Here is a 288,358-nt window from a genome sequence, read left to right on the forward strand (position 1 = left end):
AGTCTTACCTTTGTCTCTTGAGAGGAGATGAAGGCAGATACCACCATCCTGCTCAAATATGTCCCCAGTGTGTTCAGCTTTTCAAATACAGGTTATTCCATTCCTGGTTGGTGGGGGTGGGGAAACAACCTTGAGCCTTCTTTGCTTCATTTTATGACCTGCCTTTGGCATTTTCAAGTGTGTAAACTGAGCCATGGCTTGGCCATAAGGCTACTTGGATTCCTAGTCAGGCAGAGTCAGCCTCTTCTCTGAGCCAAGGGAGGTGAGTAGCTGCTGGCTCCGGGAAGGTTATGAAGAGGGATGGCAAAATGAGCAATTGTAAGTACAACCGCGGAACAAGGTGTCTTCTGAGTCAGAATCTGGCTACGGTCCTTGGAGTCATTCCTTTTAGTATGGAGGTGGGTGCTCTAAGGACACGGAGTGTTAATAACAATCAAATGTTATGCGCTATAAGATGTCTTTGATTGGAACAAATAAAGGGGCCTGTTTCAAAAAAACAGCCTAAACATCCACAGATGGGAGAGTGGGTAAATAAGCAATGGTCTGTCCACACGTGGAAATCCATGCTGTTGATTAAGATAGCGAAATAGATTGGTCTGTGCTGGTAGAAGACGAGGGCTCAGACACGTTATCGGGTGCAAAAAAATCAAGTATCAAATCAACACTTGGTAAGATTGCAAATAAGCAACATTCTGGGTCTTTTTAACAATGACATGCACAGATTACTTACGTACTTAAGAAAATATAATAAGAGAAATATCTTAGTAGAAGTACAGTGAAGTACAAGGTCCCCAAATGTGGAAAGACAAGATTGCCCTTGGAGCGGAGCTGCCGCACAATTCCCGGGGTGGGGTCTGGGCACGTCTTTGGAACTTGGGGTGACAACAGTTAGTGCCGGGGGCTCTGTTCCTCTGCCTCTCACTCTCTCCAGCTGGAAACAGGGTGCTAATTCTGGTCCCACCGAAATGCAGACATGCTGTGGAAATTGGGTGAAAGGCTCATGAGGCAATGCCAATAAAACCCAGGAACCATTTCCCTGCTCCCTCTGTCCACAGACGGCTGATGCTGCGTAAAGAATGGTAGAACCGGGGCGCCTGGGTGGCTTAGTGGGTTAAACTGCTGCCTTCAGCTCAGGTCATGATCTCAGGGTCCTGGGATCGAGTCCTGCATCGGTCTCTCTGCTCAGCAGGGAGCCTGCTTCCCTCTCCCTCTCTCTGCCTGCCTCTCCATCTACTTGTGATTTCTCTCTGTCAAATAAATACATGAAATCTTTAAAAAAAAAAGAATGGTAGAACCACTGAGAAGCTTTTTTCTCTGAACTCATCTCGGTAAGGCAGGGTTGTACCTAGTGTAAGAGTAAGATCCCGCCAAATATATATGTTTCAGAACATCCCCCATGAAGTGCTTTGACAGGAGGCAAGTTTTTAAAACAAAAAAACAGAAGAGACAGAACTTCCCTCTAGTTGAGAAGTTCTATTCTCAATTTTGACAAGAATGATTCGAAAATACAATTTTGTCTTCTGCGTTGTCAGGGAGCCAAATGCACCTAGAATCGCTTTTTGAAGCACAGATCCTGTCCTATGTTGTCATGCCTACTGGCCCAACACGGGGACAGGGGCGCGGAGAGGCCCGGCAGGGATTTTGCTGACCTGACAATCATGGCTGACCTGCCTGGTTGGCTCCTTTACTCTCAGTTCAGCCCATTCCATGAACTGTCCTCCCCTCTCACCCTCTGCGAAGTTCCCTTCAAGACTTCCTGGAGGGGCACCTGGGGGGCTCAGTAAGTCAGTGGGGGCTGACTTTTGATTTTGACTTAGGTCTTGATTTTGGGGTCGTGAGATCGAGCTGGGTATAGAGTCTGCTCAAGATTTTGAAAGATTCTCCATCTTCCTTTCCCTTTGACCCCTTCTCTCTCTCTCTCTCTCTCTCTGTCTCAAAAAAAAGAAAAGAAAAGAAAGAAAGACTTCCTGGAGCGTCCAGTACAGAATTAGTCAGGTTTGAGAGGAAAAACTCAGGGACTAGGGGAAGATTAAAGCTTGATGTGCCAACTTCCACCCACTTCTGCTTGCATTGTTTGAGGTGATCTAAACAATGAGCGCCTTTTATCAGTTTTGGTTGGGGCTTGCCCTTGAAAATCTCCTCTGTGCTCTGTGAGCTTTAGCTTTTGTTGGATGGAATCGAAACTCTTCAACCGAGTATCCACCAACCTGCTGTGTATCTGCAGCAAGTTACTCACTGTTTCTGGGCTGCAACCCCCTGTGTAAAATGAAAGCATGTGGGTCTTGCTTGAACTTTCAGGGCACTGATGGTGGTGGGATTCCATATTCAAGATCCTTAACCTGTGACCCTTCCCCAAAGATGTCTCCTAACCCTATTCTTGGTGTGGGTCAAGCCTGGAACAAAAAGTCCTGAGAAATGGTAGGAAAAGCTAAAATGGCCATTTCTCACTTGGATGGAAAAACCAAGGAAGACCTAAGAGTTGTGTCTGCCTCAAAGAGAACACCAGGAAATTTGTTTTAAGTAAAACCCTTTTTAGGAAAGAACAGTAGGAGACCAGAACAGATAAAGGAATTATAAGGAGGGTTCTTCTCCGCCAGGGTAGGTAGTCAATGTCTCATTCTGGCGGTTCCAGAAGATGTCCAGGAGCTGATCAGTTTGAGGGGAGAAGAGGATGGCAGCCATGTTGGTGGGGCAGAGTAGTCTTGAGGGGTTACAGATACATAAATTCAACATAACATCCTAACAGTCCCCTCCATAAATACTCCCTCTCATTCTCCCCTTTGTTTCTCTTACTGAGAAAACGAAGGTTATAAATGGCTTTGAAGGTATAATCCTAGTCTCTTCCTGAACCATAAAAAGACCTAAATATTGGAGCTCTTGGGTGTCTCAATGGGTTAAGCCTCTGCCTTTGGATCAGGTCATGGTCTTGGGGTCCTGGGATCGACCCCCATATTAGGCTCTCTGCTCAGTGGGGAGCCTGCTTCTCCCTCTCTATCTGCCTGCCTCTCTACTTGTGATCTCTCTCTCTCTGTCAAATAAGTAAATAAAATCTTAAAAAAAAAAAAAGCCTAAATATTTTTAGATAATTTAACAGCTCTGAATGAGAAACCAGAAACTGGGGTAGTCTTCACCCCTCCCCAGAGCAAAGCCCTCTGCCCCTCTAGCAATGTGTCTCAAACCTCTATGCATCAGAATTTTCTGAGTGCTTTGAAAAATACAGATTCCTAGGACCCACCATAAATGGATTCAGAATGCCCCGGCGTGGGCCCAGGAGATCTGCATTTTTGATAAGCTCGCACAGCTGAGTGTTTTAGCGATAGCCTCTGAGAACCTTGGCTCTATGACCCAAGCAACACCATGCCATTTCTAAATAACTGATCTCCTCTAATCTTGGTGGGGACCATTTGTATCAAAGAGGCCCCAGTAAGTATGTCCTTTTAGATGACAGGAAGCGTGTCATGTGCTAATTATGGCCAGTGACACCATAAAATAAAAGTGCATTACTGAATGCTTTCAGTTTCTTATAACGAGGGTAAGGTGGCATGTCATGGGGCCTTTTTAGTCCTAGACATCACTCCAGAGAATTCCAAACTGATATAGACAAGGGTCATTAGGACCCGGATCCTTTCCTCTCAGACTGTTTACCGATAGGAATAGGATGTCCTAAAGCAACACTTCCCCCAAGTGAAGTGTTGATAAGTCTGGTTATCAGCAAGATATTACTGGCAGTATGCTATGCAGGGTATTTACATTTTCTTGATAGGGTTAGTCATATGAAAGCTGGCAAAGAAGGAAAAGGAGCAGCCTGTGGTGTGGCATCAACAGACAGCTGTCCCCTGGCTTCTCGATAAATAGGATGACTTGCATTGCTGAGCGGTGTGGTCACCGCCCAAGGAATGGCCCTCTCACATTTCTTCCTGATTCACACATTCAGGGGGGTTACTTGGCAGCCCCTCCCTCCTCTGCTTCCCAGACACAGAGTCTGGAATGAAAATTCACCTGCCTCTGAGTTGGCCGCGGGTGGGGGCAGGGGTGTTACTTGGGTTCCCAGGTTGGGAGATGACCTCACCCGGCCCTCACTATATAAGGCGACCGGTGTGGAGGGGCTCCGCAGGGCTGACACGAGGCACTCAGTTCCACAGCAGCAAACACGCAGACGAACCAACCTCAGGCTGACATGATGGTGATGAAAGTGGAAGAGTTGGTATGTAAGACACGTTGTTGTCTCGCCATGAAAACCAGTGTAGTCTTGGTTTTTATATGAACCCCGAAATGTCCTTCTTCTTCAGGCATAATGCATAGGTACTCTGATGTCGTCCACAGAGCAGGTTTGGCCTAAGTGATAAAATAAGTGAAACTGGGAAAACAAATCTGGCCGTCATGAATGTTCTCTGTATTTCCTATTTATTCTCCTTTGGTTTTCTTACGAAAGCGTGGATTCACAGGTAGTTATGAGGATGCCTTAGGGAAGAAGTTCTATGGCAAGAATAGATGTCTGGAAACTTACACAACTCAAGGCCAAGAGTCAGTCAAAAGTACCCGAAATGGAAGAATTTTAAATAATCATGGAGGGGTTGTAGTTTTCTTAGGTGAAGTGTGATTAGGTGGATTAAAAGTGCATTTAAATGTATCAGCCTAAACTCAACCTTGCTTTACCAAGAGAGGAGGACCATCGTCTGATGGCCTTCCTGGTCTCCTGCAGCAGCAGCAGCAGCGTGTCCCAGCCTGGGATCTGAGAGCACAGCCCACGGAGGTGGCTATCATCAGGCAAGGAGGACCAGGGCCCCCCTGCAGCATTGTCTCTGGAGAATGATCCCAGGACAGGCCCTGCTACTTCTGACCTACAATTTTCTTTCCTCCTAGGTCACAGGGAAGAAGAATGGCAGTGAGGAGACTGGGGAGTTCCTACCTGAGGATTTCAGAGATGGGCAGTATGAAGCTGCTGTTACTTTAGAGAAGCAAGAGGACCTGAAGACACTTCCAGCCCACTCCCTGAGCCTGGGGGAGCAACAGTGGAAAATTGAGAAAGAGCGAGAGGCGGAGGTAAGGACCCTTCTTGGAATCCACTAGTGTGGGAAGTCAGGGATGGGGTGAGAGAAGGAGGTGCCAGGCAGGAAGGAGAAAAGGGAGGAAACAAAATAAATGCAACCATCCAAAGGTGTTTCTTTGCCAAATTCAAACCCATAAAGAGACAACTTCTATAGGACAGGTTGTAGGAACTAATTCTGTAGCAAGACAATGACTTCTGGATTCTAAATCAATGATTGAAGGTTCTACGACTACGTTCAGATTTAAAGACTTGGAAAGAGAAACATGACCAGTGAATTTCTGATGTCATACACTGTCTAGTTAATCCCAGGCAAGAGAGACTTTTTCTCAATCACATGGCTTTGGCTGTGTTCATTATCTGTGCTGACAATCCGTGGTGCCGTGTGAATTTACATTCCTTACTAATTGCAGATAAAACATGCCTTAGTTAGCAGTAGTCTCAGGAAAGCCTGCTTCATGAGCCCTGCTCTGTAGGCTGCCTGAAAGAGACTGGCATTGATATTTCGGAACTTAACCCTTATTGTTGGATTCTTTTGAGTTAAATAAAAAAATTCGACAGAAACCCAGGGTTTGTTTATGGAAATGATGACTCGATGCTCAGTTACAGACTATATCCTAACTCCAATGAGTCAAAGGCTGATGCTACAGGCAAGGGAAGTGAAGATGAAAATGTAGACGCCCCAAATTCTTGAATAAGAAGTCACTAAGTCAAAGTCCATGATTAGTTTTAAAGGTTGCTGTTGCTTTTCTTTTTTGTTTTTTTTGTTTGTTTGTTTTTTACTTTTTTTTACTGTTTTGCTCCAGCTGTTTCCCCCATACTTATCACAGACCTTGCAGATTTTGTTTAGACACAACCAGAATGCTGGTCACCATGTTTTGAAATATGGATTTCTTTTTTAGCTCAAGAAGAAAAAACTAGAACAAAGATCAAAGCTTGAAAATTTAGAAGACCTTGAAGTCATCATTCAGCTGAAGAAAAGGAAAAAATACAAGAAGACTAAAGTCCCAGCTATAAAGGAACCTGAACCTGAAATCATTGTAAGGATGGTTTGCTTTGCTAGTATTACATGTCTGGCATTAGGCTGCTGGGGAATAAATATCTGTGGAGGGTTTGATTGGATGTCGGAAAGCTCACAGTAACTCCCGCACTTTGCTCTTGGCTTTAGACGGAACCTGTGGATGTGCCGAGGTTCCTGAAGGCTGCCCTGGAGAATAAACTGCCAGTAGTAGAAAAATTCTTGTTGGACAAGAACAATCCAGATGTCTGTGATGAGGTAACTTCTACAAAGTGCTGCAAAATCCAGCTCATTCATTTTGTGCTGTTTCTGCTTAACTTCTGCCTTGCTAACACGGTGCCAACAAGCACTCCACCTGGAACAGTCTCTCCAGCTGTTGTCCCAGATGCCACTAGCATATTAGGGTAGTGCAGTGGTCCAGAACAAAGACGCTGGATTCGAGCTGAGAATTGCAGCATTTTTTGCACTCTCATATTCTTCCAGCTGACTTTTTAGTTTGTCTTTAGCTTTTCATGTTCTTGGGGTAGACTTTTAATAAGGCAGGACCAATAAGTCCCTTTTAGACAGACATACAATAGCAGCATCCTTTAAAAGAAAAAAAAAAAAAAAGATTTTATTTATTAGACAGGGGGAGGGCCTGAGCAGGGAGCATGATGCAGGGTTTGATTCCAGGACCCCGGGATCATGACCTGAACTGAAAGGAGATGCTTAACCGACCGAGCCACCCAGGTGCCCCAATAGCATCATCCTTGATTGGACCTAAACACATCACCACTACTCAGGGACTCTGTGACTTGAGTTCAAGTGCTGGCTCTATCACTATGTGACTATTTGATTTTAGCAGCTACTTTGCATTTCCTAGACCTCTGTTTCCTCGTCTGTAAATAGAGGACACTGGAGTGAACAGTGGCAACAGTTGTTCTAGGCCAAATAGTCAACCCATTAATATGAAGTCTTTTTACCAGAAGCACTAATCCTTTTTGTATCCTTTCCCCCCCTGAACTGAATGGAGAATCATTTCTGAAGTTGAACTAAAAATAAGTCCCCCATTCTCTTAAAGAAGAATTGAATACTTTTTGATATTCAACCCAGCAACGGTCCCAGATGGGAGAAAACCTTCTGGTCTGCATGGCAAATTCTACACAAACAATGAAGGCACAAAATTCAAGAAAGGGAAATGTCAGCGTTGAGGTAGTTGTGAGCTTGAAGTTCACATCCCTCCATGAGGACCACTGAGCACTTAGAAATGTACCTGCAGGAAACTCAAGCCTCAGTTGCAGGATCACTGTTCTAGTTCTGAAATATTAGTGCATTTGACATTTCTAATTCAAAAAGTACTCGAGTTTCTATCAGTGAGGTTGTAGGAGTCCTCAGCTTCCTGCCTCTTAGAAAGGATTTCTGCTCATTTTTATATGCATCGCTATCTCTCTCTTTTTAAATCTCTCTTCTGACAGTATAAACGGACGGCTCTTCACAGAGCGTGCTTAGAAGGACATTTGGCAATTGTGGAGAAGTTAATGGAAGCTGGAGCTCAGATCGAATTCCGTGATATGGTAAATATATTTCTTTGTTTGGAAATGAGCCAAAATAAGGAATCCATATGAAGCTTGAGAAAACCTACGATGAAAAATGGGGCTGATTGGATTGAAAATTGATCTGAGAAAACCAGGCAAAAGCTCATTTCTCCATACAAAAGGAAGTTGGGAGAGGGGGCTAGGTCATGTGGAAAGTATTTTCCATACATACTGAAGAGGAGACGAGTGTTCCAGGGAAAAGAAGGAAGTGAAAGCCACTGCATGCAATTCAATATCCCCATCAGAGAGTTGGGTCAGTATCAAGTCAGTAGCATTACTGAGAAGTAATACAGTCAGCACTTGCCTCTCGGTGTCCCTGTCCTTCCATTATACACGACAGTCTGCTCGTGGCCCCTTGGCAGCCAGCGATGTGTCAGAATTCTCCAGCTGTACACCTTGTATGATAGATGCCATCAGTGAGATCAGGGGCTAAACTGCATACGGAATGAACTGCATCCATGGAAAGTAGCTGCTATTCAGACTTCAAGAATTCAACTACTGTGAGTTCTACAAAGACCAGCACACAGCATATTTTATGGACTGAAGATTGGGCTGGGAAAATGCTTTATTTATTTAAATGCAGCTCAATTTGACTTTATAGCAAAGTGGAAGAGGGATATTAAAAAAGTCCAAAGAATTTGAACAAAATTGAACCCTGAAGACAAACACATAGGAAAGCAATAAAAAAAAAAAAAAAAAAAAAAAAAGGTTTGCATGAAAAGACACTAACATTCATGAATGCATGATTTGGAAGGCCAGGAACATGTCAGAGAGGGGAAGAGGGCATCTCCCAAGAGTCAGGGCAGTGTGTGATGACTTTGAGTGGGGACACTTGAGGGACACTGGTTGTGTTGGCATAAATGACAGCACAGAACCAACAAGAGATGAGGAAAAAAGCACGGGACACAGAAAGAGGGGGCAGATCCAGATTAAAATCTCTTGGAAGGGAGTACTTTTATTCTGCCAGAATTTTAAAATGCGTTTCTCTAGAACTTCTGAGTATATTTGGCAAAAGTGGCTAAAAGTTCCAGGCAGATGTGGGTTTGGATATCTATTCTGATACTTACTAGCTGTTCTTCCTTGGGCAAGAAACTTGACTATTTTGGAGACTTGTTTTTCTCATCTGCCAAACGAGTGCAGTCACACTTACCTCATAACGTTGCTGGGAGGACCAGTCCATCGAAAGTGCACAGCACCTTGTCGGCATGCTGAAATTCTCAATAAACTGTAGTTCTCAGTCATTGTAGTCGTAATCCATAGGGGGACAGCCTACTGCTACTATGGATGCTTCAGCCAGTTGGTGTTCCCAGGTCTCAGAAACCAAGTATTAACTCCTCGGACCAGTTCTTTACATTAACTCATGTCTTTTTACCTTCTGGTATAGCTTGAATCTACAGCCCTCCACTGGGCAAGCCGTGGAGGAAACCTCGATGTCTTAAAATTGCTACTGAATAAAGGAGCAAAAATCAGTGCTCGGGATAAGGTATTTATTTCCCCCTCCCCCATTCCTGGGCCCCTCTCCCCTCCCCCCTCCTCTCCCAAAGCCACCTCACCGTTTGGGTCAGCGGGAAGCTTATGCTGTGTGGGGCAACATAGTGGCCACTTGTCCCCCTCGCACATGCCTTAGGGGTCTGGGACAACCTCTGTCCCTGAGCCCCGCAAATCAGTCGCATTCTTTAATTTCCCAGTTGCTCAGCACAGCGCTGCACGTAGCCGTGAGGACTGGCCACTACGAGTGCGCAGAGCATCTCATCGCCTGTGAGGCTGACCTCAACGCCAAAGACCGAGTGAGTCCCTGGGCCAAGTTCCACCTCCAGCAGCTCCAGCCTCACTTATCTGGAATCACTCCCCAAGCCTGGGCTCTTGTGGGACCCACTTCCTGGCCTCAGGCCCCACTTTAGCCTGTGGTCTCTGCTTCTCTAGGAAGGAGATACCCCTCTGCATGATGCTGTGAGGCTGAACCGTTACAAAATGATCAGACTCCTGATTATGTATGGGGCCGACCTCAACATCAAGAATTGTGTAAGTACCTGAAATAAGCAGCCCCGCTTGTGGGCTTTCTGATGCACGAAAGCATCTCTGTTCTACTTGAAAATGGCCCCATGGTGGTAGGATTTCAGGGTTTAGGGGGTGGTCTTGTGATGCTTTAAATGCCCCTGTCTATTCCCCTAATGACATTGCTAGTCCTTGGCAAGGACTCGGGTCACCTGGTCAGAGATGGGTGGAGCCATCATAACACAATCACAGTGTCCGGCGATTCTTTTAAGATTTCCTCTTGAAAATATGAGACGGTCAAATTGCTCACCTTCACAAACCTAAGCACTGTCTTCCCTGGACACCCGTGGCTGAGCAAGGCCTGGGGTTGTCAGGAATAAAGACAGGCACCATTCTTGAAAGGATTAAATTCCACAGCAGTCAATGGGGCCAAGAGCCAATGAACTGAAATTAATCAATATCGCATCTGAGTAATTCTGAGTAGTCCTCCCCTCCTTACAACAGCAGGACATGCTACCACTTTCTTCCAGGGTTAGCCATGCTTTTGCCTATATTTTTTGAGATAATTTCTATCCATTCTCCAGTGTGGTTTATCTGCATATCCCTCAAAATAATTTCCTATATTTAGGCCCTGAAAATGCTCATATAAGTCCCTTCTACAAGTACGTGTTAATTTAGCTTCATCTGCAAGCCAGGGAAGAGAGCCAACTTTTCCTCATGGTCCCAATTCCCAGACAAACACCATCTAATATAAGCTTTAAAAATATCACTGGGAGGAATGGATAGAAATTACCAAAGAAATAATTGGAAAGATTTGGTAGAGAATCACTTCACAAAGAAGGAAAACCCCAGTCATCTTCTATTGTGAATAATTTCCTCCCCTTATTGTGTTACTGTGAGACTGAGAGGAATATTTTATCATAAAAAAAAAAAAAACAAACCTCAAAACTGTCTTGGTGTTAGGAACAAAGGATAGAAGCATTAAACAGAGGCTGCCTGGATGGGAAAGTGTTAATAGTAGGATCCCCTCATCCTTCATATTGGGATTGGTCTTATCTAATAAATTAAATAAATTAGCGGGAAAAAAGTAGATTTAATGAAATCTCCAAAACTGCAGAAACTATGACAATTATTTTTAGGCAGTAAGACATTACCAGCCCAGAGAACTAGCCTACAGATTTGGGGGAGACAGTGTAAGTAGCCAGAAAATCAGGAGATAAATTCTAATAGAGATGAGGTAAAGGAATTCATGGAAGAATAGCCCAAAATATACCAATGGGGCTCATGGCTTTGAATTATCAGTTAGAGTCCAACATAAGGGTCCTAGAACTATTAATGTCATTGATCCAATGGCTGGATATTCCCCAAAAGACCACAAAGCCACTGGACACCATCTTGAGGGGGACTGGAAACAACACACAGTACATTATTCTGTTGTCCAAAGCTCTGTCACCATGTGTACCGATGAGTGTTTCTCAAGGAACATGCTACAGAGGTGGGGAGTTCCAAAATGAGGGTTACAGGGCCACTACTTCAAATAAGCACAGGGGCCAGGCAGATCACCTAAATTACATAAATGTTGGCTGCAGGGGGTCTGTGCACATAACTTTTAAAGGTGGTGGCTCCTCCCCACCCCAGTCCATTGTTGCTCTGTGAAGTCCTAGGTATCATGCTGGCCAACTCTTCCGCTTTTCTCAGAGAGTTCACGGATTCAGTTGGGAAATCTCCTAATTTCCGACTGTTGCCAATTAATTCCAACTTTTAAGAAATCTGAGTTCTGTGTGGGCCCAAACAAAAGAGGTCTCTAGACTGATTTGCATCTTAAAGCTGCCAGTTCACAGTCTCTGAGTTAAAGAGACTTCAAAAGAACAGGGGTGGGAAATTTTAAGACTTCTCATATTTAAAGACAAGAATTGAGAGGTGACATGGTATGCATTTTCGTAATTGTCTGGAGACCTACGCATAAGTGGAAAAGCATTTTGGTCTCAAAAATTATTTACACATTGTTGATGTCCCCCCAAGAAAAAGGAAATTTCCCAGGAGATCCCAGTTGAAAACTAGCCCTCTCGGAGCAGTAATAGTTCTGCACAGCACCTGAGGACTTCGCCAAGGTGTCCAAATAGCTCGTTTACCATCATGTTTTATCAGGAATCATTTTCCAAATTGATAGGAACTGGTTCTTGACCACTTTCTCCCCAGGCCTCTGCTACAGGATACTGGATATATAGAGAGGCATTTTTAAAATTTCAAAGTGACTTGGAATGCTCTTCCCATTTACTGTCTAGGAACTGGGGATTGAATTTTTTTTTTTTTTTAAATACCTGGGGCAGTCCCACAGGGCAGGGGAAAAAAAAAAAAATCAACAACAAAACCCCCAAACATTGCTCATCTGAAATGCCATAAAGCATTCCTGTGAGAAACACTGAAGGGCTGATTTGAATATAAACTGCAAATCACTCATAGTGGAAAGCATAAAACAGGTCAACAACATAGACCCATCCATTACCTCATTAAACACACACACACACACACAGAGGATGTGTAGAATTTATAGATGCCTTCCATCTGAAAGTCACATTTCCTCCTGCACTTTGATTAGGCTGGGAAGACCCCAATGGATCTGGTCCTGCACTGGCAGAATGGAACCAAAGCGATATTTGACAGCCTGAAGGAGAACTCCTACAAAACCTCTCGCATAGCCTCCTTCTGAGGGAAATGGCGCCGCTCGCATCCCGTTGTTCTTCACCAGCATTTTGAAGGCAAGTCCCCAAGGAAGAGCAACGAGTCCTAACACCCAGCTCCTATCCACCTGTTGTACAGCTGCACCCAGTGAAGTCTGGAGAAAGCACAGGCATATAGTTAGGGGAATTTCCCTTAGTGAATCTCACTCTATTTATTTTAATTTATTTCCATTTATTTATTTATTTATTTACTGTGATGCCACTGGAAATTCTGATCCTTCACAATGACCCACTTGGTGAGCAAATCTTCATTTGTATATAACACTTCAGAGCCTCCCCGTAGATTTGCTCTTAAACCATGTTAACGAGCAATGCTGCTCGTGCCTAATCATGTGCACCTCATTGGTGGATGATATTTCAAGGTGTTTTTTTTTTTAAAGGACAAGGGTGATTATTACAGCCTTCTTTTCTCCTGAATTTTTAATACTGAAGTTTGGGGCAGTGGGAGGCGTGTAGAGACAGGAGGAGAAACTGTAGAATGAGAGGGATTCTGTGAGGAGGACGGTGAAGCCAAGCCGTCAGACGCCCGGGCCTGGTATTCCTTACCAAGTCACATGTTGTCCCAAGGTGAAGAGAATGTCATGAGTGTAAATGGCATGTTCGTGGCAGGTGCAGGCCACTGGGCCATGATGAAGTGAATTTGCTGAAAAAAAGATGAAAGTGACCGCAAAGTGTAAATGTGTACATGTATATTATGTTGTATGTCTATTTTATATTCATAATAAAAGCAAATTCTAAACCTCTTTCTAAGTGCTTCTATAAGTATGGTGGGAAAGAACCATGTGAAAAAGGCCATTTAGATGGAGTTTTTTGTCTTCCAAGTTTTGGGGATTGGAAATGTCCTGTAAAATAGTACCTCTCAACAGTATTGACCATGTATGCAGACCACCTGAGGATCTTGCTAAAATGCAGTTTCTGATCCCTCCCATTCATTGCAGGGGTGGGGGGTGGGGAGAGGCAGACTGCATTTCTGAGAAGCTCCCTGATGATGCAGAGGTGGTGGTACACCAGAAGCACACTTTGAGCAGCAAGGCTGGGAAAACCATCACCAAGATAGAGGAGTTCAAGTTCTTTTGGCCCCAGTGGTGGGGAGAAAGAGACCCCTGGTGGGAAGAATGATTACTGCACGTTAAACAAATGATCGTTGACATTCCCATCAGCGCTAATCAGAGGCTTAACGATTATTGTGGACACCGCTGTGTGTCAGAGGCTGCCCACGAGAAAATACACCTGGTTAATGATTTCTGACCTCCAAGGGGAGCCATTTTGTTGCCAGGTGCTAGGCCAGGTGCTAAGACCTGTGACGAGAAAACCAGATTGTCCCTGCCCTGCTTTCCGGGAACAGATGAATATTAAAGAAATAATGTCCAAAGTTAATACACAGTAATGATCTGTGGTAAGTCCAATGAAGGGAAAAAAACAAGAGTGCTGTGAGTCTCAGACGCAAAAGCACACTCATTTGAAGGGGAGAGACAAGGTGGGGAATTCTACAAAGACTTCACTGAGGTGCTGACTTTTTGAGGCAGTCTGAAGGATGAGCTGGAGTTATTCCAGACAGCAGAGGCCACCGGAAAGGGCACAATCATGGGGAAAGTCTGGCACTTTAGGAAATGTATGAAGGCCAATATAAAACAGTAGCATTGGGGTCCCTAGCTCTAAAACTCTCTCCGGGTGGAAGAACACACACAGCCTTTTGGCTATGCCTCTAACACTGAAAGCTTGCGCAGGCAAGGTCCCTAAGCAGAAGGTGTTCTAGTCAGCTGCTCCCAGACACCTAAGTTGTGAGGATGGTTTGAGATACCTTTGAGCCTTTTGTATCTAGTCTCCTAACCTCCCAAGGGCATCAGGAACTTCAGTCCCTCCATTGTCTCCCTCCTGCTAGGGTCCTGGGTCTAACCAGTCATGTCCTTAAGGCTTGGGTCCTCCCACTTCCTCCTCTTAAAGCATCCACAACACAAATCACATTTTCCTTGCTTGTATTGGTGTCTCCCACAGCAGAACTTGGCAGGTTATTAAGTGACCGAGCTCTCTCTTTATGATGGCTTCCTCAAACCCCCCTCTCCGCAACAGCTGGGAGGGTACAAAAAACACTTCTGAGTCACCACATGAGATTTCCACCAGCACAAAGGTAAAGGGCGAAGGTACCCCATGAAAGACAACATGGGGTAAGTCCCATTTGAATAAGGCCAACTCCGTCACCTCTGCTAATGGAGAAGATAAACACTTCAGGCAAAGCTTTCACCTGTCTCACAGGTGGTCAACTTTAAAGCTCTTTGTCTTGCCACTTGAGCCAACTCTTTGCCCACAATCTGTCTCTCATCTTGGCCCTTCCTCAGTAAAGAGAACGTCCCATTGACCAACAGATGCCTGGTGGTTTTTCTTGCTTCTCTTTTCCTCACTCCTTTATCCCCATCAACCTCCAAGTCTTCTTACCAAGTATCCTCTCTAAGTGGCTCTGCAGTCTGTCCACTTCTTGCATCCCAGGGGCCACTGCTCTAGCTCAGATGGCCACAATGTCCTCCGTTACTCAAATGACCCTTGCTGGGCTCCTGGCCTTGGGCTCTTTTCCCGCCAGTCTGTTAAGTTGCAGGTTTTTTTTTTTTTTTAATTTTTTTTTTTTTTTTATTAAACATATAATGTGTTATTACAGAGTGATTTTTCTAAACTGCAAATCTGGTCAAGCCATTCACCTCTTTCAAATTCTTCAGTGGCAGGGTGCCTGTCTGGCTTAGTGGGTTAAAGCCTCTGCCTTCAGCTCAGGTCATGATCCCAGGGTCCTGGGATGGAGCCCCACATAGGGCTCTCTGCTCAGCGGGGAGCCTGCTTCCTCTTCTCTCTCTCTGCCTGTCTCTCTGCCTACTTGTGATCTCTGTCAAATAAATAAATAAATACAATTTTAAAAAAATTAAAAAAAATTCTTCAGTGGCTTCCCATTGCCCTCAGGATGAAATGAAAATTCAACATTTTTCAAAAATCCTTGAAATCTGACTGCCTTTAACTCTCTATTCTCATCTATTTCTTATCACTCTCTTCACTAAACTGAATTTCAACTCTGTGTACTTTTCAGTTCCTTAAAAAATCCAGGTATTCTTATGTTTCAGTTTATAATGGACCATTTAGTCCTATTATTGTTTAAGTTGTTTTCATTTTCCTGTTATTCTAGACATTGTTGCAGTGAATATCCTTATCCACTACCCTTCATACCTAACCAGCTATTTCTGAAGAAACACATTCACAGAAGACTCTGTAAGATTAGTATCAAATTAATCCCCTTCCATTATGTTATTGATTTCCCCCCAAATTATGAGAATTCTCATCTTATAAATCTTTTCTCTTCCAACCTGATTCACCTGTGGTGAATTTTCCTAATTACTGAGAAAGCTCACCATCTTTGTTTATGGAGCATTTTTTGGATCCATCTTTATTGCCCAGTTTCTATTATGTCAGGTTCCTTGGAAGCAGAACCTGAAATGAGGATTCTTGTGTTAGTGATTTATTGAACGTGCTCTTTAAGGCGATGAGGAAAACAGGACAGGGCAGGAGAAACAGGCAAAGATGTGCTTTCAGGAAGAGTCTCTCCTCAGCCTTATCCCAGCTCCGGAGTATCAGTCACGCTGTGGAGGCCAGAAGGCCGGGTGATAATGTCCTGCATCAGGCACAAGCCACAGGCCGAACTGGGTTGGGGGTAGGGGGTGGTGAGGTAAAGCTTCCCAGGCCTCTTTGGGTAAGGTGAGTTCCATCAGCCCAGGGCAGTGCTCTGGGGAGAGTGAAGAGAAACCATGAGTGCTCAAATTTGAATCAGCTGGAGAGAGGGTACACCAGCCTGGTGAAAGGGATTTGGTGGACACTAACAGCATTTATCAAATTGCATGTTTTTATTTGTTTTTTAGATCGGTGGGGGGGGGGGACAAAGTGAGGAAAGAATCTCAAGCAGGCTCCACGTCCAGTGTGGAGCCTGACGAGGGGCTCAAGCTCACCACCTTGAGATCACGACCTGAGCCGAAATCAAGAGTGGAACACCCAACTGACTGAGCCCTCAAATTGCACCCCTCAAATTGCATGTTTTTAAAAAATAATTTTTTAAAGCTTTTACTAAGGATGCTAAACTCCTCTGCTCTATAAGATGCCTCATTAATCTACTTTTTTAGTTGTACTTTTCTAACAGAACATTAGTTTTATAGAGGCAAGTTAATTTTCATGTTTTCTGGCTTTGATGACCATATTTAGGTTTTTTCCAACCCAAGGTTATTTTAGACAAAAAAGTACCTACCTTTTCTTTAGTATTTTACAAACTTTAAAAAAAATTTAATTCTTTAATCCATTTGAATTTAGTGTGGTGTACATTGGGTAGAAGATAAGGATTAGACTTTTTTTTTCCTAAATGATAGAACAATAGCTAATGCTTAGTAGGTATGTTCTGTAGGACTGGTCCTTCTTTGAGCCTCCTACAAATATGAATCTGCTTAACCCTTGCAGTAGTGCCATCGGTAGGGAGAAAAGAAGAAAGTGAGTCACGGAGTGATTATGAAATTTGCACAAGGTCACAGGTACAGAGTATTGGCAGGTTCAGATTTTAATATGCAGAGTCTTTAGTCTTTCCACTTAACTTTGTTTGCTGTACTGCCTTTCCTGCATAGCTAACCAGTTATTCCAACATCACGGAATTGAGAAGTCCACAACTTCCTGTAAATGGAGTTGTTCTGGACTCCGAAGTCTTTCACTCATCTCTATGAATTTCTGCACCAGTTACACAGTTTTAGTTTCCAGAGTCCTGTTGTACTCTGTAATACTGGGTGTACAAGTCCCTTCCACTGGTGTTTTTTGCTTGAAGACTGTATTTATTTATTTGAGAGAGCAGAGAGAGAGACAGAGGGCATGAATAGTGAGGAGGGGCAGAGGGAAAGGGAGATGCAGACTCCCCATTGCACAGAGAGTCCAGATGGGGGCTTGATCCCAGGACCCTGGGATCACAATCTGAGCCAAAGGCAGATGGTTAACTGCCTGAGCCACTCAAGTTCCCCCCTCCCATTATTTTTCTATGAATTTTTGTAGGTATTCTATTTATTCTTTTAAATCCCAACATATATACAAGGAAACCAACATATGTGGATGGTTTTAAATTTTGTTAAATTTATAATTTGGGGGAAAATTTGATGAACAATGTCTCATCAAAAAAAAAAAAAAAAAAAAAAAAAAAAAGAAAGAAAGAAAGAAAAAAACCCCCAAAGCAGAGTGTCTTCCAGTCGTCTTTAATTTCCCTATTAAAGAATTTTCTTCATAGAGGACCTATGTGTTTCTTAATTTATATTTTTGGAATAGTACCACCTTTTAAAATGACACTGAAAAAAAAGTGACATTTTATAGCAACTTACTATTAACCAAACGATTACCTTTTGTGTCTTTAGCTTGTAACTGACCATCTTGCCGAACTTTTCTCTAAGATACTGACATTTTGTTGCAGGAAGTCAGTAATGCATCATGTTTTAACAAAGATAAATATTAGAAGGAAACCTGCCTGCCACTCTCCACTGAGGACCAGCCATAATGCCCACCTATTCTGAACAGGATAAGCGTCTGTTCATAAACTGGAAGAAGGCACATCTGCAAATATGTAGCAAAGGTACATAAACGAAGGAGCACCTGTATTTCTAAGCTTTTCCCAGTTGCTTCCTTTTTGAAGAGGCCAGACTCATCTACAGTAACTTTACTTCCTAATGTAAGAGGCCCTTGCTATTATATCCGCTGCAAGTGAGGCAAATATACACGTAATATAACCAGTTGATTGAAATAGTAGAACAAAGTGGGACCTCAAAAAAAGATGACCATATGCCCCCTTAAAATTTTGAGTTTAAAATCTATAAATGCACACTCCTGTGCCAATCTGTAAGGATCACATCTGTTCTTGGGATTATGGACCCTCTGATGGGACACCTACGGTTGTCTTTGATTTCCTGTCTCTTTAAAGAAGAAAAACAACTTAAGACTTGAGTGAAGCAATCCAAGTGTGGAATTTTTACTGGATCCCCCCAAATCTTAGTTGTCCTGTTCACACCTATTGTGACAGGTTTTTTTTTTTTTTTTTTTAAATGGCTCATCTTTTCAAGCCTTTCAAAAGCATAAACTTGGATTTCCTGGGAATTCCTTTTTTGTGCTTCATAGTGCAACAGTTTTCATAATATTTAGTTAATATATATATAACTTTACAATGCTAACCACAATAGCATCAACAGACTGGTGAACAAACATACATTAACCATTGGTGAATCCAAGTGGGGTGAGGGCAGAAGCAAGCCGGCACTTGAGGGAGTGGTGGACTCCTGTGTGGGCCTGGAGCAACGGTGGCATCAGCATCATTTTACGGAGGGAATGGGGTTGGCTAATCCATCAAACTGCTCAAGTAGAAGTCAGACAAGAATGCTTTTAGAGCCACCATGTTCAATACATACAGTATATAAACATACGTGTGTATATATGTGATATATTCTATTTGTAAACGTTTGCCATGGGTTTTTATCATTTTTTAAGACCAGGAGTGGATTTTATCAAATGTCTTATCCATTAAAATGATTGATTTTTCTAATTTGATTGATAAATAAATATGATAAAGTACAGTACATTAAAAATAACTGAAATATCCTTACAATCCTAGAATAAATCTCATTTGTCAGGCATACTGTTTTAATGGTCTCACTTTACCAATATTTTACCTAAGCATCTGTATCCATAAGTGAGACTGATATACAGCTCTTTTAAAAAATTATCTTTTCTCTCTCGGAATGTCCTTTTTCTCACAGAAATGATTCTTTATATCAATAAAACATAACATGAATACAGATATTTGCAAAAAAGTCCACTTCCATTTATTTTAATGATTCTGCTACTTTAAAAAAAATCATTTCCAAAGTTGTTTGAGTACAATGGTTTGATATTTTTAATACAGCTATTAGGAAAATCAGTAGTAGGTTTTCAGGGACTTCCACCTCAAAGGAGGAAATTCTATTTCAAGAATATCATGAAGGTAAGCAGCAAAGGAAGAGACCACACGTAATTTTACATGCACTTTCTCTCTCCTTCCACAAAATTTATAGCGATTCCTTTCAGAAAGAACTTTGACTTGATGAATACAAAGAGAGAGGTTTACAACAAAAATAAATCACCTAAAGGCCAATCCCTTGGTATGCCTTATTAGGCCTCAAAATGACCCCTTTTGAAGAGTAAGATCAAAAAATAAGCCATGTATATCCAGCAAAGCAGCAAAACATGTATTTTTAAATGAAGAAGAAACTTTTTAAAGAGTCTCCTGAAATACGGAAACATCTTATTCAATTATACCTGCTGTTTTATTACTTAACACAAAAAATAAATAAACTCGTCTCTGATTTTTCTCTTAAAGTATATCTAAATTCATTAAATGGGCAGTCTTTTTTTTTTTTTTTTTACTGCTTCACTAGGTTTTGTCACTTTAATGGCTTGAATATAGAACTGTTTTTATAGATTACTGATTTCTAGTTCCAAATGAAAACAGTTAATCATAAAGGTTTTATTTCTATTGCGGCTGATGGACTATCCAAGGGAAGAAGGGAGTGTTGACAGAGACTGGGGATTCTTTTCAGCTCTCACACTTGGCTTTCTTGCAGGCTGGAAGAGAATCATCATCTGCTTCTGATGGTCGAGGTTTCTTCACTGTGGAAATAATTCCAAAAGCAGTTTTTCTGGTTTCTATAAAACAAACAGGGAAACCATAGCCCTTAAGACCGGATTTAAAAAGATGTGGTTTAACAAGTATCACCATGTTACTTTGACTTAACAACATTAGTAAATAATAAAGCCAGAATAACTGCTATGGATACTGATGTCATTCACTGTCAGTACCTTGCATCCCCAATGGATACAAATACCAGTATATTATTTATATCTAATTCATTCTAAAGGGATTACTCAAGGGTAAAACCGCAGGACAGGTTCTCTCCAATGGTCTGTCCATGGTACCTTTGGCAGCCAGGGCCCAAGTCCCAGACTTTGGTGCAGCAGATGTTTTAAGTATGGTAGAAAGGCACACGAATCAAGAGAGCCTGGTCAACAGTCAACTGTGTTCCTCCCATGGTGATGACATGAGCTTACTTCACTTTACAGCACATACTGTATCTGGGTCCCTCACTAGGTCATCTATGTACCTCTGAAGAATCAGTCGTATTGTATTAACACCCAGCAATGCCTGGTTATCTAACAGGTGTTCAATAAATACCTGTTGAGTGAATGAAAAAAAATCAAACTCACACATTTACTGATCTCTCATATACTGGTGACAATGGATAAAGAATGGGAATTGTGAGATACTAGGTCAGGCTGGCAGCAGAGTTCAACTTAAATCTATCCAATTTTAGCTAAAAATGTACTACTGGGCCAGGCCCTGTGTCATCTATAAAGGGTACTGAGATGCCTACCACAGAGATAAAAGAACGTGAGGGGCAAATGTAACTGGAATGGAGGCATCCATAAGAAGAAACTCTGCCTGAATGAATCAGGAAGGTATCATAACAGAAGTAACACTAGGAATACAGAAAAAAAAAAAAAAGGATGGGATTCCTTTGCAAAGGCATGCAGGAAAAGGGAAGAAGAACCTAGTATCTTTAGGGGACAATAAGCTGGTGTGAAGGGGGAATGTGAAAAATTTATGGGGAAATGGGGCTTGATGGGTAAGCTTAAGGCCGTAACGCCTTGAAAAGTTCCAAATTTAGTTCTTATGAAATAAGGACTAGGGAGGAGAGAGAAGGAGAGATCCACTGGCTACAAAGAAGACAGAATCAAAAGAACTTCGATGAACATAAATTCAGTTAAGATTTCTTGTTTCAAGTAATAAAAGTCAAGTCAATTCTAGAGTTACCTAGGCATGACCTTCTCACTTATCAGGATTAATTCACCAAGTCTACTGAATCTTTGCCAATTATCTGAAGTGTTCTAATTTGTAAAAGGGACAAACTTCTCTCAAGATCATTAGAATGCCAACTTCCTCTGTCCCTTCTCTACAACCTCCTTAGAATTGCTATTCACTGGTTTCTGGAACCCTGAATGGCCCACCTAATCCTGATTCCCTATAGAGAGCCTTCCAGTGTTGAATGGCAGCTACTATGTGTCCTAAGTCTTCTGTTTCCAGATATCCATTCCAGCACTACTTTCAACCATTTCATGATAAGGTTTCCAGACCCTCTAAGAACCTAGTAACCGTCTTCTGGTAGTGCTCCAGTGCACTGCTGTCCTTTGAAAAGGGGCACTCGGGATAATACACACGCCAGTTGAGACTTCATCAACGCAGAGGGTAGTAATAGTGAGACTCTGAATCCCCTTGCTTCAGATTCCTTTATTTCTTCTAGTGTAACTTGAGGCTGAATTCACAATCTTAGGAACCCACCACACTGCAGTCTAATATTGATCCCAATGTCAACTAAAAGCAGGGTAACTGTAATGTATCCTCCAGATGTGCTATTAATTCTGCAGGGACAGCAGCCATAAACCAGGACTCTCACACAGTGGGAGGGTAATGCTACCTAGAGTCCATAAGGTCTCCTTTAGTTTAGCTTCATAAAAGCCTAGCTTTATACATACCCTCTGCTGAACAGCTAAGTTTTTTTAAGGGCAGAACTTCATATCTTTCCAATTATATTTTCTTATTAGCTTCCTTTTCATATTTTAGTCTACTTTGGAACACCAATTGTTATCCAAAATCTTGATGACTCCTTATGTTCATTTAAAACAGACAAAAATAATGGCAGAACAACCAAAGCACAAACCTACATTTCTTAATTTCAAGACAATCTTGATAAAGTCCTAATGAATCTGGCCATTCCCAGAGCTTATGTGATAGGGCCTAGCCTACATAATACAGTTAGCCTACATAATACAGTTATCTCAAACTAAAAATGTTGAAAACAGAAGCAAAATCATCTAATTTACAGTAAGTCAATACAGAAATCAATTCTCCCAAGTGGGGATCAGATCATTAAATCTAGAAAATCTAGACAAAACATACATGGCCTCAATAACTCACCTATTCATATGTCAAATAACCTAGTCTACATGTAGCCTTATTCTGAAGTTTAAATTTATGTAGGTGATATCAAGCGAACTGCTTCGTGACCACTATTACTAGTGCTAAAAATCACAGAGAGAACAAAGATAAAACAGATCGAAAGTATAAATTTTTTTTTTTTTTTAAAAGGGAAGGAAGAGAGACAGTATGTTTTGAAAAGTTTATTTACTTGAGAGCGCACATGTGCACACAAGGGGCAGAGGGAGAGGGACAAACTGACTCTGTGCTGAGCACAACGCCTAACGTGGGGCTCGATCCCATAACCCTGGGATCAACACCTGAGCCAAAATCAAGAGTTGGGACACTTAACTGACTGAACCAGCCAGGTGCTTCTAAATTTTTTTCTTTTTAAAAATTCTCATCTTCGGGGCACCTGGGTGGCTCAGCAGGTTATGCCTCTGCCTTCGGCTCCGGTCATGATCTCAGGGTCCTGGGATCGAACCCTGCATCGGGATCTCTGCTCAGCGGGGAGCTTGCTTCCCCCCTCTCTCTGCCTGCCTCTCTGCCTACCTGAGATCTCTGTCAAAAAAAAAGAAAAAAAAAATCTTTATAAAGAAACAAAAAAAACAAAAAACCCCTCATCTTCATTCTCTAAAGTCTTGGCATAGCAAATATTTCTGGTTTAATTTTTATCATCTGATGAATATGAAGTTCAGTGGCTTCAAGTAGTGGAGTTAAGGTGAGGATGTAAGTTTATGTAAATGAAACGTGAGTAAAAGATACACAGTCTGCCCATAGTTAAGCATGAAAAAAAAATGAGAAAAAGGATCATGAGTTGTATTAAATATGAAAAGACACTATTTGAGTTTTTTAGTTGGGTTTTAAAATGTATTTGCTGTTTCTGTGTTCCTAATAAATGGTTTAACATCAATTTTTTCACATTTCAGTTCTTGCAAACAATGACTTCAACAGGGGAAGCATGCCTCCCTGGAGAGGAGGGAGGAGGAAGGTAGACGGGCCCAAACATGTGGAGCTTGGAAGACACATTCAGTACTCAGTTTTGTAACACAGACCACGTTCAGTCCACAGAGGACACTAAGTCAAGTCTGAAGCAAAGGGTGAGAAGCAGTGGTGGGTAAGGTTAAAACAGGCTGAGCAAAGATGAGCCTAAAGGAGGTTTGCAGAGCAGGATAGTAAAAGTAAATAGGCTCCATTGTCTGATTAAAAAAGACTGGCTTGGGGCGCCTGGGTGGCTCAGTGGGTTGGGCCTCTGCCTTCAGCTCAGGTCATGATCTCAGAGTCCTGGGATTGAGCCCCGCATCAGGCTCTCTGCTTAGCAGGGAGCCTGCTTCCCCGTGCCTCTCTGCCTACTTGTAATCTCTGTCAAATAAATAAAAATCTTTGGGACGCCTGGATGGCTCAGTTGGTTAAGCCGCTGCCTCCGGCTCAGGTCATGATCCTAGGGTCCTGGGATCGAGTCCTACATCGGGCTCCTTGCTGAGTGAGGAGCCTGCTTCTCTCTCTGCCTCTGCCTGACGCCCTGCCTGCTTGTGTTCTCCCACACTCTCTCTCTCTCTGACAAATAAATAAATAAATATTCTAATTAATTAATTAATTAATTAAAATCTTTAAAAAATACTGCCTCCTAACATGAGCATTTGGTGTTTTTATTGGAAGAACTTGCTCACCTCCGTGCAGAAGCACCGCTCGGCAGTTGGTGGACACGGCGGCCTTGGCGTCACTTTCAGACAGCCCAAACAGTAGTCCTCTGGTGGGGCCATTAAAGCTTTCAACATAGCGTCAGCCAAGGACAGGGGACTACCAGAAACCCAACTGCCAACCCCGCTCCCCTGGCCACACCAAGAGGGATTTTCACTCTCTAGTAGTTCTAGCCTGAATGCAATGGGCATCTGTGAAGAGACTGAATCTAAGCTTTTATGATATAGAGTCCCTTCTTCCCCTTTTTCTATTTCACCCTTAACACAGGAAACAAAAGGATGAAGCTCTCTACAACGTATGTAATTTATTTTTGAAATTTTACATTGGTAAACTCACAGTAAAAGGTTAAAAAAAACCCTTAAACTATAATACCACATCAACTTCCAAATTTCCTACATTTCAACAGCTTCCAACTCAGAAAAGGATACAAGTTTGCCACATCGTATGGGCCTCTTATTTCTAAAGGCTAAAATAAAGTGAACAAAAAAAGACAGGAGAGAAGTTATTTATAGTATTTCAATGATTTCATTTGCAGTAAATTAATAGGATGCTTAAATATCCAAAAACTAAAGGAGTTAACCACATCAATTTAAGTCCTTACAATTTTGATGATTTTCTTAAGTTTCCAAGTTTCTAAAAGAACCCTGAAAGCATTCTGTAACAGCATAAAGAAAAAAACTTCACATAAACAAAACGTGCATCCCAGAAGAAATGGGGATACATTTTATTCTCAGCAACCGCAATGGGCACAGGCAATTCAAAATGCAAATATGCAATAAGCATTCATTACATTACTATTAATTTATCCTCTAGAAACACGTTTCAAAGTTTTATAACTTGAAAAGTGAAAACAAAGTACTCACGCCAGACTTACCCTTTCTGCAGCACTAGACAGAATCACATTCTGCCAAAGAGAAAGTGTTCAGTATTAATTTCAGATAAATTAAAAAAAAAAAAAAAATGGAAAAGTCTTCTAATACAAATAACCAGTTATCACTTGATAACATTTAAGTTTCTACAAATACCATTCTTCTAAAGATAAGGTAAAGAATCAAAGAGAAAGACCTTAGGCTCAAGAGCAGCCTACAAGACAAGAAATACAGTAAGCCTTCCCACTAGATCTTACAAAAGGTGAATTCATTTAAAAAACTACTTGAAAAAGTCCTATAATCTTAATTCAACTAACTGATGACAAACAATTGTTATCCAGACCATTCTTTTCAAAGTAGGTGAACTTCAAATTCCTTATAAAGGGTTTCCACACATCTACCTCCCCCACCCTGCCATTCTTCTTCCTTTGATATTGCTCCTTCCCTTAGAACTTTCAGGGTTCATTGACATGGGAGAATTTGTTTCCCAGCTTTGAGAACTTGCTGCTTTAGGGAAAAGGAAGCAGTTAAACAATTCCAGTATATTAATAATAAGCATAAACTGCTGGATTTGAAAAACACCTTGAAATTTGGGAACCATACCTTTCCTTTGCAGACCTGCATCAAGTTGAGGGCATTGGAAATTGTGTACCTTCTCATTGTGGAATCTTTGATAGCAGGGCTGTAGATGAGTTCAAAGCCCACGCCTCGGTCAATTGCCTTCACAGGAGATAAAGGAAATAAACTGTCAAGGAGAAACACACACTGTCCTACTTTCTTTTCACTAAGAATCTCCCTCACCTCCCTCTTCAACCCCACCTTAGACCTCCCACATGTCAAGGTACAGCCTGAAACAAAGACAGATTCATGCCTGAATGGCACCATCCGCAGGGGAAGGCCGATGCTTGGCTCTATCTGATCAATAGTGGATCTTAGCTGTGGGGAAGCTGACTTTATATAAATAGGAATCATGAGGCAGCTACAGAGAGCAAAGTTGCAGTGGGGTGGCAAATGGGTTATTCCTCCACGAACTATTAAAAGGAAGATGAAGATGTGCTCCCTACACTTCCAGTAAACTGCAAAGAAAACAACAACAAAAATTAATTGGACCTAACAATGTAAGAGACAAAGAAATGAAGAGCTGAAAAATGCTTGAAGAACAGGGGTGGGAAGGCCCCTCAGATGAGTTAATTATTACATATGTTGAATGAAGGAAGTATCGTGTCAAGTGCATGCTAAGAGTCTTATGTGTGTATTTAACCCTAATGACACCTTTATGAGGCACTGTGACAGAGACTGCTAACTGACCCCAGTATCTGTTCTCCCCTTGTCCTTTACTACTAGAGTCCTGAGTTCTGGCTGGGCTCAGGCATGAAAGAAGCCTGGCCTCTTAATTAACTATTTCACCCAGCTCACCTCACCAGACAAGCTTAGTCTTTTACATGAGAAAAAGAAACTTCTTTCCTACTTACAGCATTCTTAATAGCTGGGCATCCAGAAGTAAGAAAACAGTCTGGAAGGGGTGGAAACAGAACTGAAATCCACCACCACACTGTCCATCTTTTCTGACGACCAGCTCTGTATCTTCATCCATTCATGACAGGTGTGTGTTCAGCCAACTATGTGTGGGAATGGTGAGCAAACGCTGACATGGTTCCTCCCTTTTCAGAGCTTTTACTCTAAGGGGACTACCAAATAACTACCAAAAACCCTAACACTTCAACTGTGGAAAGTGCTATCAAGAACTTTAAGAGTAGATGATGAAGGAACTGAGTAAACAGGCATTTTCAAAGGGAGGAGTACACGGAAAGGCTCTGGGGTTGGAGGGAGTGTGGGAGCACAGGGAGGAGGTCATGGCTGGGGACAAGAGTGAGGGGGCCCCCTGTGGTGGGAATGGAGGCTAAGGAGGGTGGGAAGGGCCAGCTGCGCCGGTCTTTAGGACTGCAGACACACTGATCTCAGCAGTGGGAAGCAATGAAGGATGCTGGAATGGCAGGGGAAGTCCCTAGTTGGTGGCAGTGCTCTTCTGAATGAACAAAGGAAGGACGGCAGGCACAAACTGGGCAGCACCTGGCAAGTGAGTTTCTATTACCCTCCCGTGTGGCCACAGGAGGTCTACTTCTTAATGTTCACAAGGAATGGAAAAACTGGTCTTCCAGAACTGGCAGCCCACCTTAAACTAACTCAGGTGCACATGGAAGGCCCCTACTTTCCCTCTCTGAACCGAGACTCCCTTTCTCCTATCCCCTAATCCTCCCTTCATTAACTTTTCCTCTTGCCTTAAGGTTCTGAGATTTTACTGTAGAATTCCTTACATACCTGATACTAGTTTAGTTAAAATTTACATGGGATTTTCCATATTGCAACCTCCCCTGACAATTTCTTCCCACCTCTAAACTTTGGGCTTGTGTTGATTATTTCTGGGAATGGTGTCTGTGATAATACTCTTTGTGCCAAAGTTAAATGTGCACCTCGGTCTCCCTGCCTATCTTGTACACAGCTGGAGAGCAGCGTCATGATATTTCTTTGTAAGACAAAACTGCCTTTTATGCAAAAAGTGTTAAATGTATTTATATTCTGAGTAGATAAATAGTAGCTTATAGGAAAGAGGTTATGTAATAATGCTGCTCACCACAGATTATTCATGTAAAAGGAACCAGGATAAAACTGGCGACTTATTCAACAGTTAAACCACAACACTTCCTTTATCCAGATTCTCAACTATTTCTTTGGCTACTTCTCTTACCAAAATTACTAGTTAGTCAAAGAAGCTGACATTTTTTCTTCATCCTGCTATTTGCTGAACTAAAACACAAGGCAGGAGGATGGAGAAGGGGAGAAGATGTGGATGATACACAGACCTGGGGGACCAGGTCATAAAGTACCCCTAACTGTATCTAAAATTTTAACCCCTTCTGGGGAGGAGATCAAAATAAAAACTCTCTTTCACAGAGGGAGGGAGCGAAGACAATAATTAGCTTAATTAGTCTTAAAGAAAAATGTTCTGATTTTGCTCTTAGTACATTAATCAAGTTCACTTTTAAACAGCTAAGAAAAGTCTGAGACAGAGAAATTACACATAATGTGCTACTGACGGTTGTGAATATTTCTTTCATAATGCTATACTTTAAATTTTTCAATGGATAAAATATAGACTCATTACCTGGGCCTGTTTCTAAGGCCATTCTAATGTAAATTGCCTTAAGCTTGTCAAATGATTGTTCTTAACAGCCTCTTCATAAAGCATGACAGTGCCTGCCTGATTGGCTTTTGTTCACATCTCTGACCAAGGTTCTGGAATAGGCAGATGATCAGATTTCTTTACTAATGAGAAGTAACAGTCATAATGACGCTACAAAGGGCAGGTGTGTGATACGTGATCAAGAAAAAACTGGTGGTAAAATTCCAAAAACTAAGCAAAGCTGAAGATGACAGGAAGAAAACAGAGAGTTGATTACCAGGCCAATATACAGATTCTCTGGTAATTTCATAAAAATTCTTTACTGAGTTCAAAAAGATTCAACACCCTCTGGTGTAACATTATTTAAGGTAATTTGTTCATCTAATTCACTAATGAAAGTCACATAAAAAAGCAATAAGAAGTTTTACTTGTATGTCTGCTCCCATCTGCCCCATTCCCACCTCTTATAATTACTTCTATTAATTTGTGTCTTCTTCCAGAGTGTCTTCATACAAACATAAGTAAATATGAATACATATTATTTTTCCTCTTTCTTACCCAAAAGGTAGCATACCATATTCTTGCTCTGACTCGAGGGCTTTTCTATGTCAGCTCCTAACTCCCGAATTCTGTTTTATAGCGGCACAGTATTTCACTGGAGAGATACAGTGGCATGTAATTAACCATGCCTCCATCAGGAGACTTTGGGCTATTTCAATCTATCTGTAGAATAAACACTCAAGCTGGGTATTACGGGCTGAACTGTGTCTCCCCTCCCCACCCACCTGAAAGGTATGCTAAAGTCCTAACCCTCAGTGCATCAGAATGTGACCTTACTTGGAAACAAGGTTGTTGTAGATGTAATTAGTTAAGATGAGGTCACTGGTCTAAGATACACCCCTGATCCCAAAACTGGGGTCCTTACAACATGACAACCACATAAAGATACAGACACAGAGGCAGAACATACTGTGAGATGAAGCCAGAAGACTGTGGAGTCCCACAGCTGCACACCAAGAACCCCCAAAGATTATTTACTGGCAAATCAGAAGCAAAGAAGGGGCAGAGAAGGATTATCCTACAGCTCCTACAGGGAGCGTGATCCCGATGATATCCTGATTTCAGACTTCTAGCCTCCAGGAGCATGAGACAATAAATCACTGTTGTTTTAAGCCACCCAGTTTGTGGTGCTTTGTTTTGGCAGCCCTAGGAAACTAATACACCAGGTCAGAAAGGGAAAGCAGTTGTAATTCGGATGGTTGTTGCCAAATCACCCACTTCCCCATAGGGATTGTTCCAATTTACACTGTTCCAGCAATGTACGAGAATGCCTGCTTTCCCGCAACCTTACGGCAGAGTGTACATCAAACTCTCAGGCTTGTGCCAATCAGTTAGGTGTTTTTCATGTAAATTTTTCCTATAATGAGGAATTTAAGTATCTTTCATTTTTGAGGGCCATTTGTATTTCCTTTCCAGTGAAATGTCTTCACATTCTTAATCCATTTTGGGGGGGCTGTTCATCTGTGCTTTTTAGCTTCTCATTAGCCTTTTAGCTTTGAAATATGTGAAAATATTTTCACCAGTCTTTTAACCGTCTTTCTGTGTTTTTTTGCCACACAAAATTGTTGATACTGGCAAGTTTGCTAGCACTGGTCTAAGCCCTGGATCGATAAAGCACTCAACACATTTAGGTTCACAATATGTGTGATGAAAAATAAAGTTTATAGAGCTCTCACACCCAGCTCAAGTATATATGGCATCATTCCTGGAACAACTTCACTGCTTCAGACACTATTTGCTGGACACTTCTCAGTGGGGACTAATTGGACCATGAAGACAGAAATAGATTATAGTTAAAGGGAGTGCTGAGAGGAAAACATCAGGGAACATAACACATATAAGCACTGAAATAACTCCATAAACTTGAAGTCATTGTTGAATGGCAAGAACACTGGGGAAAAAAAAAAAATTAAAGGGAAAAATCAAAGGAAGGTAAAGATATGTGTTGCTAAAAAAATTGTTCTTGAAACCTGAATTCCTAAAGATCATGTTCTAAAATATAAGATTATTCTATGCTTAACAAAGAGTTGTGCTGTAAAGTAATTTTAAATAGCATTTCCCAGTGGGAAATGACAGCAGATTTAAAATCAGAGCTCGAGTACAATTCTGAAGTCAACTTGTGAGAGAAGTGTGAGCCACAAACTACCTGAGTCCGATCTTATCTGCATAATGGAGGTACTTCACATCCACGTGCCCTATGGCTGCTGGGCTGGAGCAGCTGAGAAAGTGCCTAAACCATAAGATAAGTAATGAGAAGTCATCTGACTGTCTAAGAAGACAAGCTGAATTTAACTTTTTGAAATCCAACTATCACATGATGAAGTTGTGATTTCCATACAGGTTAGACTCCAGAAGAGGTCTGTAGGAGATTTTAGAGGGAATTACATAACTGACATTATGGTGCCCCAAGCATGTGTTGAAGATAACTAAGGGGGATGCGAGCTCTAAGTTGTACAAAGGAATGCTCTAGTGTGCTGCTCCAGCTCCTGGGCCACTTTCATGACCCCAGCTGTCGTTGTCTTCTAACTTTACTGAGGAATAACTGACAAATACAACTATACATATTTAAAGTATATAATACAATGATCTGATATGCATATACATTGTGGAATGATTACTAAGATCCACACAACTGACATAGTTAATGATATATAGTTAATGTAACCTATCACCTGACATAGTTAATGTAACCTTTTTTTTTTTTTTTTTTTTGGTGAGAATGCTTCAGGTCTATTCTCAACAACTTTCAAGTACACAACACTGTACTATGAACTACAGTCATGCGAGTACATTAGAGTCTCCAAAGTTATTCTTCTTGTAACTGGAAATTTGTACCCTCCAACCTATCATGCCAACCTTTTGAGGTGATAACTGTCACATGGCTTAAGGCCTCTGGGAAGAAGATTAATGAATTAAGTATTTTAATGTTCCTGCTTTTTACCACCACAAAATAAAGGGATACATTAATCCTTTCTAAATTAAGATCTGTGCCCAATATGGTGATCCTTATAAAGTCAACCTATCAACTTTTCATGGCCAAAGACAAGTTTACTAACAAGTCCAAAGGAGCATGCAAGGACCGGGACCTAAGATTAATTATTACTCTCATTTACCACATTTTCTATCCTTTCATGGTGAACATATTTCCGTATTTTAATGTAAAATCTTACAGCTCCATATCTAGAATAGATATTATTAGATATAAATAATACATACATATCATACAACTCTTACTTACCCTGAACAATAAGCTAGCTACCTCTTATTATATGTTTCCAGCTTACTCTTTCAAATGAAAAAAATGGGTGGTGAATAAATATGGACTTTTGTGCTTCCTGACCAATTCACACCACAGCCTACTTCTACACTAGATGAAGACTAAAAATAATCCTGCACAGCCCTTCCTTCCACTCCATCATCTAGTTTTTATTAAACAACATATGTAAAATGTTCACACCAGATTTTTAAAAAAGCAGACACTGTGTTAAATACTGCATATCCCTCTCGCTTGTCAAATTTTTACTTTTCAGAATTCTTAAATTGAAATACATGGGCATTGAGCCAAAAATATCCATCAAACAGCAGTTTTCCTGTACCTACAGATGGAACTGGAGGGTGGGCAGTCCTACTGCCACTGTCCCCACTGCCATCCTCCTCATGCTGCCCCAGTGCCCCACTTCCCTCCATGCCCACACTTCTTGCCAGACCCTGACAGCCAGATAAAGACTGATAACAAGGACGATTTGGCCATGTTCCCCAAGCTGCACCTTGATATGCTAAATTTGACATATATTCATTCGACTGACAAATTCTAAGGAGCATCCATTGCAGGCAAGATTTTGCCGATAATTAAAAAGACCCAGCCCACAGCTGGTACACTCTATAAGCTTACAATCTGGGTTGAACAGTAGGGCACATTCATAAGGAACTAACTGAAAGCCCTTGCCAAAACAGCCATTGAGAAGCCTACCACTGTTGAAGGACATGAGGAGTTATGTGCTGTGCACTGCTGTCCATCTGTTCCATGGACTTGGCCTTAGCATCCCATGCTACTATCTCCTCCCAGTCAAGGGCACAGTACCGTAAGTGGGTTCACTCAGGCAAAGAAGTCTAGAAAATGGCCTTCCTTATTTATTAAGACAAAGAGAGAGGTTAAAAAAAAAATGTAAGCTGAATAGCAATTTACAGAGTGGTTGCACCACCTAACTGCAGAAATTGGACGGGTAGTTGGAGGCTAGTAAAAAGCCTTCTAGAGACAGAGCTTGCTACCTCTGAAGAGGAACAATATGTGAGGCCAATGAGACTGCCATCATCTCGGGTACTGTATTTGTTTGTGCCTTTTATCGCGGGTAGCTGGAGCATCTCAGAGTTCTCTTTTGACAGGGTACCAACCAGAACTTTCCCCATCCTGGGACTGTCGGGTTGAATGGCTTCTCTTTGCTAGCCTGCATTTACCACACTGCACAGGTGAGCTGCTAAAAACAACACAGATCTCCAACTTGAACATGTGATGATTCAGGATTGTTTTTAGGGTTTATTTTTTTAAGTACCAGAAAGAAGACAGGAAACATGATTTGAGCTTAGTAAATACTGTTTTATGTTCAGTAGCACTCTCTGTATTTATCAGAAAAGAGCTGGTTTATAGTTTTCCTCTTACATATACGACTTTAAAATTTTGAGTCCTTTTCAAGTTCTTTAGTAGCATATTTTTAGGGCTGGAACATAAGCCAACTTAAATTTTTCCACACGGATTCAATTTCTGCACACCACATAGATCAATGTTCTCCTTTCACTGTCTCCCCCTACTCTTGGCCTCGAGCCAATTCCTTAGCAGCGGCGACAGCGAAAGAAAGCTCGAGGAAGTTGTGATTCCACAGAGACAGAAGAAGAGGGGAGTTATCGATATTGAAAAAGTGCCTAAGTTTTTAAATTTCCAATTCTGACAGGACAAGGTATGAAATGTGGACTGCCTGTGACACCCTCGGTCTCCTTCGAGAGGAATTCTTGAGAAGGGGAGACAGGTTTGGAAGCTGCTCTTCTGAAACAGCATTCTAACCCTTCCCCAGGACCCGGCTGCCTGAGCAAACAGCTGACCGCCGTGCTGACCCGACAGCCATGGAGGTCAAGCTCTACCACCTTTCTAATGAAGACTGGCAAAAAGGTGTGACAGATGGAAGATAAAGGGTTGGGAGAAACAAGAGAAACTACATAGAAAGGTAAGGAGAATTCCATTGCAGAGCAGGAACAAAACTTTCCTGAACACATGGCCACCTTCTAAGATTATTATAAAAGTGATCCTGGGCTTTTGCGTCAACCAGCGAGCTTCAGGGTAGATCATCCTGCTTGGACCTCGTCCGCTGGGCGTTCTGCACCCAGCTCCCTCCTCTACACACCCGCCCAAGCTCGCTGGTACCTCAGGAACCCTCTCTGTTTTTTACCCCCTACCTCTTCTTTTCTAGATTGCCCTATCCCCTTACTGTTCAATGCTCAGGCTTTAAGTGTCTGTGATTATGGCTATCCTTATAAGAAATATCCTTCATTAACTCTGACTTCTAAGGTCTTTTAAACACATCTTAATAATTTATTGGATAATTTTTGTTTCAAGTTCCCTTTCTACCTCTAGTCAGCTTTCAAAAATGAAAATCTTCTTTCCTAAACTGCCTATTTATCATCAGCCTTAGGTTTTTCCTTCTAAAGAATACTAGGTCCTTCTGTCCCTTTTCCGGTTCGTTAACGTGGGTTTGTACAGATTCACATAAAAGAGAAAGTACAACACTCACCACATTAATAGGTGGTCTTTTGAAGTAAAATGGTAGTTTCTCTGTTACAGTTATGCAGACTAAATCCACATCTAAATGTGTACAAGCGACCTGTCAAGAAAAAAACAAAAACAAAAACAACAGGTAAAGACGAAAGAAAGAAATGGCACACATTAAGAATGGGAGACATAGTCAAATCTGATTTAAGGAAATATAAATTATATATGGTTCAGTCCACAGGCATCATAATAGTGTTGAAATGTATCTGTCAATGAGTAGCCACTCCTTCACATTCGGTTTGAGTGGTTTAACTGTAACCGAACTGGAGCACAGTGGTATGTCCACGGATCATCTCACCAGACAGAGCTTGGAGACTCTCTAACTCATGGTTGCTACAGAAGGGTGGGATGCTAAGAGAGGCTCAGTTTCTGGAAGGCTACATCAGATTGTTCCAGAAAGTGGTAACTAACTGTTCCGAAATCCAGGAAGAAAAACAAGCCAAAGGAATATGAGCATGGTCCATTTATTCCACAGATTATTTATTTTTCTGCCAGGAACTATCCTAGAACTGTGGCTTCTATCAGACTACTGAGGGGCTAGGATACTAGCATGGCCCTGCTGATGGCATTTTGTTCCAACTAGAAGAGAAATAGTCCACGTAATGGGTGTAATGCATAAGCTGTCTCCATAGAGGGGAAAGATGATAAGCAGCAGGGGGAGGAGGAGGAGATGGAGAAGGAGGGTGGTGGTGGTCAAAGCACAGCTGTTTCAAATCAAATGATGCTGAATGTATTTTTCAACTTCTAAGTTCCCTTTCCTTTGTTCCAATTTTTGTTCTTGCTTATTGATCAGTACTTTGCATTTACCTCCAAAAGAGGTTTGAAATAGCTTTCAAAAAAACGAAACAAAAACATACAAAAGAAAATAGATAAGGAAAACAGAATGAAAAGAAAATCAGAGGAGCAAAATAAAGCTGGGAAAAAATTACGAGCATAAGAGTATATGCCAAAACCACAGCTAGAAGATGCATATCTGGCTCTGATTTGGCCTTTACTTGATTTACAGTGACAGAAAGAATTGTCTGTTTTGTAGTGTACTGAAAACAAGCCTTACTGACAATGCTGGTGTAGACAGGCTTGATGAACAAATTCAAAATGCGAGGTTGGCTATGCTGGCAAACTAACACCAGAGCTCTGGCCAGAGGGGAAGGGCAGAGTAAGGAAGAGGGGTAAAGATAGCAGGTCATAATATCCCCCATATGATCAGCTTGGACTTTTAGCAGTGACAGGAATGTCACATCTTGCCTCTCTCTTCAGAATTCCCACTTTGGTCATCCCTACCCCCACTCCAGGGCTTTAGGAAGAAGCAAGCAATGATAGAGGCTGCCTGGCTTTAGATGGTCATAGTAACTTAGTAAGCCTGGGAAGTAACACTGTTTTGGCAGAAACACTTGGCTCATGAACAATCTGCCCCATCCCAACTGCTACAGCTGTCCACCTCATAAAAGACTCACTGAGAATTTGATAAGAATGGATGAAAAGCTCTGAATAGAAGATATAACAAATTCAGCTTCTGGTCACCATTTTTAAGCTATCAGAATAGCAAAGATCCACAAGTTTAGTAATCCACTGCTAACAAGAGAATAAATAAACAAGCACTCACAGGGTCTTTGAATCAGTACAGGACCTTGAAAAGGATTTTAAAACAGGTGTCAAAATTTTAAACGCACACACCAGCAATTCACCTGTAGGAATGCATCCTGTAGAGAGCCTGTGGAAATATATTCTACAGCCTTATACCCAACAAATGCTCAAGAATATTAGTGCGAGGAGAGTCATAGCAATACCAATCACCAAAGACTAGACACAACTTGATATTCCTTTATTTTACTTCAATAAAATACAGTCCCTTTATGCAACCGAGTATGAAGACTCCAAGGGAATGAAGTACATCTGTGATTGATATTATGGAACCATATATACTGTTAGGTGAAAAAAAAAAAGCATGGTGTTAGAAAGGACGGAAGGGTGGAAGGAGGAAGAGGGGAATTAAGGAAGGAAGGAGTATGTATGTAATTACTGCTGAGAAGATACACAAACACTGTTAGTAGTGGTTGCCTAAGGAGAAAAGGGAGCGTTTCAGCTGGGAAGAAAAGTGTCCATTTCAATACATGGCCTTTTGTCCTGTTTGAACTTATCATTGTTTTTCATCTAAAAAAAAGCGGATTCATTTTTTTAAAAGCCCATCAAGGATTCTTCCTCAGAATAAGGCTAAATTAGGTTCTTTTTTAACAGATCTATTGCTCATTTTCCTCCTCTTACATAATGGCAGCTAATTAAAAACAATCCCTTGTGTTGGTGTAAGTACACATATTCTAATAAACGTTCATTTACAAAGGACAGCTCCACTTGGCTCCCTCTGACACCTCAAACTTAAAATGTTTCAAACTGAATTCTTTTGTTATTTAACTTTCTATTAGTCCAAGTGTTTAACTGATACACTCAGGACATTATAAAATAACAGCTCATTTTACATTATAATGACATACTTCCAAAATCACTAAAACAGATTATGTTCAAATACTATTTGCAGTTGAGAACCTGATTATAGTGGTTTTGCCAAGTTGCGTATCAAGCCATCTCGGCTCTTTTCACCTTTCAGGGACTCCTATGAAGATTTAAGGAAGGCAGAGTCTCCAAACTGCACATACCCACAAATACATTTACTTTTGATTCAACAGAACTGGGAGAATGGGAGGGTAGGGGTTCAGTCTCCCACAAATCCCCTACATGGGTGTCAGGTTAATACATGTTGGTACTTTATGAGAAATAAGATGTAAGGGAGAGCCAGACTTACCCAGAGAAAAGCGAGACGTCCAGCAAGGGTGACTCTCAGTCTCAAGTGTGTGTATATAAACTCCTCTGAAGAATTTAACTAAACTGGAAATTAGCAGGTCTTACTCCCAGTAATAAACTCAGTAATAAGTAGGGCCTAATAACCTGCCTTTTAACAAACAGCCCTGTCAGTTCTGAAGCTGGTGGAGCCAGCTTGAGGAGCACTGCCTGGAAGGTACTCCCTCTCCTGAGGAGCCTCCGGTGTTGCACACATGGTCTCCGACAACACTCTTTGAAGGCTACCGCATGGATTTCGGAAGGAAAAAAAGACCTTCTATTTCCCTTTATTTTTTAATTCATTCTCTTAAAACTTGTTTTGTGTGCATGTATTGTTTAAAAAATCACACTGACATAATGAAACATACACATAATTTATAAGAAAATAAACAAGGTACTGGGGATGAAGACTCATTTTTTTTTTTTTTTAATTGATGGAGTACAAAATCAAAGTACTTACTTCAAAGCGCACTGTACTAAATAACTTGAATTTTCCTCATCCTGTTCAGTTGCTTTAAATCCTAAATGGGAGTAACTCAGAAGTTCCCGAAGCTTCTATGTAATGCCGCCTACCAAATTCTGTGGTCATGGACTCCCCTTACAGTCTTTCACTTCTGCCTTAGCCCCTAGGGTAACCCTGGAGAGGGAGGATTTATCCATGAGATATCTTCCAGATACTCCGAATGGAAAATCATGTTATTTCCCACGGAAACAATGCTATTTAAGGTGGTTAGATTTTAAACTACTACGTGTTAACACATGTGTGTGTGTGTATTTGTTTTTGTGACTCATTTTAGAGACCTTAGTTTTAGAATATCACATCTACAGGGATGCTTGCTTAAATTCTAGATAATCTACTTAAAAACCAAACAAATAAAATCACTTAGAGAATACAACCTGCTAAGCAACACATTGCTTGCATCTGACCCAGTTCCAAACTATGATATACTTGTAAAACCTTTAGGATTAAAAGAAAAATGTCTCTTAAAATTGACTTTCTATAGAAAACAGGGAGAATGCTAACTTTAACTGCTCCTTAATGAACGGGGAAGATGTGAACAGATAAAAGGAAGATGTTCCAATTTTAGAATCTGTTTTCATGTAACTTTTCATGTAACTCTCTGCATAGTCTGTTCCAAACAAATACCTTGTATGTTACTTATAGCTTTATTCTATCTTCAGGGGTATTTCTGACAGTTCTACCCACCATACAAAGCATGTGCTCATGCTTTTGAATTCACACAATCGGAGAAAAACAAGTACAGCTGACTCATTAGCAACCTAGGATTGAGGGGTGCCATCCCCTCAGAAAATCTACGTATAACTTCTGATTCCCACCCAAATTTAACTTCTGTTGACCAGAAGCCTTACTGAAAACATAAATAGCTAATGCACACATTTGTATATTATATACTGTATTCTTACAACAAAGTAAGCTAGAATAAATATTACTAAGAAAAATATTAGGAAAATACATTTATAGTACTGCATTTATTGAAAAAAATCTGCACAAAAGTGGACCCGTGCAGTTCAAGCCCATGCTGTTCAAGGGTCAACTGTAATAAGATAAAATTGCTAAATGAAATTTTAATGTGTTCTAAAACCCAAAAGTCCTGGCTCTGTTATATACTATCCAAGATTTAAAGCAAATCATTTAGCCTAAGTCTCAACTTTCTCTTCTAAAAAATATGGATAATGGGCGCCTGGGTGGCTCAGTGGGTTAAGCCGCTGCCTTCAGCTCAGGTCATGATCTCAGGGTCCTGGGATCGAGTCCCGCATCGGGCTCTCTGCTCGGCAGGGAGCCTGCTTCCCTCTCTCTCTCTGCCTGCCTCTCTGTCTACTTGTGATCTCTCTCTGTCAAATAAATAAATAAAATCTTAAAAAAAAAAAAAAAATGAGGATAATAAAGTATATATGTTCTATTTATTCCCAGGATTATTGTGTTAAAGAAATAAATATGCAGAAGTTTCTGGGAAGATATTTAAACATATGCTTCTCCACCATGTTATATAACTATCAAAAATATAAATTATGTGCACTTCAGAATCAATTAAAAAAATAAATGGGCAACAAAAAATTAGGTACACTGCCAACTTTCAGTCTAGAGTTGCTATTACTTAGTCAGAAAACTAAGCTGCTATTCAATGAACTTGGATATGCTCATATTCCTCCTTGGGGTTTCAATACTGAATAAGAATCTCCTATGGGACTTGGAAAAAACAACAACAAAAAAAAAACAAAAAACCCCAGATATTCTAACCCCAAACCTAATGGATCTGAATCTCCAGTGGGGGAGATCTGAAAGTGCCTGGTTTTCACTAGTTCCACAGGGGCTTCTGATAAATAAGAACCACTTGATCCCACTCACCTTTTTCTGAAACAAAATTCTTGATAATTACTATAGTTGAGCATTTTATAAAGGGCATCACCAAAGTAAAACAAAACAAAACAAAACACAATTTTTGCTATTTCCTTGAAGTAATATAAACAATTAAGAATTGATATTTGCCCTAAAAACTAAATTTAATCACACATCAGCCTCCTTAGTTAACAGCTCCCTCTACTGGCTAAACCAAAGGAAAATCATCCTATAATTCTAGAACACATTTTACTTAAAAAGGAGTGCTGTGAAATGTGTAAGCCTGATGATTGTGAATCGTCCTGTACCCCTGCGGCAAATGATACAACATATGTTAATAAAAATAATAAAGTAAAAAGAAATGAACTGGCTGTGGGGCATCTGGGTGGCTCAGTGGGTTAAGCCTCTGCCTTCGGCTCAGGTCATGGTTCCAGGGTCCTGGAATCGAGCCCTGCATCAGGCCTTCTGCTCAGCGGGGAGCCTGCTTCCCCCTCTCTCTCTGCCTCTCTGCCTACTTGTGATCTCTGCCTGTCAAATAAATAAATAAAAACTTAAAAAAAAAATGAACAGGCTGTAAAATTAAAACATCAAAGATCAGTACATTTTTTTTTTTCTGCAGTATCCTTTTGGGGAGTATAGTTTTGGTAGTTGGCTATTTTCTTCAATCTAGATAAAAGAACTTCCTAAAAGTAGCATGCCTATTTTACACAGTAAAACATTCCTGAAAAACTATTACAGCTGATTTTTGTTCTTTCCTATAATCATTTAAAATGTGCAGAGTGAAAAAAACAAAATACCCAGTGTGCTCTGTTTCAACTTGACAAAATGACCATGCATGCTCAACAATGTTGCCTCTTGAAAAGTCACAGAAATGGCAATTTTAAAAATACAAAAGGAATTAAATTCATAAAGGCACAAAGAACACAAAGGGCAATAGAATCAGCAGATGGCTGACTCTGAAGAACTTCTCTAAGACTAAAGGCCGACATGATCTTGCTAGCATATGGACCACACCTCAGAGCATGCAAAGGAGAAAGCCAAACCAGAGAGGAGATCTCTTATGCCACAGCAGAACTCTGCTCCTTTCTTCCCTCATGGGTAGCAATGCATGGTACAAAGGGCAGAAACTGAGGTGATTTCAGAGCTTTGAATGAGACAGAACAACATTCACCTAAGAGACATTTCAGATGAATGAATGAATAAGTGAATGAAGCAGAGATAAACAGAAAAAACCTTGAGACTTTTAATTTGAGCCCAGCAAATATCCAGGAGGATGAACAAAACAACACATGCCACCTAAGCACCCCCTTGTGAAATTTCAGAATCCCAGGCATACATGAAAAATCTCAGAAGTTTCCAGATGGAGTGAAACAGATCACCTGCAAAAGCAGAACATCAGACTTCTTACGTAAAATAATAAATACTATGTTCTCTCACTATTTATTACTTACATACTCACATGAAAAAGTTTTTCTGTCTTTGGAAAAACTGCAACAATATCATACAGCCGGACCCTTGAAGATGTTGCTCTCTAGCAGTACAAAAAGAATGTTATTGTATAATAATCAAGAATGTACACATGGAATTCTGACTTGTAGTCTAGCTACGTTTATTTTAATCACGTAGTATTTCTTACATGCCATTTCTGCTTTGCTTTGTATACGAGGTTTTAGACCCCACCCATCACCCTCCTTCCCACATTGTAACCCTTTAACTGCATACCAAATTGTGCTTGTGATATAAAAATCAAACTGGATAGCTGGTGCTCTTACACATGAGTGGAGAAGGTTACCAGATATTTCTAAGCACCTACTGTGTGCAGGGCACTGGGGATATGAACTCATTCAAGGCATGTCTGGGCTCTCAGTGGAACTTACCATTTTTTTATGAGACAAGAAATACACACACTAAACATGATACAATTAGGCTCACAATAAGAATACTGTTAAATATAAATTAAAATGCTAGATGTGCAAGAAAACAGGAGTAGGAGAGGGATAGATCAGTTAAACAGTTATTGCTTAAAAATGAAAATCTCAAACTTAACACCATATGTGTATGTCTATGAAGAGGTTGGAAAACTATGCAGCTGAGCCCTGAACATGGGTTCACACTACACAGATCCACCCATACATTCTTTTTTTTTTTTTTTTTAATAAATCTAGTACAGTACTGTAAATGTTATTACTGTTACTATAATGTTGCTGTTATGTTATTAGTAAGGCTTCTGGTTGGCAGTAGGATTAGTAGTGAAGTTCTGGGGGAGTCAAAATTTATACATGTATATTTAACTATGTGGGGTAGGAGTAATGGGGGTCTGTGCCCTCACCCTTGGCATTGTTCAAGGCTCAACTGTATGTTCAAATACGGTTTCTGAATGACAGGATAATATGTGATATTTCTTCTTTGCCTGTTTGTACCTTTAAAGCTTTTACCTCTGATTTTGTAGAAAGAAAAGGCATTCTAAAAATCAGAGCAGGAAAGGGGAGGGGTGAAGAGAAGCAGAAGTAGGCACGAAGGGCTGCTGGGCAGACATGCTGACACAGGGCAGACCCCACGTCTTAGAAAAGTTAGGACCTAGGATTCTGTGCCCTCTGCTTGCCCACTCCCAATTGAAAAGGGACAAAAAGGGGTTACCAGGATGCTCATGATAACAAGAGAGAATGAACATCTTTGTGATCCATCAAGTCAGCTCCCTTTAAGTCTACTTGGGCCCAGAGAATCAGAACTTGGCTTTCCACTTTTGTTTTTAAGCAATGTTAATCATTATAAAAGAGGCCAGCCCTTCCTTGATGACTCTTGTTCTATGGCAGAGGAGTCCATTCCAGCTCAAGATAAAACTGCTCACATTTTCAGGATCTCTTTCTCTCTCCTTCATTAGATCCTTCCCATCAGCAGGCATACTCCTCTCTCCCAGCTACTAAAACCCAGAGATAGCAGGTTCTTGTCTGCCAACCTCCCTGTGCCTTCTGTTCCCCTATGGAGTCAACTTTGCAAGCGAAGTCAGCATCACACACTGTCTGCATTTCCTCCCGTCTCTATCACTTCCATGGAGGTGGTTTTTTGCTAAGGCAACCAATGACTTCTTGTCAATATTCCAAGACATGTCTGAGCCCCTCTCCTGCTGGACTATTCGGGCTCGAAGATGCTGCTGACCTTTCCTCACATTTCCCTTCTCACTTTGCCCATTGTCTTCATATTTCTCACAGTCCCGCCTCCGTCTCGAGTTCTAGCTCCCCTTCTCTACTCCACCATTAAATGCTGAAGTTCCTCAGGACTCTGTCCGAGAACTTCTTCACAGGTCCACACGTGAACCAGGGATTCTCATCCATTTCCATGACTTCATTTACTCTCTACAGAGCGACCGCTTCCAAATCAGTATCTTTAATCAGATCCCTCTTCTGAGGGTCACGTCCCTTTTCCCAACTACCCATTTTACAAACGCCACTGGAATCCTTACAATAACCCATCATGTCCCTAACACAATGCCTTCAAATCTGCTTCTGTTTTTATGTCCTTTCTCAGGAAAAGGTACCACCATCTACTAGCAGGCTGATCAGGCAGTGCTGGGAGCCACCACATTACACCCAATCAACCATGGAGTCCTGTCAATCCTCAGCCCCTGCTAAGCCTCTTAGATCCCCTCAACCCCTCTGATCCAGTCTCTATAATGGAAACATCATAATTTCACTCCCTCATTTAAAACTTTCAAGGGCTTCCAACTGCTTACTCAGACTAGCTCCCTAACCTCATCCCAGGTTAGCCAGCTCACAAGGGTGAGCCCTACTGGTGTTGTTTCATTTCCTAGAAAACGCCATGTTTTCTTGGGGCCCAGAACCTGTGCCTAATCCATCCTGTCTGTGGGAACACTCTCTCATGTGCGCAGCACCTACATAACACTTACTGATTCTTCTGGTCCCAGGTGGAACATCACCTTCCTCAGAGTATCTTTTATTTACTACCTCCAACTCTTCAAATATTCCTCACATTCTTAATTATCTGTTTGGTGCTTGTCTTGTCAATTAAACTATAACCTTCCTAAGTTCAACAATCCTGTCTGTCTTATTCACAGCAATATCTCTGGCACCCACTGTACGTCTGGTTCATGTGAGTTCAATGAAGAACAGTTGTCAAAGGATTTGTTAACTGTGGTACCCCTCTATCTGTGACAAGAGTAGAAGAGACTGTTATGTTATATGAATTCTGAGGATAAGGAGAGTAGGCAGGTATCCTAACTGGGGGCAGGGGATTCAGGGATTCAGAAGGTGGTGAGGTTCAGGCTGCCTCGGTGGCTCAGTGGGTTAAACATCTGCCTTCAGCTCAAGTCATGATCCCAGGGTCCTGGGATCGACCCCCATATTGGGCTTCCTGCTCTGTAGGGAGCCTGCTTCTCCATCTCCCTCTGCCTGCTGCTCCCCATGCTTGTGTTCCCTCTGTCAAGTAAATAAATAAAACCTTAAAAAAAAAAAAGAGAGTAGGAAGTGAGGTTCAACATGAACCAGTACAACTTAAAAGGCCAAAAAGAAGAAAAATTAACTTACCAAAACATTACAGTGAGATGGATCTGAAACGATAATCGTCAATCTAGTTAAAACTTTGATCGGTCTTGATTTTCCCTATAATCAAAAACACTCTATCAAAAAAAGTTCAAATGCCAATGAGTGACTTTCCTCTTTACCAGTGGGAAGTGGTCATTAAAAGATACCAGCAATAAAAGATAGTGACGATCAGTAAAAGCTAGTCTTCAATACCAAGGAATTTATAATATAATTAGTAAAATAAAGATGTACATGTGTTAAACTACATAAAGAGATTAAAGGTTATAGGACTTCAGGAAAAAAGATAATCAAAGAAGTACTGAATTCATAGTAAGTGAATACTTCAGGGAAGAGCTGAGTTTTGTGGAAAAGTAAGACTGGCAGAGGAAGGAACAGTGCCCGTTAGAAAACCCTACATAAAATTGGGCATATTTGAATAGTATTATAGTTTTTAAACAACAGAAGACCCACCTGTACAATTGGCCAAGTTGTAAAGAGTTCAGAAACAGCTACTGGTTTTTCAATTTCCTATAAAAAACAAAAAACAGTCACCCTAGATCATACATGTTAAAGGAATGAAGCATAATGGAAAACTTATAGGGGATTTTCAGAAAAGTTAATTTCTGGTGTAGAGAAACACTTAAGTTTAAAAAAAAAGTAAAAGGAAGAAAGCTGGAAATCAGAGAAGTGGTTGAAACATCAATGGAGAGGAGAGATGAAAAACAGTTTTTAGACTGAAAAAATCTAAAAGGTACAGTTGTTGGGCCTGACGAGAAATATACGCATTTACATGCACGTGTAAGAGGGGAATTAATAATGAGTCCATGTCAGTAAAATAAAAAGGAGTAATACTGGGATTACAATTTAGTCAATGACAACGTACTTTTAAAAATTACTTAAAGTTGTTTAATTAACATCACCTCAACTTTAAGAATCTTTCTACCATGCCCTAATACTTCACAAAAGCTTTGCACTGACTCAACTGTTAACATGTAAAATAAGATAGTACACAAGAGGGTGCATTTAAGAAATATGCTCATCTGTAGCTTCCATATTACCAATATAAACAAAGACAATTGTAAATGCTGGTTATTAACTTCAGAAATTGTTTTTTTACCTGTTTCTTTTCCTTGAATTCAACAACATGATTGATGGCAACAACTGAATAGCCAACTGAAAAGAAAAATCGAACATTCTTGTTAAATGGGACAACCTTTTCCCTGTATGCACAGGCTAGACTCAATTCATGTCAAGATTAGGGGTCAGTAGGAACAGTGGTTGTGGATATGGGCTCTGGTGTCAGACCACCTGCCTTCAAATCTATGGGTTACCACTTACAAGTTACTTAACTTCAAGCTTCAGGTCTTCAACTATCAAATGGTGTTAACAGAACTTAACCTCACACAACTGTCATGAGAAAACAAGATAATAAGCACAGGATGATTGAGAGCAGTGTGTGGCACAGAGACAGGGCTCTGTCTGACTTCTGTGATGTATTATTAGCACGATTTTTTTTTCTCGCTCATTTCTTTTGCTTTTGACCCTCTCTACTTCCCTCAGAGGCCCTTTTCCTAGGAAAAAATGGAGTAATCACTCCTTCACACCACTGCTCACCTCCTCTTTCCAGCTGCCCACCATCAGTAGATTGGGAACTCTCTGAAGGCCAGGGCCCTGCTGTATCAGCTCAACACAGCATTTTTCTGGACATTCGGACTACCGAAAATATGTCTGGATCATGACTCCTATTTTTAAGTTACTTAAATACCAATGAGGATGACAGGATACTAGTATTAAGAGATCATGCATATTAATACCAGAAGAATGGCTCTCTCTCTCTCTCTCTCATCTGTTTGATTTCCTTCTTTCCTTCCTCTCCCTTAAATTGTTAATGAGCATCCATTATTCGACAGGCTCCAGAGAAACTTCCTCATTTTTAAACTTCTCTATCCTCGCACTTTACAGTGGAGTGTTGAGAAGACAACACTCATGATTAACTACAACCATTAAAAAGGATCTCTCAGGGCTTTGGCTTCCCTTGGATTCAAATATGCCTAACATTCTTGCATTCTGGCCATGCTGCCCCCCTCCCACCCGCATAGTACTTCTTCCCTCCTCCCCCTACCTCCTCTTCTTCTTAATACTGTTCCCACAATGTCACCCTCACGTCCCTCCCCCCTTTTCTTTGAATTTCCACAGCTTTATCCGCCTGTGCTCAATTCCCCGAAATGCTCTGATAGTGCCGTGAGGCGGAAAGGGGTGATACCAAAAGCAGTGGCATAGGTGACTTGTACACTCGGAAGCCCAGGCTTCTGCCATCCCTCAGCTGTGGGGTTCTATGCACGTCTCCCATCTTCCCAGAGCCTCAGTTTTTTCAACTGGCAGGCAAGAAGGAGCTGGACCGGGTAATAACTCCCAGGTGCCTTCGAGTTTCCCGCGCCCGGGATCAGAGCAACACCGCGGCGGCATCAGCTACCAGGGACATCCCAGAGATCTCAGGAGACCTGGACGAGGACAGGCCCTCGAGTCCCTCTTGAACTTGGCCCGATGGTCTGGGAAACAGCGAGAGTGGGCAGGCACCGCGGCCCGCAAAGCCGGGGAGACTCACGGTGAGCGGCGTTCTCCACCAGCCCGCGAAGCGCCTTCAGGTCGGAACCCGCTCGCAGGTCCAAATCTGCGAACACCGCCATGCTGAAATCACGTGACCGCCGCGCGTCCGTCTGCGCAGCCGCAAGGCTCGCCCCCTCTGGCATGCTGGGAATTGTAGTTTACCTGCGCCGCCCGCCCCTCTATCCACTTAGATAAGTATTCGCTTTAAAGTTCGAAGGCACTTGCCTCGCCTAGAGTAGCAGCAAAAGTTAGTGTGTTGAAATCCACGGCCTCACTTCAGTCCTTCGTTACCGCCTTCTGAATGAGAATGTTTGGTTTCCCTCGGAGGCGTTCTCATCTCCCACCATTCGTCCAGAAAATACTGTGGAAAGTGATTCTTTCGCGAACCGGACACTTCCTTTTGAAACAGTCGTAAGAAACCCTTTTCCCTCCGCCTTCTGAAGTCCATTCTGTTCTTTGAAACGGGCTGATCCGGAAGACGGAGAACTGAGCAGAAGGTCTAGGGTCTCTCGGTCCAGTCAGAACGGGCGGTCCCCGGCGCGCGGCTCCGTCTTGCGGTCCCCGTCTGCGGCCACGAGATGGCAGGGCTCTCTCTCGGTCGAGCGGGGAGCCCAGGACTGGGTTAGCCAGACAGGTTCGACAGGGGAGATGCAAAATTGAAATCTGTCCGTTTTCCCGCTGAGAAGTGAACAAAGTGGCACATATCCCACACACATTGGATGTTTCCACATTTTTGGACTTCATTTAAATGAGCTCTCGAAGATTGGTAAATTATCCGACAACGTAAAATTGTGGGACTACAGTTTACATCGGGGCTTCTCAAACTGGACCGGGAGTCTCACCTCTACCCCATCCTCCGGTCCCCTCCCCCGCCTCCAGTTCTTCGGAGACGCCGTAGGTGGTCCGGTGTGCGTTACGGGTGAGCAGGGGCTCTGGCCGCATAAAACTGGTTTGACAGTAACCGGATCGACCTCTACTCCGCGAAATAAGAAGAGCCCACTGACTGGGGGCTTAAATTTCCCGACAGTAACAAAGTGCTGTAAACGTTTCTAAACAGTTTCAATTTCTGTACTTAAAACAAACAGTACCTAGGTAGTCTCTGGTCTATGGACCACACCGTAATGATTGGTCCTTCTTTAAATGCTTTCTTTCCTGATTTCGGAAGGCAATTTTTTTTTTTTTAAAGATTTTATTTATTTATTTGTCATAGAGAGAGAAGCGAGAGAAAGCACAGGCAGACAGAGTGGCAGGCAGAGGCAGAGGGAGAAGCAGGCTCCCCACCAAGCAAGGAGCCTGATGTGGGACTCGATCCCAGGACGCTGGGATCATGACCTGAGCCAAAGGCAGCCGCTCAACCAACTGAGCCACTCAGGCGTCCCTCGGAAGGCAATTTTAAGAGGGTTCTGTTCCATGTGAAAGCATGCAATTCTCCTTTTGATTAAATTTAATAAAGAAGAAATATTTTGCCTTTTTCCAGTACTTGATATTTCTTAAGTAAGAACAATTTTTTTCTTTCTTTCTTTTTTTTTTTTTTTTTTTTTTTTTTACTTCTGTAAATAGAACAAGGTCATGCAAAGCAAACTCTGCTTTTCATCGGGAAACCTAGGGTTAATTTTGCAAGATCATACAGGCATCTTCACCTATGACCACAGTTCTAGAATGGTCAGAAATAGGACCAAGGTGTGGTGAAGGTGAATAAAATAACTGATTTTTGATGTCAGCATTAGACGAAAGAGGGCTTCTCTCTTTGAAAGTCATTGTGCTTTTCTTGTGAACTGTACATTTAGACTTCTTTTCCCATTTTCACCCCCAGGCCTAGATGAGGAGGAAACGAAAGGGGGGAGAAAAAAAATGAATAGAGAAAAGTCACTGAACACTTTATTGAGGGCCAGCTAATTGGTGAGTACTTACTTGGATATCTTATTTAATTTTCAAAGCAACCGTGAGTTAAGTACTGGCTTTTTGTTTTTGTTTAGCAACATCTGCATTTTACATCTGAGAAACATATGGCTCAAGTAATAGGGATAGATCTATATATACATCCAGGCAGTTTGGCTCAGTTTTCCCCTCCTGTATTGTCTCCTGGACAAAATAAGCAGTGGAGAGAGTTGGAGGTTGGGAAAGGAGGAGGGAGAGATAGAATGGGATGGTGATAGGGGAGAAGAACAAGGAAGAAGGGTCAGAAGTTGGCCTGCAAGGGAAGCTGAGGCAGCAAGGATCTGGAGTTTGAAGGACACCCTGAAAATATCTGCCTGGAAAATAATAGTACTGCATAATTACTCTGTGTACTTTGTGTCCATTATCTGGTTTATCCATTTTTGTATCCATGTTGTATTCATTATCTGAATAATCATCACAACCAGCCAATGAAGGAGATACTGTTATTCCTATTATATCTGAGGTCAGAGAAGATGGATGGCTCTTTAGTCATTTCCTCTTCCTTGGGGAGTTTAGAAAGGGTGCCTTTTGGTATCCAAAGCAACCCTTAAGCCCTTCTTGTTCTTCCCAAAGGCCTATCTTTCTTGAGCTTGTTCCCAAAAGTCAGTGTGTGTTCAGCTAATCTTTGGCCTTATCCTCTTTTCACTTGGTTCTCCTTTCGTAAATGAGTGCTCCTGTGGGCCCCTGTCCTCTGGCAGCTTATGGTTGAGGTGGGGGGCAAGGCAAGAAAGCAGTATTATAACACCATTTGCACAGGTGTATCAGGTACATCTGGCAGAGTCTTCTGTCCCAGATTGGGGGGGGGGGGTGGGGGGATTTGGAGGAGATAAAGGATGTTTTCCTGGAGGAGGGAATGCTTGATTTAAATTTTGATGGATGGAATTAAAAAGTAACAAGATGCAGAAGTCTGGGGTTTATCCACAATGAGCACAAAGTAGATAGTGCTCAGTCAAAATTTGCAGATTTAATCAATGAACCCATGAGCTCTTGTTCACCTTCATACCCACATCATCACAACTGTAGCTGTTGGATCGTATTCATTTATTTAAACACACGGCCAGAAGTTCACTGAACTGTGTGTATGGTATGCTGGCATGATACACCAGCAACCCCCAAAGCACCCCCTCTTTGATTCCCAATGATGGAGCACTTAAAGGAGCCCTTGTGCAGATTGGAAAATGGCACCCTTCCTCTAGGCAGACTTGTATTTGCCCCCATTTGCCACAGAGCTGGTGAAGCCAAAAAGTGTGTCTATCATATGAGTGATTGGCTCAGGGGATTATGGAGGCTGACAAGTCCCCACATCTGCAGATCTAGCCCTCTGGAGACTCAGGAGAGCTGATATAGCTTCCATTCTGAAGGCCAGCAAGCTCAAGCCCCAGAAAAGGCTGATCTTTCAGCTTGAGTCCAGTGACAGAAAAAAACACAAAACAAAACCCCCAAAACACTGTCCCAGCTTGAAGGCAGTCAGGGGGGAGGAATCCTTCCTTACTTGAAGAAGGATCAGACCTTTTGTTCTATTCAGGCCTCCAACTAGGGATGAAGCCCCCCCACCCCATATTAGGGAGGTTAATTCTGCTTTACTCAGCCAACTGATTCAAATGCTAATCTCATTCAGGAAAACAAACAAGCAAACAATGTTTGATCAAATATCTAGGTACCCTGTGGACTGGTCAAGTTGATAGATAAAATTACTCATCACCATGATGCTGCCTTGGAATTAGAGCATATTAAGTGAAAACAAAAATTGCTCAGGCAACTACAACTTCTTAACTGAAGGCAAGCTTACAAAAAATGTTTATTGAAAGCAAAAGAAAGAACAGGTCCTAAACAGAAATTAGCGTTTACAAACATGGTAACTATAAATGCTGTTGCTCAGGATGTTGGAAATACAGCTTGGAACTTGCAGAATAAATTGACCTTTAAAAATCAAGTTATTTTGGGGCATTTTCTATTGCAGTTGATAATCAAGTAGATATATAAAAGCTATTTGTGTTGTTGAAAATTTCGATATGACTAAATATCATCTGGAAAAGTTACTCCCAAAAGGCACATCATTAGGAAGTGGCTTTTTTTTGCGTGTATGGAGAAGAATTTTGAAAATATTAAAGTAGATTTGTCAGAACTGGTAACCATGACTACAGATGGGATTCCTGCAGGGGTCATTTTTAACATCAGACTTATGGATCATAAGCACAATGTGACAAGATTTTGTCAAGACACAGAGTCTTAGTCAATTTATTGTACCATTGACTTGAAACCATTTTGAGCTCTAAACTTAAACACTATACAAAAATAATAGTCGTAGTAGTTAACCACGCAGTTCATGCTCCAAATAGCTGTAAATGGATATAGTGGTTGTTGAAAACATCTTGAATTGCAGAAAGAGCTTTCCTTGCTAATGTTATCAAGGAAAATATGTCTACCTTGGCTTATCAGGGAAGACTGGGTCAGATATAGTCTTTTTGGTTGATGATATATCTCCTTTAAATATTCTGATATCCCCCATCTCCCTTTAAAAGAAAAATTCACATTAGGGCGCCTGGGTGGCTCAGTGGGTTAAAGCCTCTGCCTTTGGCCCAGGTCATGATCCCAGGGTCCTGGGATCAAGCCCCGCATCAGGCTCTTAAAAAAAAAAAAAATTCACATAAACTGATTTGTTCATAGATAGCAAAATTGTGTCTTTGGGATACTCATCTGGCTAGGGATAACCCAGGTCATTTTCTGCACAGAAACTGGTTTCCAGCTATGAAAATTATGGTCTAACCTCATACTGAGCATCAAAACTATGATCCAAAAAAGGTACTCTGATTTAAGTATTTAAACGTTATAATAATACTGCTTAACTTGTCCTTTCCGATTTATGTCATTACTGTGAATGAAAATTACACAAGGAAGTTTTGCTCTTTAAGGACCTACATAATAGCCTCAATCTTGCATCTTAGCCTGGAAAACATAAAATACATATATCATACTTTACAGAAAATATCTCATGAACCATTCTTTAAAACAATGTTCCACAACAGTATTGTTGCCCTCTCTTCCACCTTCCAGCCAACCCTGGGTGGGGGGCACTTGAAAATTTATGTGAGTATTTTTTTAGACTTATTGTTGTCACAATAATTGAGAGGTGAGATGGCTGATACTAGCTTTGGCAAGAAGTGCCCAGGGATGCTAACAATCCTGCAATGTGTGAGAAAATCTTGTAGAATGAACACTCGCTCCTTGTCTGGCATGGGTAAAGCTTGTTTATCTTTTTTTTTTTTTTTTTCTTTCTTTCTTTTTTTAATCTAGAACCTAAACAGGTTTTATATATAAATGCACAGCAATTTCTTTTTACAATTTTTTTTTTTATATGCACAGAGGTTTCCAGGAATGTAACTATTGAGTAAACAGAGGGAGGCCTGCGCTTTGCTTTGCTTGGAATTATGAGTTGGTTAGAAAACTAGAAGAGTTGTTCCTCATTTCAGATATCATGTCATTGCAATAATAGTGCTGCTGTTATTTGGGTTGACAATACAGCACCCCTGCATCACTCTGCATTTGTAGCCTTCACGTTTATGGTGACGCACACATATGCAATTACCTTTATCGACATACATATATGTATATCATCTTAAAAATAAAATCTAATACATGTTAAAAAAAGCAAGTATATATATTTAGCCTTTACTTACAAATAGTACATGTAAATTAGAAATACTGACAATTTTCAGTTAGTTAATTTAAGTCTAAATTTAGTGGGGCTCAGTGGGTTAAGGGTCTGCCTTCCGCTCAGGTCATGATTCCAGGGTCCTGAGATTGAACCCCATGTCAAGGTCCCTGCTCAGCCAGGAGTCTGCTTCTCCCTCTGCCTCTCCCTCTGCTTGTGCTCTCTCTCTCTCTCAAATAAATAAATTCTTTAAAAAAAAATAAATCTAATTTAAACTATTAGAATCTAAACATAATTATTTAAAAATATCCCCCATATTTATGGAACCCTGTCCTCTTTCTAGCAGCCTAACTGAAATGTTAGCTCTGTGAATTCTTTGGTTTCCCCAGTCAGGTCCAATGCCTCTTTCCTGTGGACTTAACGTTAGTTCATACCTATTTGCACATTGTACTACAACTTGTATTATTAGACTCAGTAAACATTGGCTCAATCAATGAGGAAATGCTGCTTTTATCAGTTTTTCTTTACATTTCTCTAAATTGAAGAATTTAATTTTTCTTTTAATTCGTCCTTCAGGTTCAGAGATCGAAAGCCAACATTACTGAATTTGTTCCCTGATAAAAGCTCTCCATGGCAGTTTTTCTTTGTGGAATTTATACTGAGGAACAGATTTCCCACTAGGCGGCGCGCACGTACCACTTATATTTCAAAAACAGTCCTAGTATGGAAAAAAATGAGTAATTTAAAAATAAGCGTTCTTGGATCTATCTGTTCTTTGATTTTCTATTTATCTTTTCTTATGACAATTTTTAAAGGTTACATTTATTTTGTAAAGAGAATGGAAGTTTTCTAAATGGAAGGAACCAAAGAAAAAAAGTACATTTTTTGTCGTCATCCTTGGGAGCTAATGCAAACAAAGGTAGCATAATTAAAGGATGTATATTCTAAAAGAAAACCAAACTCACAATTCACTTTTAAGCTGAGGAATTCTTTTATACCATGAGTGACACTTGGTTATAGGCATACATATAACATACATACATACACTCAGTTCATTTGACAAATGTTTATTGAACACCTAACACGTGGAAGAAATAAGAAAATATCCTTGTCTTTGGGGAGTTCACAGTTTAATGGGAGGATAGTCAGGTATATATAAAGCATATGTGGGGGCACATGGGTGGCTCAGGGGGTTAAGCCTCTGTCTTTGGCTCAAGTCATGATCTCAGGGTCCATGTATGGAGCCCCACATGGGGCTCTCTGCTCAGCAGAGAGCCTGCTTCTGGTCCCCCCCCCCCGACCCCCCCCTCCGCTTACTTGTGATCTCTCTGTCAAATAAATAAATAAGATCTAAAGCATATTGCACTGGTAGATGCTAGAATAAAGATAGGGGAAAAAATGCTTCAGGAATCTAGAAAGGATAAAACTAGCTATGGTAAAAGGGGTCACAGAGAGAGGGGCATTCTTGGTTCCAGCTTAGCTAGCTGCTCTTATCCCAAACTGAGCCTCCCCAATGTCTGTTGACAGATTTCAGTCATTGTCATGAGGATGAGTGTTCTGAATTCTGTCCCTGTGCTACTGCCCCACAGCCCAACTGGTAGTCATAGGGTAGGGTAGTATTTGGTTATTGGGATCAAGGGAAACCCCAGTGAATATTTTAGTTGAGTGAGGCAATGGGGTATTAAATTGAGGAACTGAAAAACTTCGGAAAAGTAAGAGTAACTCTGTAGGAAGTCAGCAGCATTGGACATTGGAAATTACTGGAACCCCAGTCAGCATGACATTATTCTGCTTAACTGACTGGTGAGTCGCCAGTGGGTCCTATGACTTAGAAAGCTTTATTTTACTTGTGTTTCTTAAAGTAAATCTAGATTGCCAGAATATGCTGGTTTTAGGGGAAAAAACTCTCTTTAAGTTTATGTCCTATGGATGGGTATGTGTGTGTCTGCATAGATATGATTAAGCATATGCTTTGGATGAGCTATGAGTACCTAGGGGGAGAAAGAGCTTATAAAAAGACGATAATTCCTGTTGTAGGACTCGGCGGCTCTTTTCTACTACCCCAGAGCAGTTTTGAGAGAGGAAGATTACCAGTTGGAAGCATCAGAAAGCTATAGTCTCAAGTACCCTCACTGACAATTTTATGAGACCGTTGTTATAGGAAATGAGAGTCTAAACAAGGTTTCATACTTCTTAAAGCAGCAGAGTTATTTTTTAAATGAAAGAAATAAAAGGGATGAAAACGAACAACACGATTTGATTTAAATGCCAACACTTCTCTTATTCTCTCCAGTGTAACTGCCAAAGAGTAGGTGGGCTGGGGGAGGGTGAAGGAAGCAACACCTTGGTATGGATTTTAAACACTAGGAAATGAAGGACAAAACAAATATCAAATTTAGGTGAGTGTTTAGGGATTTTGTGGATTTTTAAAGCTCTACCTTTAGCTTTTCATTACAAGAAAATTATGGAAATGTATACATGAGATTTTTAGCGTTTTTATGGCGAGAGGATTATTTGTTAGTCAAGGTTAGAGAGAAACAAAGAATTCCAGGTAGTTCTGTCAGGATCTCGAAATAATGATAGATGAAATTTAAACTCAACATAAGCAAGGTAATGTTGCAGAAGCTGAGATTTTCAATAACTATGTTTATGCATTGTGACAGCTTATAAATTAAAAACCTAGCAACTCTAAGGAAATATACCCAGCCATCACCCAGGATAACGTAATAGAGGTGACGGCTCTATAAAAAGGGGAGTTTGGACCTGATGCTGTATAGAAAATGGAAGAGGAAGTCAATTTGAAAGTAGTACTTTACTGATTATCTGGCATCCTACAATGAAAAAATGAAGGCTAAAAACATCAGAAGGTGTTATGAAATAAGTAGGCCTGATAAGAGCTGGTAGGAGTATAGGCGGCAAATTATATTAACTGTAGATTCAAATAATACAACTATTGCTTTTAAATTCTTCGTATAATTCATTAGTGTGGGCTATTGTTTATGAGAGCCAAGACAATGTAATGTAAGTTGGCCTGATTACTCAGGGGGAAAAAGAGGAAAGTCAAGATAAGTTAAAATGAGGGGCGCCTGTGTGGCTCAGTGGGTTAAAGCCTCTGCCTTCAGCTCAGGTCATGATCTCAGGGTCTAGGGATCGAGCCCCACATCAGGCTCTCTGCTCAGCGGGGAGCCTGCTTCCTCCTCTCTCTCTGCCTGCCTCTCTGCCTACTTGTGATCTCTGTCTGTCAAATAAATAAATAAATAAATAATCTTAATTAAAAAAAAAAGATAAGTTAAAATGATTAAAGAGTTAAAATAAGAAAAGTCAAACGTAGCTTGTGAAATTACCACCTTAGAGAATTTTCAAGAGTCCTTGAGACAATTCTAAACTCAAAACCGGAGAATTAAACCATTTCAGTGTAGTCGTATAAGATCTTGGTTCAGTCATTAACGGTCTCTCAACCTCTGTTCCTCTGTCTTGAAAGGTAAACAAATGGTTTCTTCGATGCCTTCCAGCACCAAACTAGTTTTCTTTTGTCTGAAATTATGTTTAATACTAACATAAGTAAGATTGAAGACATTTCCTCATCCATATTCTTAACTACTAAATGATATTGCTTTGTGGCCTATGTAGCTTTCACTCTTCCTCTGACTCAATGTATTGATCTGCTTATCTCAGTGAGAGAGATCTTGAAATGGTCATAAATAGTGACCATTAGCCCACCATGTGGGTATTTTTTTTTTTTTTTTTACTTAAAAATATTCTGTTTTTAAGTGTAGAGAGAAGAATATGGACATACTAATCACATAAACCTCGGTTTGAAACCTAACTGTGCCTTTCCAGCTGAATGCAGTAGCAACTGTGTTTCCTTATCTGGAAAAATAGGGCTTATACCCACCTTGTAGAATGAGAGTATTATTCAGCTCTCAGATCAATACATTTTGAGGTTTGTGTTCCCTTTCTTCCTATTTATAATCTGCTAGGGCCATCTAGAAAAGAAAACAGATTTGATTATTTTTAGAGTCTTTAAAGAAATCACTGCTGGTTTACAATAAAACCTTTATACAAAATGGAGTGAAGTAAGTGTCAAATAGTAAAAATCAGCCACTCTGACAGGCTTTGAATATCAAGGGGGTTTTAGGCAATAGGCACTAAGTCAACATACACCTCCAGGGTTCTTTTGCAGAACACCATAACCGGTCATTTCTTCGCTTATGGGCAAGATTTCCAGAATACCATGGGAAAAATTAACCCTTATTTCAGTATATTAGGCTTCGAAGTCGGAATAGAAAAGCTCCCCGGATCTATTTGCAGAGCCCGAAAGGCCTGTTTCTAGACGCTGGAGGGTTAGTCACAATGGGTTTAAGCCCCGTGGTGGGCTCTTCCCCAGAGCCCCCAGCTCCTCCTGAAGGCAGCCCACCCTCTCCCTGCTTTCTTCTGAGCTCCCACCCCCACCCCAGTCGGCTGCTTCTCCTTTTCCATCTTCGCTTTCTCCCAGAAGTGGTCAAAATGGGAAACGGAAGTATCTATTTGTTGCTTGGTGTGGTGCTCGAAAAGGTTTTTTAATTAAGAAAAAAAAAAAAAAAATCCTCTTGAGGTTCTTCATTTTGCAGTGAGTCCGAGCGTCCGCCGGTCCCCTTGTCCTCCCCCATCCAAGTGTCGTTCATTCTGTGAGGAGGCTCGAGTCTGTCGGAGGGGGTCTGCGCCTCCAGCCGCACAGAGGGATCTGGGAGCAAACCGGCTCCGGATCCCGAGAGGCGCGGGGAGCACCGCCCCCCACCCGGCGGGGAGGTGCGGGAGAGGCGGCGGCCCGGCCCAGCCGGGGAAGCCCGTCCCGGGAGCCGGAGGGGCGCGGGCAGCGGCGGCGGCGGCAGCGGGGACGCGGCGCCGCTGCCGCAGGGGAGCGGCGGCGGCGGGCGCGAGGGGCGGGGCGCACTCCGCAACTTCTGCCGCTGCCTGCCGGGCGCGCTCGGCCGAGGCGCGCGGCGGCTGCGGGCTGCGGGGCGGCCAGCCGAGCGGCGCCCGCGGGCCCGTGAGCCGCGCGTCGCGGGCGTCCGTCTGTGTCGGGGGCGCCTCCCGCGGGGAGTCTCGGCGCGGTCGTGCTCCCGCGTGGTCCGCAGCGGCTGGGGCCCCGGGACGTGCGGGGCCGCGGGGCCGAGCCGAGGCGCCCCCCAGCGGCCGGCGCGGGTCCCATGGCTGGGCCGGGCGGAGCGGAACCGGCGAGGTGAAGCCCCCGGGCCGGAGGCCGGAGCGCGTGGCGGGGGCGCCGGCTCCATGGGCAGCAGCGCACAGCGGCACGATGATGGACGTTAACAGCAGCGGCCGCCCGGACCTCTACGGGCACCTCCGCTCTTTGCTCCTGCCGGAGGTGGGGCGCGGGCTGCCGGACCTGAGCCCCGACGGCGCCGGCCCGGTCTCGGGCTCCTGGGCGCCGCACCTGCTGCGCGGGGTCCCAGAGGTGACGGCCAGCCCGGTGCCCACCTGGGACGCGCCGCCGGACAATGCCTCCGGCTGCGGGGAGCAGATCAACTATGGCAGAGCCGAGAAAGTTGTGATCGGCTCCATCCTGACGCTCATCACGCTGCTGACGATCGCAGGCAACTGCCTGGTGGTGATCTCGGTGTGCTTCGTCAAGAAGCTCCGCCAGCCCTCCAACTACCTGATCGTGTCCCTGGCGCTGGCCGACCTCTCGGTGGCCGTGGCGGTCATGCCCTTCGTCAGCGTCACCGACCTCATCGGGGGCAAGTGGATCTTTGGCCACTTCTTCTGCAACGTCTTCATCGCCATGGACGTCATGTGCTGCACGGCCTCGATCATGACCTTATGCGTGATCAGCATCGACAGGTAAGGGCCGGGCCGCCCCGTCCTGGGTCCGGCTGGGGATGTGCTGACCGCTCCACCGCTAGCGCCCGCCTTTCTTGGGAGGATAAGCCAGACTCCTAGGCGGGATGAAGGGCTGCGCCGAAAACATCAACCCCCACACATCAACCCTACACCAACCGAGCAACTTCAGTTAGAGCAGAGCCTATATGCACCTTGAAAAGAAGAGCCCGAAATGTTTTAGTAAGGGTTTTAAGACCAAAGTTTAAGATTTTAAACATTAGCAGTTCCAGCAGGGAGTCCCTGGGCTTGGTTTTTAGAAGGAAAGGATCTGATCCTTTCTGAGCTTGATAAACCCTTGCTGTGAGTCTGAAAGTGTCATTTCTTACTTTAAGAAATCAGTCGTTGAACAGGCTCCTTGCTTCCAGATTGTGGGAGCTTCTCCCCAGGCCAGTGAGGGGACTGAGGAGGGTTCCAGAATTGGGGTTCTACATATCTGAACCCCTATCATTGCTGATTTCAAATCTCATTCTCCTGGAAGTCTGATTTTAGCGTTTGGCAACGCTGTCTGTATCCTGCAGCCTTGCTGACTGGAGCCTTACTCCCTGTCTGAATGGTTGGTTCTAGTCTTGCATCACATCCCTTGAGAATCTTCTCTTACGAACTCCCCAGTGGAGTAATTGCAACAGAGGCTGACCATCTGTCAGAGATATTGAGGGGAAAATTTCGGTAAAATTCTTGGGTGACAGATTGGGCTAGGAGACCCTGAGGTTTCTTTAGACTCTAGGACTACAAGATGCTGCAATGGAGCTAGTCTTTGGTCCCCGAAACACAGTGCAACTGACAACTTGAAGGATGGTCCCGATGTCCTTTGGCCACCTAATAACTCTGTTTCTCTTGAAAGTGAAATATTAAACCTTAGTGTTCACCCACGTAATTCTGCTGGTGTTTTAAAACCCGCACAGGACTGGTATCCTGTTGTGTTTAATGATACAGAGAAACGATTGCTTATTTTCTTTGTGGACCTATGGAACCTTTAAATGTATAAATCCTTCAGCATAGAAGAAATAATTGATGCTTCCACACTTAAAATGACAGTGCCTCAAAGGATAGTGTAGCAGGAAGCTGAGATTTTCTTCCTTTTCCTCCCTGTAAACACTGCTCTTTGTGGTTTGTTGATGTTTAACATGTTGTCCTATTTTACTGCTTGACCAGGGTTTATAATTACTGAATAAAGGGAATGATAGGAAAGGGGATATTTTCAAGGAAAAAAAAATATATTGTAGCTGCATATAAAGATCTAGGTTATTTTTAAAGAATTGATCCTGCCATTTCATATATCATGTCAGGTTGGAGCCTCTGAGAGCAAACAAGGAATTATTTTTAAGAGTAGTGCACGAATGGCATATATGAGAATATTAGCTCCAAACTTGACAGCTGAAGTTCTGAATTACTGTAGTGAAGAATGACAAAAACATATGCACTCACAGTCTGGCTGTGGCAACAGGAAATATGAACGTGCACTCAATATACATAGAGAGTATATAAATGAATTGTAAGCATAAAAATTGAACTGCTAAGCCAACCAAATCGGCACTTCTTGCATGAATGGAGTCCTTTTAAATGGAACTTGGTGTAGTACAACACATGCCAATTTATGGTGCAAGAAATGCATTTATAATTTTTCTTCCTTTCATAATTGATTAGTGATATGTAAACAGGACACTATACTGACTCATCTCCTAACACAGGAGGTGCTTCTGTCCTGCTGGGCGCATTCAGGTTTGGCTTGGGACCACCCTGAGATTCCTGTATATGAGCTAAAGGCTTGTCACTCAGGGTATACATGTGACTTACCAACAAGCAGCAGGAATGTTTCCATGACAGAGGTTAATCCTTCTTGGCAAGAGCTTCCAGTTTCTTTATCCAGTATATCCTTACGATTGTTACAAATTGTGGTAATATAGGGGTATAGACTCTCTCTCTTTATTTCCTATGAGAATTGTTCCATTGGTGAATTCTGCTTCAAAATTATTTTGGAGGATGAACATAGGTTTTATTTTTTTTTTTTTCTGATAAAATGAAGAGCTGATAACACTGGAAGATGCAGATTGCTTTTCTTCCAAGAACACACAAAAATAAAAATGAGAAAAAGGAAAATGCTTTTGATATCTAAGGTGAATTATTTCTGAAGAGACTGTTTTTTTCAGTCCCATTGTAGACTATGACCAATGACATACAAATGTACTAAGAAAATATGAAACATTTTAATCTTCACTTATTCATCCCCTCTTGAGTACAAGGTGAAGTATAATCAAGGGTAAATAATAGTATTCCTGCTTTTGAGTATTGTGGGAGCTTCGTTATCTTTCCACTACCAAACACTCTTTCTTACATCTTTTCTTTACATTTTTCTTACATCTGTTCCCTTTTTATTTCTGCCCAGTTAGAGGGCGAAAAGACATTGTGTCCTGGGAAAGACCAAACCACCTGCGCTTCATATCCCATCCCCTCTTATCTCAAGGATTTTGCTCCGTCCTTGATCCTACTTCTCTTCTTTGTCTTCAGTGTTTCCTCTCAACTGGGTCAAGCTTGATCTTTTATTTTCCTTTGGCCTTACTTCTCCAGTTACTGCTCCACTTCCCAGTTAAACCGCTCAAAGAACTGTGCCCACAAGCTGTCTTTATGTCCTTCCCCCTTGGATAGATGAGTTTGGCACTATCAGGTCTACTGGAGTATTTGAACTGGACTTGTTGGTTTCTTTTCTGGCAAGTCCATTGCCAATGAAGTAGCTAGAATGGTCTCTTAAAAATTTTTGTTTTAAGTGAGATAACATTTATCTACAGCAAAATGCACAGATATTAAATGCATAGCTTGATGTGTTTGACAAATGTTTGTACCCATGTAAGCAATATTCCTATCAGGATATAGCATATTTTTTATAATTTTAGAAAGTTGCCTTGTGCCCCTTTCAGAATGATCTTTTAAAAATAGAAACTGGGGCACCTTGGTGGCTCAATCGGTTCAGTGTCTGGCTCTTGATTTTGGCTTGGTCATGATCTCAGGGTCCTGAGATCTTTGAACCCCAGGTGGGCTCTGTGCTCAGCAGGGAGTCTGCTTGAGATTCTTCCCCTTTGTCCCTTTCCCCACTTGCTCTCTCCCTCTCTCTCTAAATAAATAAGTCTTAAAAAAATAAAAATAGAGATCAAGTTATATTTTATATGTAGTTTAAAACATATAAAAGAGCTCTATACATTGTTTAGTTGAATCCAAGGAGTAAAGGGAATAAGAGTGCAGAGGAACGCCTCACTCATGGGAGTGGTTATCTCTGGGGGCGGCAGTTATAATGAGGGAGTAACACACATACCAACTATACCAGTAATGTTTTGTTTCTAATTTTGATGGTTGATACAGTCTTGTTATTTTTTGTATAACTTTCTGTTAGTCTGAAATATATTTTTAATGTCTTTTGGAAATACATATAGAAAACAAACAATCCTAAGTATAGAGTCTGATAAATTTCCATAAAGCAAACACTTTGATGTAATCTGCCACTAGATCAAGAAATTGAATATTACCAACTTCCCAGAGGTCCCCTTCTGCCCCTTTCTAGTTTCTGATACTCCAAGGATAACTTATCCTGACTTGTTTCACTTGGTTAGAACATCATATAAATGTAACAGTATAGTATGTACTCTTAATTCTGGCTTCTTTTGCTCAATATAATATTTCTGTGATTGACCCATAGTTTATAGTCTGTCGGTATTTTATTTTGTTTTGTTTATTTATTTATTTAGTACAATACTGTATAGTAAGGTTCCTTATTGTATTTTAATTCTGTTTACCCCCGTACATCCTTTCTGTTACTGTTGTCATGCATTTTAATCTACATATTTAGAAAATCGAGAGGTGCCTGGGTGGCTCAGTGGGTTAAAGCCTCTGCCTTTGGCTCAGGTCATGATCCCAGGGTTCTGGGATCAAGCCCCGCATGCATTGGGCTCTCTGCTCAGCAGGGAGCCTGCTCCCCCCATCTCTGCTTGCCTTTCTGCCTACTTGTGATCTCTGTCAAATAAATAAATAAAACTTAAAAAAAAAGAAAATCTATCATATTATTTTTGTTACTTTAGACAGTCAGTATTCATTCTTATTTCCCCCATGTTTATCTTTTTATTGCTCTTTTTTTTTTTTCTACATTACCATGTTTTCATCTGGGATTATTTTCTTCTGCCCAGTTAAACTTTCTTTAACATTTTTTTTTAAAGTGAGTGTTTGTTAGTAACAATTACTGTCAGTTTGTGTTTATCTGAAACTGTCTTAATTTTGCCATCATTTTTTTTAAAGATTTTATTTATTTATTTATTTATTTATTAAGATTTTATTTATTTACTTGAGAGAGAGACAGTGAGAGAGAGCATGAACGAGGAGAAGGTCAGAGAGAGAAGCAGACTCCCCATGGAGCTGGGAGTCCGATGCGGGACTCGATCCTGGGATTCCAGGATCATGACCTGAGCCGAAGGCAGTCGTCCAACCAACTGAGCCACCCAGGCGTCCCAATTTTGCCATCATTTTTGAATGACATTTTCTCTGAGTATGTAATTCTATGTTTGAGGGATTTTCAGCACTCTAAAACATTCTTCCATTGTCTTCATGTTTCTGTCATTTCTGGAGAAAAATCAGCCATTCACCAACATTATTATTATGCTGTTGAAGATAATGTGTGTTTTTTTTTCTTCTGGTTGCTTTTAAGATTTTCTCTTTGTCTTTGGTTTTTATCAGTTTTTCTAAGATGTCCCCAGGTGTGGCGTTATTGATTATTTTTTACTGTCTATTTGCTGTCAACCTTGCTGGGATTCTTAATTTTTGTATTTGTGCATTGATGTCTCTGATCAGTTTGCTGTTATCTCTTTAAATAATTTTACTGTCCCATTCTTTCTTACTTCTGTGTCTCAAATTTATATAATTTAGAACTTTTACTCTGTCACACGTCTCTTACACTTTTTATTTTCCATTTTATGCGGTGATTCAGTTTTGAAAAATTTTTTACCTGCCTTCCAATTTATTAATCCTCTCTTCTGCTATGTCTAATCTGTTGTTCAGCCTTATCTATTGATTATTAATTTCACACTCCTAGAAGTTCCAATTGATCCTTTTTTTCCTGATTTGTTCCTTTTCATTGATTTGAATTCTCTGTCTTATGCATGTAATTTCTCCTTCTTGATATTATATTCTTGAGTATACCTAGGCTCTTTTTATACAAATTTCAATATCTGAATCACTAGTGGTTTCTTTGTGTGTGATCTGTTTGTTTTCCTCTGGGTTTTGGGTCTACATCTTGGCATGCCTAGTACATTTGACTATATGCTCAACATTTTGTATGCAAAATTATAGATGTTGTAGATGATGTTATTTTTCTCAAGAGAAAATAGCTTCTAGGCAGGCATATTGGTGGACTTATTATTGTAATCCACTTAGGGGTTGTGCTTAACTATAGATGATGTTTTAATTTTGATAGGGCTCTGTCTGCTGCTGGCCAATGCCTCCTCCCGGGGTGTAGCTTTTCGTGGGATTTCAGCTAAGAGCATGAGCTATTCTCAATGTCTTCTCCTGCTGGCTTGTTCAGTACTGTAACTGTTCTCTCCTCAGCACTGTAAGACTGCTAAAACTCCTACTGAAAGCCTTTTGGGAGCTTTCTCCTGGACCTCTCAGTCCCCTGCCCTGCAAAATTTCAGAAGTCAACCAACGTCTTAAGGGGAGTACCAGCCAAGCGTTGGGCTTAGTTTTCTGCTTCTTCCTTCTTACTGGGATCTTGGCCTCTTAAGTCTTTAATTTCTGTCTTTCTATCTTCAAGAGACTGCCAAAATTTCTTCTGGTATTGTTGCCTCTTCATAAGTAGTTCTGCGGAGGCTCTTTGCCTGGATCCTCTGCCCCTTCCCCTCACCTAGTTATGGCCAATGTCCCAAGGGAAAGAGTGGCGGCAGAATTTTGGCTTACCTCTCTGTGGTTCTCTCTTCTCCAGGATTATTTTGTCCTCTCAGCTCCCGGTTGTCTCAGTAACTCTGATGGCTCCAAGCAGGTGTGTGTGTGTGTGTGCCTCTCTGTGCTTTGTCCAGCTTTTTTTGTTGTTTCAGCAGAAGCATTGGTCTGAAGCATCATGCATCCTCATCATAGCTACAAGTGGATGTGCGCCTGAAATATTTTAAATATATACAAATACAGAAGTATAATTATGTAAATTACTCTTCTGAAAACCTTTCACTGGCTTTTCATTTCACTTGGAATAAAATTGAAAGTGTTTAGCACATCTGTAAGGTCCCTGATTTGTCCTTGCTTCACTTCTCAATAACATTTTATACCACATTCCCTCTTGCTTTCCAAAGTATATAATCCCAATGACCTTCGCAGTTTCTCCATCATTCCAGATTCTTTCTGAAATCAGGCCCATTTCATGCAAACCCATCAACTAACATATTTGCAAAACTATGATTTCATGTCTAGAGTTCTATCCCCTAATATATCTATTCCCTAGTGTATATTTTTTTGATCTCAAGTTGGAAAGCCTGATAGTGCATAATGCTCTAGAATGGAAACAATTAAAATATCTGAAAAATACGAAGTATTAACAAGAATGTAGAGCAAAGGGTACTTTCATACTTTACCAATAGGGTTGTGAATTGGTGAATCTCTCTGAAAATAGTTTGGCATTATTGTGTACTGTTGAAGATAATTCAACCTATGATTTTGTTATCTTACCATTAGGTATGTATCAGAGAGACTCTTGTCACCAGAAGTCTTGTATAAGAATATTTATAATATGGGGACACCTGGGTGGCTCAGTCAGTTAAACCTCTGCCTTCCGCTCAGGTCATGATCCCAGCGTCCTAGGATCGAGCCCCACATCAGGACTCCCTGCTCAGCTGGGAGCCTGCTTCTCTTTCTTCCTCTGCCTGCCGCTCCCCCTGCTTGTGCTCTCTCTCTCTGACAAATAAATAAAATAAGATCTTTAAAAAAAAAAAGAATATTTATAATATCCACAGAGTTGGAATCCTAAAACTTGAAATAATACACCGTGCATCAGTAGTAGAATGAATACATAATTGTGGTATATTTGGATAATAGAGTACTATTCAATAGTGGTTATCTAATTTGAACATGTATCAGGACTATCTGGAGAGCATATTAAAACACAGATTGCTGGGTCCCACCCCAAGTTTCTGATTCAGTAAGTGTGGGGTGGAGCCAAATAATTTGCATTTCAGATTCCCAGATGATTCTGACGCTCCTGGTTTGGGGACCTTTCCTAGAGAACTACTGCTATACAACAATAAAAATGAAGAAACTGTGGTCAAAATGAATCTCAGAGTAATTTAAACAATTTTTTGTTCCATAAAGTTTGAAACATATCTAAAAGTCAGGAGTATAGTATGAAGAACCTAATGTATCCATTGCCTAGGTTCAATAGTGATCAGTTTATGGCCCATTTATTCAACATTGTGACTCCTCCATCTTCACAGTATTTTAAATCAAATTTCAGATGTCATGTCATTTCACATAAATACTTTGGGGTCACAAACGTAATGCTGGGCAGAAGAAGCAGAATCCCAAAGAACACATACAGTGTGATTCCATTCATAGAAGTCTGAAACAAACAAATTTGTTTAGAGACTTAGGTAAGTGGAAATTTTAGAAAGAAAAGGGAAGAGATACAGATCATGAGAACAAGGAGAGTGATTACCTCTGGGCTTGCTTCTAAAGTGCTGTCATGTTTTATCTCTTGACTGTAGTGATAATTACAAGAATGTTCCCTTTTTAAATTACCGCCAAAGCATCCATGTATATTTTAGACACTTTCCTGCTTCTGCATTTTGTTTTATCATCAAAAGGACGGAAGTCTTTATCTGATGACATCCTGTGAGGATTCACATCAGATGGATGGTCAGTCTGACCAGGTACACTTACTGTTTCAGTGCCGTCCGCCACCATTCATTTTTAGCTTCATGCATGAGGGCAGGGGTCATCTTGGGGTTGTTAACAGTTACAGGAACTCATCTGAGTTATTTGCAAGAGCCGTGCTCCTTAGCTCTGACTGGCGTCTGGCTGAAGTCTTGCCTCTTCGCCAGGTGCTGTGACTCATTCTCTTCGATGATCTGAGCTGTGCTCTTGGCTTTCATTCCACTGTGATCAGCAGTGCAGGGAGCCTTCTGGCTTCTCTGGATCGCCTTTCTCTTTGAAGAAGTCATCCTCACTCATCACTAAATTAATTTGCAGCTGGTAGGTATACTTTAAGGCTTGCTAGAATCCTCCTCCAGCTTTGCTATGGGAAGGCGAGAGGGAGGAGAATAAAGAGATCTTTTGCACTTTTGTGAGTGACGCTTTCCACAAACTACTTTTGTTCCTTCTTATGAGTTAGCTGGCTGTGTAGAAATGCTGGCAGCTAATCGGTGTTCAGTGCTTTATTGTTCACAGACCACTTTCCACCCACAGAAATCTCCTTTGATCCTTCCGACAACATTGTGGGGTGGGCATTATTATCTCACTCCGTGTGGGAGGAACTGGAGGGAGAAAGTGACTTGTCCAAAGACACAGTTTGTATGAGTAAAACCTGGGTTCAAAGCTGGTTCAAGTGTCATGTATTAATGTGTATGTATTTAAAGAAAATAGGAGTTTGGGTATGACCATGATGGAGTTAAATCCTGATCAAGGTCTCAGATGAAATGTTGAATTAGACTGGTGATGGAAAGGCAGGAGAGTTTCCAGGCAAGGGGAACAGAGATGCCAAGAGTCTGGAGGCAGTGAATCAGTCTGTGAGCAAACGTACAGAGAGGGAGCCAGAAGGCATCCTGGGTAAGGGAATAGCACAGGAAAAGCCCAAGTCTGTCAGACTTTTCCCCTTGTGACAGATGCTGCAGGTTGCCTTTCTTAATGCCCGTCTTGGAGCCCAGCTCTAGAGAGATCCTGATTTAATTAACCTGGTTGGGCCTGGGCATCAGTTTGTTTGAAAATACCCTCCAGGTGATTTTAATGTGTAACCTGATGGAGTTCCGATGTTCTTTTAAAAGTGCAAATGTGATTTTATTCATAGTTCCTAAACTTATCTGCGCATTAGAATCACCTAGGAATTTTAAAAAAATTCCACAGTCCACACCCAGGCCACACACAAGGCCAACTAATGCATAGATAGCCTTTGGGGCTAGGACTCATGCATCCGAACTTTGGAAGCTCCCGGGTTAGTCCATTGTGCTAGGTTATGCTGTTCTCCTGCTTCTTGAATGAGTTAATGAGTTCCCCATTTCTTGGGATGAGATCCTAAATGTTCATTGTGACCTAAAAGATTATATAATCTGACCTCTGCCTACCTCACTAGATTGGGGGTTGGCAAACCTTTTTCTGTAAAGAGCTAAGTAAGTATTTTAGTGTATACTTTAGGCTTGTGTGCCATGTGGTCTCTGTTGTGACTACTTGCCACTGTAGCTTGAAAGCAGCCATGGGCATTATGTGGATATATGGGAGTGGCTGTGTTCCGTAAAACTTCATTTATGAATACTGCAGTTTGAATTTCATGTCATTTTTACATCTCATTAAATATTCTTTTTATTTGTTAAACTATTTTAAAACATAAAAAAACATTCTTAGCTGGGGGGTACTAGACAAAAATCAGCAGGCCAGATTTGACCCTGCTGGAGTTTGCCAACTTTTGCCGAAGTTTCAATTCGCTTTGCTTCGCTTCGATTCGATTCGATTCAGTTCAGTTCAATTCAATTCAGTCCTCTGTTGGTCTGTTGGTCAGTCTGTCTATCTATCTTCTCCCCATCTCCTCCAAGCCCCCAGTATTCTGGAAACCTTATTCTTTTTTTTTTAGTTCCTTGACATTTTTGATGTTGTGGGCTTTCACAAGTCTTTTTATTGCCCCCTCCCCCTTTCAACCTCTTTGGTTGGCTAATTCTTATCACTCTCTAGACAGGTCCTTGATTAGATATTACTGTCCTATGCAAGCAATCCTAGAATCTCCAGACCACCTTAAGGAGTCTTAAAACTCACTGCATTTTTTCTTAGTAACACTCACTGCAATGTGTAATTGACAGTTTGTGAAATTAATTGTAATGAATGCATGATTTGTTGGCTCAGTCATCCATATATTCTGCATAGCAGGTCCTGTACATTCTGCATGGAATCTTCCATATATTCTTCATGGCAGGAGTCTGTCTTGTCAGAGACTATATCCCCATCCCCAGCGTAGTACTTGGCACATAGTAGGTGTTTAGCTAATCGTTGTAGGTTGATTTGAGGAAGGACGGTGGGTCCCTCAGATTCCCAAAGGTCTAGCCCTGACTTCTTATTTTCCAGCTTTCTGTACAACATTCTTTCTGGAGACAACATAGATGTATCCTTGAATTAAACGAAATTAGCATTTGAGGATTGATGGAACAGAAACAGCATGGAGGCAGTGGGATAGCCCCAAGGGATTGTCCCATCCATCCATAGGCATAGTAGGCTGCTGAGTCACTTTCTGCTCTCCATACATAGGCAGAACACTGACTTTAAAGGCCCAGGGATATTAAAAGCTTAGCAGTTTAGAGACAGGGATTGGATCTTTGTTATCATCACTGTTGTGCCATGGAACAGGGGGAAAATGCAGGCAAAACTGAATGAAAATCCCAGAGGCTTTTTCTTTCGGTGAAGAAACATATTTTTGACCAAGCTCACACATCCCAAAAGGAGAGGCACAGGTGTCAGGCATGAAGGTGAGAGCCAAGTAGGGGAGCACAGTAAATGGCATTTGCAATGTCATTTGTTGAGTGCATATTTTGTGCCAGGCCTATTGCCAAGGGCTTTATGTAATTCATCTCACTTTATCTCCACAACCACTCTGTGGGCACTCTCATCATGGCCACCTGTGTGATGAGCAAAGGGAGCCTGTTAGAGCTTAAATAACTTGCCCAAGGGTGTTTAAGAAGAAAGTAGTGGAGTCACATTTGGCCGGGGAAATGTCTGACTTCAGGTGTTTTGAGATCCAGAGGGGTTTTGACTTGGTGAACATCATTTGTGAACCACATTCCACACTAGATATTTTCTTCCGCCTTTCAGAGAGGACAGAGATGATGTGACTATGATAGTAATTATGTTAGCAGAAGTCCATAGTCTCTTACCTAATATCCTAAGAGCCAGATGTGTTTTGGCAGCCTCTCCTCCATTGTTGGTCCAGGGCACCTCCACTCTTGTCCATCTGTTAGCTTTTGGGTTAGGGTTAGGGTAAGTCATTATGGAATAGTATGATCCACTTCTCCACCGGTTTAAGGACTCTTGAGCACCAGGCCCTAGTAGAGAGGCTGTGTGTGTGTGTGTAGAAAGAGAGAATGAAGAGGGAGAGGAAGAGAGGCAGTGAGGAGAGAGAGAGAGGATGCATGAGCAAGTTAGAGGAGACGATGGAGCTGAGATTTCTTTAATAGACAAACCCTTGTTTCTTGTCTCCTAGATATTGAAGTACTGTGATGATACAAAGGTGGACAAAGACACACCCACGTCTTCAAGAAGTTATCTGGTTGAGCATCCATTAAGTTGATTTATTCACATATCAGAAAATTTGGACCTTTAAAAAACTAGCTTATCCATATTGCTCTGCAGTCAATCCCTGTGTGCTATGACCTCTCTGGAGGAGATTATGAGTCATTTAGCTTCTGGTTGCAAACAATTGGGTTGTTTGAGTGCTTCCATCAATAAAAACTCAGGTACTCTGTGGTCTGTTTTTGAACAGCCTTTCTGTGCCTGAGGTTTTGCTAAGGACTGCTGCACAGTGATGGCTTGTGGGTCCGACCCATGTGCTCAGTCTTCCGGCATTGTAGTGAGACGCTGGACACCAGCATCTGTGGGCGGAGCAGCTGTGGGCCTTGGGGGGAGTCCTCATGGTGCATCTATATGGGGAGCCTTGGTTTTGCTCATTTACCCAGTTTGAATTCTCACTGTCATCATGGGCTCTGTTCTGACTCAAATTCCCGAGCATTCGGTATTTCTGGGCCTTCTGATAGAATTTTTACTCTCAAAGAATGGCAGCTGGATGGCTTTCTTCTTTCTAAATGGTTCATTCATCCCAAACATCTGCCAGAACTATCCACTTACAGGCACCTATCAGTCGTAATGCTTCAACCTGGGAGACTTCAGTGGCATGCTCCAGTTTAGCTATAATCAATCTGGTCCAGCTGCCTGAATATTTCAGAATTGTATTTTGGGAAATACATATTCTGTGTGTTTGGTGTGAAAAAGTCTCTGATAGTCTCAATAAAAGTCTTTGTCCATTCTTCCGTTTTGACAAATGGATTGCCTTGTGGTTCCATCCCTGATAGTTTTGGGGCTGCTGCAGGTCCTGCCCCTCTGGCTTCCTTCCTGGATCACAAAAGTGATAGACCTTTATTAGCAACTTCTTCACGTATCAAAATGATCTTTTCTTATTACAGGAGTCCTAGGAATTCATCTTTTCATTTCTTCAGCCTTTACTGGTTACTCCATTTTCATTAGTAACTCCTCAGTATCCTAAACAAGGCAAAAATAAGCTCTTCACTTTCTTAAATCTTACATTCTAGTGAGAATAAATGGGCTGGAAACAGATATACTTTTGTACATTCATTGGTAATATGTACCATTTGGAGAATTAAAACAGAGCAATGAATTAATTAGAGTGGGTAATCATGGAAGCCCCTTCTGAGGTGGTGACATATACACTGAGATATAAATAACATGGCAGAGCCAGGAGACCAACCCAAAGGCTTCTGTAGTCATCAAGATAAGAAATAATGGAATAGTGAAGATGGAGGGAAGTGAAGGGATCAAGATATGCCTTGGAGGTGCATCAGCAGCACTGAAGGTTGGATGTGGGGAGTGAGGGACAGAGAAGAATAAAGGAGGACATACTTTTGGCTCAAGCTACCCAGCAGATGGTGATGCTGTTTACTGAATGAGAAAGTAGTAGGACTGGTAGTAAAAATCATGAGTTTCTATTTTGAATGTTGAGTTTGGTGTCCGTGGACATTTGGATTTAAGTGTCTAGAGTTCCCGAGAGAAGTCAGGACTAGAGATACACATTTGGGTGCCAGTATAAATGATATTTAAAGCCATAGGGTGGGAAAGAATAGATAGGAAAAGGGGCCTGGATACCAATCCTTAAGGAGATAAAATATTTAGAGGTTAAGTGGAGAGGACAAGCTAGCAAAGTTCAAAAAGGGACGGTCAGTGAAACATGAGGAACACCTAGAGAATGTGCTGTCAAGGAAATCAAGGGAAACGTGTTTTGACAAAGACAGACTATCAACTCTGTGAAATGGTATTGTAAGAGAAGGCTAGAAAAGCAACCAGTCAGCTTGGTGACCTTGAGGTCTAGTTGTCTTGAGAAGAGCAGCTTCAGTGGAGCAGTGAATCAGAAGCCCAGATGGAGCGAGATGAGAGAGACAAGAGGAAAGAAGTGGAGATGGTGACTAGAAACAGCTCTTTCGAGAAGTTTTGCTGATAACTACTTAGCTGGGAGTCAGGAATGTGAGCTTCCAGCCCCTGTGGCATGGTACCCTGATGATAGTTACTTAGGTACATGTCTTGAATCCCATTACAATAGATAAGAAATTTGACTTCATTTTTCACTTCTATTTCCTAGCGCTTACAGAGTTCCTGGCACACAGTAGGTGCTTAATCATATTGATTAAATTAATGGATGATTGAATTCAGGAATATCCTACAAGGGCAGAAGAACTTTAGGCTCAAGACCATGTCTGATTCATCCTCTGCAGGCTCAGTACACCAGGTGGGATGCAGAAAGATCCCTGAATGAATAAACGTTATCTGATAAAATTGGGTGTCAAATAGGGGAGCCTGGGTTAGGAAACAGCAGAGATGGGAGAGGACACAAATTCTGTCTCTGTGACTCCTGTGACCTGACATAAGTCATCATGCTTTATCTCTAAGTTTCATGGCTCATTATGATAGAAATATCTCCACAGAGTTAATATGAGGAATAAATGAGATTATATCCAAGAGGAATTTAGCCAAGGGCTTGTCTCTTATAAAATGCCCGTGTTATTATTACTGTTGTTAATATTGTTCAACTCTGAGCTGCACTGTGGCCTTGAGTTCTGCCAGCCAATCAAGGCAGCATTCTGGAATTAGAGCTGTTTGAATGGGAGGACTCCCTGGTGTCCTTCTTCACTCTCCTGTCTTCTTTCATCCTGAAGAGAAGAAGTAAATCAAGTTTGCCTGCAGAAAAAGTCTGTATGGGGTCTTGATGAGGCTTCAGGGAATCGCATCCTGCCCCCAAATCACCCTAACTATCCAGTGATGCTAAAAATAGGGGCCAAAGTCTATTCCATGATTCAGTATAGACACTGCTTGAGGCAAGTCAGGGACTTGAGTTCCTTCATGATGGGTTCTGCTCAGTTTATCAGGAAGGGTGACTAACTGGTACCTGATACAATGTTCTAGATATTGGGGAGCGGAGAGCTTGTGTCACCTTGTCAGATGACATCCTAGCTGTCTCCTGCTTGTGCCCTTTCTCTGTGGGCTTCCTGTGTGTCAGAAAGTATAGAGGCTGTTTCCATTTTTCCCGATTATACCATATCCTTCCTCCTGTGTCCTAGTACCTATTGTTTCCTCTGTCTGGAATGCCCTCCACTTTCCTGCCTATTGCCTAAACATTCTTTAGCATTCAGCTAACATATTTTGGTCTCCAGGAAGCTGTCCCTGACCCTTGGTCTGGATTGGGTTCTCCTTCCAGGCTTTCCCTTAGCACTTGAGATTCCTTCTCAATTATCATCATGCTGAAATGTACTTGTTTCTATTTCTTCTGCCACCCTAGCAAACGTTGAGAGTCCTTGGGGACAGGGGCACTTACTCATCTCTGTTTGTTCCCAGCTTCTCTTGGCATGTGGAAGGTGCCCAATAAATATTTGATGGATAAGTAAATGAATAAGTGAATGAATGAAGCAAGCAAATCTTGACTATTTAATTGGATCTTGGGTTTGGAACAAGTAGGCAGGGGAAATGAGGGACATAGAAGCCACACCATTTATGATCCAGTTCTGCTTTGGTGGGCCTTGTTTCCTTTCTCCCTGAGTGGGGACATCATCATAGTTGCCAGGGCATTTGTTTTTCTGACTCTGATGCCACAGCTCTGCTTCCCATGGTTTATGAAGTCACTGTGGATTTCATTGTCAAGATGTTCTGTCTTTAAGGTCTCTTTGTAAGGGTGGCCAGTATAACAGGATTTTTACCTGTTATGTGCATTACATGAACAACCCTGCCAGCCTTATTGGGTTAGCTTCCGAGCCCCAGAGGCAAGATGAGATGCTAGAAATCATATAATGGGATCCACTACAGCTACAGATATTTCAAATACCCCTGCACAAAATGGAAAATCCCATGATAAAGATTCCCTTCAGAATCTCTCCTTGCTCTATCCTGGGTGAGTCAGAGACATGTTGACACTTACATGTTGGTTCCTGTCTTGATTCTTCTTCCAGGGAATAGCTCCTATTCTGCTAAATTCCTAGGAGGCTGTTACATTCCCCTCAAATGTCACTTGTGTGCAACCTTGTGATAGATTATAAAAATGGCCTCAAATTCTTCCCATTCCTATATATACATGCCTTCCATGTGTGACTTTACAGCCCTTCCCATGCTGACTCTAGGCTTGGCCTTTTACCTTGCTTTGCCTAATGGGACTTTAGCAAACATGATGCAGACAGAGACTTGAAAAGAGCCTATGCATTGGTATTTGCCAGCCTTTGTTAATTTGGGGGGCACTGTGACTACTTCCACATGAAGAAGCCTAGACCGGGTGATGAGAGACTCATGACTTAGTCCTCCTATTTCCCAGTGCCCACTCAGGCAAATGAGGTTTTCTTTCTTTTTTTTTTTTTTTTTAATTTTTTATTTTTTATAAACATATATTTTTATCCCCAGGGGTACAGGTCTGTGAATCACCAGGTTTACACACTTCACAGCACTCACCAAATCACATACCCTCCCCAATGTCCATAATCCCACCCCCTTCTCCCAAACCCCCTCCCCCCGGCAACCCTCAGTTTGTTTTGTGAGATTAAGAGTCACTTATGGTTTGTCTCCCTCCCAATCCCATCTTGTTTCATTTATTCTTCTTCTACCCACTTAAGCCTCCATGTTGTATCACCACTTCCTCATATCAGGGAGATCATATGATAGTTGTCTTTCTCTGCTTGACTTATTTCGCTAAGCATGATACGCTCTAGTTCCATCCATGTTGTTGCAAATGGCAAGATTTCATTTCTTTTGATGGCTGCATAGTATTCCATTGTGTATATATACCACATCTTCTTGATCCATTCATCTGTTGATGGACATCTAGGTTCTTTCCATAGTTTGGCTATTGTGGACATTGCTGCTATAAATATTCGGGTGCATGTGCCCCTTTGGATCACTACATTTGTATCTTTAGGGTAAATACCCAATAGTGCAATTGCTGGGTCATAGGGCAGTTCTATTTTCAACATTTTGAGGAACCTCCATGCTGTTTTCCAGAGTGGCTGCACCAGCTTGCATTCCCACCAACAGTGTAGGAGGGTTCCCCTTTCTCCGCATCCTCGCCAGCATCTGTCATTTCCTGACTTGTTGATTTTAGCCATTCTGACTGGTGTGAGGTGATATCTCATTGTGGTTTTGATTTGTATTTCCCTGATGCCGAGTGATATGGAGCACTTTTTCATGTGTCTGTTCGCCATCTGGATGTCTTCTTTGCAGAAATGTCTGTTCATGTCCTCTGCCCATTTCTTGATTGGATTATTTGTTCTTTGGGTGTTGAGTTTGCTAAGTTCTTTATAGATTCTGGACACTAGTCCTTTATCTGATATGTCGTTTGCAAATATCTTCTCCCATTCTGTCAGTTGTCTTTTGATTTTGTTAACTGTTTCCTTTGCTGTGCAAAAGCTTTTGATCTTGATGAAATCCCAGTAGTTCATTTTTTCCCTTGCTTCCCTTGCCTTTTGCGTTGTTCCTAGGAAGATGTTGCTGCGGCAGAGGTCGAAGAGGTTGCTGCCCGTGTTCTCCTCAAGGATTTTGATGGATTCCTTTCGTACATTGAGGTCCTTCATCCATTTTGAGTCTATTTTTGTGTGTGGTGTAAGGGAATGGTCCAATTTCATTTTTCTGCATGTGGCTGTCCAATTTTCCCAGCACCATTTATTGAAAAGGCTGTCTTTTTTCCATTGGACATTCTTTCCTGCTTTGTCGAAGATTAGTTGACCATAGAGTTGAGGGTCTATTTCTGGGCTCTCTATTCTGTTCCATTGATCTATGTGTCTGTTTTTGTGCCAGTACCATGCTGTCTTGATGATGACAGCTTTGTAATAGAGCTTGAAGTCCGGAATTGTGATGCCACCAACGTTGGCTTTCTTTTTCAATATCCCTTTGGCTATTCGAGGTCTTTTCTGGTTCCATATAAATTTTAGAATTATTTGTTCCATTTCTTTGAAAAAGATGGATGGTACTTTGATAGGAATTGCATTAAATGTGTAGATTGCTTTAGGTAGCATAGACATTTTCACAATATTTATTCTTCCAATCCAGGAGCATGGAACATTTTTCCATTTCTTTGTGTCTTCCTCAATTTCTTTCATGAGTACTTTATAGTTTTCTGAGTATAGATTCTGTGTCTCTTTGGTTAGGTTTATTCCTAGGTATCTTATGGTTTTGGATGCAATTGTAAATGGGATTGACTCCTTAATATCTCTTTCTTCTGTCTTGCTGTTGGTGTAGAGAAATGCAACTGATTTCTGTGCATTGATTTTATATCCTGACACTTTACTGAATTCCTGTATAAGTTCTAGCAGTTTTGGAGTGGAGTCTTTTGGGTTTTCCACATATAGTATCATATCATCTGCGAAGAGTGATAATTTGACTTCTTCTTTGCCGATTTGGATGCCTTTAATTTCCTTTTGTTGTCTGATTGCTGAGGCTAGGACCTCTAGTACGATGTTGAATAGCAGTGGTGATAATGGACATCCCTGCCGTGTTCCTGACCTTAGCGGAAAAGCTTTCAGTTTTTCTCCATTGAGAATGATATTTGCGGTGGGTTTTTCATAGATGGCTTTGATGATATTGAGGTATGTGCCCTCTATCCCTACACTTTGAAGAGTTTTGATCAGGAAGGGATGTTGTACTTTGTCAAATGCTTTTTCAGCATCTATTGAGAGTATCATATGGTTCTTGTTCTTTCTTTTATTGATGTGTTGTATCACATTGACTGATTTGCGGATGTTGAACCAACCTTGCAGCCCTGGAATAAATCCCACTTGGTCGTGGTGAATAATCTTTTTAATGTACTGTTGAATCCTATTGGCTAGTATTTTGTTGAGTATTTTCGCATCTGTGTTCATCAAGGATATCGGTCTATAGCTCTCTTTTTTGGTGGGATCCTTGTCTGGTTTTGGGATCAAGGTGATGCTGGCTTCATAAAATGAGTTTGGAAGTTTTCCTTCCATTTCTATTTTTTGGAACAGTTTCAGGAGAATAGGAATTAGTTCTTCTTTAAATGTTTGGTAGAATTCCCCCGGGAAGCTGTCTGGCCCTGGGCTTTTGTTTGTTTGGAGATTTTTAATGACTGTTTCAATCTCCTTACTGGTTATGGGTCTGTTCAGGCTTTCTATTTCTTCCTGGTTCAGTTGTGGTAGTTTATATGTTTCTAGGAATGCATCCATTTCTTCCAGATTGTCAAATTTATTGCCGTAGAGTTGCTCATAGTATGTTCTTATAATAGTTTGTATTTCTTTGGTGTTAGTTGTGATCTCTCCTCTTTCATTCATGATTTTATTTATTTGGGTCCTTTCTCTTTTCTTTTTGATAAGTCTGGCCAGGGGTTTATCAATTTTATTAATTCTTTCAAAGAACCAGCTCCTAGTTTCGTTGATTTGTTCTATTGTTTTTTTGGTTTCTATTTCATTGATTTCTGCTCTGATCTTTATGATTTCTCTTCTCCTGCTGGGCTTAGGGTTTCTTTCTTGTTCTTTCTCCAGCTCCTTTAGGTGTAGGGTTAGGTTGTGTACCTGAGACCTTTCTTTTTTCTTGAGAAAGGCTTGTACCGCTATATATTTTCCTCTCAGGACTGCCTTTGTTGTGTCCCACAGATTTTGAACCGTTGTATTTTCATTATCATTTGTTTCCATGATTTTTTTCAATTCTTCTTTAATTTCCCGGTTGACCCATTCATTCTTTAGAAGGATACTGTTTAGTCTCCATGTATTTGGGTTCTTTCCAAACTTCCTTTTGTGGTTGAGTTCTAGCTTTAGAGCATTGTGGTCTGAAAATATGCAGGGAATGATCCCAATCTTTTGATACCGGTTGAGTCCTGATTTAGGACCGAGGATGTGATCTATTCTGGAGAATGTTCCATGTGCACTAGAGAAGAATGTGTATTCTGTTGCTTTGGGATGAAATGTTCTGAATATATCTGTGATGTCCATCTGGTCCAGTGTGTCGTTTAAGGCCTTTATTTCCTTGCTGATCTTTTGCTTGGATGACCTGTCCATTTCAGTGAGGGGAGTGTTAAAGTCCCCTACTATTATTGTATTATTGTTGATGTGTTTCTTTGATTTTGTTATTAATTGGTTTATATAGTTGGCTGCTCCCACATTGGGGGCATAGATATTTAAAATTGTTAAATCTTCTTGTTGGACAGACCCTTTGAATATGATATAGTGTCCTTCCTCATCTCTTATTATAGTCTTTGGCTTAAAATCTAATTGATCTGATATAAGGATTGCCACTCCTGCTTTCTTCTGATGTCCATTAGCATGGTAAATTCTTTTCCACCCCCTCACTTTAAATCTGGAGTTGTCTTCGGGCTTAAAATGTGTTTCTTGGAGGCAACATATAGATGGGTTTTGTTTTTTTATCCATTCTGATACCCTGTGTCTTTTGACAGGGGCATTTAGCCCATTCACATTCAGGGTAACTATTGAGAGATATGAATTTAGTGCCATTGTATTGCCTGTAAGGTGACTGTTACTGTATATGGTCTCTGTTCCTTTCTTATCTACCACTTGTAGGCTCTCTCTTTGCTTAGAGGACCCCTTTCAATATTTCCTGTAGAGCTGGTTTGGTATTTGCAAATTCTTTCAGTTGTTGTTTGTCCTGGAAGCTTTTAATCTCTCCTTCTATTTTCAATGATAGCCTAGCTGGATATAGTATTCTTGGCTGCATGTTTTTCTCGTTTAGTGCTCTGAAAATATCATGCCAGCTCTTTCTGGCCTGCCAGGTCTCTGTGGATAAGTCAGCTGCCAATCTAATATTTTTACCATTGTATGTTACAGACTTCTTTTCCCGGGCTGCTTTCAGGATTTTCTTTGTCATTGAGACTTGTAAATTTTACTATTAGGTGACGGGGTGTGGGCCTATTCTTATTGATTTTGAGGGGCGTTCTCTGAACCTCCTGAATTTTGATGCTCGTTCCCTTTGCCATATTGGGGAAATTCTCCCCAATAATTCTCTCCAGTATACCTTCTGCTCCCCTCTCACTTTCTTCTTCTTCTGGAATCCCAATTATTCTAATGTTGTTTCGTCTTATGGTGTCACTTATCTCTCGAATTCTCCCCTCGTGGTCCAGTAGCTGTTTGTCCCTCTTTTGCTCAGCTTCTTTATTCTCTGTCATTTGGTCTTCTATATCACTAATTCTTTCTTCTGCCTCATTTATCCTAGCAGTTAGAGCCTCCATTTTTGATTGCACCTCATTAATAGCTTTTTTGATTTCACCTCGGTTAGACTTTAGTTCTTTTATTTCTCCAGAAAGGGCTTTTATATCTCTCGAGAGGGTTTCTCTAATATCTTCCATGCCTTTTTCGAGCCCGGCTAGAACCTTGAGAATTGTCATTCTGAACTCTAGATCTGACATATTACCGATGTCTGTATTGATTAGGTCCCTAGCCTTCGGTACTGCCTCTTGTTCTTTTTTTTGTGGTGAATTTTTACGTCTTGTCATTTTGTCCAGATAAGAGTAAATGAAGGGGCAAGTAAAATACTAAAAGGGTGGCAACAACCCCAGGAAAATATGCTTTAACCAAATTAGAAGAGATCCAAAATCGTGAGTGGGGAGAAAGGGGATAAAAAGAGGTTCAAAAAGGAAGAAAGAAAGAAAAAGAAAAAAGAAAAAAAGAAAAGAAAAGAAAAGAAAAGAATTTAAAAAAAAATACACCTAAGAAAAATGTAAAAAAGAAAAAATATATATATTAGATAAACTAGTATAAAATCATTAAAAAAGAAAAAGGTAACAGTTAAAAAAAAAATTTTACCCGAAGGCGAGAAAAAAAAAATGAAAAAGAAAAAATTAAATTAACTGCAAGACTAAAAAAAATCACAGGAAAAAAGCCATGAGTTCCGTGCTTGGCTTTCTCCTCCTCTGGAATTCTGCTGCTCTCCTTGGTATTGAAACCGCACTCCTTGGTAGGTGAACTTGGTCTCGGCTGGATTTCTTGTTGATCTTCTGGGGGAGGGGCCTGGTGTAGTGATTCTCAAGTGTCTTTGCCCCAGGCGGAATTACACCGCCCTTACCCGGGGCCGGGGTGAGTAATCCGCTCGGGTTTGCTTTCAGGAGCTTTTGTTCCCTGAGCGCTTTCCGTAGAGTTCCGGAGGACGGGAATACAAATGGCGGCCTCCTGGTCTCCGGCCCAGAGGAGCCGAGAGCCCAGGGCCGCACTCCTCAGTGCGCCCTCAGAGAACAGCGCCCAGTCACTCCGTCTGCCTGACCTCCGGCCGCGCTCCGAGCTCACCGAGCCTGCGACCGGTTCAAGGTAACACGGAGCTGTGAGCCTGTAGCCGGCTTTCCCGTTCCAATACCCGCAAGCTCTGCGACACTCAGACACCCCCGATCCTTCTGTGACCCTGCGGGACCTGAGGCCACGCTGACCCCGCGTGGCCTCGCCCCGGTTTAGCCTCTGGAGCGATGTCCCTCAGCGGAACAGACTTTTAAAAGTCCTGATTTTGTGCGCGGTTGCTCCGCCGCTTGCCGGGAGCCGGCCCCTCCCCCCGGTGTCTATCTTCCCGTCGCTTTGGATTCACTTCTCCGCGGGTCCTACCTTTCAGAAAGTGGTTGTTTTTCTGTTTCCAGAATTGCTGTTCTTCTTCTCTTCGATCTGCCGATGGATTTTCAGGTGTTTGCAATCTTTACATAAGCTATCTAGCTGATCTCCGGCTAGCTGAAGCAGTCTCAGCTTGCTACTTCTCCGCCATCTTGACTCCTCCCTGGCAAATGAGGTTTTCATAAGCTACTCAGGCACCAGCAGATCTCTCGCCTGACCACAGACATAAGAAAACCACCTGAGATGAACTGAACCAACCTAGACCAGAACAGTGCAGCTGACCCGCAGAGCAGCAAACTGAATATATAGCTGGTGTTTAAATCTCAAGGTTTTAGTGTACTTTGTTACACAGCAGAAGCTAACTGATAGCAAGCCATTAGTGACTTGATCCTCCTCTTTCCCTGAATTTATGTTCCCATATTGATTTGTTCATATTACAGTTCAGTGTCCATCATGTTCTCTGGATGGCTCTTTATGAGTCTGCCTCCCCAGGAGACCTTGGATACTTCAAAAGCAGAAGCAGTGTCTGGAGGACTGGTAGGGTTTGCTGACCTAAGGACTATCCCAGGGCCAGGGACCAAGAATATACTTCAGAAGTGTGGACAGGCCAGATGAATATGTGCAGTTCAACTGCAGTGTCTTTGAATATTGGCTTCTGCTTCACCAGAAGCCTCTTTACTTCTTTCTTCCCCACTTCCCCGGGTATTCAACACTTGATGTTTATTTTACTCTTGACATTTTGTATTTCCACATTGTCTTTTAAAGTTATGGTGGTCTCTTACCCATCCTTATAATTTCTTAGTATGTCTATAGGTAATAGCAAAGTCTCCCCCAAGTTTTTAGAGAATAGGATTATGTACTGACAGAAGACACTGGTCAAAAGAAACTTTTTGATATGAATCCAAGTTTTCTCCTTCTAGATTATATTTTTCCAATGGCATTATGTGATGATTGATTTTTTTTATTTACATTTGATTTGATTTTCAGTGTGTAGGATTTGTATTTTCAAAATGAACATTTTTCCACTGAAAACTGTTAATTTAATCTTGTCTGAGGTGATGAATCTCCAAACAAATTCATTTCATGTGTAGCGTCAGTAAAAATCCCTGATCAATTGTTGGCATTTCGGGAACCCTAGAAAGTTGTGTCAAGGATTCCTTTAGAGTTGGAATGAAGGCAGAGAAGGTAACTTAGGTAAAAATCATTAGCAACTCCTAAGAAATTTTTTTAAAATAAGTACCCAGTGAAGGATTAAATGTTACCTGGTATCTGTTGGACTTTGTGCTACATGCTGACCATTTCATGCACTCTTTCCAACCAGCTCTGTGCGGTAGGTTCTATTATCCCCATTTTACAAACCTGGAAAGTCTTAAAGAATTTAATCAGGTTACTCAGGGTCAGAATCTGATTCCAGGCTGGTGTCTTGACTGTCACGTTTCTCAAAGAAAGGAATGGAAAGTATGGTCTATTCCTGGTAGATCATGGGTCTTCTTTTAAAGATGAAAATCAAATAATATATCTAGACCTGGGAGGTTAACCTAGGAGCATGATATCAGCACCTTGAAATATTCCGTACAGTGAGTGATAAGATAGGTGTTGACCTTGGTGTGTGTTCTAGGGTCTACTTATCCCTGATTGTCCTGAGTTCCAGGTTGACATGCCAGAGGTCAAGTGAGGTCAAATTATCTTCCACAAATTACCAGATGAACAGAATCAGGGAATGTGAAAACTGGACGAGACCTGTGCTAATTGACATCTCTAGGTCTTCCCTCTACTTTTCTCCACTCTGTTTTCTTCTCTGGGAAACTGATACACTCTCCAGCTTCTTGTTGGGTTCTGGAAGGATATCAAAGAGAGATCCTACCCTTCCTGAACATTAACTTGCACTGACTGCCCCTTGACCGGAAGTCACAGTTCCTCTGCAGGTGGCCCCTGCAGCCTGACTCTTTCCCAGTGGGTCCTTTAACTGCCTCTTGCCCTCCTCCCTTTGCATGTGGTGATTGTTCTGTTGCCCCACTGTCCTTTGTCGTTCCCTTGCCTCTTGCTCATACCTCTGTACACAGTTTCCTTCACTATCCTAATTTAAGGGTGCAATTTATTTCTTGCTGAGATTTTGAATTGATATGAACTTCTGAAGCTTATGTAGTCTAACCTTCACATTTTATAAAGAGAAAATCAAAGCACAGAGAAAAGAAGTGCCTGCTTGAAGCCACTGACTGCTAAGTGACAAGACCAGAACTTGGAAGGCACATGGGACTGACTTCCTATCCAGTGATGCACACATACACCACAGTGAGGACAGAACTGTGAATAGTACTCTAGTAGCTGAGATAGTTGTTTATTTTATTTCCTTTCCTTGTAGAATAACTTAACTGAGTCACATCTTTCTGTTATCACTTTGACCCAGGTTATTGCTCAACTGTACTTGGGCAACTTGTTGGCTATGACTTTTGCCTTATTTTGGGTGCTCCAGAATAAAAAATGCCAGGAATGGACTTCTGTGTTTATCTGGTTATACATTTAAAAGCAGTATAGGCTGATGGTTTGTGTGTGAGTGTAATTAGCATCTTTTGGGGCAAACGGTTTTTTGTTCTTTGGGAAATACGGGGTTTTCATGAGCTTAATAACACCCACAAACCACGATGGCAGCGAATCAGGTTCTTACCATCAAGGGAAGGATATTGTCACACTGTTTATCGATACCATTATTGAATGGTATTCAAGTTGCAATTACTGAAATTTGGCTTTTGCCGATGCACTGGCTCAAGATAAACAGTCAATCAATACTTGTTGAATGATTTAATGAATGAATATTCATAATGTTGATGAGTGGGAAATAGTAAAGTTAGCAGGAGCACCTAATCTGTCTAGAGCACTGCTTAATTCTTTGACTTCTGAGGCAGTCTCTGTTGGCTGTTGAAGTCTGTTATTACTTAGAATTCAGTTGCCCTGACTTCTTTTTATTTTTTCTGTTCATTTTCCATACCCATGATGTTGTACAAAACACACTGCATTTGGAATCCAAACGCCTCGCTTTTGGGTCTCATTGGGTGACTTCCTTATCAGATGTAAGACATCATTTTATTCTCTTTGAGCCTCAATTTCCCATATTGTAAAGTTGGGTTGATTAAACCTTTCTCATAGGATGTTTTGATGGAAAAAGTAAGTATGTATGTACAAGAGTGTTTTTTGTAAGTGGAGTACTGCTTTTCCTGTAGGGTGTTACAGGTATTTGAAATGACAGACTTAGTGGGACTGTGGGTCCTAAGCTGGTGTTCTGATCTGTGTGCTTCACTAATTCAGATGTGATCTTCCCTCAGTATCTGTGATGCTCACTTGTGATTCTGATGATTCTAAAGAGATTACTCAAGAAATGATTAGAAACCCCATTTCCTATAGGGGATTTCTCATGTTGTGGGCTGGGGCATTCTGACAACATCCAGGTCCTTGCTCCAGGTCCTTGTGTTACGCTCTTCTTCCCATTGACACCTTTCCCCTCAACACCTCTTTCAATATGTTGGGTTTCTTCCTCACCTTTGCTGCCCCCCATACCAAAAACAATACTAAAAGCCACCACCACTCCTGTTAGCTGCCTGAGAGCTACTTGAAAGATCTTTATTATTTTATTATGCAAACCAAGTTATTTCCCAATAGCCTCTATCTCTTTCATCAGATCAGTCTAGAGGCTGGCTTCCCTTTCACGACTCAGGGCTGCTTCATCCTAAGGGGAAAAAATGACCTCTACTCCCCCCACCCCCCAATGGGAATTCTGCACTTTCTCAGGATACAGAAGCAGCTAGAGCTAATATTTCTCCCTTTTAAAATAGAGAAGATTTTCCTTCCCGGTAAATGTAGATGTGATTATGATTAATAAAATGCAAATTTACTTAAGAGCATTTAAGCTAGCATAGCGTTTTGTCATTCTGTACTTTTTTAGTCAACTGATACTAAAAGTGCAATTACTACTAAGTGTGGGTTTGAAAAATGTTTTGACATCCTAAAGGGGTCCTCATTTTTGAAGAAGGATGGGAATCCCTGGGATATACCCTTCAGATTATGAGCCACTGCCTGAATTCTATCCCACCCCAGAACTAGGGGGAAGCTAGCTGATATCAGTCAAAATGAGGTTCTTGGCCCAGGGTAGTAGATGGCCTTTAGGGCTTTTGTTTCAAGTTTATGCATTGAGGAATAAGGCTGGACTAAAATCAGTGTTCCAGGACAAAAGCGAGCTTGGGAACCAAGAGGATAGTTGGAAATGGATAGACTCCAGAAGTAGACACCCCATACTAGGCTATTGCCCCCTCATGGGGCAATCTGGGGTTGTAACTCTAAGTTATCCACGTGAACATGTAGGAGAGATTAATGGGAAATAGGATACATTGTTCAGTCACAGGGCACCCAAACTAGCAGATTCCTGTTGGCCTTGGGTCCCCAGCCTGAGGCATATCTGCCTATCATTGTGGATAAAGAGGCAGTATTAGTGAAAAGGGAGTAGGAGAGATTTTCTGGGAAGGGCTAAAAATGAATTCTTAGATTTCCACATTGGTTTTTATTGCATCAATTTGTGTGTGTGTGTGTGTGTGTGTGTGTGTGTTGTTTAACAGCTTTAGTGAGATATAATTTACATACCATAAAATTCACCATTGTAAGTACCCAGATCTGCGATTTTGAATAAATGTATAGAGTTGTATATTTCTCACCACAATCCAGTCCTGGAATATTTCCAATATCTCTCCCCCACCCCCCGCCAAAATGTATGTGTATATCTTGCAGAAGAGCATTCTGTTGTATGGCTATACTGCATTTTGTTTATCTATTCACCAGTTGAAGAACATCTAGGCTCTTCTACTTTTTGGCTGTCATAAATCTGTTATGAACATTTGTAGACAAGTCTTTGTGTGGACATTATTCTTATTTCTCTTGGGCAGATAACTGAGTGGAACTGCTAGTAACTTTTCTTTTTAAAAGACTTATTTGAGAGAGAGAGCATGAGAGGGAGGGGCAGAGGAAGAGAGAATCTCAAGCCGACTCTGCACTGAGCATGGAGCCCGTTGCAGAACTTGATCTCATGATCTTGAAATGAAGACCTGAGCTGCCACCAAGAGTCAGATGCTTAACCCACTGCACCACCCAGGTGCCCCTGTTTAACTTTCTAAGAAACTCTCCAACTATTTTCCAAAGCAGTTGTACATTCCCAAAAGCAACGTAGAGAAGTCCAGTTTCTTCATGTGCACCCCAGTATTTCTGATTCTAGCCACTCCAGTGGGTGTGTAGTGGAATTTTGTTGTCATTAAATTTGTGTTTTCCTACTGATCAATTACATTGAGCATCTTATTAGCCAATTGGGTATTTTATTTGGTGAGATGTCTATTCAGTCTCCCCACTTTTTAATTGAGTTGTTTATGATTTTATTATTAGTTGTAGGGGTTCTTGCGTATTTTGGATACAAGTTCTTTATCAGATAGAAGATTTGCAGATATTTCCTCCCATCCATAATCTTTTTTTAGTGGTATATGAATTATGTTATTCATTTATTGTTGGCAAATCTCTATTAGTACTTACTGTAGAATAGATAATGTTCAACACATTGGGAATTAGAGAGCAAACAAACCAGACCAGTCCTCGCTCTCACAGAACCTTGGATCTAGTAGAGAGAGTTAACGTATAGATTAAAACAAAACAAAACAAAAAATATAATTGAAAATAATTCGTGCTGTGCAACAAATAAAACATGGAAACGTTAGGCAGAGCTGCGCCGCTTTAGATGGAGTGGTGTGGGACATTCTCTGTGGTATGACATTTGGTGAACAAAGACCTAAATAAAGTTAGGAGGCCAGTTGTGTCACTGTCTATGTGAACGTGCTCACCCATAAAAGTTATCTTTTTATTTTTTTGTAGTTTGAAGTTTTTATTTAAATTTCAGTTAGTTAACATATAGTGTAATATTAGTTTCAAAAATAGAATTCAGTGATTCATCATTTATAGACAACATCGAAGGTTCATCACAAGTGCCTTCTTTAATCCCCATCACCCATTTAACTCATCCCCCCACCCCATCCACCTCCCCTCTAGCAACCCTCAGTTTGTTCTCCTTAGTTAAGAGTCTGTTTTATGGTTTGCCTTTTTCCCTCCACCCCTGCTTCTGTTTTGTTTCTTAAATTCCACATATGAGTGAAATCATATGGTATTTGTCTTTCTCTGACTTATTTTCTGTAGCATTATACTCTCTAGCTCCATCCACATTGTGGCAAATGGCAAGATTTTATTCTTTTTTTATGGTTGAATAGTATTGTATACATATATACTACATCTTCTTTACCCATTCATCAGTCAGTGGATGTTTGGGTTCTTTCCATATTGTTGTTAATGCTTGCATAAACATTGGGGTGCTTGTGCTCTTTTGAATCGCTATTTTTGTGTCCTTTGGGTAAATACCTAGTAGTGCAATTGCTGGGTTAGAGGGTAGTTGTATTTTTAACATTTTGAGGAATGTCAGTACTGTCTTTCACAGTAACTGCACCAGTTTGCATTCCCACCAACAGTGCGAGAGGGTTCCCCTTTCTCTCCGTCCTTGCCAACATCTATTGTTTCCTGTGATGTTAATTTTAACCATTCTGAAAGGTATGAGGTGATACCTCATTGTAGTTTTGATCTTTATTTCCCTGATGCTGAGTGATGTTGAGCATCTTTTCACATGTCTGTTTGCCATCTGGATGTCTTCTTTTGGAAAAATGTTTATTCATGTCTTCTAGCCCATTTCGTGAGTGCATTATTTGTTTTTTTGGGTGTTTTGGGGATATTGGCTTTGATATCTTCTTTAAGATCTCAGATACTAACCCTTTATCAGATATGTTGTTTGCAAATATCTCCCACTCTGAAGGTTGCCTTTTAGTTGTTGTTTCCTTTGCTATGCAGAAGCTTTTTATCTTGATTGGTAAAGTCCCAATAGTTCATTTTTGCTTTTGTTCCCCTTTCCTCCAGTGACATGTCTAGCAAGAACTTGCAAAGAGGTTACTTTTAGGATTTTGATGGTTTCTTGTCTTACATGTAGGTCTTTCATCCATTTTGAATTTGTCTTTGTGTATGGTGTAAGAACGTGGTCCAATTTCATCCTTTTGCATGGGGGCTGTCCAGGTTTCTCAACACCATTTGTTGACGATACTATCTTTTATCCATTGGAAATTCTTTCCTGCTTTGTTGAAGATTAGTTGACCGTAGAGTTGTGGGTCCATTTATGGATTTTCTGTTCTGTTCCACTGACCTATATGTCTGTTTTTGTGCCAGAACCATTCTATCTTGACCACTACTGCTTTGTAATATAACTTGAAGTTCAGAATTATGATGCCTCCTTGTTTTTCTTTTTCAAGATTGTTTTGGCTATTTGGAGTCTTTTGTAGTTCCATACAAATTTTAGGATTTTTTGTTTTAGCTCTGTGAAAAATGCTGGTAGTATTTTGATAGGGATTGCATTCAATGTGTAGATTGTTTTGGGTAGTATAGACATTTTAACAATATTTGTTCTTCTAATCCATGGGCATAGAATATCTTTCTACTTATTTGTGTCATCTCCAATTTTTTTCTTTCTTTTTTTTTAAAAGATTTTATTTATTTATTTGACAGAAAGAGAGAGAGAGAGATTACAAGTAGGCAGAGAGGCAGGCATAGAGAGAGGGGAAAGCAGGCTTCCCGCCAAGCAGGGAGCCCAATGAGGGGCTCAGTCCCAGGACCCCGGGATCATGACCTGAGCTAAAGGCAGAGGCCCAACCCACTGAGCCACCCAGGTGCCCCATCATCTCCAATTTCTTTCATCAGTGTTTTATAGTTTTCACAGAACAGATCTTTTATGTCTTTGGTTAGGTTTATTCTTAGGTACCTTACAGTTTTTGGTGCAATTGTAAATGGGAGCAATTCCTTGATTTCTTTTTCTGCTGTTTCGTTCTTTCACCCATAAAGTTAAAAATATCATTAGCTACAGTGTTTTCATTCTCTAAGTTTCAGTGCCCTGGTACAAAGCCCTAGGTCATGAAAATCAGGAATGGTATTAAAAATAGTTGATTATTGTTACTAACCATCCAGAGTGGATGTAGATCACAGGGCTGGATGATGGAGAAGTGAGGCCACTCAGGGAATTTGGGGCAACAACTCTATGCCAGCTAGGATGGAAGTATTATAGCATTTTAACAATTGTTACAGTCATATCAGTTCATGTACCCAATATGTGATGAGACTTACACCATATACTATCAAGCAATTTGAGGAGTTGAGTCAAGACAGGGTCCCCGGGGGATCAGTGTGACAGTACCAAGAGTAAACCAAGCTAGAGTCTCACCAGCAGACAGTAGGGCTTCTAGGGGTCCTGATCTGATGTAGGCAGGTATGGAGCTTCAGCAGGGTTCAAGGTTTTTGTCTGGAGCATTAATTTGCAACCTGGGCTCCTATGGGAATCATTTGAGGATCTCTATACTGAGGCGCCAACTCAGACCGGTTGAATCAGAGTATCTGCAAGTAAGGCTCCCACTCTTGCTTTGGGTGAGATTGTACCGTCCTGAAGGAGCTGAATAAATGAAGGTACTGTATTCATTTTTGCAAACATGCCTTCTTGTAGTGCTTGAGGGTATGTGAAGAGGAACAGCAATATCAACTCTCATTTTTGAGCACTGTTTAAAACACCTGACCTCACTTAATCCATTCATTATTATCCCAGGTAGACATCATTCCCATTACACATGTGAGCACACTGAGGCTCAGAATGACTACAATTGACTTGAGCTCACATAGTTCATGAGAGGAAGGGTTCCTTCTTCTCAGAGGATTAACGTTCTCTATATATAGTCCTAGAAGCCTGTAGTATTGTATTGTAAACACATTCCCCAAACCTGAGGGATGGAAAACAGGCCTCCAAATTCCCACAAAGAAATGTATGACCCAAGAGAACAACATTAAAACTCCTACTTTGTGTTCTAAGAATAGTTTTCCATTTAGATCATGGTTATTTTTGGCATAATTCTAATAGGTTGCTTATCTGCTTTCCCAGTTGTCAGATTAGAAGCAGAACATTGGAAACCAGAGAGGTGTTGCTCACGGTAGGCACATTGACACAGCTAAACGTTGGAAGAAGAGCCTCAGAGTGGAGGAGGAAAATAGTTTGTTCCTCTGTGAGATGAGTAGGTCATATTAGGTAATCTCTGAGGTCACTTCCAGCTTCAAACCTCAATGTGTTTAAGATAAAAGCTATAAAAAGCTATAGAAAAACACACAAGAATGGAAAAAACCTAGAAATCTGGACCAGAGTGGGAAGTAGTCTTCGAGAACTTGGTAGCTCCTGAGGGCATAACTGTGACATAGACAGCGCTGGGCTTGATGCTTTTGATGATGACACTGAATCATCAGGAAAACATTAGATGTTCTGTAGATGCTGTTTCATCATGCAAAACAGGATACACATTCTTTACCAAAGATTTCATTCAACAGTGCTTATCAAAATGCTCCATAAAGATGCACACACAGTTCGGAAATTTTGCTTTGTAGAACACTTTCCTTGATACATTCTTCATTGTTTTATGGAGCTTTTGTTCCTTGATAGAATAATTCAGGTAATTGGGACAGTATCTGGCATTCATCTGTTGTTTTACATAATTCAAAGCATTTTTCAACCATCCTAGATTCCAGTGAGTACTCTGACTAGACTGGTCATTTTTCTTAGAGTGTATCCTTAGTACGAAGTCCGTGTGGGCTTCTCACATGATTCTCTGGTCAACTGATAATGAGTCTGTTAGATGCTCAGGTCAGTGAATTGGTAAGTGAATGAACTACAGGAGAAGGCAGTCCCTCAGTGGTCCTGTTGCTAAATCCTGTCGATCCATCGTTCCTAAGGCTATGTCTGTTGCTTACCTTCCTCTCATTCCCATCACCACTACCCAAGACAACCACTAAAAAATAAATGCCCCTGTGCTTGTTAAAGAAAATTTAGAAAACACATAAAGGAGTACACATGAGAAGAAGAAAAAAGCTGCCAGGAATCTCACTGTCTAGAAATAACCATCACTGACATTTTAGGGTGTATCTTTCCAGTCTTTTTCCATAGACATTTTTCATATAACCCAATTGTCAGCTGCCACCAGCCTCGCCTCTCTGAGCTTCCCTGGAAAAATCCACTTGCGTAAAAGCATTTATAAGCAATTTGTAGTATATTGTAAATTTTCTTTGACAATGGAGTTTTGGCTTCCTCTTTTACTTTCCTTCTCTCTTCTGTGGACTACCATCTTGCCAGCTCCTACCTTCTCTCTCTTAGTCATTTTCTAGACTTCTAATATCTTGTGACCTTTATTGTTTGCTATTCAAAGAGCCTTTAAAACTTTGTGCTCTATCTAGGTTCTCCTTAGAAGATAGTGATGGTGGAGGTGGTAGAAGGATGTGATTGTTTTTTATAAATGTCTTTCAAAAATGGGTTCATACCTAGTTTTTTTTTCCCCTTTTAAAAAATCGTGATAAAATCTACAACCTTAACCATTTTCAAGTATGGTCCAGTACTGTTACATACATTCACATATTGTACAACCAATCTGTAGAATTCTTTTCACCCTGCAAAACTGAGATTATAGACATTAAACAACTTCCCATTCCCCTCATCTCAGCTCTTGGCTACCACCATTCTATCTTCTGTCTGTGTGAATTTGACTACTCTAGGTACCTCATAGAAGTGGAATCATACCACACTTTAGTTGTTTTTCACTTAGCATATTGCCTTCAAGGTTCATCCATGTCGTGACATGTGTCAGAATTTCCTTCCTTTCAAAGGTGGAATAATACTACATTTTATGGATAGATGGCATCTTGTTTATCCACTCATGTGTCCATGGACACTTGGGTTCCTTTCACCTTTTGGCTGTTTTGAATCCTGCTGTGTGAGCATGGGCAAATGAACATGGGCATATAAACATGGGTATACAACTGCCTCTTCAAGACCCTGATTTCTAGCTCTTTGGGGAATATATAGAGAAGTGGAAGTGTTGGGTCATAGGCTAATTCTATTTTTAATTTTTTGAGGAACCACCATACTGTTTCCTGCAACAGCTGCATCATTTTACATCCCCACTGTAGATGGAAGTTTATATCTCATATGTCACTTAAAATTATGTTGGGAACATAATTTTATATCTCATATGTCACTTAAAATTATGTTGGGAACAATCATCATCACATCCTTAAGTCATTTTTCAAAATTATGACTTTTGATGATTGCATAATTATCTATCATAACTTATTTGGTAATTTTCCTATATTTTGATATTCAGGTTGTATCTAGTTTTGAGCTGTTATTAAGAATAAGATGAAAATGCTTTTATGCTGCTCTGATTATTTTCTCAGGGTAATTTCTTATAAGTGGAAATTATAAGAGTTTGTGTATTTTTAATATTTATGGCATATGTTGTTACATTCTTCAGAAAGATTTACCAATTTAGGTTCTACCCCAAGAAGACCATGTAAATAAAGTGTCTGTTTCCCTGCATTTTTGCTAACCCTGGGTAGTATCATTAGAACAACTTTTTTTTTAAACTTTGACAATTTAAGAAACAAACATGGCATCCTATTTTTGTTTGTCTTTTTGATTAGAGTTGTCTAGCTTTTATCATATATTTGTCATCCTTATATTTCTTTTTTTAAAATTAATTGTCTTTGCCAGTGTGTTTATCTTCATTTTACTGATTTAGAGATAATTTTTAGTTCTGATTGTGACAGTACTGGGTTCATGTAGAAAATCTGGAATGTACAAAAATATAAAGGGAATAAAATTCTTACTTTAACCACTTAGTGATTACATTAAACATGATTCACATTAAAATGGCAAAAAATAAAATAAAGTAAAATGGTGAATATTCAAATAACCTTTTTTGTTTGCATCTCAGTATCTGTATTAATTAGAGATTAACTTTTTGGAGTTCTTTATATTTGAAAATAATCCTCTTTTGTTATAGATATTGTAGATATAATTTTCTGAGTTATCATTTGCTTTTTAATTTTGTATTTTTAATAGTTAAAGCTATCTTTTATTTCTTATATTGCCTTTTTGTTTAAAATACCTTTTTTATCTTTTGACAATTGAAATATTTGTGATTTATTTTAGATAATTCATGGGGGTTTTTTTGTTTGTTTTTTCATTTTGTTCTTGAGTTATTTTCATTGTTGTAGTAAGGTTTGTTGTACTTTGCTCTAAATACATTGTTGTACTAAGGTCTATTCCTGGGCTATTACTCTGCCTGGTTACTTATCTATTTTTTTTTTTTTTAAGATTTTATTTATTTATTTGACAGAGAGAGAGAGCACAAGTAGGCAGAGCAGCAGGCAGAGAGAGAGGGGGGAAAGCAGGCTCCCTGCTGAGCAGAGAGCCTGATGCAGGGCTCTGAGATCATGACCTGAGCCAAAGGCAGAGGCTCTCACCCACTGAGTCACCCAGGCGCCCCTAATTATCAATTTTTATGCCAATATTTTGATGCTTTTATTTTTTATTATCTAACAATTAAGACTATTTGCTTTCAAAACTCCTTGGCTAATATCATCTAAATATTCTTCTAGATGAGCTTTAGAACTGTTCAACTCATTCTAAGAAAACAAATACTCTGTTGTTGTATTTCTTTTTTCTTTTTTTTTTTTAAGGATTTTATTTATTTATTTGACAGACAGAGATCACAGGTAGGCAGAGAGGCAGGCAGAGAGAGAGGAGGAAGCAGGCTCCCCGCTGAGCAGAGAGCCTGATGCAGGGGTCAATCCCAGGACCCTGAGATCATGACCTGAGCCAAAGGCAGAGGCTTTAACCCACTGAGCCACCCAGGCACCCCTCTGTTGTGTTTCCAAGATACAATTTACAATATCAAGTTTAACTTTTTTATGGGTTCAATATCTCATCTGATCCTTTTGGGGATATGAATTATATTTTGAAAAATTATGCTCTTGTAATGTCTGTATTTGCTATAATAATTTTTCTTCCTCTGGTATTAGTTCTCAAGGTTGAATTTGGGGCTTCATTTTGGTGGTTTTGGTTGTCCCCAGATGTTTTGTGGTTCTTGATGGTGGGCTCATCTTGCCTTTCCAGATAGTGTGTTCTGCTAGTTAGTGTTTGAGCATGGGGGTGACTGGAGAGTGACAGGCTTGTCTTTCTGTCCCAGCTGTGATTACCGTCCCTACTCAGACCATATTGTTGGTTGTCCTGGAGCTTCCTCTTGTATCTGTCCTACTTCCTGGTACCTTCAGAGGCTTACCCCTGTATTTCAGCAGCCTTTGTCTCTGAGCATGTTGGACTACAGTTCCTTTTTTAATCCGATCCAGTCTACTTTTCATCTTTAAGGGGTTCCTTACGATTTTTGGTCCACCGAAGGCACCCCTTCTTGCCTTCCAATACTACTATAGATTTTTAAGACGCTGTCCTTGTACATAAGGAATTGGTGAGTAAGGGCTGAGGCTGCAGCATATACTTCTGTGTAATCTAAGCTGATCTTATTTTGGGGGGTTTTCTTTTGAGTTTTTAAAAAATTCTTTTTCAATATAATTATTTTTTTCATTATCTATATATTACTGAATATATATATTCAAAACAGTCCACCAATGCATATGTTGATATACTACTAAGTAATATATAAATAAATTTCCTAACATTCAACTATGCTTGCATTCCTGGGATTGCTTCCTCCGTGGTTATTATGAATGATTCTTTTAGTTTATTTTAAAATTCTGTTGTGGGGTTTGTTGTTTTGTTTTTTTTTTTTTTTGAGCGGACAGCTGCTTTATTTCTGAACAAGACGCCACAGCCCTGTCCCACCCCTGCACTTGGAAACCCTGAGCACAGGTGAGCCAGGCAGCTGCAGGCCTGGAGAGACAAAGCAGAAGGAGGTCTGAGTGTGTTCCTCCTCTAACCTGAGGGATGGGTCACCACGACTGTGGTGTGACTCCTCAGCTGTCCAGGGAATAGGGAGTAAAGGGATCAGTTAAAGCCTCTGCCTTCGGCTCAGGTCACGATCTCAGGGTCTGGGTATCAAGGCCTGAGTGGGGCTCTCTGCTTGGCAGGGAACCTGCCTCCTCCTCTCTCTCTGCCTGCCTCTCTGCCTACTTGTGATCTCTGTCTGTCAAATAAATAAATAAATAAATAAATCTTTTAAAATAAAATAAAATAAAATTATGTTGTATTTTATTGTGATCTTCACATATTACATATCTACCCCGTTACACTTATAATTACTTGCTTGATGGCTAAACCATAATTACCAGGAAGACAGAGACTATGCATTTTTTCTTCTGTTTTAGCATATTGCAGGGTAGATAACAGATTCTGTATAATCCTTATTAAAATTAAAGACATGGTACTGGTCTGTAGTTAATTTCAGTAATTTGTTCTTACTTGGTGCTAGTTCTTTTTCTGATATTAGAATTATATTAGATTCATAAAAAATGAGTGGATCTTTTATGATCCACTGGTTCATAACATCTGGTTCTGGAGACTTTTATTTTCTTTAATCTTTCAGTTTCCTTCATTATTATTTGTTGGTTTACATTTTTTTGGGGGGGTCAGCTTTGGAAATTTATATTTTCCCATATGTGTTTCAAGTTAGCTTAATTATATGCCCTACTTTACCTGAAATTATTATTATCATCTGTGCTTTTTTAAAAATTGCCCAATGGATGTTTATCCTTTAACTCTGTGATTTTAAAAATGTGTGTATTTTAAATTTTATCATGTTGAATATTTTTAAAGATCATCTGAAGGTACTTGTTAATAGTCTATTCACTTAAGTGATTTTTATAAGTTTTATGTCTTTGGTTTGCATGAGGAGTCCATATTTTTTATGGAAAACAGGGAGTTGCTGCTAGTGGCATGTGGGCCAGATGTCATTTTCAGTGATATTTTGTTGTACAGCTAATTCTGGACTGAACTTTCTGATTTTGGCTTCCCCCCTTAGGTCTATTTTGTCTATTTCCATCTTGCTGATTTTTCTAAAACTCTCCTTTGATCATTCTTTTCTCTGTTGAAAGTCTCCCTATGTCTTCAGAATACACTTAAGATACTTTAGGTGGCACTTAGAGTTCTCTACCTATAGGTATATCTTCTGTTGGCTCTTATTAAGCCCTTACACAAGTTGTTATTCCAACTGAATCCATCTTTGTGTTCTTCCTAGTCCCTTCCCAAACCTGCCTTACATATTTTTATGTATGACCTTTGTTCAAATTTTATTCATGTTTGGATATTCTTTTCCATCTACTCAAATGGTACTGATCATCCCTGAATGAAATCTGACCAGCTCCACTGAGTCTTTCCTAAACCCAGCAGGAAGGGGCCCATGGGTAGGTATGGCTGTCTGTATTCTGATTCTTGGGACAGATAGTACGTTTGTGGTGCTCATTATATTATTTTTAAAGATAAAATAAGAAGAGGGTCATGCCTAGAGCAGTGTTGACAATATGTTGTAAACCAAGAGTCATGATTAATTTCCATCTGGTATGGCTGTAGTAAAAAAACAAAAACAAAACAAACCACAAAACAAACAAACAAACAAAAAACTCCTATTATTTACAGACTTTATCTTTTATCTCCCCAACTAGACCCTGAAATCTTAGAACTAGGGACTCCATGTCTTATGTTTGATCCCCCGCTCTACCCTGCATGAAGATAAGCTTGGGTTAGAAGTCAAGAAATTTGGAAATTTGGATCACGATATCATGGTTATCTTTCTAGCACTGAGAGCTTGGAGGAGGAACTTGTGTGACACTTAAACAAGCATTTTTAAGTGTGTTTGAGTTAAAAAATGGTTTTGTGTTCTGTTTTATTTCATCCTTTCCTCAGAATCATCTGAGCTATATGGGTCATAGATGACATGAAAATGAGGAGTTTGAGTTACACAATTTTACAGTTCCTTTTCTCTTCAAAATTCTTTAATTTCATTCTATCTTTTTATAAGCTCTACTGAAAACAGATTTGGAGATTTCCCAGATAAATAACAAAGAACTCTAAGGAGCCACTATGACCAGATAGTTCAAATTTAAAAAACTAAAATTTCTGTCAAATATTATAATATTTTCATGTTTGTGAGAAATTGTTAGGAAAGATCAAGAAACAAGAGGATTATCAAACCTCACTTCACTGGAAATGATAAGGGTATCTTGAATGACAGAAAAATCTGGAAGGGACTATCAGGAGATCTCACTTTAAACATTATTCTCTTTGGTTCCTTAGACCTAGGATAAATGCAAAATGTACATCTTTATTCTAGGTGCAATTTTGGGAGTGACAGCTTATTTCAGTTTAGGCTAGCCTTATTATCTCATATTGTACTCTCTCCCCCACCTCCTCCTTCAGTGAACATGAACAAAAATGTATATGCATATGCTTGGACCACTTAACTTTCTAGAGCATTTCTTGAATCTTTTACTTCTTTATCTTTCCTTGGTATGTTCTATTTAATTCTCCTATTAAATTCTATTGAGTATTCAGTGTTCTACTTAAAAACTGATTAGTTATGAAACTTTCCTCTGACTTCCTGTTTGAATTGGATCATCCCCCAATCTACAGCCATATGATACATCTACACACTTTGGTGTACTACACACTTGACAGATACTGCCTTATTCTAAATATGGGTATGTCTGTCTTCTGTAGACTTTAACCTTTCCGTGGACAGGTATTTGGTAATACTTCTCCATGTGACCCACCTAGGAACCATTAATAGTTACTAGCCTATGATAATGGCTCACTAAAGAGAATAATCCGGAACAAAGTTTTCTGAACCTCCCTTTTAAATATCATGTAGGATTCAAATATGAGATGAAGGGGACATTTTATTAGTATACATTTGTGACTTCAAATTTGTGACATTTGGTTATCAGAGAGTCATCCAAAGTGGTGCCTGGATGACTCAGTCAGTTAAGCAGCTGTCTTCGGCTCAGGCCATGATCCCAGGGTCCTGGGATCGAGCCCTGTGTTGGGCTCCCTGCTCAGTGGAGAGCTTCCTTCTCCTTCTCCCTCTGCCTTCAGCTCTGCCTACTTGTCCTACTTGTGCTCTCTCTCTACCTCTCTGTCAAATAAATAAATAAAATATTTTTTAAAAAATCATCCAAAAGAGCAGTGAGGCTCATTTAATAAACTTGTAATTAAATTTCTGTTTATGGAAGACAGTTCCAGCCACATCAATCTAAGCATCCAATTTAACTTTCTCTTTCACTCTGTGTCTCTCTCTTTCTCTTTCTCTCTCTCACACACATATACTCTCTCTCTTTGCATGGTATCAAGAAAATGTGGACTCATACTGAGGAGTAGTTGTGAATGACAGTATTTTTAAAAATTGTTCTCTTCAATTTAATGGATACAGTAAAAAAGTAGCAAATACTTGTCTCAAATTAAAATCACAGCAAGTAACAAGTGCATGTGGTTATTAATTAAGTATTCAGCTTAAAGAATCAATTAATGGGTTCCTCAGCCATTTTAATTAGTCAGCATTTGTCAGAAAATGCCGTGTGAATGTGTCTTGTCATTTAATTGAGTGGAGCACACATATGTTGTAGGATTCTATTTGCTTGTATGATTTTATGTGAGTAGGCATGTGCAGGTCTGAATTTTAACAAAACAAAACAGAGCAAACCAAAAAGGACTTTCAGTCTTCTCAATCAGTGTCACATTCCTGGGAAGTTCAAATATATTCACAGAAAAGCTTATTGTGTGGACTCTGGAATAAAGCAGTCAACCAGGGGGCGCACATTAAGTTCTTCGGGGTCTCCTTTGCGTGAAATTTTGATAGAGAACATAAATGAGTGTGGTTGATGTTTCACATTAAAGTTGTAAAAATAATTAATATACCTTAACAATGAAATTTGAATCAAATGTTTGCAGAAGCCTGGGAGCACAGTTTGACTCTTTGCATGACTAGGATAAAAGATGTTGGCCTGGGGAATTTTCATTGTGTCCGACCCTTTCATTTTTCCAGTTAGGAGCTGCAGAGATATGAGTGGAAGTCCCCAGCATAATAGCTAGTGTGTGCACTTAGTGTTTATTTTCTTGAAGCAGTGAATAAATAAATGAGAAAAGAGAAAGAAATACAGTATCTGCTGAGTGTTTACTATATGCTGGATGCTCTGCTAAGTGCTCATAACAGACCCAGGATTGTACTATTATCACTCCCATTTTACAGATAAGAAAACTGAGCCATAAAAAGATTGAGTAATGTGTTTTAGGTCACCCAGGTTATATACAGTCAAACATGGATTTGAATTCTGGCTCTGTGTTATCCCTCAATCTAAACACTTTTTAACCGTTGTACTATACCAGTAAGATGCATTTAGCAAGTACAGTGCTTTTCCTGGTGATTTATTTTTGTGTAATTGTAGCTGATTTTATAAAACTATGTAAGGTTGATCCTTCTGTTTTATTTATCATTTTCACAGAACTACAGTGATTCTCAATTGTCTGTTAACCTTCGGCAGTCCATTTGCCAATAGCATTTAAATAAACAGATCATGTCCAGGCACTTGGATATATAAAGTGGGTTTGATGTTCCCAGTGAGGCTTTCCACATTCTTTTCAGTTCAGGCAGATGCATTGATGTGTGTGGGGTGTCCCTCCTGACATAGTTTTATCGTAGGCAGAACAGACAAAAATAGCATTGGAAACCAAAGCCCTTGGTTACTTTTCCTGCTTTATATTTCAATGATTTTCGATTTTGTAGCTTGGGAAGACTAGTGTTGAAGACCATACACACACACACACATACACACACAAAATCACAAGAGTCAAAGCAAAAGCCTTGAGCACTGCTGGGTCTTTAAGCTACTTTCAAGAGCTTTTGTTGGGTAGTAATACAAAGTATAGTTTAGAAAGAAGGAAGTGATATTTGTTTCAAATGACCGTTGTTTACTTCTGGTTTCAGTAGTCATTTCGCTGACTGAGAAACTTCATAAGAAAATCATAAGAAAATCCTCATAGTGTCTAGGGGGCAAGGACAGGTCAGTGCATAATTATGATGTGATATTATATCATAATATACATATCAAGTGCTATGGGATCTCAATAATGAGAGTAAGCAGTGGAGGAGGGGCATAGCTAGGAGAAACCACACAGCAGAGGTGACGCTTGAGCAAGGTCTTGAGGGATGAATAGGAGTCTGCCAAGTTACAAAGCGGGGATTTGAAGTCTTCCAAACTTTTCCGCTTTGGCCTCTAACTCTGTTTCCCTGCATTTTTTGCATACCTTTTTTCTCCTTTCTTTTTCTTCACTTTAGGTCAAAGAGGGAAAGCGACTGAAAATAACAAAATACTCTTTTATTTTTCCTGTTTTGCTAAGAGGTCTTTTAAAAAAGAAATTCTATTTGTTCTGTTTTACTTGAAACAAAGTATAGGTAGACCCTTTATTTGAATACTAATACATTTTTATTATAATTACTTTTTTTTTTTTTTTACAAATTTGCTAATATTTAGTAAAAGAGTGGGTAAAGGGTTGAGCTCCTGTAGAAGCAGAGATCAGGAACAATCATCATCTTTTAGGCTTTATATCTGGGCCCAATCTAATTCTTGGTCTTCAAATGATTGGTTTTATCTGCTTTAACAAGATTAGTGCAGTTATTTGTAGATACAAATATGTAGGTCTTTCCTGTAAGAGTTTGAGATATTCCCTGTCGCCTCATGACCATGATCATGACTTTTCTGGAAGAGTTCTATTTAAAAACTTCTGCTTTGTTGATCCCTGAAGAATACCAACGATTGATCTGTTTGGGATATTGGCACCTTTATATAATAGGTGACTAGCTTTTGGTTAATCAGATCGAGCGTGAGAGGTCTGTGGAATGATGAAAGGTCCCTGCATGAGGACTAGTACCTGAATTATCCAGATAAATTGCTTTGATCTCTGCTGTCAAGCCCTCAGTAATGGCGGTCTTTTCTGTGCCAGGCTTCTGTCCAGCAGGTGGTGCTAATATTTGCTCTTGCTACTCTAGCCCAAGGTCACTGAGTAATAACAGATGAATCATTTATTCAAGATTCAAGTAATGATTACTCACGGACAAAATTCGGTAGGGATTGTGAGTGGTGGGTTCCAAAGATACCTAGGGTGCAGATCCTCCCCATGGGAGGGTACACTCTGTTGTATACGGATAGCAGGGTAGCCAAGTGAGAGAGACTGTTAAGAGAGAGGCAATGTAATGAAGGGGTTAAGTAGGCAGATTCTGGAGCCAGAGTGCTGGGGTTCACATCCCAGTTTACCCACTTGCTAGTGTGCTAGGTAAATTACTTAACCTCTCGGTGTCCTCATTTGTAAAATGCGAGTAACGGTAGTACCTCCCTCACAGGGCCGCGGTGGGCATTATGTAAGCCAAATACATATTTAGCACTACAGCTGATCGCACCATTAGCTAGTCATTCTTACACACAGCTGTGACAGGTAAGCCCAGTGAAGGCAGTAAACTCTGTCCGAGTTACTTACCGATCGAACCTAAGTGCACCAGGCAGAGTAGGCACTTGTCCTAATGATGTATTATAAGGGGAGGTTTGAGGATGAGCTTCGTGGGTCTAGCTGAGTGAGTGAAATATGCAACTGTAGGGCTAAAAGGGACTCCAACTTTTTCGTTTACTCAGTTTGTTTTCAATTTCTGTCCTGCTTGTTCTAAAGAGGTACGTGTATTATTAAAGAATGCTATTTTTATAGGGAAAAATGCACTATAGAGAAAAATGCAGTAATGCAGAGGTTGGTTTTCTCCATGTCTTGTGCTAGAGGAGGGGAGCTCCCAGGGTGACTTTTCATCCCTTCAGGACCTCTTATTGGGGGGCTAACCTCCTGGGCATTGTAGTAGCCCCTCCTCTTGTCTGCTTCTCCCTTGCTCTTTCTCTTTACATTGAACAAACATCTTGAAGGCAAATGTCAAGACTAGGAATAAGAAGAGCTTAATTTGTCACATCGAGTACAGCTGTGTGTGGAACTGCAATTTGCATTTTAATGTCCTGCTTATTCCAGAAAAGTGGCATTTTACAGATTTCCTGTATTATTCATGAATTTCAAGGCTTTGTAGTTTAAAAATAAAAGTTCAGGTAATAACCTAGAATAAGGGAAGTTAAACTCTGTCAGGTTTTTTCTCTCTTTGCTTGTCTCATCAACTTTTCCGTCTGTTTAAGCATTTCTTAGCCTGTACCCCAATATCAGGAACAAACACACACAGAAATGTGAACCCAGGCACCACATTTGGTCACCTCATCAGCTTCCAAGTTTCCAGGAGAACATGTGCAGTAAACAAATAAATAAGCAAATAAATAAAAATCACCCAGCAGACACATCTGGCCACCTCATTAGCTTTCAAGTTCCCAGGAGAACACGTGTGGTAAACATGTGAATAAACAAATAAATAAGAATCACTGACCTTTATAAAGAAACATGAAGTGGGTACCTAGCAGCAGGCATTTTCCTGCTGATGGAGCGGATGAACCCTCTTTCGCCCCGGCCTGCCCTTGGCCACTACTTAGCTTTTACCAAGTGCTAAGGCCTCCCACGGAGGGTAGCCTCCTTGGATGGGTGGGCCAATGCTGAGCAAAGATCAGGTGTTAACCTGTCTGCTGTTGTAGGTTTTGTGTTTTTAGTGAGAACATAAGGTCGACACAGGTCAGACATGAATCTGGGCACTGTGTCCTGTGGAAGTTCCCTCAGCAGAAATGCCTGGAACCAGCCATATGGAAGACAGAGGTTAGAGGGTGTGGAAGCACCTTGCAGAAAGGCCACATCCCTGTGGTCATGGGCTCTAGGGTGAGAAAGCACCCTCTAGAAGCAGACTCGTTTGGACGTTGGGCAGCCAGCAGGCAGCACAGTGACTGTTTCCTGAGCTCTCCTGCACAGCTGCTCCGCGGGGCTCTAGGACTTTGTGCTTCGCTGCGTTTGGGGCTCAGTCCTTGTCAACAGGCATTGTGGTGCCGTTTGTGGAATAGCAAAAAGTGTTGGAGGGAAAATAAACACAGTTTTTGTTTTTAAAGATTTTATTTATTTATTTATTTGACAGACAGAGATCACAAGTAGGCAGAGAGGCAGGCAGAGAGAGAGAGGAGGAAGCAGGCTCCCTGCTGAGCAGAAAGCCTGATTCGGGGCTTGATCCCAGGACCCTGGGATCATGACCTGAGCCGAAGGCAGAGGCTTTAACCTACTGAGCCACTCAGGCGCCCCAAAATAAACACAGTTTTAAGGTCTGCGTAAAGAACAAGGTGAACCATACCACAAAAACGGAGGCTCCAAGTGGATTGCGGGAGTTCAGCGCTGGCTCTTGGCTCTGGTGTTTGTTGCTACAGGCAAAATGTTAGGATTGATGGGGGTGGGGGACAGCATGGCAGGGATGCCATTCAGTTATTCAGGTGGCATTTATTTAGGGTTTATGTACCAGGTACTGAGCCATGTACTGTATGGACAAGTGTGTGTGGGGGGGTAAGGAACAGACAGATGGATGGGGGACATTATACAGTTAACAAAGGCATTTGCCTCTAGGACTTCAAAACCCCCTGGATTCTATTAGGCTTTCACAAAGAAGAGAATGTTCAAAGGGTATGTTCTGCCACTTCTTCGATTCCATCACCTCAATTAGATACTTAGGTCTCTCCGAATGCCTCTAATTGATGTCTACAAGACAAATACATCTTTGATTACAGTTCTCTGCATGTTTCATTCATTCATACAATCAATATTTATTTAATGCCTATCATATGAGCCACGGAACTAGGATTTGGATTTAGTGCTAAACAAGGAAAAACATGGTTCCTACCCCAACGCACCTTATCTTATTGATGATCCAAAACAAATAAGTGGAGAACATATTCCAGGATGGTTGATTGTGTGTTGAGGAGAAGCCCCAGGAATGCCGAGAAGGGCGTTCAGTGAGACCGGAGAGTCTTTCTGGAGGAAATGGCATCCAAGTTAGTCTCTAATGAATGAGTAGGACTTATCCCGAGGAAGACTGGAGTGTTCCAGGCAGAGAAACAGCGTGTGTGTGGCCAGGAGCTTGAGTCTTTCCCAGAGTGGTCATGGCTGATGAGCAAACTGGGCAGTAATACAGAACTGTATGAACTGTGCTTATTGCTGCTGAGTCACACAGTTAGCACTTACACATTCCAAATTAAGGTGGGTGCCATTGACTTTACCCTGACTGAGCATCTTGGAGACTGAGCTGGCCCTACCCACAGAGTACCAAGTAGAGGAGGTAGTTGGGTCAGCACACATTAATCCCAATTCCTTAAACAAACCTCTTGGCTTCCTAAACTTTGATACTGGCTCAGCAGTGATCACTCTTCTAGTTGGGATAATGCTGGTTGGATAATTTAGAAAAATTTTTTTTAATTAATAGAATTTATTCTTATAGCTGCCAATGATTAAAGATGGTCTGTGTGTCAGGCCCTGGACCAAGGTTTTACAGACGTTCATATTTAAACCCTGATACAGAAATGGGAGGAACAGTTATTCCCACTGTGCAGATGAGAACTAGAGACTCTGAGATATGAAGTGACCTGTTCTTACCCTCTGACCTGGTAAGGATTAGAGCGGTGATTCAAACTCAGGTTGTCTCGGAGGCTGGACATGGAACCGCAGTGCTTAAGCTTCAGAGAAGGAACCAGATGGAGGTATTTGGTATGCAATACAGAGATTATTAGCAGATCTTTCTAAAGTCTTTTGTGATTAATTTTAAAATAAAGGAAGGATTCTAGTGGGTAGATGATTAATATTTCCTGAGGTGGTTGGCAACACGATTAGACAGTTTTGTATGTGGTGTGTTTTGTGACAGATAATGTATAAAATGCTATACTATTCCACATCGCCTCTTTAATAGGCTCTGTCTTAGCAAGAATGTAATTAATCTCCATCTTTCTTTGTGTACTTGTATTGTACCTGTCAGGAACTAAATTTTCTAGAAATCTTGCTTGAAGTCACAGTATAAAAATAATAATTATATAGTAACCTTTCTCCTATGGGCAGACCTAGTTGGAAAAATTCGTGATAAAGTGCCACAGCTTAATGGAAAACAAGAAGAAAAATAAGAAAAAAACTCAGAGGTGAGTTAGTGGGGGCTCAAAAGTCGAGCAGGAGCATCATGATTATTGAAGCAGATGACAAGGAGTGGCAAACATAAACCATTCAAATAATAGGGTGAAGAAAAAACTGAGTAAGTTTTAAAATCACATGAAAATCCAGCTATTTCTGGCAGTATTATGGATGGACTAGATATTCTATAAAACCCTTTTAATGAAAAACACTAAAAATGCTGAACAGAATTTTTAAAATACATGTCATTTTAATTGTGTGGCTGAGCTGCCAAGAAAGTAAGATGAATCCTCGGGCCAAAAGGGGAAGCAAGCAGCCAGAGAGGTAAACCAGTGTGGGAGCTGGCGGCCTCCCATGGGGAGAGCTGCTGATTTCTGTTGACCTAGAGTCTTAAATATAAAGGGTGCATCCCAGAGGCAAGAAGTAAGCCCAGGAGTTTTACAAAGTGGGGAGTGAGGCCAAAGCTGCCACCCAGAATTTTGAGAGAGTGACTATTGAAAGGCTGACCTAACAGGCAAATGTGCATGGAAGTTAGTGGAGGAGTGGGGATGCCCATACTACTCTGAAGGCCCTGAAAAAACAAACAAGCAGAATCTCCAACCTAGAATTGGGCATAAAGGGGCCCTGGATTGGCAGTGTTGCCCCGCCTGGCAGAAATGGATGCAAATGGTTTCTAGGGAAATACACCTTCCACACAGGCCTCGGAGAATTCCCACAGTTCAAGTTCCAATAACAAGGGGCTCATAATCACCAAGTTATAAAATTCCTCAGGAAACCAGTGACTATCAGCAAAAACTACACACAGCACAATTGGATCGGCAGACTTTAGATGTCATTATTCAATATTGAACATAAGATGCCCATGTTTATTGTGCTTAGAAAAGTGGAATCAAAAGTGTGAATGGGGAACAAAAATGCTCAAAGATGGTCAGACAGATTTGTGGGAAGGAGAAGAAAGGCTGCAGGATGGGTGCTAGATGATTACACAGGCCTCAAAAACATTCTTAAGGAGCCTCAGGAACATGGCATGGGCAGGGTTTACCTTGTTTCTGAGGATGTTGGCCAAGTCTAGTTGGCCATATAAGGCACTGTCATAGGTTTTTCAGAGTGCCTTTCCTCTGGAAGGATCTGGGTCATCTCATTCCTATAGGAAAGGTGATGGGACATGATTTCAGGTTGGGGGGTGGGGTGGGGTCTGTTGCTCAAGGAAGTCAGGACTTTCAAACACTTTTTGGAGACATCGCTGTCTTCACCATTGGCATCATCACTGGCACCCCCGTGAACATTTATTAAGCATGTTCTGTGTGTGCTTAAGCCACATTCTGTGATGAGTACATGACATGGATTATTTAACCTTACAAAATAAGATTTTACTTTAATCTTATTGTATAAGTGTTATTATTAGCCCTCTGTCACAAATGAGGTAATGAACTCTTAGGAAAATGGCTTACTCAAGCTAATAAAGTTAAAGTTGGGTGTGATCTCAGTCAGCCTGACTTCTGAGCTAACATTCCTGAACTTCGGCACTTCTGGAAACTGTTCAGTGTCCTCTTAGAGAAGCAGAGCACTCAGTGTGGTATCCTGAAGAGTCTGGGGATACTGGGGGCACTGTTTCTTGCCTGTGACTGTGGAATTGGAGGTGCTGTAGACCCAGCTCTGGCAATGTCTAGGAGACTCTCCTGGTTATGGGATGGACCACCTCTCCTTGTTTTTGTGATGTCCATTAATGGCAGGATTCAGCTTTCCAGGGGGAAGCAGGGCACAGCCAGAGGTCATGGCTTGGTCCTGGAGTCCAGCTTGATCCAACCCAGAGAGAGGCATGAGAGAGCTAAGGCCTGGAGCCAAAGGAAAATGTGCCCAGAACACAGAAGAGGGCCGTGGGAGTAATTCTGGAGTAAGGCGCTGATTGCAGCCTCCTGCTGCCTGCGCTCATGGTGGCCAGTTATGCCAGGAACACCATAGTGGTCAAAGAAGGGCAAAGAGAGGTTATTTCCAAGCTAAATCCTGATTTTGATCCAGAAAATCTAACACATGAATATTTCTTTAAGTTGATGAGGGAAGGCTTTTAATTCAGATTCTCTTCTTGTGAAAAAATAAAAGAAGAACCCATGTTATGTAACAGGATGGAATGTTTGAAATAAGGACATTAGAAATCAGATTCCTTTTTTTTGGGGGGGTAGAATCACGTACAATATTTTCTATGGAAAAGAAAACACTTTCTCAGATTCTTATCTTCACTTAAAAGATGAATGTTTTACCATTTATTACCCTTCTGATGTCTTTCAGATTTTCTGCAGAATATGAACTCATTTTTCTCATTGTTTCCAATGAGACAATGAGGACAATGTCCTAAGACTCTTTTCCTGTTTGAAAGATATATTTAAAACTCCAAAAGGTTTTGGCCTCTTTGTTAAGAGTTTGGTTCAAATTCCTTGTTCTCACTCTTCAACTTTAAGATGAATGAAGTATGTTTATATGCACTGATTCAGAGATGTCTAATTGCACAGGAAAAGGACAAGTTGTGGAATATATAGAAAATGATCTTATTTATGTGAAAAGATTAAATAACATGTAGGAATATAATACGTATAGAGATTTCTGGAAGAACACACTGCTAACAGTGATTACTTCTGAGAGTGGTATTGGAGATCTACGGTGGAAATGGGGAGGACACTTCCATTTTTAAATTCATACCATTTTGCATTATTTGAAGTTTTTGTTTTGGGTCATAAACTATTTTCTAATAAAAAATGAGAAAAGTTTAAAAACTTCACATTTCAAGCCACACTTGTCATAGATGTAAACATTTATTCTTTGTGAGGGAATTTTCTTTGTGTTTCCTTTGCATAGCAAAAGAAAGTATCAATGAAACTGAAGGACATGCTACTGAATGGAAGATGGTATTTGCAAATTGTATATCTAATAAGGAGGTGATACGCAAAATATATGACGAACTCATACAACTCAACACTATATAAACAATTCTATTAAAAATGGGCAGAGAACCTAAATAGACTTTTTTTTCAAAGACTACATGCAGATGGCCAATAGATATGTGGAAAGATGCTCAATATCATTCATCATCAGGGAAATGCATATCAAAACTATAATGAGATATCACCTCACATCTGTCAGAATGGCTGAAATCAAAAACACAGGAAACAATAAGTGTTGGTGAGGATGTGGAGAGAAAAGAACTTTCTTAGACTGTTGGGAATGCCAAATGGAACATCCACTCTGGAAAACAGTGTGGAGATTCCTCAAAAAATTAAAAATGGTATTACCATATGATCCAGTAATTCCACTACTGGGTATTTACCCAGATAACACAAGAACACTAACTCAAAAAGATATATGCACCCATATTTTATTGTAGCATTATTTATTATAGCCAAGATATGGAAGCAACCCAAGTGTCCATTGATAGATGAATGAATAAAGAATATATACTGTATGTATATCTACTTTATCCATTCTTCTTTATTCACTGTATATATATATATGTATATATAATATATATTATATAATGGATATACAACATTACTCAGCCACAAAATAAAGAATGAAGTCTTTCATTTACAACAACATGGGTGAAGCTGGAGAGTATAAGGTTAAACCAAATAAGTCAGAAAAAGACAATATCAAATGATTTCACTCATATATGGAATTTAAGAAACAAAATGAATGAACAAACAAACAAGAGACAAAAAACCAAACTGGTGGTTGCCAGAGAGAAGATAGTTAGGAGGGTAGGTGAAATAGGTGAAGGGGGTTAAGAGTACTATTTATCCTGAGGTGCCTGGGTGGCTCAGTTGGTTGAATGTCTTTGACTTGATTTTTGACTCAGGTCATGATCTTGGGGTCTTGAGATCAAGCCCTGTGTCAGGCTTCGCGGTCAGCACAGAGTCTGCTTGTTTCTCTTCCTCTGCTCCTCTCCAGCTTGAGCATACCTTCCCTCTCTCTCTCTCTCTCTCTCTCTCTCTCAAATAAATAAATAAATAAAATCTTTAGAAAAAAGAGTACTTGTCATGAACACTGAATAATGTATAGAATTGTTGAATCATTATATACCTCAGACTAGTAGAGGTAAAGAGAAAAAAACAAATCACTTCCCATCATTCCACAGGATTTTATTTCTTTACAGATTCATGAAGGTGGAGAGTTTGATTTTGTCCTTCTTGGTGATGGCTGATCTTCCTGCTGGATGTAGGTCTGTCTGTTTTACTTCCCTGTGGCACCGTGTCTCGTGCTGCTCTTGGCTTTTCTTGGGTTGCTACATGCTTATTCATTTAATCATTTCTCACACATTTTGGAATCCGTTGCCATGAGCCACACACGGTCTCCATACTTGAATTTTCAAAAGACAAGTAATAGGCTGTTAGCAGTGTGTCATTTTGTGAGTAAGATAAGCAAATACTGTGACAAATGAAATGACAGTACAGAGTTCTCACAGCCTGGGTGCAGGCCTGGAGAGTGAGGAGTAACTGATAGGAATAGATGTTAACCAAGGAAGGGGTTGGGGGCTGAGCAGCCTGTGGAGAGCAGCCCTCAAGGAAGCTAGTGTGGAGGTCCAAGATAACATGGAAAGTGTGACGGCTTCTTTATATTGCCCAGCAGTATTTCCGTCTGTCCTTCTGCAGTTGTGGTGGACTGACTTCCCTGTCCCACCGGGGTTAATCACCACTTTGTAAGATGCTTTAGCCAATGGGATGTGAGTGGAAATGGCAACTATTCTTTGGCTGGGATTCAACTGTGGGTGTGGTGTCTCCAGAGTACTCTTTCCCTGCTATGGGCTTGTGGAAGTATGGCTTGACAGAGATGTACTGCTTAGCCGTCACTAAGGAGTAGAGCTGGCCTGAGGAATTGCCTGGACTCACAGAAGATGTGACACGAGTGAAAAATGAATGTTTGTTGGAATTTCAGAGTTTTTCATCAGGGCAGAAGCTGCCTTCTTTGAGCCGACACAATGTGTGAGGAATAGAAAGCAGGTATAGGAAGGGAGTGGCCTGCAATGAGGTTGGAGCCAAAGGCAGGGGTCAGAGCACCAAGGACCTTGATTGTCTCTTGTTGTCTTCTTCTTGGGATAAAACACTGACTGCTTCCTCCAATCACATCAGATCTCTTTCTCAGCAGATTTAGAAATGTGGAGAGTTTCATTTTGTCATTCATGATGGTATTGGTCCCTCTTCTTCTGGTCTGTCCTAACTTCTCTGTTGTAGCATTTTCTGCTCCAAAGACGGGGAAGGAGGAAGAGAGCTTACGTTTGCTGGAATTCTTTTTAAACATCTCCAAGAGGTATACACATTTCCTCAGGGACTGCTCTCAGAGGCTCTGCAGGCCAGCACCACCATTAAGTGGCAGGTCTAGTATCTTCCCTCCCACTGGCCCTTCACCAGCATCATGGCCAGAATCAGGTCAGCAACTCTCGCTTTGGGCTGATTGACTTCTATAGTCAGTATGCTGGTTTGAAAGTGAGGGTGCCTGGTCTCCTGTCTGGTAGGTGGGACATAATTGCAGTTGAAGCTGAAAAATCAAGTTGAGAATTGAGTAGAGGGAGGCAGGTAGAAGAAGACCACCAGGACAATGGACAATGGCCATCCACATATGAAGCCATTTTCAGACAGCAGAAGAAACAGGAAAGCGCAGTGTGAGAGGCAGTGGGTGCTGGCAAATAGAAATGGCCTGGATTAATTACAGAGGTAGAGGCCAAGGATCCAGTGTGTGTTTCTTTGGGACCCCAGTTCATTTAAAGGAGTCCTGTTTGAACAGCCCAAGCAGTGCAACCTTTTTTATGTTTATTTAGGTTCTTTCAGTTTATTATTACTCAGCATGTCCAGTGGTCTCCTCCTGCTGGCTCAAATGGCCAGCAGAGAGACACATGTCATTATCCTTACCCTTGGGATCTATGGGTCACCTTGTTAGATTCCACTTTAGGGGAAATGGAAGAGGAAACAACAGTAGGAAATTTTATGCCTGGAAGTGTCCCTGGAGTCCAGTGCTGCTTGAGGAGGAAGAGATGAAGAGGCTCGTATGGCTTGGGATGAGGGTGAGGAAGTGGCAAGATTATTTGTTGACACAAATTATGTTCAGATCCTATCTGTTTACTTCCCATCCCACCGCCATGAGACATAGGGAATTCGGGAACCAATTCCCTTTCCCCCACAATTATGCCCCAGTTCCCATGTGTAAAACTGCTGGTTACCCTTTCCAAACCCCTTCTTTTATTTTTCTTTATTAACTAGGCTCTGGTTCTGTTTAGGATGGCATGGTTTCAGTTGAAATACTCATCCCCCAGCTGCTCTTGGAGCTGTGGTGGTCAGATTACACTGTCTTGGCTGATGAGACTTGAGATGAAAGTTCTTGAGAGGGACTCCTGGAGAAGTCTTCAAAATTGGACAGACTATGTTGACTTTCTTTTTTGCCTTTTGGCTTTTCTCCTGTCTTCTAGCCTAGAACACGGATGGCATGCCACTTTTTGGTAGACACCAGCTTAAGGCCACAAGATTAAGTTTGTTACAACTGTGAATTTACAATGCCCTAATGGCATTGTAGAGGTACCATAGCTGCTCAGGACTCCTCCTGAACCTGAGAAGTTATTATATTTAGCTAAAAGCATTCCTACCTAGTATACCCTCACTGACTCTATAAAACGGTAATCATTCTCATTTGCCATGCTATAGGGAATTCTGGCCAGACCTCAACTAAACTAAGACCTTAAATAATTGGATATTCTTTCCCTTGCACCTCTGTATTCCAATGGCTAGTATTAAGAATAATAACACCGAGACTGCATAACTTCTGGAATCATCAAAGGAGAATCTATTATAGTCAGAAGACTAAACTTAATTAATGGAAATCTACCTAATATATTTTAGGAAGATTTTTCACAATAAGGAGCAAACATTAACTTTAGAATTCAATTAACAAAACCATCTTATTCCCTAAGTACTCTAACTAATCAGCATTTTTATACCTGATAATTTAATTTAACTCTGCTTAAATGTCGATTTTAAAATTTTTAAAAAGTTATGTCCTTTCAACCTATGTGAGGTATGAGGTTTGGAGTTTATGAAATTTCTGACATGATTAAATCAAATTTAGGTCTAAACTTAAGAGAAAGAAAAAATAGTTAAGTTTCCCATCTTTTCTAAGACTAATAGAATTTATCTAGTTATTTATGGCATATTAAGATTTCCAACATTTTGGGGGCGCCTGGGTGGCTCAGTGGTTTAGGCCGCTGCCTTCGGCTCAGGTCATGATCTCAGGGTCCTGGGATCGGGTCCCGCATCGGGCTCTCTGCTCGGCAGAGAGCCTGCTTCCCTCTCTCTCTCTCTCTCTGCCTGCCTCTCCATCTACTTGTGATTTCTCTCTGTCAAATAAATAAATAAAATCTTAAAAAAAAAAAGTTTAAGATTTCCAACATTTTGCCTTTTCAAACAAATATTCTGAACTGAAGCTGGCTAGCATTCATGTGTGTGTCTGCATTTGAATTAAAGTATTTGAAAATAAAAAGTCTAAAAAGGCAATAGAATAAGACAATGTCCATCCAACAGATCTGAGTGATACTGGATATTAAAGTCTGTCAGACCTTTTATAATTAAAATATTTATGAAATTAACTCCTCAAGTACTAAAGGCATGAAATAGCATAAGGGATGCAATTGAAGGAATAAAGAACAGGTGGAAACTGTTGTCCCAAACTTCCACATCCAATGTGGTAGCAGAAGCCATATGTGGATTCTGAGGGCTTGACATACAGTTAGTTAAGAATGATGATGTGCCCTATATGGGAGATAGACATTAGGTTTCAAAGACTTTATATAAGAGAAAGACTGTAAAATCACTCATTAAAATTTTTATATCATGTGTAGAAATGATAATATTTAAGATATATGGGTTAAATGCAGCATAGTATTAAATTTAAGTTCACCTGTATATATATTTTTTAATTTTTTACTAGAAACTTTAAATTACATATGAATCTCACATTATATTTCTCTTGGACAGTGCTGGTCTAAAAGAAGTGATTGAAACAGACTCCCAGAGATATAGGAGAAAGCTAATGAATAAAAAGCATTGTTCTTGTAAGTGAGGACAAAGAGAACTTAAAAAGCTGTTAGAGAATCTGGAGAAATCTGCTTCCTAGAATCTCGTCTCTACGTAGTCTCTTCACATAGCAGTCCCAGTGAGCATTAAAAATGTAACTCAGGCCCCATGTACCCTGCTTAGCCCTCTGGGGACTTTTCACCTCACTTGGACTAAAACCCTAGGTCCCATAACGGCCGGCCAGGTGCCGTAAAGTTTGGTTGCTGACCACTTTGCAAATCAATCCCTTGCCTCTCCCCTCCTTGCTAGTGTTCCATGCCACTCTGGCCCTTTTGCTGGTTTGTGAGCATGGCTGTGTGCTGCTCTCAGGGTCTTTGCACATATGATGTGCAGTCTTTGGATGCGCAGGTGGTTCACTCCCTCACCTCTGCTCAGATAGGCCTCCTCACTGTGATGACTCACTGTGTCATTTCTCCCCACTATATGCCCTATACCCTTCAAAATTCATCTACATAGCATCAACACGGTCTGAAAAGAACATGTAAATTATTTGTTTCCTTGCCTCTAGCACCACCAAATCCACTGCCTCAAACAGTACTGGAACAAAGTAGGTCCTCAACAAATATTTGTCAGACAAATGAATAAAACAGTTTAAATGAAGCAACCAAGAAAGGGGGGTGGGGAACAGTTTGGAAGGAAATAACACCGAAATGTAAATAAGGTCTGTTTCCAAGTGATGAATGATTTTCAATTTTTTCTGCCACCTACCCAGCAATTGTTAAAGAACCTTCTTTTGTCCAGGCACTCCCTCTCCTTGCTTCATTGAACCACTCATGGTGGTCTCATATTTCTGTCTCTGATTGGATTTACGACTAGGGAGGTGATAGATTTCTTGTTGGTGAGTTGTGAGCAGAGGGCTTCTGAGAAAGAGGCTGTCTGGGAAAGGTGTCCCTGCTTAAAAAGAGATGCTGATGGAGGGCTGATCTGTCATAGTTCTGCTGGTCTTGGTTTGTGTGTGCTGCCATTCCAAAGTGGCAGCAGCCACGTTAGGTCCAGACGGAGCTGCTGAGTCCAAACCCAGAGAATGGCAGATTAAGCAGCTGGAAGGAAGCCCAGTCCCTGATGATGTTGTCGGGCTGACAAATTAACTATCTCAGAGCTGTCCTACTTTGTGACTTCTTGTTTGGGGCGATGATAAATTATTCTCATTGTTTAGGTCACGTGGAGCTGGGTTTTCTGAAAATGTTTCTCCCAGCCAGAGGTACCTACCTGATGCTGTATTATAACAACATTTAAGTGAAGCAGCCTCCCATGTATAAGCCTGTCAGAGAAAAGAGCAGAAGTCCGAATGAGATGCTGTTGTACAATAGCATCTCCCTAAGGAACCAGCTAGGGACACAGCACAAGAGTGCTTAGTACTTAAGGGAAGAGCAACTCCAAAAAAGAAGAAATATCTTCATATTATCAATTATCAATTTTATTATATAATTATCAATATTATCAATTATCAATATTATTATATAAACTTGAATTATAAGTATAACACAAAAATGTGGGGAAAAAAAGAACAATTCCCCTTTTCACATCATTTCTGCAGATGTAGACACATTTGGAGTCCTGACTTCGCTTCGGTAGTCATGTTGTAAGATCTTGGACAAATTCTCCTGAAAATAAGGAAGCTGCCTGGAACAACTATTATTTTAGTCTGGAAAACTACCCGAACCCTGTGCTTTACTCTGTGTGTTTGAAGGGGAGTGGATGCTACTCGCATCTGGGGCACTGAGTGAGAAGGGTTATTGTTTTCCTGGCCCCTTTGACTGGCTCAGGGATGGGTGTGTGAACCAATCAAAGCTAGTAAAATGAAAGAAAAGACTTTTCCTGGGTTTGCTGGGAGAGAGCACAGTCTTGAATCAAACTAAATCTTGCTAAATATAACTCTAGGGGCTGGAAGTAGTATGGCCAGATACTGAGCTTGAGAATGGAGCCGTGCTGTTGGATGTAGAGATGAGAATCACACGGAACCCAAATGCTAGTGGCATCGTGTGAGCCCTTGGATCAAGACATGCATGAAACAGAACCTTAACTTTTTTTAATCACAAGCCATGACATTTGCCTTCTTGCTTCTCCTTGTTTGGGCTCAGGGTTCCATCATCTCCAATAAAAAGGACCTAACCGAACAGAAGAGTGAAAGGATCATAAATGCCTGAAGCTATTTGAATAGTTGCCGTATGGAAAAGATTTGAGAATTTTTCTCGGTTGCTCTAAAAGAAGGGCACCCAGGGAGGGGAAACATTAAAAGGCCCATTTGTCTTAGACCTGATGTAGAACTCAGTATAAACACTGGTCACTATTCAACAGCGTAGCTATTTGCTTTAGGCAGCTCTGACTTCTCTGACAATGTATGAGTTTAACCCAAAGCTTGGAATGTTCTAGATGGGAATTTCTATATTCAGTCAGGGCTTCTGAGCTTTTCCCAGCTAGACTTGCAGTGATTCTCCAACATAAATGGAAAAAGAGGGAGTATATGAGAGAAATGTATATGGATGTGATTTGTAAATGATGAGGTAGAAAATGGGTATTGGTTAGGAGGAGACTCCCAAGTCAAAAAAAACTTGATTGGCATCCAGTTTTGAGCTCTGTTAGCTGGGCGACAGTGGAAGAGTAAGTTAACCTCGTTGAGCCTCATTGTCCTCATTGGTGAAATGTGGCTAGTATCTACCACGTAGGGTTGCAAGGACTGAGTCCAATGCCCTGTCTACGCGTTTATCACAAGGCCTGGCATTTTGCTTGCTCAGTAAATGTTAGCTCGTAGTATTCAAATGCTAGGAAGACATGAGGCAGAATTATTTTTGCTCTTACTCTTTCAGCATGATCATTTTGGGGATAAAAGGAAAAATACATGCCATATTTCTTTAAACTCACACAAAGGAAGTTGGGTTTCTGGGTAGACACGTGCGTAAAAGAAATGTAAATTTTTCCCCATACAAGTAGAAAATAAGTTTATCAGCTACGATTTTCCCTCTGGAAAGGTTTTGCCCCTGTGTAAAGATACATCACGTGGAAAAGGGCTAAGGGACCTGGAAGCCCTAACATCGCCCTCACCTCCACAAAATTGCGGGAAGCTGAGGCAGAAAGAAATCTAAATAAAACTAATTTCTTTTAAACCGGCAGCCCATTGTTAAGGACTGTGATAGGAAGAATGTAACATTCCTCTAGGAAGCTCCCAAGTATCTTACTGTTAAGGCCTTATTGGAGGAGTAAACAACCTTGACTTGACAACAGCAAGGCTTGGGTAGTCTGGGAGTCTTCTTTAGCATATGAAAGTTCTTTCAGAAACATCCCTTTTCCCTCATCTTCCTCAATCCCAGAGCATATAATCAGCCACCCCTCAAAACCCCAGTGCCATAGCTCTTTGTGCCCTTGAGTCCTGTGCCCATGGTTTAATAAACCACCATTTTGTACCAAAAGAGAGAGAGAGAGATTGAGAGAGAAAGAAAAAAAGAAAGAGAAAGAGGAAGAAAAAAGGGCAACAGGGAACAGGAGCCTCTGGACTCAAGTTGTGGTAGTTTTTTAATGGTTTAATGGGCTCAAGGGGTAAGAAAGAGGAGGAGGAAAATCTCCCAAGTCTTACCGACAGATTTTGTGTTTCCAAGAAGAAGCGGAAGACAGCTTAGTGGTTAGACTATATTGACTCATACCTGCTACTAGAACCGAATACCTTTTCAAACCAGTAGAATAATAACATTTGAAGGAAAAATACTCAAAGGATATGAGAATAAAGGATTCGAATTAGAGGTGAGTAAACCACCCCCATACTTGATACTTATTTGCTTAGATAAGTAGATAGTAAGATTGTTATGTCGATCAAAGCAAAAACTATGCTACTATGATGTGGGGTTTCGTTTTTAGAAGTTTGTTTTAATACTGTCTGAATTTAGGAGGTTATTGAATTATCTTACAGTAATTTTGTTATCAGTTTTCAATTGAGATGTCTTCCTAAGTACTGTTTTTTATACATACAGTGATTTATAGTTCTTACCAATGGCTTTTAAAAAGTCTTTTGTTTTATGTTTTAGTTTACTTTGAAAGCTATTGATCTTTTTAAATGCTATTTTCTCTTTCATTTCTTTCCTCTTTTAATCTCTTTCTTATTAACAGTCTATAAAAGGTCTTTTCGATTTTATTCATTTTGTTCAACTAACTCTTCCTGTTGGTTATTTTGCCATCTGTTACGGTTTAATTTTTGTTTAATCTTTTTTTTTTTTTAAGAATCTAATCTTTTAAATTATGTTTCCAGATTAGAATATATTATATAATTGGTTTTCTAATCCTAAAAATTCTTTTGTTCTTCTAATTCTTTTAAAATATATATTTGGCTATAGTTGCTTATATTGTCCAAAGCTTATTATGTTAAAACTTAAACCAGAAAATACATTTTGATAACTATATGCTGATTTATATTCCATTCTATTTCAGTGAAAATTTATGAACATTTGTGATAGGTCTAGATCAGATAAGCATTTAGTTCATGAAGAAAACATTGAAATTATGCATATATAATAAGCTTTTCAAAATTAAATGTATTTGCTAGTTGATTGCTTTGGGGGAAGATTAATGGAAATGGGCAAATTAATTACCAGATAACAGTAATAAATAGAAAAGAGAATATAGAGTAAATTTAATTCATCACTTTCCATATAATTCACTTAAGAAAGGAAAGTGATGTTATCAAAATATTAAATACAGAGACAAATGTCTTACCCAAAGCTATAGGTGCCATATTTGTATATGTTTTTTAGAAGCTCAAATACTGGTGGGTTTAGACTACTGTGTATGATATTCTCAAAGTAGGAGGAAAATAATGTCTACATTCAAACAATGCAGCAACTTGAGGTACTTGTCATTGAAGAAACCTGACTTCTTGTCCTTTCTGCAAGGATGGCTCAAAGACACACACCCTGAGCTATTGTAGGATTTCTGCAAACTAGACTCCGGGCTTCAGTTAATTGGAGTATTGTTGGCTAGTAGAGAGAAACATCCATTCTGTGCTCTGTGTCAGTGGGATCTTCAGTAGGAGCTGAGTACCAGCCTTGGCCAGCAACAACTTTCCTTTCCTTCAAAGGCCAATGGAAGGCAGGTGGCCACTAAGTTTTAGAGTTCACATCACAAGGAAGACATAGGCATTGTTTCATTATTTTACTGCCTGGGTGCTTGCATCTGACCTGTGGATTTCTTTTTGGCTTTGATTGGTGGACGGAAGAGTACAAATGGTGTGGATACCATTAGCATTTATTTATACCATTATTTATTTATAACTGGATAAATAAATGATGGAAAAGCCCCACAATAGAATGCTAGGCAGCTCTAAAAAAAGCACGAGGGAACTCTTGATGCACCAATGTAAAAGTATCTCAAGGATATATTTTTAAGTGAAAGAAACAATGAACAACACAGCATATCCAGTATGCTATTTTATATATAAGGAAGTTGGAGAGAAGAAATATATTCTTATATGCTTGCATTTGTGCAAAGAAAAGCTGGAAGGGTATACAAGATTCTAATAAAAATGATACATATAGAATGTAAGGGGTAGGAGGATGGGGCAAGATTTGAAACGAGACTTCTCAATATCCACTTTTATTATACTTTAATTTTTTAGTCTGAGAAGATTTTTTAAATTTAATTTTTATAATTTAATTTTTTAGTCTGAAAAGATGTTACATATTCAATTAAATACATTAACATTAAAAATTTTAAAAAAGAAAAGGTCATATTGGATGCATGAGGAGAATGGGTTAGGAAGGAAAAGCATAAAATGTGAGAGGCCAATTGAAAGGCCACTGCAGTAATCCATGGTGAGATAAGGATTCTAGAATGGTGGCAGTGGAGGCAGAGAGAAGTGGGTAGGTTTTAGAGCTATGGAGGAGGTAAATTAGAGAAGGAGGAATCCAGAATGACTCCCAGGTTCCTGTGTACCCTTGGATGGATTCACTAATTTGGGGAAGTAGAAGGAGACTCAGTTTGTGGAGAATGATATGTTTGGACACATTGAGAGGGTGCCAGACCCATATAAGGTGTTTCACAAAAGTCTGTTGGATGAAGGAATGAATAAGATGCTTTAGAAATATCAAAGTGGAGATGGGAAGGAGGCAGTTGGATTTGTGAGTCTGGAGCTCCATGGGGGAGTCTGGGCTAGGGACTCAAATTTGCGGATCATCCGTCAATAGAAGGTTTTAAAGCACTGGTAATGGAGGGGAACAGCTAGAGAATACAGAGTCAGGACAGTGGGGTTGGGACCCAGCCTGGAGGAGTTCCAAAACATGAAGGCCCCATAGTGGAGGCCAAGAAGGCCAAGAAGAGTGGGCAAGAGTGGGCCAGAGGCGTGGGAGGGCTTGGGAAGTCTGTCAATACAAAAAAGGAAAAGGAAAGTTTCAAGAAGGAGGCACGGAGTGCATGCTGAAGGCTGCAGAGCCACCAGGTATGACCAGGGTGGAGTGATGGCCTCTGGATCTGGAGAGGTCAGCGGGATCTGCCCCAGAGGCCTCTCGGGCTGCAAGGTGGACCACGGTAGACTGAGGACGATTATTGCTTCGGATAATGGCCCCACCGTCTTCCCAGTCAGCCTGGCTTGAAAACTGATGAGCTTCTTTAGCTCCTCCTCTTTTGTCCCGTTTTACCCCCAGTCTTTGCTAAATCATTTCTGAGCCCTGTCTACTCTGTTCTGACGATGTCTTCTAAATCTGTCTTTTCTCTCCTCATACAGCCATTTCACCAGTTCAAGGCCAGCTAGCTCTTATACCAACAAATTCCACAAACACCTGCTGGGCACTGCCAGTTTCTCCTGAGTGGGGCATAACCCCCCTCTCCGTTCTTCCTTTCCCAGATGCTTCATATGTCCCCTCATTCGCTCTCCCATTGGATCCACTCAGGTGGCAGCCTTATTTGCCAGTTCCTTTCTTTAAAATGGGGTTCTGGGGCAGGAAGTCAGCTCTAGTTTCTGAGTGTCTGCTACTTAGCGGGTGGTGTGAAAACCTGACATTCACTGTGAAAACCTGACATTCACAATCCCATTTCCCCCATCAGAGTGACTCCATTCTCTACCCCGACCCACCCCCGTTCTGTCCTGGGAGGCAGCAGAAGCTCGGAGGGCTGAGGATCCCTTTCAGAGTGCTGGAGCTAGTGAAAAGGACAGAGCCAGAATTGAAGCCAGATCTGCCTGATGCAGGGTTTCAGCGGTTTTCATTTTAGCCAGATGTTGAATATGGTCAAGCCCCTCCATGAAGATGGTGCTTCTCTGTGCAGCCTAAGGTAAAAAAGTGGGTGAAGACCGGACCACGGAAGTTGAGAGTGGAGAGCCCTTCCAGAAATCCTGGCCAGCCTGCCACCCCATTTCAGGGACCAAAGTGTACATCTGTTCTGCAGGTTATCCCCAGCCCGTTCTCCACTCTCTGTTCCCCTCTGCTGTCTTGTTTTTCGCCATTGCACTTAAAATGATCTGACCTACTGTCCATTTTTTATTTATTTATTTGTGATCTCTGTAAGCCTCATATGTTTTTAAAAAACTTTATAATTTATTTATTGAAGTATAGTTGGCATCCAAAGTTATATTATTTGCAGGTATGATACATAGTGATTCCACAATTCTGTACATTAGGCTGTGTTCACCCCTATTTGCTATGTGTTTCTGTGCAACACTATTGTAGTATTATTGACTCTGCTCCTCCTGCTGTGCTTTTCATCCCCATGACTTATTTATTTTATAACCGAAAAGTTATAAAGTTTATACCTCTTAACCTCCTTTACCTGTTTCAACCTCCTCCCCGCCCAGGACCCCGCCCAGTTTGTTCTCTGTATTTGTCATTCTGTTTCTGGTTTTGTTTGTTCATTGGTTTTGTTGTTTCGATTCAGGCTTCACAGATGTTGGTCTATTAGGTTCACTGCTGTAGCCCCTGTCCTTAAACAGGACCTACCCTACTGCCGGTACTCAGGATATATTCTCTGAATGAATAAATGAAGCCATTAAGGTAAAATCAAAGTGAAAGAAAGCGAAGAGTGAAATCTGGAGTTGCTTCAAACAAGCTAGTGAGTGTTCCTGGCTCACTTTTGGGGGCTGCAGAGGCCAAAATGAAGCCATGGGGTTTGTGGTAATTTATTCCTAAGAGTGAGGTGAAGTGATTGTCAGCAAATGCAGTGTCTGAGATCACACGTCAATGAGGAGAAAGAATATGGCCTCCGTATACTGTCTCAGTCATCTGTTGTTGCAGAAGAAACCACCAGTAACTTTATGATTGTTCCAAATTCTGTGGTCAGGAATTTGGGCAGAGTTCACATGAGTGGCCCACTGACATCAAAACATCAAATGGCATCATAAGAGATTACATATTTGGCCACATTCAGCTGGTGTGTGGGCCAGACTGGCAGATTCAAGAAAGCTTTACTCACCTGTCTGACTGCTCAGTGTTCCTCACGAGGTGTTTTTTTTTTTTTTTTTTTTTTTTTTAATATATATATGTAAACATGCTTAACATGAGCTTCCTGTCAGCCTGGTGGGCTTCCAAGAGGGGGTTTTCCAAGCTGTGAAGGCAGAAGCTACAGATCTCTTAAGGCTTGGCCTGAGAAGTCACACACGCTTACCCCACTTTCTGTGGGTAAAGCAAGTCACAAGCCTAGCCCAGAATAAAGGAAAGGGGAAGAATTTACCTCTCAAAGACAGGGAGGCAAAGAGTGGGCAGCCCTCTGTTAGTTCACCAGCGCTCGTTAGGAGATTAGACTGTTAGGATGCCTAGAACTGGCTTCCTCCCAAGAGGTACTTCACAATTCAAGAAGTTAATGAGAATTTAGAGTGCAAAGATAATTTGCAAAATTTTCTGAGAAATTGAGTACGGTTAAATCAGCAGTTAATTCCAAACTTGCCAGGTTGATAGATCTGTAAAGAGGAACCAACTGGAAGGTGAATGAAATTACTGGTTGAAACCAGTTTTTTTGTTTTGTTTTGTTTTTAAGTAGGTTCCACACCCAGCATGGACCCCAGCTCAGGGCCTGAACTCACGATGTTGAGATCAAAACCTGAGCTGAAATGAACAGGATGCTTAACTAACGGGCTGAGACAGCGAGGTACCCCTGAAACCATTATTTTATTAAAGAGGGACTTTCATTATTTTAGAGAAATAATTTCTTGAAAAATACGTGTGCACATAAAAACTTCCAGCAATTATAAAAAACATAAATAAGAAAGTAAAAAATTGTCTAAACTCTTCCTGTACAAAGAGGAAAAATGACAATCTTAACATTCGGTGAGGACCATTTTAGACATCTCTTTATGCTTCTGTCCACTTAGGAGGACAGCTGGCTCTCTGGTTGGCTGACTCAACACATAGATAGACAGAAAGTTGATAGATGAAAAATTGAAAGAAGGAGATAAGATAACATTATACTTGTTATTCTAACAAAATATTAAAATAATGTTTACTTAAATTAAAAATAAAATTAAAATGAAGGAAGTACAAACTTAAAATAAGGGCTGTTAACTTTAATGCTATTCTTTCCTAAAAGATTGCATGAAAATTATGGGGAAAATATGCAACCATCAAGAAGTTGGATTTATAGAAACTATATGTTAAAATTTCATAGACCATATTAGTACTTCCCTACTATAAAAGTTGAAGTGATTGGGGCGCCTGGGTGGCTCAGTGGGTTAAAGCCTTTGCCTTCCGCTCAGGTCAGGATCTCAGGGTCCTGGGATGGAGCCCCGCATCGGGCTCTCTGCTCAGCAGGGAGCCTGCTTCCTCCTCTCTCTCTCTCTCTCTCTCTCTCCTCTCTGCCTACTTGTGATCTGTCAAATAAATAAATAAATAAAAATCTTTATTAAAAAAAAAAAGTTGAAGTGATTAGTCTTTTTTTTTTTTTTTTTTTTTTTTAGATTTTATTCATTTATTTGACAGAGAGACAGAGACACAAGCAGGCAGAGAGGCAGGCAGAGAGAGAGGGGGAAGCAGGCTCTCCGCCAAGCAGAGAACCCAATGCAGGGCTCCATCCCAGGACCCTGAGATCCTGACCTGAGCCAAGGGCAGAGCTTTAACCCACTGAGCCATCCAGGCGCCCTGAAGTGATTAGTCTTCTAACACCTCAGCTCCTGATTCTTGTGGCTTATGCTATTTTTACTTTGTAAAACTTATATTGTTTTTCTAATATAATTCCCACAGGTGTTAGTTCTGCATTTAAACAGGTTTAGTGATAATCATGGTTTCTTTGTTTCTAAATTCTTCATTTCGATTCATCTTTTGGTTGGATGCATTTTGTCCCCCTGTCTTGCAAATGAGTTTATGGTTGGTATATTCCCCACATTCTTTCCTGTTGAGAATTTTGTTGATTTTATAACCTTAAGTAATGGGTATCGTGTTCTTCGACACTCACATCTTCAGACACTTTTCTGTTATGTTCCATCATGGAGTGATGCTACTGAGTATCTGATTGTTTCCCCCTTGGACATTTCTTGATCTTTCTCATTCCAGATGCCTGTATATGTCTTTCCACGTCTTGAACTTCAGTTATGTTACCTGGTTAGGGCTTCTTGATGATAGATAATTCTAGGTCACTTTTCCCAGCTGTGTCGTATGTCCTTTTCTGATCATGGCATTCACCCCTTTGATGGATTTAGGGAAAATATCCTATGTTATATCTCTGTATAGTTTTTACATTTTGCACGTCTAAGTGATGTTGTGTTGTTGCTACCTTGTTGGGCTCTTTCATCTCTTCGGGAACACCAGTCATACCTACGTTGCGTTATCCACATGTGTCCTCCTTGTCTGTCCTCCTCTAATTATGTGAATATGTTTTCCCCTCTGCATTATTTTATCTCTAGCCTTCTCCTCATGCCACTGATTTGCTTTTCACGTATGTTATTCTATTCCTACCTGTTTCTAATTTATCTGTTAGATCTGAACTGCTAGTGTTTTGACCTCAATTTATTTCCTTAACTCTGACGTCTCTTTTACTATCTCATTCCGCTGTTTCAGCATCTCATCTTTGAGTCCCTGCTTTAGTGATTACATAAATTTCTACCCTTGAACAACACTGGTTTGAGCTGCATGGGTCCACTTCCATGTGGATTTTTAAAAATTAGTACAGTACTGTAAATATGTTTTCTCTTTCCATGATTTTCTCATAATTTTATTTTCTCTAGCTTGCTTTATTGTAAGAATAGAGTATATAATTATATTTCATACAAAATATGCACTAATCAACTGTTTATGTTACCAGTAAGACTTCTGGGCAACAGTAGGCTAGGAGTTATTTTCGGGGAGTCAAAAGTTAATACAGATTTTTGACTGCATGGAGGGTTAGAGCCCCTAATTCCTGCATTGTTCAAGGGTCAGATGTACTTGTTGAGGTCCTTTACAGGGAAAACTATTTGTAAAAAAACTCCTTCTAACCTAAGGGCATGCTTTCATTTTGATTTTTTTTTTCAATAGTTTTATTCATGTTCTGTTGCTTTCTTCTTTCACTGTTATTATTGTAATATGTTTGTATAGTTGCTGTAACATTATTTTTTTCCATTTGGCTCATTCTTAATATGAGTTATTTAAATGTTAGTGTTTGTTCTGACATCGTGTGGTTGAGTTCTCCATGTCATTCTGCCTTCTTTGATAGCAGTTGTTTTTCTGCTTTAAGGTACTATTTATTCTATGTACTTTTCCATAGTATCTACTTCATTAAGGGGCGCCTGGGTGGCTCAGTGCGTTGAGCCGCTGCCTTCGGCTCGGGTCATGATCTCAGAGTCCTGGGATTGAGTCCCGCATCGGGCTCTCTGCTCAGCAGAGAGCCTGCTTCCCTCTCTCTCTCTCTGCCTGCCTCTCCATCTACTTGTGATTTCTCTCTGTCAAATAAATAAATAAAATCTTTAAAAAAAATTTAAAAAAAAAATAAATCTTCATTAAATGTCCTGTATCAGAGCACATTCCACTAAGCTAAGGACCACCCACCTTCTAGACCTCAGTGTAGCTCTCATTTTTAGGCCAGTATCTTAAAAGATAACAGATTTGGGTGCTCCTTCTTACCTTGGCTAAAATGATATTTTGGGGCTTTTCTTCTTAATGGCTTTTATGGCTTTTCTTTACACTGGTTCCTTATCACCTCAAATTTACTTCAAATAATACTACTCAGAAATTTAACAATTTTACTCACTTACCCTTTCTTCACGTGCTTCTACGGAGTGATGTGGGATTAGAAGTCACTTAGTACTATCATAAAACAGAACAGATATATTTTCCTTGCTTGTAATCTTTTGAAATTTTAACTAAAGTTTTATGCCATTCCTTTGTTTTGTTTTTGTTGGTAAAATTTTGGCTTACTCTTTGCCTTTTCATTTCTCTCTTTCTCTGAGGAATAAAATTCTTTGGTGGGAAAATTCAGACTGTATTGTAAGTTCAGATACAACTGAAGTAAGTAAGCACCAAGTATAATTCAGGAGTCACTATTAATCTCTTACATTATTTCTTTGCATGACTTCCTATAATTATCTAAAAAATTCTTTGATAGTTTTTGGTAGATAGAGTTTTACATAGTAGGTAGCTAAAAATTGAGTTGGCAGTAAGAGAAAATTTGTGTTTTGGGTTTTTGTTTTGTTTTGTTGGTTTTTTTAAATTGTTTTTTTGTGGGTTTTTTTTGTTTTTGTTTTTTTTTGCATTAAATGGTGGAAAAATTCAGCAGAAAACAATTGCCTTATGATAGAGTCCAGATGAGATTAGTCTCATTGGAAGGTTTGTCTCAGCTTGAGTAGGTAGCAGAAAGGTCTCTGTTGAGCTCACTTAGTGGGAAGTTTCCTGTATCCTTAGCTTTTGTTATCACTGTCAGTGGTAGGGAGGATTCTTTTTTTTTTTATTTTTTATTTTTAAGGATTTTATTTATTTATTTGACAGACAGAGATCACAAGTAAGCAGAGAGAGTGAAGCAGAGAGCCTGATGTGGGGCTTGATCCCAGGAGCTGGGATCATGATCTGAGCTGAAGGCAGAGGCTTTAACCCACTGAGCCACCCAGGCACCCCGGTAGGCAGGATTCTAAGATGGCACTGAAATTCTCTTTTCCCTGTGTGTATGCTGGTATAATTCCTTCCTCTTCAATGTTAGTGGGCCTGATCAAATCAGGTGAGTGCTTTTCAAAGAGGATTTAAAGATCAAGGGTTTGAGACGTGTAGCTGGTGTTCCCCTGCTGGCCTTGAAGATGCAACCTTTATGGGTTCTGCAGCTACAAGGAAATGAATTCTGCCAGCAACCATGTACTCTTGCCAGAGTTCTCCTCCTGTGATACCTCAGCCCCAGCCAATACCTTGAGTTCAACCTGGTGAGACCCTGAATAGAGAACCCAGTAGAACTGTGTCCAGACTTTTGACCTACACAACTGTAAGGATACCTACAGATCTGGTGTTGTTTTAAGCTACTAAATTGTGGTAATTAATTATGTAACAACAGTAAACTAAAACAGTATATGAATTTTTAACAAGTACTTTTGGCTTTAAGTGATTTGCTTTATTTTAATTAAGCCTGATTTTCTCCCTAAAGGGAAACTATAATTTCTTATTTTATAATTTAGTTTTTCAAAGAGGAAGCCTTTGTTATTCTGTTTCCAAATCTTGTTGAGTTTTGTTGCTGTCTTTTCTCCCCCTCTCCTCTGGCCACGTTTCTTCCTCAATACGGGCTCAGAATGGGGAATCTCGATTTTTGCTGGTCCTAATTATAATTACAGCCTGGAAACATTGATGAAAATGGTTTAAAAGTATAATGGAACCCCATTTTAGTGGTAGATTTAGAGATGTGTAGGTTAATGGCAAATGGTAAATTTGATGTGTTCTTAAACATTTACTTTTAATTTTTAAAATTAACTTTCTTTCTTTACATTCTAACCACTGCCAAATCATGACTGGGCAGCTAACTTAATTTTGACCAAAGGAATGTATTTATGTAACACACCCAGATAAAGAAATACACATTTCCAGAGCTCTAAATTTTCCTGAAAGTTCCTCCTACTTATTAATGTCCCCTCTCCTCTCAAGGTAATCGCTATCCTGGTGTCTATCACCATAGGTTAGTTTCACTTGTTTTGGAAGTGTGTGTTCTTTTTTTCTTTTTGGCTGCTTTAGTTCAATATTATGTTTGTGAGAATCATCTGTGTTGGTGCGTTGAGCAGTAGTTGGTTCACTCTTGTTGTTTTATAGAATTTACTTCATGAATATACCACAATGTATGTACCCATTCTTCTATTGTGGAACTGCAGGCACTTTATTCTTGTGGAATGGGTTGGTTTCCTTTGGGGCTATTACCAGTAATGCTGCTATGAGCATTCTGATACATGTATTTCGGTATTTTTTTAAATGTTTATCATATATTTAGAAGAATATAGGGGCACCTGGGTGGCATAGTTGGTCAAGTGTCTGATTCTTGGTTTCAGCTCCGGTCATGATCTCAGACTTCTGGGATTGAGCCCCACGTTCAGCTCCACATCCAGCATGGAGTCTGCTTGGGATTCTGTCTCCATCTGCCTCTGCCCACCCCCTGTTTTCTCTCTCTCTAAAGTAAATAAATAAATCTTTAAAAAAATGTTTAAAAAAAGAATAAACATATATATAATCAAGTTTAATAGATGTTAAAAAATAGTTTCCCAAAGTTATTGCATCAATTTATACTCTCATCAGTAGTATATGAGAATGACAGTTGCTTCCTGTCTTCACCTACCATTTAGCATTGTAGTTTTTACCATCATCATCATCATCATCATCATCACCACCATCATCATTTTAATTTTTTTTTTTGGAGTTTTTTAAAGTAGTCTTTATGCCCAACGCGGGGCTTGAATTCACAATCCCAAGATCGAGACCTGAGCTGAGATCAAGAGTCAGACGCTCAAATGACGGAGCCACCCAGGTTCCCCAACAACATCATCATTTTAGTTTTTTAAATTTTATTTAAATTCAACTTAATTAACATATATTGTATTACTAGTTTCAGAGGTAGGGTTCATTGATTCATCAGTTGCATACAACACCAGTCCTCATTACTTCAATGCCCATCAGCCAGTTCCCTCTTTCACCTTACCTACCTCCCATCCAGCAATCCTCGGTTCCCCATAGTTTGCCTCCCTCTCTGCTTTCCTCTTATTTTATTTTTCCTTCCCTTCCCCTGTGTTCATATGTTTTGTCTCTTAAATTCCACTTATGAGTGAAATCCTATGGTATTTGTCTTTCTCTGATATTTCATTTAGCATAATACCCTCTAGTTCCATCCATGTCATTGCAAATGGCAAAATTTCACTGTTTTGATGGCTGAATAATATTCCATTGTATATATATATACACCACCTTTTCTTTATCCACATTCATCTGTCAGTGGACATCTGGGCTCTTTCCATGTTTTGGTAATTGTGGACATTTGCTGCTCTAAACATCGGGGAGCATGTACCCCTTTGAATCACTGTGTATTCTTTGAATAAATACCCAGTAGTGCAATTGCTGGGGTGTAGGGTAGCTCTATTTTTAACTTTTTGAGGAACTTCGATACTGTTTTCCAGAGCGGCTACACCAGTTTGAATCATTATCCTTTTTAGTTGTAACCCTTCTGATGGTATTGGTGGTATCTCAGTGTGCTTTTAATTTGCATTTCACCTGATGAGTCATAATATTCAACACCTTACCATATGTTCATTGAAGGCTAGTAATTTTTTAAACTTTGGGTCACGATCCATTATTAGGTCATGAAATCAATTTCCTGCAGTAAGACCAACACTTTAAAAATCTGAAGTAGAGGGGAGCCTGGGTGGCTCAGTGGGTTAAAGCCTCTGCTTTCAGCTCAGGTCATGATCCCAGGGTCCTGGGATCGAGCCCCACATCGGGCTCTCTGCTCAGCGGGGAGCCTGCTTCCTCCTCTCTCTCTTTCTTCCTGCCTCTCTGCCCATTTGTGATCTCTGTCTGTCAAATAGATAAATAAAATCTTTAAAAAAAAATCTGAAGTAGAATAGAAAAGAGTAAATTGCAAATCATAACGGTAACTTGGTATTGTGAAGTCTTTGTTTCCATTTCATAATACATAAATATATGCATGCCTGTATCTATACACCTACATGTATATGCCTTAAATTCTTATTTATATCATAAATATATGTGTACTGAGTGACTGTGGAAATTTAGTATAAGAAATATTTGTTCTTGGGGCAACATAGGTGGCTCAGTTGGTTAAGCAACTGCCTTCAGCTCAGGTCATGATCCTGGAGTCCTATTGGGCTGCCTGCTCAGCGGGGAATCTGCTTCTCCCTCTGACTTCTCTGCTCTCATGCTTTCTCTCTCATTTCCTCTCTCTCTTTTTAATAAATAAATAAAATCTTAAAAAAGGAAGTATTCTTATTTCTTACTCTCAAAAAGGTTTACAAAACCTTGTTGTCTTCTGTGAATTAAAAAAAAAAAATCTACAACTTGATTAGGACAAAAAACCATGCTTATTTCATTTGCATTTAGCACACTGGAAGACAAGAGTAATAAGCTGGCATAATGGAGACACGATTCATGATGCTTTTACGGGGCCCAATTGTAAGCAAACCATTAAGATGAAATATATAAAGTAAAAGTGAAGTCTTCATACAAGAGTAAAGTCTCTGTAACTGAGCAAGGGAAGATGACTCTGACAGCAGCACACCGGGTAGGGAACAGAACAGCCCTAAATACAAAGTCCTGGGCGTCCAGACTTCTTGAAAGAGAATATGTGGAAGGCAGTCTCGGAATCTGTATGTTTCCAAAGAGTCTCTGTGATTCCGATATTCTGACAGCTTCGGGCTGGAGAGTCCAGTGAATTTCACCTTTGAGGGAAGATTTCTCACGAAAATTGGTGTGCTAAGTGTGCAGACCTTTTCTAAGTCGAACACTTACCAAAGAGTAATCTCTCCTTGTTCTTTGACCTCTTAAATTATTATTCTATAGCAGCAAAACTCAGGAGAAGCCATTTCATTGAAGAACCATTACCTGTAATTTCTGTAGAATTAGAATGGAAGGCAGGCAGCAGAATTCTTTTGCTTTCTAATCCCTCTTTATGTAGATTACAGTTCCCTAACCCTCTTTTTCTACAACCCCTTTTTTAATAGAACCCCTGTTGTGAGTTGCATACATTTCTCAATTATATAATACTTTGGTGCCTTTATCTCTGAGATTTACTGTATTGTAACATTTGTATGTATTTTAAAGTTAAATTCTGGAGGCTTTATAAGCACCCTGCTTTCTAATTAACACTGAGCATAAATGTTCATAAAATGTAGAGTGACAAATATTCACCATACATATTAGGGAATTTTCAGAATCAATCTAGATTTCCGACCCCCTCAAAGGTAAGATTTATACTGTACAGGAGAACGAATTTATACTATTTAAGAGAACGGATGTATAATTTGAACAAACACTTCCCTGAATACCAATATTACTTTATATACTAATTATGGAATTTTAAATGCCAGTGAGTTCTGTTTCCTTTGTGTGAATTTATGAATGTAATAAAACACTTTTGGAAAGCTTATCAAATGAAACAACCTAAGATTTAATTATCAGCTTTTTAAAGGTTTTATGAACCAGATCATCTGTATTGCCAAAATCACTTAGGTGGCTTAGGAATTTACAGAATTCTCCTTAATCTTCTATTTTATTCTCAGAATTAAAATGAAATTAAAATGATGTTCATTTCTTTTTTATAGTTAACAAAAATTAAGCATAGAAAATTCCAAGTCCAAAGAAAAAATTTAAAACTACTCAAAACTCTCCAACTCAGATAAAAGTCCCATTCGTATTTGGTAGATAGCCTTCTAGACATCTCAGCATACACACACAAACACCTACTTTCACATAAAAAAATTAATACAATATATGACGCTCTGCTACTTGTCTTTTGGGACTAGATACGGTTTTCTATCTCCTTTTTTTGTGTTTTCATGCTAGTAAATACATACATATGTCAGAATTTTTAATGGTTACATTATGTATCTACACTCATATCCATATCTGTATCTATATATACACGCATATATACCCTACTTTATCTAACCTCCTATTGACATTGACACTGCACCCTCCCCCCATTATGTTTATTAATATCCTTGCACATTTTTTATTATGTTATATTAGTCCCCATACAGTATAGCATCAGTTTTTGATGTACTGTTCCTTGATTCATGGTTTGCGTATAACACCCAGTGCTCCATGCAATCTGTGCCCGCCTTGATACCCGTCACCAGGCTCACCCATCCTTCCATCTCCCGCCCCCCTAAATAGCCTTGCACATTAATCATTTTGCATTTGTACAGTTATATTCTTAAATTCCTAGAAGTTGGATTGCTGAGCCAAAAGGTCAATGTTCGTGTATATTCCTTACCAAACTGCTCCAGATCTGTCGTCCCATTTGCAGCTTCCACTAAGCAAAATAATAAAAGCGTGCTTGTTTTTTCATATTTTCTTAAAATTGGCTTTTGTCTTTCTTAAAAATTGATAAATGCTCAAAAGTCACTTAAAAATTTGCATCTCTTTGATTATTAATGAAATTGCACATATTTCCAAGTGCTTATTTCTTCTTTGTTTAATTGCTTCAGTATTTTTATCACAACGTTTGTCTTTTTCTCATTGCCCTGTAAGAGATCTGTGAATATTGAGATTTTGTTATTTGGGCTGGGAGTTTGTCATTTGACTTTTAACTCTGCACACAGTGGTTATTAATTTAAACTAAACATCACTTATTTGTTTTTGTGTATAAAATTATCAAAAATTTAATCATTACATCATTTTATATAAAGTTTTAAGCTTTTATATCATAGTTAAGAATGAGCATTGTCCTTCAAGGATTGCAGAACCACTCCCCCATATTTCCTCATAGTAGCCTTAGATTTTAACATTTTTACACGATAATCTTTGATCCATCTGGGATTTATTTTTGAATAAGGAGAAACCTAAGCCAGTTTTATTTTTACTTACCCCAGTTGCTGGCCAGTTGTCAGACTTCAAGAATACATACACCATTTTACTACTGATTTAAAGTGGTGCATTTTCTTATATTATTCCCTTATATATTTGAATCTGTTTCTGGGCTCTATTTTATTCAGTTGACCTCTCTGTTTCTGAGTCATTCTTACTGAGTTTTTGTTTCTGTGGCTTTGTACTATTTTTTTTTTTTTAACAGAATAAGTATCCCTTCAATTTTCTTCTTTTTCAGACGTTCTGTTTTTTCCATATTTACTTGATGAACTAAAAAGTCATGTGGTTGATTGAGGAAAAGTCCTGCTGCAATTTTCCAGTACAGTTGTATATTGTTTTTAGATCAATTGAGGGGAAATTGGCACTTTTATAATACTGAGTTGTATTTTTAAAAAATTTCCCTATGGATTCAAGCATTCTCTTCATGCTTTCAGTAGCATTTTATGTGTTCTTCATGTAGGCTCTGACATTTAAAACATTTATCTAAATATTTTAATTCCTTGATGGTTGCTATGAATAGAGAGGTTTCCTTTCATAATATTTCTAATAGTTGATGGATTTTTAAAAAACTGTTGACTTTTGTTTATTTATTTTATTTCCAGACACTTTAATGAGCACTCATATTTTTAAAAATTTTTTTCCGAAAGTCTCACCAGGTGGTACCAGGTAGTACCCAGTAACTGTATCTGCCTTATTGTAGGACATGACTTGATGCCACTAGAGAATGGAGTCTAAATTAGGAGTTTATGGACTATAATTTATACATCCAGGAAGGACCAAATATGGGCCAACCCACATCACTGAAATGCAATATAAGTCAGACTAAGTATATTAGAATATGAATAAGCATGCTGTGCTCACGAGATTATTTAATATTGTGAGATGTCCTTGGGTACTCGATTAATCTCTCAGGCTTAATCTTTGTGAATTCCGTATTATTTATGGGTGCAGTAGAAAGGCTGGATTTAATTAAGCCTGAAGATAGAATTTCCCTGTTTGAGTAAGGAGTCTGTTGAAGGATGGAAAGGAAAACTGAACTGTGTTAATCAAGAATAGGAGTTTATGAGGTTGTGAATTCCAGCCATGCTAATTTTTTGTATAACCCCGCAAATAAAATATAACTTATCTCATCAAGAGTGATCCTCCTTCCTCCTTCCAGTAAACACCAACTGCCCTAACTACCCACATGCCAACCCCCCATAAGTAGATGTAAGATGGTCTCACAATGCCATCTGGTGGCCACCTGGGGAACTGTAGGAACTGGTCTCTTCCCGTTGGACCTCTTGCTGGGGTTGGTACCTGGGAAGCTAGATCTAGGCTTGGAAACAAGCAGCTGTAGCTGTAGCTACAGGCAAAGAGAGAAGATAATCAAAATCCAAGTCCTGGAAAAGGCTTGCTGAGGGAGCCGGAAACAAGGAAGAATCCAAAAGGCACAGGAGTTGTTAAAGAGCAAATTCGATATGTGAAAAGAGAGGTCTGCAAAGCAGTTCCAACAGGAAAAGCCTGAACTGAAAAAAAAAAAAAAAAAAAAAAGCAATGGAACATCTCAGAGCAGGGATCAACTTAACTGTATGCTTCAGTCAGTTCCAACACTTTGCTTCAGGGGTTTCTTCATTTACCATTTTTGTGTATGTGTGTGTTAATTTTCTTACAATTTTTTCCATAACTTAAAACACAGATAAAAATTCCCGAACAGCAAAGTCTACTCTGCATTTACCTTCCTTGCTTTCTCTTTCCCCTCTTCCTCCCTGGTCCCCCCTTTCCTCCCTCCTTTTCTCTTTTCTTTCCTTTTCAGCTCTAATTCTAGTGTTCTCAGGAGAATGCCTTCTTTCTCATCCTTCATTCTGTTCCGGAGCCAGAACTTAATCCTAGTTATACCTGATAAGCCTAGGGATAGTGCTTGTGCGTCGGCTTGATTGAGGAAAGGGACCTAGCAGTTGTGAAAAAATTCAGGTGCTACTAACACCTGAATCCTTGGAAAGAATCAGGAGCCCCTCCCACATAAGCATCAGCCCTAGTCCTCCCATTCAACCCAACACAATTTCCCCAAGCACCTACCTTCAAAATTTATATCTCCTTTATTCACTGCCACATTCCCAACTTTTAAAATAGCACCTGGCATACAGAAGAAACTCAATTAATATTTGTTGAAGGAATAAGTAAATATTCTTGGTGAATAAGAAAACGTGGCCGATTGCTTTTTATTAATATTTCAGTTTTGCCTTGTCGTAAGTGCTACAGTGATGCCTATTTTGACTTTTGTGGGATAATTTAGACAAAACACGTGAGGCTATTTCTAGCACAAAATAATTATTTTTAAAGTTCCAACCCACCAACTGAGAGGCTTTCGGAAAATAACCTTTTGGTAATTTGGGGGTTCTCTACCTTTCCTTTTCCTGTGTTAAGACTGTATCTTTTATATACATCCATGAATTTAAAGAAACCAACAAAATGACAGCTTTTACCTGTCTTGGCTTCTTACAGGCTCTTTGCATTCTTCCTAAAGTAGAAGCTAAGACCATTAAATACAGAGAGAAGAAAACAAATTTGGAAAGCTGAAAACCATTAAATATTTAGCAAAAACATCTTGCTGTGTATGTTTTCTGTTTGCTAAATTTCTTTTGCTTTGGAAATCCTTGATGGGCAGAGATGGAGAACTATTTATTCTCTGTGTAGAACTAAGCACAGAAAAAATGTTGGCTTCACCTCCTATTTTTCAGAATTGTGCCCCTTTTTTGTGATCCTTCTCAGGAGAGGAGAGATGAGGTAGGCTGTTTTTATTTTATAGAATTGTTCTTCTGACGTTACTCTTATGTGAGAATTTTCTGGGTGTAAAAAAAATAATGATTACTTGCTGCTTCCCATTCCAAAGCCCTAGAATTTCCTTAATATCTCACAAATCTCTGTGATCTTAAAGAAATGCTCTCACCACAGTGCAAAAGGGAAGTTAAAATGAATTAAAAGCCTGTCTGAATTAAGACAACCCAGGAGATCAGTGAGTGTGTAATATTAGAGTGTGGTAGACCTTGGTTAATGTGTGAGGATGTGTCACCACATCCCACGTCAGCTTGACATTTTGTTCCTGGCTGATTTCAGTGGCAGTGGTCATGGGGGGGAATGGATGTTTAACCTTTGGTTCACTGACTGTGGGGAATCGGGAGAGCCTGCGAGGTTCGAGAAAAGCATGGCCTGGCATTACAGACAGAGGGCAGCAGTCCCTCTGGCTGAGCCTATGACCTGGATGGAAGTAGATAACATCCCTAAGCCTTAGTTTACCTCGCTGTAAAATGGGCGTTACGATGCCTCCTTAGAAGGGCTGTCCTGAGGAATGGAGCTGCTCAGTAGGTAGAAAGCCTGGTAGCAGCCTTCGGCCTCTGGTGCTCGGGAGTGATCCCAGAGTCACGTGTTCTCTTTCTACTTGTCCTCCAGGTACCTCGGGATCACGCGGCCGCTCACGTACCCCGTGAGGCAGAACGGCAAGTGCATGGCGAAAATGATTCTGTCTGTCTGGCTGCTTTCAGCCTCCATCACCTTACCCCCGCTCTTCGGTTGGGCTCAGAACGTGAACGACGACAAGGTGTGCCTGATCAGCCAGGACTTTGGCTACACCATCTACTCCACGGCAGTGGCGTTTTACATCCCCATGTCCGTCATGCTGTTCATGTACTACCAGATCTACAAGGCTGCGCGGAAGAGCGCCGCCAAGCACAAGTTCCCCGGTTTCCCCCGGCCCGAGGAGCCAGACAGCAGCATCTCCCTGAACGGCATGGTGAAGCTCCAGAAGGAGGTGGAGGAGTGTGCCAACCTTTCGAGACTCCTCAAACACGAGAGGAAAAACATCTCCATCTTCAAGCGGGAGCAGAAAGCGGCCACCACCTTGGGCATCATCGTGGGGGCCTTCACCGTGTGCTGGCTGCCGTTCTTCCTTCTCTCCACCGCCAGACCCTTCATCTGCGGCACGGCCTGCAGCTGCATCCCGCTGTGGGTGGAGAGGACCTTTCTGTGGCTGGGCTACGCCAACTCTCTCATTAACCCTTTTATATATGCCTTCTTCAACCGGGATCTGAGGACCACCTACCGCAGCCTGCTCCAGTGCCAGTACCGGAACATCAACCGCAAGCTGTCGGCTGCAGGCATGCACGAAGCCCTGAAGCTCGCCGAGAGGCCCGAGAGACCTGAGTTTGTGCTGTAAGGTCACTTATCACTATTCTCCTTTTATCCCCATCTCCAACCACCACTGCCGCCCCCTCTCCCCCCGGTACGGACCCTCTCTGAGCATGTCCCAGAGGGCTCCCTGCATCCGTAGCCAGCCAATTTTCTACTAAGCAGATCAGATTTGAATTCAGGACACTGTGGACTCTAGCCCTCCACCCAGCAGAGTTCCCAGAGCCCAAGTCAGGTACTTAGAGGGCCTGGGAGACTGGACTGGTATGTCCAGGGACTGCAGCAGGTGTGATGGGCAAGGAAGGTGGCATTTCCTACCCCTTTCCCGTAAACAGTGTCCAAGCCGTGTCCCGCAGCTCCCATTCTTGTAACGCCCTTGCTTTCTGTTGCTGTGACTCTTCTATTCAGTAAAGCTTTTGTGATGCTCTCATCCTTTGCTGATCAAGTTGTTGGAGGAAGGAAGCAGATTCACACGAGCTAACAGGAAGCAGCCTGGGACACAGGAGAGTGGATAGCACAGGGAGGAGCCAGGGTTAAAGTCTTGAAAGCTGCAGAGCTTTGAGGAGGCGCTGCCCATTTCGGAGGAGGAAGGAACCCATGGTTGCTGAGTGTGTCTGGGAAGCCTCTGCCTTTCTCAGGAGCAGTTGCAGCAGGGGCTGGGATCTGAGGGCCAGTGATGATAAGGAATAGGGGTGTCACATGCAACCCACTGACTAGTGAGTTTGGCATGGTGAAGAAGGAAGGAGACAATAGAGTAATTAGGGTTGTTTGTTAGCACACCGCCCCCTGATTTTGCTTAAAATATGAGGCAGAGGCAACATCCTTCTGTTTGAAAGCTGTTTGAGGGCAAAGAACCTGGAATGAGAAGATGGAAGGTGCAGAGAGGGCAGTGGCGGGCATGAGAGGAGGAGGTACTCCTCTTCACTGGACCTGGTGGGCAGGAGCAGCCAGAGGACCATGGGTTGCCTGTCAGCCATGTTGTCTAGGCCCTTCATTTGACAGAAGAGGTAACAGACCTGGGAACTAAGGCAGCACTCTTAGGTCTAGATCCCACCTCATCTGACTCTTATCCCTGTAAATTCTTCATATATTAGATTCCTTGATGAGTAACAACCATGTCAAAGGACACCTTCTTCCCTCTAGCTGTCCCAGAAGAACAGCCTTGCTTCAGGTGAATGCCAAAGTGTCCTCATGGATCACAATGGCCTCCAGAGGCTCCAAATCTAGGATACCCCCCAAATGACTCTGAATACCTCTAGGAACGCAACCTGTTCTCTAACTTCACCAACATAGCATCCAGGTATATTTGCCTCTGGGCCGCTAGCTAGTATGGAGGCTTAGGTGTTGTTTTCCTGTTAGTCTAAGACAGGGGTCAGCAAATTTTACTCTGGAGGGCCACATAGTAAGTGTGTTAGGCTTTGCTAGCTGCGGGTCACTTGAAATTACTCATCTCTGCCTTTTCAGTGAGAAAGCAGTCATCAACACAAGTAAGCAAATGATGATGTAAACTTTATTTACAAAAACAGGCTGCCAGTTGAATTTGGCCCACAGGTCATAGTTTGCTGCCCCTGGTGTAAGAAAATGACTGTTCTTTCATTACATCTCACTCTGTTTGATTTGTAATTATTGATTTTTTAAAATAATAATAGAATATGAAAATCATTTGGAATGGTTGGTCTAAATCTCCATTAACTTCAGGAAATTTCCATTAAGAGAGTTGGAATAACTGCTGTTTTAAAAAAATTTGACACCAGATAGCTTTCTATTCACTTTCCATAGGGGAGGACCCCTTTTGAAATTCTTGCTCCTAACTGTGCCATACATTGTGAAGGATGCAGAAAATACATGATGTTTTTCCTGTCCTGCATATATTTCTGTTGGGCAGTCTGAGTGTAAACATACATATATGCACAGCTACCCTTTTCATAATGAGAGCAATGGAAAGTTGGAAAAAATAAAAGCTAAAGGATTCAAAGCAGAGGAAAATAACTCAGAGCTTACCCTAACCCTCATCAGGGAAGATCTTGGAGGATTTGGGCTCCAGTATGTCTCTGAAAGTAGTCAAGCATTTGTAGCTAAAGGAGAGTAGAGACAGCATCCATGTAAAGGCACCAGTGGTGGGCCTTCTGCAGAGGACAGTCAGGCTGGCGCTAAGCTCTGGGGTGGGGCAAGATTTGGGAATCAGAGTGGGAAGGTAAAATGAGATCAGATTGTGAAGACTCTCCCCTTCCAGCCCCAGGATTTTGGGATTTTAGTGTAGACAAGTGGTTCTCAGCCAGAGTTGGTTTTGCTGCCAGGGAACATTTGGCGGTGTCTAGAGACATGTTTGGTTGTCACAGTTGGGAGAGGGGAGGACCTACCGGCATCCAGTGGGACACAGCTCAACATCGCCTAACACAGGGGCAGCTCCCCCACAACAAAGCATTACCCCACCACAAATTCTATAATGCTAAAGTTGCAAAACCCTAGTATGGACAGAACAGAGCTTCTGACTAGATCTCTGTGAATAGGAGAATGGGAATCATTGAAGAGATGGAGATGGATCCAGGGGCTCCAGGTGAGATGAATCAGAAGGCAGAGGCAGGAAGTAGTCTCTTCAGTGGCTGGTTTTTTCCAGAAACCTTTGAGACCTGCTACGTACAAGGTATAATGCCAGGCATGTCAGGGGGTGGAAAGATGAAGAGGTGACAGTCCATGCTTCTGGAAGCTTTCATCCAGTGCGTTGGGTGGGGGGATGATGTGGTAGTCGTAGTTAGTGAGAGACTAGTAATCAGAATATCCCATACTGAAGAACCTAGATGTCCATCAACAGATGAATGGATAAAGAAGATGTGGTATATATACACAATGGAATACTATGCAGCCATCAACCCCCACCTACCCTGAAATCCTGCCACCTGCAACAACATGGATGGAACTAGAGGGTGTTATGCTGAGTGAAATAAGTCAATCAGAGAAAGACAATTATCATATGATCTCTCTGATATGAGGAATTTGAGAGGCAGGGTCGGGATTGTGAGGGATAGGGAGGGAAAATATGAAACAAGATGGGACCAGGGAGGGAGACAAACTGTAAGAGACTCTTAATCTCAGGAAACAAACTGAGGGTTGCTGGGGGTTGTGGAGGTAGGGATAGGGTGGCTGGACAGTGAGGAGGGTATGTGCTACGGTGAGTGCTGTGAGTTGTATAAGATTGATGATTCACAGACCTATACCCCTGAAGCAAATAATACATTGTATATTAATTAAAAAAAAAAAAAGAATATCCCATACTTGCATTTCAGTACACACCAGCTGGGTAGCCCAAACAACTCGTAACTCTACAGGAGTCTCTGGAAGAGTGACTGGTGTCTAACCCGTAGCTCACAGCAAACCTTCTCAGGATCCTTTGTGCCCCAACCCATCTCTCCAGTGCCTACGCTTCTTGGCCAGCCTACAGACTTGAATCTCCTCCCTCCAGTGTCTCCAGCCCTTTCCTCCCTCTGTGGCTGCTTGGGTTCTAATTTTATTCACTTATGCCCCCAACTCCGCCTTCTTGGCTTTATCCCTACATAATGGTTTCCTTTCTTTTCTGTGTAAATGCTCTACTAGACTGTGTATTGCTCCTTCCAAATATCTACCCATGTCTTCCCATTTTCTTGATCAGCACAATGAGAGACTCAGGAGTCCAGCAGGCACTTGGGTAGGCAGTGGACAGAGAGAAATGCTGTTCCTGCTTCCCTGGTCTGTTCTAAGTTATAACCTCTTTCACCTTTTCGCAAGTATCGGAATCTGGTAATACAAAGCCAAGTGTGATAATGTGATATAGCAGGGATTCTTCTGTTTTTCTTTTTAAATTGACAGCCTCTCTTACGGAGTTGCTTTCAATTGCCATAAATTGTTTTTAAGGGTCACATCGTGAGGATTTTTGTTCTTTGACACTGTTATTGTGAACAATATAGAAAAGCAGTTTTGGGCGCACCTCCGTGGCTCTGTTGATTGAGCGTCTGCCTTCAGCTCAGGTCATATCTCGGGGTGCTAGGATTGAGCCCCGCATCAGGCTCCCTGCTCAGCAGGGAGTCTTCTTCTCCCTCTCCCTCTGCCCCTCCCCTAGCTTTCTTTCTTTTCCCCTCTCTCTCTTAAATAAATAAATAAAATATTTTTTTTTTTAAAGAAAAAGTTGCCGTTTTTGAAATACTTCCATATAAAATAATTCTATGAAATTATTTTGAAGTAGCTCTCCGTTCGCCTCTCCCTTCTTCTCCTTGGTGATCGTATTGCCTTTCTGTTCAAAAAGCCTCTTAGAATCCCGGTTGATTGCAGTGGTGAATTGTGACAGAGTAACCTTGGGTTCCTTTTATGAGTTCTGTCAATCCGCTGCTCCCAGCTTTGTGCTGAAGCTTTAGAGTTCAGGGTGATTCTACCTTTTCTTTATGAAAACCAGTGGTTTAAAAAAAAAAAAAAAAAAGAAAGAAAGAAAGGAAAGAAAAGGAACAGATCCTAGTAGGAACTGGGAGGAAGCACCAAGGCCCTGAAGCTCTGAATATCTGTGCTGGGATGTCACCTTAAAGCCAGAAACAAATGACACCTTTGCTATTTCATGGGTTCCCCTCCACGCCCCGTTCTATTTTCCTCTTCATTAACTAGCAGTAATTCAACTCCTTGTTTTCATTAAATCATCAGTGAGTAATAATCACAGCTTGTTTGCTTTGCTGTTGCCTACTTTCTCACTTTGCAATATCTCTTTAGAATAGGAAAGGCAGGCAATTGGCTTTTCTTGCTTCTTTGAACGTGCTTTTTCTTTTTTGTTTTCTGAGTAGATACAGATAACACCAAGTAAAATCAAGAAGCACAGGGATGTCCAGGTGGTTCAGTCAGTTATGCATTTGCCTTAGGTTCACATTGTGGTCTTAGGGTCCTGGGATCGAGCCCTGTGTCCGGCTCCCTGCATCTTCAGGGTGACTGCTCTCCCTCTGCCCCTCTTCCTCTCCCCTCCCCCTGCTGGTGCTCATGCTCCGTCTCTGTCTCTCTCAAATAAATAAATATAAATAAATGAAATCTTTAAAAATAAATAAAAATCAAGCAGTATAGATAGGTATATAAGAAAAATAAGCTTTGGGGAAAGGTAGAGTTGGACCTACTCAAAGCAGATGGGACAGCAGGGACAGAGGGGCACAGATGTGGTTGGAGCAAATAAGGAACGTGGGGCAGGTCTTCAGCAGTACCTGGAATCTGGGTTGATTAGAGTCAGCACGGAGGGCCAGCTAGGCAGTGTGGGTGGGGGAGAGAGAGATGAAGCCTTTGGAGCAGGGATGAGACCAAGGCAGCATTGTAGACTAGTTCACAATAGAAGGGAGATGGGTTAGGAGACCAATATAAAATGAGGTCTTCTGCCATGAGGGCCCACACAAGGAAGGTGGCGTTGAGACCAGGAAAGAGGCCAAGGATGTCTGAATGTTCAGTGTTGTCCTCGCAGGTGGATGGTGAAGGGGTTCAGTGCATTTCATGAACCAATCCAAGTAGAGCGGCGCTGAGCTGCAGGGAAGTGCAGTGTCTCCTCTGTGCTGAGATGGTGGAGGCCCCAGCCTCAGAATAGTTGGGGAGCATCATCGGGGATACAGCTGTTTCCGGTGCCCACTCCCACAAACCCAGGAGCCTGGAGGGGGTTTGAGCCGAAGCATGGTCCTTCTCTTTAGGCATCATTCTGTGAAGTGACAGACAAAGAAAATGAGAGCTGGGGTCTCATGGAGAAGCTGATCCTTTCACCAGGAAAACCCATCTATCCAGTCCTGAGAGCCAAGTGAGAGTAGGACTATTATTGGGTTGGGGAGACAAAGCCTGAGGGTGTGGTGGTACCAGGCCCTGGAACCTCAACAGACCTAAGTCTCAAGCTTGTGGATAGTGTTTGGTAAGTGAAGTCCTATGAATATACAGAGTTAGGGGACTGTGGATCTGGTGGGAATGTGGCTCTGCACCAAGGAAAAAGAGATTGTCCCTCAGTGGTTGGCCAAAACTTCTCCAGGATTCATGCCACTTCTGTGAATCTGGGAGGAAGGAAGTGAGGGAGATGGGGTTCTCTGGTTTTGGCACATATGTCTTTCTATGATGCACCCTCCTGGGCCTGAAAGGAAGAACACTTCTCATACGTGGATGTCATTATTCTTTTCATGTGGGATAAGTGCAGTAGTATTTTGCAAGGATTTTTGAGAGTGGAGCCATTTTTGGCTACAGCTGTATTATAAAAGTGAATTTCTAAATGGGTTATCTGGGGCTGATTTGCAAATATATTAAGGCCCTGGCAACTTAGAGACACTATAAAATTTATGAAAAGAGCCACAGCACTCTTTCTTTCCTTTTAGAGAAGCTCATATAACCCCTTAGAAACCACACATGATTCAAATGACTGAATGCTGTCAAAATTAAATCTACCCACCACAAAATGAAAAGTCACACTTACGGTTCTGCTAAATCATTTTCTTGTCTTCTCTCTCTCCCTTTCTCTCTCTCTTTCTCTCTCTTTATAGACAAAACTCTGACTACTGTAGGAAAAAAAGTCATGATTCATGATCAAACGTGGAATAATGAAAACGAAATCAACAAGGCAAGACAGAGGTGGAAACAGAACTCAACCATTTGCTGAGGCCGCGGAATGGAGCGCGGCTTGTCCTTTCCTGGGGTGGCTGAGACGTGACAAGCAGAGTGATCTGTTGTACAAAGCATGTTGTGAGAGAGATGGTGACCTCTTGTCTTTTTCTGTGGATCAGTGCTGTTGTGTGCCAAAGAAAATAGTTTTCCGTTTAAGACGGCCAGATCAGCTCAGCGGTAAGCACACAAACAGAACTGAGTCCCAGAAAAGAAGCCGTTTCTGGTGCTTTGTGTACGTCCAAGCCCCTACAAATGGAAGAAAGTTCCAATGCGCACTTCCCATGCTTCCAAGTCTAGGCATTGTGGTGAATATTCAGGAATCATTTACGAGACAGAATGTATTTTGTGGCAGGACAGAAGGGTGTGTTTTTCCAAGCAAACTGTGGTAAGCGTAGCGTTGAATGTGTTGCATGTCCGTGTTAGAAAACAGAATCCCGTCATCAGCTAATACAAATGATGTCCCAGAGCAGTGTCTGGTTCAAGCTTCTGTCAAATAGTTTTGCTTTTTTGCAGGGTCCCTGTGACTTCCCCACCGATGTACTTTTCTTTGTGAACTCTTGTATTGTTATGGTATCACTCAGGAACAGATCTCAGGATGGAGAGAATCATCAAACCTAAATAAAGCTTTTTCTTGTACTCACACTTCTTCTGAAGGGTCCTGAGAGGGGAGGAGGGTTCCTTTGGTAGGCTTTGTACCTACCTGGATGAAGAGCAGGGGCCACTGAACTGTGCTGTCTACCAGCATGGCTGTGGGCATAAAACTTCAGGTGTAGATATCAGGTTGACACAACTGTGGTGGGCTCCCAGGCCGGACAATAACCATGTGTTTTGGGGGAGGAAGTATGGGAATAAGAAAGGTTTCCATGGGAAGTTATGATGCTTTCAGACATGGAGCATCAACATTGTTAATTCTTGGGCAGCATTGTATTAAAGGGAACCATGTGACTTGGAGGTCACCTGGGCTGCTACTGGGAAACACTCAGAACACTATTCTCTTCCTTTAGGAGGATTTGTTTTCATGTTCTCTGTAACCTAAATCAAATGTGTGCCTGGCCAGTTCTGTTCTTCTTCCCTCTCCCTCCTCAAAGTGGTAGACATGAAGGCAGGTAAACCAGAAAAGGCCCTGATGCAAATAGTTTGTTGGGTTTTTTTGTTTTGTTTTTGTTTTTAATGTACAAGTAATATGTAATAAGACAGGAAGATGGTGGATCGGAAGAGTACCTCCAAGGGGAGAAAGTGAACACAAAGTTTTGTTTGATAAAAGAGAACTGACAGAGAAAATTATTTTCCTACAAGAAAGGTAGCTGTTCTCTTCCAGAAGACTATGGAATTCCAACGTGGATTTTGGATATCTTCTGCTTTCACTGAACATTGCATCTCACCAGACACAAGGAAGGGTCTAGAGGGGAGGTGGGTGCTGTCCTCTCAGACAAAGCTTGTACAGATTCCTGAATCATGGATTTGCTAAAGTGACTGTATATACTTATATTCATAATTTAAATGATTAATTCTGGTCAGATAAATGTTGTTAAATTTTAAAAATGTTTTATTACATTACATCAAATAAAGTTTATTTGTAGCTGTAATAAAGCAAATTAAGTAACGATTTTTAATGGAAGGTCTGCTGTCTTGAATATTGCTCTACGTAGAACAGCAGAAGGCCAAGTTTTGTATGTTTTGCTAAAATCCTAACAGGTAGTTAAGACTATCTATAATTTATTGCGTTTCAATATGAGGATTTATCCAGCTCGTAACTTTTTTTTTTTTTTTTTTTTTTAAGAATGACTCTTCATTCCTTGACTTAATTAGTGGGCATTTATTGGGCTTATGCCATATTCAGCACTGTGGACATCAAGGGAGCAAAGATGGATAAAGCAGGTCCTTACTCTGAAGAAGTGTGCCATTAGAGAGAAGATATATGTTTCTCAGATAGTTGCCATATCACACAGTGAACGGTGTGGCAGTGTGTAGGGAATGTCCTGTTTCTTTCCTGTAGTAGAAGACAAGGCATTATGGTTAATTGGGTTGACTCAGGTTTTTAAATAAGTTTGTTTAATTTTTTTTTTTTTTTGGTCATGACCTTAGTTCTTCACATTGGCTCTTTATCATGCCTGACTCGAATGCTTGGTTATTGAACTCTACTTTCTTGGCTACAGGGGCTGGCCAGTGTGCACCGTGCTTTACGAGCATAGCTGCCAAAAGAAAGGAGGGAGTAGAAACTGAGAGAGAATGAGAGAAATCTCAGACACTTTATACTGCTTCCCACATGACATAATTTGTGCCAAAGGTACAGCTTTTGTTTTAACCCAGAATTGGGGAAATCACTGAAAGAAACACTCTACACATATTTTATGAATGTTCAGCAAGAATGGCTGTGATGACTCATGTCTCTTCTCACTCAGGGGTGTCAACTGTCAGCCTGCAGGGCTGGGTATTGGGAAATGGTGCTTAGGAAACAGTACTTGTAAGCTGTCACTTAATGATGGTTACTTAGTGTTTGATTTTGTTATGTTCATATTAAGCAGGGGCACGCATAGAGTTCCTGTTTTCTGGAAATGGTTTCATCATTCTTAAAGCCTTTGCCACAGTGTCATGTGCTTGACATGCTTGTATATGTTTTTAGTGATCATATTTTCATGTAGTTTTATTAGATGCATTGATTATAGGCATAATATCAATGAAGATGCAGACAATTTTTCAGATAGTTTATGCTAATATACTGATTGCTTGAACTGCCATCTGGAGGTGGCAGGCATTTTCCTCGCAGCATTTTGACTCTCAGCAGAGTCCTCCATTTAAGGGTTAGAAATGTTTACAAAATCCTGCATTTTCCAACAGTCGATGCTTCCCATCTCAGGACCTTCACACATGCTTTCCACCTTCTGTCTGGAATATTCTTCATGTTTTCAATTATTTATTTAATGTATATATCCATCATAGTTTAGTACATCTTCAGGGGTGATTATAGTGTCTGTTTCCCTCATCAATATGTCCAACACTTTGCACTGTGCTTGCAACATATGTAGGAAGCATGTAAAAAATATTTCTTAATGGGAAAGAAAGAAGGAGGTGGAGGGAAAGAGGAAGGCCAGGGTTTACTTGGCATCCTTGTTAATTTTCAGAGGAGACTATCGAGGAAACTTGGTGTGATCAAGTGACATGTTCAATGAGTGGGACAGGAGGGGCTAGAATTAAGCTCTCCTGTGTGCAGTGTAGGGCAGGCCCTCCACGACAGGGTGCTGCTCCTTTTGCATGAGCTTCTCATATCAAGAGAGCAACCTTTTCTTAATTTTCTGCACTAGTAGAGCAGAGCCATGTATGTGTTATGGCCCATATGTTGAAACTTGTTTATCTACAGCTAGCCAGATGGTCCCTCCCAGTGCACAAAGAAGCCATTCTGAAATTTTCAAGGGGTCAGTGCATTTAGGAAGCATTGGGAGAAACGCATGTTGTGATGTCATTCCTTCCTTAGTTCAAGCAGTGTAGAGCACAAAAGGAAAACCTGGTCAGACAATCAGTGTGAAACAGGCAGACCTTGAGAACCAACTCAGGGGATCCAGTTCCCAGAGACAAAAGTTTGTTTAACTGGATATCTCTTTGAACTTGCTTCATCTACATCTTCTCTGGAGAAGGAAAGTAATTTCTTTACTTAAAAAAACTTTGCTTTTAAGCTCCTGCTGGCTAAATAAGTTAAAAAAACAAAAAACAAAAACATGGCTTATGCAATCCAAGCAACAGAGATGTGATGTGATCATCAATACACAACGTAAAAGCAAAATTTACTACGCTAACCCGAAGCAGAAAATGAAAGAGGTTGACAGCCATTGGATGTAGACTTGAAGATAACAATTACATTGGGTATTTGGCATTAAAAAAATGCTGAGTGAAGAAAATTAAGACATATTGTAACTATGGCTCTCAGAACACACATGAAAGCTTAGGTTCTAGTCAAACTATAAAATTTATGCTCAGAGATTATAGAACAAAGGGAAAGTAATGGACAAGAAATATTCAAGAGGCTGTAAAGAAAGGAAAATCTGATGCATGGTTCTTCCTCTAAGAAATTCATTTTTCCACTTCCTCATTTATTCCTATACGTATTTATTATATATGTCAGAGTCTGAGCACTAAAACCTAGTGGTGAATTAGAGAGAACTGATTTCCATTCTTGTGAAGCTAAAAATCTATAAAGGAAGCTTAATGTTACACAAATGATTCTAATCCAGTGTGATATGTATTACGATAAGGCAAATACAAGGAGGTTCAGAAAGGAGTGCACACTTCAAAATATTGATGAGAACATTTCAATCTTACTGGAGGAGAGAACTGATCATCCAAAGTAGCAGATGGTAAGAAAGATCTAGACTTTATCTTTGATGTATATTATGTAATAACTTTAATGATGCCAAATTACCTTTCTTAATTACATTTTGATTGGGCTATTATTAAAATGGTCTTTGTTCTCTTAATCCACACAGTCTCACAGTGGGAGAGATGGCACAGAGCAGCTACAAGAGAGCAGAAAGTCTGCTGTGAACATACAAGTTTGTCACCTCTAGGAAAAAGATATAACCGTATCCACAGAGAATTGTAGAATCTCATGGATGATCTAGAGTAAACTCCTACTGTTTAGCAGGTGAGAATGTGCTGAAGTAGAGTTGTGGTTTTGTCCGAATTTGTTTAAAGGAGAGTGGTGGAAAGCCATGCTGTCTTTGGTGACGAGGTTTTAAAAACTGTCGTGTAGCTGTGTGCTTGCAAAATACAATAAAATAGAGTGAATTAGAAGAGAAGTGAGGTAAAAAAACAAAATATAAGTTCAATTTTTTTTCTTACTAGGTTTGGTAGACTTAAAATTACAGTTCAGTAAATATGGTCAGAACAAACCTAACGTGGAGAAACAAACGAACAAACAAAAAATCACAAACACTGGCCATTGTCTCCTGCAAATGTACAGTTAGGGAAAACCAAGCCATGCCTGGACTAAGAAATGACCAGCACAATCATGAAACGCTTAGGACACTGTGCGCAAGGCTCTGCCCCAGCATGCTGTGGTGTATGTGAGGCAGAGGTGCTGTGCAGACAGAGCAGGGGAGGACAACGCCTGGCTTATGAGCCATGCAGAGGGGTGGCCCGCAATAACCAATCAGAGCCTGCAAACAACCCAGCTTTCCCCCTGTGTTCCTCCTCTTTAATTATCCCCCAGTTAAATTGAGCCCAGAATGTTGCCCTGAAGACACTGAAAGGTATTTAAGTTTTAGAATGATTATATTAACCAAACTGTGCTTAAATAGGCCAGAAAAATAGAGACTAAATTTTGACAGTGTCAACAATAGTTCGAAGGTGAAAGTTTGTGATAAAGGAAAGGTGAAGTTTCATATGAAGTAACCACTCTGCCTTCTGCCTTAAACCTACCATGTTCAAAATTTTACTCTAAGTAAAAATTATCTAGTGAGCTTGTTTTTTTTTAAGGATTTTTTTTTTCTTTTGAAGGAAGCTCCATGACCGACGTGGGGCTTAAACGCATGACCCCAACATTAAGTGTCACTCAGTTGCCTGACTGAGCCAGCCAGGCACCCCTAGGGAGCTTGTTAAACATGAAAACTCCTGGGCCCCATTTTCAGAAATTCTGATTCATTATGTCGTGGGGTGCAGTGGAGGGTGAAGAGGGCCATTAGCCAACCTACCGGGTGATTCTGGTACAGCTGAGCTGGGTTCTAAGCATTGAGAATTGCTATTCCCAAACATGCTGGCAGAATGAATCATGTAGCTGATTCTGTGTGCAGTTAGTGTGGAAAAGCATAATGAATATGAAATAATCGTTTCTAAATTTTTTGTATACAGTTCAAGCATCTTGTCAGAGAAACACACAGGACACAAATTCCTCACAAAGTCTTTAGTTCTCAGTCCCTGCACCAGAAATCCAGCAGTTTTGTGGAAGAAAATAACCCCCAGATCACCTTAGATCGTTTTCAGTTATATGTAGGGACATATGGATTTTGTTTTTAAGTCCAGACCTGATTAATTCTTACAATATTGAGTAACTCCAGGAATTAACTAATTAATATTGGTGGTAGCACAAGATCAGCTGAGAATCAATGCCTCACCTTTCTGTCCCCATGCCAAGCAGCTGATCAAATGTTTGTCAACAAAGCAAAGACTAGATCTTTGAAAATATGTGTTGGATATTAGCCATTGAGAATGAGACGTTGACCTTGACCACGGTCCTCACTTTTACGTGTGTGTGTGTGTGTGTGTGTGTGTGTGTAATGTCAGTGACTAATACAACTCACATAGGTTGGGTGTTTCTTACTCATCAGTCATTCTGATAATCCTCACAACAGCCCTAAGAGGGGGTTTTTATCTCCATTTTGTGAGAGACCTGATGCGTATGGCATTCGAGGACATTAACCTGTAAGTAGCAGAACAGCCCTCTGGCTGATGTGTACTTTTTCTTACATCCTTCCTTCCATTCCACAAAATGCATCCAGTGATACCGACTGGTTTTGTGGGACTGGAAGTATGTATCTGAACTCTGAGAAACTCTTGGGTCACTGAATTCCCCATAGTAGTTGTTCAAGGTTAAAGCCTGGATAATGAGAAGAAGGCAAAGGTGTCATTCCTACTTCCTAATCCTATTCTTGGTTTCCTCCGTATCTGGGTACCTAGCATCTCAGTGTTTTCTCCTGGTTTGTAATTCTATTGCAGCTTGCCTGTGTTGGTTAATTTTATGTGTTAATTTGACTGGATCACAGTGTGCCCAGAGATTTGGCTAAGCATGATTTCTGGGTGTGTCTGTGAGGGTGTTTCTGGATGAAATTAGCATTTGAATCCATAGACTGAGTAAAGCAGATCACCCTCCCTAGTGTGGGTGGGCTATGTCCAATGCCTTGAGGGTCTGAATAGAACAAAAAAATTGGAGAGTGGGAGAATTAACTCTCTGCCTGACTGACTGAGCCGGAATATTGGTTTTCTCCTGCCTTTGGACCGGGACCACCAGCCTTCTGATTCTCAGACCTTTGGACTTGGACCAAACTACATCACCATCTTCTCCTGGGTCTCCAGCTTGCAGCCAGCACGTTGTGGGACTTTTCAGCCTCCGAAATCACGTGAGCAATTCTTATAATAAATTTCTCTCTCTCTCTCTATGAAACTCTCTATGTAGATTATATGTGTGTATGTATAACTATATCAATAGAATATTGTTTTACATTTATATAAAAGCATATATGGGACATATATATCAATAACCTATGTATAATACATATAAAATAACCCACTGGTTCTGTTTGTCTGAGGAGCCCTAATATACTTCCCCAATTGCTATTGCCCCTATAACATGTGCCTTTATATATTCTGCTCATTAAAACTTATCTCTTCTGTGCCCAACTCTTTTATCTTTTACTGTCTCTAAACTGTCAAGCCAATGAGTCAAATACACGAATCCATATTCAGGGGCAATGTCCCCTTCCTGCAAGGTACAGAGTTGAGATAAGCAATTCCTTGGATCAATGTCCGAACCTGAGAGAGTGTGGGTAGGAGCTTCAGACGGCGTGACAAGTTGGTGGGGGCAGTAGCCCCTCCCATCATACCTGCGTGCCTCTTTCATTGTCTAGGATTCACGATCCTATGGCTGCTTTGTTACTCATAGACCCCAGGGCCCCCTGCACCTGAAAACTTGCTGCTCTCCAGATCCATCCATGTGACTTGGGCCGGGTCTTTCTTCAGTTCACAAGGGAGCTAATGACTGGCTTTTAATGTGATTTAATTAATTACTTTTTTAAAAAGTTGGTATTTTTAAGCAACCTCTACACTCAGCATGGGGCTTGAACTTACAACCCTGAGATTAAGAGTCACACACTCAACCCACTAAGCCAGCCAGGCACCCCAACGACTACTAGCTTTTGAGAGTGGAAATGAATGAGGGCAATTAAATAATAGCTGAGCTATGTCAGGGAGGCTTGGCCAGTTGCCCCCAGCCTGGTCTCTGTGGAGACATGCTCCTGGGAGGCTTCAGCTGCTCTTCCACCGGAAGAGAGCAATTCCAGGGAAGAATGTTTACTGTCATCCCCATTTTCCCATTAATTTCCTCATCAATGGCTCTGTATGAAATGTTGGAATCTATTTTGGAAGTGGAGATAAAATTACCACCCGACACTACTCTGGGTACATGAATCAAAGATTACACTTTATACTGTTTATTCTCCTGGCTCTTAGAAATTTAATTGCAGCAGGCTTTTAAATATTGGCTTTTAACTTATCTGCAACCAAAAAAAAAAAAAAAAAAAATTTTAGTTAATTAAATCAGTTAAGGGAAAATTGGACCTAATTCCCATTCATCCATTTGGATCATGCAAAGCACAGACTTTTTGGATGGAAACCATCCCTTAAATATTAAATACTATAACATAATTTGTAGTGAGGCACGCAAGTTTACGGCCCTACTGTGTAATTTAGACTGAGATAGAATGTCTTCACTTCCGTATTACCACACAGAAATAAAAAGGATACCCGTTTATGTAATTTATCTACCATTGGTGAGGACAGATGAGAAAAAGACTTATGTTTTCATGAAAAGAATTCATAACCAGAGTTTTAGAATGATTTTATTGGACAAGTCTGAGCTTCTGAAAAAATAAAGCAGCGCTTTTAAATTTGATATTTCAAAAAAGTGGAAAAGAATGAAGTGTCATAAACACCCTTTCATCTATTATGTTGTCATTTTGTCACATTTTCAAGTCCTTATTAATAAAAAAATTAGTAATACTAAAGGACCCCTTTTGTCCCTTTTATTATTAGAGGTGTCTGATACTGGGAAAGTTGTCTAATCTCTGTATTTCTGTGCCTCCATCCTTTCCTCTGTAAAATGGGGATAATACTGTCCAGTACCTTCTGGGGGTGTTGAAAGACGTGAATGAGTTAACAGTGTAAAGAATGGAGAACGGAGCAGAGCTTCATGAGTGCCCTCCTGTGCCATTGTTCTTACCCATTCTCTTCCATCCCATCCCCCTGGCATAAGCAGGTACTTTCTACATCCTTCTAATCAGTGCTTGCCTGCTTTTAATACACGATGGTTGCATTTTTTAAAAGTTTCCTTAACTATCTATTTTACACGTTTGCCGCACTATGTCTGCCATCCTTCTGCAACCTGCTTATTTCTCAGTGCCAGGTTTTTGAGGGCTCTTCCTCTTGGGAGTTACAGATCAGGTTTATCCATTTTAATTGCACTGTAACACTTGGCTAGTGGAATAGCCAGTGGAGGACTCAGTCCTCCATTTTTGCTCTGATGGGCATTTAGTGTATGTCTAGATTTTTGTAACTATAAAAAATGCTGCTATGAGCATTTATGGATGTACCACGCTACATATATTAGGGGATGTTTCTGCTATATGGGGCTTCCCAGCCCTTTTCACTTGGGTCCCTCTGCCAGATGTCACTGTGCCTCTAAACGAAGGCTACCCTGAGAGCTGAAGAGGTCAGTCTCTTGTGGCACAACCGTAACCCAATTTACCCATTTAGTGCAGACGTGTTGGGAAACCCTGCCCAGAATATTGGACTTCAAATTAAGGTATGGGCACTGTGCCATTACCAATGCCAACCCCCCACCCCTGTCCCGGCTTCATAAGCACATAGGCACACGCGCACGCACGCACACACACACTGGAATTTCCCCAGTATGATGGCTATTAGCATAATGGATTTCCACATTCTAAACTTGACATGCCTGAGGGCCACCTGTATTGTCTATCCCCTCATTCACTACCACTTCTTTCCATTGTCCGAAAGAAAGGTCTTTTACCTATCTAGGAACTTAATATAGTGCTGTGCCTCAAAGGGACAATTCAAAATATTTTGGGATCCACATAGTCTGCTTTAATTAAGGGCCTATAAGTCTGCAGTAGAGCCTCATGTCTTTCCTTGCACATATTTCTGTTAAAGGCAAAAACTTGGGTGAAATTTAAAATTCAGGTAAAAGACAGGATGTCTAGTTAAATTTGAATTTCAGATAAACAGCAGATAGTTTTGTATTATTTTAGTACAAGTATATTCTCAAATAATATGTCTCAGTAGTGCCATGGGAACATTTATATTAAAAAATTGCTGAAATTCAAATTTAATTGGGCATCCTGTGTGTGTGTGTGTGTGTGTGTGTGACAGAGAGACAGACAGAGTGAGATAGAGTAGAAAAAACTCATGTTGCAAGTAAGCTAGTGTTTTATATCTTTTCGAACATTTAATCAAATTTGTAGAAGAAATATTTCCATTACTTTTACAAAAAGATTATTGGACATTATAAATCCATATACACTCTTCATCTGGACTTAAATTTCCTGCTCATTATCACCAATTAACCAATTCTCAGCTCATTTGTTCATTTTTATCATGTACTTACTAGATTTATGAAACTTTAGTACATTTAGTGAAATTTATTATAAAAAATGCACTTAATCATTAATATACTATTGGTAAGCTTCATACTGCTAGTAACCCCATTACTTTTATTTTGTTGTTAATTTCATGAGTCCTGTTTCATTTTAGCAATAAGCAATATTCATAATTGGATACAGGAACTAAATGAAAAAAAATTGTCCATTCATTCCATCATAAACATTTCCAATCAAAATTTACACTTTTACATTTAATACTTACCAATATGTGCAATACATTTTGGTTTTGGCCAATAGTAATTTAGTAGTAACTCATGTAATAGTAATTAGACATAATGAGAATTAGTAATGTGAATTACTACTTAAAATAGTTATTTATTGATAACTTTTGAAATCAAGAAAAACATTTTTTTTTGAGGAAAAAAATTCTTAACTATCAGAGTCTTAAAGGCACATTTTTATGTGTATTTTTTGCAGATAAAAATTTTTTGCACATATCTGTAACAGGTGATAAGTTGATCAAAATAAGATGTTCAAACATAAGAATACATTATGTTAAGATAAACTTCAGTAAGATGTGCAATGGAAATACAAGTTTAAAAAAAAAAAGATAAATTTTCCAAATGTTAAACAAGAGCAGTTTGTGTAATTTTAAAATAGATAGTATTTGTTATCTGATACCACTTTTGAATAGATTTAAATGAATGACATCACTGTTTTATTTTTTAAATGTCAGAATTTCTAACAATTGCAAACTTACATCTTCTGCAACTATTTACATTTGTGATTTAAAGTTTTACATGTCCAAAATTTGCAAGTGGCTGTATAGTTTTTCAGAATTACCTTATGGAGTACATGTGCAAAAAATGTAGGAGCCCAACAGCTCCATAGCTCGCCTGATTGCTGTGTAGGAGGCAGTGTATATCCTTAACAAGATTTTGCCAAATTCTGAGTCTTTGCCCCATTTTACACTCCCACTAACAGTATATGAGAGTTCTTACAGTTTCACATTTTCTCAAACACTTGGCATTCACAAATACTCAACTTTTAAGGTTTTGCCAGTCTGAAGGGTGTGAAATGCTATCACTTTGTGGTTTTAGGTTTGTGCTTTCCTGATTACTGGTGGGGTTGAACTTCTTTATCGTGTGTGGTTTGGCCACCGGTCATATCCTCTTCTGTGAGCTGCCTTCCTCATATCTTTGACTGTTTTCTAATTGTTAATGTATATATTTGTAACATGGGGAACTTGTTTTTTACAACATATTGATTTTTGCCGCTTATTTTGGGGCAAGCACCTTTATACTACTCTACCTACTAAGTATGACATAAAATGTGTGCCTCAAACATTGCATATGCAGACAACAGAAATTTCTGGGAATATTTGTCCAGGGTTGCCATTGCAGGTAAGTGGGATTTTCTAGACTTGAACGATTTGGGGTGGTGGTGGTGGTGGGGGGATGATATAAAGATGAATATAGTTTCTTATTTTCCACAACAATGTTTATTAATCTATTACCAAATGAAAGTAGAAAACCCTCAGAATGGGATTATTTTTCAGACAATTCTCATTTTAAATGCATTTTATTTTTAACTCTGAAATATTGAAGAATTATGTTGGTAAAGTGCTTGTTCGAGGGAGGTGGGCACCTTTGGCAAAATGCCATCACAGCTGATCTTTAGGGGCACACTACAGATAATCAGGTGAGAGAAAGTTCTAGAACAACTACCACAGTCCTGGAAACTGGTATCTTTGCACGTAGAACAGTTCTTATAATCTGGGAAGTGGAGGGGAATTTGAGAGAGGAGAGGGTTGCTAGAGATTTTCCGGTATAAACAGTACATGGGGTACAAAGCAGTGACTCTTTGTGATTCTTTTTAATCGCTTTTATTTTTGGTAATCTACTTTTTTTTCCTTCTTGACAAATTTCAATAATTATAATAATTGGGAAAAATAGGATTCTTTTTGTTGAAATTCACCTGGCAGACATCTTTGAAATGATGTTTTTATTCAAAAAAAGTTTAATTGAATTTTTCCACAACCAGTTAGAGTCAGCACACTCCTTTTTGATAACTTTCAGAAGAATCCGTAATTGATCAGAGGAAAGCAAAAGGATATCCCTTCACCCATTCCTATTTGAAAAGAATATGCCTGGTTTTCAATGCAGTGTGTCTCTACGGTGTCTGGTAGAATTGAAACCGTGAAAATTGTTAGTCAGATTCTAATGATTTGGGGAAGTTCTGGCTTGCTTCCCACCACTGACATGCAGGAATGTGCTGAGGTTCTGACCACTGACATGCAAGAAGGTACTAAGATTCTCACTGCTGACTTGTAGGCATGTTCTAAGATTGGCTTCATGCACCCAGTGTTCAAGAAATAGGTTCACCTAAATAGGGTTAAAACTGTATGAAACCCAGGAGTCCCCAGTCTTCACAGATTCTCTCCTTGGACACCCTGAGTCACATGGGGCATCAGGGAATCCTGTCTTCATTATCTTTCCCTCCCCAGGTATCTGAGAAATTTGCAAGTGGCTGCTTAGTTTTTCCAAATGACTTTATGGGGGTACATGTGCAAAAAACCTGTAGATGGCCAATAGCTCTACAGCATGCCCAAAGTGAAAAACCATCCACGTCTCTCCTTACCCTGTGTCGATCATTCCTCATCACTTCAGTCAACTGTCCACTGTTTTTAGGTTGCTTCTTGACGCTCGGTGGCCATCTTCTTCTTCTTCCTCTTCTATTTCTGCTACACAGCAAAGGCGGGTTTGGACCTTGGCTTATGTCACAGGTGAGATCAGGCTGTCACACCGAGCAAACATTGCATGTGTGTCTGTCAACAAGGGAATTACAAGATAGAAAATATGACAGTGGATCACTGCCCCACAGTCCCCTGGCCATGCATGTCTACCACTGGGAATTTTCCCGAGCTCCCAGCTCCACCGGCCTCTCCCCACAGTGGGAAGGCCTTGGACAGGCCAGGCTCTGTTCATCCTGCTGGCATGTAATGTGAAGGAAAATCAGTCCGTTCTGAAGCAGTACCTATTACCTCTTCTATTCTAATATGCCCCTGGTTACAAGATGTGGATTATTCGGCGGGCCTCTCGCCAGGTCGGGGATTTGTTTCCATAGGCGCTGATTACAAAGGTGTGGGGGAACAACAAAGGCAAGTTCAGAAACCCAGGGCAAACATCAGAGAAGCTGACACCACCTCAAGAAAAGGATGAGAAGTGGGAGATGTTACAGAAACCCGTAGGGAGAGAGAATGGTAGAGCAGGCTGCCTGAGTCAGGTACGGGCCAGGGAAACACCAAGGCAGTGCGTGCTCTGCCCTCTCTCTCCTCCTCCTTCCCATCCCCCACCAGGCCTACCCATGGGTCCTGTTGGAGCTGAAGCAGAGGGCACAGGAGCATGTCTGCATGGTGTCAAGATCACAAGAAATGTGGAAGGTGGACCTGGACGGACAAATAGGAGACCTTTAAGAAGTCAGTACAAAAGACCTTTAGGAAACCGGTTAGACTATGAGACACTGCTCCCTAACCACCTAGATTTTTAGTTTATACTTCCTGAACTAAAGAACGCTGTTCGACATATAAAGAAAGGGATTTATTTTATTTATGAATTTCAAATAACTTTACAAGGGCGCCTGGATGGCTCAGTCATTAAGCATTTGCCTTCAGCTCAGGTCATGATTCCGGGATCCTGGGATCAAGCCCAACCTCGGGCTCCCTGCTCAGTAGGAAGCCTGCTTCTCCTACTCTCCCTTCTTGTATTCCCTCTCTCACTGTCTCTCGCTTTATTTCAAAAAATAAAATCTTTTTAAAAAGTTAAAAAAATAAAATAACTTTACATGTCAATGCCATATAATAGTTTAATCATTCTGAAAATATTTTGTGCCAGCTATTTTTTTTCCCAGTAGCCACAATAATAGTTCTTGTCCCATATGGGCTTCTAGAACCTTACTAATTCCACATGAAGAAGGAAAGCCTATTTCCTCCTGCTTGTATCTGGGAAAGTTTGTGACTTGCTTGTAACGCATAGAAAGCATCAGCTCTGGAATGATTTCTGAAGCTAGGTCTGAGAAGATGATGCAGGTGCCACTTGGCTTGTTAGAATGTTTGTTCTGGAACCCAGGACCTCCGTGTTAACAGTCTCAGTGGTCTGTGGCTGCCATGCTGAGAGGAAGCCCAAACCCATCCAACTCCTGAGGAATCACATGGAAAAGCCCACTGCATGAAGGGAGAAAGAAGCTTTGCCCGTTTCCAGCTGCTCCTGCTTCCCCCACCTCTGCTGTGTCCATTCCAGCTTCTAAGGAGCTGCAATCACATGCAATATTTCTTAACCAAAACTACCGAGCCAAGCCCTTGCTGAATTCCTGGCCCATAGAAACTGTGAGAAATAACAAAGGGATTGTTGTTTTAAGCCACCCAGTTTTGAGGTGATGAAGTGATACGACAGCAATGAACCAAAGCAATTTTAAATGTCAATTACACTCAACGGATGTAGAACCAATAATGTGCATAATTAGGGAAGTCATGGCAATATGAATAACCATGGCCAAGTTTGCACGTGCACAGGCAATGACAATGATGTCATGTTGGTCCCCTGGCCAACAGCAGTTGTGAAATGCCATCTATTTTAAGATGCGTGGCAGTGGAAAAAGCCTATGCTACTTAGCATTGAAAAAATGTGGTAAAATTGGTGCAACAGAGGGACAAAGGCAGTGAAAAGAGGCAACTGGTAGGTAAGGTGGATTATTTTGAAAAAAACTTAATATTTTGTCATTAAGGTGATACATGCTCATTAACAAAAAATAACAAAACAAAACATAGGAACAAGTGCAAAAACATCTACTAAGGCAGTAAAATCACCCAAATCTCACCATCCAGAGATAAACTCCCAGATTTCTAAATGTACATGAATACACATATAGAAACGTGGGCATATGCATGCTTTATAAATAAATTCATCCTACACGACAGCCTGTTTTTGTCTCACTTGAAAACATGTTGATTTCATGTTTCTACCTCAATAGATAAGATACTACCTTACTTCTTAATGATAGAATATCTTATTTACTTAACCAATCATTTAATGATGGAGATTTTGTTCTGCTTCATCTGTTCAATTTTGCCTATATGATGATGTAGCCAGGTACATCTATGCACATATGTTTTCCCTCTTGTGTAACTATCTCTTTGTGGAGAATTTCTAGATACAAGATTTTTATTTTTTTTTTTTTTTTTTTTTTTTTTTTATTTAAAGATTTTATTTATTTATTTGTAAGAGAGAGAGAGAGTGAGAGCAAGCACAGGCAGACAGAGTGGAAGGCAGAGTCAGAGGGAGAAGCAGGCTCCCTGCGGAGCAAGGAGCCCGATGTGGGACTCGATCCCAGGACGCTGGGATCATGACCTGAGCCGAAGGCAGCTGCTTAACCAACTGAGCCACCCAGGCGTCCCTAGATACAAGATTTTTAGATTGAATGGGTTGCCCAGTTATAATTGTGGTTGATAAAAATGCCTCCCAAAAAGGTTGTATCCATTCATATTCCTATCAACAGCTTTTGAAAATGTCCATTTTCTGTCTCCTTTGCCAAAGGAGCAGTGCAGAGCATATTACCCCAAAGTGTGCTGTTTTAATATGTTGATTATTTTGAATTAAAGGCACTTGAAAAATGGCAGTTTCAAGATGGGCACTCTGACCCTCCTTTTTATTCCTGAAGGTAGGAGATAAACCTCCCATGTGAAAGGTGTCCTCTGTATACCAGAAGGAAGGAAAACATTCTTATCACCAGTGACAGGGAACTGAGGTTGAAAGAAATCTGTTCAAGCAGACCTTGTTAAAATACATCTTATCTTCCCTTAGGCTCCCCATACACTTACTTCTCTGCAATTGCCTCTCTTTGTTCAACCTACTGTAAAGCCTGTAGGTTTTACCAATTCTTTGGGCCTCATTCCTTAGGAAGGCTCCTATGTCATGTAAAACTTAACATAAATGTGTGTGTTTTTCTCCTGTTAGTATGTCTTATGTCAGTTTAATTCTCAGGCCCAGAAGTAGGATACGAAATCAAGATACAAAAATTCATTGTGTTTCTATATTAATAACAAACTATCAGAAAGAGAAATTAAGAAAACAATCCCATTTATAGTTGCATCAGAAAGAACAAAATCCTTAGGAATAAATTTAACCAAGTAAGTGAAAGACCTATACACTGAAAATTATAAGACATTAATGAAAGAAACTGAAGAAGACACAAAGAAATGAAAATATACTCTGTGCTCATGGATTGGAATAATTAATATTGTTAAAATGTACATGTTATCCAAAGTAATCTTCAGATTTAATGCAACCCCTATCAAAATTCTAATGTCATTTTTCACAGAGCAAGAACAAACAATCCTAAAATATGTATGGAACCACGAAAGACCCCAAATAGCAAAAGCAATCTTGAGAAAGAAGAATAGAGCTGAAGGCAGTGCTTTCCTAAATTTCAAGCTATATTCCAAAGCTATAATAATCAAAACAATATGGTTTTAGTATAAAAAAACACATAGATCCATTCAACACAATAGAGTATCCAGAAATAGACCATGTCAGTGTGGTCAATTAATTTATGACAAAGGAGTGAAGAATATACAGTGGGGAAAAGGACAGTGTCTTCAGTAAATGGTGTTGGGAAAACTGGACAGTCACATACACAAAAAGAAAGAAACTGACCACTATCTTATACCATACACAAATATAAACTCAAAACAGTAAAGACTTGAACATAAGGCCTATAAAACTCCTAGAGAACATACAAGCAATAAGTTCCTTGACATAGGTCTTGAAGATGATGACTTTGGATTGACACCAAAAGTAAAAGCAACAAAAGCTAATAGACAAGTAGGACTACATCAAACTAAAAAGCTTTTGCATGCGAAGGAAACCATCAACAAAAGGAAAAGGCAAACTACTGAGTAGAAGAAAATATTTGCAAAATTATGTGTTTGGGAAGGGGATAATATCCAAAATATAGAAAGAACTCCTGCAACTCAAAAGCAAGAAAATATGGTTAAAAAATGGGCAGAGGATCTGAAGACTTTTTTCCACAGAGGACATATAGGTATATGAACAAAGATATGTGAAAAAAATGCTGATCACTAATCATCAGGGAAATGTACCTGTTCAAATAGTTACTGTCAAAGAGGTAAGAAACAACACATATTGGCAAGGATGTGGAGAAAGGGAAACTCTTGTGCACTGTAGGTGAGAACATAAATTGATATGATTATCATGGAACACAGTAGTGGAGGTTCCTTAAGAAATTAAAAATAGAACTATCATCTGATCCAGCAACCCCACTTCTGGATATTTATCTGCAAGAAACAAAAACACTCAAAAAGATATATGTACTCCTATGTTTATTGCAACATTATTTACAATAGACAAGATACAGAAACAACCTAAATGTCCATCTACAGATGACTGAATAAAGACACTGTGGACTATATATACAATGGAATATTATTCTGCCATTTAAAAAAGGAATGAGTGGTGCCTGGGTGGCTCAGTGGGTTATGAGGATCCCAGGGTCCTGGGATTGAGCCCTGCATCAGGCTCTCTGCTTGGCATGGAGCCTGCTTCCCCCTCTCTCTGTCTGCCTGCTCTCTGCCTACTTGTGATCTCTGTCTGTCAAGTAAATAAATAAAATCTTTTAAAAGAAAGTGGGGGGCAATGAGATCTTGCCATTTGCAACAATGTGGATGGACCTTGAGGGCATTATGCTAAATGAATTAAGTCAGAGAGAAAAAGACAAATACTATATAATATCACTTATATGTAGAATCTAAATACAAAAGCAAACAACTTAAAAACAGACAAACTCACAGATGTAGAGAACAGCTTGGTGGTTTCCAGAGAGGTAGAGGTTGGGATATGAGTGAAATGGGTGAAGGTGGTCAAAAAATACAAACTTCCAGTTATAAATAAATAAGTCCTGGGAATGTAATGTACAACATGGTAACTATGATTAATATTACTGTTCTGCATATTTGAAAGTTGCTAAGAGAGTGAATCTTAAAAGCTCTCATCATAAGAAAAAATAATTCTATAACTATGTATGGTGATGGATGTTAACTAGGCTTATTGTATTGATTATTTCACAATATATACAAATATCAAATCACCAAGTCCTATATCTGAAACTAATATAATGTTGTATGTCAATTATGCCTCAACAAAAAAAAATGGGAGGTGAGGGCCAGTTTACCATAAAAATAGTTTCACTTGCATTTCAGAAAATAAACTGTATGTATCATTTTTTTTGGTCCATTGTAATTTATTTTATTTGTAAATTGGCTATAGTCTTTGACCATTTAAAAAAAATAATTGATTTGTAAGAGCTCCTCATAGAGTGGTAGTAATTCTTTGTCCAACATGTGTGTTACTAAATGGTTTTTCCTAAGTCTCTTAAACTTACATAATTGTGGTATTTTGTTTTTGTTTTCACTGCCAGGAAATATTTAACTTCTATGTAAATTTCTATGGTTTCTGGCTTTGGTGTCAAGTTAAAAAAGAAGCATTCCAGTCTATTATTCTTGGGAGTGTTTTCTCATACATTTTTTCTTTTTTCCATTTATTAACATGCTTTACTAACTGGAATTTAATTTACGAAATGGACTTTTCCCTAAGCTGGCTAGCTGGTTGTCCCAAATTACTTAGTGAGCAATTCCTTCCCCTGTGATTTGAAATGGCACATTTATTCTCTAAATTCTCATGATACTTGAGCGTTTCTGGGATTTCTGACTCTGCTCCTTAGCAGTCTGTCTGTCTTTCCTGTGCCAGTATCATGCATATTGTTCTTGTGGTTGTCCTTACTATTATTGCTGGATACAATAGGGATGAATATATATTTTTTATTTTTTTATTTGGGTTTTTGTTGTTAGTTGCTATTGTAAATGTGGCAGTTTTCTCACTAGTTATGGTTGATATGTGAAAAGAGCAATTGCATTTTTGTATCTTTATTTTGAAATTAGCTATCTTACTGATTCTCTTAACAGTTCTAAAAGTTTTGCAGTTTGTTTTCCTGGAGTTCACAAGTAGAAAATTATATTAACTGGAAATACTAATAATTTTGCATTCTCCCTTCAAACATGTATGCCTCATTTCATTTTCTTTTTTTTTTTTTTATTTTTTTTTATTTTTTTTAAAGATTTTATTTATTTATTTGACAGAGAGAGATCACAAGTAGGTAGAGAGGCAGGCAGAGAGAGAGAGGAGGAGGAAACAGGCTCCCCGCCGAGCAGAGAGCCCGATGCGGGACTCGATCCCAGGACCCTGAGATCATGACCTGAGCCGAAGGCAGCGGCTTAACCCACTGAGCCACCCAGGCGCCCCTCATTTCATTTTCTTGATTAATTTCATTTTCTTCAATGTTCAGAATGATACTGAACAATTGCACTGGTCTGAGATATCTGATTTCTGGTTTTCTTTTTTTTTTAAGATTTTATTTATTTATTTGACAGACAGAAATCAGAAGTAGACGGAGAGGCAGGCAGAGAGAGAGAGAGGGAAGCAGGCTCCCTGCTGAGCAGAGAGCCCGATGCGGGCCTCGATCCCAGGACCCTGAGATCATGACCTGAGCCGAAGGCAGCGGCTTAACCCACTGAGCCACCCAGGCGCCCTGATTTCTGGTTTTAAAGGAAATACTTCCATTATTTATCCACTAAGCATAATGCCAGCTTTACAGTTACAGTGTATATTATTTTTTAATATTCACACAATATCCATTCAATCCTACATCACATTTCTTTTTTTTTTTAATCTCAAATACATTTGGAATCAAACAAATGTTTTTGGAAGCTAAGAGAGTATGGTATATTAATTTATTTACTAGTATCAAATTATCCTTACAGTCTAGAATGAATTACACCTACTCATGATCTCTTATGCTTTCAGTATTCTATTCAGTTATGTCTTCTAATATTTTATTAAGGTTTTTCTTGGTCAACATAAGCGTGGTTAGTTGCTTTCTTTTTGTTAAGGTTTGGCAATAGTATCATGTTGCTTTTAACATATATTTGGAATGTATCCTTTTCCTTTAAACTGTTCCAGGGCTCAGTAGAGAAGTTTATCCTATTTGGCTCTTAAAGATTGGGCACCTGAGTGGCTCAGTCAATTAAGTGTCTGCCTTTGGCTCAGATCGTGATCCCAGAGTCTTGGGGTTGAGTCCCACATCAGACTCCCTGCAGGGAGTCTGCTTTGCTTCTCCCTCCCCCTCTGCCTCTTCCACCTCTCTCCACTACTCCTGCTTTCTTTCTCACTCTCTGAAAGAAAGAAAGAAAAAGAAAATCTTAAAAAAAAAAAAAAAAAGAAAAGAAAAGGATTTGCTCACATGATTATACTGGATCTTTTTGATAGGTGGCTTAAAAAAAAGGTTTTGTTTTTTCTTCTGACTTTGCTTTCAAGGTAAGAAACACTATCCAATTTAAATTTTACTTAAAGTATTTGATCCACACCTTTGTATTGCATGTTAAAAATGTCTATCTTTAGCTAATTTTGTGCTTGTTCTTTGAGTAGCTATTATATCATATTTTGGGTTAAGTACTAATTAAATATTTTATGCTAATATTTTGATAAAGGGTGTATTTTTCAAGCAGCACAATAACTCTAACAACAAAATATAGGGCTGAATTGGCCATAATGGAGTTAAATTTTAACTGGTGACCGTTATTCTCATTTCAAAGTTGAGTATTATTATATAAGAATTGCCCTCTGTATGTAAGTCTCAAAAAAACCTTTCCTCTTTACAGATTTTTTTTAAAGCTTTTTCCCTTGGGGCACCTGGGTGGCTCAGTTGGTTAAGTGTCTGCCTTTGTCTCAGGTCATGATCCCAGGTCCTGGGATCAAACCCTGCCTTAGGCTCCCTGCTCCCCTGCTCAGGAATCCTGCTTCTCCCTCCCCCTCTGCCTGCCACTCTCCCTGCTTGTTCTCTCTCTCTCTCCTCGTCAGATAAATAAATCTTAAAACCAACAACAACAAAAAACTTTTCCCTATTTCTCTTTTGGGGATACATGGTTATCTGATTTCACAATTCTTATTCCCTTTCCTAAGCCAAGAAGAGAAGCCCACCTTCTCTGAAAGAATTTGTTGTCATGCGACAGCAAGACCTCAAAGGCAACCTGACTGGCTTCTGGGTGAAGAACCGCTAGTGCCCTGTTGCTTCATGAATGCTAAGAGACATCACAGGTTAGAGGAAAAGAGATAAGAATAAGAGAATAATAAGCTGCAGAAGCCCACACTACTGATCTGGCCACAATTTCCCCAACTTCCTCTTGCAACTCAGGACAGCTTCCAGGAAAGCTTGTACAGGATCTAGTCTTTCTGTAAGGAATTGCTCACTCATGATGAGATTCAGCAATCCAACTTTAATGTCAGACTATGTGGTAAGTGCTTTCTTGTGCTTTGCTATTACTCGTAATGATGAAAACACAATTTTCTAAAGTTGAAATGGAATGCTGATGATATGAAAAGATTTTGCATTGATATTTAAATGACTGAAATATATAATTAGTATTAAAACGCTTTTAAAAATAGAGTTGATCTAGGCATTTGGCTTGGGAAAATGATCAGAAATAAGGTAAAGATTTGTGTACAAATCAGTTTATCTCAACATTATTTCTGTAACCTTTATAGAGCCACCATCCAAAAGTGGTTATATGAGCAAAGAAACACAGATTAATCACAATAACAACCAGACACAATTTCAAAATAATTCAGGTTCTGTATTCATTAGGACCTTTGATTATAAGCACCAAAAAAATAACTGTGGCTAACTTAGGCAAAAAAGGGTATTTGTTGGAAGGATGTGGATAAACCGTGGGATATGAAGGAAACGTTGGATATCTAGTTCTGGTAAAAGATGGGCCAAAGGAACAATGAATGATCCCCGCAGGGCACCAGCTCAGGATGAACTAGTCCCACATGCTTCCTATCCTTTTGTCACTTTACTCAATATTCAAATACCTAGAAAGAAGATTCTGAACAGCATTATTTGTCCATCGTTTGATTGAGACAACACCGCCACCCCAAGTAGCAGTTTTGTTTGTTTTGTTTTGTTATGGTTTTACCACAAATCCATAAAATCGGAAGGGATGGCATAGACCACATTCATGATTTCCCTTGCAGCTGAGTGGGGACTAAGTAACTGAATTTTCAGCAATGGAATGGGTGAAAGTGATGGATGCCATCTCCAGCTCTGGCCCCTTAAAGCTCCTGCAGGACTGGTGTTTCTCTCTGTTTGCTCTCCATCCCACAGGATGTAGAAGGACAAGCGTAGGACTCAGAGGCCCTGGGGGATGTCAAATCCCTCACATGGAAGTTGCTGAGTTCCTACATCATCTCATGAAGGCCACCCACTGAACACCCATTGGACGGTGACACGAGCAAGAAATAAGCTTCCATGAAATCTGGGGGGTTGTTTGTTTCAGAAGTTAGGGGGCCCTAATTGTCAAAGATTAATGTTGGGCAGGCAAACAGAACAAAACAAAACAAAACAAAAAACTGATTCCACTTCCGTTTTCATGCTTGGCATTTTTAAAAGCACAGTGAGGAGGTTAAGAGAGACCACTGCAATAGCTCTCCTCTCCCGTCGCTTTATCTCACATAGCTTCTCCCGCATCTTATCTTCGAAATCTCGGAAGAGTCCTCCTCCGGTCCTAGCCCACACAGCCTCTTACTCTTCAACCTCAACTTCACTGCTTTCCTTCCAGACCGGCCTCACAAAATCTCAAAGAATTATTAGGCGAAATAGGACTCTCCTCTGAGGGTGGGAGAGAGAAAGAAACTAAACGGCTTTCGGCAAAAGGAAAATAGTGGGGAAATTCATACAATGTGGAGGATTTGGGGCGTAGGAAAAGAATAAAGGAGACAAGATAGGATTGGGAGGGAGACAAACCATAAGAGACTCCTAATCTCACAAAACAAACTGAGGGTTGTGGGGGAGGGGGTGGAGGGGTGGTTGGGTTATGGACACTGGGGAAGGTATATGCTATCCTGAGTGCTGAGAAGTGTGTAAACCTGGGAATTCACAGGCCTGTACCCCTGGGGCTAATGAAACATTATATGTTAACAAAAAAATTAAATATATAAAAAATATTGTAACATTTATGACGGCGAAAATTTGGAAGCTGCCTAAATGTTAAAAAATTGGAAAGTGGTTAAATAAATTATGGCATACTTGGCACAGGCTGTATGAATAAGATAGAGTCCCTGTGCTCATGGAGGTTATATTTTCCAGCCATCAACAACAAACATGTTTCGAAAATATAGTTAACAATATGAAAAGAAAACTAATGGTGCAATATCTAGTGGAAAAACTCCAGGTAAGGAGCTGCATATATAGTAATAAAATCACAATTTAAAAAATGATATATGTAAGTTCTTATATATATATGTATATGTACATATATGTGTAAGTGTGCATATCAAACTGTTAAAAGTGATTATCTCTGGATATTGACATTACAGGTGATTTATTTATTTATTTATTTTTAAATTCTTTTATTTATTCTTATGTTTTGTTTATTATAAATATAGTTATTATAAATAAAATAATATTTTATTTATTTATTATTTCCTTTTTTATACTTTTCTATATTTTCAAAGTGTTAAAGATAAGTAAATTTTTAATAGTGGGTTTATAAATTATTGTTATTCTTTCCCTATAATTTCCTACATTTTAAAAATGTTAATAGAGTATATAATTGGAAAAAAGCAGCAGTTTACAGTATTTGATATCACCGTGTACTGAGAGATGCAGAAGTGGCCTCCTGATTTTGTAGACTTTTGCCTCCAATAGCTCCATAGACCTCTGTGCATGTGTGTAATCTATTATGTGTTATATATATAATCTAATCGGAGTTTTACAACAGAGTGGAGTATTCCCAAAGCGTAAACAACTTGCATATGTTTACTTTGCCTATGCCACCATGGACTTTAATGAAATTGAGCTTACTTCCCCTTCAAAATACAAGTTTCATCAGATGGCTTTTAAGCAAGCAAATTCATATCTTTAAAATATGGAGATGAAATTATTAATAGCACTGGGCAATTCTGTTCAAATTTATTTAGAAATTTTGCTATGCTTTCCTCTTGCCAACATGGAAATCTATAGAGATATTAAAATGCAATTTACATTGTACTTAAAGAAAATGACTTTTGCTTAATACAATACAGAGCCATTGAATGCTAACCCCACGACATGTGTGTCTCCTTGAACTACCAAATATCATTGAGAGGAGTGAGTGAATTATCGTAGGTGATTTTAATTTAGATTACTAAAACATTTCCATAGACATAGAAGTCTGAGTTGATTAAACTTTAAACTTATCTGATTATAGCACTTATTATATTATGGTTGAAGTTACAGGAAAGTACTTCAATTGATTGGATAATTATGAATAAATAGGGAAGGATATGACTTAGAAAATTTGTTTCAATTATTTAAGTGATTGCTATATGAAGGAAATTAAGAAACTGAAATTGTCTTAACACTGTATCAAATTGCCAGGCAGAAGCTCTGACCAGGAATAACTTCACAGTGTCTATAATGCCATCTGTTTAGACATAGGTCTTAATTATGTTCTTAGTTTACAGTTTACTTAGTTTAAGAGATAAAAAGATAAGAATAAAAATATGAAAATTCAACCAATAGAAGCATTTCACCAATTGGCTATTCATCTCTAGCTCATTTCCTCAGTGGTTTTTAGAGAAGTCTCCCTACAAAAGTGTCGTTAGATGTGCTAAACAGATTTCAGAAAAGGAACCATAAAAGATATTTTTACTGGTTCATTTGGTCTCAGACTTCTAATTCCCATTGACAGAGGGGATCTTGTCTTATGATTTAAATACTCATAAGATGTTATCCTAATGAACATTTCCTTTTGCTGAAGAAGGTTGTGGCTATTAGTGGTTGGATGAATTCCCTGACACGTACCTAGGAGGAGGTGGAAAAGCAAATCAAAGGCTGCTTTTTAGATTCTAAAGCTTACCTGTCCTCCCAGTTCCCAGGACGTGTGCTACTATGCCCCATTGCATTAGACCTTGATCAACTCGGAAGACTTCTTTCAGGTTCATCAAATCTCTCTTGTCACATGACTACAGATGACAACATCACTCATTACAGTCGTATATTTGTTACAATTGATGACCCAAAATTGATGAATTATTATTAATTGAAGTCCATAGTTTACATGAGGGCTCATTCTGTGTTATATATCCCATGGGTTTGCCAAATGTGTAAGGACATGTAACCACCATTATGGTATCAGACAGAGTAGTTTCAATGCTTTAAAAATTCTCTATGCTCTACCTATTCATCCTTCCAGACCCCTGGAAACCACTGATGATTTTGCTGTCTCCATAGTTTTGCCTTTGCAAGAACGTGGTATAGTTGGAATCATGCAGTATACAGACTTATGAGACTGGCTTTTTTCACTTAGCAGCATGCATTTAAGGTTTCTCCATGTCTTTTCATGGCTTGATAGCTCTTTTATTTTTAGCACTGAATAATATTCCATTTTCTGAATGTACTATAATTTATCCATTTGTGTACTGAAGGACATCTTGGTTGCTTCCAGGTTCTGGCAAATTAGGAATAAAGCTGCTATAAACATTCATGTGCAAGTTTTTGGGTGAACAAAACCACACGAAAGTTTTCCATTCCCTTGGGTAAATACCAAGGAGTGCAATTGCTGAATCACATATAGGGATATTTTTAGTTTTGTTAGAGACAGACAAATTGTCTTCCAAAGTAGCTGTACCATTTTACCTTCCCACTAGCAGTGAATGGGAGCCCTTGTTGTCCCACATACTGGCCAGCATTTGGTGTTGTCAGTGTCTTGGATTTCAGCCATTCTAATAGGTGTGTAGTGGTATCTCATTGTTTTAATTTACATTTCCCTGATGGTCTATGATATAGAGTATCTTTTTATATGCTTGTTTGTCGTTTGTGTGTCTTCTTTGACAAGGTGTCTATTAAGGTCTTTGTCCCATTTTTTTTAATTGGGTCGTTTATTTAATTATTTTTTGGTGTGGATTGTTTATTTTCTTATTAGGCACAATCTAATTTAATGTAGTTTTCAATCTTTATAAATAAAGTCTTTTACCTTGTTTCTTGCATAAATCTTCCCTGCCTTCTCAAATAAATTACCAGGTTTGTTTTGCTAATATATTAAGATTTCTTGCATTTACCTTCTTGAGTGAGGTTTGTTTTATAACTTTTCTTTTGTTGCAATGTATTTAGCAAACTTTATAGTGAAGTTACTATGACTTCATAAATTGTGTTGGATACTGTGTGTACAGTTGAAGTCTTTGTACATTCTTTGGTAATCTTGGCCTATAAAGTCAACTTTCTGGGAAACTATGATTTTTTTGTACAGGTTTTTAATTATAGACTTAGATTTTCAAATTGTTATAGACTGTTCAGATTTACTATTTCTTCTGTATCTGTTTTTGTACATTTTATTTTCCTAGGAATTTATCTAATTCATCTCTTCTTTTTTCTTCAGCTAGTGTCTTCAAGAATCGATAAATTGTATTAGTTTTTTTAAGAACACAGGTTTTGGCCTGGTTTATATTTTCTGTTGTAAGTATTATTTCTAATTCATTAATTTCTTTTCTTCATTATCTTACATTTTCTTACTTTATTTTAATTTGCTATGTGTTTAGACTTTCTTGAGACGGATGTTTATTTCACTGAGTTTTAGTCTTATTTGCTAAGACATTTTAAAATTATACATTTGTCTCTAGTTGTTTTGTGAGTTTTGACATGCCATTTTTTTACTGAAGTATAGCTGACTCATAATGGTACATTAATTTCAGACGTTCAGCATAAAGATTGGATAAGTTTGTACATTATGCTATGCCCACCAGAAGTATAACTACCATCTGTCACCATACAACACTATCCTGTTGACTATATTCCCTATGCTGTACCTTTCATCCCTCTGACTTATTCATTCCATAACTGGAAGCCGATACCTCCCCCTCCCCTTCATCCATTTTGCCCATCCTCCTACACACCTCTCCTGGCAACCACCAGTTTGTTTTCTGTATTTATGGGTCTGGTTCTGCTTTGTCTGTTTTATTTTTTAGATTCCACGTGTAAGTGGTATCATACGGTATTTGTCTGTATCTCTCTGGTTTATTTCACTTAGCGTAATACCCTCTAGCTCCATCCATTTTGTCACAAGTGGCAAGAGCTCATTCTTTTTTAATGGCTGAATAATATTCCATTTTATGTATATATCACATCTTTATCTATTCATCTATTGATGGGCACTTAGATTGCTTCCATAGCTTGGAATTCTAAGGGGAGCCTTTTTCCCAATTCCTTCCACAGCCAAGATCAAGAGAGTCATGTATTCTTATTGTCTCCCTCAAGGATGAAAATCCTTGGTAAGGGAAGGAGTTTCAGTTTCAATTAGAGTCTCTGACTGACTTCTCCCCTTGTTTTCACAGATTTGTTTCCAGTCTCCCTTATGTCTGTTAAATCCCAGGCTCCAAACCTCCTAGGGTTAATGGTAAGCTAACGCCTGCCTTTTAGCTCTTACATACGTCTTTCCCCACTGACTCCAGCCATGAATTAAAAAGGGTTTAAAACGATTTCATGCAGCATTTTTAAGTGTTAGGGCTGTTCCTAGAGCAGTTTCTGTACAAGTCGAGTCAACCATATTGCTGACACGGATGCCTCCCTCTCGTCAACTATAATTTGTGATTCTAAAATGACTTGATTAATGACTATTATGTTACAGTTACATTCGTTACCCTTCCCTATCTGCCTTTGCCTAGGTGTACATGAGTCCAATACATTTTGACTAAAAGGAGGGGAAATTCAGCCGTGATCTGAAAGTTTAGTATGTTGTACTCATCAAACATTTCTTTCTTTCTTTCTTTCTTTCTTTCTTTCTTTCTTTCTTTTTTCAGAATTTTAAAAAAGATTTTATTTATTTATTAGACAGAGAGAGATCACTAGTGGGCAGAAAAGCAGGCAGAGAGAGAGGAGGAAGCACGTTCCCTGCTGAGCAGGGAGCCCGATGCGGGGCTTGATTCCAGGACCCTGAGTTCATGACCTGAGCCGAAGACAGAGGCTTTAACCCACTGAGCCACGCAGGCAAACATTTAGGTAATTGTTAGATTCTTCCGTCACTAAGATAGATGTGCAGTGCTTTTGAGACACGGCAACAGTCTGCCTGTCCTTACTTGTGGCTATTCTTTGAGATAGAAGAATTATTCATTCATTTTGGTCTTGGCTACTCTTGTCATCGTTATTGCTGCTCTATGTTTTGTTTAAAAATACCGACCACATTTTAAAAATAGGAGGCATTATTTTAGAACTAGAGGTTAGTATAAGAGGACAGCTAAGCTATGGTGGCATGTAATTCTGATTATAATCAATTCCTTTCTTAGCATATTCTCTTGAGGATAGGATGACGTAGCAGAGAACATTAGTATGACCAGTTACACTGATATGTTGCTGAGCTTTTTATTTTGGAGCATTAGGAAAAACCTGGAAACCGAAGACTAATCTGGGGTTGTTAGGGAGCTCACTAATGATGATTTCAGTTATGATTTATTAACCCCATTTTACCCACATGGAATTTCAGACCATTACATCAGGTGATTTACCGACATATTGAGAAGTGCCATAAACTAGGAGAAAAATAGAAGTGAACACATTAGTTCTTACGAATAATCCAAGCTTCTTCCTAGAATTTTCTTCAGGCAGTTTCTAAATAATGAGACGTGCCAAGTTTATAGTACAGGGTCCCACTGCATTCATTGTTCCACTTGTTCTACAAGTTGGAATGAAACTGACACTTGTTCATTAATGTCCATCCAAGGTTAACAAAGCACAATGAGCACTGGAACAAATTATTGTTCTAAGCTCTCATTGGTGTCCACCAATATCCTTCTAGTATGAAGATGACACACAAGAGTAATTCACCTTAAGTGAGTGGTTAGGGTTTGGGGCTTGACCTCAGTAATGAAGACAGATTTGGTCTAAACTACTCATACCTGCCAGGTGAGTAGCCCAACACCTCATCTGATGGCAATAATAAGAGTAATAATAAGCCAGCTGACGTTGCTGTAGTGTTTTATAACTTACAAAGAGATTGTCTGAGGTGTCACGGTATCCCAGACAAGTTCCTTTAAGCCTTCATCAGGGATAACAGTGCCGCACATCCAGAAGCTGAAGGGATTTGAGAACTTTCGGACAGTGCAGGATGCTGTGGCAGTGCAGGTCCGATGGCCGGCTCAGCTCCTGCCTGCTTGTGCAGAGGGGCTAGCCACGTGATCTGATGCTGGGGCAAACAAGTTCCCTCTCCCTCCATCTGCTGTAAATGCCTGGAACTGTGCCCGAGTATGGTATTTCCCCACTACAGTCCTGATCCCATTAAGGTGTTACCTTCAAATGCCAAATACCACAAAAGTGTAAGTGGCCCGGAAGAGGTTTAAATCCCTTCTTTAGGAAACTGAAGCAGAGGCTCCTTCTCAAAGGAGCTTTCCCTCAGGCCATACAGTTTCCAGCTGGGCTGGAACCCAGGGATCTTGGCTTGTGGTTTCTGAGGCTTCCTGGGCTGTGAGTCCATGACCAGTTAGCGAGGTCACTCTCAGTTCCCCATGTGTGGAATTTTGCGTGCGTTCCCCATGTAGTTGCCTGGGCCCCACCCTCGGTCTTCCGAGCAGGTCTCTGCAGACTTGGGAATCACCATGCTTTCTCATCCCCTGGGGCTTCATGATGCAGGAAGGAGATGAAAGGCTAAGCTCATCAGAGCACAGCCATTCCCTTTCTCAGGGAACTCATGAGTCTGTGGGGTAACCTGAGGTCTGTCAGTTAGGCTTGTATAAGAGGGGAATGTTGGAGAGGGCCGGGGATGTACTTCTTATAGAAATGTTAGTTATTTGTAAAAGGAACAGAATGAGGCTCTTGAAATGGACCCTCTACTTAGAAACAGTAACCACCACAAGTAGATCTGAGAGAAGCCCAGACAAAGGTCTGGGGGTGGGGCGATGGCGCCCCGAGGTCTCAGTCAGTTCTCCCTCCCCACAGGGTACTGATCTCCTGCACGGCTCCTTGGACTTCTGCTCAGGGTCAGTCCCAGTTAGTCATATTGTTGGGAACTGCCTTTGGTCCCTTTCTAAGCCTCTGTGGTTGGGGCTATTTGTAGCTTGGCCCTGGATTTCCTAGCACCTTTTCCACAAAGGCCGTCACAGAAGGAACTGGTAGTTTATCACTTAGTACAGCCTTTATTACCACAGAATTTCCCAGTACTGTTAAAAAATGGTTCCTCTTTCTTCTAACTAAAGGATCTTTTTTTTTTCCCCCTTAAAGAGACTGGATTGTGTTCTAACTATATAAAGCCTTCAAATTAAGTAGAAAACTTTCTTAAAAGCATTGTTTACAGACGAGAGAGAGCCCTTTGGGGACAGAAGTTTTATACGACTTGTCTCATCCCCTTGGGATCGATGCCGAACATGTGACTTAGTGAGCATTTGTGAATTGTAGTTGTCCTTGCGCGGGTGATCCTTTGGTTCCTAACACTGAGGACTGGATGAATTTACGCTGAGGGGACTTTAATGAAAATTTGATCTAACCTTTATAATATTTTATAAGTGAGGAAAGGAAGGCCAAGCATGAGACGGCAGAATAAAGGTGGATTAGGTGCCTATGAATAGACGGGGGGGCATCCAGGTGGGAAGAGGAGGGGGTAGGTTACCTTTCAAGGTCTTTGTGATTCTCTGATGAGCCAACCTCCCAGGCTTGCTTCTCTGGGGTCCGTAGGCCCACAAGATGCTGGTTCTCAGATTCTTGGGTTTTAAATCCAGGTGATCTATCACTTTTCTGAGCCCCTTAATTCGATCTCCTGTTTCACAAACAAGTGATATAGAGAAGGGGAGGGCCCTTGATTTAGAAGGGCAGCAATCCTCCGCAGGTTCGTTGACTTACTTTATCTTTTAAAGAGAGGAGGTTGAGGTTTTAGCTAATAGTGGTATCGTTTCTCCTTGACAGAGAAAGGTGCCTCATTTCAATTTATCTTGGGTCTCAGTGATAGTGTGTGTGTGTGTATGTGTGTGTACATATATAAAATAGATGTTTGTATATATAATAGATGTGTGTATCTATATGTATGTGTGTATGGTAGATGGTGGTTGTATGTATGTGTGTACTAAAAGTGTCTGTCTGTCCCTAGAGTTGTCGTTGTTACCTAATTTTATGGCATTTGTGTCTCCTGGAATCTTAGCTAAGGATTCCTTGCTCTAGATTTCAATCTGACCCCCTACCATGACTCTTCAGGCAAGAACAATGGTGGGTACAGGTCGATTGGAGACCAGGGCTGACTTAGATGGGGATCTCTTATTAAGTATGCTCCAAAGGATAATTTTGACACTCCATCCTTCATTACAACATTTCATCTCTTTATTAAAAGAACAGGGCAAACTAAGTCTGTGATATCCTTTAACACCTTTTTCTGTTTCCCTTCAAATTAGTTCTGGTCTTAGAGTCAAGACTATTCCCAGTGACTGGGCACTAAGAGCTGACTTATCTGTGTGGGGTCAAGGCATTTCCTAGCTGCTCCTCTCTATTTCCTAATCACATTCCCTCAACTCTCCCCCAATTTATTCGTTCCCGCCTGGCCTTCTGGTCTCCTCCACTCCACCCTCCACTCCTTAAAAGCAAGTCCCTCCCAAGTTGTTCTATATAAAAGAACAATCCCTTACCTCCCCTTCCTCAGCACTCGAGTCTCCTTTCCTGCTCATTTATTTGGTGTCACCACTCTCTTTCTTAGTTTAATTATTGTCTAGCTGGCTCCACTGGAAACTGAAATCTATAAGGATAGGAATTTCCATACGTATTGTTTACCACTGCGTCCGTCCGTCTGTAGTCCCTAGAAGACTACTCGATGCACAGTCATTGCTGAAAAAATGTTCGTTAAATGAATGAAATGTGGGGGGAGGTGAAATACTTAAAGTCCTCCAGAAGCAAAGGAAAAAGAAGCACATAGATAGAAGCTTAGCATCTCCTCTTCTGCTGCTGCTGGCTTTTTAGCCCTCCCAGATCCCATCTTCTAAGATGTGGGACCAGAGTCTGTGTTAGACAAATAGGTTAAGGACAAAAAGGCAGAGGGCATGTTATAAGGTCTCTCATAACTGGGAAACATAAGGTTATGGCTGGGGATGATAAATAGCCCCAGAACTGTGGCTCTCCAGCTTTTTTTCTCAGCTTCTACAGTACTTATTGGCTTCATTCTTCTGGTGTCCTCACATAGCAGAGGACATGGCTTCTGGGAGCTCTTCAGTAGTATCTTTAGGGGCACCTGACTGGTTTAGTCAGTAGAACTTGGGACTCTTGATCTTGGGGTGGTGAGTTCAAGCCCCATGTTCGACATAGAGCTTAAAATTAACTAATTAATTAATTAATTAAAAAATAGTACCTTTACAACTCTCAATCAAGGGGGAAAGAAAGCATATTTTTCTCACCATCTGCATATAAAATTCTAGAAAGCAACTCCATTTAGTCTAACTTGGCCAATCTTCCAACTAGGGTCTAGAACCAGTCCAAGCTCCTCTGCTTGTGACACGACAGGCCAGTAAATCAAGAGGCAAGATGTTGGGGTAGGAAAGTGACTTTGCGTGGAAAGCCAGCACACCGAGGAGATTAGAGACTATTATCCCCCAAAACCATTTCCCCTCAGCCTGAAACTAAAGCTTCTTTAATGTCAGCAAAAAGTAGAAGTGGAAGAGGATTGAGTCAATAGGTGACTGACGTCTGTAGACGTCCAAGGAAGGTCACGTGACTTCTTTGTCCTTGGTCAGCTGATCTTTGGGTACAGGGATCTGGTCATGTTGTTCCTGTAAAATCTTAGATATAATATAGTCATATTTGTATGTACTTCCTTCTCTCCCCAAGAGAGGAAGGTTTAGGGCAAAAAAGCAGCTTTTACAAATCTTGGCTGTAAGCAAAATTCCTTCAGTGATTAACATGCCTACGTGGAGGGCCCATCAGAAGCTTCTAAGCTGTCCAGCACCAAGGGAAACAGAAGCAATATGAAGACAGACATGTTAAGTTTCTCCCCAACACAGACCTAAGCTCCAGGAAAGCAGGAACATTTTCACTTTTGCTCACTGCTGAATTTCAAGATCTTAGATTAGTGCATAGTGCAAAGAAGGTGCTCAATAATTATTGAAGGGATGAATGACTTACTGCGACAGGAGCAAGATGCTAACTGGCAGCTTTACTGTAAACAGGTGAAATGAGGCAGCTGTTGTTACCCCCACCCCCACCCCCACCAAAAATATTGAATAGATCAAGAGAGGGAAGGGTGCTGGACCATTAGAACATTAGGTGACCACCTTGGAGTCTCAAAGTCTTTGTAGTTATTTTTTCAATCAGACATAGTAATTTTCTATTTCGATCTTAAGAGTCTCTTTCTGGGAAAGCTTTGATTGAAGGGGTTAAGGAATAAGGTTGAAAGGAACTATGGTCATCTTCTAGGTACTACCAGGGTGGGACAAACGCCATTTTTCTGGTTAAAAATTTTTGCAGAAATAAAAGGATTAAATGTGTGAAGGGACTAAAGGGTGGATACATAGGCCCACTTACATTATTTTAGAAGTTGGTTAACAATATCACACTTGATTTTTTTTTTTTAAAGATTTTATTTATTTATCAGAGAGAGAGAGGGGGAGAGAGTAAGCACAGGCAGACAGAATGGCAGGCAGAGGCAGAGGGAGAAGCAGGCTCCCTGCCGAGCAAGGAGCCCGATGTGGGACTCGATCCCAGGACGCTGGGATCATGACCTGAGCCGAAGGCAGCTGCTTAACCAACTGAGCCACCCAGGCGTCCCTATCACACTTGATTTTTAAAAATTTAAAAGTAGAAAAGAATATGTATGGTACATTTTCATAGATTAAAAGAAGGGAATGTCCTTCATGGGCAACTCGCATCCTTTACTAAAAGTCTCTACAATTGTTTGTGTTTTTTGATCAGTGAAACTAGTTTTTCTAAAAAATCTTTCCTAAGAAAATAATAAGAAATGTGCAAAAAATTTATGTCATCACAATTATAGTTACTTGTAATAGAAAAAAAAAAACCCACAACTGCTAAAAGAAAAAACAAGAATTAGCTAATCTATGGCATATCCATCTACAGAATGAGACAAAAATGTTTTAGAACACCAATAACATAGAAAATTATTCCTGATATACTATTAATTAAAAAAGCATGACTGGAGATCATGATGTGGAGCCTGATTCCAATTTTATTAAAACAAAAAATCCTATCATTTGAACAGTATGGTTCTCTGGACATAAAGGATTAAATTATCCCTGGTGGATTTTATTTTCTTCTTTGTGCTTTTCAGTGAATTTTGAATTTGTATAGTGAAGACATATTTCTTTCGAAACAACATTAAACATAAAAAGACTTTAACATTTTTTTGTTTGTAATTTTCCCAATATTCTTTGTATATAAGGCTTAAATAGCTAAGCAATCTTATGAAGTTCTCCTAGTTATATCTGACGTGCTGAAATTTATACTGAGGCATTTGGAAATGCATGTGTCCTGTGGATCTTTTCTTTTCTCTGGCTGGAGGAATTTAGTCCTGCAGCTTTTGTTTCTACCATAAGTGCACGCGTTTCCACTTTTCAAATGATCTGCACTGAAATTCCCTGTAAGAAAAAAGTGTCTAGGAGTTATTGCAGAGAATCCACAGTAAACATTTCTGGATGGGAACCTTTAAATGTAATAGAACATGTGGATTTGCTTTCCCTTGTATAATCTACCACCAATGGGATGCTAGCAAGCCCTGTGAACAGCTCAAGGGTGGGATCAGTGCATAGAATTAGAACAATGTGGGAGGAATGGAAAAGGTGATTTCAAGAAGACTGACTAATTAAAGGAATAGCAGAATGGTGTGAGGCAGGTGGGAAATCAGGAACATTTCTTGTTCTCATGCAAACAGGTTTGGGGGGGGGGGAAGACAGAAAATAAATAGAAGCTGAAACAAATAATCCACTGTATTACTGAAGAAGATGTATTCCTAACTCTATCTTAAGTGTGCTGAAGTGATTCCACAAGTCCAAGATGGTTTACTCTTTAATTCAAGCCAAAGAGAACACTTGATATCTACTGATCTCTGTGTGTGTGTGTGTGTGTGTGTGTTTACTGTTTTGTTCTTAAAGAAAGTACAACTTTTATTTTAGATTGTTTTGTTGATGTTAATAGTTCTGCATTTGTGTAACGAAAAGTTGACAGAAAAATATGTTGTTTGCCTTGAGAGGAACAAAGCAGTCAGGAAAAAATTATAGGGAAGGATTAATCACTCAAAAAGGAACATAGATTTAAATAAGTAAGAGATGCAACAAAAATCTTTAGGGTTTTAATCATCTTAGTTTTGCAAGAATTTACCATAGTTTCGGCAAGAAAGCTCAAACTTAAGACAGATTTGTTTAAAATAAGTTTCCTGTGGATAACTACCTTAAAGAAACAATGATATGGGAAGACTACTTTGGTCAGAATAGTTGAGAAGTTGGAAAACTTTGTAGTTCTAGTAATAGAGCAATGGTTATATGATACTTTGTCATATATTCACTGGTTTTAATAGGATAAAAATATCAAAATGGTGGTTATGAACACTCGCAGTAGCATGTAAGTACTTACACCCTAATATTAGTTAAAATGTATATGTAGATACAGGGGTACCTGGGTGGCTCAGTGGGTTAAGCTTCTGCCTTCGGCTCAGGTTGTGGTCTCGGGGTCCTGGGATCGAGCCCCGCATCAGGCTCTCTGCTCAGCAGGGAGCCTGCTTCCCCCTCTCTCTGCCTGCCTCTCTGCCTACTCGTGATCTTTCTCTCTCTGTCAAATAAATAAATACAATCTTTAAAAAAAAGTCTTTAAAAAATGTATATATAGATACGGATAGGTAGCATATTAAAAAAAAATTAATGGAAAGGAACACTCCAGTATATGCTTCCATGCCATTATTTTCATTTTCATATGCATGCTAATAATATCACTTAGGATAGGGATGTTTTAATCTTCATTTTCCAAAATTTCTATACTGTGATTATATGAAAAATAAATTTTAGGGGCCTGTGGGTGGCTCAGTGATTGGGCGTCTGCCTTTAGCTCAGGTCATGATCCTAGGGTCCTAGGATTGAGTCCTGCATTGGGCTTCAAGCTCAGTGGCAAGCCTCCATCTCCGTCTCTCACTCCCCGTGCTTGTGTTCCTTTTTTGCTGTCTCTCTCTCTCTGTCAAGTAAATAAATAAAATCTTTTTAAAAAAATGAATAAATTAAAAAAAAATTCATTCATGTTCAGAACACCTGGATAACTTGCTCAGTCAGTTGAGTGTTCAACTCTTGATCTCAGCTCAGGTCATGATCTCTGAGTCATGGGATTAAACCCTGTGTCAGGCTCCACACTGAGCATGGGGCCTACTTGGGAATCTCTCTCCCTCTCCCTGTGCCCCTCCATTCCCCAACACCCAAAAAAATTCACTCATGCTCATCCCAAGATTTAAAAAAAAAGAAAGAAAAAAAAACCCGCACAAACTACTCTGAGTCAGCTCTCTCCAAGAATCCTTCTAAGAGTAAGCTGATCTCATGTTAATTTTGTTATTTTATAAAACATGACATAAAGTATAAAGTTCATTATATTTTTGCATTGGTGTGGGATATATTGTTCCCCAGGAGTCTATGTATCTTTCGAGGCACAGATAATTCTTCTATTTAGGATTAGAGAGGTAATGCATTTGGAAATTATTTTTTAAAAAATACTCTTGAAATAGAAGCTAATATTATCATTTATATCTCTATTATCCATGGCATAGGGCTGTGAATACAAAAGATACATGCTTATAAATGCATATTAAATAGATCAGTGAACTCCTAAGGACCAGTGGCACCTGAGTCAAAAGATGGTCTTCCATTACTGCTTAAAGACTGCATAGCTGTAAGTGAGAATCACATTAAAAGTTGTCTGTAGGGGGATACAGGTATCTCCCCACATCCAAATTTATATCTGGTTTAAATTGAATTCAAAGGAATATCAAAGGAAACTTGTATTGAAACACAAGGACTCAAAAGGCAGTTTAAGAGCACCAAGGAAGGCTCTAGGGGTAGATCTGCTCACCTAGGTCGGGAGATCGGAGGGGAAGTGTAGTGTGGGCTCAGAGGAGCCTCAGTTCTGTAATTATTTTTATTTAGCAGTACCTGGAAGAGCAAAGTCTTCCGCAGGCCAGACCCCTGAGGAAATGGCCAGGTCCACCTTCGGGGGCTCTCCCTGCTCACCAGCAAAGGCTGCAACCAAGAGTTCTCAGTCTGCTAAGAGTAGGATTGGGGTAACTACCTGGATAAGTCAGATCTTAATTTTTGTTCATTTGTTTAGGATAGAGATCTTCCCGCCTTGATAGGATTTACTGGACTATTTGAAAACTGTGTCAGCTGGGTGAGGCTGAGACATCAGCTGGCCTATCTGAAAAACGTAGTTTAATTAGTGAGTAAAAGCATACTTCACCTTAAGGGGTTACAAAAATCAAATATTTGTTGCAGAAATGACCCTTTGTCAATAGATATGAAGCCACATTTCCCCTTAGTTTTTTTTTTTTTTAATTTCAATATTGTTTTGAGAAGGAGAGGGCCTGCGAGTGGGAGAAGGGGCAGGTCAGTGGGAGAGAGAATTTCAAGCAGACTCCCCACTGAGCTCTGCAGCTGGCTGGGGGAGAGGGGCTCAATCTCAGGATCCTGAGATCATGACCTGAGCTGAAATCAAGAGTCAGATGCTCAACCCACTGAGCCGCCCAGGCGCCCCACATTTCCCCCTTAGTAACCAAATTCACTGCCTGTAGAAATTCCAGAATACTTATGTGTTCTCTGGGAAATGCTCGTAGTACAGAAATCGGTCAGAGTTGTTGCCACTTCAGCCACCTAACTGCTGCTCTCTGTCCTCTGCCAGGTCATTTCCTGCCGACTCCTCTGAATCCCACTGTTTCCATGGATCTTGTCCATCTATAGCTGGATGCCTCTTGACTATTCTCTAGGTGGGCACAGTCACGTCCCTTAACCCCCCCATAATTGCCTGTCAGATGGTCTGAAGCTTTATGAAGGTCTGGGGGTTTCGAAAGGAAGTAATAAGAAGGAGAATGCAAAAAGAATTTTAGTTACGGGAGCCTTCAAAGCCCCTCCATGAGCTCATCCACAGGTATGTCTCTTTCCCCAACCCCCCTTCCAGTGAAGCCCCCAGCTTGCTGCTTAACCAACCTCGGGGCCATGCTTTCAAGCACATCTTTTTTTACTCCCCAAACCTAAAGCACCCCAAAATCCATGTTTCCCCATCTCCTTCAAGGAGAGTAGGAATATTCATTCCCTAAAAGAGAAGAGGCCACAGGAAGAAGGTTTTTGTGGTGTCTCTCTTGATCAGATAGGGCCCCCAAGGTGGGAGCGACCCACCCAGTTGGGTGCAAGCCAGGGAGTAGCAGGGTCAGTGAAAGGACTCACCCAAGGCAGAACAAAGGAGATACAAGTTTATTGACTACACTGCAAGGGAACAGTGGGCAGGACAGCAAACGAGAGACTGTCTGTGAAGAGGGGGTGGTGTCTGTGAAGAGGGGCCATAGTTACAAGCAGACTGAAGGAATATGGGGAATGTATGGAATTTTCCCTTTTTGGTAATCTGAGGAACTGTGCCTGGTTGTAATCGGTTAGGGCCTGTGGCCATTTCAAGGTGAGTCGCTTCATGAGCCTGTTTGCGTTTCGCTCTGTGGTCGCTGTGGGCCCTTTAACCTTGGTCAAGTTTCCATGGCTCCAGACTGTTTCCTTAAAAGCAGCCTAAAATTTTCTCTGACGGCTCTAGAATACATCAGAACTCTGAAGTTTAACAGCATACCTTTTCCTAATTCAGGGTGTTTCACTGTCTATGACACCAATTGTGTCATAAAGTACCCAGGCCCAGGATGGACTGCCAATCTCAGCCTGTTCTTGTTTACGATCTCTGTGGCCTGGGAGAGTGAGGGGACATCAGGACCCCACACAGCCCCCTCTCTGAGGCTGGCTCTTCCATCCCATCTCTGTGCCACGTGTGCTCGTGTATATGAGTGGGACGTTAAAATGCCACACTTAGGAAGGAATATTTCTCTGTTGGCTATATAAACTATAGAAACCTAGATCTCTCTCTTTTTTTTTTTTTTTTTTTTTTTAAGATTTTATTTATTTATTTTTCAGAGAGAGAGTGAGCACAGGCAGACAGAGAGGCAGGCAGAGGCAGAGGGAGAAGCAGGCTCCCTGCTGAGCAAGGAGCCTGACGTGGGACTTGATCCCAGGACGCTGGGATCATGACCTGAACCGAAGGCAGCTGCTTAACCAACTGAGCCACCCAGGCGTCCCCCTAGATCTCTTTTTAAAAAAATCTACCCCATTTACATTTCTAAATAGAACCTTTGGCTTCAAATGGAACAGAGTGCATGTGGGTTTACATTCTAGTTGTTCTCTCGCAGCTATGGGTGAATATCGCCTAACCCTGGACCCTCTCAAGTGGTTTTTCACAGAACAGGGGCATTGAGCCCTCAAAGCAAACCCAAGCCACCATCCTGGAAGAGAGAATCTGCCTGCAACTTTTCTAGCTTGAAAATAAAACATATTAAAGAAAAGCTAGGAAGAAAGACTAGCCCTACCAGATATTGAAATGCATAATAAAGTTAGAGTAATTAAATCAGCTTATAATCAAGGTAGAAGTAGCAAATCAATAAAACAGATTAGACTCTAGAAATAACCTGCATATGTTTTGAATTTGACATGTAGGTTAGTATTTGGAATTAAAACACCAAAATTAGATTATGTAATAAATTGTATTTGGGAATAATATATAGTCGGTTCTTTACCTCATGCCTTACACCAAAATAAATTCCAAGAGATTAAAACATTTACACTGAAAGAATTAAGTAATAATAGTGTTGGAAGAAAATACTAGTAATTTAAAAAAGAATTTGGAGTGGGGTAGCACTTGGGGTCTGACATAAAATCCAGATGTTATGTTATGTTTTAAAAAATTTGGAAACTGGGGCACCTGGGTGGCTCAGTGGGTTAAGCTGCTGCCTTCGGCTCAGGTCATGATCTCAGGGTCCTGGGATCGAGTCCTGCGTCGGGCTCTCTGCTCAGCAGGGAGCCTGCTTCCCTCTCTCTCTCTGCCTGCCTCTCCGACTACTTGTGATTTCTCTCTGTCAAATAAATAAATAAAATCTTTAAAAAAAAAATTTGGAAACTTAAGTATTATAATCATACTGTAAACCAAGTATGAACAATTCAAAGGATGAAGTAGGAAAAAAATGTGGATATATATGATAAAGACATAATAATTTCATAGATATATGGATATGTTCTTAAGAAAATGACTGAAGGACATGAATAAGAAATTCATGAAGGAAATGTGTTTCTGGGTATGTATCTGTGTTTGTGCAAATAGGGCATTATAAATGCACACTGAGGATTTATAATGAGTGGGTATATTCCCAATTTTCTTCATAATTAAAGAAATGAAAATTTAGTTAGACGATAAAATACAACTTTCAGCTACTGATGAATACTGCGTGTTGGCAAGGATGTGGAAAAGCCAACATTTGACTTTCCATTATTGTTGTTGAGAGAGCAATATGATTTCATCTGTCTAAATTTACAACGTGCATACTTTTTAAGCCAAGGATTCCACTTCTAAGATATGCTTGCTCAGGTTCACAAAGATATATATACAAATAATTTAACTGCAGCATGGTTTGTAATAACAAGCAACTGGAAGTTACCTAATGACCACTAAAGAGAGGACTCATTAAATTATGGTCTGCCCAAACAATATTCAGTTCTTATGAAGAATAAATTAGATCTGAGTAGATTTGCTGAGTATACGGACATGGAAAAATGTCCAAATATATTAAGTTAAAAAAGCAAATGATGAAACAATACGCTCTGTGTGATTCCCTGTGAATATTTTTAAAAGTATTATATACAGATTCAATTGCATATGCATAAATCACTTCTTGAAGGATATAAGATAAATGGTGCAGTGTGGTTACTTGTGGCCAGGGCACCTCGTGGGGGGTATGCGGGAGAGGAATTTTACTTTTCACAGCATACTACTCTGCATAAAGGAAGATTTTATTCTGACTATGTAATATTTTTACAATAGATATCCAATGTAATCTTGGGGAGCAATCTTGGCTAGGGCAGCAAATTATATGTGGGAGACGTAGGTGTTTGTGTTTTTGCCTTGGAGGCTGAGGAAGCCAGATGGGGTAAGGAGCACACGTGATCATTCCGGAAAGGACTTCTTTACCCCTTGCGGTCCTAAGGAATGCAGTGTCACTGAGCACCTTTGGTCTGCCCTGTGGGGAAATGGAAAAGTCGCCAAGGAAAGTCATTCCCATCTTTCCTCCTCCCTCCCTTTCCCTCACCACAGCCCTGCCCTGCTGTGGTGTGGTGCAGAGGGTGCCCCCTGGTACAGCTCTCCCTCTCCGGGCTCCATGGGGACCACCCTGGGTTTGGCACCAGCCTGTCACTCTACCCCACATCACATACGCCCCCCCCCCTTTAAAAAAGGAGATGGTACAGGAGAGTAGCCATTTTAACGGAGGAGACTCAGCCAGACTTCCTCTGCTAGGCTCCAGCATTAAGGTTCTGGAACAGAAAGAACAGAAATGTCTAATTACTATCAATGTGCTTGTGCATTAGAAAACATTAGAGTCGCTTAATGGCAACAGCTTGCGAGCTGCTCAGGGCGTATTAGGAAAAGCGCAAAGTCTTTGATGTAGCCTGCGCTTGTTATCACTGTGGAAAGAACTCTGGAGTTTGATGACTCTTGAGTGTTTTTGTCATTCCTCTTTCCCCTTTCTTCTCTGGGAAACCAGACATCATCCTTACAGCTCAGTTTTTGTAACTGCCTGAGGAGATGGCTGCTGCGTACTCTCTCAACTTTATTTCCTTTTCTTCTGTACCCGAAGCAGCCTTTAGACTCCAGTCAACGGTGTGGAAGTGACAGGATTCTCAGGACAGGATGGGAGGCCAAGGACCTGGAGAGTTGCATTATCAGTAGGTCACTGCCCTCCAGGAAAAGCGGGATAGACATTCGGTTTGACTTCGCCGGAGAGGAGGGCACTGTGCGCTCACTGGACACACAGGGTAGCTGCCTCTTGCCCGCACGTTTTCTCGGTCCAGGATATGTTCTTGAGAATCCACTCCCCATCGTTGCAGTAACGTGTTTGAGGTGCAGAGCTCCCAGTGGGTGGGAAAATGCTGGGGTGGATAAGCCAGATGCTGTGTGTGTTAGGAGGTGGGCTTGTGTGTGGGCTCCGGAGAGGGAAAACTGAGACCAAGTATATTAGTTCTTCTTTGGGCTCTGGTTCAGGAGGCTTCCTGCTGCAGATGGCTTGTTGGGAAAGAGTAAATTCTTAGTCCCTCTCCATGTGATGCTGGGATACACCTGCATGGTCACACGGTAGAGTGGGTGTGTGCACGCGTGCGTGTGTGTACGTGTGTGAGTGAGAGAGGAACAGATAGGGAAAGAACGTGATAGAACTAGAGATACTCTGAGAAAGATAGAGGTCTAGGCTATATGTGAATAGATTCAGACAGGTGAATTTTTGCCATATATTTGTCAGGTAAGAGCTTATATTTTTTGCGAACTCTATGAATTAGGGTCTAAGCTAACTTCTGATAAAGTTGTGTATATTTGTTTCTGGAATCAAAGAGTGTTCTCCAAACCATCTTACTGGTAATTGTGCTATTCTTGGTGACAGTAGTGTTAGAGCCAAGGAATTCACAACATCTGCCTCCCACCTATCCAGCCCCATCTCCCATCCTCCCTGGAATTTTCTCTGGGAAAGCATACCCAAATGGAGCTCATGAAGAGTAAATGGCCAAAACCACATGTTCGGCAGTTGGTTTCGGGCTTGAGGTCTCCGTCCATAGATCTCCAGTAGAATCAACAGGACTGTATGAGCCCAGTGTTTCAGTTCCCTCCCAGCTAGTCACCCCCAGTCCATCAGCTGCCAGCTTCCCAGGAACGGAAGGACAGGGAGAGACAGAAAAACAGACTATGGGAAAAATGCAGTTTTTTCCATCCCGGTGCCTGAGATGGCCTCAAAGCTGCATCTGGGGGTGTGGGCTCAGGCTTGGCTGTTGCCAGAGAAGAGGAAGTAGAGCGGCTCAGAAAACAAGCCTGGGGTCCACTTCCCACTCCAGCTGCATGCCTGAGAGCAGGAAAGGAAAGCCACTTCTAAGTGCATTCCACTCCCAAGTGAGCTTTCCCCTTACAGTGACCCTGCTTCATTGTGAAAATGGCCCTCTCTGTGTCCTGGAGTCTGACAACCAGGCCAGTTCAGACAATCACCCCTCCCTCCAGTGGCATTTGCCATGGGAAGGGGAAGAGACCAAGAAGCCTGTGTATAGATAAGGTGAAGGGAGTAGAAGAAGCAGCTTTTAGAATTTGAAGCTTCTGGAAAAACTTAGAAATCACCTAGTCCTATCCACACGGTTTTGAGTTGAGGGAATTTATTAAATGGAGTGAATTTTGCCAGCAGGACCAGGATTAGAGACAGCGTCTTTAGCCTGGACATTTTCAGTTATCCTAAACCACTTGTATAAGTGAGAGACACTGAGGTAAGTGCAAATCTCGGGAGACAGAGCTCAGTTTGGGAACGGGGTGCTGCTCAGGTCCACCTCCCCCGCCACCCCGGGGACCCACCATAAAAACAAATATCCCACCAACTGACAGACTCTCCCATGGTTTAATAATCATGACATTTGCTTTTAGGTACAAATTTATTTATATATGTATATACATACATACATACATACATACATATACATATACATATACATACATACATATACATATATATATATATATATATATATTTTTTTTTTTCCCCCTGAGCACATCACCTAGTCCTGGACATTGTAGAGAAGAACAGTTAATAAATGAAAGCTAACGATGGATATTTTTCTTTTTAGTTTGGGTTTCCAGGTCATGTCCATTGAAATATGTAAGAAACCAACTATCGCATGAAATGTGGTGGTTTTAAAAGCTTACAACCACCTTTTCACAAACTGCTGTCCTCATGTAGCAGGCCCGTGGAGATGGAGAAGGTAGGATCTTCTCTACCTAATGACTGTTCTTCAGAATAATTTCATAAAAATAGACCTAGTGCAGCCCAATTATTTCTACTCTTGTCTGAAAAGCAAGTGAAGGGTCTGAAACTTGCCTTCAGGAACCAGTCCCGGGGGTGGAATTAGCATTGCTGTGATTCTCTCTATATTTCTGATTATGAAGCCTATTTATGAAAATACCCAGAGAAGGTTTTGGAGGAAAAGCCATGAGCTAGGAGATGATGGTGAGTGAGTAAGGAAAACTTGCTCTGTGTAAACAGTTGAGCTGCTATTGGACCCACGATACAAGCACATCAAAATCATTATAAGTGGAGACTCCAAAATTTCAGAGTTCTGTTAAAACCTGTTGATCTCTGGTTCAAGCAAGATCAAGATCTAGCTTATTCTTCATTTGAACAAGAAGTTGGGGTGCATCTTTATCTCAGTGGTATAGAGAGGCAATGAAGTTGTCCTCCTATATACATAATAGTACCTGTTGCTGTAAACTGGTCAAAAATTGTATCCCACACCCCTACTCTTTCCAATTATAAAGGTCAAGACTCTACCCTCTGCTTAAGTCAACAGTGGGGCACATGAAATGGTAGCATAAGAAATCTTAGATTTCGAATCTTGATCTGGGAGTTTAAGTTCTGAACTCACCACTTCTTAGATAAAGGACCTTGGGCAGGTTATCCCTTTTCTGATAAGGTTTCCCCATTTGGAAAAAAGGGATCTGCTTTACCAGGTCAAAGAATATGTGTGATGATTATATGAGAGAAAGTGGGCATAAAAGTGCTAGTGTAGAGGTTGGTGCCTGTTAAGCCCGGTAAATGCTGACATCCTGGCTTCTGGTATATGGTATGAATTTTAAAATATTTGCCTCATTTCCCTTCCTTTCCTCCTTGCATCCAATATTCTACCTCTTAGGATGACATTGCTAATGTGTGTAATAATCATTTTAAGCCAATTAAATGTTTTTATCTGCAACACATCTTTTATATTTTATGACTTATTTCACCAAATAAGCACACATATTTTCTGTGACTAAGGAAGATCCCTTTAGTACAGGAAGGAAAATTCCTGAGTGGAACAGGGAGTCCAGGAGGCTCTTGAATGTGTTGAGATTAGAATAACACAAGCGATTGGAATCTTCAAGATACGGAAAAGTCAAGAGTTCTTTTCATTAAAGCTATTTGGAAAGGCAGTCTGAGAATAACAAAAATGAGGATCCTTGGCCCAGTAACAAGCTAAGTATTTCTAGAAACTGCATACATTCTTTCATATAGTGACATGTATTCTCTTCATGAGCATAGCACAATTGACTTTCCAACGCCATGGTGATGAGCCCTACTCTTGCCAGGGTTTGTGTGGCACATTGCTAAAAGATATCAGAATTCTTCTCTGAGAGGGTCACTGACCTGTGGGGGACATAGACTGTTTAAAAGAAAAACTGGTGATCATCAAATCTGAGTGTTTTTAGCAATAAAAATATTACATGAAAATGAACCTCAGAATGAAGGAGTATTCAGCATGTTTCCATTACATCCTTTCCAACCATCTCTTCAGCATTTCCTTATACCCAGGCATCCTGCTAGTACCTCTTGTATGTTGGTGCATATAATTCTTACAACAAGAAGATTTGGAGTGCATTATTACCTCGATTTCAAACACAAGGGAACAGAGGTTAAGAGATATTCAGAATGCAGCTTATTAATGGTGGAGCTCAGATAAGAATGTACATCTGACCCCAAGGGTCAAATTCTTAATCATTATACTGCATGACTTTGCAGATGACTTCAAAGTACATGCTTTGGGCGGATGAACCTCTTTCTCTTCAACCAGTGATCAAATGCTGGTTTTACAGTCAGCAATTCCTGGGGCAGCTACAACAATCTTCGAAGTATAAATTTGAGCCAACATTTCCCTTTTCTGTTATGTTTTCAGATTGCAAGTCCTGCAGAAGGAATATCAGAATAAATTTGCATAAGGGTGCTATGGGTTTCCCTCAAAGCAGAATGGAACCAGACTCAGAGAACTCTGTTGTTCCAAGTCATTCACTGACCAACTTTCACTCCGTGTGTTCAGTGCCTACTCTATGCTGGGCTTCTAGGCGCTACCAACACGTTAAGTGTACAAGGTAAATAAGGCTCCAGCTCTTCTTATATTCTGGGTTAGTTCTAGACCCTGAAAGCTCTAGAATTATCCCAGCTCTCCAAAGAGAAATGGCTTTCATTAGTTCGAAACACTGCAGTGGAGATGATCCAATGACTTGATTGCTTTTGTAGACTACAGTGAAATTTCCTCTTTGTTCCTTGGGTCTACAGGAATACTGAAAGTTGAAACTGGAATGTTTCTATCAACAAAACCATACTGATTGGATATTGTGTAATAAAATGTGCTCAGGCATCCCTCATCCTTTGGGTATGCTGCTCTGTTTGTATTATTGATGACCTTGGTTGGTGCTTTTAGTATTCACTGGATTCTTAAGTCATTATAACTATAAGCACAAATGGGGGCCTTCACTATTGTTTGCTCTCTCCTTGAAAAGTCAGACAAATGTGTCCAAAGGTCCTCTGCTAGACAAACATTATGATAATTATTATAGGGAGTCTTTTTTTCCAGTATCAAAAAACAACCCCCCCCCCAAAAAAAAAAACAAATGGAAAACACAAACACAGGGTTTTCTGAAATCCACTTTCTCCATGAACCCTCAGGTAACTTGCTGACCATTTCTTTCTTTATCTCCAAGGCCAGGAAGAGAAGAACAGTCAACATTAAACTTCTCTTCTAAGAAACAGTTGGAATAGAGTAGTTCAGCTCAGGGATTCTGAAGCTGGAAGGCTTGGATCCAAATATTTGCCTCTGCCTCTAACTAGCTGTGTGACTTTGGTTAGTCACTTAACTTCTCTGTGCTTCGGGGTTCTCATGTGTAAAACATGGATGATAAGAATAGTACCCATTTCATCATTTCCCTGTGAAGGTAAATGAGTAAAAACATGGAAAGCATTTAGCATGGTGCCTGGCCAGAGATGAGTGTTCAACCAATGTTAGCTGCCATTGACCTTGGGGCTTCTTGGGCTGAGATGCCTTTGATCAGCCTGACTTATTTCTGTGTCCTCTCAGACTTGTACCTGTGGGTCCCTACAGTAAGACATGCACTTAAGATTAGTCTGAGAATTCTCTGACTGGCTCTGTTTCTTAAACCTACAGGGAATTTTCTGTGAGAATCTCCCATCCCTAGGTTCGAGGGCGGATGGGGATGCAGGAAGGGACAGAAATGATATACGCTGTTTCTTGTTTCCAGCACTAAATGGGCGGTTGTTTTTCCAGATCCTTAAATAAATGAGCTTTATTATTTGGGGAGCAAAGTCTGGAACGAAAACATAACCTAAGGAGCTATAAAATTTCCGTGTTGTACACAGTGGAACCAGAGGCCATTTGTTACCTTGAATTTGCCTCGGATTTAAAATGTGGCAAATCTTATTTTGAAGACTGAGGTCTCTGTAGGTAGGGTTTAGATAAAAAGGCTCATTTAAAATGCACAAGATATTTGCACAAGGTACTAAGGCAGCAGTATGTAACTGTATTTAAAAAATGCTGCTCAGGCGCCTGGGTGGCTCAGTGGTTAAGCGATGGCCTTCAGCTCAGTTCAGGATCCTGGAGTCCTGGGATCGAGTCCCACATTGGGCTCCCTGCTCGGTGAGGAGTCTGCTTCTTGCTCTGACTTCTCCCCTCACATGCTCTCTCTCTCAAATGAAACAAAATAAAATAAAATCTTTAAAACAAAACAAAGCAAAAAAGCAAAAAAACCTACTGCTCTTTTTAAATGCTCAGTAAGGCCCTAGTAAGGAATCATCCTTGCTAAGCACAAGTTAGCCGGAGACATTCCAGTGTCAAAGCAAGGAGCTCTGCAGGCAAGGCGAGGATGGCTGTTTGAAGGAACCAGAGACATGGTTCCCTAATAAGTTTTGCAGCAGCAAGTTGCTAGTGGCTAGAATGACCATTCTGGGGACTCAGGGGGATTTCAGGAGTCTCCGTCCTTCTGATTCTGATGCAGAAAGAGAAAGAATATGATATCACCATAGATAACATGATCCCCATGGACAGATAGTGGTTTGCTTTACCCACGGCAAGAATATTTAGTGAGAACTGGCCTCCCTTGAACTCTGTCAGCAGGAGGAGGCACCATGTGTTATAACACACAAGCTGCTAATAGCGAGGAGGGGAGGCCTGGGCTAAGACAACCAGGTTTTGTTTGTTTGTTTGATTTTCTTAGTTTGAGGAAATGAAAAATTTTCTAAGCTAAGTTTTTGTTTATTTGTTTGTTTTGTTTTAAGATTTTATTTATTTCTTTGATAGAGATCACAAGTAGGCAGAGAGGCAGGCAGAGAGAGAGGAGGGAGGAAGCAGGCTCCCCACTAAGCAGAGAGCCCGATGGGGGGCTGGATCCCAGGACCCTGGGATTATGACTTAAGCCAAAGTTAGAGGCTTTAACGCACTGAGCCACACAGATGCCCCTAAGCTAAGTTTTAATTAAGTGGTGACAGAAACAAAATTTAGTGACAAGAGTACCATTCTCTCTCAAATGTTTTTATTTCAGTATCATTTCAGCTTACTTCCCATGCGACCAAAAGTTACTTTTCTTTCAATGCCTTAGTTTCCTAATAGGTAAAATGAGATTACAATGGCATGTCTTGCATGGGGTTTTTATCAGGATTATATGAACTGATAAATGCAAAATGCTTAGAAGAGTACCTGCTTGCTCCCAGTAAGTGGTCTAGTAGAGCTGATCTTTGAAAAATGTGGGGGTTAGAAGCACTGATCCCTGAGCTTCCAAAAATCCACTGTAACCTTGACTCCCCCCAAAACTTAACTACTGATATCCTACTGTGGACAGGAGGCCTTACCTATAACATCATTCATCGAGGAGCACAGTTTTGTCTGTTACATTTATTAAATGCTGTATTCTTAAATAAAATAAGCTAGAGAAAAGAAATTGTTAAGGGAATCACAAGGAAGAAAAATACATTTTCATCGAAAAAAATCTGCGTCTAAGTGGACTGCCTAGTACAAACCCATGCTGTTCCAAGGCCAACGGTATCTGCTTTTATTTCCATTATACACTTATGCTTCATGAGTACTGTGTTATTATTCTAATAGTTTCTCTGGAGGGAAAAACCATCAAGAAGCATGGACAAATGCTTCATCTCATTTTCCTCAGCAACTTATGCTAAATGAGAACTTCTTGGTCTGGTCAACACACCCAGAGCCAACTTGGGTCTTTAAGGAAGGGAATAGTCTGTGTAGAGCTGATCTTTTATTTTTAAACCTATTAAGTGATAGCAAACATCTTTCATACACAAAGAAAAACCCTAGCTGAATGACTTGTTTCATTTATCAGTATCACTAATCCCCACAAGGGACATGAGAAAACCGTTTTAGGCTATTATAGATACTACCTGGAATTTTAGATGAGAGTCTGAACTTTAGAAATTCAGCAGCACAATAAGGATACATGAAAAGCGTGCCTCTCCTGGATCTATAATAATTCTCTACTTATTGTTATTGGAGAGATGTATGGGTAGCACTGTTCCTGTACCATTCGTCTTAAAAGAATGGTTGGCAGACTTAAAGTGCTAAAAGAGCAAAAAAAAAAAAAAAAAAAATAGCCAAAATGTATTCTGATTAAGCAAACTGCTGAGCCATATTTTGTTTCATGGAAACAGAAGAGGTAGGCTCTTTTCTCCTTATCTCAATGTGATCCAAAATCCTTGTTTTCACCTTCTTCTCCCAGCTGCTTTGAGGTTTGGGCTCCTAACAAGAGCAGCAAAGCATAGGGAGAGGGAGTCCTCTTTTTCTCAGGAGAATGATGAGAGGGAAATAAGACAGTGATTCAGCAGGCCAGCAGGCATCCAGCGCATGGGGAACGCTGAGTCCTGCTCACTCCCTCATCCACCTGCTGTTCTGGCTGTCCCTGGATTAGTTTCTATTGCTCTGTGCTCTGCGACAGACTTGACAGTGGGATTCTGGGTTCCCTGCCCCAATCTCCCCCAAATCCTTGACACTGACTGTATTCTGTAGCCTGCTGAGGAATATCAGACACTGCATGAGGAACATGGGGGACCAGAAGCATGGAACTCCCTGTACCTGGGGCCCTCTGCTAGTGCAGTACAAAAGTTGACAAATAGGACCTGAAGTGTTACCTAATAGCAATGCATTAACATAACAGCATCAAAATATAGGTTCCTGCTACCAATATAGAATTAAACTGATTTAAACTGGTCAGGATTAATCAGAAGAGGGGGAAATAGAGGGAACTACCCAATAAAGAAGAGTGATCTAGTTGTTTGTATGTATGTATATATACATACATACATATATATATATATATAGTTATATATAGTTACATATATATATAGTTATATATAGTTACTCAGCATATTTGCAATGATACAGTATGGAAAATTTGCCATTCAGACTTGGGCATACCTCCTCTGGACATTTCTCATCTGAACACAGAAAATGATTTGGATGACTATTTTTGCAGTTTTCCTAATGATGACATAGAACATTCTAGATGCGTAAGAGAGAAGTTCATTTTCGATGTAGAGTAGATGCTTCAGGGCATTAGAGCTTGATTCTCTCAGGTTAAGAGAGGGTCCCCATCATTTTTGTACTTCAAAGATGTATCTTTTTTTTTTTTTTAGTGTTTCAAGTTTTTATTTAAATTCTTGTTAGTTCACATATAGTGTAATGTTAGTTCCAAGAGTAGAATACAGTGATTCCTCACTTACATGTAACACCCAGTGCTCATCACGAGTGCCCTCCTCATACCCATCACCCATCTGGCCCATCCCTCCACTCACCTCCCCTCTAGCAATCCTCTGTTCTCTATAGTTAAGAGTCTCTCTTACGGTTTCCCTCTCTTTTTCCTCCCTTTCCCCCACATCCACCTGTTTTGTTTCTTAAATTCCACATACGAATGAAATCATATGGTATTTTTCTTTGACTGACTTATTTTGTTTAGCATAACACCCTCTAGCTCCTCTTGCCATTTATGTCATTGCAAATGACAAGATTTCATTCTTCTTCTTCTTTTTTTAATCACGGAGTAGTGTTCCATTGTGTATATATACCACATCTTCTTTATCTATTCATCAGTCAATGGACATTTGGGCTCTTTTCATAGGTTGGCTATTGTTGATAATGCTGCTATAAACATCAGGGTGCAGGTGGCCCTTTGATTCAGTATTTCTGCATCCTTTGAGGAAATACTTAGTAGTGCAATTGCTGGATTGTAGGGTAGTTGTAGGTTTAACTTTTTGAGGAACTGTTTTCCAGAACGGCTGCAGCAGTTTGCAGCCTCTTCTCCCTTTGCTCCCCTTTCTCTGGATCCTTGCCAACACCCTTTGTTTCGTGTGTTGTTAATTGTAGCCCTTCTGATAGGTGTGAGGTGGTATCTCATTGTGGTTTTGATTTGTACAAATCAAAATCAAAAATTTTGATTTGTATACATTGTATGTCCCTGACATACACATATATTGTTGATGTTGATGTTGAGTGATATTATGATATCAGTGATATTGATGTTGAGTGACATTGAGAGTCTTTTCGTGTGTCAGCTGGCCATCTGGATGTCTTCTTTGGAAAGATGTCTATTCATATCTTCTGCCCATTTCTTAACTGGATTATTTGTTTTAGGGTGTTGAATTTGATAAGTTTTTTATAGATTTTGGATACTAACCCTTTATCAGATATGTCATTTGCAAATGTCTTCTCCCATTCCAAAGGTTACTTTTTAGTTTTGTTGATTGTTTCCTTTACTACACAGAAGATTTTTATCTTGATAAAATCCCAATAGTTCATTTTGCTTTTGTTTTCCTTGTCTCAGGAGACATATCTAGTGAGAAGCTGCTATGCCCAAGGTCAAAGAGGTTGCTGCGTGGGTTGGCCTCTCAGATTTTGATGGTTTCCTGTCTCATATTTTGGTCTTTCATCCATTTTGAGTGTATTTTTGTATATGGTATAAGAAAGTGGTCCAGTTTCATTCTTCAGCTTGTTGCTGTCCAATTTTCCCAACACCATTTTTTGAAGAGACTCTCTTTTTTCCCATAGGGTATTGTTTCCTGCTTTGTTGAAGATTAGTTGACCATATAGTTGTGGGTCCATTTCTGGTTTTTCTATTCTTAAAGATGTATCTTTTCACAGATAGTAACACGGACAGCCCATGGGTGGGAATGCCTGTTTGGTCGGGGAGTAAGATATATATTTCCCTCATTCCCTGGCCCAGGGCAGGTTGCAGAGTTCATATAATTGTGAATTGTCGTTTGTTAATTCACTCAACAAATAACCATTCATCTCTTTTCCTTTCCTAGGCATGGTGCCAAGATGAGCAAGAAACAGATACAAGCAAATAAGTGATGATCCTTGCTACATTGAGGAAAAACTCAAAGGAGCCAGGAAAGAAAGAAAAATAATGGATTTGGGAGCACGGGTGAAAGGTGTGTTGGGAGGTAGGCATACTTCCAAGAGGGATGGTTACTAAGTATACACAAACGTTGACCCAGCTTGGCTGATGCACCTATCTGGCAGGTGGTGGTATAGCCATTCAGGCAATGTTTATGCACTTATGCACAGAAAAAAAACGTTATCTCTCTGCCTCACCGGTGTTTTATAAACACAAGCAATTCCTTCTGAGGGCCACTGCCCAGATGCTGGAAATAGCCTGGGACATAGCAGGCATGCACTCATGTTGGTTAACAACACTAATGAACAAATGAGAGGCACTTTTAGTACAATAGGATGTTGAGTTTATGATGTCATAAATTAAATCAGTTCCACATTTTGTCTATTTATCGTTGAATTTGGGTGGTAATAAAACATCTTCATTTTGTTCTTGATCTTATTTACTGAAATGAAAGCAATGAGAGAGACTGTAAACTCCTACAAAAGGTTGTACTTCTCTTTCCTATAAAAGGAAAAAGCCCTGCAGATTCTGACGTAGTGTGTGTTGACTTTAGTTGTGTTGCTTCAGTTCTGGAAGTCGTGAACTTCTGAAGTGATAACAGTCTCAGATACCTATCCTTAGAATGCTTTCCAATTCCAATTTATTTTTACATTTATTCCTATAATTTATTCCTATATTTAAAGACCTTGCAATATCTTAGAGCTTTTCTTTTATCTTAAACAACTCTAAGGCTTGTGACACAATTTCCCCCTCTACTTCTGAAGGCTCTGTGCTCTGTATAAAGCCATCATTTTGACATTTCTTGAAATTACTTTAGAACAAGAAAGATCACATATTTATTAATCTGGTAGAATGAGAGGTAAAGAATTAATTTCTAGAAGATCAACAATTTGAGATATCACTAAGACTGATGCATGATGGTTAATTTTAGTTGTCAGCTTGGCTAGACTATTACACCCAGTTGTTTGGTCAAACACTAGCCTAGATGTTGTTGTGAAGGTATTTTGTAGACATGATTAACATTTACAGTTACGATTGATTTTAGATGAAAGAGATTGCCTTTGACAATGTGAGTAGCACTTATACAATCAGTTGAACATCTTTGGGACAGAAACTGAGCTTTTAGGAAGAAGAAGGAATTTTCTCTCAAGACTGTAACATAGAAATCCTATCTGAACTTCCAGCCTGCTGGTCTGCTCTGTAGATTTTGGACCCAAGACTATGTGTATATATACATATACATATACATATACATAGATATACGTATATATATGTATGTGTATGTGTGTGTTTATATATGTGTATATATCCTATTTTATATATTATATATTTATGTATTATAAATATATTTATATAAATATATATTTATATATTAGATATATATATCTTACATCTATCTGTTATGGATATATATCTATATATTCATAACTAGAAGCTTTCTGCTTCTCTGGGGAATCCTGATACAGAGTGTTTCATTCTCTCCTCAAGCTCTGTCTCCACTTGTACCAGGGAGAAATTGGTAACAGTTTCTAGACTTCTACTGCTTTATGGGAGATCAGAGGGTTGAAAGCAAGCCGAGACAGTATTCCACATTTCAAGCCGCCCCCTCCCAAAAGGAAAAGAGCTTGGAGCTGGGGAGAGGAATGCTGAGCACACCCATTCATATGATTCAGTGGTTCTATATTTAGCAAAACAGAAAAATACGGGGAAGATTTTGAACCTTCATAAACTCTTCTGGCTTCCTTCTGATAACACTGTATTTTATTTTATGCCGAGGCACATCCCCATCTTTATAAAGATTGTATTATGCTATTAGCATTAGCTAGGGACCTATATGAGAGGAGTCAGGGTGGGCCTCATGTTCTCAGGGCAGGGCTATTTATTTAGTTAGTTAGTTATTTAACCAGAACTTTACATAATATTAAGGTAGCTGGAAGCTGGATTATTATTTCCAGAAGAATAGGAAAGACAATGTATCTCCACTGAGCTCCCACAAATGACATTCATATGAGAACAAGTTCACACATTTGATTCTCAGCTTTGCAAAAAAAATTTTTTTATAAATGAGCCCATGACCTCAAATTATCCTAACAGATATGCCTGTAATGTGGCACAGGTAAGTGATATGGATGGCTCAGAATAGACTTATTCCCATTGCTGTGGAAAGCACTGATATGTTTTCCATAGATCTTGGGTTGGGAAGACCATCCTTCTGTACAAGAAAAGTAATGCTTCCCTTTAGTATTACCACTCTTAGACCAGCCTTGATCATGGATCTTGGGTGATTGAAAAAAAGAAAGATATACATAGAAGTTAGTTTCTGGTACCCAAATATTCTATTGTAGTTCAATAAAGAGTGTTTATCTTATAGAGGGCATGTAATCATTTTAAACATATAAATTAGTAAAATTTTGCCTGCTAAAAGTATTAAGCTATTAGCCAATGGTACGTTCTTGCAGCTTCCATGGAGCTAATGGTGGGAATGTGTGATAATTGCTTAGGTTTGGGCTCTGAAGGTTATCAACCCAAATAATTGCCCACTCCCTCTCCCAGTTTACTTCATAATCAGGAGGCATCCCAATCCCATCGCTTCAATTGTAAAAGCATGCTGTACCACTAAATGCAAACTTCTGTGAGTCAGATGGACCATAACACAAAATACAAACACAGATGCAAAAGCGCCACAGACACCACACTTTCTGAAGTAAAATGTGGTAGTTTTGGACTAGTTGATTGTGGCCATACCTTCTTTCACACTCTGGGCCTCCCATCCTGCAGAATTCTTGTCCCATGTTTTGTCAACCTGAATGGGCAGGGTTAGTTCTCTACTCTTTCCCTTTCTTCTTGGGATCTCTTTTCCATTCCTCTTTGTCCAAGTCCAACTGTATTCCACATTTCCAAAAAGATGTGTCTTACCAACTTCTCATGTGTTTACTTTTTCTTGATTTATACAAGCTCTAAAGAGACAACCACAGACTTTCCATAGGGGACACAACCACTACTAATTAAACCTATGACTAGTTGCTACTCTCTTACTTGATGCCTGACAACAACATGACAAATGTTGGAATTTTACTATTCTAGAGTATGAAAGATTGCTTGAGTTGTCTCTCAACTTGGGGGGTGGTGGTGGTAAAATGATTTGTAGATAAGAATGAATAATAGAACTGAAATGGATCTCAAGGTATCTAATTGCCCTAATTGCTTTCAGGTAGCTTCTAGACTAGCTCTGGCAAAACAAGTTTTATTTTGCCACAGTCAGTCTAAATGATTGTGGGTAACTGCCAGGTAACCCAGGTTTATATGAACTCTGTGTTCAAATCTAGGCTCGGGAATTGCCATAATTAATTAGTGATGTCTGCCATGGGTGAGGGCTCGGAGGGTGTGGACAGTAATGACACATCGTTTCCATGTTTTGTATAAAACCAACAAAGATGGAGAATTACTGTTTCAGTTCAAAATTACTTCAAACACTGAGAAAGTATTCCAGGTGAGAAAGACAGGGGAAAGGAACATTCATCTTGGTATAAATGAGGATGTTGACAAACAGCCATATTTTTTTAGTATGATAACCTTTCTGAAAAGTGCTAAAATATAATAGTGCTCTTGAGATGATGATGTGGACTGAAATAGAAACTTTAAAGGCTAACAGAGTATCGTTGCCTGTTTTTCTAGCTCAGAAGAGCAAAATGCTGAGTGAAAGTGTATAGTAGAAGAAAATTGGCCTTCTTCACAACTGAGTGAAGATGCTCTTTCTATGTTCAGAAAACATTCTTGAAATGGACTTTTCAGTGATCTAAATTTAAACATGTAAATTAAAAAAAAAAAACCATTTTGCCGAGAACCTTATGAAACAACCATTTAGTGGGATTTGCCATTTAATAGAAAATCCATTTCCTTGTGAAAACCTAACTTGTTTTTCTTGGTTCAAATATCTTCAGAAAAACTTTTTTGTTTGGTTGGGTTGGAAAATGTCAATACCCTATGCTTTGCTTAGAAATAAAACAGAAGCCCCAGTAAATTTCTTTCAGAGAAGTTAGCCTGGAAATATGATTATATTATAACGAAGTCCCAACAGAATGTCTGAAGGACTAATGAAGTCTTTGGGCTTAGAATTCCATCCCTAAAATGTGAGTAGAGACAGCAATAATAATCATGACCACTGAGGCGCCTGGGTGGCTCAGTGGGTTAAGCTGCTGCCTTCGGCTCGGGTCATGATCCCAGGGTCCTGGGATCGAGTCCCGCATCGGGCTCTCTGCTCAGCGGGGAGCCTGCTTCCCTCTCTCTCTCTCTGCCTGCCTCTCCATCTACTTGTGATTTCTCTCTGTCAAATAAATAAATAAATAAAATCTTTAAAAAAAAAATCATGACCACTTATTGAACAAGAAGCTATCATTTATTAGTATATGCCTGCTTGCTTTCTGACATCCTTCTTTCCTCTCCCCACTCCTCCTCCTCTTAGTTCCACAAATCCTGAGTTCCTGTTATGCTCCAGGAACTATACAAAGCTCAAGAAATGATATTAGGGATCCAGATAGACAAGGGTACTGATTGCACAGAATTTACACTCTAGTGGGGAAAAAGTAGGTATTCATCAAGTAATGACAGTAATGTGTTGTGTCAGGATGGACTGAGAGGTCTCTTTCCCCTTTGGCGGACAAAGGGGAAATTTGAGGACTAGAAAAAGAGTGATTTCAGTGTGCAACGAATTGCTGCTTTTTGATATGAGGAAAGGCAAGTGGATCTTTACTGTGAAATGTCCTGGATATTATTTTGCGAGGAATCGGGCCAGATTCATATTAACAGGAGAAATTGGACTTTTAAAAAATATGTAGATAAGCTATAGGTGTCTCTAGAAAGACATTCCACTTTATAGCTATAATTTTTATTTTGCTGTAATGCACTAACTGCCAAGAAATGGCTCTAGACTCAGTTTCCCACTCAGTTTCTCTGTAATCTACATATAGGTCTCTCTTGATTTCGGGAGGGTGGTTAAAGATGATGAATGATACTGTGCTATTGAAGGTAAATATTTTTACTAAGCAAACTAGTTTGTCATGAACCTAGTATACCTTAAAGAGTTTTTATCAAAAGAGCATAATTTTGTGTTTTCCAGAGTTATATATTAATTTAAAAAACACAAAAGACTATTGCAAAATTAAAGATGAACAATCAAAGACCATAGTTTCTTTAAAAAGAAAAAGATAATGGGCCACTTTGGTGGCTCAGTCAGTTGTGACTGACTATTGATTTCTGCTCAGGTTATGATCTCAGGGTCCTGAGATCAAATTCTAACTCACGCTGCATACTGAGCAGTGGAGCTCACAGAGAGATTCTCTCCTTCCCCCTCTGTCCCTCTCCCTCTGCTCTCCTCCTCTGTCACCCCCCACCCCACTTGCTCTCTCTTTCTCTCTCTTTTAAAAAAAGTAAAGAAAAGAAAAAGGTAATTGTTCCTAATGAAATAATCAATACATTTTGGATTAGTCCAATTTAAGAATATCCAAATATTCGACCTCAGCCACAGCAACATCTTCCTAGGAACATCACCAAAGGCAAGGGAAGCAAGGGCAAAAATGAACTATTGGGATTTTATCAAGGTCAAAAGCTTTTGCACAGCAAAGGAAACAGTTAACAAAACCAAAAGACAACTGACAGAATGGGAGAAGATATTTGCAAACGACATATCAGATAAAGGTCTAGTATCCAAAATCTATAAAGAACTTAGCAAACTCAACACCCAAAGAACAAATAATCCAATCAAGAAATGGGCAGAGGACATGAACAGACATTTCTGCAAAGAAGACATCCAGATGGCCAATAGACACATGAAAAAGTGCTCCATATCACTCGGCATCAGGGAAATACAAATCAAAACCACAATGAGATATCACCTCAAACCAGTCAAAATGGCTAAAATTAACAAATCAGGAAATGACAGATGCTGGCGAGGATGCGGAGAAAGGGGAACCCTCCTACACTGTTGGTGGGAATGCAAGCTGGTGCAACCACTCTGGAAAACAGCATGGAGGTTCCTCAAAATGTTGAAAATAGAACTGCCCTATGACCCAGCAATTGCACTACTGGGTATTTACCCTAAAGATACAAACGTAGTGATGTGAAGGGGCACGTGCACCCAAATGTTTATAGCAGCAATGTCCACAATAGCTAAACTATGGAAAGAACCTAGATGTCCATCAACAGATGAATGGATCAAGAAGATGTGGTATATATACACAATGGAATACTACGCAGCCATCAAAAGAAATGAGATATTGCCATTTGCGACAACATGGATGGAACTAGAGCCACAGTGTAAACAAATATAAGAATAATCTTGGTACTGTAACAGGATCCAAAATATACCTAAGAGGATAAGTAATAAAGAATAAAAACCTTACTTTTTATATTAAAATATTTTTATCCCAAATTTATAACAAAAATGTAAGATTAAACATATTATTTTACTCTTAATGAATAAGATGATTTAAACTCTCCAATATTTTTGTTACTTTATAAGATAAAATACACTGAATATTTCTAGCATCACTGAACACATTTGAACCATTCATTCAACTATGGAGTACATCTCATGGGTATCCCTCTGAATGTTTAATAAGCTACCCTTTCCAGAAAACCATGGTCAAATGAATGGGGTAGGGGGCTGCTGCTTTAGAAGGAAAGCTCTTTGAGACAGTCTTATCTACTCCTGGTTTTATAATTGTTAAATAATTTTATAATTGATTAGAAGAATCTTAGAGAAAAGAATTATAAATTTTAATCATGCAGTTATTTGAGCAGGAACATAAAGGAATGAAACTGATCCTCTAATGGGGCCCATTGGTGGAGAAATTGCGTTGAGCTGGACACACTCGTCGTTGTTGGCTAATTCCCTCTTATGGCTAATAAATCACCAAGCAGTTAGAGGGCGTTCCTTGTGGAAAGTTGCAGAGAAAGACCTTGTTAGAAAGCAGGCCAGCGGTGCTAAGGCAGTGCCCTAGAAGGAGATGGCCTTGGAGTTTATGCTCTGTGTTCTCAATCTGCCTTTCAACACGTTGAGTTGTGGTTGAGAAAGTTAACCTCTGAATTATTTCATTCTGTACCTTCCTTTGAAGCAACAGAACCTTTAAAAAAAAAATTGAATCCTTTAAAAACTATATTGTTAATAAAAATAAATTTTTAACTTTATTTCTTTATATGTTTCATATGTGCATGTATATATAACTTTGCATAAATGCATATATAGTACATAATTATTGCATATGTGTGTATGTGTATATACATTTTGAATTTTACTTGGCTTTTCCTTCCTGTTCTTCTTCCTTCACCCAGTTCTTTGACACATGATAATCCAAAATAACCTTCTGTATATCTTTCCATGCTTACAAATCTCTCTCCCTCTTAGATATTTGTGGGGTTTTTGCTATTGTTTTAAGAAATGAGCTATTATGACCACTTCTGTGCATTTTGCTTTTGTCACTCAATGGTTCCTATGGAAATTTCTCCAAGATATTTGGGTTTTCAATGTATAGGAGCATTTATCAACAATAACATATTACTCCTTTTTTCTTTTTTGATGTGTAGATTCATTATTTTACCTTTTTAAAATTTCCAAATTGGCTAGAACTTTGATGGTAATAATAAAAAAATGTTGGTATTATATATCATTCCATCTGTAATGTCTGATTTTAATTAAACTACTTTATGACATTGGGATAACAAATGTCTTTTCAGCATCTGTTAGTATGCTATAAATATTTTGATGCATTGTCAGATTCTATTTACTAACATTTGTTTTTAGTTTTGGCATCTATATCCATGAGGAAAATTGGTCTATTATTCATTCAAAAGATGTTTATTGAGCACCTGCTTTCTGTCATGTAGTAGTCTGGGTGTTGAGGCCACAGTATTTAAGCATAAACATCCCCATTCTTATGGAGCCAACATCTAGAAGAAAGTTTTCTTTCTCAATGAAAAATCTGACTATCAGGTTTGTTTATGAGATTTGATATTAGAATAATTTTATCTTCCAAAAGTTAACTGGAGACATTTTCATCTTCTTCCTAGAAATGGAATAGATTAAATAAATATTTGTCTATTCTTTAAAAGATGTCTAAAACATAGCTATGAACCCAGATGTTCTTGTGCTGTTTTGAATGGTGGACTTTTAATTTCTTTTCTGATTTTAGGGTCATTGGAATATTTATTTGAGCTTTCCTTTTCTTCTTAGATCCGTTTAAAGAATTTGTGTTTTGCAGGAAAACCCTCTTTAAATGTATCTCCTTAGTTTCATTTTCTTAAAAATTATAGTAATTGCTCCTACATCTGTGGTTATATTTCTTTTCTTAATTTTAATATTGCTCTGTGTTTGCTCTCTTGTTTTTTTTTTTTCAAGATCTGGTGAAAAAATTTATCTATTTTTTTTCCCTCCAAAGAGGGGTTTCAACTTTCTTTCTTTTTTTTTTTTTAATTCTCTCTAGTCTGTGTTTTCTGCTTTATTAGTTTCATTTTTTATTATTAGTTCTCTTCCTATTGTTTCTTGGCTCATGTTGTGTTTTTTCCTCTCCAGTTTCTAAGATTAGTTCTTAGACTCTTTGCATTATTTGTCCTTATTCTTTCTTTTGTAATAATAAAGGCATTTAAGAACATGCAGTTTCTTTGGAGTAAAGCTTAACATTTGTCCATAGATTCTACATGAATGGTTCTCCTTTTCTTTGCTTTCTAGATGATTCTGATTTCCCTTTTATTGTAATGCTCCTTTGATCCAGCACTTACTAGAAGTATGTTTCTAAATTGCCAGTAGTAATTCTTATCACTTTTATATTACTTATTTCAAGTATCATTGGCATATGATCAGAAAAATGCAGTTTGTAAAAAATCTCCAGTTTTAAAATCTGTTAAGACTTTGAGTCAAGTACCTGATTATTTTTTCAAAATGTTCTCTGAGTATCTGAGAAAAACTATATTCTCTACTTAAATATAAATTTTCATGTATAGACTCAGTGGTGTGCTGATAAAGTTGAACAGCCAGCTCTCTCTGGAGATGACCATTTGCAGTATTGGTAGCATTGGCGTTTCCAGGTATGTCCATGGCCACCACAGCCTGTATTCTAGCCACCAATGTGACATCACTCAGTATGTGGGGGCAGTAGACCGACTTACAACTGGCTCTCCAAGGCTGGTACCATCCAACTCCTGCGCCCCATTGCATAGGTCTATTAAATCAAGCTTATTGACTGTATTATTATATTCTTCTATCCTTACATACCCTTGATGACTAGATTCTGAGTCAACTGTATGATAATTGCATTTTTGTCTGGTTTTCCTTATATGGATAGTGGTTTTTCCTCCACCTGTTTAGCTGCCTTTTTTTTTTTTTTTTTTTTTTAGTACATATAGTCTATACTGATTTCCTTTTTATTTATTTCCTTTTTAAAGATTTTATTTATTTGAGATAGTGAGAGAGAGAGAGAGAGAGAACAAGCGGGGAGGGATGGGAAGAGGGAGAGGGAGAAGCAAACTTCCTGCTGAGCAGGGAGCCCAGTTCAGGCTGGACCCCAGGACCCCAAGATCATGACCTGAACCAAAGGCAGACACTTAACCGACTGGGCCACCCAGGTGCCCCTACAGTGATTTAGTGAATTCCTAAACTGTGCTTTTTATCAGTACTTAATGATTCTTTCAATTCTCTATAATGTTTTAACCTTAAATTTCACCTTATCTGGTATTCATATTGCCGTATCTGTTTTCTTTTTGTTTGCATTTGTCTGGTATCTCCTTGCTGATCTTTTCATTTCCCATCATGCTTTATCACAGTGTGTTTTCTACAACTAGCAATATAAATACAATCTAGGCTGTCAGTCTTTGTATTTGACTAGGATACTTTGGTGTATTCATGTTAGGTATAATGACTTTATTTCTTCAGTCTTTGCATTTCATCACTCTGTTTCCTTTTTCTGGTTTTCGTTGATACTCATTCTGTTTCTTTCCCTTTGTTAATTTGGAAGTGGTCCTGTATTTTTCCCTTTTCTTAATGATCCTCTCCCAGCAGATTAAACAATTTCCCTAACTATTTATAAGAAAATGAAGCTTTCACTGTGGGATGTTCTTTTTCTGCAGCTGCCCACACCCTACAGGATGAGACTATCAAATTACTTTACCTTTCACCTTTCTTTCCTCTCTTTCTACCATGAAACTTTTGGAGTCCTTTCCCTCTTTGTCACTCTCAATGTCTAGATTTTGCTGGGAATTTGTATGTGTTGGTGTTCTCCTCTGCTATTTCAAGCATCTCTCTTAAACCTTCTGTTGGACAATATCAGATTATTTATCCCTAATTTTTTATACCTATATCTTCAGTTCTACATGTATCTGTACCAGGATTTATGGACAAATCAATCAGGTTTATTTGTTCACTGTTTTCTTATTTTACTCTTTTTTCATCGAGGTTTCCTTTTGGTTTCACTTTTTATTTAAGTGAATGTTCTTGAGTATTTTCCTTAGATGGACTCTACGCATGATTCCCTCTCTGAAGTCTTGTACACCTCCATGGAAGGGTGATCATACGTTCATAGGGTATAGAATTCAGTTGCAGTCTTTGCTCTTATCAGTAGATTTCATTCTATTGTTTAACTTCCAATGTTCTACGTGCCAGTCTGATTTGTTTTCTTCCCATGTAGGTAGTTTTTTTTTCTTGGTGGTGTTTAAGATTTTTTCTCTTTATCGTTACTTAAGAGATCAGAAACTTTATGAAGCATGCCTAAAAATACTCCAGGCTTGAAATCAGAGAGGCTTTCAATCTTGTAGACTTAAGTCTTTCATTATCTCACAAATATTTTATTTATTTATTTGTCTAACTACTACTTCCTCTTATCGATCTCCCTTTGTCTTTCTCAAGTATCTGTTACTCATTTGTTAGGTGTTCTGGATATAGAGATTTTAAATCTCTAAACTTTTCCTTCTTAATTTCTATTTCTAGACTGTTTTCTCAGGTCTTTGAGATATTTCTTGCAGGCAATTTTCTAAGCTACTAATCTGGCTTTCAATAATGATCTTCCCCTCCCCCCACCAAAAAAAGCGAAATGCTACTTTTGTTTGATAAAATTTCTCCTTTAAATTAGCCCAAATCTCCAGAAGCGTGGATGAGTTTTGAAGTCACAGACACCAGGTGTTGGCATCCTCCCTCATCCCTTCCTAGCTCATGACTTTGGACAAGGCGGTTACCAGTTTAAAGCTCAAGTCCCTCATCTGTGGGGAAGGAACTGCTACCACCCATGGAACTGAACTATAACAGTGATTACATGATAGGAAATAGATACTTTTTGCAAGGTATTGGGTGATTAAAGAATGTTCTATAAATATTTAGGGTAATATTTGATTAAACATCATGTTGACTAATATAAAAATGAAGTCTGTGGGGGAAATCACAAGGCTTTTTTCAACATTAATTATGTGTTCTTGCTTTTGTTGCAGCTTTTCATAGAAATCTTTTAAACTTTGCTAATAAAATCATAATGCCTTACATTTGTATAATACTTGACTATTTATCTGTAGCTTTGGGACTGAAAACAGGTATTATTATTTTAATGCTCCTGCTGAGTTAAATGATTTTCCAAAGCTTACCGAGCTAACAGGCAGCATAGACAGCTGTAAAAATCTCTGAAGTAAAGCCATTTCTCCAGCTGACAGTCAATTCCACAGGTATCAATAACTTATTATATTTTTAAAAAATACAGTCATCAAAGAGTTTCTGGATGGAATTTTTTCAATCAGTTATGCATTCAATGAGTAGAAATAAAAAAATAAGTATGAAAGCACCTTATTGTGTGCCCTGCATGCCTCAGAATGCTGAGGATAAAATGGAGAGCAAAAGCAGATATGGTTCCTGCTCTCGGGAAGCTTATAATCTAGTGAAAGGGATGGCCATTAATCAAAAAATCATATGCATACATGTAAACTGAGAGTTGAGAGAAAGTACATCTGACAAGGGGATTTGATATCGTCAGGAAGGTTAGAAAGGGTCCCTGAGGAAATAATGCTAGGGTGAGGTTCGAAGGAAGAGTTTCCCTTAGCCAGGCAAAGTAGGGTTAAGTGGAGAGAGGAGGCTTCAAGACAGAGGGACCAGCAGACACAAAGGCCCTGTGTTGGAAAGAAGCCCTTCAGACTGAGAAACTGAAATTGGGCCGGTGTCACTGGAGCTGAGAGAGTGAAGGCAAGCAGGGGAGCTGCCAAAGTAAGTGGGGGGTCAGGTGACATAGGATTCTGAGACTCATATGAAATATTTTGGTCTTTCTTTTAGAATAATAGAATGCCAATTAGAGTTTTGAGAAGAGAGAGAGAGAGAGAGAGAGAGTGTGTGTGTGTGTGTGTGTGTGCATGCACATGTGCACACGAGGTGTGGATGCTCCTGACACTGTGTTTCCTTAGCAAACACCTCTCTGGCTAAGGTGGAAAGCAGACTAGAAGTCCAGAATGGGTACAGATAAAGCAGTCAGGAGACCACCGAGGATGTCAGTGAGAGACAGGGGGCAGTGAAGACTGAGAGGAAGGGGTCAGATCTGTGTGGTAATTAGAAGATTAAAACAATTGCCCCTGATGATGGATTATATAGAGAGGCTGAAGTAGAGAGGCTTTTAAGAATGAACTCTAAATTTCTAGCTCAGATAACTGGTAGATGATAGATGTCCTTACTGTTGTAAGGACAACTAAAATAAGGCCAGATTTTGGGGGATTAAGATGATGAATTTGGTTGAATATATTCAATTTGAGGTGTCTTTCAAGCACCAGATGGAGATATGAAGTAGTAGTTGGCCGCATATGTCAGCTGCTCAAGGAATAGGACTAAAGATAAAACATGTTGAGTCATCTACTGTAGATGGTTATTGATATCGTGGGTGGAGTTGGAGTAAGATTGTCCTTCCCATACTTTTTTAGACATTTATTTCTTAATTTGTTTTGACCGCTTAATTCAGGACACTAGGGAGCAGGGGCCAGCATAACACCCTGAATCTCCAGGATTAGCTCTACCTTCACAGATGCCAGTAGAGAGTGCCCAGGAACCTGTCTGTGCCAATGACATGTACGCTGGAGAGCAGTGAGAGGAGTGAGTAAAAGCAGGTAGACCAGATGGCTCAGCCCTACCAAGTAGCAGATACACAATAGACTTCCCCTCTACTCTGATACTATACTGTGAAGAGGGAAGGAAAGGGAGAATATTGAAATTAAAGAAAGATGGAAAAACTTCTCTGAATGTGAGTTTGAACTGACCGTTTGTTCAAATGAAATTGTGACACTGAAGGAGACTTTTTAAAACTTGAGGTTAGATCACTTTGACTTGTCAAATTTAAGTATTTCATTTTCCCCTATGGTCTTTCCACCATGGGAATGAGAGCCTCACAACGATGGGGTTAGTTGTGGAACAAATAGAACTTTTGCTTGTTTTGTTCCTATTGTACATCCATCATGTTGTGCAAATCAGTGCCCTTCCACACCAGAATTTAAATTGTCTGGGCTCTAAGCTTGTTACAGACTTCGTTGTGTCTTACAGAGTTTACAGAGCTAGCCAGTGGCTGAGCTGGACAAGGAACAAAGCTCTTGTTATGATGTCTCCCCTCATGATTAAATAAAATCTATATTCCTTTTAAACATATGCTTTGGAGAATTTTATGTGTATTTCATGTATTAGTTCCATCATGTGGTATAGCATAATTGATTTCATATATGAATAGTTTTAACTTTGTGTACTTTTGTGTGCATGCATCCAGTAATTGGGGTCTGATATATATATATGTATACACATATAATGTCAAATATATATTATTTATTATAAATTGTATGATATATGTTATCTATATTGTCCTATATATTATATACTGTATGACTAATAAGTCTATATGTTTTTCCTTTGGTTTAGCTCTCAGCAGTTTCCAGCATCCAATAGCAGCAAAATCCAGAAGGATAAGGAAATCTCAGCAGTATTCGGATAGCAATGACTAAGAATACTCAAGACAACAGAAAACTGAGGACAGTTGTCTCTACTCCTCACCTCGTGCAAAGGGATTGACCAGGAAATGAAAAGCTTCAAAGCACTGGCCTTGAAAACATAAATCTGTAAATTACTTGCAAGCATTCTTCTTCAAGTGAAGGTCCTGCTCTCGCTGTCATTGTGCACCTGGGAGTATCCTCTGCGTGACCTTTCAGCTGACTCCTGGCACTGATTCAGAGAGTCAACAAGCCAGCCTGGTCTCAGGCAATGGTCTACACCCATCTATGCTCTCCTCTGACGGATCAGTTTATACAGCCCATGGAATTTCAGAAAAACAGAAGCCCAGGATTGAGAGATTGATTCCAGATCACACAGCCAGTGACTGGGGACATATTTTATGCTGGAGTTCATATTCTCTCCATGACCCCTGCTGCCTCTCCTGCCATGATGAAGATGAGAGCCTTGGACTAATATTGGGTTCACATCTATTTCCACGCTGCTTGGAAAAGCTAATTAGCATATGTGAACTTCAGTTTGCTTATCTAGAAATAAGGGATGGTAATGCTTCTATGGCAGGGTAGTTGGGAGGAAGGAGAGGGCAGAGGCCACACACCCTTAGTGTGATATCTGAAATATGGTTAGGACTCAACCAATAACATTTGATTGGCACTGGTGTTTTAATTTTGCTATTCTTTATAATGCCTTCAGAAGAGAATTCCTTGGACCCTGCCCCCAAAGTTCCAAATTCTTAAAGAGATCAACACCTGTCCCATAGCTTTCTGCAAATGACTTTTGGTGCTGATCGTATGAGCCATGTGGGTCTGGTGGGAAGCACTTCAGTGGACAGTCCTCCCTCACACTGGGTTGAGGACGCATGCCACTGTTTGGGTACAACATGGATTTCGTCAGCTAGTTCAAGCAATGACATTTTAATATTTTCACCAAGGGAAATGGAGACAAATTAACAGTATTTGAGTCAGATAAAACCCTGGGAGATTGGTAAGGGTTGTAGTTTCCCGATAATTTAGTAAAATCATAAGTACCCTGAGAAGTTCTGTTCAGGGCACCAATTCTCATCCAGTATTAATGTTTAAATCTTCTGAAATAGGCATTGCACACTGAAAAAGCTTGTTCCTGCAACTTGGGTGGGGCATTGTGGTAGAAACCATGAATTTGGATGTCTGCCAGTTTTTCTTTCTTGAGCACTGTGCCCCTCACCCTGCTGCAGGAACCAAAGACCCGAGGTGGTGTGCATCAAGAATGCTATGCAGTGCACAAAAAGGGAGCCTGACTGGGTCAGAACTGGTCCCTTGGCTCTGTGGCTTAAAGGCTATCTCTGTGCTGTTTGGTGAGGAGGACCTGGAGACCAACATCAGAACACTAAGCATCTCTCTTTCCAGTGTGCCAGCTCATATCCTAGCAAGCAGCTCTGTCTTTACTGACACTGTCTTCTTCACCAAATCCTCTGGCAGATCAAAATAGAACAAAACAACACAAAACCTCATTGGAACAAGGGGTTTTGCTTAATGATTTCAGCTAAGGTGCTGACGCTCAGTGTGGGAGAAGCTGGTATATGGTCACCCTGCCCCCTCATAGAAAACAGTTTAATGGGGCTTCCTTCTGTCTCTGTGTGTGAGATACTACTCTTTTAAATCAGAATCCATTCATGGCTTGGTCTCAGCACTCAGGAGACTAAACTTCCCCTGACATTTTGGAAGCATGTTTGGAGTTTAATTTAATTGCATTTAATTGGGTCTCGGAGCAGCTCTAAACTTCTGAGACACCCCTGGAGCTCACTTGGGCTTCTGCCCCCCAGGAATTTACTTAGGCAGAATCCCTTGTAGGGGACTAACAGCCCACCAGAGTCATTTAACTTCCTCCTAAATGTAATGAAGGAGCAGGCTGCTGGGAGGGGCTTTCTGCCCATTTCTTAGCCCCCTTGAATCTAATACTGTGATTCTTAATCCTACCAGACCCACCACCTACTTATAGCAAGCATCTTATCATGTCCTCTGTACTATCCTAAAATGAAATTCCTGTTCACACAATGAAAACCTTAATTTAGCATCTTAGCAGTAATATAGGTGAGAAATAAAAAGAAGGAAATTTCTACTAAAACGAGATGTGTTTCAATATGTAAATTTTCAAACACAACCTCCATGAAGGTGTTGCATACTGGGATTCATATTTGGAAACTCTGTGAATGCAGAGGCTGAAAAAAATGAGCTCACAGAATCTAGGACCCAAAACTACCATTTGTGCTGTTATTAGATAAGTCATGGTACCATCCAAAATGAACAACTCTGGGAAGTTTCAAACAATGGTAACTCTTTCTTTTGATTTACATGGTGGTTGGGTTTCTGCAAAATTAGTATCTTGCAAAAGGTACTTTGTATTTATAGGTGAGACAGAGTTGTGTTCTTGGCTCTGATAATTCCTCATGGCCCTCTGTGTGAAGTGATGTGTGAAATTTGTGGAAAGTAGGGCAGTTGTTTGTTGGGTGGAACTGTCCCAGGAGTTGTGGGACATCTGGCATTTCTGCCTCTTCCCATCATTGGGGCAACCAGAACAGTTGATTGGACAAATTTTGCTCTTCATGGATTTCATAATTTAGAAATTAAATTGGCACCATTGAACCCATAACTCATACTCTCTGTTCTTATTGATGTGGCAGTATGCTCGGACTTCTGCAAAAAGTGGTGGGGAATTGTGTTTTTATTTTAATAGCCTTTCTAGTCTGCTGGTCTTTGTCCAGGTTGGAGCTCAATCCCCAGGGCACTTCCTTGAATTCTACCCTGTTATAAAAGGGCATTTCCACTCCCATCCCTGTCCCCTGCTCAATGTCTGCCTCCTTCCTGCCCTCACTGATTTGGTGCTGGCTCCTATGGACCACCACACAGGCTGAGATGGCCAAACCTGGTCATCCAGGTCAACCCCTATTTGATATTTTTTCTGTCCATTTCAGGAGAAGCCTTCAGACTAACAGTGGTAAGTTCTTTTTCTCGAGTCACAAATCTTCCCCTAGAAAGAAGCTATTAGCCATCAATAAATTGAGCCCAATGACAAATGGGATTAAAACAGGTCAAGTCCAGTACTTTATAGCTGTTATTTCTGGCAGTGGAGGGATGATGCGCATTTTAATTTTAAGAGAATGGGGTGCCTGTCAGGAGTGTTTCCCACTGCTTTGCTCTTCCAGTCATCCCGTTTTGGAATGGTCCTGATGGGCCAGCCTCCCTCCAGCTAAGCGCACACTCTAGTCCTTTCTGATCTGGCTTTTCCCTTGTCAGTCTCCTGTTTTGTGACTCTTCCTCTTCACGCTTAGACACCTGACAACGCCAAAAGGCTCAATGGTTTCCAGATCTTTACACAGGCACTCCCTCTTCTTAGGAGGCCTGATTCATTCCTGAAAATTGCAGCTCAGACAATGTCTCCCTCCTAATGCCATGCTTAACCACCTTCAACATTGATGTTAACCTCTCCATGCTGTGTGCACATACCACACTCCTTGTAATTCATGACTTAATCACTTGTCTCCCCATTAATCTGGGACATCCTTATGAGCCAAATCCATATCTTTTTTTATTATAAATAAATTTTAATTATAATTACTTTAAAGATTTTATTTATTTTTGTGATTGAGAGCAGTGGGGGATGGGCAGGGAAGAGGGAGAAGCAGACTCCCCGCTGAGCAGGGAGAGCCTGATGCAGTATTTGATCCCAGGACCCAGAGATCCTGACCTGAGACGAAGGCAGACACTTAATGACTGAGCCACCCAGGTGCCCTAAACCTTAATTTTTCAGAACAGTTTTGGATCTATAGAAAAATTGCAAAGACCATGCGGGGAGTTCCCATATGCCCCAGCAGCCAGTTTCTCCTTTGCCTAACATCTTACATTAGGTAAAGTACATTTGCCGTAATGGATGAACCATTATGATACCTTATTGACTCGATCCATACTTTATTTAGATTTCTTTGGTTTTTACCTAATGTCCTTTTTTAGTTCCAGGACCAACCACACTACATGTAGTTGTTCATATCTCCTTAGACTCCTCCTGGCTGTGACAGCTTCTCAGACGTCCCTTGTTTCTGATGACCTTGGCAGTTCTGAGAACTGGCCAGGTATTGAACGTCCCTCAGTTGTGATTTGTCTCGGGTTTTTCCCAGGAGTCGACCGGTGCTGGAATGCATATAATTAACATGATTTATCAGTGTTACGATGAGCTTGATTGTTTGGCTGAGTTAGTGTTTGTCAGCTTTCTTCACTGTGAAGTGGCTGGCCTCCCACCCCTGTCCATTCTGTTTATGGCTCTTTGGAAAGAGTCATTGTGTGCAGCCCACACTCAAGGAGTGGTTTCTGCTGAGTATCTATATATTATTTGAAATGCTTCTACATGGTTGATTTGTCTCTTCTCCCCCATTTACTCGTATGTTTTTATACCCTTGAAGACCGAGTGCTTAGCTGAGGATTGAGTGAATGGTAGGTGCTTAATACATTTGATTGATTCTGGTTTTCTAAGCAACCATTGTAAATCTCTCTCAATATGGACGTAACAATGCTAATAATCAGTGATAAGAACACTAAAATAGGAAATGTTGTTGTAGAAGCACTAGTCTACGTGTTTTTGCTCATTTACTCCTCACCACAATCCTGTCAGGATGGCACTATTATCTCCAAAGAGAGTTTGTTTAGCTTATCTAAGGTCACACAGCTAATAAGTGGTAGAGACAAGATTCAGATCTACGCTGTCTGATTCCAGAGTGCACACTCTTAAAGCAGGAGAGGCTAGAGTGCCTCTTAGGGTTCTGTTCCAATTACCTTGGCCTTGCTCTGTTGAGCTTATCTCCTGTGAGAACAGGGCTCAGCATGCAGATAGTCCCCAGCTGGAAATCCTCTAGCAGAGTCTTCTTGTTTAGACCAAATGGTCCTTTAAATCTGTGAGGCCTGGGGCACGTGGGTGGCTCAGTTGATAAGTGTCTGCCTTTGACTCAGGTCATGACTCCAGGGTCCTGGGATGGAGTCTCTTTTAGGGCTCCCTGCTTGGTAGGGAGTCTGCTTCTTCCTCTCCCTCTACTCCTCCCCACTTCCACCCCCGGTGATCTTTCTCTCTCTCTCAAATAAATAAATAAAATCTTTTAAAAAAAATCTGTGAGTCCTGCAAAACACACTGGAGCAGTTGGGTTGTGGACATTGGGGAGGGTAAGTTCTCTAGTGAGTGCTGTGAATTGTGTAAGACTGATGATTCACAGACCTGTCCCCTGGGGCAAATAATACATTCTATGTGAATTAAAAAAATTAAAAAAACATTGTAAGAGGCTTTCCTTTTGAAGCTTTGGAACAGTGATCAAGTTCTCCAACTTATGGAGTCCAGACTCCAGCGTTGTAACCTGGAAATGGTCAGACCATAATCAGCAGTTATGAATAGGAGGAACTGCCTGGGCTCATGGTCTTCATATTTTTCATACCTTAAAATAGGACGCATGGCTCCTTAGGGTTATAGAGGAGGCATAACAAGAATGCTTAGCTATTGGGATTTCAGGATAATTTGATAACTTATGCTAAGAATAGGCCAGAATATTTCACATTGGAACCGTGATAAGAAATCAGGATCTATGTCAATATTCTAGTTAAGTATGAGTTGGGGACATATATATCAATCTCAAACATCTCCCTTTTCTATGATGCATGAAATCTGAGAGTGATTGCTTTGGGTCTTGAATATCCTGATGCAAACTCAAATACAATGGATGGATTAATGCTTTTGTAGTCTGTCCCTTGTCTGGATTCCAGAGTAAAATCAGCCATTAAAAATGAGGAAAGGAGAAAGGAAAGATAGGAAGCTGATTTTTTTTGGCAACAACCAGCTGCTATTCTTTGGCAGAAAGGAATTATGGAATTTCGTACAATTTATCTCTGTAGAGTCTGTTTATACACTGAGTAATAATACCTCAGAATAGAATCTGCTCTAAGCTCAGAGTTTAAGAGGGAATCTTAGCAGTTTATTTTTAACTCCATTTAAAAACACAATAAACAACATCTCCCAAAGCATGATCTTATACTTTGATTTATAGCCATAAGAAATCTAAGAATACTCCTTTTGAGTCACGGAGTTCCTGGAGACCAAGAATTGCAAAGATTTCAAACCACACATTAAGCCTTGCAGATACCCCGATGGAACAGGCCAATCTGTTTGTCATCCAGTAAATGTGCTAAGCTCCCACATGTGCCAGCAGCTAGAGTCAGCTCAGATGAAAAAAATACTTTATGAAAATTACTTGTTTCCCTTCTTCTTTAGGGATGTTTTCTGGCGGAGATGATGTTCAGTAGGCTATCCTAGTTGTGGCGCGTAACCAGGCGCCCCATCACAACCTTCCTGGCAGCCAACATTGCCCAATAATGAAGGCCACCGTTTCACCCGGAGGGAGGGTCATGGTCCATTTCTTACCAGCTTGCTTGCAGGACAGATTTCGGCCATCAGGAAGGACGCTTCGCTGAACTTTTCTATGTGGTCTAACGGCAGGCTCTTCTCTGAGCACTTCAGGTGTATTAACTCTTTTCATCCTCCTAACATCCTCAGGATACTATTATTTCCCCCTATTTATAGATTAAAAAAAAAAAAAAAAAAGACCACCGTGGAAGCACAGACAGGTTAAGCAAGGTGCTCAAGGTTGCACAGCTCATGAATGATAAAGAGCCGGAATTTGGGGGCGCCTGGGTGGCTCAGTGGGTTAAAGCCTCTGCCTTCAGCTCAGGTCATGATCCCAGGGTTCTGGGATCGAGCCCACTTCAGGCTCCCTGCTCATCGGGGAGCCTGCTTCCGAACCCTCTCTCTGTCTCTGCCTGCCTCTCTGCCCACTTGTGATCTGTCTGTCAAATAAATTAATTAAAAACAAACAAACAAAAAGAGCTGGAATTTGAACTGAGATAACCAAACTTCGGAGCCCATGCTCTTAACCAAGACATTAGACTGCTTTAGTGTAATGTCATAAGCTAATAGAGTTTCCTTGCTACAGAGACCTCCGCTCTCTATTTCACCGGCTGGCGAGACAAATTTAGTGAGAACTGCAGCTGCTCTAGTTATTCAAGTTCTTCTAGAAGTCCGTGAAGTTTATCCTGCCAGGAAAAAGGAGTGGGACTGCACATGAACATCAGAACATTTCAGAGGATTCCGGTACCCTAAAAATAGTCAGAAATATAGAATAAGACAAAAGTATAAGGTTGTCTTTCACAGTGTTAATTTATGAGGTTTGGGGCGCCTGGGTAGCTCAGTTGGCTGAGGCTCAGGCTCTTAATTTGGCTCAGGTCATGATCTCGTGCAGCTGGCTCTGTGCTCAGTGGAAAGTCTGCTGGAGATTCTCTCTCTCCCTCCCCCTCTGCTCATCACTCCTACCCCTCTTCCCCTACTCATGGGCTTGCTCTCTCTCTCTCTCTCTCTCTCTCAAATAAATAAATAAATAAATAAATCTTTATAAAAAATTTATGAGGTGAAAAAAGAGGAATAAAATTGTGAGTTGGGAAATCAATTTAACTTATTGGAATCAATTTAATTTATTTAATTAAAAAATAGGGATATCATATTTATCATTTGTCAGGCATTGTTATAAGTAAATATTAGTTCGTTTAAACCTCAGCAAAATCCTATGAAGGGGATATCATTATCTTCAGTTTATAGATTTAGTATCTGAGGCACAGGTAGATTAGGCAATTTATCCAATGGGACAGAATGAGGAATTTGGCCCTGGAGTCTGACTCCAGAGGACAGGGCTTTAACCACTTTGCACCTGAATACTTGGAAGCCCTATAATTGTGTTTATTTATTTATTTATTTTTTTAAACAATTTTGCTGTTTGTTTTATTTTTCATTTTTCTGTTTCCTTTTTTCTTGCCTTTTTGGGAATTACTTAAATCCAATTTTGATTTGTTGATAGTGTTTTTGAGTGTTTCTTTATATATAGTTTTTACAGTGACTGCTCTGGGTATTACAGTAGATGCACACATCACTTACCACAGGCTATGCATGTCCACATTTATCAGTTTGACTGGACCACAGAAACCTTACCTCCCCTTTCTCTCTCCCACTACATTTGTCTTAAATATTTCGTTTATATACATCGAGAACCACAGCATGCATTGGTACAATTTTGCTTCTACCATCTAACAGAACTTAGAAAACTTAAGAAGGAAATATTACTGCACTTACCCATGTTTTTTATTTTCCTCTGTTCTTTCTTCCATCCTGCTTTTCAAAGACTCCTTCCCTTATCATCATCTTTCTGGTTAGAGGGCTTCTGTTAGTCATTCTTATATAGTTGCTCTGCTGGCAGCCAAGTTTAGTTACTCTTCATCTGAAAATATCTTCATTTCTCCATCATTCGTGAAGAATTTTTTTTGCTAATTATAAAATTCTGGATTGACGCTTGTCATTCAGCATCTGAAAAATGTGGTATTGATTCCTTCTGGCCTTCATGGATTCTGAGGAAAAGTCGGACTCTGTCTAATTGTTTTTTCCTTACAGGTATGCATCATTTCTCTCAGGAGACTTTCAGGGTTTTGTTTTTTGTTTTTCCTTTGTCTTTAGTTTTTAGATGTTTAACTATGATATATCTTGACATAGATTTCTTTGGGTTTATACTCTTTGGGTTTCTTTCACCTTCTTGTATCTGTAGGTTTATGTCTTGCCAAATGTGGGAACTATTCAGCCATGATTTCTTAGAATATTTTTTCAACCTGCTCTCTTTCTCCTCTTTTTCTAGACTTCCATGACATGAATGTTAATCTTTTGTTATAGTCTTCCACGTCACAGAGGAGGCTCTATTCATCTTTTTTTTTTTCTTCTCTCTGTTTTCTCTCTGTTGTTCAGAATGGGTAATTTCTATTGTTTCATTTTCAACTTTATCAATTCTTCCTTCATCCTCTCCATTCTGCTGTGAAGTCCATCCACTGAACTGTTTATTTATCGTGTGTTTTAGTTCTAAAATTTCCATTTCCTTCTTCTTTATATCTCCTGTTTCTCTTCTGTGATTTCCTATATTTTCATTTGGTTCAAGCATGTTCACAGGCTCATTGAAGTGCTTTGATGATGACTGCTCTAAAATCCTTGTTAGATAATTCCAACATTTGTGTCATTTGGTGTCGGTGTCTGTTGATTTTCTTTTCTTATTTGATTTGAGATATTCTCTGTTCTTGGTATGCCTGATTTTCTGTTGAAATTTGGACTTCTGCAGTGTTACAAGACTCTGGGTCTTATTTAAGTAGTTCATTTTAGAAGACTTTTTTTTTTTTTTAAGGAGCCCTATGCAGGTCTTGAACTCATGACACTGAGAGCAAGACCTGAGCTGAGATTAAGAGTCAGATACTAAATCAGCTGAGCCTCCTGGGTACCCTAGGCATTTTTTTTTTTTTTTAAATACAGAGACTCAGGGCTCTAAGCAGACAAAAATAAAGCTGTAAGTCCTCCTAAAACTTAGTATCATTATTTGTACCATGTCATTCCGTGACTTTCTTTTTGCAAAACAAGCTGCAATGTCTGCCCAGATTCAATAGAAGGGAAACTAAAACTCCACTTCTGGATGAGGAGAATAGCAAGGTCAATACAAAAGGGCCTGCACAAGGGGAGGGATGACTGTGGCCATCTTCGACACAATGTGACACATTAATAGTTATTTTGCCTTATGAAATTATGGATTACTCTTATTTTCATCAATTTTTTTCTGTGTTTTTCTGGTTTTTCCATATTAGTGCAATGCTCCCTTTAATGGTAGAAAAATATATGTCAAAACACCTGAAAGAAGTCATGCAAGTGTCAAATTATACTGTGTAAGTGGAATTCAGCAGTTGTGATCTTTGCTCTTTAAAATTGTAAAATGTTTGAAAGTGATGTCTGGGAAGATTTCAAACCCTTGAAAGTGGTGATCTCTGCTGTGTCTTTTAGTTTGATCATCCTCTTTCAAGCCTGAGAAGACATTACCTGTGTACCTGTCACCCTTGTCTTTACACAGCCTCAGGCAAGGGAGAACACTTGCAGCCTTCTCACCTACAGGGCTGTTGGCCTTTGGAAGATTCCAGATTACTCTGAGTACCTCCCCTTCCCCATTCCTCCATGCATCTTAATGGCACAGGTAGGAAAACTGTTTGGTTCTCTGTTGCCACATAACTACCATGTCCATGCAGATAGCAACAAGTCTGTTTTCTTGGATATGCTCTGAGAGAGGACAAGGACATAAGAGGGATACTCCAGCATTTACTTATCGGGTGAATTAGGGCTCTTTACGAGGCCGAGAAGCTCGTTGAGCACGGAGACGGATTACACACAACAGTGGATGTTAGAACAAGTATGCTGAATTGGATTTTAAATACTAGGATGAAAGTCCTCTCCTTGAACCTGTGAAAGAAAGACTTGGGAGACCTTATCTCCCTCATCTTGAATAATTATGGCACCTTGTGTTAATGTAGCAGCATACAGTTTTCACCTCACTCTCCTGCTCCCCATGACCTTCAGTGTCTTCTCCATAAAATGGGAATAATGATATCTATAATCCAGAATGTTAGGTAACAACTACCACTTTAGGTAGATATTAAGAATTATTATTTTTTAGAATTAAAGGTGATGAAAAATGTGAAAGGAATATTTCAAATTTTATAAGATTCCGATGTTAACTATTAACATTCTTACTCTATTGAGGCACAGTGTGTACCACTTCCTTTTCTGTCTTTGTTTTTCTCATTTGAAAAGGAAGGAACTGAGATTTGCAGAAGTTAAGCAATTCACCAGATAGTTAAATGGTAGACTTTGGCTTAGACCTCCATCTTGAGGCTCTTATTTCAGTGATCTTCCAAAGACTGTTGTTTATATCATGGGTCAGCAAATCACAGTCCATGGATCAAGTCCCCACTGCCTGTTTTGTAGTGAAACACAACCTGCTCCTGTGTTTAAGGATTGTCTGTATCTGCTTTCACATGACAATGGTAGGTTTGAGTGACTGCAACAGAGACTAGCCCTGTGAGGCCTAAAATATTTATTACCTGACCTTTTACAGAAAAAGTTTGCTGACTCCAACTTTTATTGTCATCCCAGATATTATAGAATCAGCGCCCACAGAGAATGATATTCTGGAGTTCTTGAATAACATCAGCAGGTGCCCTTTTCAGCTCTTCACCCATCAAGGTGAGCCAATGGGGACCTTTAATTTCTATGTTTTCTCCCCAGGAGAAAGTTGGGTTCTCTAAGTGCCCGAAGCATGTATTCCTAGGAATCCCTCTGGCCCTAGCTTCATTAAACAACACAGGAAGGAAAGCCACGTAGAAACAAGTGGCTCAGTATCCTCACATAAGGGAGGACAAAACCAAGACCTATGGAAGGAAAGCAACTCCCCTCAAGTTAGGAAACAGTTGGTAGTTCGATCAGAGCCCAGGGATCCTGACTTCAAGTGGTTCTGTCACACTAAAAACTGAACTGGACTGAATTCCAGTTCCCCACCTGTGAACTGCAGGTGTGAATTTCCATCCATGTGTTTTGTGCTGGGTCTGAAAAGGCCACAGAGAGACTAAATGAATCACAAGACATTACTCAGAAAGTTCACCTTAGGCTCTGGAGCTCTCAAGCTTAAATATATAGACCAAGCATCTCCTTGTTTTCCTAAGAAAAATTACAAACCAAAAAATAGCTTATACTATTCATGGGTCTGTTTTTGACCTTGATTTCCCTCATCCCCTAATTCCCTCATGACTAAACATAGTGTTGATGTTACTGTCTGACCCACTGTCATGGAGGGCTCAGGAGATCAGACCAAGCCTGTAACAGCTGTTCAAATAGCATTGAGTAAGTTTACGGAGGGAGGAGTTCATGGAGGAGACACGATGCTCCTGCTCTGGTTTCAGAGTTTCTTTGTGTTGTCTCTGGGTGAAGAGCAAAGTTTTAAAATTTATTGATTCATCAGTTATATAGAGTTTGTATTGTTCTGTAAGTGACAAAAACAAAAACAAAAGTCTTGTCTTAGGGGGAAGTTAACACAAGGGAAATCATTGGATTGATGGTGTTTTATGGCTGAGTTCACCAGCATAAAGAGGTTTTTCCCCTAAAAGTAATTAAACTCAGCAAGGCTCTCCACAGGAATCTGTCTGGAACCACAAAAATGAGCCAACAGGAAAGCAGGTAGGGTATCAGAAAAGGTCATGGCAAGGACATAGCTAGGGAAAAATATCATTGGATAGGCCATTTAAAAACAATAATGACTTTGGGATCTAACCTTTGTGTGATGTTGATGATAACTCCCAGGACTGGGCATGGAACCTGTTTTCTGTCTGCTTAGCATCCCTTCTGTTGTTCTCAAAACAGTGCTTCCTTCCCTTAGGGAGCTCACTCTTTTCACTGCATCTGACTTGAATGGGGTTTTCCATTACAGGGCTCTTTACCTTTGATCCAATGTAGTCAAATGATCCAAACAAACTAGGCCAGTTGGGTTATTTCTCCCAGCAAGTCACATCCTGAACACAGAAGGTGGGTGGGGCAGAGACCCACTAGGAATGCTCACTCTGTTGCGGAAACACCCAAATTGCCCTGGGTCTAGTCCTTCCCAGGTTTGGTTTTGTCTCTTCAGTTTTTTTGCACTCACTCAGTATCATTCCAATGTGTGTGTGTATTTTTGCTTAAGCTAGTTTTCTATTTTTATCGCTTTTTAATTGCTTTTTATTGCTTATGGGTGTTTAAATGTTATCAAGGGACACAAAATTACTGGGCTTAACATATGTTATCTTACATATTTAACAAAAACGCCATCTATTATTATATAGATAGGTTAGGTATACGTTATTAATTCTGTTGCATTCATGAAGGAATTAAAATTAGAAAGAACTGAGGTATATTGCCAAGGTTTATGCAGGTAATAAGAGAAAGACCCAAGGTTAGAGTTCAGGATTGTCAGATCCTGGGTCCATGACACCGTAGAGCCAATGAGCGCAGGATGAAGCTGATGGAAGGCATGGAAAGCCTGCATCACAGGAGCATCTGGGAGAGTTTCAGGGAAGGCACTTGTGCTGTAAGGACCAAGAGCCTAACATCGATCCTTCACCTCTCCACCCCTTTTTGATTTCCTGAAAGCAGTCCGATTTTACCTGGTAGATGTTAATTTTGGTATCAAAGGGTTCAGGCTTGTTTCACAAAGCCAAAAAATATGTCACAGGCAAGGAAACTGAGCTTTAGGGATGTCGACTGAATGTTGACATGTAACAAAATCACAGAGCAAGTTAGTGCCCAGATTGGGGATCAAGACCAGGGCTTCCTGACTCTTGGGAGAGTACCCTTTCCAGTTCCCCACATAGCTCTGACCTCCTCGAGTACTCTGGAACCCATGGCATGTTATCTTTTCCCAAAACAGTAGAGTGGAGTTGCACCAGATACACATTTAACTTTTGCGAATTTAAGTGTTTGAACACTTGGCAATGGGAAGAGACAGGAATAGAGAAAGAGCAAATTTTAATACCTCAAGTGATTCCATCTGTCAGTCTGGATTATGAGCCAAAAGAAAAATGAGATGGGTAAGTATGATGATCTTCCAGTGGGTTTCAGGTCTCTTGCATCTCTAATAGCATGAGCATCTAACCATGTACCAGATACATGGCCGTGTGTGTATGGATCTTTTTTATTCAACATGGACTCTAAAACTCAGTCCAGGCATGGAGACTGACTTCTGTCCCTCCCAAACTGTAGCTATCTGTATAATATTGGAGGACAAAACTGATTCTAGTGGACTTCCTGACAGCTGGTGTTACAATTTATAGACAAAGACATTTTCCAGGATAATTTTGACTGTAGTATTATTTGCTTAATGTCCTGACTTTAGAATTTCAGGCCTGTTCAAGGTACAGTTCTGTGCCTCACCATCGTGGGAGGCGGTGGAATAGAGTGAAACTGCAGGATAGGGGCTCTGGTGTCGGAAGGGTTTACGTTCATAGACTAGTTCCATGTGTGATTCTGAACAATCCATATCCTCAGATTATAGGGAAAAAATTGCTAAATTGCTGTAAAATGTTTAGAATACTTCTGTCTATATTAAGTGCCTAAATGCAGTAGCTCAGTAGCTATTATGATGGTTATAATGAAACTCTTCCAAGAAATGTTGTAATATTAGCTAGATAGAGTAAAAATAAAAAGCTGGTATTTCTGACTTTTAGTTCATGTCCTTTATGTTTATCTTTATTTATATTCATAAAATGAGGAAGTTAGTTAGACCAAAGACTCTTCCCAAGGAACTATACCCTCAGATTTCTGTTTCAGCTATTTGTTGTCTAACTATTCACGTAGCAAACCATCCCAAGCCTTAGTGTGTTAATAATACAAATATATGATATATAATACAAATTATAATACAAATATATTATATATAATATATATGAAATATATATTATAATACAAATATATTTGCAAGTCTGCCAGCTAGGCAGTTCTGGACTCTATGTCCAGCTGTGGTTTGGACAAGCCACTCTGCTTATCTTGAGTAGATTCTTACAGGCATGATGATCAGCTGGGCATAGGCATAGATAGGCATAGGAAAATTTGGGGTACTACAACCGAACTCTCTTCAGCAGACTAGCTAGGGTTTGTTCGGTAGTGACTGGATTCCAAGAAAAAGAGGGGAAGCACACATACTTGTATGTTGAGACTTAGGCTCAGAACTAGCACAACATCATTTTCTCCATGTTCTGTTACCCCAAGCAAGCCACAGGACTGGCCCAGATTCAAGGGAGGGAAAAAAGAGGCTCACCTTTTTTTTTTTTTTTAACTTATTTATTTGAGAGAGAGAGAGAGAGAGAGAGAGAGATCATGCACAAGAGGGGCAGCAGGAGAGGAAGAAAGAATCCTAAGCAGACCCCACGCTGAGTGTGGAGCTGATGCGGGGCTCAGTCTCACGACCCTGACATCATGACCTGAACCAAAACCAAGAGTCCATTCAACCAATGGCACCATCCAAGTGTCCCAAGAGGCTCATCATTTTGATAGGATATGCTGCAAAGTTACATTTTAAAAGAAGCATCGGTACAATAAGGAATATAACTGTAACTAATTTTTAAATCAACTTTTCATAACTTCAGATATCTGAGTATCTGTGATTAGGCTCTGATGTGTTCTCCAGACAATATTTTTGTCTTCTCTGAGGGAGAATTCAGGTTTTCCAGAAGGTTCATGGTGACTGACACATGTAGGCCACCTTGTTTTCCTTCAGTTAATTTTCCCCTGAGCAGGATTCCTGGGGTTGAAACAAGGTTTCTAACAGATAGTCCTTTCAGAACTTGACCCGGAGAGGCAAATATTTATTTCAGATTTGGAACAAAAATCCTTCTTTTTATTTATAGAATCATGACCCTCTGCACATGTCTTGAAATTACAAATGCATTTGTCAATTAGGATTGTACAAAAAGGCAATTATTGCCCCAAATAATGATAGGATTATCATTATTCCTCCTCATGATCATCAGAAGGGGGAACTGTGGCAAAGAATACTACTTTCAATAGCTACGATATAATTTTTGTTCTTTTCCTTAGCAGTGGTAGAGATGGTGGTTGTGATAGGTATGTGTGAACAAATAAACTTAGAATGTCTTGCAAATGTTCTCTGAACAGAACAGAGGCTTATTCTCATTAGATGTCAGCCAAGAGGTTTGTAATGTTCATGTGGCTGCTGTTGCTGTATAGTACAGGTGCTGGTGATGAGGATGAGGGGGCCACTAGCTTTCTAGTTCAAGGATAGAGGGTGACCCTCTGATGCAATGTGACAGGATTGCAATGGGTATGGCAAGTACAAGTACAAATAGCTCTATTAATTGCTCAAAAGAGTAGAAAATACAGAGTCTGTAGTCATGTTCTTTTGTTTTTGTATTTTGAAATTTATACTGAATTATATAGCACATACACAGAAATGTACACAGGTCATTAATATTCAGTTTGATAAATTTTCTTTGCATGAACACCATTGTATGATCAGTACCTATATCAAGAAACAAAAAACCTTATAAAAACCTTATAAGTACCTATATCAAGAAACAAAAAACCTTAAAAGCCTCTTTTATTCCCCTCCTAGTCACTACCAATCCTCAAAAGTAACCAGGATGCTGTTTTCTAAAAGCATATTTGGTTTTGTCAGTTTTTCTGCTTTAAATAGATGGAATAATACAGATTTTTTTTTCCACCCAGTTTCTTCTCTTCAACATAATGATTCTGAGATTTATCCAAATTGTTGCATCTATCAGTAGTTCTTTCCTTTTAATTGCTAACAAATATTCCATTGTATATGGATCATTCATGATTGTTTTCCCATTCATTTGTTGATGAACTTTTGGGTTGTTTCCAGATTTTGTCTATTATAATTAAGTTACAATGAATGTTTTGTGCACAAGTCTATGTAAGAATTTACATATATATGCTTTTGTTGGATTAATTCCTAGAAGTGAAATTGTTGGATATCATGGTAAGTATACATGTAACATTTTAACAAATGGCAAAAGTAGTTTTACAGATCAATTGTATTGTTTTACATTCCCAACCGAAATGTATGAGAATTCTAATTACTCCATGTCCTTGCCAATACATGGTATGGCCAGTTAACTCTAATTGTAGCAATTCTCATGAATATATGTTTCATTGTGGCTTAAATTGCATTTTCCTGATGGCTAATGATGTTGAGCTTTTTAAAAATATACTTACCATTTGTATATCTTCTTTGGTGAAATCTATTGCTCATTTACTTATTAGGCCATTTGCCTTTTATTACTGAGCTGGAATAATTTTTTAAAAAATTTTCTGGATACAAGTCTCTTGATATTTCTGTTTTGAGAGTTTTCTCTCAGTCAGTAGCTTGTTTTTATTTACGTTTTCTTACTGGCAGCTTTTAAAGAGGAAACGCTTTTCATTTTCACTAAGTCTAACTCATAAATTTTAAATTTTTATGTTGCTTGCTTTGTGTTTCTATATAAGAACCCATTGCCTACCAAAAAACAAAACAAAACAAAACAAAACAGGATTAATCTCCTTTTCCCTTGTATAAGTATTATAATTTTAGACTTTATATCTAAGTCAATAATCTATTCCCTGAATTTTCAGTTGGCAAAACTACTATTACCGTTTATTAAAATGTTACATGTATACCTACCATAATATCCAACCATTCTACTTCTAGGAATTAATCCAAGAAAAGGATATGTATATAAGTTCTTAAATAGACTTGTGCACAAAAAGTTCATAGCAGTTTGTGGTGTGAGACAAGTATCAATTTTCATTTTTTTCCTACATGGATATCCAGTTGAGTAGTAATATTTGTTGAAAGAACTTTCCTTTCTCCTTTGAATTAGCTTAGAAATTTGCCAAAATCAATTAATCAAATGTATGTAGCTCTGCTTCTAGAACTAGTCCATTAATCTGTATGCCTATCTTTTTTTTTTACCAATACCAAACTATTTTCTTCATTGTGACTTTAAAGTAAGTTTTAAAATTGAGTAATTTCTCCAAGTTTAATTTTTTAAAAAATTTGTTTTGATATCTGGAACTTTTATATTCCCTAATAAATTTTAGAATTGGCATGTCAATTTCTGTAAAAATCCCATTGAAATTTTAATTGGGATTATATTAAATCTATAGATCAATTTGGTGAGAATTATCAGCTCTATAATATGTCTTTCAATCTATGACCATATCTTTCCTTTTTTTTTTTTTTTTTAGAAATTCCTTAATTTCTCTCACAATATTTTGCAGTTTTCAGTGTCAAGATTTTGGGTCTCTTTTGTTAGATTTATTCTTTTATGTTTTTTATTTTTGATATCACTGTAAATGGAGTTTTTAAAAATTTCACTTTGCATTTATTTGCTGCTAGTATACAAGAATATAATAGATTTTACAAATAATAGCCTTGTATCCTGTATCCTAGGCAAGTGTTTTCTAGTAGTTTTATAGATTCTTTGGGATTTTCTATATAAAAAATTATATTACCTGCAAACAGTATTAATTTTTTTTCTGTTCCAACTTTTTATATATATATATTATATATATATATATAATATATATTATATATATATTAAATTTTTCTATCTTATTGAAATAACTAGGAATTCCAGAGCAATGTAGGATAGAAGGGGTGGAAGCAGGCATCCTTCCTTTGTTTCTGATCTCTGGGTAAAATAATTTGCCCTTTAACCATTAAGGATGTTATTACTTGTAGGTTTTTCATAGATGTCATTTGACATTATGGTAAGAGGGTAATAGATAATAGAACAGCAGGGTGCACTATTATTCCTACTTTGTTCAGGTCTTTTATGATGCATAGTATTAATCCTTTCCATACAAAAGGATCATATGGTTTTCTGCTTTTTTAAAAAATGCAATGAATTACATGGATTGATTTTTTTAATGTTAAACTAACTCTGCTTTCCTGGTATAAATCCTATTTTGTCATGATCTAGTATCCTTTTTATATAGTTTTTGGATATATTTGCTTATATTTTCTTAAGAACTTTACATCTATATTCATGAGGAATATTCATTTGTAATTTTCTTTCTTAGTAAATGTCCTTGTTAGATTGGCATTAGGGTTATGTTGGTTTCATGAAATGAGTTAAGCAATGAACTCTCCTCTTTGATTTTTTTTAAAAAGATTTTATTTAATATATAGAGAGAAGAGCGAGAGACAAAGCACGAGGTGGGAGGGCAGAGGGAGAGGAAGAAACAGGCTCTCCACTCAGCAGGGAGCCAGCCCAGTTTGGGGCTCCATCCCAAGACCCTGGAATCATGATCTCAGCAGAAGGCAGATGCTTCACTGAGGGAGCCACCCAGGCACACCTCCTCTTCTATTTTTTTTTTTTTCAAAGTGTGAGTAATATTGGTCTTATTTCTTCCTGGAATATTTAACATTATTCAATATTAAGACCTCTTGGACCTGGAGTTTTCTTTGGAGAGATGTTTTGCTATCACATTTAAATTATGTAGTATATCTTCAATTATTCCTTTTTCTGTTGTTATTTGTGTCAATTTTGATAAATTTTTTTTTGAGAATTTGTCCATTTCATCTAAGCTGTTCACTTGATATAATAAAGTTGTATGTAATTTTCTTACTATCCTTTTAATGTTTATGGTAATAACCTTCTTTTTGTTCCTACCATGGGTGATTTCTTTTTTATTTCTTAGTAGTTAGAAATTTCTCAATATTATTGATAGCCTCACAAAAACAGCTTTTGATGTCCATTTTTAAGTTTCATTAAATTCTGCTTATTGTCGCCTTTCCTCTACTTACTTTGGGATTATTTTGCTCCTTTTCTAGCTTATTTTTAAGGTAGACTATTATGTCCTTGTATTTAGCTCTTTCTTCTTTTTTTCATGCAGTTCTTTATTTTTGTCATTTGAAATTTAATTAACCAACATATAGTACATCATTAGTTTCAGATGTAGTATTCAACAATTCATCAGTTGCATATATCACCCAGTGCTCTTTCTTCTTTTCAGATTTAGGCATTTAAAGTTATAAATTCCCCCCTAACACTTCAGCTTCATCTTTCATATTTTGATGTATTATATGTGATGGTTAATTTTTTTGTGTCAAGCTGACTTGACTTAGGTATACAGTTGTTTGGTAGAACACTAGGCTAGTTGTTACTGTGAAGGTATTTGTAGATGGATATAATTAACATATGCAATTAGTAGTCTTTTTTTTTTTTAAGATTTTATTTATTTATTTGACAGACAGAGATCTATCTACAAGTAGGCAGAGAGGCAGGGAGAGAGAGAGAGGACGAAGCAGGCTCCCCGCTGAGCAGAGAGCCTGATGAGCCCGATGCAGGGCTCTATCCCAGGACCCTGGGATCATGACCCAAACTGAAGGCAGAGGCTTTAACCCACTGAGCCACCCAAGCTCCCCAATTAGTAGTCTTTAAGTAAAGTAGATTATCTTTTAAAATGTGAGTGGGCTTCACCCAGTTAGTTGAGAGTTTTAAGAGCAAAAAACTGAGGTTTCTCAGAAGGAATTCTGCCTGAAGACTGCAACATAGCATCCTGGCTGAATTTCCACTCAGCTACCCTATTTGTAGATTTCAGGCTCAAGGCTGCAACATCAACTCTTACCTTCAATTTCCAGTCTGCTGGCCCATCCTACAAAATATTTTCAAATTTCCTGTGACTTTGTCTTTCATCACAAATTACTTAGAAATATATTGTTTAAACTCTATATAGAGTTTTCCTAGATATATTATTTTATTGATTTTTAAATCAAATTCCATTGTGATCAGAGGATACCCTTTGTATGATTTCAGTGTCATAAAAATGTTGTGACTTGCTTTATGATTCAGTGTATATGGTCTCTGTTGGTGAATATGCCATATAAGCTTGAAATATATATAGTCCATACTTGTTGACTGTAGTGTTCTATGAACGTCAGTTAAATTGAAGTGCACCCTGGGGGCTGGGAAGTAGAAGCCCCTAGTTACCTTCAGTGGATCTTTTCAGGGAAAGGTTCTGGGGCTGACTCAGAGGAGTCAAAAGGATAACAAGACGAAATTTGAAACTAGCATGTTGTCCATCGCTGAGGCAGATGGTCCTTGCAGGGCGGCCCAGGGATTCTCAGCCTGAGGTCATGAACTTTCAGGGAATCTATGGATGGACGTGGAAATATGCAACTTCCTGAAACTGTTTATGAAATGTGTGCATGTGTTTGTAGATTTTGCTGGCGGTAGATGTCCCAGAACGGACATCCAATTCTCACAGGGGGTCATGGCCTTCCAAATGCTCAGACTGCCAGCTCTAGGCTGCGAGGTTACACCCTGGTGGCCTGTGGATGGACAGCGTTTGTTCAGCACCCATTTTCAAGTAAGTCCAATTCGAGCATTTAGGTGACGACAGGGCCCCAGCAGGCATTTGAACGTTAACTGGTGTGCCAGTTCTGTTCTTGAACCAGTGTAAGGCTGGTGATATAGAAATAATCCAAAGGTCTTGTTAAAATTACAGCTCTGTGGGAAGTTTGGGGGGGTGGGGCTGGAGGGGGCGGTGCTTGGGAAACCTGTTGTCCATGACCTCACTACTCACAGGGGGATTTCAGGGGCATGTAAAAAATAGAGAATCTATGACCCTCCTCTTCTCCTCCCCTCCCCTCACTGAGGCTTAATTTGCATTTTAACAAAGTCCTTAGGTGTTTTGTGTGCACATTAAAGGCTGAGAAGTGCTTTAGTGAGTTTTAGGAACTACTGGCCAAAAAATTCCCTGTCTCTCCTCACCAACGTCAAGGGAATTCTAATAAGGATAATAGGAACACTTTATTATTTATGGCTAGTTGTTTTAAAGCATCTGATACATATTTCTACATTCGTTTTTAAAAATAAGCTATAGGTTAGTTTCTTAATAAAGTAACATGTATATCAGTGAATGCTCTTCTAGGAGATGAAAATACACATTGAAAATATTAGGAGAAGCAAATCTGAAAAGGGAGGGAACAGGTAGGTAAACGTGAATTTCCTCGTATTAGAACCATGTGAATCTCTTTATAAATATACTTTCTTTTTTATTATTATTACTATGTTCAATTAGCCAGCATGTAGTACGTCGTTAGTTTCAGATGTAGCATTCAACAATTTACCAGTTGTCTGCAACACCCAGTGCTCATCACCACACGTGCCCTTAGCCATCACCAGGTTTCCACCTCCCCCCCACCCAGGGGCTTTCAATTTCACTTGCTTCTTTGAGAAGCAGCAGCTTGAAACTTTAAAACCAGAGCTCTGTGTAGCAATCGGTGTAGGGCTCTTTTCTCAACGGACTGGGAGGTCAAGACCCTGTACATCTCTCCTCAGGGCATTGAGGGAGTGGATGTTCTCCAATGACCAGTTCAAGGAAGAGACAAAAACCAAAGCAAATAATAACATTTCTGTTTGGGCTCGCCCTACTCGGACTTTACTGCTGTTTTTTGTTTTTCTTTGTTTGTTGTTTGTTTGCTTTTTGGCATCCAGCCCCATCCAAAGTGCATCTGAGCAGTCCGGTCCTTCTTTTCCTTGGCTAGAAAAAGAAACACAGGGGAAATCTGGTGCCCCTGATTTCTTGCTCTACTCGCTTCTCACCGCAATATGACTAACTGGTTCAAGGATCAGTGAAGAAGCTCCAGGTCTTCCTCTCCCTCCTTTAATCCTCTTTGCTTCATCACTCATCGTCACTCATCATTAGTGAGCTGCTAATACGAAACGAATTGATGTAACCACCTTCTGCAATTTAGAATCTCTACCTTTTTTTTTTTTTCCTTTCCGAAGCAGATTTAAGGCTGTTTCTTAGTACAGACCTGGCCCTGTTCTGAACATTTGGAAGAAACTGTTTTTAAATATAACCCACCACAGTGATTCCTCCACAGATGCTCATCCAAGCTGCTCAGAAACCCAGACGCTACCACCATCCCTGCACCCACGTGCTCCAGAAAGTTTCCAACCAAAAGGAAAAAAAAAAAAAAAAAAAACCCAAACCCATCATTACTTAGTTGTGAAAGTCAGCCCCCCAAAACCACAAATTAATTGGATCGAACACAGGTGTTTATGAAAAGGTGGGCTTCCTTTCTAATTAATGTTGAAATTTTGTCTTAACTACAAAAATATAAATGTTGGTCATTGGGGTGGACAGAATAATGACCCCAAAGACGTTCATGTCCCAACACCGAGAACTGGTGGGTGTATTATCTTATTTGGCAAAAAAAGATTCACTGGTGTGATTAAGAGTCTTGCGATGGGGAGAGAGTTCCGTGATGTCCAGGTGGGCCCCATGTAATCACAAGGATCCTTGTAAGAGTGGGGCAGGAGACCCGAAGCAGGTGGCCGGTGTACAGCTGGAGGCCCCCGGGAGCCATGGGATGTGGGAGGTCTTTGCCAGCTGAAGAGTTATGGAGACGTTCTTCCCGAGAGCTTCTAGAAGGAACCAGTCCTGCCAATACCTCGGCTGTCGTCCCGTGAGACTGATGTCGGACTTCAGACCTCTAGAACTGTAAGAGAACAAGTTCTTGTTGTTTTAACCCACAAGTTTGTGGTAATTTTTCTGTAGCAACGACAAGAAAACTATTATACAGTTACGTAGGTATTTCACTCATGATTCTCTAAGTTTATGTAACTGTGTTTTTAAGAAAAAACAACTATATTGTGGATATTCTCAAAGTTCTCAGTTTTCCCTCCCTATAGATATTATATTTCATGTATTAGCTGTTGCTCATTTTATCTTTTGTCAACTTGCCTGGTGACATTATCAATCTGGTGAATGTTTGGAAGGAAAGATCCACCCTGTGAGGGATAGGAGTGAACTCTACTTTGGTTTGCGTGTGCTGCGTTCCCAGCCCCATTTGGCCCAGAGCGTTGCTGTAGCATGTTGCTTTCTCAGTAGACTTCCTGGTTAACTGGTTCTGGGAGTTAGAAATAGGTGTGTTCAAGTCCTGGTTCTGCCACTTCGCAACTTGTATCTTTAGCTGTGAACTTAACTTTCCTAAACCTTGAATTCCATATATGTAAAATAGGGCTTAGAGGGGTGTTGTGGAGATCATATGAAACAATGTATGCAAAGTGCTTAGCACAGTTTCTATTACATAGTAGCTGCGACCTACTCAAAGTTTCCATTATTGATCGATTGGTTAAAACTGCAATAGACTTGCATATGGTTTGCCAGTGTTTGTCATACTGGACCACACACAGCTGATCAGTTATGGGTAAACCTGGAGAATTTAGGTAATAAGAAATGTTTAGTCAACCAACAGGAAAGAATCTTAAGGTTGGAGGGGAGTGGTATCTTAGGGCACTTATTTGAAAACCCCATGTTCTTCCAAGAGTAAAATGTGTATCCAGTGCTGTTTTACATGGAACAAAACCTACTGCATGATGTACTTAGTGTGTGGGAAGTAATTCTTAGGATTGTATTAATCTCTTAACAAAAGATGGCATTCTGCCTTCTTTTTTATTAAAGAAACAAATGATTAGGAAGTTGTCAATGCAGGAAAAGTGTGTCCTCTGTGTGTGTGTATACTTAGCATAGTTACAACCAACATGGTAACTAGTTGTTAACTGGGCATCTCTGCTCAATTTCCAAAGCATTTTTTATATACATTTTTTTTCCTGAGGTGCTTCCTAATGGGTCACCAGTCAACCTCACTCTGGCCCAGAGTGTGGGGTGACTGAGCTAATAGGAAGTACTCATGATGGGCAGCCCAGGCTCTGATGGGCCCTGAGAATTCGTGAGTCCCTAGTAGAACTTAAACTGTAGACACTTCTGGAAGGTACATTTCCATTAAGACTGACTTATATTCCATTAAGACTAACTTATATTCACTTGAGCATGACTGTGTGCTGACCCTGTGCTCACCCGTCATGTGCTTTATGTCCTATAACTTTGACAGGTCAGCACTAGCTTAACTCTTTTTTTAATTATGAAAAAAAAAATCAGAAGGTAAATAACTTGGTCAAGGTCACACAGGTGCTAAATGGCAATGCTGAAATTCAAACGCAGGTGGTTTGTTTTTGGTTTTGTTTTTGTTTTTTACCTTGATGGCCTATTTTCCTAAACAGCTCAGGTCTGTTAGCCCTGCGAGTCAAGGGGTAATTCCTCAGGAATGAACTCCTCCATTGTGGGAGAGAAGCTGGAGGAGAGAAGGAATTTGTGCCTGGCTACCCTCTGCTGTAAAAAGCCTTCTCCTGGCCCTCCAAACAGTATGTGTATTAGAGTCTGTCTTCATAGAGTTCAGGAAAGTTCTAGGTACTTCTTCCATCTATCTTTCCAGTAGCCTTTTAGGCATAAATCAGGCTGCTTCCCCTTCTGTACTTGGGCTGTCCTGACCATACACAGAGAATTGGTTGCTTCTTGCCCTGGGAGGGTGCACTGGTCTGGAAGGGTAGGCCGGCTGCATGTTACCCGTTAACTTTGAAAAACTGATGACCAGTTCCGGTGAGAGGACTAGGTGATGAGTTCAGATGTGGGTATCAGCTTTGCTGTAGGAAACACAGCAGCAGCTTCTGGACCGAGGCACTCTTCAAGAGGAAATAACCCTAGCAAGAGGCTAATGCAGGAGCCACAGGGTTTCCAACCACTGCTCTGGTGTCCAAGACAGCACAGGGCTGAGTTCCTCACGGGCCAACTGGACATCTTAACAGAATCCAGTGTTCGCTCACAACTGTTTCTCATCCTTGCCTTTTTCTTGCCACAGCCAGAAAGCCTGGTCACGTATACACCAGTCAGAGGTGAGCAGTTGGGTAGTTCTCGTCACAAGCCTACCTGTACCTTGAAGAGCTGGGTTGGGATTCTCTACCCTGGCTACCCAGCAGAATCGCTTTGGGAGCTTTTAAAAACTCAGTGTCTTAGCTCCATCTCCAGATGTTCTAATTTAATTGGAGCTCAGGCATAGGCACTTTTTTTTTTTTTTTAAAGCTCCCAAGGTGATTTTAAAAGTACAGCCAAGTCTGAGAAATTCTGTGTGAATCATTCTGAGAAAGACTGCCTTTGATTTCTCTGAAAGGAAAGCCTTTCTCCCTCGCAGTATTGCCTAGAAACGAAAATCCAAGTTGAGTCCTGCTTGGTGGTTGGGGCTGGGGCAGTTTCGTTCTGGTTGTTTCTAGCTTATGCCTGTGTAGGCCTAGCTCACTTGTGCTGCTACGCAGGCGTGCCCGCCTTCTCAGGGAGCTGAGACCCAAAAATGAGAGAACCCCCATAATGCCTGGCACATAGTGGGTGTTTCTTACGTGTTTGAATGAATATAAGAGGAGTGGGGTGGTTCTGTTTGTACTCTGAGATAATTAACGTGATGGTTAATTTTATATGTCAGCTTGGCTGGGCAGAGGGTGTCCTGATACTTGGCCAAACATGATTCTGGGAATTTCTGTGAGGATGCTCTTGGATCAGTTAAACATTTAAATTAATAAACTGAGCAAAGTTGATGTGAATAAAGGCCACCCACATATGGAGAGAAACCATCTGAAGGCCTGAATAGAGCAAAAAGCTAAGTGTAGCCTGAATGCTCAGTTAGGGAATTCTTCTTGCCAGACTGCCGTGACCTGGGGCATAGGGTTTTTCATGCCTTTGGACCCAACCTGAAACATTATCCTGGGTCTTAAGCTTGCAGGCATTCAAATGGGAATTACACCACTGTCTCTTTTGGTCTTGAAACTTGTCAGCCTTAATAAATTGAGCTGAATTCTTTTTTTCTAAGATTTTTTTTTTTTTTTTTAATTTGGCAGAGAGAGATTGAGATCACAAGTAGGCAGAGCAGAAGGCGGGGGCGGGGATGGTGGGGAGAAGCAGGCTCTCCGCTGAGCAGAGAGCCCAATGTGGGGCTTGATCCCAGGACCCTGAGATCATGACCCAAGCCGAAGGCAGAGGCTTAATGCAGTAAGCCATCTAGGTGCCCCAATAAATGAGCTGAATTCTTACACATCTCCTAGACATACACAACTGGTTCTTCCTTTGATGAATCCTCCTACACTTCTCTATGAGAAAAATCCATTCTTTTTGTATCCATCTTCTGTAATAACAAGTGATGACTAAATTTTCTCTTTCTTGGAATGAACCTTATGAACTAAAAATTTATTAAGGACCTACTATGTGTGAAACACTGAGATTGGTCCTTTAGCTAGATGAATAAGACATGATCTGTATTCCTTTCTCAAAGGTTCATTCTCTTAGAGGGAGATAAATATTCATAATATTCAAAAGTAACAAAAATATTCAAAATATTCAAAAATAACAAAAGGTTATTGGTATTGGGCCTATATACAGATTTCAATCAGGGGCAAGAAGGGAGTCGTTTTTCTACCTTGAGATCTGAGGGGGCCCTCATTGTGCAGGGTATAACCTCCAGGTCCTTGTTCCTGTTTCCCTCTGGCTCTCTTGTGTGACTTAAGGGAGCAGCCGCCTCAGGGCATGTCCTACCACTGAGCACACTCTTTGGGACTATCGTGCTTGGTATGTCTGCCCTCTGGAGTTGGGGAATATGTCAAGACTCACACTCATACTTGTCACCCAGCTTGAGAAGAGCTGCTGAGGTGACCAACATGGGGCAAATTGTTGGCCTTCAGTCTGGAGGGTGCTTGATGGGAGAGAAGAGAGAAGAGGAGCTTCTACTATAAGAACAAGAAGCAGAACCTGTGGGCCTCTGTGCTCAGCAACTGAGTTTGGAAATCCAGACTGTTCCAGAACCAAGTGGTGCAATAGCCTTTCTCCTGCATTTTCTTTTCCTTCAAATAGTCATGAATGATATGACTATTGACTGATAAATGCTTATATGTAGGTATGAACTCCTATCATTGCTTCTATTTGTCTGGTCTGATTTGCTATAAGCACAAAGATGCTTAGAAAGCCCAAATCTCTCTGAGGCATCAGATAGTAAGTACCTACAAGGAAAAAAAAGAGGGTACTATTTCATGGGAGACTGATGTCCTCACCCTTCTCCCATCATATGGTAAAGGAATGAGCAGTTAGAATGGGACACAATTGGGAGGCAATAGTAAAACCTTACTCTAGAAGGAGAGTTGGGCAGCCTGATAACACCCACTTCGGGGACAGGGATGGATACTCAGGATCATTCTCCCATCGTGTCTTGTTAGAAGTCATGTGGTTCAGGACACTTCCCAGGATTTTGCCCTCCCATCCCCTCCCAAAAACACTTTTTCCGTCTTTGGAAATCAAGGCTCTAATGGCTTATTACTGGGTACCTAGGTACTCAGGAAAGGGCTGTTCCTTTTTCCTTGACTAACTGGCCTATGAACCCAGGCAAAAATCTTAAGGGCCCTGAAATCTTGTCTCTACTCCTTCCTAGTCTCTCCTCCTCCTCTTCCTCTTCCACCATCAGCATCACTTTCACCATTATAACAAGAGCTAACACTCAAGTAGCTTACTCTAGGCCAACTACATTCTGAGCACGTCATATGCATTCACTAATGCAACAACTCAGAGGTAGGTATGCTCTTTATAGATGATGAGCCTGATGGCAGAGGGGTCTAGTAACTTGGCAAAAGTACATAACTATTAAGTGGCAGGGACCACATTTAAAACAAGGGAGCCACACTAGGAAGTCCATGCATCTATTATCCTCAGACTTTAATGACCTTAGAAAAGGGGTGATCCATTCAGTCCCATCGGTGTTTGTAACTTAGTTTCTTGTCCTTGCCAGTGGTCTACTCATAACCTTTCCATCACCCGACAGAATACATTTCTAATGATGGAGCTTGAAACTGGGGACTTCATACACTTTTTCCCTTGAGCGGAAACACTTAGCTGGCATCTCATTTTGTGTAAAACAAGCTCTGATCATTCAAATCATTTTGTTCTTAGAACAAAGTGGCCATAATTTCATGTAGGGGCTGTCTACTTTTGCAGTCAGGAGCAAGCAGTTGCCTTGGCAACAGCATTTGAAAAGGACAAAGGCCCAGGGAACTTTTGTCAAGACCCATTACACTGTGTGGAGAGGCTCTGCTCAGCTGTCCCCTCCCCCACACATCTATTTCCACGGTCTCCACTTTTGTGGTCAACTTAGAGGCCAGTGGGGTAGAAGGCAAGAAGTTCGGACCATGGTTGGACCAGTCATCAAAAAAATGTACCCATTGGAAGGGAGCTCAGAGAACAGCTCAAGATTGTAGAGGGTGTGAGCAGTGACTAGAGGTTCAGTGTTTAGCAGGGGGCCTCCTACATCTTGCCTGGGGCTGATGTTTAGCATTCTCCCACAAACTGCAGAATTTCCGAGACCGTTCTATGTGATCCACTTCTCTTCAGATTCTAACCTCTGATCTTAGCTCCAAGTTTTGTTTTTAAGATTTTATTGTTTTGTTTTTTAAGATTTTATTGATCTGACAGCACAAGTAGGGGGAGCAGCAGAGGAAGACAGAGAAGGGGGTTTCCTGTTGAGCAGGGAGCCAGATGCGGGCTTGATCCCAGGATCCCTGAGATCATGACCTGAAATGAAGGCAGGCGCTTAACCGACTGAGCCACCCAGGCACCCTTAATTCTGCCTTTTGGAGTAACACAAAGCACGTGTGGTTTCTTCTCCCTGGGAGAATCTGTCCGGTATTTAAGCACAGGTGACTTGTTCCTTCTGAGACTTCTGTTCCTAAGTCCCTTGTGAGTAGTTAGTCAAGAGCACACTTGGGCTCTTCAGTTCTCTCCTCCTGCATCTCTTCCACTTTACCAGCTCGCTTGCTTGCTTGCTTATTCATTCATTCATTTATTTATTTATTTATTTTTACCGTCTCTTTTAAAGCATGGTTCCCTGAAGTGACACATCAAATACGTGGTCTGACCAGTGTAGAAAACCAGTGTAGTCACCTTACTAATCAGTCGACGTGTAGGATGATTTCCAACAGTGGACTTTTTCCCGTAATTTTCTCAAATTTCCTTTTCCAGAACAGAGGAAGGTCTTTAAGTATTTCACTCACTTATGACCAGAATCCTATTTTCTCCATCATCGGGAAGACTTAGATTATCCTGTATAAAATAGGAATTACAATGTTACTACTAATTTTGCAATATAGTTTACATGGAATGCTTTGACAGCCACACTAAGAAGTATGCTTTAGAGTACAAACAGCTTAGCCTTGTTCCTCTGATTATAAGTAGGTGTTCTAGGGGTGCCTGGGTGGCACAGTTCTTCAGCATCTGCCTTCGGCTTAGGTCATGATCCCAGGGTCCTCTGATCAAGCCCCCTATTGGGCTCCCTGCTTAGTGGGAAGCCTGGCTCTCCCTCTCCCACTCCCCCTGCTGTGTTCCCTCTCTTGCTGTATCTCTCTGTCAAATAATACCTTTTTTTAAAAAAAAAATAGGTGTTCTAGTTTTGACCACGGGCATCTGTCTAACTTACTGACAGCATGATACTCAACTGTCCATGACAAATAAGACAAGGAGGAGTCCTTGATGAATGTCAGGCTCTGTAGAGTGACCCCAAGGGTCTCAGAAGCCAAGAAGGACAAACTTGAAGTAAGGTAAGCTTCCCTCTCCTTACTTGAGTAGGAGGGCAGAGTCGGGAAATGGAGCTGCCCTTCTGTCCTTGAACTGAACCCTAATGATGTAGGAAGTGGTACAGTATTGGCAGAGCATTTAGCTAGAATTCCATGAGTCTGAATTTGGATTCTAGCACATACTGTTAAATCTCTTGAAGTTAATTCCATGAGTCTGAATGTCCCCACATGTGGAATGGGGATGATCATATCATGCATTTCATTTGATGAGACAACATATGTAAAAGACCTAGTTTAGTGACTGGACCCAAAACTCACTCAATAAATATTACCTGCCCTTCATTTAAGGATTTCTGAGAGAAGTCAAGCACCAATGTGCTGCTCAATGCTATTTTTAGAAATTCTGATGCTCATCTATTAGCATGAGTATAACTTCTGGTACTATACTGGACAGGGAGAAGTAAAATCTGCTTTTCTATTCCTGGTAAGCTTATCTAATTGGGAACACAAAGTTCTATAAAAGCTGTACCAAAAATGCTACAGCAGCGTAGAAGAAGGAAATAGAAGTAGTTTGGGAAGCTGTTCTTGAAGGGTTCTTTTTCTCTAAGGTGATCTTTGAAGAGCAATAGTAGTTTGATTAGTAGAAATCACAGGAAAGTTGATTTCAGGTGGAAGAAAGACCAAGAGCAGAACTGGGGTAGTGGCAGTGTGGGAATGGCGAACTCATGTGTATTAGACCCTTTGTACCTGTAAGGCATATATATCCAGGCATTTATGTGTTGAGTCCTCATAACAACTCTTCCCTAGTATCTTCCATGTACCAGACACATGGGAATGCACTGGAGCATTTGCGTGAAGTCTCACCTGATCCTCCGGAGGCCTTGTGGACGGGATACTACCCTTACTGCCATTTCTGATGAAAACCTCCAGATCTAAGTGGTCAAGTAATTTGCAAAGGTTAAAGTGCTAGCAGGGGAAGCTGAAGTTTGAATGTAGAAAACCTATGATTAAAGAGGTTAAGGAACAAGGCTGAGTTTTTATAGCTAATAAAGGTAGGATCAGTTTTTGAACTTTGATCAACCTGACCCAAAGGTCAATATTTCTTCCATAAAAGTCTAGCTCCCCGCCTGGAACAGGAGAGCCTCCATGAGTATCTGTGAATTGACCAGAGAACTGGACAGATGGCCTTCTATAAGGGAGTTGGCCGATTAACCTCTCACCAGCCACCTGTGCTCTAGGACGGAATTGTGCTCAAGACAATTTCTATTATAATGAATGCGTTTCACTTCTAACTATTTCACAGGAATAGTCTCTTTAATTTTAGCTAAACCTAAATTTCTTTAGGAATAGGACACCGTGCTTATTTAAATGATGCATATAATAATTGCAAACACTTTTTAAGTGCTCGGTAGATAGGGAGCCCTAGACATTTTCCATGGATTAACGTCCTTAAATTCTCCTCGCCTCTCCTCTCTTCCTATTTCTTATTTTAGCATTTTTATCAAATCCTATTTAATGATAATAATGTATTGAGGTCTGCATTTGAAAAAGGTGGGGTTCTTTTGTATTTGTTTTTTGAGCTAGGATTTAACTCTAGAGATGACTTCTTACCCTGTAGCCATTTCTTTTGAGACCAGAACTCCTGGGAGAGATACTGGGACAGTGAGTTGTGAAGGGGAGAGGCGGCAGGGAGAAAGGAGGTTGGAGGACCAGGTTGCAGAAAAGCAGATGAGGAGGCTGAACTGGTAAGAAGTTTCTTACGGTGCACCGAACGTGAATTCACAGAACCTTTGTGAACACAACCGCACAGCAAATCTGCTTGGTCTCTAAAGGCAGTTTCTGATTCTCAAGGGATATTTATGTGGCAAAGACTCTAAATTTTAAGGGTCAATTCCTCACACTTGTTTGGGGAAAGTTGCAAATTTTGTTTTTTGTTTTTGTTTTGTTTTGTTTTGTCTGTTTTTGTTTTTGTTTTTTTTAAGCCTGTCTGCCTCCTGAGGCAATGTTTTAGGTCCTGGGACTGAGTTCTGGCAGGCTCCCTGCTCAACGGGGAGTCTGCTTCTCCCTCTGGCTCCCCAACCCCACCTCAGGAGCTCTGGTGCGTGCGCTCGCTCGCTCTCTCTCTCTCTCTCTCTCACACACACACACACACACACATAAGAATTTAACAAATAATAATAAAACTGGGAACTGACTTAAGTCACTTGCTAATAGTCCCAGAGCTGGAGAGTGGAGCTTGGTTCCTACCCAGGGGGGACCCCTGCCTCTCTATGGGAAGCAATGTTACCTGCTGACAGAGGTTTAACTTTTTTCATCTTTGAGGAGGAAAAGGCCATTAGCTATTTGATCCGGACTATGTTTCTTCAAGAAAATGTTTATATTGCTCATGGCCCAAGCACCTTTGTTATTTCTCTGTTTTTTTGTTTTTGTTTGCTTTCTTCTGTTTTTGATTGAAACCGGTCTTGGGGAGTTAAAGTCGAGGCTCTGGACTCCCCGTTATTCCACGAAATCTTTTCTTTTCTAGTCCTTGTCAAACTCTGTATAGTCACAGCTGGGAAACTGGGGAGCACAGTCCCAAGGGTAAGAAAGAACTCCACTGCAATCACATAGGCTGTACCCCTAGCTTTCAATCCTGTGCAGTTATTAGGAGTGAGTGTGATTCTGGAAGTGGAGAACACTTGGTGAACAAAGCTATCTGGGCTCTTAAAAACCCAGTGTCTGAGGCAGAGTATCTGTAAGAGTTTATCCAGCAGTAAACTCTCATCTTATGACCTACTGGCTTCCATTTATCAAACAAACAACCCCCTCCCCCCCAAAAAACACAATTATTTTGAGAAATAGGAGAAAGGGGGAGTTTTTTCTTAGATGGAAAATTCTAAAGTTATTTGTGATAGAATCTGTGGTTAGAAAGGAGATTGCTTTGGGTCATTCTTACTACTTTATTTCCGACACATTAAATTTTTGCCCAAAAGAAAGGCTATATCCTTTGATGAGCTAGAAGTTGCTCAGAACAGAAAATAAGCAATAGTCTTTGCAGTTGGGGACTGAGGCAACAGACCTTTTCTACTGCAAGAAGTTGATTGTACCCCTCTACTAGGAGTACTGAAGAGTTGACAGGAAACAAAAATTCTGCTACATGTTCTCTTGGCTGTACACTCCCTTATCAGGAACAAATTAGAGTGTTGCAAACCAACAGATCAGTCTATCAATTCAGATAGCCATTCCATTAGGCTGCAGTGCATGGACAGTAGTTCAGGAGGGTGTATCTATAATCTGTTTCTTGGGAGAACTTAAATAAATTCCCATGGGTTTGAGTCACTTTAAGTTTGACCTTTACTGGATGGGAATCAGGCTGGTCTGATGACAAGGCCACTTTATATATTGTGGGAATGGGGTCTTGTGGCCAGGAACTGGATTTTCTACCCCATCACACAGGTCCCTCCATTCCTGACCCTCCATTCCCGACCCTCCATCCCTGTGGCCAGAGTGCTGTGCTCAGAGCTATAGAGCTAGTCTGGGCTAATCCCTGTCAGTAGGGAAATAGGATTACTGGAAGCCCTCATAAAGAATGCATGATTCAAAAAAAAAAAAAAAAAAAAAGAATGCATGATTCATGGGAGCACCTGGGTCACTCAGTCAGGTAAGCATTGGGCTCGTGATATTTTTGGCTCAGGTTATGATCTTGGGGTCCTGGGATGGAGCCCTGCATTGGGCTTCATGCTAGGTACCGAGTCTGCTTGAGATTTTCTCCCCCCTTCCATGCTTGCTCTGAAAACCTTAAAAAAAAAAAAAATACAGGATTCATGTGGGAGAAGAACCTCCTCCAAGAATGGCATGCTTGGCAGATACCCACTCTAGGTGGGGGGAGTTGTGACAACGAAGTATGAACCAGGGAAGGGGAAGAAAAAAGGTTTGTTAGGAAAAATAAATACAGCGGGCCAGTGTGCAAGTTAAGAACTAATCCACCCAACTGTGAACAGTGCTTATATTGCGAGGGCAATATTTTAAGATTTCATTTATTTGATAGAGCACAAGCAGGGTGGCAGTAGAAGCGGGGAGAGAGAGAGAAGCAGGCTCCCTGAGGAGCAGGGAGCCCCATGCGGGGCTCTATCCCAGGACACTGGGATCGTGACCTGAGCTGAAGGCAGACACTTCAACATCTGAGCCACCCGAGTGGCTTGTGAGGGTAATTTTGAGGGAAAGATCACTACCTAAGCCATGTAAGTTGTGAGGGGCTACTCAGACCCCTGAGAAGGCTGGGGGGAGGGGGGTGCTTTCAGAAGAGTCGCCTCATGTGGTTCGAAGCTGCACTGTCTGATTTAATGCCTGGGAATAAAGAAGGCATCGAGGGCTACAGGAAAGAATATATTTTTATAGAGAAATTTGAGAAAAACCTAAATTCTAGAAATATCCTGGCCTCAGCATAGAAAATATTGGACTACAGCAAGACCGCAGGAATATCCAAACTGGGGCCTCCGTCCCATGTACTCGTCCTACAGAAGAAAATGTAACTACTTTTCCTCAGGCTTCCAGGCTTGAGGACCCCGAGACCTTCCCTTGAGGAAAGCTCTAGTTATTTTATTACAGTTTCTCTGAGCTGCCAGATTTTAGGATTCTTTTTGGTGAGCGCTGGAAGTAGCGTATTTGCTTTGTGAATTCTGTGTTCCCAAGACCAATTCAAAGACCTGCCTAAACCTCCCTGTGTCTGAGAGAGGTGATTCTTCAGTGTGAACCTGCTTTGGCACCCAATTTATCCTGCCACTGTGACAAATGCTCTGGAAAGAAAACCTGACCTTTCATGACCTGGTTCTCTCACAGGTACTCTTGGTACCCCTGGCTCTGTGACGAGTATACATGCTTGAGGTTGCAGTCCTGTGCCTGGAGAGGATTCCTCCCAGATCTTGGCACTTGGTAGATCCAACCAGTGTTAGTGGGCACTGGTTCTAATCCTCCACACCCACACCACTGCCGCCCTTCTGGATGCAAACGTGGCAGTGAGAGAGGGGTTTCTCGAACCTATCCTTTCTGTGTGGTAGAGAGTGTGGGGGGGGGAGGGGATGCTCCTAACTTGGACTGCTTGGACCATTACTGGTCGGTCTCCGTCGTGTGGACTGCTGTAACAAAGTCCTGATGAGGTTCAGGATCTGTTACCCCAGAATATGGTATATTGGCATGTTCAATATTTTAAGCTGATCAAGTTTGAGAAAATGGCAGGAGCAGGGTAGTCGCTCTGACTTCCCTACCCCCACCCTTCTTCCATGAAGTAAGTCCTAAAAACCTTATGTGAGGATTGCCTTCCTATAACAGAAAGAAACCTTGCTTCCAAATAAGAGCAATGCTGAGAAAAATCCAAATGGGCCTAAGTATCCCTTGGTTTCCTCCTACTTTGTCCTATCCTCTTTCTCCATGACTGTCAGTTCTGTGTCAAATCTGATATAAAAATAACCAGCTTAACCATGTCTTCAGGTCTTGATTTCCTCATGAAGGCTCTTATGTCTCCTTAAACTTAAATTAACTTTGTGTGGGTTTTGTTGTTGCTGTTGTTAACTTGTCTTTGTCAATTTAATTTTGAGGCCCACTCAGGGACCCTAAGAACGTTGAAGAAAACTTCCCTCCTCAAACATCATCCTAGACTGGGCAGCTTACAAACAACAAACTTATTTCTTAATGAGTTCTGGAGACCAGAAATCTGAGCTGAGGGCACCAGCATGGGCCAGTTCTGGTGAGAGCCCTCCTCTGGGTTGTGGATTGCTGACTCACATTATAGCCTCTCATGGAGGAGAACAGAGACAAAGCCAAGTCTTCTCATGACTTGTAAAGGCAGCAGTCCCTCTCATGACTTCATCTAACCCTAATTACCTTCCAAAGGCTTACCTCTTAATAACATCACACAAAGTATGTATGTTGGGGGTTGAGGTTTCAACATGAATCTTGAAGGGACATGAATTTTTTAAAAAAGATTTTATTTGTTTATTTGACAGAAACACAGTGATAGAAGGAACACAAGCAGGGGGGAGTGGGAGAGGGAGAAGCAGGCCTCCCACTGAGCAGGGAGTCTGATACGGGGCTCAATCCCAGGACCCTGGGATCATGACCTGAGCAGAAGGCAGAGGCTTAACTATTGAGCCAGCCACGTGCCCCAGGAGACACGAATTTTTAATACTTTCCCTTCTTAGAGGGCCAAATTGAGAGCAGCCTCTTCAGTGGGAGAATAATCAGATGACTTTCCCACAGGGCAATCTGCATTTCAGGGTCAGCTATTTAAAGGACTTATCTGGGAGACCCAGGCAACCCATGGAAGATTAAAGAATCTTCTGCTGGGAAGGAAGCTTCTGGTTCCATAAAGAGCTAAGCTCAGGTGCAACCTGTTCTGGTGGGTAAGCAGAATCCTTTGTCTCAGTGGGCTTTACTGTTCAGACAACCTAGACTGAGCTCCCCAGTTCACTTCTGGATAATTCTGCCCATCCCATCAATGTAACACAGTGACTGGGGTATAGTAGATACTCCAGTGTTTTTTAATATATGAAGCAACCATGAAAGAGGGAGGCTCAGAGACTTCCTGAAAACTAGGTTTTAGATTACTCTGACTTCAACAGCATACTCATCTGGTGTGTCCACTAATAAACATCCTAATTTATCTCTACAGGGTATTTGTTTATGGAAGATAGCCTGAACATCCATGAAATTTCAGTTTTCTAGGAACTCAGGGGGACCATCTCTTTTCCTTGGGGAATTGGAGGCATCTGAAAACCATGTCAGGATACAGCAAAGGAAGAGGAGGGCCTTGGAATATTTGGCCAAAAAGTATCTTCACTTCCCAGAATGCGTGTATTGAAGAGGGTGTGTGAAAGGCATCTTTTAGTTTCTGAATGTTGCCTGTCTTCTCCTTATAATCCACATGCCTTCTAGATCCTCTCTGGGCTAGCAAGATTGGTAAAAGGAACAAACTTTGCCTAAGGCAACTCTAAAATTATTCTTCTATAATGGCTCATCTCACCAATAATGAAGATCCCTCAGGGTTCACTGCAAATTTAGAGACCAGTAGACTGCTTACACCCTCTGTTCAGTCTCTTAATGACTAAATACCGGAGCATTCCAGAACCAGTGTTAGGATATTGCCATATAAGCACTTTGGGGACATAGGAGATGGACACTTCTATCTCCCATGCTCCCCACAGTGAGGGAAGGGAGAAGAGAGAAGAAACTAGGACAATGCTTTTAGTCAGGGAAAGTGATTTACAAGGAAGGGACAACAACTGTAGCCAATATGAACAAAAAGACAAAGACTGGGATGTTCCATAGACTGAAAGTTTAAAAAAAAAAAAAGAATTAGGACTCTCTTCAGTTCTTAATCTGACTTTTTGTTTTGTTTTGTTTTGTTCTTTGCTCATCTGCTTTCTCTACTTTTCACCTACATGGAGGAATAGGACTGTCCCATGGCGACTTAGTGTTTAATCCCTCAAACCAAAGCAAAGGCTGCCCAACACTCTTGAGCTTCCAAATTCCTCCCGGATGATCTGTGAATGGTTCAGTGGAATCATACATCCAGCTCTGGCCCACTCATAAAGGGTTGGAAGTCTGGCTCATAGAATAAACAGCTCCTAGAAGTCTATCCCTAGGGGTGGGCCTTTAGTAGGATGGGGCTTGGGTCTCCTCAAGGCCTTGGCATCAACTCTAATGAGTTCCTTTCCAGGCAGTAGGTGGAAACTTCAGCAAGGGAGGGGGAGCTGCACCTGACCAGGAGGAGAGAAAACTTGATAAATCAGCCATAAGTTCTCACTTATCACTGGTTTTTGTAAGAGTTAACCTTTGTCTTCCTAGAGTTTTCTAGGAGGAAGCAACTGGAAATGGCTGGTTAGCGTAGAAAATTTGAGATCAAAATTCCCTACTTCCCTTTAGGAGTGAAAAAAGGGATTATTAGAACAGAATAAGATAAAAAAAAAAAAAAAGACCTATGCTTTTTTTGTTTTATTTTTGAACTTGACTGGGGTAATATTGACCTGCTAAGAGGGATACCTATTTAACATATATAACTTGAATTCAGAGAGAAACCTATACCCATGAAACTTCAAGGCAAAATGTGCCCTAAGCCTATCAATTACCTCCAAGAGTTGCCTTCAACCCTTGTACTCTCTTGAGACAAGAACACCTAAGACCTATGCTTTAAGCTTTTTTTTTTTTTTTTTTTTTTTAAATACATGAACTGTCAGCAGTTTTGGACCTGGATTCCTTTACTAGCCTAGGCAAGGATGTGGTTTTAGACTGTCCTGTGTAGCCTTCTTCATCCTTTCCTATCCTCTGTGACCAGGGAAACACGTTTGAAGATGGTTTGGGTGGGAGTGGAGGTTTCTTCCGAGAAATAACTGTTCCTTAAAGCGCTTGGATGAGAGTTTTCCCTGACCTCAGTAATGCATGTTAGGTGAAGCCTGGAGTTACCTGGAACTTCCTTTCATCTCCTGGCCCCTAGGACTTTCCTACACGAAACTTTATTTTATCTCTTATTCTGTGATCTTTGCTTTGGCTGTTCTCTCCGGAAGCTAAACTGTATTGGAAGACTTTTGAAAAACCTGAGTGCATTGACCTCAATGACCTGTTGTCAGGTGAATAAAGAGCCTGCTAAAAGGCTGCAGAGGGTATGGAGGGCTGTGTTGGTCCCCAGGCTGGTGAATCTTGATCAGAATGTTCTTTTGATCCCCACCATGTTTCTGAAGTGTCTTTCCAACAACTTATTTTGGAATCGTTGTGTTTCACTTAGGGGCCTATGAATATCCCCCATGAAATTCAGAGCGGTCCTGTTCTCGCCCTGCTCAGGGCAGTCTCTATTCCGGTCATCGTCTTCAAATTTCCCCCAATACGGTATTCTCCATTTCCTTGGTTAGTGTTGGCTTCCTCTGGGGTTTTGCCTTAGGACTAAGGGAAAATGAGGTAGTAAGTGGGTCTTCTGGCTTCTTGGCTATTTAAGGGGATAAGAGAGTTCCCTAGTGGGTTTCTTCTCTAAGAATAAAGACCCAATGTGCTACTATTTAATTTCTTCCTCTTAAATCATCTCAAATAGGTTTCCCTACTTCCCTTTAGGGGTGAAAAAAGGGATTATTAGAACAGAATAAGATTAAAAAAAAAAAAAAAAGACCTATGCAAACCGTAACCAAAGGGATATTTCCACTACTCTGGTGCCTGTCTTGGCCTTCCTTGGAGGCTCTCTTCTGCCATTGTGGTCTGGTGCCTATCCTTGGGATGCACCCAAAGTAAGCTCAGAAGCTGAGTCTCTATCAGGCAAAACAAATGTATCCCTTTCCCAACCATGGGTCTCGCCAGAGGGATTTGTGGGGAACTGTTTTATAGTTTAAGATGTGAAGCTCTTTAAAGCTTGGACCACATTTGTCAAACATAGAATTTTTTTTTTTTTCAGCATATTTGCAAATCTTATTTGCAACCTAGCACAAGCAGGAACAAAGTAACAGAGGCAGGTAGGTGTCAAAAGCAAACCTCCTCAGTTGGCTATAACACTTTGCAAAGGAGGAAGGGACAGGAGAGGCACTGGGAGGCAAGATTACAGATCAGGTAGGCCTAACAGTGGGCTTCACATGCATGGATTATACCTCTTCTCAGATTCTTGATTGCTTACTATCCTTGATGTTGAGCTACTACTCTGTAGTTGAGAAACTACTCTGGTTTGATCTGGAATGAAGGAAGCCACTATATGATCATGGTAAGGAGCATATAAAATACAACAGCTCTTCTCCCAAAAGCATCACTTCCTGCTTCTTCAGGCACCTTCCGTACCCCTCTGGTTTTCTATCTCTTAAAGCTCATGGAGGTCTGTGCTTTCCCCCAACCCTATCAATCTTACTTCCAAGAGAAGAGCTTGTAAACCTGCTTATTAAAGCCAAAGTCTTGGGGCATATGGGTGGCTCAGTGAGTTAAGCGTCTGGCTTTGGCTTAGGTCATGATCCCAGTATCCTGGGATCCAGCCCCGCATAGGGTTCCCTGCTCCATGGGGAGCCTGCTTCTCTCACTCCTTCTCCCCCTGCCTATTGCTACCCCTGCATGTACTCCCTCTGTCTCTCTCAAAATCTTTAAAAAAAAATTAAAAATTAAGCCAAAAGTCTTATTCCCCACCTTGCCCCGACCCTGGAGTGTCTGCTATTTAACAGAAAAACTTAAGGCAAAGAACCATAGAATTTCAAAGTCTCCATATTTCCAGTTTTGAGCTAACTCCATTTTTCTGTTTTCCATATGCCAATGACATCTGTCCGAAATTTTAGCTTTTTTTTCTCCCAGCAATTAACTACTTTGGTTTACCTTTTTTTTTATATTCCATTAGATTGCAACTGAACAGTTTAATTAAAAGACTGTACAAAACTAGGTCACGAAAGAAGCCTGCTTTTATGTAGAAGCAATTCTTTGACACAGCTGCCACTCTTAAGGTAATGAGCTTCCTTTTACCTGCCTAACTCCCTCCAGGTCACACGTACACCTGCTCGGCTGTCAGAGAGACTCCATGTCTCTTGGGGTTGTAAGGTCAAGACTATTTTTTTTAAAAAAAGATTTTATTTATTTATTTGACAGAGATCACAAGTAGGCAGAGAGGCAGGCAGAGAGAGAGGAGGAGGAAGCAGGATCCCCGCCGAGCAGAGAGCCTGATGGGAGGCTCGATCCCAGAACCCTAAGATCATGACCCGAGCCAAAGGCAGAGGCTTTAACCCACTGAGCCACCCAGGCGCCCCAAGACTATTTTTCAACTCCATTCTCCAGCCTTGTCTCCCAGTGGCCCATTGGGCTGCATTTCTGAGTAGGGGAATGCCAAAAGAGCAGTGTTGTTAATAGATAAATATTGGAGGTTTTCTCTAGAAGAGACTAGAGAGTTCTATGTTAAAGTACCAATAACAAAGAAGACCAGCGTCCAAGATGGAAGGAGGCTGATAGGGGAAGAGAAGGGGAAGGGTAGTTAGATATTAATGGAATTTTAAAGGAATGATAGAATTCCCTGGTAGCTTAACAAAACCAGTGGTTCTCCTCTCTAGCTGCACTCCAGAATCACCTGGTACTTAAACTACTGATGCCTAAGCCCCATGCTCAAGGGTTCGGATTTAACTAGTCAGGGTAGAGGCCTGAGCATCAGTGTTATGAATTGGGCAGCTGAAGTTGAGAAACCCTGGTCTAGGACCCTAAGAGTCTTAAGGTTTTCAGTATGTTCAACACAGGCACAAATGACTCCTTAAACTGAGGGAAATAAGATTCTGTCTCTCACGATACAAATCTGCACTGTATCTCAGTGAGTGGGGTTGAGGGGGAATGGTGCCTAGAATCTGATTTTTTTCTATAAGCCTCTCAGGTGAATCTAATAGTTCATGTACCATCCTTCGAAAAAATTCTTTAAAACAGAGACCATCCTGGGGCACCGGGCGGCTCAGTTGGTTAAGCGTCGTCTAGACTTCAGCCCACGTTGTGCTCTCAGGGTTGTGGGATCAAATGCTGGGTGGGGCTCATCCCCTGCTTGTGCATGTTCTCTCCACCTCTGTACAAAGAACACAAACAACAACAAACAACAACAAAAACGTCTTCTTTCTGCCCATCTATTTTTCGTCCTGAAGGTTCTTTCGTTTCAGCCTCATGAAGATCCTCTGAAGAAATGCATCCCATTTTACAGTTAGGGCAACTCAGGTAAAGGAGGTGAAGTAACTTGTCTGAAAACAGAGCTAGCAAACAGCAAAGACCAGACATCACACTTGCATGCTTAGTTGGAGTGGTAAGGATGAGAAAAGCTGTCATCACAAATTGCTTTCCTTAAGCTTTTCTGAGCTTCCCGTTGGCACACTCGCTGACCCCAAGGGTCGTTAGCTTGTGGCTCAAAGAGGATGGACAAGAGAACCTGACCAGAGCAGAGAGAAACTTGTTACCTAGCCTGGCCCAGCAGAGAGCTGTCCTGGCGTGGCGTGTCGGTCCATGGGCTGTCCCAGTGCTGTGGGTTGTGAGGACCTGTTGGTTCCGTCAGCCTGCTTAGAAGAGAAAGCCAACCATGCTAGAGCCAATCAGAAAGCCCCACTACTTTAATTCTTAGTGTTTTCCCTACTGTGTGTCAAATGTTGACCTTGTTGCGTCTATCATCTTTATCTGTGAAGAGATCTGAAAGCTCTGTGGGTGAATATAAAGGTCACCAGGAGAAAGGGGGGGGGTGTTCAGAAGCAGCAGAGGTTTATGAATGGAGAAGGGGAGTGAATAAATGGTAGTGATCTTGCCTTCAGTGTGTTGGACTATGGAAAAGGAGAGAAGCCCATTTCTTCTTGTTGGTCCTTCTCTAACATCAGAAGAGAACATTTCCCCTGAGTTCTACACATTTTAGCAAAGCTGATCTAGCTTAGGTGTCCTTTAAGGTTCTCTGTATTCTGGACTCTGCATTCCCCAGCTTGCCTGGTACTTCCACTTGGATGTCTCAGGGCTGACTACACAGGTTCTTCTTTTTTACCTTCTTGTTGGCAGAGAGCGATTCCGTGGTGTCCCTAGCTGCTCCCAGCAGAAACAGAGAGGGGTCCACCTTACCATCTCCCCCTCTCCCCCCGTAGCACCAAGCTCTGGGGTTCTTTGCTCATCAGTATTTCCTGCATCTGTCTACTTCTCTCTAGCTTCTTTGTTAGGCTCATTAACTGCCTTCATAACCTGTCTGGACCATTGCAGTAGCCCTGCTTCTCACTGCTTTTCCTCTGTTGGCCCATGCCCTCCCATCTGTTATTCCTATCTTGTCAGATGAATAATTGTCTCAATGGTCATTTTTATTTTAATCCTGTGGGTGGTGGTCATTGTTTTTAGAGTGAACATCAAAACTTCTCACTTGGGGCTCCTGGGTGGCTCAGTGGGTTAATGCCTCTGCCTTCAGCTCAGGTCATGGTCTCAGGATCCTGGGATCGAGCCCCAGGTTGGGCTCTCTGCTCAGTGGGGAGCCTGTTTACCTTCCTCTCTCTGCCTGCCTCTCTGCCTACTTGTGATCTCTGTCTGTTAAATAAATAAATAAAATCTTAAAAAAAAATCCCCCAAAACAAAAAAACTTCTCACTTGGCGTGGTGGGCTCGGTGCGTGCCTACCTCCTCAGCTCTCACCCCCTCTCTTTCTTGGTCCCATTTCAACTGATCTCCTTAGGGATCTTGAATATTTCCTACTGGTTCCTCCTTGGGCCTCTGTGCCCATTGTCCCACGGGCAGGATGCCCTCCCCTTTGCCTCAGTAATGCTTCCTCATATTTTGGACCTCTACTCAGGTATTTCTATGGGGATCATTTCCTGTCCCTCCCAAGTGAGCCTGAATCCTCCAGCAGGGCACCTGGCTTTCTGCGTACACTTCTAACCACTTACAGAGGCACGCAGTGCTGGGATAGACTTCACTCGCTCCGTTCATGCTATATCCCCAGCACAACTCCAGTGACTAGCACATACCATGTACCCAGTAAGTACTGGTAAGGGGAGAAATAAAGAAATAATAAATGATGGATATAATAACATCCACCACCACCCTATTCTTACACAAACACCTCTTTCATTGTGGGCTAAAGAGGACTCCAGCATTTCATCCTTGATCATCAGTGATTCAGCTCCCATTTTAATGATACCTGGCTAGAATATGAAAAGACTGTGATCAAAAATTATTTACAAAGTGCTCTACTGTTCTATCCCATTTGATTCTCTTAAGGACTTTGTGAAGTGGGAGGGTCTGCTATTATCCTCTTTGTCTATAGAACTTGATGTGCCCAAGTTTGGACAGAGATGAGCCATGAAAGGGGAAAGAGTCCTTGGAAAAGGATTTCTATCCAGCACAAATGATAACATTAGCAAAACTAGCTAACTTAGTTTAAAACTGTTTAGATGCTGTGCTCAGGGCTTTATACAAACGGTCCTGAGTGAACCATAAAAACACCATGATGTAGGATGGTGACTATCTTTATAGATGCAGAAGCTGAGCCTTAAAGAGGTGAGCTGATGGGTTGTGAGGGAGCAGTAGGAGGCGCACACGTGGGCTTTGGGGCACCAGCCCACGATTCCTCACCTGTGGTGGCAGGAGCTCCTGGCCTCCTAGATGCCACTTCCATGGTGGCGGGGATTGGGGGTAGGGGTAGTGGGGGCAGGAAGACATCTTGAACATGAAAGTAGTATATTTCTTGCTGTTCATTCATCTTCCTCCGTAGTTCTTCCTCCCCGCCTTTCTCACACCCCTTCCTACTTCTTCCCTTCCCCTTCATTTTTCATGGAATGCTGCAAATTTGGTTGCGGCAAGAGTGGCAAGGACACATAAACTTACATTTTTTGAAGAGCATCCCTGCAATCGGTCCATATGTTTTTCTTGCGAATATGATGGTCTTTTGAAAGAAAACCAAACAACCTTAGTTTTTCTGCATTCTAATCTTGAGGGAGATAAACTGCCAACAGCGCTAGGGCTTGCTGGGGGGTTGAAGTTCTCTTAGCCCTTCAAGGGAGCTCATTGATGGAGTGGAAGAGGTTGGGATTTGAAATTCCAAAGACTCGGCATTTGGGCCCAGCTATGTCCTTCAGCTGTGTGACACCTGGCAAGTCTTTTAACATCCCTGAAACGAAGTCTCTTTTTCTATGAACTGAAAGGGTAGCTTTGCCTCGTGAACGGACACCTCGAATTGTAAAGCCTCTTTCTATCATAAGGGAGTCACTGTGGTACTTGTAGGAAGTCTTAATGAAGTAAAGGGAACTTTAATGAGGCAGTAGGAATATAGGTATGAAGGCCCTAAAGGAGGAACCAATAGGAAACATTCCAGAAACCAAATAGAACGTTTTCATTAATACTTCTAGGGAGAATGGTAACACCCCTCTAATCAGCCAGCTGGTGTCAATAAATACACTGAGTTTCCAAATGGTCAGTGTGGATGGAGCTCAGGACACATTGGGAGGTGGGGGGAGGAGAAAATGAGTTTCTCTACCGTAAGCTTGGGTTGTACATGATGGCATGGCAAGAGAGAGGAGGTTTCCATAAAACTTATTGTTCTCCCTTCTCAGCAATCCTTAGGAATAAGGAATTGGGTTTTCCCCCCTTACGTTTCAATTCAAATTTATTGACTCTACCTGCCAGGAATACTTTGTCAAGCAAGACCATGTCCAAGTCCCCTAGGAAATGGGCCGTGATAGAGGGCAAGGGGGCCCAGTGAACACACATTTGCCATCCCTTGCCTAGACCTATGTTATGGTGGGAAAGTTAGTCTGATTATGAGGTGTTTGGGGGCTCTTAACTGCCCTCCTATGCTTTTATGGCACAAAGCATCAGTGTTGAAAGTTGGCTCTTTTCATGGTTAGAGGCAAAAATTATCCATTAACTCACGATGCATACTCACCAGCTGATGTTATCTCAGCAATTTGTAAGCTAGGCCCTGTTTTCCACAATTCCTTCTATACTTGCAATTCAGGGGCTTGTTGACTGAAATTCAGAAGCAACCAAAGTCCTTTGGGGATAAACTTTTGAATTGTCAGAGGATGTTAAACGACATCTGGTTCCTTTGGATACCTTTGGGACCTTTCTGCCTGGAAGTGGGTTGGGCCCTGGGGGAGGGCTTTAGGACAGAGAAGAAGCTGTTAGTAAATTTCTAGTACATTAACCTACATTTACTTCCAATTTACGCCAGAATATGGGTCAGTGAGATGGTTAGCTCCACTAGTAATGGACATTTTTCTGGATATTTCATGATCTAGTACTGGGATACTCTCCTGGGTGTAAGATGAAGGTTTGACAGTTTGGACCTTACTACCTAGGAGACCAGGTTCACATTAAACTAACAGCTGCTCGGCCTTTATTAATATTCTGGGCCCTTTTCTATATATTAGTTCATCAAAATTGTTGCCTGGAGTCCTGCAAAATACCATTTTCCTGTTTTTCCTGAGAAAACTGAGGCTTAGATTGGTAAGTTTACGCGCCTAAATCCTACAACTAGTGACTAGCTGACCAGGGCTTACCTGCAAGAGTTCTCAGGTTAATGAATTCCTGCGTGCTCTCCGTAAGCCACAAATGACCATCGTGACCATTCTGGTAACTATGCTGAACTTGTTGTCAGAAGATTCTGTGCAATTAATCTGGGGGGGGGGTGGGCAGAAGATGGAGGATGCATAGACTTCCACCTGTTCCTTTCTCAGGGCTTGCTCACTGACTTTTTACTCTCAGGTGCCCTTGAGATTGTCTGCTCCTGGAGCCTATAATCTCCTGGCCCACTTAATGCTATTCTTGTGACCAATCATTTAAAAACCATCTACTGCATACCTACTCAAGTGTTGTCCTGAGCACTGTGGAGTGAATAAAGATCAAGTCTGTGTTCTCATGAAGGTTTTCCTCCTATGGGAGATTTAAAAAAAAACAAAAACACACACACACACAAAAACATGTCAGATAGTGATAATTCCTCCAGTATAAGGAGTAGGAGTAGGAGAATAAAAAGTAATTGGGATCCTATGCTACATGGAGAGGAGGGGAGAGACTCCTTGGAAGAGGTAGCATTTGAGCTTAAACTTGAACAATATGAGCAGTGAGTCTTAAAGATATCCAGGATGAAAGTGCCAGAGGAAACATGCAGGACTAAGGCCCTGAGGTAGAAACATACTAGATGAACATATTGAATAGCAAGAAAGTGGGTGAGGTGAGTGGGGAGTGGAAGGAAAGAAGCGAGGAATGGTCAGGGAGAAGTGGGCACAACCATAGGAAGCATTTAAGACTATGTAGAAGTTTTGGATTTGATGTGTGATGGGAATCCACTGGAGGATTTTGAACTGGGATGTGCTGCAATACTTTTTTAAAAACCCTGTCAGCTGTGTTGGTGAGAGACTGTGGGGCTGGTGCCCGTGGGGCAGATGGCCAGCTAGAAGGCTGCCACAGAAAACAAGATGGGGCATATTGATGGGCTTGGGTGGTGAGGGATGGCTGAATTACAAATATATTTTGAAGGTAGACCACGTAGGCTGTGCTTGTGAATTAGATGTTGGGGGACACCCAAGCTGTGTTCACTCACTCTGGCCCAGGACAGCACTCTTGTCTCTAGATTCACAGTTGGCGGCTGTGACCCTGGGAACTGTCATGAGGTATAAACATAAGAGTGTACACTCTGCCTCTGCCTTGTAACTTCTTCATCCTGGGCTATTTGATCTTTATTGTTGGGGGGAGGGTCTTTTCCAGGTAGGGGCTACTTTGATGCTGTGTCTTCTGTTACGCATTGTCAGCTCCTCTGTGTGGGAAGCTGAGATTATTAAGCTATACATCAACTCTTCACTGCCCTCTTGGAGCTCTTAATCCAATGAGCGGCAATATGACAAGATGAAGGTGAAAGGAATGATATCCTAGGGTTAAAGAGTGCTCCTGGGGGCACAGAGCTGGGACTGACGGAGATTAACTGGTCAGAAGACCAAAAATCAGGGTTTGAAAGGGGAAGTGGCAAGGATCTCTGCTTTGAAAGAGACCCTCCAACTTCACATTTGTGTCTGTTCAGGTCAATTTCCTGATTTCTTGCTCTCTTTTCCCCACTGTGGCTATTGGCTCCCTTTATTTATGGTCCCATAAATGCGTAATACTTCAGTCTAGAGGCAGGGGTGGAAGAAGCATGCTTTTATCTCTACAACTTTAAGAATGGAAGCCAAATACGATGGAGACCCAAGGCTATTCTCTTGGTCTGCGACCATAATCAAGGCTTAGAGTGAGTGAGTTGCCTAGTGACCCATTGGATGTTGAACTGCCTGGGAGCTGGTTAGGACTTAGTACCAAAAAATGTGTGACAATCCCTAACTCACGAAGCTTGGGCCTTGGGCCCTATAGATGGTTCTATTAACCTTGTTTTGTGGGCTGCCTCATAGATTTTTGACCTGTTAAGGAAGAGCATTTCCAGTCATTACTCATCTCAGACTGAGGCAGTTTAGGGAGTGTCTGTGTCCTGCATGACTTGTTGCTGGGCGGTGGTTTTCTCAGCAAACATTGTCTGAACAAAAATGCTTCTGGTTTTGAAGTCTGTGAAGGCCCAGATTCTCAAGCTGAGTTACTGTAGATTTATTTACAATGTTTCATGTAGAGAATGAATCTGTTGCTATATTATCAAGTGTCATTAGCTGACAATGACAGGAGAGACTCCTATTTTTGGAAAACTGTTTGCATGGATTTACAGCCCCTGTCAACTCATCTGATTATAAGTTGTGCAGATGTGTCTCCCCTGTTGGACTCTAAGCTCCTGGAGGACAGAGGGCATGGTCTTATTCTTTCTTTCAGGCTTAGAACAGTCCTAAGCAGACCAGGTTTCAGGTGAATCTTGGTTGAGCTGTTCCTTTAGATACGAAATGGGAAACAGGTTATGAAGTCGCTGGGGATCTTATAAAGAATACATTTAGAGGGGTGCCTGGGTGGCTCAGTGGGTTAAAGCTTCTGCCTTCGGCTCAGGTCATGATCCCAGGGTCCTGGGATTGAGCCCCACTTCGGGCTCTCTGCTCAGCAGGGAGCCTGCTTCCTCCTCTCTCCTCTCTCTCTGCCTGCCTCTCTGCCTACTTGTGATCTCTGTCTGTCAAATAAATAAATAAAATCTTAAGAATACATTTAGAAAAGCACTTAGCACTATTCCTGAACTCACAGTGAGCAACTCAAACAGGACTACTGTAATGTAATGAGTGCTCAGTAACACCATAGCAAACGAACAGAGGCTCTTGGAGAATAGAGCTCTAGTGTAGCAAGTGAAGTTCTAGGATTGGCACCAGGGAACAAGGCAAGTGCTAGAGCTCTCATCCAGACCTGCTCCTTTCCTGATAGGTAAGGGCTTGGACTCTGCTTGATCAAAGTTATCTGGGTTTGTTTGGGTATGTCCTAACAGACCAGGTTATTAGCCTAGGAGAGACCTTTGCCAAAGGTTGATTAACTCTTCCTTTGGCACAGCATGAGAAATGTCAAAGGCTGGAAATGAACTGACACTCAGACCATTATTTGAGAGGCTCTGTTTCATTAGCCCAAGTCCTAGAATTAGTAGAATAGAATGAACCTTCCCTACCACGACCACCCCCAAATCCCAATCTATTTGTGTCACTTATTTATACCTTTTCTGTGATTTGTTTGCTGAATAATATGTAATGACATGTCATGAGTTTCCATGAACAACCATGGTAGATGGAAAGCATTCCGGCATGAAGGTTTGGGTCTTTGGGATAGACTCCACTGACTGTTACATGGGACTGGGGAATTCTGGATCAAAAAAAAAACCCTCATGGGGTTGCCTCTTTAGGGCACCCAGGCACTACATATCAGGTATGCATGACTGTCTACCTTTTATGACCAGACCAAAACCCAGGAGTTCCCAGACAGCTCCTCCTGTCTTATACTGGCAAAATTTAATTGGAGATAAAAGAAAAATTGTAGAGTTCTCACTATATACGTTATCTTGTCTAATCCTCCCTGAAAGCCTGAAAGTAAGTATTATCTCTTTTATCCATATGAAAGACCAGAGATTTCAAGTAACTTTGCCAAGGTTTAGGATAAGAAGGATTTAAAATCAATCTTTTAAGCTCCAGCTATACTATTCACCTCCCAGCAGGCCTGTCATTTATTAGAAAGTGAGCATTGCTGTATTATATGAAAATAGTTCTCATTTAATACCAGACCATTGAGCCTATTCCAGTCCTTTGACCATTCTCTGGTCACTAATTTAATAGCTTTTGTCAATAAAGGAAATAAAGTATAAATAACTTCAGAAAAGGAATTTTCTGGGACGCTTCTGGTATATTGAGTAGTTATCTTTTGTGCCACGCAATGCAGAAATTGTCTGGTTGATACAGGGAAATGTAAGAATATTTCAAGAATGCAATGTCTTCCACACTCCTTGAGCTGTGACACAATTTATATATATGCTATATGTATTGTCCTTCAAAGACTGTGGGAGGTCAAATATTATCTTCAACTTCCATCCTCATTGATCCCTCAATTTGGGAATATTTTTCAGAGTTAGCTAGCCAGCTACAAAAGAAAATCTGTCCCATTTTAAAAATTATTTCTTCTATTATTGAATTCCAAATACATGTGTAACATTTACTAAATTAAAGATCTGTTGCCCAGCTCATTTATATTCAAGATCATATGTTTTAGAGATGATGTGGGAAATGGAGAAATCTTAATCAACAGATCTCAATTGACTACATATGGCATGCCTAATTAAAAATTGGAAATATTTTTATCCATTAAAACTCACCCACCTTCCATTTTTGGATGACATTGTCAAGAGCATTTTACCATTAGTCATGTCTAAATATAATTTAATTGGACCCAGTGTGGAAATCAAAATTCATCATACCACTTATGAGGAATGCTCTAAACCTTAGTTTTGAATTTTTATAAACATTAATACTAGTTAGATCAATTTCCTATCTGCTAAAAGGCACACACATGGTTCTTCCCACAGTTTGAGTTACTGAATTGAGATATAGGTTCTTTCATCATTGTAAGAAGCTAAAGACAACTGTCCAGCATATTTTCCAGAAAGGGGCATTGGAATGTTGAGAAATGTGAGCTTCAGAGTCAGACTGCCTTATTTAAGGGGAACTCTATGAGCAGTCCTTGTGGAATGTATGTGATCTCTCTGGGCCTTGATTTCCTCCTCTTTACTGGTCTGTTTTGCTACTGAGAACTGTGCTATCAGTTTATTCCCCTCACTGGGCAATCGATTTCTTTCTTTTCTGGCACATTTAAATTTTTCTCTTCAATATCTTTTTTTTTTTTTTTTTTTAAAGATTTTATTTATTTGTCAGAGAGAGAGAGTGAGCACAGGAGACAGAATGGCAGGCAGAGGCAGAGGGAGAAGCAGGCTTCCTGCTGAGCAAGGAGCCCGATGTGGGACTGGATCCCAGGACGCTGGGATCATGACCTGAGCTGAAGGCAGCCGCTTAACCAACTGAGCCACCCAGGCGTCCCAATATCTTTTAAATTCTGTTATTTCTAGGAGTATGAGATGTAGATATTTTATTTTGCTCAGGACTTCTGGTGCTTATTCAATGTAAGATTTCATGTATTAAAATTGGGGAAATTTCCCAGCCATTACTTCATTCTAATATTCTATTATTCCCTATAGACTTGTTAAACACTCTCTCTTTGTTCTCCATATCCTTCAACATTTCTTACAACTACATCACTTTATTACTAGTCCATTCAGTTCCTAGCGCTGTTCCTGGAAGACCTTGATTTCCTCATCACACCCTGGGGGTTGATAGTGGGTATCTCCGGTGACTTCTTATTCTTTGTCAGCGCCTTCTCTCAACCAGTCACCATCTTTCATAAGAGTTTTATGGAAAAAATGGTTGAATTCTTTGCTGACAGTGATAAATAGTATCAAGTATATCTTTCACTAACCTACCAGTGAAATTCCCATGACTTAAAGATGACAGAAGACACTTTTCCATAAAATTAAACCAAAGACCATCTCAGGGCTGTAAACAAAAGTATTAACATTAGCCCCTGACTGACAATATCTGTCATTTACCACCATTAGTGTCACAGGTCACTGAACTTAAGCAGAAGGTGATAATTTCTCTTTAGCAACTAGTAAACATACTGTAGTGTTCTGAAATTAATATTTAACTCCACAGAAGTCTGCGGGAACATTAAAAAATACAACCTACATTTTTTTTTATAACTGAAAAATTCCCTTTTAGCTTTTATGAACTTTCAAGTTTTTTATAACCTGTATTATATCCAGAAAAAGTATTTTTAATAAAATTGTTTATAATTACCCACAAAATGGAACTAACCTACAAGCAGAAAATGAACAGTTCAGTGTTCTGTATCTTTTCAGACCATAGACTATCTTATTATCATTAAAATATTTATGCAAACAAATGATAGTGTAACATCACCAAGCTATTTTCAGAACAAAATGATTCACTACAAATGGTTTGTTAACAACAAAGATTAAAACCAGGTGTTCTATTTGAGAATCTGGAAAAATTAAAAATTAAGCTAAGGAAAATAGAAGACAAAATCAATAAGGATAAAAACAGAAAAATGAAACCATAAATGGGCTTTTTAGAAAGACCAACAAATAGCCAAGGTCATTGCAATTAAAGTAAGCGAATAAAACCACATACATACAGTATCTGCAATGAGAAAGAAGTTGTAATTAGAAACACCAAAGCCATTAAAAAAAGAAAGAAAAAAATTGAAAGTCTCAGGGAAATTTGAAAAGTATCCACTAATAACAGTTCTTCAGTAGGAAATGTAAGTAATGTAATGACCATGCTGAATTTTGTAATTTCTTCAGGATTCACCATTGGTGAGGCTTTGGCCTGGAGCACTTTATAAGTGAGTTCTTTCTGACCATTCTTAAGCTATTGAAAGGATTCCAGGTTTCTGGTAGAAGTTTCCAAGTTAAAGCATATTTATTCTCCTATTTAAAATTTACCAGAAATAGCAAGGAAGAGTGAACTACTCTGCAATGATAAAAGAAAATGGTGTCTACTATCACCTTAAACTACAAAATACTAGCCCAATGCATGCTCTCTACTAAGAAGAGAGCTTGCTGAGAAGTGCTCTTGACCTTCTGCAAGATACAATTCTCTCCTCAAATCAGTGCTGTAGTCCTATAATGGGGGCAGGAGGGAGTCCACTGAACTTCTGATTACAGCTAGAGGAATGGATCATCCCTGGGAGTTGGGGGTGGTCCCTAATCATTCTTAGTTCAAAACCGCAGAAAGTGTAACTGAAGAGTATGCCTTATGTCCTTTCTATTGTCTCTGACTCTCATAATTGAGGTGAATCCCTGGAGTGAGAGAGTGGCTTAAGGAAAGGAAGGCAGCATTTGCAGATTGTAAAGGAAATGATGTTAATCTTCATACCATAATTAGTATGTGGCAGGAAATGCTCTAGATTAAGTATTATCTCACTCAATTTTTATATAGGAAATACTACTATCCCCACTTTATGTATAAAGAAACATAAAAATAGTAGTTACTTGACCTTGAGGTAGGAAGTGGCATCATTGAGCTAGGAACCAATAGGTAACTTCTGAGCCCTATGTTTAGCTATGATCCTCTGTGCTTCACACATCCCCCCCCAACTCTGCTTCTAGGACGCTAAAAGATTTAGAAGGTAAAGGAGAGTAACAAAGATGAGGCTGTAGATCGCCAGCTCACACCCCCTACCTTCATAGAATGTTCTTTATCTAGAACCCGGCAGATGAATCCAAGATGGGTAGAGATATTTGAAGAAAATGAACAACATACATTATAAAAGGAATTGTGCAAAGAAACATAGAAAGGGGGAGTTCAGTAGATCTCTATATTCTCACTAAAATTGCAGATATTGTAATTCTTAAAAACTCAGAAGATTAAATGATAAGATAATCCAAAAATATGTGGGAAAAGCTCAGAAATGAAAGCAAAACCTAAGGCCCAACAGAATAACAGTAACAACAAAGAAAAATAGTAATGAAAATTCTAGTAAAGATAGGGTGGATGGCTCAGGAAAACCCTGTAAAACTAATAAAACTAAAAAAGAAAAAAGGTATTCTGATGGATACAAGCGTAAATAAAGGAGGTCTAATATATGAACAACTCGTGGTGTTGAAAATGAGAACAGATGGAACAAATCCAAACCTTGAATGCCAAGGAGAATGAATTTTAAGAATGCAAAGAAGTTTAATATTAGAGAAAATGAGGTGTCCTTTATTAAATAAAAACAAAATATATAGATCCTAAAAAGGCATTTGATAAAATTTGAAGCACATACTGATTTTATTTTATTTTTTTTAAAGATTTTATTTATTTATTTGTCAGAGAGAGAGAGAGTGCACAAGCAGGCAGAGTGGCAGGGAAAGGCAGAGAAAGAAGCAGGCTCCCCGCTGAGCAAGAAGCCTGATGTGGGACTCGATTCCAGGACCCGGAGATCATGTCCTGAGCCAAAGGCAGCGGCTTAACCCACTGAGCCACCTAGGTACCCCCACTTCCCGATTTTAAAAATAAGTTGAATATGATAGGATTAGAAGAATTACTTTTATTAATCTCAATGAACTTCCATGTCCAATAATCACAAGATAAGATTTATTCTCCTTAAAACCAAAATAAGAGCAAAGGTTCTGTTATCAGATATTACTTAATGTCACTCTGTAACAGCCAATTCAATTATGTTAAAACCTATAAACATACTGAACAGATGAAGGGATAATATTGTAACTATTATAAACTAGTAGCCATGCCAATAAAAAGAAGGAAAGTCTGGAATTAGAAGGAAAATCTAAGTAATTTAATGAAATTCTTTAGTCTTGAGCATAATCTAAGGCGCACACAAATTAAGACAATGAGAAAGGATTTGTTTTTCCTACTGGATTAGAAGGCCAAATTTTGTAATACCCCAAATAGGAAATAGACATTCTTAAGTACTTTTGGTACAACTACACATTGGCACAAACTTCCAAAGTCCTAGAAATCTTAAAAATGCCATTAGTTTAACTTGGTAATTTCACCTCTAGACTTTTCTTCTGAGTAAAATATAAGGATATATCTTAAAACACTTGCAAAATGTTTCAATAGCAAAAAAGTAGAGGTATCTAGAAGGTTTATGGTCTATGATTTAAATAAGAAAAGCTATCCAGAATTTAATTTTACCCTTTAAAAAAGCTTGGCAGTTGGCATAACAAAAACTCTTCTATTTAGGTGGCAGGATGATTAATTTTATTTATATTTTCCAGTTTCTTCAATGATCATGTATTTGCATGATAATTGTAAAAGTTTGTAAGAAATGCCTCAATATCACATTACATAGAGAAAACAGGATAAATACTTCTTACTCAGTTGGACCACAAGTGCCAATCAAAATGCCTAGGAAAAAACCCTGTAATTAAACTAAAGTATTAATGGTGACTGCTGCTGGGAAAGGAAATTAGAAATGATCTTTACTCCTCCATTGTATGTATGTTCTTCACTTTTCTAAAATGTTTCCTTGTTTAATTCTTAAAAACTGAATTCCCAAAACAGCAAGAAACATGAGAAAAATTAACTCTTACCTGTTCCTTACATTAAAATTTGCTCCTCCTTTGCTCTACTTGTTAATGGGCAGCTTCAAAGGTGACCCCAGCAGGGGGCTCGTCTGATTCACGTGGTTTTCCTTGCCATATTTCAGATTCCTTCCAGGAGGCTTATTTTTGAGGAAATACACAAATTAAGGCTAAGCTAAGAAATGAAAGTAAAAAGAGCCCTCCCTTCTAATACCGTGCTTCTGACCATGCTCAACTACAGATCTTCTCTTGGATCAAAGGCAGAGCTCCTCTGTGGTTTTTACTTCACCTTGAGTTTGAAGTTGATTAAATGGGAATAAGGAGTTGACCTATTTTTACTGAAGTAAGGTTTGAAGAAGCTTTAAATTCCTTCTCTATTTTCTTGAATCGTAATGTTTCCATTTAGTTTACTGATTTGTAAAAATACATGCATATTAAAAATTCAAGCTATAGGGGTGCCTGGGTGGCTCAGTGGGTTGCCTCTGTCTTCAGCTCAGGTTGTGATCTCGGGGTCCTGGGATCAAGCCCCACATTGGGCTCTCTGCTCGGCAGGGAGCCTGCTTCTTCCTCTCTCTCTGCCTGCCTCTCTGCCTACTTGTGATCTCTCTCTCTGTCAAATAAATAAATAAAATCTTTAAAAAAAAATTCAAGCTATAGGAAAAAAAGGGGAGAGTAATAAATCCCATTGAATTCCAACATAGAAGTATCTGCCATTAATAATTAAACATCACTCAAGGTGTGCTCTGGATATTCAGAGAAAGACTAGATTAATAAGATTTAAGAAAAATGGCATTGGTCTATACATAGTTTTCCTTTTTGTAAAGTAAATTTATATTCTAAATTAAACCGAAGGAAAGAAATCAGAAATTCTAAACTTCAAGTTAACATCCCATTAGCAGAAGACCTCTTGGGTCCTGGAAGACAATGAAGATAAGAAGGAGCAGATAGAAAGGTCCCTAGCTGGGGGTGCCTGGGTGGCTCAGTCAGTTAAGCGTCTCCTTTGGTCTCAGAGTCCTGGATGGAGGACCACATCAAGCTTCTTGCTTGCTGGGGAGTCTGCTTCTCTCTCTTCCTCTGCCCCTTTCCCTGCTTGTGCTCTTGATTACTCTCTGAAATAAGTAAATCTCAAAAAACCAAAAATTCCTGGTTGGCTTAGTTGGTAGAGCATGTGACTTTTGATCTTGGGTTTGGGAGGTCATGACTTCAAGTCCCACCTCAGAGGGAGACTTTAGGAAAAAAAGAAAAAAAAACAACTCTACAACATTAGTCACACATAAAAATATGTGTATGCATGAATATACATATTTAGATAGCTTATATTTTAAAATGTATTTAAAACCTACGTATCTAACTTTTCTCCCAAAATTATCCTTTTATTGGGGGGTGGGAGATTTTTCTATCCTTCGAGTGTCTGTCTATCCCATTAAGATTTCAGAGTTGTACTGAAGAAAGCCACTGGAGGCCAACTGTTTGATTTATCTTGATAATGAAGAGGATGCAAAATGGAAAGGACATGCTCATCACACACCACCACTGCTGGGTTCCAATATTCCTGCTGCTTTGACCCACAGGGACATCAGGCAGCCACTCCGTGTTCAGGCCACATGTGACTGTTGTCAGGGCTGATCTTACAAGGCCTCAGAGTAGCTTATGTTTAATTGAGTGTAAAATTCTAGGGAAAAGAAAGCTAAGAAATTCCCATTCCTGTAATCCTTTTGTGGTCTCAAGATTTGCTAGTATCCAAGCAGTGTGGTCATCCATCACTTTCCAGGTAGACCTAGATTTCTCTAGAAGTTCATAATCCAGGACTGTGTTGATAAATGAAAGCTGGTCGGCTGGAGGATGGACAGGAATGGGAGACCTTCCCTGTGTTTGTTGTGTCTTTGCGAAGGGGAGAACTGAACTAACAGCCTAGATGGTAGTTTCCGATGTTAATACTTTGGTATGAAAAGGTTTGATGTGGAAGCTTGTGTGTATGTTGACATTCTTTGTTGGCTCATTGGGGTGACACACTTAACCTCTTGTGCTGGGAATACTGGCTTCAATGGATCATAGCTACACCCTGCACTGAACTTGTCCTCAGTATCCCTGAATTGCCCCAATCGTGGTCACACCCCCTAGAGGAAATGGCTGTGACCACAAGCCTGTGGTCTTTAAGTGATTGAGACAGGACACCAAAGCCGAGCTCTAAGGCTTGATTTGGGAGAACTCTGAAAGGCTGTTCTAGGTGCAGGACTCAGCTCCCTACACAAGTGAATAAGGTTCAGTTGCAACAGCATCGTAGGTCAGCTTTACCTTGTACTCAGTCTTGCTGTCCTCCTTTTACTACAGCTGTATCTCTTAAGAGTGTTCGGCAAAAGAACTCCACACAAAATATAAGACCACATTCTCTCTCCTGAGAGGCTAAGGTAGAAAATAAGTCTAGTATATACTCAGCTTTTTATAAAGCTAAATTTTAAAGAATTGCCTTTTAAATTGTGTGTGTGTGAGAGAGAGAGAAAATGTCATCTTCAGAAAAAGAAAATCATGCTCATGATAAATGTATGACCTCAGCTCTGGAGTTCCTTTCCAAATAGTAAGGTTGGTTAGCAAACCAGGAATGCAATGAACTTATATATATCCATTTATTTGTCCTAGTTGTGACCATGCTGGAGGGAGTCATGAGAGGCAACTGTGTCCAAGATGATCTTGGCACACAGTCTCGGGGCTTCCCTTTGAGTGCCCAACCAATCTTATTCCCTTTTGATTTTACTCTTCTGTTCTATCCCTTCCCCAGAGCTCATTGTAATATTGGCATGAGTAGAGATGTCACGTAAGTGTGGGTGGGAAGGGCAAACTGGAGGGGGTGCCGTGAATCTCTGCACACGTGATCAAATGCTGACTGAGTTGGCTGCTCAGGTGACTCTTACGGCCGAATTCAGAACAGATGCTTTGACTTTATCCTTTCTATGTTTGCCTGTGTTACTGGGACTCTGGCATGTGCTACTGAAGTATGCTCTTTGTATTTTCTAGTTCACTTGACATAACATGCAATATATTTTCAAGTAACAGAAAATAGTAGACTTCAACACAAACTTTTTGTGGGCAAAAATTCTTCTGGAGCCAACAAGTGGCCACATTTGCTCCTCTCTGTGAGGCCACCATCTCTGTGGTCCCCACCAATCCCTTCTAAGCTCCCTGTGTCCCTGTCTGTCCCAGCCCAGGTCACCCTTGATCAGTCTGCATAATCCTGCATAATCAGTCTGCATAATCCCTATCTTCTCCTTTTCTCAATCTGTCTAGTTCCCTGTCTCTTTCAGAGCCCTCCTCTTGATTCGCAAGAGCTTCCTCTTGATTTAGCAAAAAGGCCATTTCCTGCAAGTCAAACGTTTTGGCTTTGAGCACAATTGCTTCTCCTAATAGCTTTAAAAAAAAAATCTAGAAATAAAAAAATCTCAATACGTAGAGTTTCTCTTGTATTGTTATAAGGAATTTAAACCTAGAGGCAATGTGGATGTTTCCGAGCAACCAGGAGAGGGATCAGATACAAAGAAGTACAGAAAACCATCCTTTCAAGACCCCATGGGCAGCATACATGAATGCAGCCTTCACAAGGCTATGTTGTAGCCCCTGTTCTGATCATCATGTCTTATGTTTGGAGAGATTTCCTGGTGTTCAGTCACTCACCTTCTTGAAGCTCCTCTATCAAAGTCTTCACCAATACCCTTCCCAGGTTGGCTGAGACCGCATCCCACTCTTCTCATTCCTATCATTTGATCAGTGTTAAGTTTAATCAAGGTGAAATTCTATTACCCATCATCTTGGTCTTTTAGGTGTAGGCTTCTTCTTCTTCTTTTTTTAAAAGATTGATTTATTTTAGAGAATAAGAGAGAGGGATGGGGCAGAGGGAGAGAACATCCAACCAGACTTCTGCTGAGCTCGGAGTCTGAGGAGGGGCTCAGTCTCACCACCTGTGAGATCCAGAACTGAGCTGAAACCAAGAGTCAGATGCTTAACTGACCGAGTCACCCAGACCACCCCTTGGGTGCAGATTTTAAAAGAGGGTTTGAGAAGCATGAATATAAATACAGGGGCTCTCTGATGATATTTCTGTCCCATGTTTCCTAGCAATGATTCCTGGAACCAATGAGTTTGGCAGAATATATTCACAATCCCCGTCTTCCTTAATTCAGCACATAGAGGGTTTTAAAAATCCATAACAAAGCTGCAGACGAAGCTCTGTAACTAGCTATAGGAAGCCATGTTCTAACTAAGCTGCTTCCTATTTCTAATTAAACCCTAATTCGAACTCATAATTTAGCTGAGCTGCTTTAATGCTCCCTGGGTTATATGAAAGATAATGGTAGCTTAACACCCTTGGGTGTTGAAATAATATCAAAGCTGTCTCACCTGCATGTGGAGAGATTTAAATAAAGAATAATCTCCTGTATTTGGTGGTCATTTCAAGACCTGTTTCATAAAATGGGCTTTCCACCGACTATCAATTCTTTCTCTTCTTTAACCCATCTTTTGCTCTGTTCAGTTATCACTTGAAAACATAGTCCTGGTCCTCTCCCAACGGTGCCTCTGCCCAGGGCTCGAAATGTGTGTTGGCAACAAAATACAGTCTCAAGTTAATACCTAGTATGGGTGACCCTGCCTGAAGTTCCCAAACCATTCCTTTTTCACAAGCCCTCATTGTTTAATCTCTTCCACCAAGCTTACTCTTGGGCCACAGCTGAACGCTTACCATGCCACAAGCCTAAGGATACAGTCCCTTCTCCATATTTTCACACTTGGTATTTTCTAGTTGAACTATTCTCCTTCCCTCTTCACCACATGAGAAAATGAGATCCTATATTCTGCTTAGATTAAAAAATAAAACCAAATAGACCCTTACACGTTTAGTCAAGATTGAAGAGGAGAAAACTGTGTGACATTGGAGATGATGAGAGTTCTGATGTGGGTTAGTGCTCTGTACTTCACGTGCCTATCCACTTTTCCACACCACAAAGTGGCTGGCATGACTATCTGAACAACCTGAGCAATGGGATTTCACTCCAAGTCCATTACGATTGGCTTTCCTTGTAGAGTGGTGACTGCAAAGGTCGGTGCTTTCTGCCAAATGCCACCTGGAACATGCCTGTAGCTGAAGTTGGGTTTATTAAACACTGCAGTGAGAGTGAATGCCCATCCAAAGGAACTGTGGGATTTTTCCATAAAGGGTGTCTGGACTTGGGTGGGGTGATTTTAGGAGGGTCAGAGGAATCGAGGGTTTGCTCTGTATGTCTTGGGTGTTGTCAAAAAGCAGAACAATTCTATGATGGGGTATCTCAATGTTATCCATAAGAGGAACAGAACAGAGGAAGGATAAGTCTGTAATTGGTAGAGAAGATTGGTCACTCATATTAGCCAAGAGAGGGGCATGTTTGGTCTTTGGTGGGTCAAATGGTGATTTTGCATCTTTTTGTGCTTAGATAAAGTTAGGAAGTGACCTTGTCTTGTCTCTGATATCATGGGCTCAGAGTAAGCATATCCAGTGTTGTTCTGTGAGACTGTTAATGTCTAACAGGAGAACAACACGGTCTCCCATGAGTGCCAGGCCAGCTTCAAACAATGCCGAAGCCCATTTGCAAGCTTCAGACCAGTTCCAGGATGTTAAGATTTGCTCTCCCCCTCCCCCCACCCCCATGAGACCGAAAAGTGAGAGATCACATGAAAGGTACTTCTGAATTTGTGACCTTGTTGAATCCTCTTTATGGGAATCAGACGCATAATCACATTTCTGGAATCTTCTGGATGAGACTTTAATTCAGAGATGACTGGAAGCAGCAGGAAGGGACTGACATTTGACAAAAGATGGCACTCCAAAGAGTGAGAACTTACTTTGCTGCAAGTATTGCCAGAAGAGAGAATCCCTGGTAAGAGACCAGGCAAACAGTCATTTCCTCCATTTTGTCCATTGAATCCCAGTCTTCTCACATCTGTGTATTTCTTGCAAGCCCCGGGTCTCTGTGGATGACTGTAGGTTTCCAGGTAGACTGGCTTCTGTTTTTAGAGTATTTTTTTCAGTGCTAACCTTTCTCCTTTGTGTCCTATCTTGCTTATGTCTTTGAAAATATCAAATTTATTATATAATACTTAAGGCACACCAAAGTCTAAAATGCAGCCAACACTAACATATCTACTGCTTAAAAATATCAACAATTTGGAATTCCCCTTTGATAGGCCTCTCTGATCTCCCTATCTGTGTCCCTACCCAGAGGTAACCATTATCCTAAATTTGGCGTTTCTTTCTCATACATTTATTTATACTTGATGCATATTTACATATCAGAAAGCAATGCATTGTGTCACTTTGAATGGTATTTTATTTCATATGAAAAGCTTCATATATATTCCATGTATTTGTGAAAAATCACTGATGTTGAAGCCCATAGCTCTAGTTTACCTGTTCTGTTATGTATCAATTTCTTTATGAATATACTCTAATTACCAACTTTCCTGTGTTAGACATGACATTAGGGTTGGTGGGTTTTGTTTGTTTGTTTTGTTTTGTTTTGTTTTGAAAGCAATACTACTACTACTATGTTTCCATACACCTGTCCTGCTATACAGGTGGGTGAAATTCTGTAGGATTTATATGTAGGAGTAGAATTTCTGTGTCTGCAACTTTAACTCTCTAATCACATCAATTCACCCACCCATCAGCAGTGTAGGAAGTTTCCCCAGTCTCCATAGTCTAACAATGTTTATTGTTGTTGGATTGGACTTTGGAGTTTCTGTGTTATGATGAAATGAAACCATATCATGTTTATTTTCATGTATATTTTCCCATTCACTGGCTATAACTTAGGCAAGTTTTTACATGGTATTTGCCATTCAAATTGTATCCGTTAACTGAATTGGCTGCTTCTATCATTTGCTTGTTTGTCTTTTTATTAGAGAAGGGTTTTTTTTTTCCTTCATTGCATATAATGTTTCATTTATTGTATGGTTGCAAGTATCATAATTTGTGGGTTACCTTTCCATTCCTTCCTTTTTGATGAATGGAAGTTCTTTCAGTGTTAATGTGGTCAGATTGTTCCAGTGCTCAGTGCTGAGTAAAGAACAGCCCATAACTTGGTGGCTTAAAACAATAACAGTTATGTTCTATCCATGGTTTCTTTGGGGCAGCATTTGGGGAAGGGCGCAGCAGTGATTCTGACTCATCCTCTCTTCTGTGGTTGCAGTGGGATGGTGGCTGGAACTGGAATAGCGGGAAGCTGACGGGGCATTTCTCTTGATGTACTCAGAACTTCCCTATACCATGTCTCTGTAGGGTCTGCCTTGGTTTTCTTCATAGCATGACAGCATGGGATAGTTGAGCTGTTCACTTGGCAGTTCAAGATGTGTGTGTGTGTGTGTGTCTCAGCAAGCAAGGTGGAAACTATATTGCCTGTAATGACTTAGCCTTGGAATTTTACAGGGTTATTCTATTGTATTCTTCAGTCACATGAGTCACAAAAGCCCAACTTATCATGTTACTATGATTCTCATCCTAGAGCACATGGAATGGGAGATATTGCTGTGGCCATCTTTGGAAAATATGATGTCATGTAAATTTACCAATATTTGCCAATTTCTTTTAGAATCTTGATTTAGAAATCCTTCTCCAACTCAAACCTATAAAGACTTTCTCCTACATGTGTCCTTTTAAGTTCTAGAGCCTGCTTTATAAAATTATCTCTTCCTACATCTGGAATTGATTTTGTGCATTTTTTGAGGAAATAAAGTAGTTCTAATTATTCCAGCACACTATTTTTCTTTTTACCAGGGATCTGAAATGCTAGATTTGTTATAAATTTTCATGGATGCAAAATTCTATTTCAGAACTTCTTATTCCATCATGCTGAATTTATTTACTTGCCATAACTTTTAAAGTCTCACATTCTTAAAAACTATTCTACTCCTTGCCTTTTGTCCTTTGATTTATATACAGTTATAGATATATCTATATCTATACTATATCTATATCCATAAACTCAAAGTCTAAGAACTAAAAATCCCTGTTTGAATTCTTTTTCATAATTGAACTGAAGTTATAGAATGGTTTGGGCAGAATTGTCATTTTTAACATTTCATCCTATTATATATAGTATGGTAATGGTCTTCATATATAATACACAGAATTATATATTCTTTTAAGTTCAGACATACTGTTTTTTTTTTTACACGACTTTCCATTCTAGTAAACAGAAATGCAGATGGTTCTTTTAAGTTGGTCTTGTGTTGAAGATATTTGCTGAACTCAATTTCTAGTAAGTCTAAAATGTCTATTTCTTGGATGTTCTAGTAAAAAATAAATTTTCTTTCTTTTCAATCTTTTATTTTTCTTGTCCTATCTCTCTGATGAAGATCTCCCATATAAATATTCAAAAGAAGAGGTAATGATGGGCATTCTTGATCCAAGTTTCAAGCACTGGCTCTAAAGTGTGCCCTATGAAGATAGATGCTGTAGATTTTCAGTACATACTTCTTATTTGGTAAAATGTTTCCTTCTATGCATAGTTCACTAAGCGCTATTGATCATGGATGATACTGACTTGTATGGAATTCTTTTCCAGCAGTTGTCTTGCTCATACGATTTTTTTCAGTGACAATGAATATTAGTATATTTTCTATATTTAAACCAACCCTGAATATCCGCCATTTGTACAAATTTATCTTAACATGTATATTTATTGCTAAATTTAGTCAACTAGTAATTTCATATAGGTGGTTTGCATCCATGTTCATAAGATTGATTGGCTTACAATTTCCCCTTGTGCTGTCCTTACTTGATCCTAAGACTATACTATGATCCTATAATTGTGAGAAGAGTGATATCAGTGAAACCAGCAGAGTAAGGGACCCAAGAATACATCTTCCCATAAAAGCTATGGAAAAAGACTGGCAAAAAGTGGTATAATTACTTCTGTGGAATCCTGGAAACCAAAAGCTTTCAGCAATGAGGGGAATACTTAATGAAGAAAACCTGGTGAATCTTGGTAAGGTGTGTGTCTTAAGGTATTTAAATTCTCTTGGTCCCATCCTTCACTCCCTAGATTCCAAGTAGCATTGAAGAGAACCCATATTCTACATTAAAGGGAGCAGAACAGACCTTATTCACAAATAACTGGTTTTTGTGTTTTTCAAGAAGCACATCCATTTGATGTAAGTTGCCAAATTTATTGGCTCAAGTTTAATACTCCCTTTTTACTCTATTGTCTATAGTAATGTCACCTCATTTAATGTCAATATTTTTCTCAAGATTTTACTTTTTTTTTTTTAAATATTTTATTTATTTATTTGACAGACAGAGATCACAAGCAGGCAGAGAGGCAGGCAGAGAGAGAGAGAGGGAAGCAGACTCCCTGCTGAGCAGAGAGCCCGATGCGGGACTCGATCCCAGGACCCTGAGATCATGACCCGAACCGAAGGCAGCGGCTTAACCCACTGAGCCACCCAGGCGCCCCAAGATTTTACTTTTTTTAAAGCAATCTCTACACACAACGCGGGGCTTAAACTTACAACCCTGTGATCAAGAGCTGCATGCTCTATGGGCAGCACCAGCCTGGCACCCTTCAATACTGATACTTTACCGTTTTTTGTTTTGTTATGTTTTTCCTTCAACAATCTGCTTAGATGTTCATCAGTTTTACTGATCTTCTCAATGAATTACCATTTGGTTTCATTGTGTTTTCTTCATTTTTCTGTTTTCTATTTCACAGATTTCTGCTGATTTTTGTTACTTGGGCTCAATTTACTTGTTCATAAAGGTGAATATTATTTGAGATCTATCTTCTCAAGTAAGTGTCGAGTGTCCTAAATCATCCTCCAGCGCTGCTTTAGCAACTTCTCATATTGATATGTTTTCATTTCCTTTCAGCTCAAAATGATTGCTGAATTCCTTTTTTCCTCCAGCTTTGAGATATAATTGACATATAACCTCGTGTAAGTTCAAGTCGTACAGCTTGATACATGTATATATTGTGAAATCATTACCACAAAAAGGTCAGTTAACATCTTCATCACTTCACATAATTACTTTTGGGGTGTGTGTGTGTGTGTGTGTGTGTGTGTGTGTGTGTTGAGAACACTTAAGATCTACTCTCATCAAGAACATTCATGGAAAAGACTGATGACTGACCATACTACTAAGAATCGACAGAACTCTGATGGAAAAACTAATAAGATCCTAGCTTCTAAGATTTTTTTGTTTGAAAGATGATTGGTTCTTCTACTTTTCCAGATTTAAGAAAACTTTTTTCCCCCTCAAACTATCCACAGTTTGCCAGCCTATACCTTTGTAAACAAAGATGAAAACACTTTTTTTTCTCCCTACCTTTCCTCTCCAGAATTCAAACTCTTACTATTCTTATTTTCATGACAACATAATTATTTCCCAATTATTATAGGGAAGATCAGTAAGCCTCTGTTCTTCTTACAGCAGGAAAGAATGGCAGCAGCCAGTGGCCTGAAGTCAGCACTTTGGCTCATGATCACTCATGAGTCCTAGCTGTTAACCCTTTGCACTCACAGTTGGGATGTTGTAAAAGGATTAACCCTATTGCTGGACAATGGGAAGCTGAGGGCAGATGATCATGAATAGAGCCTTGTGGGGTCAGGAAGTGTGGAAAGACATTTGGGCTTGTCCACAGGTGATTGAGGCAATCCTCAGTCTTACCCTATCCCTGTTCATAGGGCGCAGACATCCTGTGGCAGTCGGGAAGCTGATGTCCTAGCCCAGTATGGACCTTAGCAACTGACCCCCTCAGTAGGTGCAACAGATGGGGGTGAATAAATGCAAATATTGTAGCACCCAGAGGATGATGGCATATTGCCAAGGATGCCAGAATGCTCTTGAAACTGTGATTTGTTAATATAGTAACAGCATGTCCTGTGTGTTCTAAACCATCCCCAAAGTAACTGCCAAAGAAGTCCAGGGGTCACCGACCAGAGTTGCCAACATGTTATAGGTAAGTTGCTTATATTGGCTCTGTGCCTTTGAGTGGAAGGTCTAAAAATGCCTTGGGTTATGTGGATGCCGCCTCTGGCCTGACCCCAGTCTTCCCCTGTCACTATAACCAGGTTGCCACCCATAGGGGATTAGAGAAGCTGAGTACCAGGGACAGATACCCTCATCCAACAGTGATATGGTGTCACAATTCAAAGGTCATGAGATGCAAGACTGGGCAAAAGAACTGGAGAGGAGTTTTTATTGTACTGTAAGGCAGCAACAAGATTCCTAGCAACAAGGTTCATAGAAAAAATGGAATATCGAAAGGGCGAATGAATCAGTAACCAGTAAAACCACCTTGGCCAGATGGACTAAAGTACTGTCCCAGGCATTAATACAATGGAATGATCAACCAGTGTGGCCTGTTGCAGCATAGGGCAGACTGGTATCCCTGCTGAGACTCCCAGCACAAGAAGGGAAGACCTCCATTGCCCTATCACCATGTACTGAGGTGCTATGCTGCTGGGAACACCAGCCCCCATGATGCCTAGGAAAGAGAGGATCTCCTAGAATTTGCAGGGGGCCCTTCGACTGGGACAGGTGAGCTCCTCCTCACTCCTGGGATCTTGTCAGCCTGCTGTAAGCTGAACCCGTTGAAACACACTCCACTGGGAAAAAAAAAACATGCACCATTAGAAGAGGGAGGAAGTAGAGGTCCTGGCCCATCATATGGATTAATACAGGACTAAACTTGAACTTTGAAGACTGTGGAAAGGCAGGTCAGAGATATACAGCAGACAAGGCTTATCTAGAAGTTTCCTCAGTTATTAAAATGGCCACCTCCAATCTGGAGAGGCTTACCTCTTTCTTTGGTCTCTTTTTGCCCTCTGTGCCAGTTGGCGAACCAATAGTTTATCTCTTCTTGATCATCCCATCCTATCATGTATTCAGTGGTAGCTCACTGTGCTTGGCCAGTTTTCTTTGTAAAGATGTCTACTCAGGTCCGCTGCCTGTTTATTCAGATTTGTTTTGTTTTTCAGTGGTAAGAGTTCCTTACATAGTTTGGATAGGAACCCCATATGGGATATACGTAGCTTGCAAATATTTTTCACCTGTTCTCCCAGTTAGAAGGCTGCCTTTTCATTTTTATTTCCTTTGCTTAGCAGAAGCTTTTTAGTTGGATTTAGTCCTTTTATTTTTGCTTTCTTTTCTTGTGCTTTGTGTCCTATCCAAAAAAAAAAAAAAAAAAAAAAAATCACTGCCAAGGCCAATGTCACAGAATTTTGCCTTTGTTTTTTTTTAAAGGAGCTTTATAGTTTCACATCTTATATTTAAATCTTTAATCCATCTTGAGTTAAATTTGGTGGTGGCATAAGATAGGGGTCCAAATTTTGCATGTAAAACATCTGAATTTACCAATTCCATTTATTTAAGTGACTATCCTTTCCCCGTTGAGTATTCTTGGCATCCTTGTCAAATATTGACCATGCATGTCTGGGTTAATTTCTAGGCTCTTGATCCTGCTCCATTGGGCTATGTGCCCATTTTCATGACAGCACTCTGCTTTTATCATTATGATTTTTGTTTTCTTACCAAGTTTTGACTTAATGTCTATTTTGTCTAAATTCTATTTCATCTTGCTTTTATTTTCCCTTTGCATAGAATATCTTTTCCCAACCATTTCCATTTCTCCTTGAGCTAGTATGTGTCCTTAAAACTTCTGTAGGCCACATGTACTATGTTTCCTTGTTTGTTTCTTCCTCCATTTAGCCAATCTATACCTTTGAATGGAGGACTTAATTCATTTATATTAAAAGTAATTATTGGTAGTTAATGACTTAGGGATGCCATCTTACCAGTTTTCAGACTGTTCCCTGTTCCTTTCTCTCTCTCCTGTTGCCTCCTTTTGTGAATTACTGATTTTTTCCCTAGTGGTGTTTTCAGTCTTTTTCCTTTACCTTTCCTTTTATGGATCTACTATAGGCTGTGCCTTGCATTGGTGTCTGTGCCTTAAGAGGAAGTAGGCAGCTCTTGCTCTCTTCACATACTGGCTTTGTCAGGGAAAGCTCTTCCCTCGTCGTTCTGTACGGAGATGCTGGCTGGGCTCTCTGGTGGTCTCCATAGGTAGGCTTGCTGCTGAAGTCCTTGTGCAGGCAGTTCTGGTACCTACATCATTAGCAGGTGGGTAGACCTGGTGTTTGACCTCATCAAGGCCAGCTTGGGGCTTGCGTCTGCTGGATGGGGCCTGGCGCCTGGGCCTGTGGGGACCATCCCAGCTCTGGAGGCCACTGAAGTGGGCTTGGCATCCAGGTCTGTGGGGACTGACACAGTCCTGGTTCACATTGGGAGCCCGAGTCCATGGGAGCTGGTTGGAGGCTGGAACTACTGGGATTGGCCTGGCACTGTCGCAGACCAGGAGCCTGTGTCTGTGTAATCCAGTCTGGAGGGCAATCTAAGAGGAGTCTAGGGCAGGCCCAGATTCTGGGCCTAAAGGAGCCTCCTCCTAAAGGAGTCTAGGTCCATGGAGGCTGGTCTTGACATTAGGGCAGGCTGGGGATCCTGAGGCTATGGAAGCTGGCCTGTATTGGGCAGGTATGGGCCTGGGGCTGTGGGAGCCAGTCTGGCACTGGGGTGGGTCAGGAGCCTGGGGACATGAAAGGAGACCCGGTGCTGTGGCTAGTAGGGAGCTTGGCTTTGCAGGAGTCCACCTGGGGCCTGGTATCACTGGAGTCAGCCAGTGGTCTGGGACCATGGGAACTGGCCGGTACTGGGGTGGCCTGGGAGCCTGGGGTTATTAGGAGTCACCTGGAGCTGGTGTGTGCCTGGTTCTGGGCGAAGGTTGGGACTCACTTTATCTTTTGCCCACAGTATGGGTATCTTGCTCTGGGGCTTCAGGGAGGTGTGACAGGTAACTCAGACTATCTTTCCTACAGACTTGAACATGTCTTTGATTTTTATGCCCCATCCAGACATTATAATCCCTTACCCAGAATACTTAGCTCTCAGGAAGTTATTTTTGTGTGTAGACAGTTATACAAACTGATATTTCTGGGAGGGGACAAGCACTGGAAATTCCTGTACCATCATCTTGGTGACCTCACTTCTAATTTCCCTTTTTAATCTTTGACCCATGGGTCAAAAGTTTATTGAAAATTATTTTAGTTTCCAGGTATTTGGGACTTTTTCAGGTATCTTTCAGTTATCTATTTCAAATCTTGTTTTATTGTGGTGAAAGAACACTGTCTAGGACTTGACTCTTTTCTAAAATTTGTTCCAACTTTGTTTTTTATAGTTTAACTTGGTAAGTGTGCCAGATATATCTGAAAGAATTCTGTTTTTTAGGTGTTGAGCTCTATACCTGTGAGTTGGGTCAAGTTGTGGCACATCTTCTGTGTCTTGACTTAGACCATGGTGTTAAAATCTAGGACTTCATTCATGTATTTATTGCTCCTTAGAGTCTCATGCGTTCTTGTTCTATGTGTTTGAAATTCTGTTATTAGATGAATAAACATTGAGACGTGCCTCCCCCCATCTTCTGAATTATTTTCCTGTATCATAATTATATTAATTATTTTTAATCCACACAAGAGATGATGTTGAGACAGTATTCATTTGTGTTTATTCCTTGATTCTTCCCATGGCTTTTCATCCTTTCCTGCATTTCTGTGTCTTCTCTCTGGGATCATTGTCCTTGAACAATTCTTTCTGACCTTAGCTTTAGAGCAACTTCGCTTAAGATGAATTATTGCAGTTTTTGGTTTTCTGAAAACGTGTCTTTGAAGGATTTTTTTGTTCAATATAGAATTCTTGATTGGTGGTTATTCTTCAGAAACTGAAACATGTGGTATCATTGTTTTCTGGGTCCCATTGTCACTATTGAGAATTCAGGCCCTAGTCTCCTTGTTTATTACTTTGGCAAGGGTAATATGCCTCTTTGTTTGTTTTGTTGGGGATTTTTTGTGGTTTTGTTTTGTACCTTTTCACATCTGGATGCTTTAAAACTGTACTGTCTGGTTTTCCGTGTTTTTACTACAGTGTGCCTAGGTGTGGTTGTTCTTCATATGTATTTTGCTGGGGGTTTTCAGAACTGCTTTTGTCTATGGGCTGATGTCTTTTATTAGTTATAGAAAATTCTCTTTAAATATGGTATGTTACATTCTCTCCTGTGTGTGTGCACACATGTGTATAAATTCACATTTTCTCACTGCTTTAATTTCAAATATTTTCTATTAATGTGTCCTTCATTTCACTAATCTTTATATAATCTGCTATAAACCAATCATTGTGTTATTCATAGGTGACAATTTTCATTATAGTTCATACATTTCTATTACTCTTATAATTCTTCATATTTTCTCCTATTTCTCTATTTTTTTTCTCTATTTAAAGCAGTCATGTAAATCCACTTCTCTGCTAACTCCAGGATACCAGTTTATTCTATTTTCTTTCCCCACTTATTATGGTTCTTCTCCTAGGCAGACCTAGAAATTTTTACTGAATATAGGACATTGTATAAATATATATATATATATATGCCTCAAGATGAACTTTTGGGTAATTTTCACAACGAGGGTTTGTTCTTTCTTTGGTTAGAGTAGGGACACAGTACCTCAGTACAATCAAGGTCTAAATGGAATTGATCCTGGGTTGGAGTTTTGGTAGGAATCAGTCTGTTGTTCAGTCTGTTGTTCTTTTATCTCCCATCCTTAGCGTGTAAACATCCAGTGTTCTCAATTGACGAAAAGGTGTTTAGTTTGGGGCTTCCTTCTGGTAGACCCTCTCCTTATCTTGAAATTAACAAATGTCTTGCGAGCAAAATCCGCGGTGCCTGAAGGACAGGTTCTTTTCTCTGTGGGCCCTCAAACTGCTGAGATCTCTTCTGGTTTCTCTTGCAAGCTTTGCCAATTTTATGTTTTATGCACAATACCCACAATAATTTCAGTAAAAAGCATCTTTATGTTGTCACTCATCTGTCCCTTTTCCAGAATGTTTACTCCTATTTCTCAATCCATTAGTGCCTCCGAATACTGTTAGCGATTTTTAAAAATTTATGGCATTTTTAGTTTTCACAGAGCACCCTGGTCTGTACAAGTTCTTTCCATCCTTTGAGCTTCTAATTTGAGTTTATTTTTACATGTTGTTTATCAAATGTCCTGACCATTATTTTATGGACTCTTCTTCTCAGTTTTTTCTTTCCTTTATCTTCTATGAATATTTTAACCACACTGTTTTTCCATTACTGTTCTGTTTCTAATAATTTCATTATTTTTGAAGTTCTTGGAGGTAGAATTGTCGTTACTCCAGCTGACTCCTGATGGTGGCTTGTTTTCTGTTGCAGTGGGTAAATTTTGGTTATGAGACCATGTTGCCCTGATATCAAGCCTTAATCTGTATGTCAAGGGGCTTATGCTGAAGGTGCATTCTTCCAGAACGAATTTGCTTCTGTCACTTCAAATTCTTGACTCTGTGTTCCCTGAGCCAATCTAAATTCAACCTTCAGATTTAAGTTAGGGCCATTGAGTTGGTTGAATAATGGCCCCTCACAAAGTCCACCTCTGAATCTCTGGAACTTGTGAATGTGCTACTTTATATGGCAGAAGTGATCTGGCAGACATAATTAAGTGAAGGACCTAGAGATGAGCAGAGAATCCTAGAGTACCCAGGTGGGCCTGGTAGAATCACAAGGCTCCTAAGAGTGAGGCAGGTGGCCACAGAGAAAAGCAGCTTCACAGCTGGCTTTTAAGGTAGAAGGGGTGGTCATGAACAGCATCTGGAAGCTGGAAGAAGCAAGGAGTGGGTTCTCTCCTGAAGTCTGCAGGAGAAACACATTCCCAGCTGGTTTGGTTTTAAGCTCATTAGACCTATTTTGGACTTCTGACCTCCAGATTGCTATGAGAATAAACGTGTGCTTTAAGTCAGAAAATTCATAGAAATTTAGGACTGCAGTAAACTAATACAGGTAGCTTGGGTTTACAGACTGTCTGGGAGACACCCCCCCCACCACCACCCCTGCCCCCCTCACCCTCTGCCCATACAGAGGCTGGAATGGACTCCTCTTGCCTCCCCTCCTGCCATAGCCCTGGCACTTGTAGAAGTTTCAATCTAATGCCCCGGCTTTCTTGTAAGGGTCTAAGGGATTTTTTTCTCCCTCTAATTCTGCCACTGTTAAAACCAAATATGTAGTTTTTTCATGTCGGCAGATGCCTCAGGCAGCCCGTCAATCCTGCATTCCCTTCTCTCATGTTTGTAGTTGTCTGAGATTTCTAGGTGTTGGCATCAGGAGACAGAATCTAAAATTGCTTAGAACTTTATCTATAAGATGAACATTATAATACCTATGTAAGTGTTTATAAACATTTAAATATTTCAATGATAAAGAGGATTCTGGTAACTTAGTTTCTCCAAACAAGCCAGATTAGTCATTCTTATTTGCTTTCATACCAAATTTATAAATCTACAACTCAATTTTGTGGTTATGACACATCCTGACAAGAATTGCATCAAAGACCGTATTTTGTATGGAGTAATTTCAAAGCAGTCTGGCTTCTTTGGGAACCAAAAACATAATTGAAACCATGATTTGAGGTATGTCCAATTCAGATCTCCACCTTTAAAAATATCTGAAGCAATTTCTTCCTTAATTTGAGACTTTAAAACACAAGCATAAAAGATTGATTGAGAGTGATAGAACCTGCATGTTGGAATTAAAATTTTGTGGAAATTGATTTGTGGCTTTCACCTTCAGACCAAACTCTGTATTAAGAGGGTATTAAATCAGAGTCAAGACATGAACAGGGGTAAACGGCCTTTCCAGAATGCTGGAAAACTGAAGGCAGAGATATTAATCAGGGATATTTGGAGAAGGATACTAATTTCTATGTTCAGGGGAGGACATAACTTGTCGATGCTGAATTCAGAACAAAGGGAGCCTGCTTCATTCTCTGAAACTAAAATGTATATTAGATATTTGGTGTGTGGGCTTCTTTTCAGATAAGGCTGAGTGTAAGATGGTAATTTAGTAGCAAGAATTTCTTGAGGCGATCCTAGCTTGTAAGGACAATGTGCCCAGCAACTGGATGTGTTATGAGGACTGAGGCCACCTGGGACCAGAGATCCTGCATGCTTTCCTGTCCTGTATTGCCACAGGACATTTGATGTCTTTGCATCATTGGTTAAGCAAATTGAGGATTCCCGTAAGATTAAATCTTCTGTAGGAAGAGCTGCAGAGCTTTATGTAGCATTCTATATAGTTCTAGAAGCTCTAATGATACAAAAAAGATGGACTTACTATAAAATACTACAAAATACAGTTCTGTACTTTCATACCAGATTGACTTCAGGTCTCTCTTGTAAATGGTAAAACATTGAGCAATAATTTACATTAATGTAAATAATAGGTAAAACCTGTGAGCCAGTGAATTCTTTCCTGATATGAGTAGTATGTTACTATTATTGTTAATACTAAAAAGTAGTATTTGTTACTATTACTATTATAACAACTAATAACCGTTGTTATTCAGACACTGCTCTGTAACTCAGGGCTACCACAAATTATCTCATGCTGTATTGCTTCTATCTCAAATAACATAAATTTCACACGAAATTTTCAAAAGTAGCTTTCATGCAGCTGGAAGATCCATGAAATAAGCAAGACTTCAGCACGGCTGGATCAGGGCACTCAGATAAGGTTTTCAACAACCCCCTCTCTTCCCTTCTCCCTCCACGTATCTTCTTCCTTCCCTTTTCCTGTTCACCTTCATATGTTTACTCTTCTCCTCAATGAGGACCTCATTTTCATGATCTCTTTATCCCCTGCCCTCCACCCCGTGGCAAATGATAGTGACCCAAACTCAAGATTTAGAAGATACCTTCACCTCTTGACTTCAGAATAAGGTTGATGGGTTCTCTCCAGTTATCTACATGTCAGGTTTTGGAGATGATTTGTCTGGGCCACGGTGATCTAATCACTGTGGTCAGAAGTGGGAAGGCTGGGACTAATCACCGTCATTGTGGGAAGAGGTGGAAGGCAAAATCAACCCTACCCAAACTACAGGGAAGATGTTCCCCACAACCAAGTGGAGATATTTATTAAGAAGGTAGAAAGAGGGGTGCCTAGGTGGCTCAGTGGGTTAAAGCCTCTGCCTTCAGCTCAGGTCATGATCTCAGGGTCCTGGGATCAAGCCCCACATTGAGCTCTCTGCTCAGCAGGGAGACTGCTTCCCTCCCTCTCTGCCTGCCTCTCTGACTACTTGTGATCTCTGTCTGCCAAATAAATAAATTTAAAAAAAAAAAAGGTAGAAAGAAACTCACAGTAGATTAAAAACAACAACAACCCCCCCCCCCCGCCAAATAGCAGACAGAATTCTTTATGTCCCATGCTCTCCTGTATTGGTAGAGTCTTTATATCTGGGCTCTTACCAGATAGGCAGAGTTTTAACAACTGGGTCTGTAATTGTTTATAGTTCAGATTTTAAATACTATGTCTCATCAATACTTAGAATTCTCAATAAAACTAAGCTCTAGAAGTGTCTCTGGCTGCACTGAGGGCATTTCTCCTCTAATGTACCTTGCAGAAATACCCGCTCGCAATTACTCGGGTTGACTTCTCTCTCTACTTGTAGAGGGTGCAGTTTGCTGGATGACTTTCCAGTTAAGTGTTCTCTGGTGGTTGATTTAAGGCAGAAGGGGAGCCCTCTGCAGCTTGAGGACCAGTGGGCTCTTAGCCAACAACTGACCTGAGGCAAGCTGCAGTCTTCCCAACTTGGCTGAGCTGGTTCTGTGCATAATCTGATTCAAATTTTACATCCTTGTCATGTCTCCGTTTAGAGACATTTTTAATTAGTACTAGTCACAGTAATTACTGGAAATTCACTTTTTCCATTGATTTCTGGTGCTTATAAAGTGCCTCATTAAGTGCCACTAGAGTTTAGTTGCCCTGTTCTGAGAGTTGGCATAAACAGACTCTGTGGGTGTGAACTATGCCTCCGCAGGGCATCACTCATCTCTGATTGGTCCTGCTCCTTCCTGGCCCAGGATTCAGTCATGATACACATTTGCGAGTTGCAAATGTTTAATAAACTTTCTTAAAAGTGAAATTTACTTCCTCTAACAATGTATGCAATGACTCTTGAACGGCCAACAATTCAGAAACAAACACAGTGGCTTCTCTCTGGACTGAAGAATATGTGTGTAATACAAGTGAGAATCAGTAAGGACGTGTTTAGATTGGAGCTCAGGGTTGAGACAAGTGGACCACTTAAGGGGGTATCCTTTCGGGGACACTGCCTTACTTGTTGCTTCCCCAGCCTCCGAATTCAGCTGCTCATCAATGTGTGGTAAGAGATACAATCCTTTAGCTAAAAATAAAATTTAACAGGCCAGACTATCTTACTGCTTATGTGTTCATGTCTTCTATCCTCTACAAAGTCCTTAAAATTTTAATAATTTTGGTCTTTTTGTTCGTTAAAAATAGAATTTTTGATTATATAGCTTTTCTAATTATGTTACCTAATAGAATTCATACAGTACATAAAAATGTGAAGAAAGTATATATCTCCTTTTCAGGTTATCTTGAAATAACTACCAGTAAGGTTTTGATGAGGAATTTTTTTCTTTGATGCACACACACACACACACACACACACACAATTTTATATAAATGGCATAGAAATGCTGATTTTGTCATTATCTGAAAATACTATGAACTATTAAGTTTATCTACTAAATTTTGTTATCAAAAATCACATTTTAGGGGCACCTAGGTGGCTCAGTCCATCATGCGTCTGTTTTTGGCTTGGGTTGTGATCTCAGGGTCCTGGGATCAACCCACTCCCCCTTCCACTGGGCTCCTTGCTTAGTGGGGAGTGTCCTTCTCCCTCTGCTCCCTCATTCTCCCAAATAAAGAAAGAAAAAAGCTTTCTAAGTTCAAAAGGTATTACTGATGCTGTAATTGAATATTCTTTACTAATTTTTTCAACCAGCTGCTGTCTATTCCAGTAGTTGTGTTTTTCCAGGAGTTTCTTATTCTGGATTGTCTCTATATTCTCTCATGTGGGATCCTGAGGTGGGTCACTTTTTAGGTGAACACAGTTCTGTCAGTCACACTAATAATGCTTACGAAGTCCTGAAGAATCCGCCCCTCTGGGCTGGCTGCCTGCTGGAAGATAGCAGCTGTACTAGCAAGTGTTACATTCAGTCCGTCTCCCCTCAAGGCACCCAGCATATGCATCTTTGCTTTCCTTCTCGTCAGCTGTGAAGGCCAGCATTCTCCCAGCTTTATGGATATAGGAAATTTCACCTATTTATTTCCTATGTGCTTTGAAGGGCCAAAAGGACCACAATTCCTTCCAGAATGTTCATGAGGGCTAGTTCTGCCCTTTATCTCTGGTGTCCTTAGGGCTTGCAAGAGCAGCTCTTTCCACGGAACTCTTGGTGATTACAAGATGTTCTTTCAGGATCTCCTGTAGCACAGAGGTGGAAAATTCCCACATAGCTTTGTATGTCAGGATCACAGGACTTGCTTACTCCCTCCAAGCCAAACTCCTCTCCAACCCCAGGCTGCCTGCCTCAGGACAAGCACACCATTGGAGTTATCCTGGAAGATGGTTGGTTGCCTTAATTCCCAGCATCTACTCCCCATCCCCAAATATAGGAGAGGGCTTTCTTGTTTAATCCTTCCTACAGGTCTATGGAAAAAAAGTATCAGCACTAATTTAGTTGCTTATGAATCTTCTCCAGAACTTTGAACACAAAATAAACACTGAAGGAATCAAGAAGAATAGTAGTGAGAAAAGACCTTTCTTCATTCAAAGCTGAATTGAAGTGTTGTCATGCTAGGCCATTCCACTAAAAGGTAAAATCCTGTTTGCTTCCTAAAAGGTAATGGGTGATGTTTCAAGGGGCTGTGTATGTTCTGTAGAGGTGTTTGAACTAGAAGTTCTTTCTTGTATTTTCCCTCAGAGTAAAAAGCAGAAATATGCCATCACTCTGTTCTAAACGTCCTAATAAATGACAAAAATCTTTCCTACTGAGTTTGTGTAATGCTATACAATTATTCCCATACATAATTGGAAGCAGCTGCTTCTGTCAGAGTCTAGGCTTGACCTTGGACTCTGCCATCTTTGAGGTGTGGTCTCTCTTGGTCCTTTGGCTTCCTTGAGTATCAGTTTCATAAATGGTGAGGGTTGACCCGTATATCCCTGTATTGCTTTAAGGATGAAGTGAGAGTCCATCTAATGAAATTATTCTGACAACTAAAGACTTGTTTGGTCCAAGAACGCACGTGACCATTCCTGTCCCTGCAGACTCTCCTATAGTACCAGTCTCTCTTGTTCTTTGTTGCTCCCTTCTTGTTACCTTATGTTACATTTTAGAGTACTGCCTCCTCCAAAAGACTTGGAGGGTTACATGGGCAGAATGTACCAATGTAGCTTCTTGTTTTACAGGAGCCTAAAAGTATGCTTGATTATAAAAGGAATAAGTAGATGAGTGGTTGAATCGAGCCTTGTCATAATCTAGCCCAAATGTATTTAATAGCCTGAATTGCACTTAGAAGAATAACCCAACCTTCCACTTGTGGTCTACAAAGCACCTGGCGACCAGGCCATAGCTTAGTTTTCCAGGCACATCTTGCCCCTTCTTGCCCGACATCCTTCTACATCACTTACTTTTCTTTGACCACACCAAGCAGATATTACTCAGTTCACGTAAGGGAAGATTGCTTCTGTGGTTTTTGTGTTACATTATACAAGACTGTTCTTGATTTTTCCATTATATATACAGATCTTCCCTCCTGAACATTTCAGAATGCTGGTCCATGGCTCAGACAAAATCAACTCCAGACGGAACACAATAACATTCACCATTCATTTGGAATGTGCTTGCCAACAGAGGGATTTCATGCTCTAAGACCAAGAAATCACAATGTAACCAATGTCTTCCCTGAAACTTTTGGTTTCTCACCTATGAAATGAGTAGATAATCTCCAAAAGGTCTTTCAACTCTAAGTCCAGGACTCAAATTCATTTTGAGAGATAAAAGATTCTCCTTATTAGTTCTAGGCAGTATGGAACTGAGGGATAGTATTATACAGTGAGTTAGTTCTACAAGCCATTTCTTTTTAATGACTCGATTGAGGAAACCACAATGCCTTGCATTTAACTTCACAGTTGTAATGGAGCTCATCCTATCATATTCCCCATCTTTAGAGAACTTCAGGGCTCAGAGAAATCAATAATAAGGAGCTTATCAGCAACTAATCTCCTCTGTGAAAGTGAAAATAGATATGCCAGTCAGAGTTTTTAATGCTTAACAATTTCCTCACAGATGTAACCTCTTTGTTATGACCTTGTACTCGTTTTGGGGCTCTGACCTTGAACTGACTTTACTTTCTTACACCAGCATTTGAGAATTTTCTTTCCTGTTTTCCTCAAAAGACACTTGATCAGCCTTGGGCCAGTCCTGTGCTTCATGACCTTCTGAAATGCCTGTGTGATCTTTTGTCCAAGCTCTAAGAAAGTGCCCCATCTTATTCAAGTTTTTCCTTCCTGGAATCACCAGGGTTTTTTGTTGTTTATTTCATTTTATCCACTTAAAGACAGTCTAGCATAAAGAAGCTTGGCTTGTGGTAACAAAGATGTAGGTTTCATTGACTATTTCTGTGACCTTGAGCAACTAGTACAGTTTTCCTAAATCTCTCTTTTTCAGCATAAACTCTTGTCAGTAGTTAGGAGGTCAAGTATTCTGCTTTGTTTCTTGTCCTTGGTAAAGAAACAGGGATGTCCAGTTCTCCATTTCTTATGCCCCCTCTCCCATCCTCCTCCTTATCATGAATTCTCAGACTTCATTTTATGCCTCTGAACTTTTGCCTTTCTTTGTATTTTTCTTTATTTCCAAATAGATTATCTTAATTCAAACAAGATTGCTAAGCTTAATTAAAATCTTTAATTTAGGCTATTTCTGAGTCTGAAGTCTAGGTATACAATAAAAAAAGGACATTTTATTTAAAAGAAAACAAATTGCTATTTTTATTCTCAGCCCTACCTCACCACTTGTCGATATTTTGGGGTTAAGATATTGTTTCTAATAGGACTCCTGTTAAAATTAATTTCAGGAGGTTGACTGTTAGATATGCTCAGTCAGAATGAAAGAGCTGGGATCTGCTAAGAGACAATTTAATGTATGGCTAAGATCCAAGATGCTGGTGTTGAGTGACTTGCGTCCAGATCTAGTTCTGTCACCTTTTTGTTATGTTCTTGAAAAAGTTATTTAACTGCTAGACCTCAGCTTCCTCAACTGTCAAGCAGAAATTAAAAATAGTGCTTTATAGAATTATCATGAGCATTAAATGTATGTGTAATATACACATTTGGAGGAGTCCTAGAATGTCATAAGCACTACCACATGTGTTCATGGTAGTCATCATCCTAGTCCTCATCATGACCATTGTTCGTATTACTAAGTCTGGTTTATGACGCTCACTTGTAACTGATAAATTAATAGTAGATTCAACAATATAGGTTTATTTTTGGTTAGTATGAAATTCCAAGCTGGTAGGTAGTCAAAGGGGAAAAGCATCTCTGCTCTAGGTGGTTGTTTCAGGACTGAGATTTTATCTATATTCTTGACCTCCTATCACCTACAGCAGGGGCCAGTAAACTCTAGCTATAAAGGGCTAATGGTAAGTATCTTTGAAGGTCATATGGTATTTTTTTCAACCACTCAATTCTGCTGTTGCCATAATCTATGAGTGAAGAGATACGTTTGTGTTTCTGACAACCCTGCCCCAGC

The 288,358-nt window shown here is 40.4% G+C and overlaps 3 protein-coding genes and 2 long non-coding RNA genes across 11 annotated transcripts; 4 read left to right on the top strand and 1 right to left on the bottom strand.

Annotated features, from left to right (window-relative positions):
• The first annotated feature begins 4,040 nt into the window (after positions 1–4,040).
• ANKRD1 (ankyrin repeat domain 1) lies at positions 4,041–13,118 on the top strand. Its single transcript, XM_059169482.1, has 9 exons — positions 4,041–4,204; positions 4,864–5,043; positions 5,950–6,087; positions 6,216–6,323; positions 7,520–7,618; positions 9,024–9,122; positions 9,328–9,426; positions 9,563–9,661; positions 12,234–13,118. The coding sequence occupies exons 1-9, from the start codon at positions 4,178–4,180 to the stop codon at positions 12,342–12,344; spliced, it is 960 nt and encodes a 319-aa protein (XP_059025465.1). The 5' UTR covers positions 4,041–4,177; the 3' UTR covers positions 12,345–13,118.
• Positions 13,119–15,787: 2,669 nt separating this feature from the next.
• On the bottom strand, positions 15,788–46,509 carry RPP30 (ribonuclease P/MRP subunit p30). 5 transcript variants are annotated; one of them, XM_059169484.1, is made up of 11 exons: positions 46,384–46,509; positions 44,896–44,951; positions 44,250–44,306; positions 43,782–43,856; positions 40,700–40,771; positions 34,012–34,101; positions 25,594–25,710; positions 24,996–25,025; positions 24,550–24,587; positions 24,091–24,170; positions 15,801–16,132 (listed from the first exon to the last, which is right to left on the bottom strand). In XM_059169484.1, the coding sequence occupies exons 1-11, from the start codon at positions 46,463–46,465 to the stop codon at positions 15,981–15,983; spliced, it is 849 nt and encodes a 282-aa protein (XP_059025467.1). In that variant the 5' UTR covers positions 46,466–46,509; the 3' UTR covers positions 15,801–15,980. The 5 variants fall into 5 exon arrangements, with proteins under 5 accessions (XP_059025470.1, XP_059025467.1, XP_059025469.1 ...); XM_059169486.1 differs by lacking the exon at positions 15,801–16,132 and adding an exon at positions 19,213–20,058; XM_059169485.1 differs by lacking the exon at positions 15,801–16,132 and adding an exon at positions 19,213–20,094.
• A 10,399-nt stretch (positions 46,510–56,908) lies between these two features.
• Positions 56,909–143,330, top strand: HTR7 (5-hydroxytryptamine receptor 7). 3 transcript variants are annotated; one of them, XM_059169491.1, is made up of 3 exons: positions 56,909–57,816; positions 133,645–133,690; positions 134,354–135,112. In XM_059169491.1, the coding sequence occupies exons 1-3, from the start codon at positions 57,272–57,274 to the stop codon at positions 134,954–134,956; spliced, it is 1,194 nt and encodes a 397-aa protein (XP_059025474.1). In that variant the 5' UTR covers positions 56,909–57,271; the 3' UTR covers positions 134,957–135,112. The 3 variants fall into 3 exon arrangements, with proteins under 3 accessions (XP_059025474.1, XP_059025473.1, XP_059025472.1); XM_059169490.1 differs by lacking the exon at positions 133,645–133,690 and adding an exon at positions 141,592–143,330 and having other exon boundaries at positions 56,917–57,816; positions 134,354–135,117; XM_059169489.1 differs by lacking the exon at positions 133,645–133,690 and adding an exon at positions 141,592–143,330 and having other exon boundaries at positions 56,919–57,816.
• A 25,298-nt stretch (positions 143,331–168,628) lies between these two features.
• On the top strand, positions 168,629–180,165 carry LOC131830290 (uncharacterized). The gene is made up of 3 exons (XR_009353101.1): positions 168,629–168,717; positions 169,593–169,654; positions 180,091–180,165. It is a non-coding gene; the product is annotated as an uncharacterized LOC131830290 (long non-coding RNA).
• A 5,970-nt stretch (positions 180,166–186,135) lies between these two features.
• LOC131828668 (uncharacterized) lies at positions 186,136–211,342 on the top strand. The gene is made up of 3 exons (XR_009352534.1): positions 186,136–186,266; positions 194,642–194,779; positions 208,640–211,342. It is a non-coding gene; the product is annotated as an uncharacterized LOC131828668 (long non-coding RNA).
• The last annotated feature ends 77,016 nt before the right edge of the window (positions 211,343–288,358 follow it).

Source organism: Mustela lutreola, chromosome 4 (genome assembly GCF_030435805.1).
Source record: "Mustela lutreola isolate mMusLut2 chromosome 4, mMusLut2.pri, whole genome shotgun sequence".
Lineage (NCBI taxonomy): Eukaryota > Metazoa > Chordata > Mammalia > Carnivora > Mustelidae > Mustela > Mustela lutreola.

Excerpts from the sequence above, each read along its gene's own strand:
- ANKRD1 (XM_059169482.1), top strand. The coding sequence starts at position 4,178 with ATGATGGTGATGAAAGTGGAAGAGTTG. Across the intron at positions 7,619-9,023 it reads AGATCGAATTCCGTGATATG|CTTGAATCTACAGCCCTCCA; the intron begins GTAAATATATTT and ends CTTCTGGTATAG. Across the intron at positions 9,662-12,233 it reads ACCTCAACATCAAGAATTGT|GCTGGGAAGACCCCAATGGA; the intron begins GTAAGTACCTGA and ends CACTTTGATTAG.
- RPP30 (XM_059169484.1), bottom strand. The coding sequence starts at position 46,465 with ATGGCGGTGTTCGCAGATTTGGACCTGCGAGCGGGTTCCGACCTGAAG. Across the intron at positions 44,307-44,895 it reads AATTCAAGGAAAAGAAACAG|GAAATTGAAAAACCAGTAGC; the intron begins GTAAAAAAACAA and ends TGTTTTTTATAG. Across the intron at positions 40,772-43,781 it reads CATCTCACTGTAATGTTTTG|AGAGCAACATCTTCAAGGGT; the intron begins GTAAGTTAATTT and ends TTGTACTGCTAG.
- HTR7 (XM_059169489.1), top strand. The coding sequence starts at position 57,272 with ATGATGGACGTTAACAGCAGCGGCCGCCCGGACCTCTACGGGCACCTC. Across the intron at positions 57,817-134,353 it reads TGCGTGATCAGCATCGACAG|GTACCTCGGGATCACGCGGC; the intron begins GTAAGGGCCGGG and ends CTTGTCCTCCAG. Across the intron at positions 135,113-141,591 it reads GAGAGACCTGAGTTTGTGCT|ACAAAACTCTGACTACTGTA; the intron begins GTAAGGTCACTT and ends CTCTCTTTATAG.